This window comes from Hyla sarda, chromosome 12, assembly GCF_029499605.1.
Source record: "Hyla sarda isolate aHylSar1 chromosome 12, aHylSar1.hap1, whole genome shotgun sequence".
Classification (NCBI taxonomy): domain Eukaryota; kingdom Metazoa; phylum Chordata; class Amphibia; order Anura; family Hylidae; genus Hyla; species Hyla sarda.
Genome location: NC_079200.1, coordinates 40,272,447 through 40,495,379, shown reverse-complemented (window position 1 = coordinate 40,495,379; position 222,933 = coordinate 40,272,447). Strand labels below are relative to the sequence as shown.

The 222,933-nt window shown below is 45.3% G+C and overlaps 1 protein-coding gene across 1 annotated transcript; it reads right to left on the bottom strand.

Moving 5' to 3' along the window:
- Positions 1–32,349: 32,349 nt before the first annotated feature.
- Positions 32,350–159,403, bottom strand: MEIOC (meiosis specific with coiled-coil domain). Its single transcript, XM_056547939.1, has 7 exons — positions 159,164–159,403; positions 101,989–102,137; positions 96,461–96,565; positions 63,239–64,853; positions 57,385–57,519; positions 34,496–34,676; positions 32,350–34,403 (listed from the first exon to the last, which is right to left on the bottom strand). Exons 1-7 carry the CDS (start codon positions 159,167–159,169, stop codon positions 34,267–34,269), a joined length of 2,328 nt encoding a protein of 775 aa, XP_056403914.1. The 5' UTR covers positions 159,170–159,403; the 3' UTR covers positions 32,350–34,266.
- Positions 159,404–222,933: the final 63,530 nt, after the last annotated feature.

The following is a 222,933-nucleotide window of genomic DNA, read 5'->3' as shown; positions in this document are numbered from 1 at the left end:
TGATCTGTGCCTTGCCTTTGCATTGCACTGATGAGTGTTAGCAATCTAAAGATTGCTAAAAATAGTCCCCTGTGGGGACTAAAAAATGTAAAAAAAAAAAAAATATATGCACCTCCCCCAATAAAAAAAAATTATTCCCACTTTTCCCATTTTACAAAAAGAGTAAAAAATAAAAACAAATCAATATATTGTGTATCGCTGCATGCAGAAATGTCCATTCTATTAAAGAATTTTGTTAATTATCCTGTACAGTGAACGGCGTTAACATAAAGTCCAAAACTGATGTTTTTCGGTCACATCGCATTCCCCCCCAAAAAAGTAATAAAAAGTAAACTAAGTCACACTTAAACAAAAGTGGAACCAATAAAAACTACAGCTCACTGCTCAAAACATAAGCCCTTATATAGCCCACATATACGGGGGGGAAGAAAGTTATTGGAGGGGTCATAATAGGGCAATTTAATATATATATATATATAAAGTGTGTAAAGATGAGTATCATTTTAGTTGTATGAACCTACATAATATACCATGTCAGTTTTCCTGTAGAGTGCACTGTGTAAAAAAAAAAAAAAACTTCCAAAAGTTGCAAAATTCCGGTCTTCTTTTCAAATTTTCTTCCATAAATAAAAAAAAATTGGTTGCGCTGTAAATTTTATGTTAAAATGAAAGGTGTCATTACAAAGTACAATTAGTGGGGAAAAAAGCAAGCATTCTCATGGCTTTGTGTTAGGGGCAACGCTCAGGCTGTTCTGTCTGGCCGTGAGCGCCCCCCATCTAGTACCTTTGGTGGCTTCGGGACTCGCTATGCGGGACGCGTCTGCATGCGCGTCCCGGGTGCCTCCTCACCTACTGCTGTCCCCAGTCTTCTTGCTTTGCCGACACACGCATCCCCTTTCCTTAGGGCCGGCGTTGCTAAATATAAAGGGCCAGTACGCCCATAATTGGTCGCCTGCTGGGCAGACTCTATATTAGTCCCGCACCTCCCCATCACAGTGCCTGATCTTTGTGCCTTAGAGAAAGCGTTACATTTTGTGTACCATATTGGTGTTCCTGACCTTGCTCCTTTGCCGCCTGCCTCCTGACCTAGTGCCTGTGACCCGACTACGCTCCTTGCCACCTGCCTTCTGACCTATGCTTCGTCCTGACTACGCTAACCATCTGTGGCAAGTTCCATCTGGGCAACCAGCCACCTGCCGCAGCAAGTCCATCCCGCTTTGCGGCACCTTAGACTCCGCTCCCTGGTACGGTTCAGCCATTGTTCACACAGGTCAGCGGATCCACTACTCAGCCGTCACTGTAAGACCGTCACACTTTGTACATGGAAATTTACGAGTTATAGCTCTTAGAAAGTGAGGAGGAAAAAATGAAAATGCACAAATGAAAATTTCCTATGTCCTCAAGACAAAATTGACCTTGCCCTAAGGGGTTAAAGCATTAGGAAACTACATGGAGCACAACTCTGTGATCATAATAGAATTATTATGTTAGCATAAAGCCTACAGCAGTGCACTTTATTGTGATTTAGTTGGTCCATAGACAAAATTATATATATATATTTTTGGGCTAAAACTGCAGTGACAAGGTGTTTGCTACTTTTCAATAAATTAAGTTCTTAGCTCACTATGAGAGGAATTTATCAAGGTATGCATGTTAGTTTACAGGTACACAAAGTTGTAAATTTTTGCACAAACCCATTGTTTACTTTGTCTACAGCTGACCAACCACGTGGCCAATGACCTGGTAATATTTTCATCATCCCTATATTGTCTGTGTGCTGATATACATTCACCAAGAAGGCATTAATTCAAAGCAAAAAGACACAGCTATATCTTGTGAGGTAGGGAATCTAATCTCTGTGATTATCCAAAAACTTTTATTCCCATAGACACATAGCACCAGGACAACGCCCCCATACGTTTCAAGGTTTGATTTTAACCAATAAGAGAATATTAAAAGTCACATGGCACAAGGCACTACTATAGTCTGCAATATGTTCTAAAGGACATCTGGACTTCATAAGTAATTATATCTGTCAGTCTACTCTGATTTGATATCATTGTATCTGGATCCGGTACCCCATTGACTATTGAGTGTTCTCCTGTGTGTGTACACGGTGGTTTTTTGTTATATTTTGAGCACCTTTAGTTATTGTGTATTAGGTTTTTATCTAGTGAATAGAAACAATAGTATCCAGCTCACCCCTGCACAGGTGCTGGGACTGGACTAGTACTCGTCCACATAGCATATAAGAGAAAGAGAATGTCCAGCGCCAACTCGTGGAAAAGGAACTGCTTTATTCAGTTGTCATGGGAAACAACAAGGACTCAAGTAACATGACGCGTTTCGGCCCACAGGGCCTTAGTATGACTAAGGCTCTGTGGGCCTTAACGCGTCACGTTACTTGAGTCCTCGTTGTTTCCCATGGCAACTGAATAAAGAAGTTCCTTTTCCACGAGTTGGTGCTGGACATTCTCTTTCTCTCATAGGTTTTTATCTAGTAGTGCAATTATAACTTAAGTTTTATTTTAGTAATTGGATCAGAGGTTACTACTCGGTGATTCTTGTTTGATTTACTACCTCTTGGACATACATTGTGGAGAGATGGGGACTCCCAATATTATAAAGGCCCCATTCGGTGAATGGTATTTTAGGGAAGCCTCATACAGAGGGGATAGGGGAGAGAAGACACACAGACGGGCCAGAGACAACATTTGCCCTGTGGGGGAAGGAAAACAAGGCAAAGAATAAAGTTGGAAGAGACAGAAGTGAATTATGATTACAAATTGTATAACCATATATAAAATTACCACACCATCACTGTAGAGTTCAGTGCACAGAGCCTAGGGGGAGGGCTGCGGTCTCAGCCAATCACAGCCCATCTCACACTGAACTGCTCTGGGCTGTGTGTTCAGTGCAGCATAGCAGAGAGAAGACGGAAATTCTCCCCAGCAGGGCTTCAGATGATGTCGTGCTCGGTAACGGCCCTTCCTTGTCTGTGGAGCTGACTGAGACTGAGCAGAATATACAGCACAATATCAAGGAAGAAAACTAAAAAATAATATAAATAAAGGCAGATGGTGGTTTATCATGATCGGGGGAGTGAACTGGGAATATTACAAAATTTATCAATCCCATGACAGGTAGTCTTCAACACTTTAAAGGGGTACTCCGGTGAAAAACTTTTTTTTTTTTTTAAATGGCGCCAGAAAGTTAAACAGATTTGTAAATTACTTCTATTAAAAAATCTTAATCCTTCCTGTACTTATTAGCTGCTGAATACTACAGTGGAAATTCTTTTCCGTTTGAAACACAGAGCTGTCTGCTGACATCACGAGCGCAGTGCTCTCTGCTGACATCTCTGTCCATTTTAGGAACTTTTTCATCGGAGTACCCCTTTAAGGACTCGGACCATTTTGGCCTTAAAGGGGTACTCTGCCTCTAGACATCTTATCCCCTATATAAAGGATAGAGGATAAAATGTCTGATCGCGGGGGTCCCGCTGCTGGGGACCCCTGTGATCTCCCTGCTGTTGTCACGTATGGGTGTACCCATACCCCATGCTTCCTTAACAGGTTAATAAATGCTTGTTAATGATAGCTGCTGTAGCCACATTTTTAGTCATTTTTGGAGATGGTTGTCTCTAGTGGTATTCTCTAAATCAATCAACAGTTGCCTATTGTCTATTTGATGTATGGGAATATATTACTTTTGTTGTGGTGTGTTTGGCATGCATGGAAGAAATTTATCAAAATGTCGTACGACATGATACATTTTTTGCACGAACATCTCAACTTAGAATAACTCTACCTCACACCACATTTGCCTGGTGGAGTATCTGAGAAGTGGATGGCTGGTCACATAGCTGAAGGCATTTGCTATCTTTTGGGAACATACAGAAATTGTTTGTTTTTTACTCAGATTTTTGTCAAGTTTCTTTTTAAATTTTTTTTTTAACAATTTGGAGTGGAATTTGGTGGTGTAAAATTTGGTGGTGTAATGTAGACAGGTCAGTGCTGAAAGCATGGATACCGCAGAGAATGCTATGGACAACCATTAGTCCCAACAGTCACCAATCAGGACAAATGTTGGCAGGCAGAATGAAAGATAAAAACATTTTTTGGGTAAACAAAAATCCCATCAAAGAAACCCTAGCGTACATTATAAAGTTAACACAACATACTTTCTCAAATAAACCCACTGCTGATTGCCTTCTGACTATTAACTTCCAAACAAAATCCCACACCAAAAATGGAGATGAAACTACAAATTTGAATAATTATGGAACTACGAATTTTCCTTCACACCACACAGTACTCTTTTTAGCACCATTTCTTTGCCTCAATGCAATAAGACCGAAAATTTTTACAGATGCAGGACCGTAGAATTATTATGGTGCCGCCTTTTCTACAGCTCGTGTGAGTTATCATCAGAATATTGTCTTGTGTGCCTTAATAGCGATTTTATTAAAGTCGCATTTAAAATATCAATGACCACTGCAAATACTTGTCTACAGTAGACACAAATGTACAACAATTGGAAAAGTGCTCAAGCTGCAAGCTAGTTGCAGCAAAAAGGGTTGCAACAAATTATGCATCAAATTTAGACAATGGTGGTTGAGCACTGCCACTGCAGGAGGTTCAGATACACTCTCCAGTTCTTCACTGGTAGGGGTAGTAAGTAGCTGCATGGCAGCACGTTCTATGGAATAGACGCCGGGCACTCCCGGTATCTGCCACTATACCTCCACATATACATATGAGAGCCACATTACCTCACACTTGGGCAATATACGGGTTTATGCTGCTAGTGCATATTCTACTGTATTCAGGTTTTGCACAACCGTATTACTGCTGTTAATTAGCCCTGCATGCAAATTAGATTGTATGTCATTAGCTTTTTGCTGACTTTGCACAGCCATATATTTTAAATATCGTGAGGCTTTTGTTTTCAGTTGGCTGTATCAGGTCTCGGGGCACTACCCCACAATACTTTATTTTTTTAAATCAGAAAATTTTTATTGAACAAGTTTTATAATAAAAAAACATACAAAACAATCCAACATTCCCCCCCAAAAAAACCTCCCCCACCCACCCAAAAAAAAGACAATCTCCATCCCCCACCCCAGTGTCCCCTCCTCAGCAACCATAAATAAGAGGCATGTGGTGGTCCGGAGAGATGATTAAACACATCATACAGTAAAAGTATAACTCATGGCGTACAAAAGTCACACAGGCACAGAGATATGAAAAAAGCGGTCAAAGAAGGAGGCAGACTCGGAGGACACAAACAGACTTGCACATATAATGCATTAACAAAAGACGGGAGGAATTGGCTGAGAAGACACAGACATTATTAACGGCCAGGGCCCCCATCACCCCCCAAAAGCTTTTCAACAGAAGATCTGCGTAAGTACGTAGACGGTACCCCGTGGGCATCCAGCCACCCCACAATACTTTTAAACCAACTATTTCTTGCATTAAAGGGGTATTCCAGAAAAAAAAACTGGCTCCAGAAAGTTAAACAGATTTGCAAATTACTTCTATTAAAAAATCTTAATCCTTCCAATAATTATCAGCTGCTGAAGTTGAGTTGTTCTTTTCTGTCTGGCAATAGTGCTCTCTGCTGACATCTCTGTTTGTCTCGAGAAATGCATGGAGTAGGAGAGGTTTGCTATGGGGATTTGCTTCTACTCTGGGCAGTTCCCAAGACAGGTATCATCAGAGAGCACTTAGACAGAAAAGAACAACTCAACTTCAGCAGCTCATAAGTACTGAAAGGATTAAGATTTTTTAATCAGTTTGACTGATCTGTTTAACTTTCTGGAGCCAGTTGAGATATATAAAAAACATATTTTCCAGGATAACCCGTTTAACTAACCAGTTTAACTAACTGTGTAGCATACATGTATTTTCTGACTATTCTACAGACTGATTTTTTTTTTTTTAATGCTCACACCTTCCGATGGGTTTTTCCCTGAAGATGTTGCAGTCATATTGCAACAAAAACATGTTGGGTGATCTGGGGGTAAAACAATAGTAAGCTCTTTGTTTGCTAGGGTATGATTACTCATTATGCATACCTTGGCATCTCAGTTGGCACTTTTTTATTGTAGTAGATAATCATCTGCATTCAACTGTTGCTGTTAACGGAAGTGGTGCATCACCTCATGTTAATTGTGTATATATTTGACAAGTCTGGTGATACATTTTAATCATATCTAATAAAAGTTATATTTTAGGCACTTCAAGTTTTGGTATTTTCTCTGCCTTTAAGTACTCCTTATCTAGGTTTTCACATTGCCTTCATCTATCTGCTTGTAGTAGACATATTTAAACACCAAAAAAAAAAAAGTGGGGCGCATGCGCGCGGCTCGATGGTTAGGACGCATCTCCCTTGGGCTCCGTGACACCGCAGGGAACTTAGCCATCTAAGCGCCGTTATACCGGCTCCACGGAGGTGAAATCTCCCCCACTGCTAGCCCACATGGCCAACCAAGATCCCCTGCGATCTGGGACCTCTCAGAGATCGATGTCCCAGACTATACCTGAAATTTTCCGGACGGGCCCGAAATCTAAGATGGCGCCGATCCCCACACAGGCTCCCTGCCAGGAGCCGCTGGAGGAGAGCATAGCTGATAGTCCTCAGATGGAAGAGGCGGCACCGGACCCTCTCACCCCTGCCGACATGTCCTGTACCATACAAGGTATGTTCAAAACTGAGCTTTCAAGGGCAGTAGCAGAATTCACCAAGCAAATAGGGGACTTAGGCCAAAGGATTGCGGACCTGGAGATTAAGACGGACAATATAGCTGAGGCCCTGGAGTCTGAGCGCCAAACCAGTGCGGATCATGGCGACCGCCTGGACCTATTGGAATTAAAAATCGAAGACCTGGAGAATAGGTCTCGTAAGGCCAACATAAGAATACGGGGCTTGCCGGAGTCTCACAGTGACCTTCCACTGGTGGTAACTAACCTTTTTAAGGCCCTTTTACCTCAGGCTGATCCCAGTTTGTTCCGCATGGACCGCATTCATAGGGCCTTAGCTCGCCCCAAAAGGCCAGACACCCCCGTGATGTTGTACTGCGCCTACATTATCCTGAGGCCCGTGACTGTTTACTGCAGGCTGCCGGTAATGTTGAACCCCTGCCGGGGTTATCCTCCTCGGTCCATATGTATGCTGACTTGGCCCTGTCTACACTAGAGAGGAGGAGACATATGCGCCCTGTCACTCTTGCTCTACAAAAAGCACAAGTGCGCTATCGGTGGGGGTTCCCCTTTAATCTGCAATTTCAGCTCCGCTCTACGTTTTACACAAGCAATGGAGATTTTGAAAAAGAAAAATATACCTTATGAGGAATCTGTGCACCTACCACAGAGGATGGCTAAAATTAGGAAGACATGGCAGCGGATGGACTCTCCCTACAAACGTCACCGACCTCTGCACCAGACGCCGGGATGACCGCCTACAGATATTTCTCTATGTTTATGTGCTATTGGCTTAAGGACGCTATCCTGAGTACCGAGGGACTGTTAAGCTCTATGCATTTCTCATGAAGAGTGGGCGGCCTGTTTTTCATGTTTTTCCTTTTTATTATATTTTTTTCTGGGGTTCCTGCCCTTCTACGTTCCTGTTCTCTTGTAGAGACTATGTTTCTTGTATGGGTCCGGTTCACATGGGACTACTAACAAGGACTGTATTCTATAACATGTATAACCACCTTTTGGCCCTCTGGAACCGAGGACATGGGGATTTAGATTTTTTTAATATGGGGATGTTCTATGATTACCTGTGTTCTTATGGGCGTGACATGCCCCCTTCTATGGGCTAAGGTGTAGCTGTTTTTTTTTTAAGCCAGGGAGACATCACTTGGACGTACAGCTCTCCCTCGGGTGGACTACCATGTTGCTGATTAGACACACATGTATAGGGCGCAACTCCAGCTGACACACCGGCAACAGGATTTTAGGTGAGTATACACATGGATGTTCTGACTCACGGTTTAGTAGAAAGTTTCTTTCTTGTTTATTCAAGTATATTCGGGTATTGTCTCGCAGGACATCAGGTTAGTAGCATAATATGCAAGCAGCAAAGGTGGATACAAGCTCCGTGCTCCCTTCAGTCATGGCCCAACGTTTCAGGGGCAAGTCCCCTTAGTCATGCGCAATGACTGCCCGGAACATGAGCGATTAAATAGAAGTAAGACAGCTGAAAAATATTAACCCTTTATAACATTCATCATCATAATGATGAATGTTATCATGATGAATGTTATAAAGGGTTAATATTTTTCAGTAATATTTATTGTCCATTTAGCCTCCAAATCACAAGACATTGACTATGCTCATCTTATATGGTGTGGGGACTTCAATATGGTATTGAATGGGGTGCTTGATAGGTCCCACACGACTGCTTTTTGCAGAACAGGTACGCAGCAGAGACTCCTGAAGGATACCCTGGCTTCGCACGAATTGGCGGATGCGTGGAGGGAGCACAATCTGGCGCAGAGGGGGTACACGTACTATTCTCCAGCACACTCACTGTATACTAGAATTGACTGGATCCTGACGTCGACCTCCTCTCTGCCACATTTACTATATGCCAGACATCTACAGTGTGCCTGGTCGGACCATGATATGGTGTATGCCCAGTTCGCCTTTGGAACTCGCTGCTCCACACAATATGCATGGACGTTAAATGAATCATTGTTATCATGCCCACATATCTGCATAGCTATTGAAGAGGCTCTTACTTCTTACTTCTCTACTAACTCTGTTTCTCCCTCTGATGTTGGTTGGACCTGGATGGCCCATAAGGCGTTCATTAGGGGTACACTCATATCTCTGGCCGCTAGTCTAAAAAAAAAAGAGATTGAATTGAAATCTACCTTGGAAAATAAGCTGACTAGACTGGTTACCGCACACCAGCTACACCCACAACCGTATCTACTACAAGCTATTAGAGCCACTAGATTACAACTTGATGCGGTGCTCACGGACGACACCGAGCGAGCGGTGGACACAGGCCACCTACTATAAATGGGCGAACAAGACAGACAAGCTTTTAGCCACCATGCTACGGCAAAGACAACGAATAAATAGGGTTCATTCGATTCAGCTTAAGCCTGGAGTGCCCACTTCTAATCCTTCCCGTATATATGAAGTTTTTCACTCTTTCTATTCTTCCCTGTATAAGGAGCGCTCTTCTCCCCCTTCTTCCACCACTATCTCTGCCTTTCTTGACTCCATTCCACTACCTTCTCTCTCACCCTCTGATAGGGAGTCCCTTAATTCCCCTGTGTCGGCTGAGGAGATGGATCAATGTATCTCTGGCTTAAAATTGGGCAAAGCCCCTGGCCCTGATGGCCTCTCGGCCCTATATTATAAAAAGTTCAGTCTTATTCTCCTGCCTCACATTGTCTCTTTTTGCAACAGGATGCTCTCTGGCTTCCCTATGTCCCCTGAGTTTCTTACAGCATCAATTGTAGTTATCCCCAAGCCCAATAAGGATCCCCTGCTCCCTTCCAATTATCACCCTATTTCCCTGATTAATTTGGACACTAAGCTGTTTACTTCCATATTAGCCCGCAGACTGAATAGATTTCTCCCCGATTTGGTCCATAATGACAAAGTGGGGCTCATTCCTGGTCGTCAAGCCCCAGATAATATTCGTAAGGTCCTTGATGTGATTCACTGGTCTTCTTCAACTTTGGTCCCCTTGACATTGTTGGGGCTTGATATTGAGAAGGCTTTTGACTCCATTTCATGGTCCTATTTGTTTGCGGTTCTGGAGAGGGTGGGATTTTCGGGCCCGTTTATGGCAGAACTACATACATTGTATTCTTCCCCTAAGGCTTATCTTAAGCTCCCTTCCTCCTCCTCGGGCCCCATTGTCATCGAGCGAGGTACCCGCTATCGCCTGCCTTATTTGCGTTGGCCATGTAGCCACTGGTGAGTGCCCTAAGACGAAATTCAGACATATCGGGAGTAGATATAGCCGGATCGGTTTAAAAGGTCAATTTATTTGCGGACGATCTGTTATTAACCCTTACGAACCCCCTGATTTCCATCCCCAATTTGTTTGCGGTCCTAGATAACTTTTCACTTGTCTCAGGCCCAGTGATTAACAAGACTAAGTCGGAGATATTATTCTGTAACACCCCCAGGTCGACACAGGATCTTACTGGTCTTAACTTTAATCTCCACTCCACTACTTCTTATTTTCCCTATCTCGGGATTTCTCTTCCTTCTAACATTGCTTCTCTCTATAAATTTAACTACCCCCCTCTCTTTAGGTCCCTACGGGCTGACATGGCTAGATGGAACCTCCCTCATATTTCTTGGCTGGGCAGGCTCCATTCTGTCAAGATGGTACTTCTTCCTAGACTTTTATATCTTTTCCGAACCCTACCTATTTCTATCCGCCTACCTGAACTCCGGGCACTCCAGGCTGATATTTTTCATTTCATTTGGCGAGGCCTTCACCCCTGGATCCCCAGGGTTATCATGTATTACCATAAAAGTGTTGGGGGACTATATGTCCCCAATCTCATTAAGTATTCTAGAGCGGCGCGTCTTGCTCAATTATTGTTATGTAATGCTGGTTCAGGTGCACCTCGCAGGCTTACTCTTGAAAATGCTCTCCTTTCCCCCCATACTCTGTGCTCGCTTATGTGGTCGTCCAGTCCTGTCTATACCTACATCCCCCCTTTGCTCTCCTCTCTCGCTACTCATTGCTCTTGTGGCGTTCGGTCAGTTTCAAGATACCTCTCCAATCTCCTTTGTCCCCGGCCTTACCTATTTTTCATAATCCACTCTTTATGCCAGGCCTACGCACGGGTACATTTCACTGGTGGGTCCTCAACAAACTTACTCGCATACACTATTTTCTGATATGAACACAATTTATGACCAAGGAAATGTTTATTGCAAGATATAATCCTCCACCATCCGAATCATATAGGCTTACTCAGATTTTCTCTTTCATCCTATCTCTCCCTTTCTCCTCTTCTGTGATTTCCCCTACTTCTTTTGAGGCACTAGCCATTTACTCACCCTTTCGACCTGGCTTTGTTGTGATGTAGGGAACGGGGTATGGTGCGGGGGGGGGGGGGGGGGGGGGCGGGCTAGCGCCACATGTAACTAATAGTTTATCTACACAGGGTGCCTCCAGCTGTTTCAATACTACAACTCCCAGCATGCCCTGACAGCCAATAGAGGTCAGGGCATGCTGGGAGTTGTAGTGATGAAACAGCTGGAGGCACCCTGTGTAGATGAACTAAGGGCGGAAGTCCCCCCCAGCAGGCATCAGTGACGTGGTACCTGCTGGGGAAGTCTGCCTGGTAGTGAGCACACTGCCAGGCAGACAAAAAGCATTTTTAATATAGTAAAAATAAAAAGTTAAAGCAGGGAGGGGGTTAGGGATAGATTGGCAATAGGCAGGGGCAGAAAAAAAAATAGGATGGTGGGAGCTACCCTCTAAAGTCTCTTTTTTTTTGTTTTATTTGGGCCTTTAAGGGCCGTTCTTGTGACTGGGCACAACGGGTCCCGACGGCTCCCATTTACTTTTATGGGGTCCGTCGGGCACCATTGTTTTTTGGGGGGAATAGCAGGAGAAAAAGACAGCACAAGGAGTATTCTTTCACCCGCTATTCTCCCCGGCAGTGTGAAAGAAGCCTAAACAGGTATTGTCACCATTATTAATATGTAGCAGATAATGCAAGATTAAGACAATCTCTAATGTATTTCTGTAAAAAATTATGCATATATTACCTAGTTTTTGGCCGTGTGAGTAACATCCTTGAGTTCCCCCCCCCTCCCTTGGTGACAGGTATGCTTTGAAGTGAATAAGAGAATAGGCTATATAATAGGCTAAATATGTGCAATATTTCTGCAGATAGTTGGCATAAATGTACACCAACCATGGGGTGGGGTAAGGAAGAGACATATGAATAACAGCCTTGGCAAATTATAAGTTTGTAACAGATAATCACTAGGATTGTCAATATTCATAAATGTTTCCTTATGAACAGAAGTATCTGTATGGAAGGACCTGTGATTATCTACAGTAATAAATAATGGCTGACGATATAGAATTGCACCAGCGCTGAACTCCATTTACTTTAATGAGCCGACCGGAGTCTGCTTTTGTGACCGGACCTAAAACCGTAGTATACTATTTTTTTTTTAGGTCCGGTCAAAAATGAGCCAACCAGAGTCACCGTTTGACTCTGGTCAGCTCATTAAAGTAAATGGAGTTCAGCGCTGGTCCGGCTGGGCTACGGGAGAGCCCGGTTTGCCCCTCCCCCAGCCGGATCCGGCACCCGTAATGTAAAAACGAGATGTGAATGAAGCCTAACAAAATGTTTCTAGATAACAATATGTTGACAAGCATTGCTATCTTGCAAACCTTTGTTAGCAACTTTCCTTTTTCAGATTTTTAAAGAAGTCTTGTGACCTTCTTGTCCTTTTCTGACATGTTAGCTCAATATGTCCCTAGGAGAGAGTGCCTTGTGCTGTCGCAGTTTGGCTCCCTGGTAGTTACCCCTGCCTTTTCTAAAGTGGAGCTTCTCCTGGGCACTGCTGACCTTGCCAAGCCTCTTACACAGGCTTATGCCCTACTACAGGCTTTGGGACCTAGTCCGTTTGACCTGGCTTATGGGAAGTGGGTGGAGGATATACCTGACTTGTCTAGTGTACGTGGAAAGATTTATTGAAAAATAATGTATATAGAAGGATATGTTAATCAACAATAAACAATTCTTCCCCCAGCAGGGCCCTTGCTGGTAGGAAGCAATTAATACATACAAATAGCTGAGATAGCATAGGATAAAAATAATAAAAGTTAATAAATAATATTAGAACATGAAAAAAAGTTCTCATTAGTCCATCCCAAACTTCCTGCAATGTTCTCTGAATCCACACTGATGATAAATAGCAAAGCAACAAGTCTGCTTAGTAATTCTATAAGAGAACGTAAGTGGTACAGTGTACCGCTCCGCCAGACGTCGATCTCCTGGTTCTTGCAGCAAGGTAAGTGATGTTCAGATTATTGGTGCACACCTAGTTACGGGAGGGTGAATTTCCTGGTTCTTGCAGCCGGGTAAGCGATGTTCAAATGACCGGTGAAGACCTTAGGGACCTTCCTCAGTTAATCAGCAGACAATATTGTCTGCTGATTAACTGAGGAAGGTCCCTAAGGCGGGACCAAAACACGTCTTATTATCAGTACAGAAAGCCTATTGCTATATCTAATTTTATTCAAAATCCTGTTTCCCACACTTCCCTGACACAAGGGCGCTAATATTCTTTACCAGCGTGATCTCCAGCACCACTACAGTCACCTCGGTATTCATCCAGTTCTGCACACCATAAGCGAGTGCAAGAAGCAGGATGTGCGCCTGATCACAGGTGAGAAGTGACACCATCGGCACGCCATCATCATCAGAGCTCTATGCGCGGCTCCACGCTCGCGTCACTAGGTCTGCACCGGCAATCTGAACATCGCTTACCCGGCTGCAAGAACCGAGAGATCGATGTCTGGGTGAGCGGTACACTGTACCACCTAGGTTCTCTTACACTTACTAAGCAGACTTGCTGCTTTACTATTTATCATCAGGGTGGATTCAGAGAACATTGCAGGAAGTTTGGGATGGATTATTGAGAACTTTATGATATTCTAATATCATTTATTACCTTTTATTATTTTAATCCTATGCTATCTCAGCTATTTTTATGTATTAATTGCTTCTTACCAGCAAGGGCCCTATATACATTATTTTTCCATATATATTAATTTGCCATATATTTTAGATTTTGAGCACTAGTTACATTTGATATTTCTATTTATTATTTTAGACACCTCCGGTTGGTGTTATACTAGTTTATACACTATTGATTTAGTATAAGAGCCATCCCATTCCATGTTTTTTCTCTTGTCTAGTGTACAGTGGATGGAAGTGGAGAGGTCATGTTATCCTACTGTGGTTAGCGCGAGGGACATGTTAATCCAATCCCGGTTTATTCTGCGTCTTTATTATACTGCAGAGAAATAAAAGCATTTGTTTGTTTCTGTTGCTCGGCGGAGGTGGTACTTTTCTGCACGTGGTGTGGAGCTGCCCCTGTATTGCTCCATTTTAAAGGGAGGTAATGCAGTTCCTGGCGGATAACTTGGAATTCCTGTTTCTGCTTACACCTGCAGTTGGTTTGCTGGGACTCATTAATGATGTTGAGTCGGGCTCCCATAGGCACATTTTAATCCGTTTTCTCCTCTATTGTGCACGCAAGGTGGTGGTGATGACTTGGAAGGATACCTCCCCCCCCTCCTCTCTCCCGGTGGATCAGTTTAATAAATATGTTCTGCTGTATCAGGCCCTGTACCTCAGCAGTAAGTATTCAAAGAAATTTGATAAGATCTGGTTGCCTTGGCTACTCCTTGATGCCTCCATGGATTCCTCAGGGTGGTTGTCTCAGTCAGTATAACCTGAGCTCAGTGTACCTTCTTTGGTGATGGTGGATGGTATGGGAGCAACGGGGTATGAATGGTGTGTAAGTGTGGTTGGTTGTTTGTTTGTCATTGTCGGCCTATTTTGCTCCGGGGGTGGTTGGGTGAGTGCCTTGATTCTGCCTGATCAATTGCTTATTGGGGCTTTTTTGGATTGTTCTATGCACCCTTTCTCATGCTGTTGGACGCATAGCCCTATACATTGTTTTTTGTACTGCCTGTGAGGCTTGCTCTGTAACAGCTTGGGAAAAAAACGTATCCCATATCCGCAGGAGAGCCATTTGGCTATCTTCGGCTCTCCCATAGAGCTATATGGAGGGGGCGGGGTGTGTGATGCACTGCTGTGTAGGAGAGCCCGGGCACCATACAGGAGATCGCAGGGGGCCCCAGCAGTCAGACCCTTGATCTGGATAGGGAATACATTTTTTTTCCACAAGACTTGTCCTTTAATTACTGGAGAAGTTATTTTGACTATACTCCGACATGATAACTGGATCTAATGATTCTTTTCTTGTATTTTATCCTTAAAGCGCAACTGTCATGAACTTTTACTGCAATAACCTGCACACAGCATGTGTACTGTGTGCAGGTGGTTTCTATAACAACCTTTCTACCTAATAGTCCCCGGCTTTTATTACCCTAAAAAAGGCTTTTTATGAAAGCCACGGATAGTCCAGTAGGTGCCCCGCTGCCAGCCACGCCCACCGACTGTAATTCAGCGCTGGGTCTCTGTGTGATGGACACACAGGTCCCAGCGCATGCGCCGTTCATTTCTTCTAACGTGCGCGCTGCTGCGTATAATGCTTGAGAGCATTCGCAAGCATTATATGCAGCGGCGCGCACATTAGAAGAAATGAACGGCGCATGCGCTGGGACCTGTGTGTCAATCACAGTCGGTGGGCGTGGCTGGCGGCGGGGCATCGCGGACCTCGCACCACACCTACCCGACTGTCCGTGGCTTTCATAAAAAGCCTTTTTTGGGGTAATAAAAAAAAGCTGGGAACTATTAGGTAGAAAGGTTGTTAGACAAACTACCTGCACACAGTACACATGCTGTGTGGAGGTTATTGCAGTAAAAGTTCATGACCGTTGCGCTTTAACACACAAACCATAATCTTAACCTAACCAGACTCCTTGTTGACTTATCAATACACTTTTTGTTGTGGTATAAATCAGAGGGGGCATGTTGCACCTTGTATTCATATTATCTCTAATAACTAGATAAGGAAAAACATTCCCTCTCTACTGATAACAAATAATAGGACGTCAATCTCTTTATCCACAGGTCTAGATTTGTAAGATCCTACACTAGGTCATCACTAAGAGAACATTGGACAAGTTCTCTTGAATGAGGGCTATAATTTTATCCTGGTTGAGGGTCTGAGAGTATCTACTTATGTTTCCACATTGCTGAATGTTAAATCTCAGTCCAATGTGACCAAGATTGGGCACAATTTCTAATATTGCGCTTACATGGTAAAAAATCTAATTCAGATGACTTTGCATAATGTTTTCATCGAACGCATTTGGTGTGATCCTAGAATCTCATTGGTTGTCCTATGATTACACAATTTTTTTTTTAGAAGGATCAGTCAGTATTGTGTTATGTCCGGATGCTCTTCCTGTGCATTCCCTTATTGTATTAAAGGGGTTATCCAGGAAAAAACTATATATATATATATATATATATATATATATATATATATATATATATATATATATATATATATAAATTGGCTCCAGAAAGTTAAACAGATTTGTAAATTACTTCTATTAAAAAATCTTAATCCTTTCAGTACTTATGAACTGCTGAAGTTGACTTGTTCTTTTCTGTCTAAGGCTAGGACTCCACTGCGATTTTTGTGTCATAAAAACACGTTTTTACCTTTGTGTGGAATTTGCCTCTTTTGGCCCCTTTGGCGTTTTTTTTCACAAAATAGGTGTGTACCAAAAAAAAAAGGATGCAGTAGGGATGTAAAAATTTCTTTAACCCATTAAGGACGCAGACCTTTTTCACCTTTCGCCATTTTTCGCAATTCTGACCACCGTCGCTTTGCGAATTAATAACTCGAAAACGCTTTTACCGAATATTCTGATTATGAGATTGTTTTTTCGTGACATATTGTACTTTATTTTGGTGGTAAATTTTCGGCGTTACTTGCATCCTTTTTTGGTGAAAAATCCCCAAATTTCATGAACATTTAGCATTTTTCTAACTTTGAAGCTCTCTACTTGTAAGGAAAATGGATATTCCCAATAAATGTTATTTTCTCTATCGGCTCCATTGGGGGACACAGACGATGGGTGTATGCTGCTGTCACTAGGAAGTTCGACACTATGGCAACAAGAGAAGTCGGCTCCTCCCAGCAGGGTATACCCGCCCACAGGCACCTGAGGTAATCAGTTTTAGCTTAGTGTCTTAAGGAGGTGGACATGGTCTGGAGTTCTCTCCAGACCAGGTCTTATGTTTTATTATTTTCCTAGTTAGGGATGTGTTTGTTTTTTATTCCTTTTTCTTTCATGTTTTCAGGTGGGGATTCAGGAACTGCGGCTCACTGTCTCCCCATTGTGAATGAGGGGGCACAGACATTGCGTATATGCACTGTTAACTAGGGGTGTGAATCGCCAAGAAATTGGCGATTCGATTCAACTCGCGATACCAGTGTGGCGATTCGATATATCCCGATATATCGCGATACCGTCTAGGTGACGATACATCGCAATATATCCCGATTCTGTCAAAAAAACTATGTCTTTTACACTTTTATTAAAACTTTATTTATTTTATACACTTTATTAGTCTTTTAGGAATCATTAGATTCCTCAGACAGTCTATTGAACTCCATTTATCTGCGATCCATTGATAGAGCCTGGTCCAGCCAGGCTCTATCAATGACAGAGCCACGGAGAGCAGGGAAGCAGAGGTAAGCCCTCCGGCTACCTCCACAGTGGATCGCCCGCCCGCAATCGCGCTGCGGGGGGGCGATCTAGACGCCGCTGTCAGCTTTGACAGCGGCGATCTAAAGGGTTAATAGCCAGCCGCGGCGATCGCTGCATGCTGGCTATTAGCTGCGGCCCCCGGCTACTGAAATCAGCCGGGGGCCGCAGAGTATGGAGCGGGCACGAGTTGGAGCACGCTCCATACACCCAGAGCGCCGCCGCCGCGTCAGATCCGGCTGACAAAATGTGGAACTTGTATCTCCTGATGCCCCGGACATGCTGTTCCGGGGATCATGAGATACAAATTCCACATCACTAAAAGAATCGATTCAAAAATATTTTGAATCAATTCAGTATCGGCAAGTGAAAAATCGCGATAATCGCGGGAATCGATTTTTTCTTACATCCCTACTGTTAACCCCCTCTCGCCAACGGTCAGCACCTGGGGTAGTACCTCATGGGTCCGGGTCCCCCTATTTCCCTGCTCGCCTCACTCGCACATAGAAGTTCGGCGTGATGCAGATGACAGAAAGCTGACTGAAGACTTGATAGGAAGACTTCATGAGGTAAGTTCTTCAGACTGAGGTGAGTATATTCCCTTTCTCCTAGGTACAGCCTTGCAACCTCTGGAGACCCTCACTTTTTGCCCACTTTTTCTCAGGGGCTGGCCTGGACAGGGTTTTTTTCTATATTTATTGCTGGGGTGAGCAGGAGCATTTTTGGACTGGGGCACAGCTTTATTCACTATACTTTTCACTTTCCTGAATGATGTGTGTTTGGTGTGTATATTTCTTTAAGCGGCTGCCAGCTGCAGCGTTTTTACAATGCGGGCGCATGAAGCGCCGGCTTACTTTCGCTAGCAGTCGGCTGCCAGCGGCGTCTTGCTCGCTTCCCCGCAAGCGCATGTACGAATGACATGTGCGCTCGGGGAGAGGAGCGGGCGCCATTACTGACCTTCTTGTCAGAAGCTGAGGGCGCTATAGCTCCGCCCCCTCTGTTGTCGGGGCTTCTGAGAGGCGCGAATTAGCCTCCAATCAGCGCTGTGCGTGTGTTGTGAGAGGCAGGGGCCAATCAGCAGTGCCCCTGCTCCTGGCCCGCCCCTCTTATGCTATTGCCCAGCATTTCTCCCTTCTTTGTCTACACTATAACGGAGTTCTCCTCACAGCAGCTGCCCTGGGGTCACAGACTTGGGCTGCACAGACAACTGGAGCATTAGTTCATCATTTTGTCTGTAAAAGCTGTAATTCCAAAATGCCTGGTTCTGCTGAACCCATTTGCTCCCTCTAAACAGTTAACTGGAGTGTTAGCCACTCATTACATCTGTAAAAGCTGTATCTCAAAAATGTCTGGTTCTGCTGAACCACTAGTTCTGCCTGCTCCACCAGACCCCCCTGCTATTCTACCCCGGTTGTCTACCAGACCCGGTGGGTTCGGCCGCCCCTCCAGTCTGGGTCCTCTCCCTCCCCCAGTCTATATCCGACTTGGCTCAGGTCTCCCGTTATGTGGTGACTGCATTGGAGAGGCCCTCCCGGCTCTCCGGAGGGTCCCACTCTCCTCCTTTACTGATGCTCTCGAAGCGTCATGGGGGTGTTATTCATCTGACTCATCCTCCGAGTCTTCTGGCAGGCACGGGCGCTCCCCTCACAGGCATCGCTCCGTTACTCTGCCCTGTAGCAAGTGTCGCTCCCCTAGAGGACGCTCCCATGGTCGGCGCTCTGGCTCTCCAGACCGGCGTACCTGGTCAGTCTCCCCCTCTTCCAGGGCCACCTCACACGTTCCCATTCACCTGGAGAACTTGTGGATGCAGTTTCCGATTCGGCCTCTGATTCAGAGGACCACACGGATATGTCGGACATGGCGCACTCATTGATCTCGGCCACAAGAGACACCTTCCATCTAGAGGACCCAGGAACTTTAGACGTGGCTCCAGAAGTTTCCTTTAATCGTGCCCAACCCCCAGGGCTCACCTCGTTCCCATTCTCCCGGAGAACTTGTGGATGAGGTTTATGATTCGGCCTCCGACTTAAAGGAACGCACGGATGCCTGATGTGGTGTACTCATTGGTTTCGGCCATAAGAGACACTTTCCAGCTAAGGACCCAGGAACTTCGGACGTGGTCCAAAAGTTTCCTCTCATTGTGCCCGACCTCTTCCAGGGCTGCCTCACCTCGTACCCATTCACCTGGAGAACTTGCGGATGAGGTTTCTGATTCGGCCTCCGACTTAAAGGAACGCACGGATGCCTGATGTGGTGTACTCATTGGTTTCGGCCATAAGATACACCTTCCATCTAAAGGACCCAGGAACTTCGGACTTGGCTCCAGAAGTCTCCTTTTCTTCGTGCCCGACCGGCACCCAAGACCTTCAGTTCTCACGCTGAATTTTACGCCCTGCTGGTATCCGCCTGGAGGCACCCTGACAAGAAGTTTCAGGAAACTTAGAAGGTTCAAGCGCGGTATCCCTTCGCCAAGGACCTCTTTGCTCGGTGGACCTCCTCTCCAACTGTGGATCTTCCAGTCTCCCGCCTCTATAAGGCGCCTACCGGGCCTTTGGCTGATGCGGCTGCATTCAAGATCCAGCCGACATGAAGGTGGAGACTTTGGCAAACTTTGCCTTGAGACAGCAGGATCTTCCTGCTTTTGCTTCGGCCTGGGGGTCAAGGGCCCTTTCAGTGTGGTCTCCCAACTCCGCCAGGGTAGTCTTCAAGATCCCTCTGGAAGATTTATTTAATCTAGCCCGATGCTCCGCAGATGGAGATTTTCTGTTCCATGCACAGCCACTCTGCTGCCTTTGCCACAAGCTACCTGGTAGCCACCATCCCTCCATGTGGCTTAAAGCCTGGAATGTGGACGCCGCCTTCAGGAAGTGAGGTGTCGGGCGGAAAAGAGTTCTTTATTACCTCTGGATACGGCTCACAGAACCGCTTTCCATCGTAAGTCCTCCTTAGGGTTCTGCGGACCTTTGGTGCCACACAGGGTACCAACAAGGGGTCCAGCTGGGCGCCTTCACGGGAAGAGGGCTTCCTCCTTCCGGACCTGTCCCTCCCGGAGGTCGGCTATTCATTCAGGCCGTTTTGCGGCCCCATCGGGCACCTATAGGCCTTCCTCAATCTGATGGGTCGCCTCCACCCGCCGACCTTTCTCTACGCACATTCATTGTCCCGGTTCCTTCAGGGGAACGTTTTCGAGGTTTATTCCAACCTCTTTGTGGTCCCCAAGAAAGGCGTTTCTGTTCGCCCAATATTGGTTCTCGAGTATCTCAGCCAGCATCTTCTGCTTCCCATCCCAAATGGAGTCTCTCCGTTCGGTGCTGGCGTCCCTGGTTCATGGGGAATTTTTGTTTCTATGTGGACATCAAGGATGCCTGCCTCCACATCTCATTGTTCTGGTCATTAGCGGTACCTCCGCTTTGCAGTTCCAGACGGTCATTTTCTATTGTGGCTCTCCATTTCGGTCTAGCCACTTCTCTGCGGACCTTTAACAAAGTCCCGGCGCCTGTGATAGCCCCCTTTTACAGACAACAGTTGTTTCCATGATTCCTTACTTGGACGACCTTCTGATCAGAGTTCCAGCCAGGGCCCAGATCCTGGAGAGTCTTGGTCTCAACCTCCAGACTTTGTCTCTCTTCGGTTGGATGGTCATTCGGGACAAGTCCAACCGCTTTCCTGGGGCTCCAGTTCGACGCGGCCTCTGCCCGCTTTCAACTCTGCCGATCAATCGTCCGACTCTCTTATCAATAGTCCGATGACTTCGGCACCCTGCTCCAGTTTCCATTCGCTTTTGCATGGATGTCCTGGGTCGGTTAGCGGCGGCCGTGAAGGCCGTGCCATTTGCCCAGTTTCATCATCGACCTCTTCAATTGGTGATTCTCTTCGAGTGGGACAGGTCTCCATTGTCACTCGACAGTCTTGTCGGTCCCTTCTATGGTGGCTTTGTTTCCCCCCTGCTTTTTCGGGGGCGCTCCTTCCTGCCAGTCTATCGGGCTGGGGAGGTGTTTTCAAGAACCGGCCGGTCTGAGGCCTTGGTCCCTCGAGAAGCCCTTTTCCCCTTCAACATGTTGGGGCCTAGGGCAATCCTTTCTTTGCTTGCTTCTTGGGAAATTCCCTTCTGGGCGGAACTCAGGTTTCCGGCCATCTCGAGCGTTTCTGTGATGTGGTCTTTCTCAGCCGATCCTCAGCCGTCCAAGGCGAGTGGTCCCTACATCCGGAGGTGTTTGCAGTGATCTGCAACCTCTGGGGCGCTCCAGGCGTGGACCTCTGCATGTCCCGCCACAACCAAGCGTTCCTCTTTCTTGGTCGGGCTTTGCTGTTTCCTCCCCTTCCTCTCTTTTCGGGGTCCTGAGGAAACTCACAGCAGAGAGCGTTCCCGCCATTCTCGTGGCCCAGACTGGCCCTGGCGGGTGTGGTACGTCGTCGGGGTCAGGCTCCTGTACTACTTACCTCTGCACCTTCCCTATCGTCCAGACCTCCTATATCAGGTCTCCTGTGCCACCCCTATTTACCGTCTCTACTTTTGACGGTGTGGCGTTTGAGACAGCGGTTCTGAGGAACCGCGGTTTCTCTTCCCAAGTGGTTTACACCATGCTGAGGGCTCACAAGCCTTCCTCTGCAAAGATTTACCACCATACCTGGCGGTTTTATTTCTGTTGGTGTGAAACTCAGCCTTTTTCTCCGGTCGTGGTTGGCTTTCGGTCGTTTCCATTCTTTTTTTACGTTCTTTGGCGTTTAATTATCATGTCCGAACCTAGTTCAGGGAGAGGCAAAAGCTGCCCCTCCTTATCAGTCCCCTTTTTTCCCTTGGAACTTACACTTGGTCTTAGGTGCTCTGCAGGACGCCCCTTTTGACCCTCTCAGGGACATTTCTTTTCGCCTCCTTCCCCGGAAGGTGGCGTTCCTTATTGCTCTTACCTCTGTTAGGAGTGTGTCAGAGCTGGTAGCTCTCTCCTGCCGTTCTCCCTTCCTGGTGGTATACCAGGACAAATTGTTTTTCTGTCCAGGTCCGTCCTTTCCTTCGATGGTTTTTGAGTTTTTTATCTCAATGAGAACATCGTCCTACCGTCCTCTTGTCCGGCCCCTTCTCATCTCTGGAAGCATTTGTTCCACAACCTGGTTGTGGTGAGGGCTGTTCGGACTTATCTCTCAGTCACTCTTTCCTTTCAGCAGTGTGACCCCCTTTTTTGTTTTTCCGGAAGGTCGTTGTATAGGACAACCTGCTTCTACAACCACCATTTTTCGGTGGATCCGGTTTGCTCTTTTTGGGAGCTTACCGCTGCAAGGGGAAGATCCCACCCTTCAGGGGTTTGGCTCATTCCACCTGTTTTTCGGGGAATCCTGGGCCTTCAGCTACGTGGCTTCGGCCTTGCAGTTCTGTAAGGTGTCCGCATGGTCGTCTTTGTACACTTTCTCCAGGTGCTACCAGATTCATGCCTTTGCATCGGTTGATGCTACTCTGGGCCGTAAGATGTTGCAGACACCGGTGGTCCAACCGTCCACCTGTCTGATTCCTTACCCACCCAAGGGACGGCTTTGGTACGTCCCATGGTCTGTGTCCCCCAATGGAGCCGATAGAGAAAAGGAGATTTTTATGCTTACCGTAAAATCTCTTTCTCGAAGGATCCATTGGGGGGACACAGCTCCCCCCCTTTTTTCTGGTGTTCCTATATCAGTTACCTGTCCGAAGGTGTGTTCAGTTGCCTTTTCTTCTGATTGCTCGGACAGCTTGTGGTTTTCTCTTGACCTGTCGGTCTTCTCCTATTGCTATGGGACTAAAACTGATTACCTCAGGTGCCTGTGGGCGGGTATACCCTGCTGGGATGAGCCGACTTCTCTTGTTGCCATAGTGTCGAACCTCCTAGTGACAGCAGCACCCATGGTCTGTGTCCCCCAATGGATCCTTCGAGAAAGAGATTTTATGGTAAGCATAAAAAAATCTCCTTTTTATTCACAAATACAATATGTCCACTTATGGCATCATAAAATGGACATATTTTAGCTTTTTGAAAAAATTAGAGGGCTTCAAAGTAGAGCAGCATTTTTCGAAAATTTCATGAAAATTGCAAAATCTGAAGGGACAGATGTTACAGAACTACAACTCTAGGCAGTCTAGGCATGCTGAGAGTTGTAGTTTGGCAACATCTGGAGGGCTATCGTTTGGGCACCACTGTAACAGTGGTCTCCAAACTGTGACCCTCCAGATGTTGCAAAACTACAACTCCTAGCATGCCCAGACAGCCTTTGGCTGTCTGGGCATGCTGGGAGTTGCAGTTTGGCCTTCCTAGTGGTTGCCACAGTAAAGATCACTTTACTTTCATTCCCCCCCCCCCCCCACCGTTGTTTCCCTACCTGTGCCTGTCTCCAGCGATGATCAAGGGTCCCCAGGCATCTTCTCCTCCAGGTACCGGCCTCCATCATCTCCCCACGACATCCAGGGGTGGGCAGAACGGGGGGTTGCCATGGCAACCCACTGTTCTGCGCTGCCATTGGTCACAATCAGTTCTGACCAATGGCAGGGGATAGGAGGAGATCGCAGCACTGCAACCTCGCTCCTATCCCTCAGGATGATCAGGACTGTCACTGAAAGCTCCGATCATCCCTATTTTTCGGGTGATCGGGTCACCAGAGACCCGATCAGCCCGGAATAGCAGAAAATCGCATGTCTGAATTGACATGCAATTTTCTGCGATCGCCGAGATGGGGGTCTCAGGACCCCCCTGGGCGATGTGCCGGGATGCCTGCTGAATGATTTCAGCAGGCATACGCCCGGCGTCCTGAAGAGGTTAACTAAATGTTTCTTTTTTATAACAAAATTTTAATATTTTTTTTTTATAAAGTGTGTGTTTAAATGGGCACTGTCACCAACTTTATTTTTTGATATGTTGTAGTACTTATGTACTACAACATATCTCTAATATACTTTTATTATTATTATTTTTTTCATTAAAAAGGTTTAATTTACATTTAAAAACCAGCCACTGAAAAAGGACTGATTTTGGAGTGGCAATCAGTCCTTTTTCAGTTAGGCTGCACTCGCTCCCTGCCTGTCAATCAGACAGGCGGGAGCGAGCGCATTAGCTCCCCGGCCACTGACTGGGAGGCCACTCCTCCCGCACATCGTCGCTGCCGCCTCGTTGCCGCCGCTGTCCCTGCACTCCCGCTGCCGGACTCTGCAGTAACTGCAAGTGTAATGAGGGAACGGGGTATGCGGGGCGGGGGGGAGGAGGTGGGAACGGGCTAGTGCCGTAGTGGGGGGGAACGGGCTAGCAAAAAAAATAAAAAAATAGGATGGTGGGAGCTACCCTTTAACTGTTTTTTCACATTTTTTATGTAGTACTACTACTCCCAGCATGGAACACACTGTTCCATGCTGGGAGTAGTAGTACCTGTACTATAGACATATCGCCCCGGGTGTCAGTCTGACACCCGATTCGATCGTCCATAATATAGCAGTGATGGAGCGGCTCTATACAGCGCTCGCACCTCTGCTCTGTACTCTGAGTGATGTTCTATTCACATCACTGGCCGTTCATATTTTCCGCCCAGAGCTGTGATTGGCAGGATGGTTGCAGCCAATCACAGCTCTGAGGAAAATATGAATGAATGAATGAGTGGCCGGCCCGGAGTATAATGCAGAGCAGGGATGTGAGCGATGTATACAGCCGCGCCATCTCTGCTATAGACAGGACGATCACAGCAGGTGTCAGTAGTGATACCCGCTGTGATCAGTTCTTACCTGCAGGTACTCCTACTCCCAACATGGAGTACACTCTGCTCCATGCTGGGAGCTTTAGTACCTGCATTAATAGACAGATCGCAGCGAGTGTAACTTCTGACAGATGATGCGATCTGTCTATTAATGCAGGTACTAAAGCTCCCAGCATGGAGCAGTGTACTCCATGTTGGGAGTAGTTCTTGTAGTTAAGGAAAGATCAAAGCGGGTATCACTACTGACACCCGCTGTGATCCTCCTGTATAATGTATAGATGCGGCCGCTCTCCTATGGTCCCCTGCACGGCCGTATATATACACATGTCCCTATTTCCCACAGAGAGCTGTGATTGGCTGGAACCATCTGGCCAATCGCAGCTCTGCGGGAAATATGAATAGGTGTATATATACGGCAGTGCAGGGGACCATAGAAGAGCGGCCGCATCTATACATTATACAGGAGGATCGCAACAGGTGATCTGTCTATTAGTACAGGTACTACTACTCCCATCATGGAAGAGTGTGTTCCATGCTGGGAGTAGTAGTACTCCCTAAAAAGTGTAAAAAAATAAAGTGAAAAACACACACACAAACACTACATTGTTATTATTGTCGGCTACATTTTTAGTGCTTTAACCGCCCACATAAATTGATCCCTGTTTAAAAATTTATAAACATTTCGTAATAAAAAAGATAAATTTCGTTAGATACAATTTATTCCATCACTACTGTATCTTTTTTATAAAAATTTTTTATGGTACCCTACGAAATTTTTATAAAAAAGGTATCTCCATCATTTTTTTTTGATTGCTATAGTCCAAAAAAGAATAAAAACCACCTGCAAAAAACGCAAAATTTAAAACCAACATTTTACCGCGTTTTTCTTGGCGTTTTTGCTCTCCCATAGACTTCTATGGGAGGAAAACACCACAATTTCAGGGCAAAAAACACCAAACTAGGTTTTTTCGGGCGTTATGAAAATCCAGCCTCTGAGCCCAAAATTGCTGAAAAACGCCAAAAGGATTTAAAAAACGCCAAACTGAAAAACGGCAAGTGAATCTGGCATTTTGTAGTTTACTATTGACTTGCAGCTAACATCTGGATGCAGCGTTTTTTCACGGAAAAAAATGGGTGTTTTTTTACAGCGTTTTTGCAAAAAAAAAAGAAAAAAACCTCAGTGGAGTTCCAGCCTAAGTGCTCTCTGATAACACGTGTCTCGGGAACTGTCCAGAGTAGAAGCAAATCCCCATAGCAAACCTCTTCTACTCTGTGCAGCTCCCGAGACAAGCAGAGATGTCAGCAGAGAACACTGTTGCCAGACAGAAAAGAACAACTCAACTTTAGCAGCTAATAATTATTGGAACGATTAAGATTTTTTTAAAAGAAGTAATTTACAAATCTGTTTAACTTTCTAGAGCCAGTTGATTATATATATATATATATATATATATATATATATGTGTATATATAAGTTTTTTTTCCTGAAATACCCCTTTAATATAAAATGCTGGTTGGTATATAGATAACAGTACAACACCACTTAGCACTGCCTAAAGTGCATATAACACTATGATTCTTCAGTTATGGTACTGATCTCATTGTATAGGAAAGATAGACCTAATGGGGCCCCCCTCAGACTCCTGTGCCCAGGGGCGGACACAGACAGCAGAGGGCCCCTGTGCAAAGAATATGCCGGGGCCCCCCCCACCCCCAGGTAATATGTTTGCTAGGTAAGCGGGTAGTACGTTTGCAAGTAGTACATTTGCTAGTTAGGTAGGTAGAACATTTTCTAAGTAGGTAGACAAGTAGTAAATTTGCAAGATATTTAGGCAGTTAGTAAGTTCAGTTGGTAGGAAGGCAGGTAAAATGTTTGGTGCTAGGTAGGTAGGCAGGTATAAGTTTGGTTGGTAGGTGGGTAGCCATGTAACATTTAGTAGGTAGGCCCTTTGTCCAGTGTTTTCCAAACAGGCTTTGACTGTTTGGGCATGCTGGGAGTTGTAGTTTTGCAACAGCTGGAGGAACCCAGGTTGGGAAACAATGGACTAAGGACCTACCTACCAAACCTGAGTGCCTCCAGCTGTTGCAGAACTAAAACTCCCAGCATGCCTGGACAGCTAAAGACTGTCTGGGGGAATGCTAGGAGTTGTAGTTTTGCAAGAGCTGGAGGAGCCCAGGTTGGAAAATACTGACTAAGGAGGTGTTTTCAAAACAGTGTCTCTCCAGGTGGTCCAAAACTACAACTCCCAGCATTCCCGGACAGTCTAGTGAATAGTGAGTACAGCTCTGGAGTATAATACAGGATATAACTCAGTACATAAGTAATGTAAAGTGACCCTATACAACGTGACATCTTATACAACGGGTGGCACCCATTGTGCAAAATCTAACTATTGCGATAAATGAAGGCTCACTTTACATTACTTATGGTGGAAGCAGCAGGTCACTCACCTCGTCTCCTAAGGAAACTTTAAGATTTGACTGTTGTGAGGCTCCTCAGGTTCTGTTATATGAATGGCAGCTCTGGAGTATAATACAGGATATAACTCAGGATCAGTACAGGAAAAGTAATGTAATGTATGTACTCAGTGACCTCACCAGCAGAATAGTGAGTGCAGCTCTGGGGTATAATACAGGATACAACTCAGGATCAGTACAGGATCAGTAATGTAATGTATGTACACAGTGACCTCACCAGCAGAATAGTGAGTACTGCTCTGGAATATAATACAGGATATAACTATTATAATTACTAGGTTCACACTGAAAAATCTTCAGACAGCAATGCATTTCTGAGCGGATCTGCAAAAAGATCTGCACGGTCCTAGCATCGCCCAAAGGGATCGCTTCTGGAGATTCATCAATGTGAACCAAGCCTTATACATGTGAGAAGGGGATTATACATGTGAGCAGGAGATTATTATAATCCTCCACTCACATATATGTAACATCTCTCCATCACATGTATAATCTAATAATCTCCTCCTCACATTTATAATCGCTAAATCAGATTATACATGTGAGGAGGGGATTATACATGTCAGGAGGGGATTATACATGTCAGGAGGGGATTATACATGTGAGGAGGGGATTATACATGTGAGGAGGGGATTATACACGTTAGAGGATTATTATAATCCTCCCCTCACATATATTTATCATATCTCCCTCACATGTATAATCTGATAATCCCCTCCTCACATTGATAATCCCCTCACATATATAATATCATAATCAGATTATATGTGAGGGGATTATTATAATCCTCCCCTCACATATATGTATTATCTCCCCCTTACATGTATAGTCTGATAATCCCCTCCTCACATTTATAGTCCCCTCACAAGTATAATCTCCTAATAAGATTATATGTGAGGGGGTTATTAGACTATACAGGGGGAGATTATACATACATGTGAGGGGAGGGTTATAATAATCATTATTATCCTCCAATCACATGCATAATTTCTCCCCCCCCCCCACACACACACACAATCGCAACCCTGCACCCCCCCCCTCCCTCCTATCCTCACCCCCCCCTCCCTCCAATCCTCACCCCCCCCCCTTCCTCCAATCCTCACCCCCCCCCCTCCCTCCAATCCTCACCCCACCCCCCTGCCAAACAACCCCTACCCCTCAACTCACTTGTAATCCGGATGATATACTGGTCCATCTGGCGGTGAGTGACGCTGCAGCCTGGAGGCCGTGTGTGGGGGCTGTAAATCACTGATAGAGAGGAGCGGAGGACTCCTCTCTGTTCCACTCCTCTCATCTCTATGATGCCCGCGGACCGCCGTGACGTCGCAAGTCACGTCAGCGGGCGTGACTATTTCCCAGGCAGCCACAGCGGTCCTGGGATAGTGGCTGCCTGTGGAAGATTGACAGCGGAGGCGGTGGCAATGAATTAGAAAAAGGCCCCCTCCCAAAAAAGGTAGCGGGCGGCGGCGGTTGTGGGCCCCCTCCCTCAGTCTAAAATTTTGACGCCTGGCCCGCCTGTTTCCCAGCCTGGAATGTCATGACCAGGGCCCCACGTGGGGGAAAAAGGGGCTAGCTGCTTTTGGGCCCCCAGGCCCCCCCTTTTAAAGACGGGCCTGGCCCCAGTGGTCGGTGAGTGACTGTCACTCACTGACTCGCTAACAGTTTCAGTTCCGGCTGGGCCCCCCTGGGCTCCTGTGCAGCTGAACAGGCTGCACATATGGTATGTCCGCCCCTGCCTGTGCCCTCTGTACCCCTTTAGCTATGACCCTCCTTCCATGTGTGTCACTACATTGAAGCATATTTAAAATTCAATGTTTTAAACTGCTCCTAACTCAGAGCTTGTAGACTTTTCTTAAATACTGACTTGAAAAGGGTTCATTGACTAGCACTCAGTTCTCCCTTATACATTCGTATCTGTAACGAATCACATGACCAGCGCAGCCAAAGTAATAGATTTATTTATACTAACGTTTTCTCGCCAGTCGTAGGGTTTAATTTTTCTCTATTAGCTTGGATTTTGGAAGATTATCTGCTTGTGTTAATGGACCTTTAGTTAGGAGGAATGCAATATAATGGACAGCTGGTAGTCAGATGTTGATACACATATTAGTCAGTACTTGAGTTACTGATTATAGTCTCTCCAATTTTGGACTACTGCCAGGTGTGTACTATGCTACCCATTAGCTTTTGCCAGGTGACTGTTTACTGAAGAGAACAGAGTTTGCAGTAACATCTGACCTGCAAACTACTTTTACTCTATGGAGGTGGTATATTTTCTTATTGCAGGCACAACAAAACCTACATAAGAGGCTATTATGAGCACTTTTTTGGTTGTTCATTATGCTTTACTGACAAAATGTATGCCACAATGTGGTTACACCATATATTTTGTATGTTTTAAACCATTTAAGTGCATTCATTAGCACATTAACTTACTGTATAGAAGATACAATAGTTTAGTCCCTTTTTCATTATAAAACTCTAACATCTCTACTGAGTGGATAAGTCATGGCCTCTGAAAAATTCTGAGCAGAAGTCCTGAGTGGACAGAGTCCTGAGGAGTAGCAACAATCAGCATCTCACTGGAAACAGTGACTGCATGCTTACTACGCATTCAATTCATTTTCAGACTGCGTTTGTAGGCTAGTTGCCTTTTCCCTTTAGCTGTTGCTAGGTGGCTATCCCTTCCCTAAAGAAAATATAGTTTACCAATTCCTGATCCTTTAACATGGGCAGATAATCAGGAATGAACATTCCTACAAATGCTCTTTTGCCTGATAATCACTTACTGAAAAAGGGATTTTAGTCTTCCCATGACAGCATTTTATTTTTACCATTTTTAAAGAAAAAGTGGAACACTACACTGCAGTTAACCATTAAGTTTTTATTAATTTGTTGCACGTTATCGGCCATATACACAATAACTACTACAAGGTAACTTGTTTGTAGATTGATCCATCAAAAACAAGGTATATCTGAAGAGTGTAACTAATTTATTAAGACATCATATTTATGAAACGATGATCAAATCAAGATAAGAACACAGGGCTTTATTTCTGACCATCAAAAAGCATTTTCATCTATAGTGGTAACTGCCAAAGTCTACGCTAGAAGAATAGACCTTTAAGGCTGTACCCAGTTCAGAACATATCAGTTATATCTGGAGTGGCACTGATATCTAAACATAATGCTCACATTAAAGGGAACCTGCTATCGCTTTCATGCTGCCTGAATCACGAGTCTTTGGACAGTTCTAAGTGGCATCTCCCCGCCAGCCTTGATTAATAGATCTTTCCTTATACCCAAACATGGAGAGATCTATCAATCAAGGCCAGTGAGATTGTGAGAAGCCACTGGAGAGTACATCAAAGACTTGTGGTTTAGGCAGCATGAAAGTGATGACAGGCTCCATTTAATGTGAGCATAATGTTCAGACATCAGTGCCACTCCACATAAAACTATTATGTTTTGAACTAGACACAGAGTTCTATTAGTTATATTTGGAGTAGCACTAATGTCTGGACATTATGCTCACGTTGAAGAAAACATGTTGCCTGAACCACAAGTCTTTGCTGTGGTCCCCATTTTTCCAATGTACTGGCCTTGACTGATAGATCTCTCTCTGTTTGGGTATAAGGAGATATCTTTTAATCAAGGCAGATGGGGAGAAGCCACTAGGTACTGCCCAAAGTCTCATGATACAGGCAGCATGAAAGTGGCAACAGGTTTCCTTTACAGATGAAGTGTGCTCACACAACAGAAATGTTTACAACTTTTATTTTAAGTCGAGCAAAGCCCAAACAAATTTCATCTGCATTACACTAAAACAATTATGAAAACTCAAAATTTGGAAATAAAATCTTTAATAGAGCTGTCTTTTTTTTAAACATATTAAATGTTCAATACTACTCAGTTAGGTGCAGGAAAAATGTTGCATGACCTGTCCATGATCTTACAAGTAGTAGTGTAATCTATGGCATGACTTCATTAACCACAATTTCATCTAGGTGGCTTTCAGCCTCAGCTAAGGACTAGTTCACACTTTGCAGTTTTAATCCTTCTGGCCCCTGCAGCATCTGTTGTCAACAGCCAAATGTTATATATAAGGGTCTAGGATTGCTAGGAGCCACACGTATTGTATCCACCACTGTATTAAGGGATATTTCCTTTTTCTTTTTTTAAAGTGCATCATCAGTGTAAGTAAACACAGACAACGAGTGTCCCGATGGAATGGATGAGTATGTGGTAGTTTTTTATGTTACAACAGCAGCGGGCTACATTGCGGTTTTAAAATGAATGAATACACTAACGTGTGGTCTCTGCTGGGGCTTTGGCAGATCAGTACTGATAAGGCTTTAAAAGCTGCACCACAAAATGTGAATAGAGGGGTAGATTTTTCGAACCTTGTGCAAAGGAACCGCAGAGCAGTTGCTCATAGCTAAACCAATCATATTCTAGCTTAAAATTTTCAGATTTTTTTTTTTTAAATCAAAGAAGCAATCTGATTGGTTGCTATGGGAAACTTGTCCCACTCTTTCTTGGCACAAGGTTTGATAACTCTGCCCCTTAAAGGGGTGATCCAGGAACAGAAAAACAGAGCTAATTTCTTTCAAAAACAGCTCCCGGTCTGTCTCCAGGTTTGGGGTGGTTCAGCAGCTCAGCCAAGCTGTAATACCACACCCAATCTGGAGACAGAAAGGGAAGTGTTTTTTTTTTTTTAAAGAAATTAGCTCTGTTTTTCTATTACAGGATAAGCCCTTTAATCTTTAGAGAAGGGAATGAGGCCATCCATTAAGTCACAATCAGTTTCAAAAGTGGTTGTCAGAGACCCTGTTTGTGATAAGCCATACCAAAGGGTAAGTTATCATTTCTGCTTACCCATTAAAGATTATAAGGTAGAATTTTGATTAGATGGTAATTAAAAAACTTGTAAAATGCAATTTTGCATGGGCAGCAATAATAGAACACTACTCACTTCATACAATATATAAGAATGGTAATTTAAAATAGGGTTGGAATAATCAGTAATTTAAAATAGGGTTGGAATACGATTAATAATGTTTAAACCGTGTTTTAAGAATGTGAATAAATACTCTGATCCTTTAAATACATATCTAATTGATGATGGATTGCAATGTTTGTGCTTGCTTGCTTGCATACACACAGGTAACTTAACTTCCAGTCATAGAGCATCTAACATATAATGTTTTTTTTTTATATAATAAACAAAATGCAGAACATTAGACCACTGCAACCAATCAAATTACTACTTTTTACCACCAGTTGTTAAATCTATATTAGGAAAAAAAAAGAATCAATCTGAATGCTAAGCTAGACTGCTTAAAGGTGACCTGTCAGCTGGTTTTGGGTATTACTAGCACATCTTTATGCAGCTTGTATGATGCCCACCTGTTTCTGGCATTGTCATACAGAGGCCCAGATTTATCAATCTGTTGGAGACAAAAACCTGGAGTGATTTACCCACATTAACCAATCACAGCTCAGCTTTCATATCTTAATGAGATCTAGTAAAATGAAAGCTGAGCTGTGATTGGTTGATATGAGCAAATCACTTCAGTTTTTGTCTCCAACAGAGTGATATATCTGGGCGAATGTGTCCTTTTAATCACTAGAAGCACAGTCCTGTACTCACATGCCTGACTTCCAGCACAGCACACTATGCCGATGAAGCAGAAAAGAGTTCACTTCATTACACATGTGTAATAAAGCAAAGATTTCTCATCATCACTATTCACCAGCATCAGAGATGAGATGATGGGACTCCACTGCCTGTGAATAAAATGACAAACTGAATTACATTGCCAGAACAAGTGGGTATCATACCAGTAGTTTTGGGACACTTTGGCTGCATAAAGGTTTGCTAGTAATTTTATGTCCTCAAACCAGTTGATGGGTTCTCTTCATAGTTTCTTAGTTGAACTGCAGCCAATCTAACAGCAATTAGATATAAACTGGTTTCATATCCTCTACATCAGTAGCTCATAGTAGTTATGTTTTAATATGCTTAATTATAATTTAAGAAAATTATCCTTACTTATAAATCAAACTAACAACTTTGTTCTCTCGATAAACCAATTGTCCTAATAAGAAAGAACAGATTATGAGTTCTGCCTGAACTCATGATGAATCCCCCTATCTTAATGGTGCCTCGACTACGTTGTCCCATGACTAAGTCACCTCTTCCAATGGCAAAAGGACACTGCTTTTTCCATTTAGTGTAAATGTCATAATAGGGTTCAGGGGTCTATATTTTGAAAGGGTACATTGGGAATAATAGGCACAACATGTGCCAAAGGTTCATATACCTTTTGACTAAATGCATTGGCAAATTGTTTTTTGCTATTATATGGGAAAGCTGAGCTACATTGCACTTTTTTATGCAAACAAATGCCACTTAAAACATATTATACCACATAGAATATTTTTTCTTACAATAGCAGTTGGTAGGAATTATATAGCCTGCAGATGCTTATGTCTAGGCTATATGTACTGAGTATATTTAAACACCAAAAGAAGGGATAAAATCAAAATCTAAATCAGACACTATAAACATCAAAAGAAGGAGAGCACCAAACATACTGGCAAAATTCTGAATCTTGCCAAGGTAATATCTTTAACATAGGATACTCAATTCTCCAGTACCCCACTACTTTGTGCATGTAGAGATTTTGGCAGAGTCATCTGCAAGGCACACCACAACGCAGTTCGAGCTTTACGTGTTGCTATAGCCATTTTTCTAATTAAGGATGCAAGGAAGAAGACATCTGGAGAGAAGGAAAAAAAATTTAGTTTCTGGTGTTTTGATTCTGGATTACTAAGCATCAAAGCAGATTCTCAGCTGTTTGTTTTCTTTTACCTTCATCATTCTGGCGAGGTCTGCAGTGCTTCTGGTGATGATCCGATGTATTCATGATCTCACTCTTACGCTGAGTTTGAACATTGTGAATGGACTCTAAGTAGTGGTCAAGTGTTGTAGAGATGTTTGCATGGAGAGGTGAGCTCCGAAAGCGTTCCATTTTATTTAGTAGAGCTACCACCTTGTAAGCCAAATATAATGTAAAATTATGTTAGCGCTAACAAGCACAAACAAAAAGTACATATGTCTATTGAAGCATTTAGCAACAAAGCATTGAAATAAAGAAGGACATCTCTTCCACCTAAACAAATAAATGATCAGAAAAACTAAAAATTCAACCTGATAGCTTCTTGTTACATTTAATAGATGAAAAGTTTAGGCTGTCCAATTAAAGAAAGAACACAACTCTTAAACCATGTCAAAATTGCCAGGATCATCTAACTAAAATGTGTATGACCAGCTTTAGAACAGACAGTGCTTAGACCACATTTAAAATTGCCAACAGTCCCATAGACGTACATTTGACTTACAACAATTTCCTAGCTGCTCGGTTTAGCAGTATCCTGAGATGCAACAACATTGTAGTTAAACTTTGGTATCCCTATTACAACACTGTTAACACCACATGCCAGAACTGCCATCTCTTAGACATGTGATAAACCCTACTTAATGACAAAGCCCTTTCTTTCAATCTTACCAATGTTCCCAATGTTCTCCTAACAATATCTTTCCCAGCAGTTATAGGCAACTGGCAGAAAAGGAAAACAGTGAATGTCTAGTAACCTTTCGTTAACAAAAAGGACATCGGTTTTACACAAATGCCTGTGGGCATCAAAACCATTTTATGTTCTCAGCTGGTGCACTCTAAATGAAGGAGGACTAAAATGGACCAACAGCATTTATTACTTCTAACTTAGCTAGGGAAATGCTATCTGATAAGCTTAGTTAATGATTTTACCTTAAACATATTTTACAAGTGGAAATAATTGAGTGAACGTCTTAATCCCTTAAAGGGGTATTCCAGGGGAAAACACATATATTTTCTAATCAACTGATGGCAGAAAGTGACAGATTTGTAAATTTCTTCCAATTAAAAAATCGCAATCCTTCCAGTACATTTTAGCTGCTGTATGCTACAGAGGAAGTTGTATAGTTCTTTTCTGTCTGAACACAGTGCTCTCTGCTGACTCCTCTGTCCATGTCAGGAACTGTCCAGAGCAGGAGAGGTTTGCTATGGGGATTTGGTTCTACTCTGGACAGTCTCTGGACATGGACAGAGGTGTCAGCAGAGAGCACTGTGGTTAGACAGAAAAGAACAACTGAACTTCCTCTGTAGTATACAGCAGCTGATAAGTACTGGAAGAATTAAGATTTTTAACTCCTTCAGGACAAAGAGCGTATCTGTACGGCCCTCGCCCGGTCCCGGTGTTTAAAACCAGATCAGTCCCGGCTGCTAACGACAGCCGGAACCCTGGGCTAATAGCGTGCGGCACCGATTGTTGTGCCGCGTGCTATTAACCCTTTAGACATGCCGATCAAAGTTGATCACCGCGTCTAAAAAAAAAAAATATATATATAAATATATATATATAAGTTAACAAAGGTCATTTAACCCCTTCCCTAATAAAAGTTTGAATCACCCCCCTTTTCCCATTAAAAAACTGTGTAAATAAAAATAAAAGTAAACATATGTGGCATCACTGCGTGCGGAAATGTCCGAATTATAAAAATATAATGTTAATTAAACCGCACAGTCAATGGCGTACGAGCAAAAGAATTCCAAAGTCCAAAATAGCGTATTTTTTGTCACTTTTTAGATCATGAAAAAAATGAATAAAAAGCAATCAAAAAGTCTGATCAATACAAAAATGGTACCGATAAAAACTTCAGAACACGGCGCAAAAAATAAGTCCTCATACCGGCCCGTACACGGAAAAATCTATGTTATAGGGGTTAGAAGATGAGAATTTTTAACATATACATTTTCCTGCATGTAGTTATGATTTTTTATTTCCGAAGTACGACAATATCCAACCTATATCAGTAGGGTATCATTTTAATCGTATGGACCTACAGAATAAAGATTGCACTGCGTAGAAACGGAAGCCTCCAAAAGTTACAAAATTACATGTTTTTCAATTTTGTCGCACAATGATTTTTTTTTTCAGTTTCGCCGTGCATTTTTGGGTAAAATGACTAATGTCACTGCAAAGTAGACTTGGTGGCGCAAAAAATAAGCCATCATATGGAATTGTATGTGCAAAATTTAAAGCGTTATGATTTTTAGAACGTGATGAGGAAAAAATTAAAATGCGAAAACTTAAAAACCCTGCGTCCTTAAGGGGTTAAATAGAAAAAAAAATTACAAATCAGTTTAACTTTTTGTTAACTGTTGATTAAAAAAAAAAAGTTTTCCACTGGAGTACCCTTTTAAGGCCCTGTTTTGGTCTTAAGGACACACCCAAATTTTTCAAATCTGACCTGTGTCACTTTAAATATACATTAATAACTCTGGGATGCTTTTACCTATTGTACTGATTCTGAGATTGTTTTTCAGTGACATATTCTACTTTATAATAGTGGTAACTGTTTGATGATACTTGCAACGTTTCTTTGTGAAAAACAATAACATTTTATGGAAAAATGTACCTCCTATCCCGTCCTCCTATCTCTACCTCCTATCCTGTCCTCATATTCCTTTCTCATTTCCCGACCTCATATCCCGTCCTCCCATCCAGTCTTCATATCCCAACCTCATATACCACCCTCATATCCCGTCCTCATGTCCCATCCTCATATCCCGTCCTTATGTCCCATCCTCATATCCTGTCCTCAGGTGGGACAGATTTGTGATGAACATATTGTAAGCTGAAAATAGAAGGGGACGTGGCTTTGTGGGACTGGGCGTGATTTGCAAGCCAGACCGATACACACACAAAAAGGGTAGATAATAAAAGGGGTGGGGCTTAAAATGTGGGCATGTTTTTGTGAGATGGTGTGTGGCTTGCAAGCTGGATTGACACATTCACCAGGAGATGTAGGCTGGAGCTTGTGGAGTAAGGTACTGGAAGTCCCATATACTTACATGGGACTTGAAACAAAAAAACATCTTTTATATAGGGGTGTAGGTAAGGGTTAATTTAACTATCATATATTCATATATTTTTATTTGACATATAAGTAACATGTGACCAAGTATTATCGAAATATCTCCAGCCGTTTGGAAGTTATCAGTAACATATATGTCACGATGCCGGCTGGCAGGAGGACTGTCACGATGCCGGCTGGCAGGAGGTGGATCCTCTGTGCCAGAGAGGGATTGGCGTGGACCGTGCTAGTGGACCGGTTCTAAGTCACTACTGGTTTTCACCAGAGCCCGCCGCAAAGCGGGATGGTCTTGCTGCGGCGGTAGTGACCAGGTCGTATCCACTAGCAACGGCTCAACCTCTCTGACTGCTGAAGATAGGCGCGGTACAAGGGAGTAGACAGAAGCAAGGTCGGACGTAGCAGAAGGTCGGGGCAGGCAGCAAGGATCGTAGTCAGGGGCAACGGCAGGAGGTCTGGAACACGGGCTAGGAACAAACAAGGGAACGCTTTCACTAGGCACAAGGGCAACAAGATCCGGCAAGGGAGTGCAGGGGAAGTGAGGTATAAGTAGGGAGTGCACAGGTGGAAACTAATCAAGGTAATTGGGAAGATTGGACCAGGCACCATCATTGGTGCACTGGCCCTTTAAATCGCAGAGACCCGGCGCGCGCGCGCCCTAGGGAGCGGGGCCGCGCGCGCCGGGACAGGACCGACGGAGAGCGAGTCAGGTACGGGGGCCGGGGTGCGCATCGCGAGCGGGCGCCACCCGCATCGCGAATCGCATCCCGGCTGGAGGCGGTACCGCAGCGCACCCGGTCAGTGGATCTGACCGGGGCGCTGCAGCAACGAGGATGAGGCGAGCGCTCCGGGGAGGAACGGGGACCCGGAGCGCTCGGCGTAACAATATATTTCTCATAGATTTGTATTGGACTTTAAACAAAAACCCCGACCCTGGCAAATGGGGGTGAGCAAGGGTTAAATTACCTCTCCTATGTTTGTTGTTGACATATGAGTAACTTGTGCCAGGTTTCATGTTAATATCTTTAGCCATTTGGACGTAATTCTCGAACATATACACACACACACATTGAGTTTTTATACATATATATTTTTTGTATACTCTGTATCTGCCACAGCAGTGTGCACCCGTGTATTAAGTTGTTGTGCTGGCTATTTTTCTTTTTGCTTGTATGTACAACTCAGAGGGAATGGCACCCTCTTTAGCTGTGCACCCCTCCTCCTTTCTCACAGGTGGTGTTTTAAATTGTACATGAATCCAGCATGTCACCAAGTCAGAGGCTATATGCCCAGCAGAGGTGAGTTGGTATCTGAGCGTTAGGCTCAGAAGTTGTGCTAGGGTCCCATCCTAAATGAGGCCACCTCCCCGTGGTGGATGGGTGACACGTTTTGATCAAAAAGTGCGCTAAGAGCCTAAGTTTTTTGACCAATGTGTGCTGCTGCAATCCTCTTTTTTGTATACTTTCTCTCTCTCTCTCTCTATATATATATGAAGCAAAATCCTCGGTAGTTGCAGTATCTTGTACTACCTTTTTTTATTGGACTAACAAGATTTTGTAGAGACAAGCTTTCGGGATTCCTCCCGAAAGCTTGTCTCTACAAAATCTTGTTTGTCCAATAAAAAAGGTATTACAATATACTGCAACTACCAATGATTTTGCTTTTTGCATCACTGGACTAATACGGCTACTCCTAACTACCCTAAATATATATATATGTGTGTATATATATATATATATATATATATATATATATATAAATATATAGATTGTTGACCTGACTACTTTTCTCAGGTTGTGCACCAAAATGTGGCGCAGTGTGCTACAATTTGGCACACTACTCCACAAATTGTGTTTGCGCTCGATTTTTTGCCACATTGCGCCAAAATAAACAGCCAAATCTGAAAAGGGGGCATGACTGATTGGGAAAAAGGTGTATTATCACATCTCAACGACACTATTACAAGACCAGTGTATGGAGGGTTGATTCTACACTTTTAACTCATAGACCACCCTATATTTCCCACCCCACTAAAATAATTATCTTTTTTGAAATTTACACACAAAATTAACCCTTTAAGGACATGAGCCATACATGTACGGTGCTGCTAAGCGCATTTTAGTGCACAGCACCGTACATTTACGGTGTGGTGTTCCTGGATCACCGCATCTTCGGACGCTGTGATTGGGCCGGGATGACTGCTGTTATCTAACAGCAGCCATCCTGGCATATCGCCCCTGGCTGGAAAAAGAAGGGGTTAAGTAAATTTAAACAATTTTTTATATAAACATTGATATGTAGCTATGTTGATGTGTAGGAATTGATAAGTTGGCTGGCTGGGTGGTGCGCTCAAGATAGAGGAATTGTTGGAAAAAGGTTTGACAATTTCAAAGGAGGGGGCCTGGGGTAGCAGAAGGTGGGGCAGATCGACGCAAATTGCCGGTCAATTCAGACCGGCAATTCTGGGCCTCCGGTGACCCATAAAAAAGCGCGATTGGTGCTGTCCGAGACAGCGCCAATCACCCTTTAGAAACAGGAGTGAGGTGGCAATGGTGCCACCTCACGATCGCGTGATTGGCTGGCCTATAACGGCCGACCAATTGCGGGACCTGCTGGGCGGGTCATCGGCAGGGGAGGCACTTACCGGCGGCAGCAGAGGTCCCGAGGTGCTGCGGGGGCGAGGTCCGGAGGAGTCTACGGCAGTGGGTCCGGGAGCGGAGATATCATGGCAGCATCAGCAGGAGGTGAGGCCTGAGTGCCTCCTGCTGTTGCATTAGTACAACTCCCAGGATGAACAGAAAAAGGGCATGCTGGGAGTTGTAGTTATGCAACAGCTGGAGGCACAAATACAACTCCCAGCATGCCCTTTGGCGGTCAGTACCTGGTGGGAATTGTAGTTATACAACAGCTGGAGGCACACTTTTTCATAGAAAAAATGTGCCTCCAACTGTTGCATAACTACAACTCACAGCATGCCCTTCCACTGTCAGTGCATGCTAAGAGTTGTAGTTATGCATCAGCTGGAGGCACACAGGTTGGGAAACACTAAGTTAGTATGTTACCTAACTTGACTGTTTCCCAACTAGTGCGCCTCCAGCTGAATGTACACTCACATGGGCGGGGGATTACAGGGAGTTTACCGCTTCAAGTTTGACCTGTGGCAAATTTTCCGCCGCACCTCAAACTTTCAGAAGGAAACTCACTGTAAACCCCCGCCCATGTGAATGTACCCTAAAAACACTACACTAAATAAAAAGTAAGACACTACATATACACACCGTTACACGGTTAACCCCCTCCCCCCAGAAAAATGAAAAATGTCTGGTACAGCAGTGTTTCCAAAACGGAGCCTCCAACTGATGCAAAACAACTCCTCCCAGCATTGCCAGACAACCACTGACTGTCCTGGCATGCTGCAAGTTTTGCAAAAGGTGGAGGCACCCTGTTTGGGAAACACTGCTGTAGGGTATTTTTGGCGGCAGAGGCAAGTGTAACGCTTGCATCCGGTTCTGTCCCTACGTAAATCCATAATTTAGGCCTCAAATACATTGGCGCTCTATCACTCCGAAGCCTTGTCGTCTTTCAGGGCAACAGTTTAAGAAATTGCCTTACAAATTATGGGAGGCTTTTTCTCCTTTTACCCCTTATGAAAAGGAAAAGTTGGATATACACCAACATGCTAGTGTAAAAAAAATACACTGCTCAAAAAAATAAAGGGGACACTTAAACAACACAATGTAACTCCAAGTCAATCACACTTCTGTGAAATCACACTGTCCACTCAGGAAGCAACACTGACTGACAATCAATTTCACATGCTGTTGTGCAAATGGAACAGACAACAGGTGGAAATTATAGGCATTTAGAAAGACACAGATGTGGTGGTGACCACTTCTCAGTTCCTATGCTTCCTGGCTGATATTTTGGTCACTTTTGAATGCTGGCAGTGCTTTCACTCTAGTGGTAGAATGAGACGGAGTCAACAACCCACACAAGTGGTTCAGGTAGTGCAGTTCATCCAGGATAGCACATCAATGCGAGCTGTGGCAAGAAGGTTTGCTGTGTCTGTCAGCGTAGTGTCCAGAGCATGGAGGCGCTACTAGGAGACAGGCCAATACATCAGGAGACGTGGGGGAGGCCGTAGGAGGGCAACAACCCTGCAGCAGGACCGCTACCTCCGCCTTTGTGCAAGGAGGAGCAGGAGAAGCACTGCCAGAGCCCTGCAAAATGACCTCCAGCAGGTCACAAATGTGCATGTGTCCACTCAAACGGTCAGAAACAGACTCCATGAGGGTGGTATGAGGGGCCGACATCCACAGGTGGGGGATGTGCCTACAGCCCAACACCATGCAGGATGTTTGGCATTTGCCAGAGAACACCAAGATTGGCAAATTTACCACTGGCGCCCTGTGCCCTGGGTTTGACAGTGGGTCAGTAATGGTGTGGGGTGGCATTTCTTTAGGGGGCCGCAAAGCCCTCCATGTGCTTACCAGAGGTAGCCTGACTGCCAGTAGGTACCGAGATGAGATCCTCAGACCTCTTGTGAGACCATATGCTGGTGCGGTTGGCCCTGAGTTCCTCCTAATGCAAGACAATGCTAGACCTCATATGGCTGGAGTGTGTCAGCAGTTCCTGCAAGAGGAAGGCATTGATGCAATGGACTGCCCCGCCCGTTCCCCAGACCTGAATCCGATTAAGCACATCTGGGACATCATGTCTCGCTCCATCCACCAACTGTTGCACCACAGACTGTCCAGGAGTTGGCAGATGCTTTAGTCCAGGTCTGGGAGGACATCCTTCAGGAGACCATACGCCACCTCATCAGGAGCATGCCCAGGCATTGAAGGGAGGTAATATGGGCACGTGGAGGCCCCACACACTACTGAGCCTCATTTTGACTTGTTTTAAGGACATTTCATCAAAGTTCGATCAGCCTGTAGTGTGGTTTTCCACTTTGATTTTGAGTGTGACTCCATATCTAGACCTGCATGGGTGATAAATTTGATTTCCATTGATAATTTTTGTGTGATTTTGTTGTCAGCACATTCAACTATGTAAAGACGAAAGTATTTCTTATGATTAGTTCATTCATTCAGATCTAGGGTGTGTTATCTTAGTGTTCCCTTTTATTTATTTTTGAGCAGAATACATTTCTTTACATGAACACGCTGGTGTTGCCCCATACTAATGGAAGAAAAAGCTCCCCCCAAATTTGTAACCCCATTTCTTCTGAGTAAGGAAATACCCCATATGTGGATGTAAAGTTCTCTGCAGGCGAACTACAATGCCTAGAAGAGAAGGAGCAAAATTTGTTTTTGGGAAAGAGAATTTGGCTGGAATTGAAGGCCATGTGCATTTACAAAACTAAAACAAGAAAGAAGAGTGCTCCATAGCGTAAAACCGCCACTCCAGGGTCCAATTTAAAGTGATAAAAAACCCTTACCGAAGGCGGTTGTTGGAACTCACACACAACAATGGGAGATTATATCTGGTCTGCAGCCTCCCCGACCTGGGCATTATTCAACAGGTGAGAACTTCCAAGGGGCGGTGGGGGGGTATCGGCGCTGGCCAAGATCGGACACGTCCGGTGAGTAAAAGATTTTTTTATTCAAATGCAACGCGTTTCACCACACTTAGGCGGCTTAATCAGGCATGACAAACAGGATAAGGAGGGGGTTTACATACAAAATAGTATTAACCCTATCAGGTTAAGATACATCATTTAAAAAGTTAACCCATTCAGGGCAAATAACATCATTGCATGAGCATTAAAAAAAGAGATTGATATCAGTATAAAAAATACAAACAAGATAAACATGTGGAAAGCCTATCAGGCTGCATTTGTGCGAGGGGGCGGGAATTCTCACGGCCCCCCGCACCTACAGGCGGGGCCATGCAAGGGGCATCGCTATAAAACGCCCCCGCTACATACAGGCGGGGCGTACGGGGTTTACAGGTGGAAGGAGTCCAACAGCGCGAGGTCTCACGTCTACAGGCACTTTTAAGGATCTGGTAACCCGGGTCCCCCGGCACCCTCCCCCCCCCCCCCCAAGCACGTTTGTTACCGTCACATACCCTCACTCCCGGTCCAGCTGTGTTTCTTCTGCTCCGACCCTGGAGCCAGGCGGGTGACGTCACTTCCCCGCGCCACGAGTTCCTCCGTCCAGCACGCTCGCTTCCAGCGTGCAAATGCGGCATGGTCACTTTCTCGGGCGGCGGACCGGGGTCGTTCACTGACCCCGGGCTCCGCCTGGCTCACCTCCACCGGCTGTCCTCGGCTCCGGTGGTGTGCCTGGCGTGCTGGGTTGCCGGGGCAACGCTGCCGGAACCTCGGGGGAAAAAAAAAAAGCCATGGCAGCGGCACCCTGGGCCCATGCCGAGGTTGTGTCTCCCCACGCGGCCAATGCTGGGTGAGGCACATGCAGGCAATATGGGTATGTATTGTGTGTGTGTATATATATACATGTAACCTGTTAGGGAAACGGTGCTGTCACCAGGCACCAAGGATATAATAGCACAGATATTCTCATACTGTACAGATATTCTCAGCTCGTACGGCACAATCACGAGTAGTTACCCTGCACACACTTCGGTACCGGCTATTGGTCCCCGTAGCTGACATACCACACTCGCGTTACCATAGTAACTGCTCAGTCCGTGTATTGTCATACGCTCACCAGTCATCTTATAACTCGTCCTACAGCATGCACTAAGTCGTTGTCGCGGACACGTTACTCTGCACATTCATGCCACGACACAGGTGGCGTACACTCCACCTGCCACGTTCTGCAGGGAGACGCGCTACTTTTTGTTGTTACTGACGTGTCTTCTGAATAACAACATCACGACACATAGGTGGTTGTTTCCCCACCACGCCTGCCACGTCTGCAGGCAGGCAGCACTGCGTAGTTGCTGCTACTGACACTCAAATGTATGTACTTCTCAACATGTACCCACTGATCCATGTTACGTTCACCATTCTTGTTTGCTTACTACAGTTACTCGCTTCACATACTGACGCTGCTACTGACATGTCTTCAGAGCCTCACGCGTCCCTCACCCACCAAGTTCCTCAGTCCTGACTTGCTTCAGTCGGGGTCTTGGTAAAGTCTGTAGTTTCCTGACTCTGCTTCAGTGCAATATGACTCAATACACATAGGCAGTGGGTCAACCGTCTGGCTGACACTTCTTCAGTGGGGGCCCCTGTACACTCAAATGTTTGTACTTCTCAACACCTACCCATTGATCCATGTTACGTTCACCATTCTTGTTTGCTTACTACAGTTACTCGCTTAACATACTGACGCTGCTACTGACATGTCTTCAGAGCCTCGCGCGTCCCTCACCCACCAAGTTCCTCAGTCCTGACTCGCTTCAGTCGGGGTCTTGGTAAAGTCTGTTGTTTCTTGACTCTGCTTCAGTGCAATATGACTCGATACACATAGGCAGTGGGTCAACTGTCTGGCTGACACTTCTTCAGTGGGGGCCCCTGTACACTCAAATGTTTGTACTTCTCAACACGTACCCACTGATCCATGTTACGTTCACCATTCTTGTTTGCTTACTACAGTTACTCGTTTCACACACTTACGCTGCTACTGACATGTCTTCAGAGCCTCGCGCGTCCCTCACCCACCAAGTTCCTCAGTCCTGACTTGCTTCAGTCGGGGTCTTGGTAAGTCTGTTGTTTCCTGACTCTGCTTCAGTACAATATGACTCAATACACATAGGCAGTGGGTCAACCGTCTGGCTGACACTTCTTCAGTGGGGGCCCCTGTACACTCAAATGTTTGTATTTCTCAACACCTACCCACTGATCCTTGTTACGTTCACCATTCTTGTTTGCTTACTACAGTTACTCGCTTCACATACTGACGCTACTACTGACATGTCTTCAGAGCATCGCACGTCCCTCACCCACCAAGTTCCTCAGTCCTGACTCGCTTCAGTCGGGGTCTTGGTAAGTCTGTTGTTTCCTGACTCTGCTTCAGTGCAATATGACTCGATACACATAGGCAGTGGGTCAACCGTCCGGCTGACATTTCTTCAGTGGGGGCCCCTGTACACTCAAATGTTTGTACTTCTCAACACGTACCCACTGATCCATGTTACTTTCACCACTCTTGTTAGCTTACTACAGTTACTTGCTTCACACACTAACGCTGCTACTGACATGTCTTCAGAGCCTCGCGCAACCCTCACCCACCAAGTTCCTCAGTCCTGACTCGCTTCAGTCGGGGTCTTGGTAAAGTCTGTTGTTTCCTGACTCTGCTTCAGTGCAATATGACTCGATACACATAGGCAGTGGGTCAACTGTCTGGCTGACACTTCTTCAGTGGGGGGGCCCTGCGTATGCTGTTCTCTCTTCAGCGCAGCAGCTTACACTTAGCCTCATCTCTTTTCTCCATGCATACATTATGTCAGGCACTCAGCTGCCAGTCGCTCCCACATTGCCATAACAAAGAAATGGTCTCAGGGGTGGCACTCCATCTCCACCGGCAACGCCTGCAGGGAGATTCACGGCTTAGTCAATGTTTCCCTAACACAGGTCATAGAGTTACAATTTCACTACTCATAGGTGGTTGTTTCACGCACATAGCTGTCTTGTCCACTCATGTCAATGTCATGCTAACAGCTATCACTTCCACAGGCACGAGGGCTACTCAAAGACCTGTCACTTCTACAGGTACGAGGGTCGAGTCAGATTGCCATTCCAGGCACAGCGGTCACGTAAAGACCTGTCACATCCACAGGCACGAGGGTATGTGGGACCTGTCAGAACCTACAGGTACGATAGTCACATAGAGGCCTGTCACATCTACTGGCACGAGGGCAGGTAAGACCTGTCAAAGTCTACAGGTACAATAGTCACAGAGAGGTCGGTCACGTCTGCGGACACAGTGGTTCTGTTGATGCCTGTCTGAAGGCAGGATAGTCCTTAGCCTTAATTATTACAGAGATCTGTCGAGTCTGCAGACATGATCAGGGTGAGAAGGCCCGTCGTCCGCTGCAGGTCATTACTCCTGAGACCACATTCATGACGATCATCTCTTCGTTTCACTTAACTAACAATGGAGATTTGGCCACTAATCAGTAGGGACAGGAGGACAGGTTATGCCCGACAAGCTGTCGGTTTCCCCTTTCTGCATTTACCACAGTGAGTACGTCAATATGAACAAATCAGCTAGCACATAGTCAGGTACCGTTCCAGTGCCGGGTCGGACGCAGGAGGCGTCACCACCATCTTCTCAGTGTCAGGTTCTGCCTCATGTGGTCGCTAGCCGGCAGACACGACCCTCTTGGTTCCGGAGTCTAGTAAGAACAGTTTAGGGGACTTAGATACGACTAGTGAGGGTGTCGGTTATCATGGTCAGGAATGTTGTTATTAATTCTACGTCTTGAATTTTTGCCCTCTATAGGCGTGCCCTCATACGCGGTTATGGGCACAACGCAACCGCCTCATCAGTCATCCTTATTTATATAGGTGCATAGGTTTGTATGTAGGTATAATCTCAAGTACGGAACAACTCAAACCGCTTGGCAAAGTCAATGCATGGTTCGCATAGTTATGTGTTTAGCGCCTGCTACCGCAGGCACGAATGTAAGCCCTGAGCACAAGTTAGAATTTACTGCCTGTGGTGTTGTTAAAATAACATGTTTATCTTGTTTGTATTTTTTATACTGATATCATTCTCTTTTTTAATGCTCATGCAATTATGTTATTTGAACAATGGTCCGTGAAGATGAAAAGTAAAATTTTTCATTTGCACAGCCCACTGTTCCAAAGATCTGTCAAACGCCAGTGGGGTAAAATGTTCACTGCACCCCTTTCTACATTACGTGGGGGGTGTAGTTTTCAAAATGGGGTCACATGTGGAGGGGTCCACTGTTGTGGCACCATTGATGGCTTTGTAAACGCACATGGCCCCGACTTCAATTCAGCCAAATTCTCTCTCTAAAAGCCCAATGACGCTCCTTCGCTTCTGAGCACTGTAGTGCGCCCGCAGAGCATTTTACGTCCACATATGGGGTATTTATATACTCAGAAGAAATAGGGTTACAAATTTTGGGGGTTCCTTGAGGGGTGTAGTTTTCCATATAGTGTGTCATATGGTTTTTTGCTGTTCTTGCACCATGGGGCTTCCTAAATGCGACATGCTCTCCAAAAGCCTAATGTCGCTCCCTCCCTTCTGAGCCCTCTAGTGCACCCACAAAGCACTTAACATCCACATGAGATATTTCCTTACTTGAGAGAAATGGGGTTACAAATTTTGGGGTGCATTTTCTCCTATTACACCTTGTGAAAATGAAAAATTTGGGGTAACACCATCATTTTAGTGTTAAAAACTAATTTTTCATTTTCACGTCCTACTTTAACGAAAGTTTGTCAATTACCTGTGGGGTATTAAAGGGGTACTCCGGCCCTAAGACATCTTACCCCTATCCAGAGGATAAGATGTCTGATCGCGGGGGTCCCGCCGCTGGGGACCCCCGCTATCTCGCATGCAGCACCCACCTCTGGGAGCTGCACGCAGTGTTGCAGCCTTGGAGTCTGCCGGATCACAACCACGGGGCCGGAGTATCGTGATGTCACGAGTCCGCCCCCATGTGACTTCACACCCAGCCCCCCGCAATGCAAGTCTATGGGAGGGGGCGTGATGCCTCCCATAGACTTGCATTGAGGGGGTGGGGTGTGACGTCACATCATCAGGCACTCCGTGCAGCAGATGACACAGGGTGCTGAAGGAGAGATCACGGGGGGTCCCAGCGATCAGACATCTTACCCCTATCCTTTGGATAGGGGATAAGATGTCTAGGGGCAAAGTACCCCTTTAATGCTCTCAGCCTATGGCATCTCGGGTGTTGTTATTCTGTATTCTGCCCATGATGGCATCATGTTAACTTTTTCTCTGTGCATGTATCCTGACTTTTAACCATGGTTATCTGTCCTGTATGATATATAGAGTTTAGCCTGCTTTGTTTTAGTATATTTCTTGGATTTTAGGATTTGTGTATGTTCATTTTGCATTTACCTTTATAGATCTTAGTCCTTTTTCACATTGTGCGTGTGTGTATGTTAGTCCTGTTTTTACCTTGTTTATCCCTTCTTCTCATAGGATAGAATCCTGCTCTGAGCCTTGAGCTATTCTGTCTATCTAGGAGTGAGTGAGTCTTGTATTTAGTATTTCTGTTTCCTCCTAGGGCAGTATCACTTGGTGGAGTGTGCTGGCTAGGAGTCTTATTTGGCTATGGTATTAATGTTCCTCCAGGTTTGGCAAAGGGTGTCTAGTTTGTTCATTGCTCTGTGTCCAGTGCTCTTGATTTCCTGACCCGCTTTGTTAGTATGCTATATCCTGCCTTGTTTGTATTTACACATCTGTTAGTTGGTAATTGAATTCAGTTATGTTCCTGACCTGTTCCCCGACTATGTACAGTTCCTTTTGTTTTGTTTGACTTCGACACCAATGCACTTTAGCGCAAGGAAGGGACTGGCACCAAGTTGTCATTCACCGCTAGGGTGTCTAGGCAAGTAGGTAATATCATAGAAAAACTTGAGCTTTTCTGGGTGCTGGTTCTCCAGGATAAGCAGTAGGACACAATATAAAGTCCAAAAGGTATTTTTATTGCACTAAAACTCGTGTTTCTGGTCCGAAAAGGACACTTCCTCAGGTAAGGTGCTCACAGGTAGGGGGCAAGTAGGACACTAAAATACCCTTTCAGTTATCTGGTAAAGGTCACGTTCATTTTGGTATTCACAAAGATGAAGCATAAAACCACTCTAATAGTAATAAAAACCAAAAGAAGGCATAGGAACATATAATAACAGTTATACACATTATTTTAAAATCACATTTCGTGTACATAAAACATCCATATTAGTTTAATTGATGATATTTTATATTGAAGATATGCCCACGGAGATTGCGTATACTACGCCGATTGCATAAGTGCCGCTACACCTAGAGAACAATCGGCATAGTTACTTTGTTGCATGATGTCAGATGTTTGGGGGGTGGATCGCTGAACGCGGTCTAATGTGTTACACAGAGCGATGTGAAAACAGAAACTAAGATCGCTGTGTGCACCTAATAAGGGGTATAGTGAACCTGAACACTGTCGGACCCCCGGATTGAACTGTCCTGGACTGGCTGCTCTCCCATTTTGTCTCTTAGATGGCGGTTATGGAGATAGGTTCCTGAGGGTCTCCATAGGTTCCAGCTCTCTTAAGGCTTCTCTGGGTAGTATTCTTAGTTACTGGCCAACTTTAGTTTGTGCTGGGGTGGCGGGAGTGTTTTTAGATACTGGTTTCTTAGGTTTACTTGGTGTCTCTTCGACGCCCATAGTAGTTGTATTCAGGGTATTGGTCTACACTGTGTTAGGGCGTAGCCGTTTTACTATGTTCCGTTTAGTGTTAGACAGGGAATTTTTGGGGATTGTATTGGTTATGCTTTGTTGCATTTGTTTCATGTCTGTGCTGTTTGTCTGTCTGTGGGTTGTGTGTGTGGTCCCCGGTCCTGGTCTTCCCTTTGTCCCTCATGTTTGTCTTTATGATTGTCTCTCCCGATGGGGACCCTAAAGGTTGTTAGTTTGAATGTCCGAGGGCGTTATGTCTGGACTTTGTAAAACGTTAGTCACCTCATATTATCTGCTTGCAGGAAACCCACATTACGGGCCAGAAGGTGCTTGCCCTGAAACGGGCGTGGATAGCATGTGGCTATCATGCATCCTTTTCAAATTATGCCAGGGGTGTCTCTGTTTTAATTACTAAGTCCCTGTCATTGGTTGTTTCCCAGACAGCCTGTGATCATTTTGGAAGATTTGTAATTTTGCATTGTTCCATGGGTTCCTTCTCCTTTGTTCTTGTCTCAGTCTATGTGCCTCCCCCATTTCAGGTCTCGGTGCTGGAGTTACTTACTAACAAATTGCTGTCTTTTCCTTCTGGCCCTGCCCTTTTTTATAGGTGATTTCAATGTGGCTCCTGATCCTGTACTCGATCACACCACTGCTGCTGACCCTGGCTCCTCCTCCTTTAACACTTGGTGACTGGCGTTGGGTCTGACTGACCTCTGGAGATTACTCTGCAGCTCACAGGTCCTTCTCTTGCATTGGCTTTGCTCTGGCATCTGAGGACCTCCTCCAGGCGGTAAGAGATATTTTCTACACTACTAGGGGGATCTCAGACCACTCTGCGGTACTGGTAGTTCTTAACCTGGGTCCTAGCCCCCCTTCCCATATTTGGCGCATGCACCCTGGCTGGTTACAGGCTGAGGCTGTTGTGGAGGCTCTGGAGGTTACCCATACTGAGTACTGGGAGCATAATGCTTCTTATCCTGACCCTTCAATGGGATGCGTACAAGGCCACGGTCAGGGGTGCCTTTAGAGCGGGAGTAGCGGGCCAACTGAAAATTAGGTCGGCTATGGAGAATGGGTTGCTGCAGAAGGTGAGTATTTTGGAGGCAGTGTATATTAGAGATTCCTCTCCTGATAATGAAAGGGTGTGGGCCAAGGCTCAACGGTCCTTGTTGGTAGTTCAGAAGGATAGAGTCCAGTTGAGATTGGCTTATGGGGAAGTTGCCCTTTTTGAGTTTGGGAACAAGAATGGGAAGCTGTTGGCCTATTTGGCGAGGGCTAGTCATCCCACTGCCTCTATCCCTTGTATAAGGGGTGGGGTTGGTTCCGTGGTGTCCGACCTCCAGTTGATTAATGATGTCTTTAGGGACTTTTACTCTTCCCTGTATTCTGCCCCTCCTAGGCCCTGTCAGGGGGAAATTGTGTATTTCTTACAGGAGCTAACCCTTCCCAAGCTAGGTTGTGCTCAGGCGGAGGCTCTGGATTGCTCCCTTTGGTGTTGAGGAGGTGGAGCAGGCTATTCATGATCTTCCCCATGGGAAAACCCGGTTCTAGATGGGATGATTGGCGATTGGTATAGAATGAATGAGGAACGCCTGGCCCCTATACTCCTTAAATTATTCCATTCGATGGCTGGTGAAGAGTCTCTCCCAGATTCAATAAGGGAGGCGTTAATAGTAGTACTTCCCATGCCTGGAAAGGACCCGTTGCTGCCTGACTCTTACAGACCTATGTTGATATAAAAATTTTGGCTAGAGTTCTGGCTACTCACCTACGCTGGGGGGGGGTCATGTCCTCTATCATTCATCCTGACCAAACGGGTTTTATTCCAGGTAGAGCTACTGATGTGAATGTGAAGCACCTTCCCTACTGAAGTAGTTGTTAGGCTAGATATTCATAAGGCCTTTGACTCGGTGGGGTGGCCCTTTCTATGGGAGGTTTTGGGTGCATTTGGGTTTGGCCCCCAATTCTGTGCTTGGGTTAGGTTCTTGTACGATAGCCCTAGGGCCCACATTCACACTAACTTAGATGTTTCTGCCCCCTTCCTCCTGGGTCATGGGACAAGTCAGGGGTGCCTGCTTTCTCCTTTTCTTTTTGCACTTGCAGCGGAGAATTTGGCGGCAGCCTTCCGTACAGACCCCACTATCTGTGGCATACTCAGGGAGTCTATTGTAGAGAAGGTTTCCCTTTATGCGGATGATACGCTAGTGTTTTTGGCGGATGCATAAGGTTCTTTCCTATCTTTAACTGACCTACTGGACAGGTTTGGTTCGATCTCTGGCTTACGGGTAAACTGGGTTAAATCTTCTTTAACCTCTTAAGGACTCAGGGCGTACCTGAACTGGGGTTACAACTTTGGGGAGCATTTTCTCCTATTACCACATGGCACACTATTTGGAAAACTATACCCTTCAAGAAACGTAACAAGGGGCATAGTGAGCCTTAACACCCCACAGGTGTTTGATGAATTTTCGTTAAAGTCGACATGAAAAGTTAATTTTTTTGTCACTAAAATGCTGGTGAAACCCCAAAATTTTTTTTTCACAAGGGGTAATAGAAGAAAAAGCCACCCCAAAATTTGTAACCCCATTTCTTCTGAGTATGAAAATACCCCATATGTGGACGTAAAGTGCTCTGCTGGCGAACCACAGGCCTCAGAACAGAAGGAGTGCCATTGGGCTTTTGGAGAGAGAGAGAATTTGGCAGGAACTGAAGTCACGAGCCACTTGCATTTACAAAGCCCCCAATGTGCCAGAACAATGGACTCCCCCACATGTGACCCCATTTTGGAAACTACACTCTTCAGGGAATGTAACAAGGGGTGCAATGAGCATTTAAACACCACTGGCTTTTGACAGATTTTTTGGAACAGTGGGCTGTGCAAATGAAAAATTACATTATTCATTTTCAAGAACCAATGTTCCAAAAATCTGCAAGACACCTGTGGGGTGTAAATGCTCAATGCAACCTTTGTTACAATCCTTGAGGGGTGTTGCTTCAAAAATGGGGTCACATGTTTTTTTTTGCGTTTGTCAGAACCTCTCGTACGATCAACCACTCCCTTGTCAAATCCCCAATTTAGACCACAAATGTACATTGTGCTCTTTCATTTCTGAGCCATGTTGTGCACCCGCTAAGCGCTTTATGCCCACAAATGGGGTATTTCCGTACTCGGGAGTAATTGCGTTACTTATTTTGGGGGGCTTTTTCTAGATTTACCTCTTGTGAAAATGAAAGATAAAGGAAAAATCCAGCATGTTAGTGTAGAAAAATGTATAAAAAATTTGTAACACATTTCTCCCAACTACTGATATACCCCATATGTAGCCCTAAACTGTTGCCTTAAAATACGACAGGGCTCTGGAGTAAGAGAGCTCCATTTGCATTTGAGGCCTAAATTAGTGGTTTGTATAAGGGTCTGTTCACATGTCAGAATTTCCTCAAGCCGAATTCCTCCTCGGGGGTGTGGCCTCCATGGGGAGCTGAGCAGACGTGTGTCTGCCGAGCTCCCGTTCACCTGCTCATTTATCCTGCAAATACACCTCTGACCCTTGGTGCAACTTACCCAAAGGTGACGCTGAGCTCTGGTGTCCCCTCTGTGTCGGCGGCAGTGTCCCCCGCCGCTTGGAATCCTGAGTGGCTGCTGAGCTTTAGATTAGATTCAGTCCTGGTGTCTAAGTCCTTGCCCTTGATAGTCTCCCAGGTTTCCTGTGACCACTTTGGTAGGTATGTGATTTTACATTGTGCGTAGTCTTCCTTCTGTTTCACTTTAGTCTCTTTGTATGTGCCTCCTCTCTTTCATGTGGCCTTATTGGATTTGCTTGTGGATAAATTGACTTCCTTCCCTTCTGTGACCCTTGTTCTTTTTATAGGAGACTTCAATGTTGTTCCTGATCCCTGGCTTGATCGCACCAGTGCTGCAGATCCTGGCTCATCTGCATTGGCTTCTTGGCGTCTGGGACTGAGTCTTACTGAACTCTGGAGATGGAAGTATCCGGATGACGCGGTCTTCTCCTTTTACTCCTCGGTGCATAACTCCTTTTCTCGTATTGATCTCGCCTTTGCTTCAGCTGACCTACTGCAAGCGGTGAGTAAAGCATGTTATACTAGTAGAGGGATCTCAGATCATACTGCCTTAATAGTTACACTATCCCTGGGTCCACGTCCCTCTTCCCGCCTGTGGAAAATGCATCCTGGGTGGCTTCAGGCGGAAGAAGTTTCTTCTGCCTTGGAAGTTGCTCACTCTGACTACTGGGCCCGTAATACCTCCCATCCGGATGCTCTGGTCCAGTGGGATGCTTACAAAGCGACAGTTAGGGGAGCATTTATGGTGGGGGTTGCGGGTAAGAGGGCGGTATTGGGAGCCCAGGAACGGGCACTACAGACAGAAATAGGAATCCTTGAGGCAGCGGTAGTGAGAGACCCTACCCCAGAGATGGAAAGGGAGTGGGCTAAGGCACAGAGGTCTCTTTTGATTATACAGAAGGATCGGGTAAATTTGAAATTGGCGGCAAGGGTGGCGGCCATATTTGGGGACAGTATGCCTGATGAAGTCACACTTGCGGTGAAACACGTTGCATTGTTTTAATAAAGCTACCTTCCTACCTATCTAACGTGTCTGCTCCTGGTCAGCGCAGTTGAATCCCTCCACATCCAGAAGTCTCCTCCTGCCATTGTCTTGCTTGGATGGGAAGGCTGCAGACTGGACCTGTCTCTCACTCATTCTGACCACTGTTGTGTGTGAGCTTACACAACCGCACTTGGTAAGGGCATTTTCTACTATATTTGTGGACCCAATACCTGCGGTATTACGCTATGGAGCACTCTTTCCTCTTCTTTTTTTGATGTCTATAAGGCCTTTGATTCAGTAGACTGGAGCTATATTTGGTGCCTGCTGCATGTCCAACGCTTTGGACCTGATTTTAGAAACTGGGTCTGTTTGCTGTATGAAACACCTAGGGCCCGAGTACGCACCAATTCAGAAGTTTCGGACTCTTTCCCGCTGGGGTGGGGGCACTAGACAGGGGTGCAGTATTTCTCCCTTTCTGTTTGCTTTAGCTGTTGAACCCCTGGCGGTGGCTGTTCGTGCCTCTGACTCTATTAAGGGAATCCCTAGAGGTTCCCTGACCGAGAAGATATCCCTGTATGCAGAGGATACCTTGGTTTATTTAGCTGATGTGGAGGGCTCCCTAGATGCCCTGTTCGGTCTTTTGGAGAGGTTCGGGAAGGTCTCTGGTCTGAAGGTTAACTGGGCCAAATCATCCATCATGTACTTGTCCCGGGAAGGGGTTTTACTATCAGTAGTATCCAATGGGTTGCAGGTGGTGTCCCACTTTAGATATTTGGGAGTGGAGGTGTCATCTAGTAACTCTGAGTTTATGGCCCTTAATTTGAACCCTCTTCTAGGCAATATGCTTACGCGTTTACAAGCGTGGGATTCCTTACCCTTGTCCTTAGCAGGTAGGGTTAATATTTTCAAAATTATTTTTCTCCCGAAGTTCCTCTACCTTTTTCATCTGTCACTGGTTATTCCCCCCCAAAGTTTTTTTTGTTAAACTTAACAGGGCTCTGAGATCCTTCTATTGGCAGAATACACCTCCGAGATTGGGACAGGCACTGCTCCAGGCACCAAGGGGGACTAGCCACTCCTAATATGCATAATTATTTTCTAGCTTCACAGCTGGTGTATGCGACCTTGTGGATCGACCTTGACCTTTCTAATGCTTTCACAGCTCTAGCGGGGGCTCTCATGGGTTCCTATGAGATACTGACATTCATTATACAGGTATGTTCCCTCCTTCTCCTTGCCAGTTCCTATTAAGACGGTGGCAGCGGTCTGGTTGGTGGTCTCTGGGCATTTTCCGCAGCTGGTGGTGTCTCATAGGGCACCCCTGTGGGCTAATCCTCATTTGGAACACCTGCGGGAGTTGGAGGCAGACGGATTTTGGATCTCCCAGGGACTCAAATTCGCCATGCACTTATTTGGAGAGGACTGTGTCTTTCCTTCATTTGCTGAAGTTAGAGAACCTTTTCTTGTCCCTCAGGATGCCCACTTCAGGTATCTCCAATTGCAACATTCGGTCTCTATGCAGTTTGGTTCACTGGAAGTAACCCCTGTGTTTAATGATTTTGGAGTTGCTCCTGGGGACTGCCAACCTGCCTAAGCCTCTCACCCAGAGTTATGCTTTATTGCAATCAGTGGGTCCAGACCCGTTTGCTGTTGCACAGTTAAAATGGGTTGAGAATATTCCTCATCTCTCTGGGGACATGTAGAAGGAAGTAGTCAAGACGTATTACCCTACAGTGGTTAGTGCCCGAGATATGCTCATTCAATCCAGGTTCGTCCTCTGTTTGTATTATACTCCTGTTAGACTTCATTGCATGGGGGTCTCGGGGGCGGATGTTTGCTTTAGGAGTGGGAGGGAGAGATACTTTTCTGCACGCGGTTTGGACTTGCTCTTGTGTTGTGCCCTTCTGGAGGGAGGTGATGTAATTCTTGTCAGACCATTTAGAAGTCCCCCTTGTTTTGATGCCGGAAGTATGTTTCTTGGGAGTTATAAATGGTTTAGGTGACGGGTTCTTATAGGCGCATATTGATACGTTTCCTTTTGTTTTGTGCAAGCAACGTCACAGTGATGGCCTCCTCTGTCCCAATGGATAGCCCTAGTGAATAAATATGTTCCCCTATATCATGCTTTGTATATCAGTCGTAAATGCCCCAAAAAATTCGTCAGGGTCTGGATGCTGTTGGATGTTTCTACTGGTTTCTCAGCCTTAGGGTGCTAATGTGGATAACTGGCGAGCTCCCAGGATATGTTGTGGTGTGAGTGTGAATGGTATTTCTGTAGTCTGGTGTTAATGTGATGTTGTTCTGGTGGAGTCTCCTCACTCCTGTACTTATAGGAGTCTATGATCCTTGAATTTGGAATATAACTTTGATTCTGTATATGTTTGGTCCTATAATCTGAATGTCATTTTGGTGCAGTTGGGGAGGGTCCTCTATGGACTGTTTAATTGTCTGTTAATTGAATGGAAATGTAATAAAAATATTTAAAGAAAATGAAAAATAAATAAAAGGAATTCCTCCTCAAATTAAAGCCCAATAAACTTCTAGAGGAGTCCACACTCCAACTTCTGCCGTTATGCCCCCTCCCATAGACATGAAGGGATCGGGTGCGACGTCACGAGGGGTCGTGGCGTCACATCTCCAGTTCCGAAAACTTCCTGATTCCGAGCCTGGAGATGCAGCTCCGCATATAATGCGGGTACTGCAGGGACATCGTGGGGGGGGGTCCCACATCTTATCCCCTAACCGGAATACCCCTTTAATTCGGGGTTTATTCACATACATACATAAATTTACTGTGACTAGCCATAACTAAACATTATTAATCATAGGCCATAAGGAAAGAGGCAAGAGGTATTGTGCTTACTCTGGCTTGTTCACGTAAATTATCCACTATCAAGCGGTCTACTCTTGAGGGGTTGGCAGTCAATCTTGGGATAGGAGGATTGTTTGTGCTAAAAACCTTCATCCCGGGAAAGTATTTCATAAGAAGAGCTTCCGTCTGGAACAGATAAACATCTTTTGTAGAAAATCCACAGCACAAATAAAGATAGTAATAGTCTGTTGTCTGCTGCTATATAATTTTACAAATTATTAACCCACATGTCTTGGTAACAGGAGGACATATCAAGAAACTGGCAAAAGATGTGTGATCGGGGTATTTAAGCTACTTAATGATAGGAAAATCTTATTTTTCTCAGGTTGTCCAAATTTTAGCAATTTCGTTTTTTTTCTCCTCTCCCAATAATAATAAAGCTTAACCACTTAAGGACGCAAGGCATACCTGTACGCCCTGCGCCCGGTCCGATAAATATAACACTGGGTCACGCCGTGACCCCACGTCATAGCGGGTTGGTCACGGCGGCTAATGAAAGCCTGGACCCTGGGCTAATAGCGCTTGGCACCGATCGTTGTGTCACCCGCTATTAACCCTTTAGACACATCGTTCAAAGTTGATCGCTGTGTAAAAAGTAATACAAATACACTCCCGGCAGCTCAGTCGGGCTGATCGGGACCATCGTGGTGAAATCTCGATGTCCCAATCAGCTAGAACGCGAGCGGAGGGTGCCTTACATGCTTCCGTCTCGTCTGATCGGCGAATGATTACTCCAAGCCTGAAATCCAGTCTTGAGCAATCGGCCGCCGATAACACTGATCTTTGGCGTGTTAATGCACGACAATGATCTGTGTAACAGATCAGTGTGTGCAGTGCTATATAACACTGCAAAAAAAATTATAAGTGTGTAAAAAAAAAAAAAAAAGTTATTAAAGATAATTTAACCCCTTCCCTAATAAAAGTAAGAATCACCACCCTTTTCCAATTTAAAAAATAAATAAATAAATAAATAAATAAAAAAAGAAGGTATAAATAAAAATAAACATGTGGTATTGCCGCATGCGGAAATGTCCGAACTATAAAAATATATAGTTAATTAAACCGCACGATCAATGGCGTATGTGCAAAAAAAATTTCAAAGTCCAAAATAGCGTATTTTTGGTCACTTTTTATATTATGAAAAAATGAATAAAAAGCGATCAAAAAGTCAGATCAATACAGAAATGGTACCGATAAAAACTTCAGATGATGGCGCAAAAAATGAGCTCTCATACCGGCCCTTACGCGAAAAAAAAAAAAGTAATACAAAATCAAACCTATATAAGTAGGGAATCATTTTAACCGTAAGGACCTACAGAATAAAGATACAGTTTCATTTTTACAGAAAAATGCACTGAGTAGAAACAGAAGCCCACATAAGTTACAAAATGGCATTTTTTCTTCAATTTTGTCGCACAATGAATTTTTTTTTCTGTTTCCCCTGTGGATATTTTGGTAAAATGACTAATGTCACCTCAAAGTAGAATTGGTGGCGCAAAAAATAAGCCATAGTATGGAATTTTAGGTGCAAAATTGAAAGCGTTATGATTTTTAGAAGGTGATGAGGAAAAAATGAAAATGCAAAAGCGGAAAAACCCTGAGTCCTTAACCCCTTAAGGACCAGAGGTTTTTCCGTTTTTGCACTATCATTTTTTCCTCCTTACCTTTAAAAAATCATAACTCTTTCAATTTTGCACCTAAAAATCCATATAATGGCCATTTTACCCAAAAATCTACAACGAAATGGAAAAAACTAATCACTGTGCGACAAAATTGAAGAAAAAAAAACACAATTTTGTAACATTTGGGGGCTTCCATTTCTACGCAGTACATTTTTCGATTAAAATGATACCCTACTTATATAGGTTTGATTTTGTTGTACTTCTGGAAAAAAACATAACTACATGCATGAAAATGTATACGTTTAAAATTGTCATCTTCTGACCCCTATAATTTTTTTATTTTTTCGCGTACGGGGCGGTATGAGGGCTCATTTTTTGCGCCGTGTTCTGAAGTTGTTAGTGGTATCATTTTTGTACTGATCGGACTTTTTGATCGTTTTTTATTCATTTTTTTTCATGATATAAAAAGTGACCAAAAAGACGTTATTTTGAATTTTGGATTTTTTTTGCGCACACGCCATTGACCCTGCGATTTAATTGACTATATATTTTTATAATTCGGGCGTTTCCACACACGCCGATACCACATATGTTTTTTTATTTACACAGTTTTTTGTTTTTTTTTATGGGAAAAGTGGGGTGATTCAAACTTTTATTAGGGAAGGGGGTTAAATGATCTTTAAAGGGGTATTCCAGGCCAAAACTTTTTTATATATCAACTGGCTCTGGAAAGTTAAACTGATTTGTAAATTACTTCTATCAAAAAATCTTAATCCTTCCAATAGTTATTAGCTTCTGAAGTTGAGTTGTTGTTTTCTGTCTAACTGTTCATGTCCCGGGAGCTGTGCAGTTCCTATGGGGATATTCTCCCATCATGCACAGCTACCGGGACGTGACATAATCATTGAGCAGTTAGACAGAAAACTTCAGAAGCTAATAACTATTGGAAGGATTAAGATTTTTTAATAGAAGTAATTTACAAATCTGTTTAACTTTCCGGAGCCAGTTGATATATATATATAAAAAAAAGGTTTTGCCTGGAATACCCCTTTAACTTTTTTTCCACCATAGGGTGCTATAACACTGCACACACTGATCAATTACATTGATCAATGGTTTCTCATAGGAAACCATTGATCGATGATTCTGCTGCTTGACTGCTCATGCCTGGATCTCAGGCACTGAGCCGTCATGACACCAGGAGGCAGGTAAGGGGACCCTCCTTGTGTCCTACAGCTGTTCGGGACACCTCAATTTCACCACGGCGGTCCCGAACAGCCCCCTGAGCTAGCCGGGGGTAGTTCAGTTTCACTTTAGATGCAGCGATCAACTTTGACCGCCGCGTCTAAAGGGTTAATAACGGGCGGCACCACGATCAGTGCCAAGCGCTATTAGCCACAGGTCCCAGAGGTTGTTAGAATTTGTACTTTGTACTGACATCAATTATTTAACTACAAAATCTAAGGTGAAGTAAAAAAAAAAAATATTTGTGAGGGGAAATTGAATTAAAACAAAAACATTTTGTAAATGTGGGGGCTTCCGTTTTACGCAGTGTGCTTTTCGGTAAAAAGGACACATTGGGGGTAAGTAACTAATGTGATTCTCGGGTTTTGCACCCAAATTGTGTTGCACGCTTTATTTGCCAGAATTTGCAACCAAAGAACCTAACAAACTCTCCATTTTACACCGTAAAAGGGGTGTGTCCCCGACCGTTTGAAAAAATCCCAACATTTTATAATTGTTTCCACATAAAATGTGGTGGATCTGAGCTCTGGAAAACCCGACGGCTCAGAGCCGTTGTAAAAAAAAGCAAAATGTAGGAAAATTTTTTTTTAAATACTGTGAAAAAAATTGAGGAAAAAACCCACCAAGAAAATTACACTTCACTAAATCAGGGCAATAATCTTTATTCTGGATGGCCATGATTACAGTGATACCTAATTTATATAGGTTTATTTTATTTTACTATGGCACAGCATTGATCAGTATTTGCAATCAAAAGATGAGGACAAAAAGTAGTGAATAAAATGTAAAAATATACATTTTTAGTCCCTTCCCTGATAAAATTTAGTAGCACTCCTTTTTTTCATTTTTCAAATAATGTAAACATAAATAAACAAGCATATATGGTATCGCTCCGTGCAGAAAAGTCCGAACTAAAAACTATAATGAAACCGCAGGATCAATAGCGCAAACTTAAACATACAAGTCTAGAATTGCTGATTTTTCATGGTGCAGATGCCCTCCTATAGCTCCCTATAAAGGGAAAATGTAAGTGTTATAGGGGTCAGAAGAGGAAAATATTAGGCCTATTCAAGTTATAATTTTTTTAAAGTGGTAAAATAAAACAAAACCTATATAAACTGGGTATCATTGTACTCATATGGACCTACAGAATAAAGATAACATGTCATTTTTACCAAAAAAGTGTACTACTTAGAAACTGAAGCATTTTGTAAAATAGCAGGGGTTCTCAATTTTGCCCCACAAATAATTATTTTGTGTTTCAGTAGATTTTGTGCTAAAATGGGTGATGTCATTACGAAGTTCAATTGGTGGTACAAAAAACAATCCCCCACATGGGTCTGTAGGTGGAAAATTTAAAGTCTTATGGTTATTAAAATGTAAGGAGGAAAAAAATCACTACATCCTTGAGGGGTTAAATGTTCTCAGGGCCCAGTCGCATAAGGATGTTCTGTTGTCTCGTTTTGCAATTTATAAATTCCTTGACCTAAAAAATGGTGCATGGTAGCATTAACTGGTAGCAAGGCTATTGTATGTACATTCAATGATCAATAGCATCAGCGTATGAGACTAGTAATATCCGCATCATTTATAGGGTGATATGGTTGGCATACAATGTTAAGAGTTTGTGGTACTTTGCATCACAGGCTGTGTGCCTAGCGTGGCCTTAGCCACCAAACAATAAAACTACATATCTGCTACCTGTGAGTTTAGTTTTAATTGATAGCATATTTGATACTGCAGATGCGCTACTGCCCTTCCTTAAAGTGTGCTTCCAGCTGTTTAACCCGTGTCCTGCTCACAGCAACAATCCGCCGCTACAAGCAGACAAATAGGGAGCTGCGAGTCACGCGTGATGTGCACCTCTTTTCAGACATCGCAGCCGCTCCCCCTGCTCCCTGAGTGTGGCCACGGTGTCTGGAGTACACTGCATAAGCACGCACAATTCGCAGCTCCCTCTGTGTCTGCTTGTAGTGGCGGCGGACTGCTGCTGCGAGCAGTACAAAGGTGGAAAACAGCTGGAGGCAGTCCTTAGAGTTGCCCATCAGATTGCTTCTTTCATTTTGCAGAGGCCTTGTTAAAAATGAAAGAAGCAATCTGATTGGTAGCAATGGGCAACTTTTCCTTTGCAAGGGTTTTGATAAATCTACACCTGTGTGTACATAAACTTCTGAGCCACTGGGAATGTGACTAAAGAAAAAAAAAAGCTGAAATAAATTCACTATTTCTCACATTATTCTGACATTTCACATTCTGAAAATATAGTAGTGATCCTACCTGAACTAAGAAAAGGAATGTGTACTAGGATTAAATACCAGGAATGATGAAGCAATAACTTTTATTAACTATGACTAAGGAGTATGTGAACCTCAACTGTACAAATTAAACAAATGAAAACAGAAATCCAAAACCACCAGGACCTCACAAGAAATACTGGTGCATGATTGTGGTGTAATAATATATCAGGAGACCATGCTTCAAATCCTTGTTTGATTTATTTATATATAATAAAAACATGTATATTATTCCTAGCACCGGGCCCTTGTGGTAGGAACCTAAAAACACTTCAGATACACACTATTACTGCACTTTAATAGTATGTATCTGAAGTGTTTTTAGGTTCCTACCACAAGGGCCCTGTGCTAGGAATAATATACATGTTTTTATCTTTTTTTATGATTATAAATAAATCAAACAAGGATTTGAAGCACGGTCTCCTGATATATTTTATTATTATACCACAATCATGCACCAGTTTTTCTGGTGAGGTCCTGGAGGTTTGGGATTTCTGTTTTCATTTGTCTAATTTTTATATAGCACCTTGGGGGGGGGTATAGGTGAACATCCGACCTATCCTCAGACCTTTGTAGCTGTGAGCTGCACACTGTTTTTTTGTCTTTATCATGTACAAATTAAACAAAAACTTCAAGGAGAAATCATTTTCATTCCATGCCTATACAGCCATGTATTGCTCATACCTTTTTCCTTTCCTTTTCCAGAGTTCTACACTGTTCATAACAATTGTCCAGACGAAGGCGAAGTTCACTTCCAGGTAGATTTCTAGTCTTCATTGACCTCTGAGTGCTTAACATAGCTCCTGAGACTTGAAGGGAGGGATCCACAAGGTCACAGATCTGTGGCCACACTTGGCTCTGGTTTTCATAAGAATATGGATCATGGCAGTCATTAACTGGGTAATTGCTGTGAACCAAGTCATTAAAAAGGGGCAACCTGAATTTACTAGAAGAGATTACATTGCTTCCCATGTCACCCATCAGCAGTCCATTGGATAAATAAATATTCTGTGGAAGGGTTAGTTTGCTGCTATTTAGTGACCTATTATCAACACTTCTATTCATTAGATTACTGTATCTAGGAGCACTACTAGAATACCCCTTGTTCTGTACACAAAATGATATGTTCTGCTTCTTCTCTGAAGTGGTCTTCTTGACATTTCTCTCTGAAGAGTTGTATACACTTGATGCATTCTCATATATACCATTTAAAGTCTTCAGCCTTTTTTCAGCCACAGACTCAAAGTTAGATTCCTCTGTAGTTTTGTCAATATCCTCCAGTGTCTTGTCAGCACTACTGTAACCATGGTCTAAGGATGGATATGAGCGATTTTCACTGGAAAACATTTGGGTACTCCCACCAGATATAAGTGGAGAGTATGAATTAGAATAGTGCGAAACAATTCCATGGTGTTTCTGAGGCATCATTAAAGGATTACTTGACCTCACCTGATTGTTGTACAGGTTTTGAGAGCTTCTCTCCATCCGGCCATTTGTCCACGATAATTTGTTCAAGTCATTGCTACAGATGGAAGACATAAGGCAGGAAGACTTTATGAAGTCTGGATTTTGGAGTTCTTGCTTGGGTGTGGGCTTTTGAAAGTGATCAGTAAATGTCATATTATTTCCCCCCAAATTGCAGCCATAATCATACTCGGGCACATATATGGAATGTTTCATAAAAGGTCTATATGATACTAGGTGTGTTGTCTTTGGGATAGCAATCATTTGGTCTGGTATAGGATTGTCAAATGTTTGGCAATTCTTTTTTGCTGGGAACAAGTTACTGTATGTATCTGCATCTAGGAAAGGTAATTCAGATGCTAAATTAATGCGTGATTTCACATTCTGAAAGCCAGTCATGGTATGTTTATTGTGCATGGCTTTACTATGATTGCTCATATCATAACTATTATCTTCTTCCTTAAGGTTATATCTGTTCAGTGGTGAAACTATGGTATCTCTCTTCTGAATGGAGTCGTTGGGTAGTTCAGATAAGAAAAAGCTATTGGGATTAAAATACCTAAGGGGATTTATTTTGGCACTGACATTAAAATTCTGTGAAGAATCAGTCTTGTACTTATATAGGCAATGTTCATCTTTATCCAAATCATTTAATCCATGGTATAGATTCTCCGCTTTTTGTGTTTCTGTATTGAGGGCAGGTTCTGTACCATGTAAACTCTGCTGCAGACTGATCACATCCTCAGATTGTCTTAAATCTGGGAATAGGTTGTGGTGATCCGATAGTTTATTTATATTACATGGCCATTCAGATTTCAAAATAGGAGAACAAAACCTAATAAAACAATAAAACAAAATCAGATGTCTTACAGGATTCATAATTCTACTTTTAATGATAATAAAACTGTAATTCTAAGACAATAAACTAGGACATCTACAAAGCATAACAATATAGACTCATTGACAAACAAAGGAGTTGTTGGAATCAAATAGAACTTTATATTTGTGAAGGGAATGATTAAACAATGCATTCAGAAAGTCTTTCACATTTTGTTATGCTGCGGGCCTTTCCTTATTTACTAAAATTAAAAACTAAAATAATGGATTAACATACTGTAAGTATTCAGACCGTTTACTCAACACTTAGTTGAGTAAAGGGTCTGAATACTTATGAATTATGTATCGTTGGCAGTGATTGCAGCCTCCGTGTCTTGTGTCCCCCATCGCCCTGATTACTTGTTATTGGGAACTGGCTACTTTTCTGTTTCTGTGCCCTTCCACAGATTACAATCCCCCAAATCCTAAATTTCAAGGTGGAAAGTGACTTTTTCCCCCCTCTCACATATCGGTTGCCCCACCCATTACATAACAGCCATGCTCCCTTTGTTCATATGACTTGCCCGACATCATCTGATACACAAGCTGTGGATCTGTGTGATGTTAAATGCATGCAAATGTGCACTGGAAACGTCATCACTGGGCTAGCTTCACACACAACAGACAAAGAAGGCAAGCTCGGACTTATGTCGTATTGTCTGGGGCTGCAAAGCAAGTTGGGAAATGTCCGAGACCACACTCATTTTGTAGGTTGCAAAAAAATAACCTTTGGGGGGGGGGGGGGGGGGGGGGGAAAGAAAGACATTGGTGACTAGACTAAGGGTGGGTTCACACTACGATTTCACTCAACGGTTGCCGGATCCGGTTGGGGAGCAAAAACTGAGCGCTCCTGTATTACAGCCGGACCCGGCCGTATCTAATTAATTTAACCCCTTAACGACGGACGTAAATGTACTTCCTGGTGATGCGGTACTTAACGCACCAGGACGTACATTTACGTCTTAAGCATAACCGCGGTCATCGGAGCGATGCCCGGATCATGCGTGGAAGGACCCGGCTGTTAATCGCAGTCAGGGACCCGCCGGTAATGGCGGACATCCACGATCCCGCGGATGTCCTCCATTAACCCCTCAGATGCCGTGATCAATACCAATCACGGCATCTGCAGCATCGCGGTCACTTAATTAGATGATCGGATCGCCCGCAGCGCTGCCGCGGCGATCCGATCATCCAGCACGGCAGCCGGAGGTCCCCTCACATGCCTCTGCTGTCTTCCGGGAGTCTTCTGCTCTGATCTGCCTTCCCGCAGACCAGAGCAGAAGATGACCGATAACCCTGATCAGTGCTATGTCCTATACATAGCACTGAACAGGATTAGCAATCGAGTGATTGCTTTATATAGTCCCCTATGGGGACTATTAAAGTGTAAAAATAAAAGTAAAAAAATAAAGTAAAAAAAAAAATGTGAAAACCCCCTCCCCCAATAAAAACGTAAATTGCCCCATTTTCCCTATTTCACCCCCAAAAAGTGTTAAAAAAAATATTTTATATACATATTTGGTATCGCCCCGTGTGTAAATATCTGAACTATTAAAATAAAATGTTGATATCGTACGGTGAACGGCGTGAACGTAAAAAAAAAAAAAGTCCAAAATAGCTGCTTTTTTATAACATTTTATTCCCCAAAAAATAATAAAAAATGTATTAAAAGTTTTATATAAGCAAATATGGTATCAATAAAAAGTACAGGTCGCGGCGCAAAAAATTAGCCCTCATACCGCCGCTTATACGGAAAAAATGAAAAAGTTATAGGTCTTCAAAATAGGGGGATCTTAAACGTACTAATTTGGTTAAAAAGTTTGTGATTTTTTTTAAGCGCAACAGTAATAGAAAAGAATGTTATCACAGGTATCATTTTAATCGTATTGACCCAAAGAATAAAGAACACATGTCACTTTTACCATAAATTGTACGGCGTGAAAACGAAACCTTCCAAAATTAGCAAAATTGCGGTTTCCTTTTTAATTTCCCCACACAAATAGTATTTTTTTGGTTGCGCCATACATTTTATGGTAAAGTGAGTGATGACATTACAAAGGACAACTGGTCACGCAAAAAACAAGCCCTCATACTAGTCTGTGGATGAAAATATAAAAGAGTTATGATTTTTTGAAGGCGAGGAGGAAAAAATGAAAACATACAAATAAAATTTTCTTCGTCCTTAAGGCCCAAATGGGCTGCGTCCTTAAAGGAGTACTCTGAAGCAAACTTTTCTTATCCCATTGTAAAGCCAGCAATAAGTTAAGTAAAAAACTCAATTACCTCAGTTGCCTTACCTGAACGCATCCCTGACTTTTCCCAAATCCAGAAGTACAGGCTGTATGCTATGATTATGAATTTCGTACCCCATGCATGCTGTGGGCCGGGGCCATGTTGGTAACGAAACGTCACCATGTTCAAGATCCTCCCCACCGTATGCCGGCCTCCCAGCCACAATTAGTTCACTCCCACTATTGCACAGCCCAGCGAAAGACGGCTGTGCAAATGCCTCACAGTGCCTCCAGCCTATCAGCGCAAGCCGAACGCGCCTGCGCAGTCCTCCTTTCCTGGGACCGGACATGTGATCTGTTTAGGCCAATGATATGGGGAGTAGAAAAAAGTGGTCCCTATATAGGATTGAGGTGCCTTAATAAAATGTAACTTTTAATAGTTAATCACTTAAAAATATTGTCTTTATCAAATGATAGTGCTCAAATAGTGCAACCAAACTAAAAAAAAAAAAAATATATATATATATATATCAAGCAAATCAACGATAGAGAGCTAGTTGGCTAGCGTATGGCACTCATATATCAGCCTCGGGTCGTGATAAAGGCTGTAACAATTAGTACTTGTCAACATGCCACCATATCAAAACTGATACTATAGGAACAGAATAACCGCATTTTAAATATATTGTTTTAGAGTCCCTTGTCCCAACGCGTTTCCATGGGTGGAACTGGTAAATAACTTTGTTCCCACCACTTCATCAGGGGACTAGAAATCAACTTCATATATTATAAGTATCCGAATAGTAATATGGAGAACAGATAAATTGTACTCCAAATAATATACAAGAATATGGTGTATCACTGCCTGTGTCTCTCTAATAGCTTAAAGCGATCAGTTATCCACCGTTTGTTCCCCTCAGGGTCCTGGGCGCATCCTAGAATAAACACAAAAATCTCCCTTAGCAACATGTTGTAACTCACCAGGAATCATGCCTGACAGGGATTTAGGGCTTGTACTCACGATTATGTGTGGATACTGGGCTAGCTTGAGAGACCACCGGGTGCTGTAAAGGCAATGTGCCTACATTAGATATCTATAGAGACGCCATACAGACAAGTGTGTAGTGTGGAGACCATAGTATTGTTCCAGATGTACTTACAGTTTGTTGATAGAGATGCACACAAAAAATGATATCCCTGATAGTTACACTGCCGTAACTACCAGGGATATTCTCAAAACATCTAAGGAAGTCTGCAAAGAAGATGTAGGTACGAGCAGTGTCCTCCACTGTCAGCTGGGTACAGAAGCGGGGAAGCGAGGGGGGTTGGGGGGGTGGGTTTATAACAATTACTAGGGCGGGGAAAGGATGAGGTAGGGGAGGGGGTGAGTAGATGTGAGGCACGGAGGGACAGGAAGCTGGAGCATAGCAGCATGGAGGATGACGATTTTTACGTCATCCTCCACACCACCATAACCCGGAAGTACCGGGAACTTTGTGGCCCTGCAGTGGGAAAACGGCTGGACCTATTTTTGAAAGAAGGACATGGATAGAAAGGTACAGCCGTGGAGAACATTTTGGGTTAATAACATAGTGCACCACAGTACTCCTTTAACCCCTTAAGGACGCAGGACGTAAATGTACGTCCTGGTGAGGTGGTACTTAGCGCACCAGGACGTACATTTACGTCCTGTGCATAACCACGGGCATCGGAGCAATGCCCGTGTCATGCGCGGCTGATCCCGGCTGCTGATCGCAGCCAGGGAACCGCCGGCAATGGCCGACGCCCGCGATCTCGCGGGCGTCCGCCATTAACCCCTCAGGTGCCGGGATCAATACAGATCCCGGCATCTGCGGCAGTTCGCGATTTAAATGAACGATCGGATCGCCCACAGCGCTGCTGCGGGGATCCGATCATTCAGAACGCCGGACGCAGGTCCCCTCTCCTTCCTCCGTCCGGCTCCCGGCGTCTCCTGCTCTGGTCTGATCGAGCAGACCAGAGCAGGAGATGACCGATAATACTGATCTGTTCTATGTCCTATACATAGAACAGATCAGTATTAGCAATCATGGTATTGCTATGAATAGTCCCCTATGGGGGACTATTCAAGTGTAAAAAAAAATGTAAAAAAATGTCGAAGTAAAAAAAAAGTGAAAAATCCCCTCCCCCAATAAAAAAGTAAAACGTCCGTTTTTTCCTATTTTACCCCCAAAAAGCGTAACATTTTTTTTATAGACATATTTGGTATCGCCGCGTTCGTAAATGTCCGAACTATTAAAATAAAATGTTAATGATCCCGTACGGTGAACGGCGTGAACGAAAAAAAAAAAAAAAAAAAAGTCCCAAATTCCTACTTTTTTAATACATTTTATAAAAAAAAATTATAAAAAATGTATTAAAAGTTTTTTATATGCAAATGTGGTATAAAAAAAAAGTACAGATCATGGCGCAAAAAATGAGCCCCCATACCGCCACTTATACGGAAAAATAAAAAAGTTAGAGGTCATCAAAATAAAGGGATTATAAACGTACTAATTTGGTTAAAAAGTTTGTGATTTTTTTTAAGCGCAACAATAATATAAAAGTATATAATAATGGGTATCATTTTAATCGTATTGACCCTCAGAATAAAGAACACACGTCATTTTTACCATAAATTGTACGGCGTGAAAACGAAACCTTCCAAAATTAGCAAAATTGCGTTTTTCGTTTTAATTTCCCCACAAAAATAGTGTTTTTTGGTTGCGCTATACATTTTATGATATAATGAGTGATGTCATTACAAAGGACAACTGGTCGCGCAAAAAACAAGCCCTCATACTAGTCTGTGGATGAAAATATAAAAGAGTTATGATTTTTAAAAGGCGAGGAGGAAAAAATGAAAACGTAAAAATTAAATTGTCTGAGTCCTTAAGGCCAAAATGGGCTGAGTCCTTAAGGGGTTAAATGAGCCGTCCGGAGTCAATCTGTGACTCCGGTCGGCACATTTTTGCCCCGTATCCGGTTTTCTGACCGGACCTAAAACTATGGTATGCGGTCCGGTCAGAAAACCAGATACGGGGCAAAAGTGAGCCGACCGGAGTCACCGTTTGATTCCGGTCAGCTCACTGAAATTAATTAGATATGGGCCAGGTCCGTAGAGTGAAATCATGGTGTGAACCCACCCTAAAGTTGCCAGCCCTTTCTCACATTCAAAGATCCAAAAATCCCGGAATACCCCTTTTTTCTTCATCCTTTGACCCCATGATGCCAGGTTATAATACTGTGTAATATGCTTCTATTACCTCTGTGCGCCGCTTTGTCCCATTTTCATGCATAGGACCCACATATCCAGAAATGCTGTAGCGTAAGACATTTTATTTTACTGTTGTCTATGACTTTTTCCAGAATTCCATTCCAGGCCAGAAGGAATATTGTTTTATTGAAACAGTAAAAAACCACCAGGTTACAGTAGGAATACCATCAATACAAAGGCATCAAGATCAAAGTACAGCATATTGTTGTACCTATTGACGCATAAACTAAACATTCCAAGTGAAACTCGGAAAAAAATATGTAGGAAATTCCGACATCAACATAAAAAAAAAAAAGAACAGAGAACATAACAGTGCATTCCTGCAAAAGTGAAATCATCTCCATCCTGCCCAAACCGAGCAAAACAGAGTATATAGCATAACTGATGTTTGTGTCAAGGCTGCCTGAACTAAAGGGGAGATAGAAAAGAAGGGGGGAAGACATATTAAAGGGGTTATCCAGGAAAAACATTTTTTTTTATGTATCAACTGGCTCCAGAAAGTTAAACAGATTTGTAAATTACTTCTATAAAAAAATCTTAATCCTTTCAGTACTTATCAGCTATTGAAGTGGAGTTGTTCTTTTCTGTCTAAGTGTTCTCTGATGAAATGTGTCTCAGGAACCGCCCAGTTTAGAAGAAAATCCCCATTGCAAACCTCTTCTAAACTGGGCGGTTCCCGAGACACGTGTCATCAGAGAGCACTTAGACAAGAAAAGAACAACTCAACTTCAGAAGCTCATAAGTACTGAAAGGATTAAGATTTTTTTAATAGAAGTAATTTACAAATCTGTTTAACTTTCTGGAGCCAGTTGATATATATAAAAAAAAGTTTTTTCCTGGATAACCCCTTTAACGTTATAGAAAGATACGGAGTAGGAATAACACAAATGCTAGCGAGAGACAAGTGAATACACAATTATGGTATCAAGGAGTGTGAGTTACGGACCTCAGCAGGTGCCCATTGTGTAAGAGGGGAGGAGCAACTTGTAGAACTTGTCAGGACATTTCCTATTCTTATAGAAAATATGCATAAATGGGAGAGATCCATTAACTAATTTTTTTCCATTTAGAACATGTGGGAGGTCTAGGATCCATCCAACGGAGGGGCACCGTTTTACATGCTAGAAACAGAGACTCCCAGAGGAGTATGCGGATATCATGTGGCCACACCTCTTCATCCAGGGCACTAAATAGACAGAGAAGAGGGTCTCTAGGGGGCATAGGTTGTACAATAGAAGCCAAAAACTGAAGGACCTCCATCCAAAACTGCACCGCATAGGCACAGTCCCAGATGAGATGCCAAAAATCCGCCCTAGGTGCATGACAACGATGGCATGCCGCTGAGGCTGAACAACCCATAGCCAAAAGTCTAACAGGGGTAATATAGCTATAATGGATAATATATAATTGAAACAATTTATTATTTGCCGCTGGAGATACCAAGGTGTGAGACGCCTGAACCTCCTCCCACTGTCCAGCGGAAATCTCAGGTACATAATATCGCCAGCGCCGCTCAGCTGGGATAGGATGAGCAGTAATTTTCGCCTGGATGAGGTGTGTGTAGAACACAGAGATCAGGCCCCTGGGATCTAAAGACTCTAATCAAGGGATAATCAGAAATGGGGGGGGGTACCCGTAGGAAACTGCCCCTGCAGAGCATGACGTCATTGCAAATATTTGTAGAAAGAATTTCTATGCACGTTGTAAGAATCTTGCAGCTGGGCAAAGGACATCAATACTCCGTCAGTGTAAAGGTTAGACAGGGAAACAATGCCCAACCCACTCCAGAAGCCGGAGTCCAGAAATCCCAGCAACTGAGGTAGGTGGAGGTTATGCCACAGTTGTCGGTCAGATGGCACATCAGTAAAAGTACCGTATTTTTCGCCATATAAGACGCTCCGGCATATAAGACGCACCCAATTTTAAAGGAGGAAAATCTAGAAAAAAAAGATTCTGAACCAAATACTGTAGTAAAATATTTTATATCAGTATAGTTCCCCCACAATAGTTGGCAGTATAGTTCCCCCACAATAGTTGGCAGTATAGTTCCCCCACAATGGTAGGCAGCTCCTCCCCCCCTCCCCCCACAATAGTTGGCAGTATAGTTCCCCCACAACAGTAGGCAGCTCCTTCCCCCTCCCCCCCACAATGATTGGCAGTATAGTTCCCCCACAATAGTTGGCAGTATAGTTCCCCCACAATGGTAGGCAGCTCCTCCTCCCTCCCCCCCACAATGGTTGGCAGTATAGTTCCCCCACAATAGTTGGCTGTATAGTTCCCCCACAATGGTTGGCAGTATAGTTTCCCCACAATAGTTGGCAGTATAGTTCCCCCACAATGGTAGGCACTGGCAGCTCCCCCCCACAATAGTTGGTAGTATAGTTCCCCCACAATGGTAGGCAGCTCCCCCCCCTCCAAAATGGTAGGCAGCTCCCCACCCTCCACAATGGTAGGCAGCTCCCCACCCTCCACAATGGTTGGCAGTATAGTTCCCCCACAATGGTTGGCAGTATAGTTCCCCCACAATGGTTGGCAGTATAGTTCCCCCACAATGGTTGGCAGTATAGTTCCCCCACAATGGTTGGCAGTATAGTTCCCCCACAATGGTTGGCAGTATAGTTCCCCCACAATGGTTGGCAGTATAGTTCCCCCACAATGGTTGGCAGTATAGTTCCCCCACAATGGTTGGCAGTATAGTTCCCCCACAATGGTTGGCAGTATAGTTCCCCCTCAATGGCTGGCAGTATAGTTCCCCCACAATGGCTGGCAGTATAGTTCCCCCACAATGGTTGGCAGTATAGTTCCCCCACAATGGCTGGCAGTATAGTTCCCCCGCAATAGTAGGCAGCTCCCCCCCACAGACATACAGCTTCCAGCCATATACAGTGTACGGCTGGAGGCTGTATCTCTGTGTGCTGCCCCCACAGTGATCCGGTCACTGCTCCTCTGGCCCAGTGTCACATCTACTGCTATGGCCTATGGACCATAGCAGTAGGTGCCGGGACCGGAGGAGCGGTGACCGGAACGCTGAAGATTACGCGCCGCCGGTCACTCACCAGGCCCCGGTCGGCGCGCGTCTTCCTCCGGTGCCTCTATGGTTGTACGCACGGGACGTCACTGAGGTCCCGTGCGTACAACCATAGAGAGGCAGAGGATCGCAGGAAGACCGCAGGAGGACCGGAGGAGGACGCGCATCGGCCGGGGAATGGTGAGTGACCCGCGGACATCCTTATGTCCCGAAAAGATTTTTCGGGACATAGGGATGTCCGGCATAGGAAAACCTATGATTTTATCTGCCCGGGCCGGCTCCTGTGTGCGGCTGCAGGCGGGGGCCGGCCAGAGCAGGTAAAAACTAATACTGTATATTAAAAACCAGGGGGCCTCCAGCTGTTGTGAAACTACAACTACCAGCATGCCCAGACAGCCTTTGCCGGTCCGGGCATGCTGGTAGTTGTAGTTTCAGAACAGCTGGAGGCCCCCTGGTTTTTAGTATACAGTTATTAGTAATTCACTTGCCCGGCACCCGGAACTGTATGTTCCAGGCGTAGGGCAATAAACATAGCCGGTGAGAGGTGAAGAATTCACCGGGGGTCATGAGGCTGCTGCGGGTGGGGAGCGGGTAGTCAGCGCTGTACCGCACCGCCGCAGCCTCTGTACTTACCGCTGACTTCCCGCTCTCGCCCGCAGCAGCCTCGGGCGTATATTCGCCGTATAAGACGCACCAACTTTTCCCCCCACGTTTTGGGGAAGAAAAAGTGCGTCTTATACGGCGAAAAATACGGTATGTATCCCTTTAGCTGCCTAACAAACCTGTATCGCTATTTTGTGGAGGGGGAGCCTCCCAAGCAATGTCGAACCCTCCAAGAGGGAAAGCAGGGAGGTAGCATGTTTAAATCTAGCTAGGATTTGTTCAGGACCAGGCATGGGGTCGGGCAAAACCCAGGACCTTAAGTATCTGAGTTGGCTGGCCAGGTAGTACAGATAGAAGTCTGGGAGTGCCGCTCCTGCCTCTTGTTTAGGGCGCTGCAAAATCGACAAGGCCACCTTCCGTCTATACGGACCCCATTTGAAAGGCGACATTAGAGACTTAAGAGAATTGAAAAAGGACTTAGGAACAGGGCCAGCAGAATGCTCCTGACAATATATTTATGGAGAATAATCAGTTTAATTAGATTTATACGGCCCCGCCAAGGGGAGAGAGCCCCATATTTTAAATTTGGAATGCACATAAAGGAGTAGGAGAAAAATATTAGAGTGGAGATCTAAGGTAGGATCTTGAACAACCGGTAGGCCACATACTACTGAAGGCCAGTCCCCCTCCAACAAAAGCATGAACACAGATTTTGCCCAGTTGGTGCATAGGCCCGAGAAAACACCGAACCTATCCATCAAGTTAGTAACATAAGGTAAAACAATCTTGGGCCTGGACATGAATAAGGCCATATCATCAGCATAGAGACCTATGCGGTCGTCCCCGCCTCCCAAATACATGCCCTCGTATGTAATATCTTACCAATAAGGAGCGCCAGAGGCTCCACCGCCACCGCAAACAGAAGTGGCGACAGTGGGCACCCCTGACGCATCCCCCGTCCCAAGGGAAAAGGCAGGGAGCAAATACCGTTAACCATGGCGTCAACCTGTGCCATTGGAGATTTGTAGAGAATAAATATCCATTTCCGAAAAACAGGGCCGAAGCCAAATCTACTGAGCACCTCCTGCAGATAGACCCATTCAATGAAGTCAAAGGCCTTGGCCGCATCAAGTGCCGCCGAAGCCCAATTACCCCGCAGTATAGTACCTGCCTGGACAGCAACCTGCACCCTCCGCATGAAGCAGATTGGTCGGGGTGGACAATTGTAAGAATGACTTGATTCAACCTATTGGCCAGTACTTTAGAAAGAATTTTGTAGTCAAGGTTTAACAAGCATATGGGTCGATAGGAACCACAGTCCATAGGATCTTTGTCAGGTTTCAAAATAACCACTATGGTGGCTTCATACAGGGAGGGGGGAAGGGCACCTGAACGGAAGGCCGAAGTATACATGTCACAGAACCGGTAGAAGGAGTTCAGAATAACGGAGGTATAAATCTCAACCGGGAGCCCGTCGGGTCCCGGCGCCTTACCTGTGGCCATATCTTTAATAGCTTGCTGTATCTCTTCAAGAGAGATAGGGGCATTTAAAAACTCCCGGTGCGTATCAGAGAGGGTGGGGAACTGGATGCCATCCAGGTAGGCTTGCAGCTGTAAAAGATAGTATTGAACTTTAGAACTATATAGATCCAAATAAAATGAAGAAAACTGGCTAGAAATTGCTTCATTATCAATAAGGGTCGACCCATCCAAGGCTCTAAGTTTCAAAATAACGGAGGAGGAAGAATTTTGGCGGACCAAATGAGCCAATAGTTCACTAGACTGATTACCATGCTGAAAATAGTTTTTTAGTAAAAAACTATTTTCTATTTATTTTCTCATTTAAATGTAGCATATACTGGCGTCCAGCTAAGAGCCAAGCCACTTTACGAGCCTCCGATGCGTTCCCAACATACCATGCTTCCAGGTCAGAGCACCTGGCCGCTAATTTTACCTCTCTACGGCAGCCCTCCCTCATTATGTAGGAAGAGTAGAGCGGAGACAGCCCCACAGATATGCTTTTAAGGTTTCCCATACCAACGTTAAGGGGGTATCAATTACATTCAACAAAAAAAAACACCTGTAACTGATCAGGGATCCTATCTGAGGGGCCGATAAGGTCTAACCAAAAGTGATGAATCTTTCAATGGGGAAAGCCACAGGCCGCACTCACAGATAACGTCAGCTGTAGTGGGGAGTGATCAGAAACCCCACAGGGAGCATAAACAACATCAGATACCAAACGAAGTAGCCAAAGCATTACAAAGGCCTATACAAGAGCGGCATTTCGACCTGGAGAGAGGCAGAGTAAACTCTAAGAGTAGGATGACGGGCCCTAAAGACATCTATCCAACCCACCTCCTCCAGTAAAGAGGCAAATGGTGTGGTCTGTGTGGCAAGAGGCAGAGCAAGGGGTATACCATGTAGACTATGTCTATCTAGAACAGGGTCTATAAGTAAGGTAAAGTCACCAAGACAATTGGTCCTGGCAGTGGGATAGTCAGCTGCCATGTGTATTATGTCCAGGGAAGCAGGAGGTGGCACATACAGGAAAAGTAAGACATATGGGACATTATGTATTTAAGCATGAATAAACAAATATCTACCATGGGGGTCTCTACAAGTAGTAATGGGGTCCCATCTGAGTGACCTATGTATCAAGACAGACACAACTAGAGTACAAAGTATGGAAAGAGTGTAGGGACCACTGTATGCACGGGCGGGAGAGTGTTTCTTATCTGGTGTGAGATGGGTTTCCTGCAGGGAAACAATGTGGGGGTTAAAGGAAAGAAAGAGGGGGGATGGAAGAGAGAGGGGAATGGGGTATGCAGGAGAAGAATGGCTAAAAAAGGAGAAGAAATAAACATAGCGGAGATCAGCCAGAGGGAGGGGAGGAGAGGAGAGTAGCAAAGGCAAAGGAAGAAGGCATAATGAGCAGCAGCAATAATAATAATAATAATACCCTGTGGACCAAACTAAGGCACAAAGTGGGGGCTCTACTCCTGGGGCTGGATAGTCCCAAACATCAAAAGAACTCACGGTACCATGTACGTAGTGCAGGGTAGGACGCTCTCTCAGCTCCGGTCCAAATAGAAAGAAAAAAACGGGCATGTTACGGATGGCTGCTAATCGCCAGCAGGGTCAACGATCTGTCGGTCGCCTCTCCGGCGGCGGGATAGCCACTCGTCCGCTTCCTGACGGGAGGTGAAGAGCACCGCCTGGTCGCCATCAACCATCCATAACCGGGGAGGATAGGCCATAGAATACAGGATACCTTTTGGCTTTCAGCCGACCTTTCACAGCAGCAAAGGTGGCGCGTCTGCGTTGAAGATCTGAGGAGAAGTCGGGGAAGATGGACACCTGTGCGTTATCAAACGTGAGATCCATGATCCTTCGGGCAGCTCGAAGCGCCACATCTCTGTCGTTACAATTCAAGAGCCTGGCTAGAAATAGCCTCGATGGAGCTCCGGGTACAGGGGGCCGGGCAGGTACTCTGTGTGCCTTCTCCACTGCAAATGCTAAGGAGAAGGGTGCATCAGGGAAAAGTTCTTTCAACCCCCGCTTCATGAAGGCACTAGGGTTTTGGCCTTCAGCCCTCTCCGGAAGGGCTATGACCCACAGGTTGTTCCGACGCAGCCAGTTCTCCAGATCATCATTCTTTTGCTTTGCTAATTCGACCAGGGATCTAAAGGGTAGCAAGGGATTCAGGTACTGGAGCCACCGTGTCCTCCACCGCAGAGATGCGGCATTCAGTCTCAGCTACCCGGTCTCTCAGTGTCTGGAGATCATGGTGCAGCAGACCCACATCTACCTTCAGCTCCTCCAGTTTGTCCATCAGAGAAGTACTGGAGGCCTGGATGGCCGATAGCAGGAGTTCACTCACTTCTTTAACCACTTAAGGACCAAGGGCGTAAAGGTACGTCTTTGCTCCCTGGTACTTTAGAACCAAGGGCGTACCTGTACGCCCGTGAAAATTTCGGTCCCAGCCGCCCGCCGACCGGACCGGGGTGACTGCTGATATCTATCAGCAAGCATCCCGCGCAAATGCCCAGGGGTGGGGTCATCAGACCCCCCCATGTCGCTAGTGAATTGACACTAGCGATTTGCGCCGATTCCGGGTCATGCGGGTCTATGGTGACTCGGAATATAAGGGGGATCGTGGATGTAAAAGACACCTACGATCCCCCTGAAGGCACAGGAGTGAGGTGGCAGGGGTGGCACCCCTCCTATACCTGCTTTTGGTCGCCAGAGGCGACGACCAATAGCAGATCGGGGGCGGGGGGGGGGAGAGGTGATAACTTTCGGTTTCCCTGTTCTGCCCACCCACAATAGGCGGGGCAGGATTGGGGAACCGAAGAGGACCGATGGCAGAAGATCCACTTACCCATCCGGAGGCTGCGGGTGACGGCGATCGGCGATGTAGCGCGGCTGGCTCGCTGGATTGTACGGAAGCCGGTGAGTTGCCTAGCAACATCTGGAGGGCTACAGTCTGAGACCACTATACAGTGATCTCTAAACTGCAGCCCTCCAGATGTTGCAAAACTACAGCTCCCAGCATGCCCACACAGCAATTTGCTGTCTGTGCATGCTAGGATTTGTAGTTTTGTAACATCTGAAGGGCGACAGTTTGGAGATCACTGTGCAGTGGGCTCTAAACTGTAGCTCTCCAGATGTTGCAAAACTGCAAATCAGCATGCCCAAACAGCAAACAGCTGTCTCGGCATGCTGGGAGTTGTAGTTGCGTACCTCCAGCTGTTGCATAACTACATCTCACAGCATGCCCTTCGGTCTGTCAGTACATGGTGGGAGTTGTAGTTTTGAAACAGCTGGAGGTTTGTCCCCCCCCCCCCCCCATGTGAACGTACAGGGTACATTCACACGTGCAGGTTTACAGTGAGTTTCTTGCTTCAAGTTTGAGCTGCAGTAAATTTTTTGCCGCAGCGCAAACTCCTAGCGGGAAACTCACCGTAACCCGCCAGTACGAATTTACCCTAAAAACACTACACTACACTAACACATAATAAAGGGTGAAACACTACATATACACCTCCTTGCACTGTTCCCCCCCCCCCCCCCCCAATAAAAATGAAAAACGTATTGTACGGCAGTGTTTCCAAAACGGAGCCTCCAGCTGTTGCAAAACAACAACACCCAGCATTTCCAGGCATGCTGGGAGTTTAGCAACAGCTGGAGGCACCCTGTTTGGGAATCACTGGCGTACAATACCCTATGTCCACCCCTATGCAATCCTTAATTTAGTCCTCAAATGCGCACGGCGCTCTCTCACTTCAGAGCCCTGTCGTATTTCAAGGAAACAGTTTAGGGTCACATATGGGGTATTTCCGTACTCGGGAGAAATTGCACTACAAATTTTTGCGGGCTTTTCCTCCTTGTACCCCTTATGAAAAGGAAAAGTTGGGGTCTACACCAACCTGTTAATGTAAAAAAATTAAAAGTTTTACACTGACATGCTGGTGTTGCTACATACTTTTTATTTTCACAAGAGGTAAAAGAAAAAAAAGACCCCCAAAATTTGTAATGCAATTTCTCCTGAGTACGGAAATACCCCATATGTTGGCGTAAAATGTGTATAGATACCCCATATGTGGATATAAAGTGCTCTGCTGGCGAACTACAATGCTCAGAAGAGAAGGAGCACCATTGGGCTTTTGAAGAGAAAATTTGTCCGGAATTGAAGGCCATGTGTGTTTACAAAGCCCCCCGTGGTGCCAGAACAATTGACCCCCCCCCCACATTTTGTAATGTAATAAGGGGTAGAGTGAGCATTTACACCCCACAGGTGTCTGACAGATTTTTGGAACAGTGGTCCGTGAAAATGAAAAAATTTGAATTTTCATTTGCACAGCCCATTGTTCTAAAGATCTGTGAAACGCCAGTGGGGGGAAAATGCTCACTGCACCCCTTATTAAATACTGTGAGGGGTGTAGTTTCTAAAATGGGGTCACCTGTGGGGGGGGGGGTTCCACTGTTCTGGCACCATGGGGGGCTTTGTAAACGCACATGGCCCCCGACTTTCATTCCAAACAAATTCTCTCCTATAAGCTCAATGGCACTTCTACTCTTCTGAGCATTGTAGTGTGCCAGCAGAGCACTTGACGTCCACACATGGGGTATTTCCATACTCAGAAGAAATGGGGTTACAAATTTTGGGGGTTATTTTCTCCTATTACCCCTTGAAAAATGTACAATTTGAGGGGAAAAACTGCATTTTAGTAAAAAAATTAAAAAAATTTTTCATTTACACATCAAACTTTAACAAAAAGTTGTGAAATACCTGTGAGGTGTTAAGGCTCACTGTACCCCTTGTTACGTTCCTTGAGGGGTGTAGTTTCCAAAATAGTATGCCATATGTTTTTTTTAAATGCGACATGCCCCCAAAAACCATTTCAGCAAAATTTGCGTTCCAGAAGCCAAATGTGACTCCTCTTCTAAGCATTGTAGTTCGCCCTCAGAGCATTTTACGGCCCAACTTGGGGCATTTCCATATTCAAAAGAGATGGGGTTACAAATTTTGGGGGGCTCCCATTTTCTCCCATTACCCTTGATAAAAAAGGTAAATTTTGGGGGGAAAATGCACAATATTTTTTTTCATTTACACATCTGACTTTAACAAAAAGTCGTCAAACACCTGTGGGGTGTTAAGGCTCACTGGACCCCTTGTTACGTGCCTTGAGGGGGTGTAGTTTCCAAAATGTTATGCCATGTGGGGGGGGGGGGGGGGGGGGTTCTGCTGTTCTGGCACCATAGGGGCTTCCTAAATGTGACGGGCCCCACAAAAACCATTTCAGAGAAACTCACTCTCCAAAATCTCATTGTCGCTCCTTCCCTTCTGAGCCCTCGGAACACTTGACATACACATATGAGGTAGTTCCTTACTCGAGAAATTCGGTTACAAATTTTGAGGGGATTTTTCTCCTTTTACCCCTTGTAAAAATTCAAAAACGGGCGCTTTAAATCAATGCACTGCAGTGGCTTTCGCGGTACAGTAGGCCGCCGCTGCCACCCGATTCTCTCCCCCTACCTGTCTGGGGGTCCTGAGACCTATCACCGCCACCGCTCCCCCCGCCGCGCCTAGGGGTGCCTCCAGCTGTTGCAAAACTACTACTCCCAGCATGCTGGGAGTTGTAGTTTTGCAACAGCTGGAGGGCCTCAACAGCTGGAGGGCCTACTGTAGGTATAGTATATTATAAAGACCTCTGTCCATCCCAGAACCCTGACTCACCTTCCCAGTTGCTGCAGGGACCGTCCGGAGAGGGTGGTCCGGGCCATCCATCCTTCCTGTAGTGTCCGGCGGCATTCCGGGTGGAGGGTGAACCAGTCCGGGCTCTCCTTCTTCTCCGGGGGTCCTCTTCTCCACTCCGGGCAGGCTCCGGCCTAGTAACGCTGCATAGACACCGCTGCGCAGCGACGCACCTGACGTCACGGTGTAGATGCAGCGTACTAGGCCGGAGCCTGCCCGGAGTGGAGAAGAGGACCCCCGGAGAAGGACAGCCCGGACCGGTTTACCCTCCACCCGGAATGCCGCCAGACACTACAGGAAGGAAGGATTGATGGCCCGGACCACCCCCATTACGGGTAAGTTTAATTTTTTTTATTGACTCGGAGGGTGGGGGAGGGGCCCGACCGGTATAGCGGTATGGGCAAAAACTACATACCGTGGGAGAAAAAAAAAAAAGGTATCCGGTTCATACCGGTATACCGCCCAGCACTACGGTGGGGGGTGCGACGTGGTGCGGAGGGTCAGGGGGGGCAGTCGCGGTGCGGTGGGCATTATCGGCAAGGTAATTGCCGATACCGATAATGCCCTAAATCGTGATTATCGGCCGATAATATCGGCCATACCGATAATTTGTCGATCCCTATTTTTTACTGCCGGGTGTATGGCGGGCAATTTTCCTATTCCAGAGTTCTCCTTTAAGTAAAATCACATAAACAAATTGCCACACACAAGGTCGCAAAAAAGTCACTGTGCCAAACTAATGCGACAAAAACACGGGTAAAGACAATGATAAATTCCACCAATAGACCCTGTTGGGTGTTTTTTAGTGTGGAATGTTGTTTCAGACTTGATTCCACTATATTTAATATTAAGATACACAGGTTGGGAAAGTTCTGACCAGCTTTTTCTTAGTGGGAACTTCCATCCTTTTATTTACAGGATTTTATGTGAATTTTAAAGTAAATAGGTTGGATTATGTAAACACACCCCTTTTCCGGGTTTTTAGGCATACTTTGTGTCTGCGCCCGACTTTGTGGCACATTGCAACAATTTGTGGAGCACAACCCAACAAAAGCAGGTTGGGTTACAAATAGAAATGCTTCCCAGCCAATGTGAACGTGTTTCAAGAATAAGATCAATATATTGTAGTGATGTAGCTGGGACTAAGCAAGCCGTCTCCTGTGTATAAACAACTTGAAAAGAAGATGGTGTCCAGCTCTCAAAAAAAAAAAAAAATATTAACTCCTTGGGGACGGAGCCCATTATAACCCTAGGGACGGGAGCATTTTTTGCAATTCTGACCACTGTCACTTTAAGCATTAATAACTCTGGGATGCTTTTACTTTTCATTCTGATTCCGAGACTGTTTTTTCGTGACATATTCTACTTCACGTTAGTGGTAAATTTTTGTCGATACTTGCATCATTTCTTGGTGAAAAATTCGAAAATTTTATGAAAAAAATAGAAAATTTAGCATTTTTCTAACTTTGAAGCTCTCTGCTTGTAAGGAAAGCAGACATTCCAAATAAATGATATATTGATTCACAAACACAATGGGGGACATTTACTAATCTAGTCTATTCTGGGTATGCTTATAGACCAGCGTATGTGGTAGTCTCCTTTCTATTGTGCTCCTAATTTATCAAAGGTCTCACAGCCCTTGATAAATTCTGTGCTCAGACTTCAGGGTCTACAGCTTAAACTGCATTTAGACCTGCTCCAACATGGTCTGACATTTCAGCGTATTTTGGGCAGATGCGACTTGTCGCACAAAAGTCGCACTTGATAAATTCAGCACCAATGCATTTTCCAATGCATTTCCGTCTAAAATAGACTTGCATGCATCATGTTCTAAAAATCCTCTACAGCAAAAGTCGCAGAAAAGTCGCACATATTTAGACTGCGACTTTCTCTGCGACAAATTTAGACAGGAAAAACCAGTCTAAATCCTTTGATAAATCTCCCCCAATATGTCTACTTTATATTTGCATCATAAAGTTGACATGTTTTCACTTTTGGAAGACATTAGAGGGCTTCAAAGTTCAGCAGCAATTTTCCAATTTTTCACAAAATTTTCAAAATCCGAATTTTTCAGGGACCAGTTCAGTTTTGAAGTGGATTTGAAGGGCCTTCCTATTATAAATACCCCACAAATGACCCCATTATAAAAATGGCACCCCTCAAAGTATTCAAAATGACATTCAGAAAGTTTGTTAACCCTTTAGGTGTTTCACAGGAATAGCAGCAAAGTGAAGGAGAAAATTCAAAATCTTCATTTTTTACACTCACGTGTTCTTGTAGACCCAGTTTTTGAATTTTTACAAGGGGTAACAGGAAAAAACGCCCCCCAAAATTTGTAACCCAATTTCTCTCGAGTAAGGAAATACCTCATGTGTATGTCAAGTGTTCGGAGGGCGCAGTAGAGGGCACAGAAGGGAAGGAGCAACAATGGGAGAGTTAATTTTTCTGAAATGGTATTTGAGGGGCATGTCACATTTAGGAAGCCCCTATGGTGCCAGAACAGCAAAAAAAAAAAAAAAAAAACATGGCATACTATTTTGGAAACTACACCCCTCAAGGCACGTAACAAGGGGTCCAGTGAGCCTTAACACCCCACAGGTGTTTGACGACTTTTTGTTAAAGTCGGATGTGTAAATGAAAAAAAAAACATTTTCACTTAAGTGCAGTTCCCCCCCCCCCCCCCGAAATTTACCCTTTTTACAAATATTTAAAAAATATTTAAAAAATAGAAAATTCCCCCCAAAATTTGTAACCCCATCTCTTCTGAGTATGGAAATACCCCATGTTAGGGCATAAAATGCTCTGCAGGCGAACTACAATGCTCAGAAGAGAAGGAGTCACATTTGGCTTTAGGAAAGCAAATTTTGATGAAATGGTTTTTGGGGGGCGTGTCCCATTTAGGAAGCCCCTATGGTGCCAGAACAGCACAAAATACCCACATGGCATACTATTTTGGAAACTACACCCCTCAAGGCACGTAACAAGGGGTACAGTGAGCCTTAACACCCCACAGGTGATTGACGAGCTTTCGTTAAAGTGGGACATGAAAATGAAAAATTTGACTTTTAACACTGAAATGCTGGTGTTACCCAAAACGTTTCATTTTCACAAGGAGTAATAGGAGAAAATGCCCCACAAAATTTGTAACCCGATTTCTCTCGAGTAAGGAAATACCTCATATGTGTATGTAAAGTGCTCTGTGGGTGCACTAGAGGGCTCAGAAGGGAAGGAGCAACATTGGGCTTTTGGAGAGCGAATTTTGCTGAAATGTTTTTTGGGGGCATGTCGCATTTAGGAAGACCCCATGATGCCAGAACAGTAAAAAAGAAACCACATGGCATACTATTTTGGAAACTACACCCCTCACAGAACTTAATAAGGGGTGCAGTGAGCATTTATACCCCACTGGCATTTGACAGATCTTTGGAACAGTGGGCTGTGCAAATGAAAAAAGGAGATTTTTATGCTTACCGTAAAATCTCTTTCTCGAAGGATCTATTGGGGGACACAGACCATGGGTGTATGCTGCTGTCACTAGGAGGCTTGACACTATGGCAACAAGAAAAGTCTGCTCCTCCCAGCAGGATATACCCGCCTCCAGGCAACTGAGCTAATCAGTTTTAGTCCCAGAGCAATTGGAGAAGACCGACAGGTCATGAGAAAACCACAAACTGTCCGAGCAACCAGAAGAAAAGGCAACTGAACACCCTTCGGACAGATAACTGAAATAGGAACACCAGAAAAGGGCGGGAGCTGTGTCCCCCAATGGATCCTTCGAGAAAGAGAATTTACGGTAAGCATAATAATCTCCTTTTCTCTATTGGCTCCATTGGGGGACACAGACCATGGGACGTACCAAAGCCGTCCCTTGGGTGGGTAAGGAATCAGACGGGTGGACAGTTGGACCACCGCCACTTGCAACGTCTTACGGCCCAGAGTAGCATCAGCTGATGCGAAGGTATGAATCTGGTAGCACCTTGAGAAAGAGTGCAAAGACGACCACGCGGACACCTTACAGAACTGCAAGGCCGAAGCCACGTAGCAGAGGGCCCAGGATGCCCCGAAAAACGGGTGGAATGAGCCAAAACCCTGAAGGGTGGGATATTCCCGTTGCAGCGGTAAGCTCCCAAAATGGTTGTCTTCCACAATAGGTTGTGGAACAAACGCTTGCAGGGATGAGAAGGGGCTGGACAAAAGGACGGTAGGACAATGTTCTCATTGAGATGAAAAAGCCAAAACCATATCAGGTACGAAGGACGAACCAGGACGAAAAACAAAACAACTTGTCCTGGTTTACAACCAGGAAGGGAGAACGGCAGGAGAGAGCTGCCAGCTCTGACACCCTCCTAACAGAGGGAAGTGCAAAAAGGAACGCCACCTTCACGGGAAGGAGGCGAAGAGAAATGTCCCTGAGAGCTTCAATAGGGGGGCCTTGCAGGGCATCTAAGACCAAGTGCAAGTCCCAAGGGAAAAAAGGTGACTGATAAGGAGGGGCAGCTTGTGCCACTCCCTGAACTAGGTTCGGACATGATAATTGAATGCCAGAGAAAGTTGAAAAAGAATGGAAACGGCCGAACATTTGACCCCTAAGGGAGCTGAAAGCCAACCACGACCGGAGAAAAAGGCTGAGTTTCAGACCAACAGAAATAAGCCCACCAGATATGGTAGTAAATCTTTTCAGAGGAAGGCTTGTGAGCCCTCAGCATGGTGCGAACCACTTGGGAAGAGAAACCGGGGGTCCTCAGAACCGCTGTCTCAACCGCCATGCCGTCAAAAGCAGAGACGGCAAATAGGGGTGGCACAGGAGACCTGATATAGGAGGTCTGGACGATAGGGAAAGTGCAGAGGTAAGTAGTTCAGGAGCCTGAACACGACGACTTACTACGCCCGCCAGGGCCAGTCTGGGCCACGAGAATGGCGGGAACGCCCTCTGCTGTGAGTTTCCTCAGGACCCCAAAAAGAGAGGAAGGGGAGGAAACAGATAAGGTAGGGCAAAGTGCAACCAATAAACAGATAAAGTAGGGCAAGAGAGAGGAACGTTTGGTTGTGGCGGGACGTGCAGAGGTCCACGTCTGAAGCGCCCCAGAGGTTGCAAATCACTGCAAACACCTCCGGATGTAGGGACCACTCGCCTTGGACGGCTGAGGACCGGCTGAAAAAGACCACATCCCAGAAACGCCCGGAATGAAGAGCGCCGAGATGGCCGGAAACCTGAGTTCCGCCCAGAAGGGAATTTCCCAAGAAGCAAGCAAAGAAAGGATTGCCCTAGGCCCCAACATGTTGAAGGGGAAAAGGGCTTCTCGAGGGACCAAGGCCCCAGACAGGCCGGTCCTTGAAAAAACCTCCCCAGCCCGACAGACTGGCAGGGTGGGGCAGGAAGGAGCACCCCCGAAAAAGCAGGGGGGGAAACAAAGCCACCATAGAAGGGACCGACAAGACTGTCGAGTGACAATGGAGACCTGTCCCACCGGAAGAGAATCACCAGTTGAAGAGGTCGGTGATGAAACTGGGCAAATGGCACGGCCTCCACTAACCGACCCAGGACATCCATGCAAAAGCGAATGGAAACTCTTGATAAGAGAGTCAGCCGATTGGTCGGCGGAGTCGAAGCGGGCAGAGGCCGCGTCAAACTGGAGCCCCAGGAGAGCGGTTGGACTTTGGCCCGATTGACCATCCAACAGAAGTGAGACAAGGTCTGGAGGTTGAGACTAAGACTCTCCAGGATCTGGGCCCTGGCTGGAGCTCTGATCAGGAGGTCGTCCAAGTAAGGAATCACGGAAACAACTGTTGTCCGTAAAAGGGCTATCACATGCGCCAGGACTTTGGTAAAGGTCCGTGGAGAAGTGGTCAGACTGAAACGGAGAGCCACAATAGAAAATAAACCTCCGGAACTGCAAAGTGGAGGTACCGCTGATGACCGGAACAATGAGATGTGGAGGCAGGCATCTTTGATGTCCATATAGGAACAAAAATTCCCCAAGAATCAGGGACGCCAGCACCGTACGGAGAGACTCATTCGGGATGGGAAGCAGAAGATGCTGGCTGAGATACTCGAGAACCAAGATTGGGCGAACAGAAACGCCTTTCTTGGGGACCACAAAGAGGTTGGAATAAACCTCGAAAACGTTCCCATGAAGGAACAGGGACAATTACTCCCTGGATAAAAAAGGAGCTGGATCCTGAATGTGCATGGTCCAGGCATCCCAGAAGAGTAAGAGGCGACCAACCACCCGAGAAAGGTCGGCGAGTGGGGGGCGACCCTTCAGACCGAGGAAGGCCTATGGGTGCCTGATGGGGCTACAAAACGGCCGGAAAGGATAGCCGACCTCCAGGAGGGACAGGTCCGGAAGGAGGGAGCCCTCTTCCCGTGAAGGTGCCCGGCTGGACCCTTTGTTGGTACCCTTTGGTGGCAACAAAGGTCCGTAGAACCCGAAGGAGGACTTACGACGGAAAGCGGTTCTGTGAGCCTTATCCAGAGGTAATAAAGAACTCTCTTCCGCCCGTTGCCTCACTTCCTGAAGGTGGCGTCCACATTCCAGGCTTTAAGCCACATGGAGGGACGGTGGCTACCAGGTAGCTTGTGGCAAAGGCGGCACAGTGGCAGCGCATGGAAGCAGAACACAGAAAATCTCCAGCTGCCGAGCATCGGAGAGCTAGATTAAATAAATCCTCCAGGGATCTTGAAGACTACCCTGGCGGAGATGGGAGACCATACTGAAAGGGCCCTTGCCACCCAGGCCGAAGCAAAAGCAGGAAGATCCTGCTGTCTCAAAGGCAAAGTTTGCCAAAGTCTCCACCTTCATGTCCGCTGGAATCTTGAAGGCAGCCGCATCAGCCGACGGCCAGGTAGGCGCCTTAGAGAGGCGGGAGACCGGCAGATACACAGTTGGAGAGGAGGTCCACCGAGCAATGAGGTCCTTGGCAAAGGGATAGCGCGCTTGAACCTTCTTCGCTTCCTGAAACTTCTAGTCAGGGTGCCTCCAGGCGGATACCAGCAGGGCGTAAAATTCAGCGTGCGAGCTGAAGGTCTTGGGTGCCGGTTGGGCACGAAAAAAGGAGACTTCTGGAGCCACGTCCAAAGTTCCTGGGTCCTTTAGATGGAAGGTGTCTCTTATGGCCGAAACCAATGAGTACACCACATCAGGCATCCGTGCGTTCCTTTGAGTCATAGGCCGAATCAGAAACCTCATCCACAAGTTCTCCAGGTGAATGGGAACGAGGTGAGGCAGCCCTGGAAGAGGTCGGGCACGATGAAAGGAAACTTCTGGAGCCACGTCCGAAGTTCCTGGGTCCTCTAGATGGAAGGCGTCTCTTATGGCCGAAACCAATGAGTGCACCATGTCCGACATATCCGTGCGGTCCTCTTCTTGTCCACTGGTGAACCAGAGTCCCAAGCGGAAACTTTATCCACAAGTTCTCCAGGTGAATGGGAACGTGTGAGGCGGCCCTGGAAGACAGAGAGAGACTGACCTGGTACGCGAGTCTGGAGAGCCGGAGGGCCGACCATGGGAGCGTCCTCTAGGGGAGTGATGCTTGCTACAAGCTGGAGTAACGGGGCGATGCCTGGGAGAACGGGAGACCTGAGCCAAGTCGGATATAGACTGGGAGAGGGAGGAAACCCAGGCTGGAGGGGCGGCCGAACCCACCGGGTATTGTAGAGCATCCGGGGTAGAAATAGCAGGGGGGTCTGGGGTAGCAGTGGTGCAGGCAGAACCAGAGGGTTCAGTAGAACCAGAAATTTTAGAGTTACAGCTTTACAAGTGTAATAAGTAACTAAGGGCTAGTTATCTGTTGGGAGAGAGGAACAGCTGCTGTGAGTAGCATTTTTGCCCATTGAGAACTGCGGCTGATGAAGAAGAGGGGGCTGTGCTCAACACAAGGGCTCTGTGATTGGCCCTGCAATAACCCCCTATGCGCGCACACAGCGCTGATTGGGGTGTAGTTCGCGCCCTTATGCAGGCTTCTGTAATATACAGCCCGGTCCCTAATGGCGCCCGCTCCCGGCCCCGAGCGCGAACGCTCGGGGCCGGGAGTATATGCGCCAGTGGGGGGAGGGAGCGGGCGAGATACTGTCGGCAGCTGTGCTGCCAAAAGGAAAGTAACAACGGGCGCCGAGCACCCGTAAAGAAAGATGTGCGCCGCGGCTCCTTCTTGCAGCCGCGGTAATACTGTGAAACACCACAGACACACATGATAAACTGAAACATACATGTGCCTGCTCAGCCCCAGATATAATAAAGAACCCCCAATAAAGGAAAGGAGGGAAATCCCTCCTGGCCAGCCCCATATAGGAGTGGGCCAAAAACTGGGGGTCTCCAGATGTTGAAAGTCCTCCCTAAAGAAAACAAGGGGAAAATACTCACCTTAGTCAGAAGAACTTACCTCATGAAGTCTTCCCAATGAAGTCTTCAGCCAGCTTTTGTCACTTGCATCATGCCAGGCTACCATGTGCGAGCGAGGCGAGCAGAGAGGTAGGGGGACCCGGACCCATGAGGTACAACACCAGGCGCTGATCGTTGGCGAGAGGGGTGTTAACAGTACATAAACGGGATGTCTGTGCCCCCTCAATCGCAATGGGGAAACAGTGAGCCACAGTTCCTGAGTCCCCACCTGAAAACAGGAAAGAAAAAGGAATAAAAAACCTAACTCGTCTCCTAATCCTAGGAAAATAAAAAATATGAGACTTGGTCTGGGGAGAACTCCAGACCATGTCCACCTCCTTAAGAGACTAAGCTAAAACTGATTACCTCAGGTGCCTGTGGGCGGGTATACCCTGCTGGGAGGAGCCGACTTTTCTTGTTGTCATAGTGTCAAGCCTCCTAGTGACAGCAGCATACACCCATGGTCTGTGTCCCCCAATGGAGCCTATAGAGAAAATTCCGATTTTGAAAATTTTGTGAAAAATTGGAAAATTGCTGCTGAACTTTGAAGCCCTCTGATGTCTTCCAAAAGTAAAAACATGTCAACTTTATGATTCAAATATAAAGTAGACATTATAGGAAGAGATCACTTGAAAAAATCCATAGTGAAAAACTCGTGGAGCGGCCATGTTTCCCGTGCACCCAGACTGGATGAGCAGCAGAGACCGAACACTACGAGGGTGAGCTGTATATATTTTCCAGTTTCTTTATAAAGTAGACATATTGTATTTGTGAATCAATATATAATTTATTTGGAATATCAATTTTCCTTACAAGCAGAGAGTTTCAAAGTTAGAAAAATGCAAAATTTTCAAGATTTTTATGAAATTTGGGCATTTTTCACCAAGAAAGGATGCAAGTAACGACGGAAATTTACCACTGTGTTTAAGTAGAATATGTCACGAAAAAACTATTTTGGAATCAGAATAATCGGTAAAAGCATCCCAGAGTTATTAATGCATAAAGTGATAGTGGTCAGAATTGCAAAAAAAAGGGCTCAGTCTTTAAGGGGTTAATTTCAATACACACAAAGGGAATAAACATGTAATCCTTTTCTGTGAGAAATACTTCATTTTCTTGAAAAATTTCAGGGGTGCCAGCATTTACGGCCATGACTGTATAATAAATACCGTACACTTAATTAGCCATATCTCAGGTCCAGAATACTGATTTACAATGTTTTACTGTGACATTCACACTGGATATCATCCTTTTTTCTCTATAACTATAACTCTTCACGATCCAGGACTGGATTACTATTTTTTTTTTTTATTAACTGTTAGTTGTCTGAAACAGCTGAATTCTCAGCGCCATCACCGTGTTGCATGACAGGGTGGTAGATACTGTACTGGATGTATGTATATATATATATGTGTATGTCCATTTGTGGCAAGTCACTAATCCAATGGACATACATATACATGCGGGAAGGGGGTTAATTTTTGTGTATAGGGCCTCTGCCTTGCCTCTAGTTACCACCTTTGTTTCCTCATCTAGCTATTGATGCTCCCTCCTTTGCTACCTGAACCCTGATTTGGCCTCTGACTATATAGATATAATGACTTAGAGGGGCATTTACTAATCTTTTACTATGTAGTCTGGTTTTTACCCTGTTTTTTTCTACTTCATTTTTGACTATGTGCGACAAATTTACTAAATTGTTGCACGGCATTAATAAATTTGGCACACATAGGCAAAAGTGGGAAATTTACTTCATGTAGTAGAAAAAATAGTCTGTTCCTTTTTCCTGCTGTCTGAATAGGTTTGGCTGCTAGGTTTCCTTCTGGATCTTTTGTTTTTGAGTTTTTTTTTTAGCTTTTTCACCACATCTAAATATTTCAATAACTACAGTGGTCCCTCAAGTTACAATATTAATTGGTTCCAGGACAACCATTGTAAGTTGAAACCATTGTATGTTGAGACCATAACTCTATGGAAACATGGTAATTGGTTCTAAAAGCACCAAAATGTCATCAGAAATAGGAAAAAGTGACAAAGAAAAATAAGTAGATAACTAATATAGATAAAGCAAATCCTTACATATAAAAGTAATAAAGATCTGCTGCGAGCTGTAAATCACTGTCTATGTCAGTGTTTCCCAAGCAGGGAGCCTCCAGCTGTTGCAAAACTATAACTCCCAGCATGCCTGGACAGCCAAAGGCTGTCCGGGCATGCTGGGAGTTGTAGTTTTGCAAAAGATGGGGCCACCCTGCTTGGGAAACACTGGTCTATGTAGAGGACTGGAGCATCTTCAGGGGTCCTGTACAGTACAGGCAATGTCCCAAACAAGTAATGGAGTCGCCCTCACCTGGTGTCCAAAAGAGCAGCTAACCCTGATACAGGTAAAGTGTACAGAACATGTAATACCAGACACCAGTCAGTGCATACACTTCAGTAATACAGGGGTTTTACCAGTGAATGCCCATTTTGATTGGTTGGTTGGTTCTTCCAGCCATTGACACGTTTCACAGATCTGGACTGTCTGTACATTGTATGTTGAGTCTGGTTTCAACTTACGATGGTCCAGAAAAGACCATTGTATGTTGAAACTATTGTATGTTGAGGCCATTGTAAGTTGAGGGATCACTGTAAATTGTAGTCATGGCTCAGAAGTGGTAAACGGCGTTTAGTGTGTGTGTGTGTGTGTGTGTATTACATTTTTTTTAACACAGTTTTTTTCTCCCTAAATGTACTTACACTTTTTTTTTGGGGGGTTACTTCTTCTACAGATCCGTGTATCCTGTGGACTCCTTCAGATTCGGTGGACTACTTCGACCACCAGCGTTTTTCTTTGCTTGATGTTAATAAAATGGTTAACGAGGGCTTGTGGGGGAGTGTTTTTTTGTAATAAATTTTTTTTTAAACCTGTTGTTTTTTTTTATTTTACTAGACAGGCTTAGTAGTGGAAGCTGTCTTATAGACGGAATCCATTACTAAGCCGGGCTTAGCGTTAGCCACAAAAACAGCTAGCACTAACCCCCAATTATTACCCCGGTACCCAACACCACAGGGGTGCCGGGAAGAGCCGGTACCAACAGGCCCGGAGCGTCAAAAATGGCGCTCCTGGGCCTAGGCGGTAACAGGCTGGCGTTATTTAGGTTGGGGAGGGCCAGTAACAATGGTCCTCGCCCACCCTGGTAACGTCAGGCTGTTACTGTTTGGTTGGTATTTGGCTGAGAATAAAAATAGGGGGACCCTATGCGTTTTTTAAATATATTTAATTATTTATTTAAAAAAAAAAAAAACGCATAGGGTCCCCCCTATTTTCATTCTCAGCCAAATACCAACCAAACAGTAACAGCCTGACGTTACCAGGGTGGGAGAGGACCATTGTTACTGGCCCTCCCCAGCCTAAATAACGCCAGCCTGTTACCGCCTAGGCCCAGGAGCGCCATTTTTGACGCTCCAGGCCTGTTGGTACCGGCTCTTCCCGGCACCCCTGTGGCGTTGGGTACCGGGGTAATAATAGGGGGTTAGCGCTAGCTGTTTTTGTGGCTAACGCTAAGCCCAGGTTAGTAATGGACTCCGTCTATAAGACAGCTTCCACTACTAAGCCTGTCTAGTAAAGTAAGGAAAAACACAACAGGTTTTAAAAGAATTTTATTACAAAAAACACTCCCCCACAAGCCCTCGTTAACCATTTTATTAAAATCAAACAAAGAAAAACGCTGGTCATCGAAGTAGTCCACCGAATCCGAAGGAGTCCACAGGATACACGGATCTGAAATGAGAAGAAAAAAAAAAAAATAGGATAGTACATTTATTATCACCTGCTCACACATCTCCCGCCCCGCACGACTACAACTGCCAGCATGCCCTTACAGTAAGGACATGCTGGGAGTTGTAGTTGTGTGGTGCAGGAGATGTGTGGGCAAGTGACAAGCTTGTCCCCTGCCCCCAGCTGCAGGACTACAACTCCCAGCATGCCCTTACAGTAAGGTGGGGCGGAGGCCGGGCACAGTGTTTACCAGTCTTGCAACATCTGGAGGCACCCTGGTTGGGAAACACTGTTTTAGGCCAGTGTTTCCCAACCAGGGTGCCTCCAGATGTTGCAAGACTACAACTCCCAGCATGCCTGGACAGCCAAAGGCTGTCTAGGCATGCTGGGAGTTGTAGTCTTGCAACATCTGGAGGCAACCTGGTTGGGAAACACTGGCCTAAAACAGTGTTTCCCAACCAGGGTGCCTCCAGATGTTGCAAGACTACAACTCCCAGCATGCCTAGACAGCCTTTGGCTGTCCAGGCATGCTGGGAGTTGTAGTCTTGCAACATCTGGAGGCACCCTGGTTGGGAAACACTGGCCTAAAACAGTGTTTCCCAACCAGGGTGTCTCCAGATGTTGCAAAACTACAACTCCCAGCATGCCTAGACAGCCTTTGGCTGTCCAGGCATGCTGGGAGTTGTAGTCTTGCAACATCTGGAGGCACCCTGGTTGGGAAACACTGGCCTAAAACAGTGTTTCACAACCAGGGTGCCTCCAGATGTTGCAAAACTACAACTCCCAGCATGCCTGGACAGCCAAAGGCTGTCCAGGCATGCTGGGAGTTGTAGTCTTACAACATCTGGAGGCACCCTGGTTGGGAAGCTTGGGCAACTTACCGTCTTCCGTAGGATCCAGCGCTGCACGACACTGCCGCGTGACGATCTCCGACAGCGATCGTCGCTGGAGCCTCGGAATGGTAAGTGAACGTCTTCGCCGGTCCCCTTCAGCTGTTTAGTTTTGCAACAGCTGGAGGACTACAGTTTACAGACCACAAACCAGTGGTCTGCAAACTGTGGCCCTCCAGCTGTTGCAAAACTACAACTCCCAGCATGCCTGGACAGCCAATGGCTGTCCAGGAATGCTGGGAGTTGTAGTCTTGCAACATCTGGAGGCACCCTGGTTGGGAAACACTGTTTTAGGCCAGTGTTTCCCAACAAGGGTGCCTCCAGCTGTTGCAAAACTACAACTCCCAGCATGCCTGGACAGCCAAAGGGTGTCCAGGCATGCTGGGAGTTGTAGTCTAGCAACATTTGGAGGCACCCTGATTGGGAAGCTTGGGCAACTTACCGGCTTCCGTAGGATCCAGCGCTGCACGACACTGCCGCGCGACGATCTCCGTCAGCGATCGTCGCTGGAGCCTCGGAAGGGTAAGTGAACGTTTTCGCCGGTCCCCTTCAGCTGATTAGTTTTGCAACAGCTGGAGGACTACAGTTTACAGACCACACACCAGTGGTCTGCAAACTGTGGCCCTCTAGCTGTTGCAAAACTACAACACCCAGCATGCCCTGACAGCCAAAGCCTTTGGCTCTCAGGGCAGGAGCCCGGGCTGAGATTACAGTGCAGCTGCCTGGGCTCCTCATACGGCCTCCCCGCAAGCCCCCCCCCCCCCCTTGTCTCCCGCCCGCGCCGCTCAGCTCCCGCTGCTACAAGACTACAACTCCCAGCGTGTCCTCACTGTAAGGGCATGCTGGGACTTGTAGTCTTGCAACAGCAGACAGATGGGAGTTGTGTGGCGCTGGCAGGTGAGAGGGGGGGGAGATGTAAATCACTGCAGTGTCCCGGTAGCGCAGTGAGGGTAGCGGGGAGAAAGTATGTCGGAGCACAGGCAGCAGTAGCTTTTCCTGCACCATGTTGGAGTAAATTTAGTCAATTTTTACGGCAGTTGCGACAGTTTATTGCGCAACTGCGACTGTCTCAGTTAATAAATTCCTGACCACTGCAAGTAAAAACTGAAAACTTGCGTAAATTAAGCGGAAAAAAAAAATTTTGACTTTCTAGCTCTTGCTAGAGAAAGTCGCACAATTTATAGGGTAGACGCAATTGCGACAATTTTGCGCCAAAAATAGTCAGAAAAAAATGACTAAACCCCTTAGTAAATGCCCCTCTTAGTCCCTGAGGTCCCCTTGAGGCTTCTGACATCATCTTTCTGTTTGTTTGTTTTTCTCTCCCTAACAAGCCTCTTAGCTATCACACCGAATAGTTGACATTGCTTTTCTACCTCTCAATTAGCAGGTGTTGTGTAGGTTTTACCCTACCAACCTGTGTCTGTACCCCTTCCCATGGCCCTGCAGATGCAACCTGGATCCCTAAAAGCTAAGTCTGTATGGCAATTAAGCAGATTATGGTGATAAACAAAGGGAAGCACCTTAGACTCAGCTACGCAGGGATATGCTGGGGTACGGATTGCTTGTTCTGGGCCGCTGGTGGATAGGCTGGAACAGGAGCCTAATAAAAAATGCTCTCACATGCATGGAATTATTTATGTGTATAGCACCTATATTTCTTTCACAAATACCTTCTATCTGTTGCTCACTTGGTTTGTCATTCTGTGCTTTGGAGGGGGTGTGTCCCTCACTCTGCATGACTCGGCTTTCTCCCTGAGTCTGCTCTGCAGTGCTGCGTCTCCTTATCCAATAACTGCAGGCTTCTCCTCTCTGTTTTCATGCTGCAGTCTAACAGAACTTATAACAGAGGACTGCTAGTCTCCCTCTCACTTACTGGACTTTGTCCTTGCCTGTGCTTCAGCTTGGACAAAGATGAAGCCGGACAGGATTACTTTCTGGATTAAATGGGGAACCCTAGTGGTGCTTTTTACAAGCCATAATTTCTATAAAAAGAAATATATTTTTTTTAATTATGTATATTAGAAAGGTTAATGTTTTGCCAAAATTTACAACATACAATTTTTTTTTGAATCTGACAGTGCACATTTAAATATCAGAACCCTTATGAATTCAATACTTACTCTCCATCTACAAATGACTGTGCTTTGTTTGGCTCATCTAGAATATTGGACACTAGGCCATAAAGATCTGCTTCACTTCCATACTTGCTCTTTTCAGTCTGAACCCTAGTGAGTTAACAATAAATCAGTTAATTGTCTTACATCTTATATAAAATAAAAAAAAAATAAAAAAAAGGTGACCAGAGCCCAAACAGCAAACTCTCAAATGAGCCTTGCATGAATATTTGAACATTTGTATAAAATAACTAACTTCGAAAAGATTTTATAAAACAAAATTTTTATAAAATTTGGTATAAAAAAAGCAAAACATATACTATACATAGCACAGCTGAATCTGGAGAAAACAGCTTAGACGTAAATTGTTCTAAATAGTAACAGTAAGGGATTAAAGAGTTAAGTTTATTTGCTAAAATGAGTACATCCAGAGTATTTAACCTGCAGAGCTCTTTGGTGTAAAAAAAATCTAACTTTTAGGTATAATGCTAGCTATTACAGCGTATATACAAATTAATTGGTTTAGCAACAGAGCCAATGTATTGTTCATGGAATTTATTGATATTAGATATCTTTCAGAACTTTCCTTAACATATATATATCCTTTTGTGGCATAACCTTAAAGGGGTACTCCGGTGGAAAACATTATTATTATTATTATTTTTTTTAATCAACTGGTGACAGAAAGTTAGGCCCCGTTCACACTACGGAATTCTCGCGTCTGAATTCGCGCTAGGGCCGCAGGGCACTGAGCCGTCACCATTGACGGCTATGCAGTGCTCGCGGAATCCCATTCACACTAATGTTAAAGTTCACACCGCGGAATTGCGCCCGGAAATTCCGCGGCAATTCCGTCGTGTGAACGGGGCCTCAAACAGATTTGTACATGACTTCTATTAAAAAATCTTTATCCTTCCAGCACTTTTTAGCAGCTGTACGATACAGGAGGAAATTCTTTTCTTTTTAAATTTATTTTTTGTCTTGTCCACAGTGCCCTCTGCTGACACCTTATGCCAAAGCAGGAGAGAATTTCTATTGCAAACCTATGCACGGACAGAGAGGTCAGCAGAGAGAGCTGTGGACAAGACAAAAAAGAAATTGAAAAAGAAAATAATTTTCTCTGTAGCATACAGCTGCTAGAAAAGAACTAGAAGGGTAAAGTTTTTTTTATAGAAGTCATTTACAAATCTGTTTACCGTATATACTCAAGTATAAGCCGAGTTTTTCAGCACCATTTTTCGTGCTGAAAACATCCCCCTAGGCTTATACTTATCATGTCTAGGGGCAGAGTACTCCTTTAACCCCTTAAAGCGCTACTATCATTTGAAATAACTTGTTGCCCTGTTATGGGATTTAGCCTTGTGTACACAGCCAAATTAAAGGGGTTTTCCACCATAAGGTGATTTTAGTACATACCTGGCAGACAGTAATGGACATGCTTAAAGGGGTACTCCGGTGGTTAAGATTTTTGGCTATATTGCTTCTTCTTTTAATGTTCATGATTTTTGCAATTGACATGTATTATATGTTTGTGTAGCATGTGTCTTCTTTTCTTACCTGTTTGTGGGCCAGGAAGTTCTGTAGTTCTGTGTTGGATCTCTTACTGTTGTCCACATGTTAGGATTAGGCTGTGGACAACATGTTATGGCTTTTTTTCTCTCTGTTCTTTCAGAACTGCATGAGAGAGATAAGCCACGCCCCCTCATCTCCCCCTCCTGGTGGTCACAGATCTGCATGAGAGAAAGAAGGTAGAGCAGGGGGAGAGAGAGGATGTACACAGTAGGGATCGACCGATTATCGGTATGGCCAATATTATCGGCCGATAATCACGATTTTGGGCATTATCGGTATCGGCAATTACCTTGCCGATAAGCCGACAATGCCCCGCCCCCACCGCGACCGCCACCCCCCCCCCCCCCGACCCGCCACACCCCCCCGACCCACTGCACCGCACCCCCCACCGTGATGCTGGGCGGTATACCGGTATGGATTTTGCCCATACCGCTATACCGGTCGGGCCCCTCCCCCACCCTCCGAGTCAATAAAAAAATTAAACTTACCCGTAATGGGGGTGGTCCGGGCCATCCATCCTTCCTTCCTGTAGTGTCCGGGGGCATTCCGGGTGAAGAGTGAACCGGTCCGGGCTGTCCTTCTTCTCCGGCGGTCATCTTCTCCACTCCGGGCAGGCTCCGGCCTAGTACACTGCATAGACGCCACTACGCCGTGATGTCAGGTGCGTCGCTGCGCACGGGCGTCACTGCGCAGCGGCGTCTATGCAGCGTACTAGGCCGGAGCCTGCCCGGAGTGGAGAAGATGACCGCCGGAGAAGAAGGACAGCCCGGATCGGTTCACTCTTCACCCGGAACGCCCCCGGACACTACAGGAAGGAAGGATGGATGGCCCGGACCATCCTGACAAGTAGGGGGAGAGAAGCAGGTGGCGGCGGCGGCGGCCTATGGCCCCGCAAAAGCCACTGCAGATCATTGATTTAAAGCGCCCGCTTTAAATCAATGATCTGCAGCGGTGTCGCAGGGGGTTAAATAGCCGATAACTTATACCGGAATATCGGTATAAGTTATCGGCCCTAACCTGCACCGATTATCGGTATCGGCCCTAAAAAAACGATATCGGTCGATCCCTAGTACACAGGTCCACATCTCCCCTCCCCCTGCTTTGTCTTCTGAGGACACAGGTCCACAAGGGAGAAAGAAGACAGAGATGATAAGAATGTTATCTGAAGGGGAGGATAACAACGTGCATGTGCTGGGGATGTATAGACTGCAGGGGAATAAATCTCGGACTGGGGATGATTTCTATGTGTGATGGGGGGGGGGGGGGACGACAGCTTTTGGCTGTCCAGGCATGCTGGTAGTAGTAGTTTTGCAACAACTGGGGGCACCCTGGTTGGGAAACACTAGTGTATGCCCTATAGAGGTGTGGTGAACTACAACCCCCAGGAGACTACAGAGGCAGCATGCTGGTGTAATACCACAGACTGAAGACTCCTGAATGACACATGCTGGGAGTTGTAGTCCCTTTTGTGTGTGTATGCCAGTGTATCCCAACCAGGGATGATTATATTAGTGTGCTGTGGCCGACCCGGGAAAAAGAGTAGGATGGGTAAAGGGTGGAACAAAAATAAATAAATAAATAAAGGAGCCACCCCAAACCAGCAAGGCATGTGGCATGCTGGGATTTGTAGTTTTCAGCACAGCAAGAAACAAGAAATAGAAGCAAAGATAGGAAAACAAAGTGGGGGGATAAAAAGACAACAAAGACAGGAAATAGAGTAGCCTAAAAAACAAGAATAGAAATTAAACAAAAAAATAGGGTAAGTCAAAAACAGGTTGACCACCGGAGTACCCCTTTAAGAAGGATCTGCGCTTGTCTTGGAGCTAAATAGCTATGTTGTGAGATTACCATAATACTGTGGTAAGCTTTTTGGGAACTGGTATTTCCTTCCTTTTTTTTTTTGACTACAAATCCCACAATTCCATCTTCCTCCCTCCCACATATCAGCCATCCTACCCATTGAAAAATGAGCTGCATCCATTCAAAAGACTTTGAATTGCATTAGTTGCAGATTGATCTCTCTCCCACCAAGCGATCCCTCCACCCATTGAAGCAGACAGGTTCCCTGTCATCAGCTGACTAGTGAGTCAGGTCTCGGCCGCATTGCAAACTGGGAAAAATCTGAGACAACAGTCATTTTGTATGCTGTTAAACATAAATATTGGGGTGAAAATCACAGAATTGTGAGAAAACCGTCACACACAGGTACAGACACTATATATAAAAATATCCTGGAATACCCCTTTAAGGTAAACTCCCATATGTTTAATGTGCGCACAGAATGTCTTGTGAACAATCTTACTTATAGCCTCGCTTTTAGATCTTCCTTCTAATTACCTGACTCCCAAAACAAGGTTATGTGTACATAAATGCTGCAATACTTCTAGGACACTAACTGTAAGTTATAAGAGCTACATAAAGCTCCTCCTTTCAACAAATATGATATGACAAATGACAGGTCTGCCTCTGCATCAACTAAAAAAACATGCTTGAAGTAGACATCCAGATCATTAAAGGGATACTCCGCCTCCAGAAATCTAATTCCTATCCAAAGGATAGTGAATAATATGTCTGATCAAGGGGGGGTCCAGCGGCTGGGACCTCCCCAGCGATCTCCGGGCTGGTGCTGCAGTGTTCTGAACATGTAAGCTTGGAGCTTCCGTGTTCGTGACGTCACACCACACCACCTCCATTCATGTCTAAGGGAGGGGGCGTGACGGCTAGTACATAAGTCACGCCTCCTCCCATAGACATGAATGGAGGGGGTGTGACAGGTGTGCTCGCCTGTCATCTGGCATGGAGCGGATAAGATGTATACGTGCGGAGTTCCACTTTAAGTCAGGAATTTCTAGAGGATTATTTTCTGAAAGAAGCTAAACTCTCTAGTGACTTTCATTTGGGTGTAGCACAAAATGTCATAGCAATCATTTTGCCCATTAACTTAAAGGGGTATTCCGGGCCATCACGCCCCCTCCCATAGACCTGAATGGAGGGGGCGTGGCGTGACGTCACGTCCCCAGTCTCGGAAACCCAGAGGTTTCTGAAACTGGAGATGCAGCCCCGCATAGAATGCGGTGACTGCAGGTAGATCGAGGGGGTACGAGCAGCGGGCCCTAAACGATCAGACATCTTATCCCCCTATCCTTTGCCCAGAATACCCCTTTAATAATGACATTTCCAGAAAGGCTGATGGCTTTTAGCCAAATAAAAGGATCACTTTTGGGACTGGTTTTGCTTGCTGCACTTTGTTTACACCAAAGGGGAGATTAATCATTGCTTTCCAAAACAACTTTGGCAAAAGTGACTGTTAAATGCAGTGCTTCATTCTTGACTAAGGAGTGGACGAGATTTATTAACTACACCTTTTTTTTTTATAAAAGGTGCAAAAATAATATGCAAAAATAATGTGCAAATGTTAAAAAATAAAAACAAATTCATAACACTTTTGCCTTACCTTAGAAAAGTGACATCCTACAGCAAGATCTGAGGTCATTTTTCAATTGTGCAAAAGTTATTAAAGTCTGCGCTGTTTTGATAAATTTGGCGCACATAGGGCAAAAAACAGAAAAAGAAAAAAAAAACACGATTGCACACAGACATATGGGGGAGATTTATCAAAACCTGTCCAGAGAAAAAGTTGCCCAGTAGTCCATAGCAACCAATCAGATCATTTTGCAGAGGCCTTGTTAAAAATGAAAGAATCAAGCTGATTGGTTGCTATGGGCAACCCCACATTGATAAATTCCCCCCAAGAATTCCTGTAGAAGATGCAGCACTATTAAATCAGCAGTTGCATCTGAGTAACTGCCCAACAGTAACATGTCTCGTTATGTTCTAGGTTTTCATAAGAAAATAAATAAACGCTAATAAAATTTTTCTCCCAAATGTGAAAACATACATTAAACTGACCGAATTCCTTATATTTATGGCGGTTCAAAGTATGTAACAGAGTATAAACTCACTTGGTCTTGGCCTGTGTTGAAGCTGTTGGCTTTATTTCATAAGGGTACGTAGACCAAGGGGTGTAGAACATGGAAGATTCATCACAGTTTGTAGAGTGGTTTGTAAGAGAAGGTCCACGATAACCATATAAGCTGAATAGATCCTCACTCTGTAAAAGTTTTACACATTATTTTAAGGAAATAGTTGTGTGTACAATTAATAAGCAATTATTTTTTATGGAAACAATTATGTCAGCAAGTAAAATAATATGAGGGAGATTTATCATTGTTGTCTTTGGAAAGTGAGTTTAAGTATTTTTTATTTTTTTTTTGCTTTCAATGGGGGTGTGCTTTTACTATATGGGGGGGGGGTTGATAAAATTGGTGCACATAAGCAAAAAACAATATATAATTTTAGAACACCATTTTGTATCTCTGCGACTTTTTGTGAGATTTTTTTTAAAAGTGCCTTACAAAAGGCAGTTCTGTAATAAGGGAGCTTTCACACTATGAAAAGTACCCGTTATATAATGCCCGTTATAAAATCGTGGGCAATTGCAGGGTTAAATGGCCATTAGAAAATCCCTATCGTACGTTAGAAAATCCCATTATAGTCTATGGGATTTTTCTAATAGACGTTTTAACCCGTTATCGTCCGTTATTAATAACGGACGTTATTTTATGACGGGAGATAGTAACGGGAGAAATAGTGCATGCACTATTTCTCCCGTTCAATCGCACGTCCCAAAATAACGTCCGTTATTAATAACGGGGGATAATGTGTTAAAACGGCTATTAGAAAATCCCATTATAGTCTATGGGATTTTTCTAACGTACGTTAGGGATTTTCTAATGGCCATTTAACCCCACGATTGCCCACGATTTTATAACAGGCGTTATATAACGGGTACTTTACATAGTGTGAAAGCTCCCTAAGCCAGGTCTGACCTGGCTTTGACTTGTGACATTTTGGAGTGGTTTGTGACTTTTTTTATACCTACGTGTGACATTCAAAATTCATAAATTTGTGTCAAGTAAAATGTGAAAGTTGCTTATGTAAGGCTGTTTGCTACTTTAGGTGCTTAGGTGCACATGCAATATTTTGTCTGGCCAGAGTAAGCAAAAAATAAACTCTTAATGCAATGATAAATCTCCCCTTTATGCTGTAGCAAAAAAAGATTTTACACAGAAAAGTGACCCTTTGCAAATGTTGTTACACAATAGTATTTATAAAAAATAATATATATTAGGGATTCACTGAAATTTTGGTGGTTAAAAATCATCGACCGAAAATGTCTGTTCCGGCCTTTTCTGCTAAGGGAATTTCCTGACGAAGTTCCTAATTTCCTGAAATCATTCAGCAGGCACCCCGTGCAAACCCCTGTGGTGGTCCTGAGAACCCCCCCCCCCCCCCCCCCCAAGTCAATTCCGACCAGCGATCTGCGCCGATTCCAGGTCATATGGGTCTCCGGTGACCCGGAAAATAAGGGGAATCGGGGGTGCCACCCTTCCTATTGGTCGGTCAGAAGTGACCGACCAATAGCAGATCAGGAGTGGGAGGGGGTTAAAGTTCGCACTACAATGCTCAGAAGGGAAGGAGCGCTGTTGAGCTTTTGGACAGAGAATTTGTTTGGAATGGAAGTCGAGGGCCATGTGCGTTTACAAAGCCCCCCCCCGTGGTGCCAGAACAGTGACCCCATTTTGGAAACTACACCCCTCACATAATTTAATAAGGGGTACAGTGAGCATTTATGCCCCACAGGTGTCTGACAGATTTTTTTTTTAACAGTGGTCCGTGAAAATGAAAATTTTAATTTTTCATTTGCACAGCTCACTGTTCCAAAGATCTGTCAAACGCCAGTGGGGGAAAAATGCTCACTGCACCCCTTATTAAATTCTGTGAGGGGTGTAGTTTCCAAAATGGGGTCACATGTGGGGGGTTAACTGTTCTGGCACCACAGGGGGGGCTTTCTAACCGCACATGGCCCTCGACTTCCATTCCAAACAAATTCTCTGTCCAAAAGCTCAACAGCGCTCCACTCCTGAGCATTGTAGTGCGCCAGCAGAGCACTTGACATCCACACATGGGGTATTTCCATACTCAGTAGAAATGGGGTTACACATTTTGGGGGGCATTTTCCCCTATAACCTCTTGTAGAAATTTTTAATTTGGGGGGGGGGGGGGGGGGGGGAGACTGCATTTTAGTGAAAAAAAAATTTCATTTACACATCCGACTTTAACGAAAAGTCATCAAACACCTACGTGCCTTGAGGGGTGTGGTTTCCAAAATAGTGTGCCAATTGAGGTTTTTTTTTTTGCTTTTATGGCACCATAGCGGCTTCCTAAATGTGACATGCCCCCAGAAAACTATTTTCAGCAAAATTCACTCTCCAAAATCCCATTGTCACTTCCTTTCTGAGCAATTTACTGCGCCCACCGAACACATTACGTTCACATATGAGGTATTTCCTTACTCGAGAGAAATGGGGTTACAAATATTGGGTAGGCTTTTACTCCTTTTATCCGTTGTAAAAATAAAAAAACTGGGTCTACAAGAACATGAGAGTGTAAAAAAATGAAGATTAAGAATTTTCTCCTTCACTTTGCTGCTATTCCTGTGAAACACCTAAAGGGTTAACAAACTTTCTGAATGTAATTTTTAATACTTTGAGGGGTGCAGTTTTTATAATGGGCAAATGGAAAATTAAAAATTGGAAAATTGCTGGTGAACTTTGAAGCCCTTTGATGTCTTCCAAGAATAAAAACATGTCAACTTTATGATGCCAACATAAAGTAGACATATTGTATATGTGAATCAATATTTAATTTATTAGGTATGTCTATTTTCCTTACAAGCAGAGCGCTTTCAAGTTAGAAAAATGCAAAATTTTTCAAATTTTTCATGCAATTTTGGAATTTTTCACCAAGAAATTATGCAAACATCGATGAAAATGTACCACTATGTTAAAGTAGAATATGTCACCAAAAACAATCTCGGAATCAAATTCATAAGTAAAAGCATCCCAGAGTTATTACTGTTTAAAGTGACAGTGGTCAGACGTGCAAAAAAAAAAAAAAAAATACTCGGGTCCTTAAAGGGGTACTCCGCCCCAAGACATCTTATCCCCTATCCCGCCGCTGGGGACCCCCGGGATCTTGGCTTTTGCACCCCGCTGTCATTACTGCACAGAGCAAACTCGCTCTGTGCGTAATGACGGGCAATACAGGGTCCGCAGCATTCTGACATCATGGCTCCACCCCTCGTGACGTCAAGGCCTGCCCCCTCAATTCAAGTCTATGGGAGGGGGCGTGAAAATGGGCTGGGTCCTTAAGGGGTTAAAGAATTTATTTACAAATTATGGTGGAAAATAATTATTTGGTCAATAACAAAAGTTCATCTCAGTACTTTGTTATATATCCTATGTTGGCAATGACAGAGGTCAAATGTTTTCTGTAAGTCTTCACAAGGTTTTCACACACAGTTGCTGGTAATTCGGCCCATTCCTCCATGCAGATCTCCTCTAGAGCAGTGATGTTTTGGGGCTGTCGCTGGGCGACACAGACTTTCAACGCCCTCCAAAGGTTTTCTATGCGGTTGAGATCTGGAGACTGGCTATGCCACTCTCGGACCTTGAAATGCTTCTTACGAAACCACTCCTTTGTTGCCTGGGCGGTGTGTTTGGGATCATTGTCATGCTGAAAGACCCAGCCTCATCCCAGTTTCATCTTCAATGCCCTTGCTCAAAATCTCATGATACATGGCCCCATTTATTCTTTCCTTTCCCCGAACAGTCGTCCCGGTCCCTTAGCAGAAAAACAGCCCCAAAGCATGATGTTTCCACCCCTATGCTTCACAGTAGGTATGGTGTTCTTTGGATGCAACTTGGCATTCTTTCTCCTCCAAACACGACGAGTCGAGTTTTTACCAAAAAGTTCTACTTTGTTTCATCTGACCATATGACATTCTCCCAATACTCTTCTGGATCATCCAAATGCTCTCTAGCAAACTTCAGACGGGCGCGGACATGTACTGGCTTAAAAAGGGGGACAAGTCTGGCACTGCATGATTTGAGTCCCTGGCGGTATAGTGTGTTACTGATGGTAGCCTTTGTTACTTTGGTCCCAGCTCTATGCAGGTCATTCACTGGGTACCCCCGTGTGGCTCTGGGATTTTTGCTCACCATTCTTGTGATCATTTTGACACCACGGTGTGAGATATTGAGTAGAGCCCCAGATCGAGGGAGATTATCAGTGGTCTTCTATGTCTTCCATTTTCTAATAATTGCTCCCACAGTTGATTTCTTCACACCAAGCTGCTGGCCTATTGCAGATTCAGTCTTTACAGCCTGGTGCAGGTCTGCAATTTTGTTTCTGGTGTCCTTCGACAGCTCTTTGGTCTTGGCCATAGTGGAGTTTGGAGTGTGACTGTTATGGTTTTGGACAGGTGTCTTTTATAGTGATAACAAGTTCAAACAGGTGACTCTGATCGGCTCATTTTGGAGTAGGGTACACTGAAAGTTCCCAAAAGCATTATTCTTTTTTGTAAATCGTCTATTTATTACTTTCATAAAATTAAATACAAATAATAATAGCAATGTAAAGCAGAATAAACAATAAACGGCATCGCAGGGCTCCGAATGCACAGAAGCCACATTTAGGTGATGTGAAAGGACAATGTAAAGAAGGCATTATCACACCAGGTATGCAGACAGGGCAAACAAAGGAGAATTGTGATCAGCAAAATGAGTCCATGAGACTTCCATAAGCAACAAGCAGTAGGGAACCCCGATACAAGGGGAAGTACAGAAAGGCAGATCAAGAGGGAAAAAAAAAATCCTTAAGAAGGAGATAATAGGGAGCAGAAGCTTTAAATGGGCACTGTCAGATACAAAAACTTTTGCTATGTTGTAAAGCATGCAAAACCAATAGGGTTTGCAATTGCTTTCATTAGAAAATGTTCAGTATTTCATACTGAAAAAGCCAGTCAAACAACTACCCCCCTGCCTGCTTGTACACATACTAGTCCTGCTGTGTCCATGAGTCTTGGACCCACTTCCTTGATTGACAGCTGTGAGCGCAGGGCCAGGGATGTGGAAATCCTATCGCCCAAAGCCTGGGACAAGTAGTTTTGGGCGCCGGGCAGGTGAATTGTTTATAGATTTAGCCCTGTATCGGGCTAGCAGGGACAGACCGACTTCCCCCATACTTTTTTTAATGCCGTGTGAGGTGCAGGAGCCGATGCAAGTCTGCACCTCACACCGGCGCTCAGAGTGTATGGAGGGGGCGGCGGCCCCCAGCTGATTTCAGTAGCCGGGGGGGCGCTGCTCAGAGAACCCCTAACCCACCCCCGGCCGGTGTGCAGTGCAGTCTGTCCTCCTTCACACACAGAAATCCTCCCCAGCCCCATGCAGTGCGTCCTCTCCTCTCTCCCTTCCCCCCTGCTCTGTGTTTTCCCCGTGCAAACTTGCAGCCTCTCCGTGGTAGATTAGGTCCTATGGAGACAGAGCAGGGGGAGGGGGATGGAGCTGTGTGTGGGGATGTGTACCGAGCTGTGTTCGTCCTCGCTCTCCCCCTGCTTCTTGTGTAATGTAGAGCGGGGGGTGTGAAGCTCAGGTGAGGAGGTCGAGCATTCAGGCGGCGGGAAGGGTGGTTGTATATGTATGTAATGTATAATTAGGCGGGGTGTGTCAGGGTGTATGTATGATGTGTGCATATGTATGGTGTATGTGTATATATGATTTGTGTATGTAATGTATGATGGGGGGGCAGCGGCAGGTGTATGTATGATGTGTGCATATGTATGGTGTATATGTATGGTTTGAGTGTATGTGTGTATGATGTCTGTGTATGTAATGTATGATGGGGGGCAGCGGCGGGTGTATGTATGTATGATGTATCTGGATGTATGATGTATGTATGTAATGTATAATATAGGGGGCAGTGGCCGGTATATGTGTATGTATGATATGTGTATGCATGTATGTTTTGTACAGGGGCGGACTGACAAGTGCTGCTGCCAGATGTGCTATTTTTTTAAATTAATTTTTAGTGGTTTCTGGCAACCCGCACTAAATTTCACCACTAGAATCCCACCCCCTTCATACTTGCCCGCCAACCAAGAGCCCCACGGATGCACGCAAACACACCCGAACCAAAACTACAACTTCCAGCATGTTGCACCATAACCTAAACTGTAGAACTATAAAGTGTAACATGCTGGGAGTTGTAGTTTTGGTTTGGGTCAGCTGCAGAGCCGTAGTCTGCATCAGGGCATGCTGGGAGTTGTAGTTACTAACTGTAATTCCCAGTATTCCTTGACACAGCCTATGGCTCTGCAGCTCACCCGAACGAAAACTACAACTCCCAGCATGTTACACAATAACCTTAACTGTACTACTATACAGTGCAACATGCTGCAACACCCACACAACCATATGCTGTATCAGGGCATGCTGGGTGTTGTAGTTATCTAGTAACTAAATGCAACTTCCAGCATTTTCTGACACACAAATTGGAGTAAATAAAATGCACCACATAAACTGGAGAAGCAGAACCCCCCCCCCCCCCAGTAACACAGCGCCATTCAGTGGTTTCCAATCAAAAGACTCCATATATAAGTCCCTATGAAGACTGAAAAATAGTGATTAAAATATTTTAAAAAGTGCTTATATATGTGAATAAGCCCCTTTCCTAATAAAAGTTTTGATAATAAATGGTTCCAATAAAAACTACAGATCATGGCACATAAGATTACCCTCATACATCCCTGTATATGGAAAAATTGGCGTTATAGGGGTCAGATGGGGGGGGGGGGGGGCTTGGGGTGTAAAAGGAGCTAGCTACAGCTCTCCCGCCACTAATAGCCTGGCATGCAGCGATCACCGTGGCCGCTATTAAACCATTAGATCACCGCTGTCAAAGTTGACAGCAGTGTCTAAAGGGATCTTATATCCATCCCTGGTGGTTTAGTGGGGGGTATCATACTATTTTGGTTGAAATTATTTCATTTACCAGGACAAGTGGATTTTCTCGACGGACAAGTAGATTGTGTTCCGCTTTAGTCCCTTGGACAAGTATTTTTTTTTTTTTTTTTTCTACACCCCTGAGGGCTCACAACTGGAGGAAAAATCCTCCCACTGTCAGCTTGTGTCCCGCTACTGTCAGTGAGGACATGCTGGAAGTTGTAGTTTTGCTAGGGGAGATGTAAGCAGACAGCATACTGAAGGAGGGGCGGAGACATGCACTGTGAGGCCACGCCCCCTCCCTTTGAGAGGAATTCAGACTGCCTCAGTCCTTTCTTCAGCAGCTAAGAATATACTATATTCTTAGCTGCTGAAGAAAGGACTGAGACAATCCTGAAACGCGTCCAGCATCCCCTTAATATCTTTTGAGACCACCAGTATACTTGTCCTGCTTAGCAACTAGCAGTCCGATACCGGAAAACAAACTGTCAATCAACCGACACCTGGTAAAGGAGACATCCGCGCCTCGCTGCCACAAGGACGCCACCGGCATATCTACGTACTTACCCGCAGAACCACTGCAATACCACCACCCGGAACCCACCGTCTTCCAGCATCACCACCGTGCTCGATATGCAGAAAAAATTGGAAACACAAAAGGGAAGCGCAACAATGTGCCGTAAAAGTTTTCAGATATAACGAAGACAAAGAGGTGAAAAAAACTTGCTCACCTTCTGGTGTTGTGCAGTGGGCACAACACCATATCGCGCTTGTATCCCGTTGCAAAGGGAATAGTGAAATCAGGGGGTGCAGCTCACACCGTGGCGTCCTGGACGTCTGGAGAATGCAAGAGGTGAAGATCCCCGGGGCTCCGGTTCACGTGGAAAAAAGGTGTGTTCGAGCGCTCACTCCTGTAGAATAGCTTGGCTGGGATCGTGGCAGTATAGAAGTAGCCGGACATGGTTAAGGATAAAATAACCGGATTTTATTTGGATAGATCACAGATAACTCGTTTCGAGGGGTGGGACCCCCTCTTTGTCAGACCAATCATTGATCTGACGAAGAGGAGGTCCCACCCCTCGAAACGCGTTATCTGTGATCTATCCAAATAAAATCCGGTTATTATATCCTTAACCGTGTCCGGCTACTTCTATACTGCCACGATCCCAGCCAGGCTATTCTACAGGAGTGAGCGCTCGAACACACCTTTTTTTCCACGTGAACCGGAGCCCCGGGGATCTTCACCTCTAGCATCACCACCGTGGGAGACGGCCGAGTCTCCGGTGATGCTGTCTCATGCCAAGAGAGCCACTCAGTGTTAACACACTGCGGGATTCCATAGCGCAACAGGAGGAGATCGCAGCATGCCCGTGAAGTTCAGCGCATCAGTGTCCGGAAGCGGTGAGATACAAAGTATCGTAAAAATATGCATGCATACTAATAGTGACTGCACACAAGCTTTTACGTTGAACATTGTCTGCAAATAGCAAGTATATTATCTGCTAAAGTGTTGAATTGCGAACTACCACTATAGCCGGACACATTTGAATGGTTGCTACGGGTTACTAACCTTATGGTTTCTATTGGTTACAAAAATACCGGAATCTGTCTATATTAGCAGGACTTTTCAAGAGAGGAGATAATTGACTATTGTGGATGGACTAAGACTCTCCCACCCAGATTCCTCTCCCTATATATATTTATGGTGGGCTCTATTTTTATAATAATTTTTTATAAGGATTTTTAATATTTTATACATTATGCTATACATATGTTATAGTTTTTAATAGTTGGTGCTGCGCCTACACAAGGGCCCTGTGAGACGCAGTTGCTGCTATTTACATTTATTTTATATCCTATTGTCACATTGCATATTATTAATAAATTGAATTACTACATGTCCAGTTGTCTCAAACCCTGAGCCCTAATATATATATTTCTACAGACAAACTACATTTTGACACCTTGGGTATAGGTGTCTAATTAGGTAGCCCGGATTTATTTGGTGGGTAGTCGGACAAGAGCCTCTCCAACTCCTACAACTTTACAAATCTGTTTAACTTTCTGGTACTAGTTGATTTAAAAAAAAAATATATAAAGTTTTTCACCGGAGTACCCCTTTAATTCCAAGTAGAATCAGCTTGCGGCAAAATCCCATGGATCTCAAAGGGAATCTTCTGCTCTGTGAACACAACAAAAGTTTCATAGCGGAACATACAACCCAGATCAGTATTCTGCCCAATAAATGGTAGGCGACCAAACCTTAAGTTTGTTAGGGTTATATGCTGACTTTATATATAAAAAGAGATTCCCAGCAATAACAAATTATTAAAAAAAAGGGGGAAGTGCCTAAAACATAGCTATTTATTGGTATATGTTAAAACCCACCACAAATATAAGGAAGTGTACCCTATCCAGGAGTAAAAAAAAAAAAAACTAAAATATCATATTAGCATATGGGATTTACCCTCATAGTAATCAGCAGAATACCAATATGTTCACAATACGATCACTATCTGCAGAGTAACCACAGGATAACCAACATGGGCCACTTCGGCCACTAGAAATTATGTATAGTTATACTATCCACACATCATAGAATATCAAATCGCAAAGGTACAGGTAAGTCACCTTACACTGTTCTCAATGCACATTACCGGGACGTCCTCAGGGGTACTATATGCACAAAAACACAGTGTGATATTTATGCAACAAGAATCCTTATTGTATGAAAAACAAATATATCCAATAATGAATTGACATGTGGAGAAGTGATCATTAAATATACTGAAATCAGCATGCAAGATGAATAGTCCGTCCCAGAGATCAACTAGAAAGTAAGCAGAAAACATATACATGATGGTATCTGAATCCTGGAATAAGGTTTAACCCCTTAAAGACGCAGGATGTAAATGTACGTCCTGGTGCGGTGGTACTTAACGCATCAGGACGTACATTTACGACCTATACATCACCGCAAGCATCGGAGCGATGCTCGGGTCATGCACGGCGGGTTCCGGCTGCTGATACAGCCAGGGACCCACCGGTAATGGCCGACATCCCCGATAACGCGGATGTCCGCCATTAACCCCTTCATGACCCAGCCCATTTTCACCTTCATGACCTGGGCATTTTTTGAAAATCTGACCACTGTCACTTTAAACATTAATAACTCTGGAATGCTTTTACTTTTCATTCTGATTCCGAGTTTGTTTTTTCGTGACATATTCCACTTTATGTTATTGGTAAAATTTCACTGATATTTGCATCCTTTCTTTGTAAAAAATCTAAAAATTTCATGAAAATTTAGCATTTTTCTAACTTTGAAAGTCTCTGCTTGAAAGGAAAATGGATATTCCAAATAAATTACATATTGATTCACATATACAATATGTCTACTTTCTGTTTGCATAAAAAAATTGACAAGTTTTTACTTTTGGAAGACACCAGAGGGCTTCAAAGTTCCGCAGCAATTTTCCAATTTTTCTCAAGATTTTCAAAATCGTAATTTTTCAGGGCCCAGTTCAGGTTGGAAGTGGATTTTAAGGGTCTTCATATTAGAAATACCCCATAAATGACCCCATTATAAAAACTGCACCCCCCAAAGTATACAAAATGACATTCAGTAAGTGTTTTAACCCTTTAAGTGTTTCACAGGAATAGCAGCAAAGTGAAGGAGAAAATTCTAAATCTTCATTTTTTACACTCGCATTTTCTTGTAGACCCAATTTTTGAATTTTTACAAGGGGTAAAAGGAGAGAAATCACCCTAAAATTTGTAACCCAATTTCTCTCGAGTAAGGAAATACCTCATATGCGTATGTAAAGTGTTCGGCGGGCGCAGTAGAGGGCTCAGAAGGGAAGGAGCGACAATGGGATTTTGGAGAGTGAGTTTTTCTGAAAGGATTTTTGGGGGGCATGTCCCATTTAGGAAGCCCCTATGGTGCCAGAACAGTGGACCCCCCCACATGTGACCCCATTTTGGAAACTATACCCCTCATGGAATTTAATAAGGGGTGCAGTGAGCATTTACACCCCACTGGCGTTTGACAGATATTTGAAACAGTGGACTGTGCAAATCAAAAATTTTATTTTTCATTTTCACAGACCACTGTTCCAAAAATCTGTCATACGCCAGTGGGGTGTAAATGCTCACTGCACCCCTTATTACATTCCGTGAGGGGTGTAGTTTCCAAAATGGGGTCACATATGGATATTTATTGTTTTGCGTTTGTCAGAACTGCTGTAACAATCAGCCACCCCTGTGCAAATCGCCTCAAATGTACATGGTGCACTCTCCCTTCTGGCCCTTTTTGTGCACCCCCAGAGCACTTTGCGCCCACATATAGGGTATCTCCGTAGTCGGGAGAAATTGCATTACAAATTTAGAGGGTCTTTTTTCCCTTTTACCTCTTGTGAAAATGAAAAGTATAGGGCAACACCAGCAGGTCAGTGTAAAAAATTTATTTTTTTACACTAACATGCTGGTGTAGACCCCAACTTCACCTTTTCATAAGGGGTTAAGAAGAAAAAGCCCCCCAAAATTTGTAAGGCAATTTCTCCCGAGTACGGCGATACCCCATATGTGTCCCAAAACTGTTGCCCTGAAATACGACAGGGCTCCAAAGTGAGAGAGCGCCTTGCGCATTTGAGGCCTAAATTAGGGATTTGCATAGGGGTGGACATAGGGGTATTCTATGCCAATGATTCCCAAACAGGGTGCCTCCAGCTGTTGCAAATCTCCCAGCATGCCTGGACAGTCAATGGCTGTCCGGCAATACTGGGAGTTATTATTTTGCAACAGCTGGAGGCTCCGTTTTGGAAACAGTAGCGTACCAGACGTTTTTCATTTTTTTGGGGAGGGGGGGCTGTGTAGGGATATGTGTATATGTAGTGTTTTTTACTTTTTATTTTAGGTTAGTGTTAGTGTAGTGTAGTGTTTTTAGGGTACAGTCACATGGGCAGAGCAAGTTTGCCGCTGGAAGTTTGAGCTGCAGCGCAAAATTTGCGCCATCTCAAACTTGCAGCACTCACTGTAAACCTCCGCCCATGTGAGTGTACCCTGTACATTCACATTGGGGGGAGGGGGCAAACGTCCAGCTGTTGCAAACTCCGAGCATGCCCTTTGGCTGTCCGTGCATGCTGGGAGTTGTAGTTTTGCAACAGCTGGAGGCACACTGGTTTGGAAACACTAAGTTAAGTAATAAACTTTCAAGTGTTTTGCAACCAAACTTAGTGTTTCCAAACCAGTGTGCCTCCAGCTGTTGCAAAACTACAACTCCCAGCATGCATGGTCTGTCAGTGCATGCTGGGAGTTATAGTTTTGCAACAATTGCAACAGCTGGAGGCACTGAGGTAGGAAACGGACAATGTTTCCCAACTAGTGTGCCTCCAGTTGTTGCAAAACTACAACTCCCAGCATGCCCAGACTGCCCAGGCATGCTGGAAGTTGTAGTTCGGCAATATCTGAAGGATCAGATGTTGCCGAACTACAACTTCCAGCATGCTTGGGCAGTCTGGGCATGCTGGGAGTTGTAGTTTTTCAACATCTCGTGGTCATCAGTTTGGAGACCACTGTATAATGGTCTCCAATCTGTGCTCTTCCAGATGTTAGAGAACTACAACTCCCAGCATGCCTGGACAGACTGAGCATGCTGAGATTTGTAGTTTTGCAACATCTGGAAGAGCACAAATTGGAGACCATTATACAGTGGTCTCCAAACTGTGGACCTCCAGATGTTGCAAAACTACAACTCCCAGCATGCCCAGAAAGCCAAAGGCTGTCTGGGCATGCTGGGAGTTGCAGTTCTGAAACTCCCAGAGGCAGCAGTGAGATCGCTTTACGGCGATCTCACTGTTGCCAATGAAGATGCCGCACTGCTGCCGGAAACTCACCTCCGGGACGCAGCGCCGCCGGGACCGCCTGGAGGACGTCGCTCGCGCCGGGACCGCTCGGGACACCGCATGGCCGGGTAAGTGACGCCGGGGGACGGGTCATGGACACTTAGCAGAGCGGTGTGTGTCCCGATCCCCGTGATCGCGACTCACACACCGCGCTGCTAAGTATTTTCATAGCGATATGCTGCTATCAGCTAGTCAGATTTGACCAGCTGATAGCAGCGATCGCTGGGGGGGGGTGGGGGATGAAACCCCCCGTGGTCGCATGGTAAGATGGCTGGCTATCAGTGATAGCCACCATCTTTCCGGGCGCTGCGGGATGCCGCGAGTAGCGGCAAAAATGTCCATGACGTACCTGTATGTCATGGGTCGGGAACACCTTGCCACCCATGACGTACAGGTATGTCATAGGTCGGGAAGGGGTTAACCACTTAGATGCTGTGATCAATAGGGGACTATTTATAGCAATCATTCAATTGCTAATACTGTTCAGTGCTATGCATAGGGCATAGCACTGATCAGTGTTATCGGTCATCTTCTGCTCTGGTCTGATCGATCTTAGACCATCCGCGAAGATCCGATCATCCAGAACAGCAGACGGAGGTCCCCTCACCTGCCTCCGCTGTCTTCCACGGGTCTTCTGCTCTGGTCTAAGATCGATAAGACCAGAGCAGAAGATGACCAATAACACTGATCAGTGCTATGCCCTATGCATAGCACTAAACAGTATTAGCAATTGAATGATTGCTATAAATAGTCCCCTATGGGGACTATTAAAGTGTAAAAATAAAAGTAAAAAAATTTTAAAAATCCCCAGCCCCCAATAAAAATGTAAATTGTCAGTTTTCCCCATTTTACCCCCAAAAAGTGTAAAAAAAAAAAATAATTTTTTATAAACATATTTGGTATCGCCGTGTGCGAAAAGTTTTATATATGCAAATGTGGTATCGAAAAAATATTACAGATCAAATGAGCCCTCATACAGCCACTTATACGGAAAAATGAAAAAGTTATAGGTCAGCAAAATAGAGGGATTTTAAACGCACTAATTTGGTTAAAAAGTTTGTGTTTGTGTTTGTGGGTATCATTTTTATCGTATTGACCCACAGAATAAAGAAAACAGGTCTATTTTACCGTAAAGTGTACAGCATGAAAACGAAGCCTTCCAAAATTAGCAAAATTGCGGTTTTCTTATCAATTTCCCCACACAAATAGTATTTTTTTGGTTGCACAATACACTTTATGGTAAAATGAGTGATGTCATTACAATGGACAACTGGCCGCACAAAAAAAACAAGCCCTCATACTAGTCTGTGGATGAAAATTTGAGATGAGCGAAGTTACCAGTGACCGAAGTGGCCCATGTTGGTTATCCTGCGGTTACTCTGCGAATAGTGATCATATTGTGAACATATTGGTATTCTGCTGATTACTATGTGGGTAAATCCCATATGCTAATATGATATTTTAGTATTATTTCACTCCTGGATAGGATACACTGTTGGTCCCTGCTCCTCCCCGGAGCGCTCGCGGCGTTCTCCTCTCTGCAGCGCCCCGGTCAGACCCGCTGACCGTGAGCGCTGCACTGACATTCACGATGGGGATTCGCATAGCGGAACGCGCCTGCTCGCGAATCACATCCCAAGCCACTTACCCGTCCCGGCTGTCATGTTCTGGCGCGCGCGGCTCCGCTCTCTAGGGCGCGCGCGCCAGCTCTCTAAGATTTAAAGGGCCAGTGCACCAGTGATTGGTGCCTGGCCCAATCAGTCTAATTAGCTTCCACCTGCTCCCTGTCCATATAACCTCACTTCCCCTTCCCTTCCTCGCCGGATCTTGTTGCCTTGTGCCAGAGAAAGCGTTTAGTGTTGTCCAAAGCCTGTGTTTCCAGACCTTCTGCTATTGCTATTGACTACGAACCTTGCCGCCTGCTACGTCTGACCTTGCCTCTGCCTAGTCCTTCTGTCCCACGCCTTCTAAGCAGTCAGCGAGGTTGAGCCGTTGCCGGCGGATACGACCTGGTTGCTACCGCCGCAGCAAGACCATCCCGCTTTGCGGCGGGCTCTGGTGAATCCAGTAGCAACCTAGAACCGGTCCACCGACACGGTCCACGCCACTCCCTCGCTGACACAGAAGATCCACATCCAGCCTGCCGAATCGTAACAGTAGATCCGCCCATGGATCCCGCTGAGGTGCTGCTGCCAAGTCTCGCTGACATATCCACTGTGGTCGCCCAGCAATCGCAGCAAATTGCCCAACAAGGACAGCAGCTGTCGCAGTTGACCGCCATGTTACAGCAACTTCTGCCACTGCTACAGCAGCAACCATCTCCTCCGCCAGCTCCTGCACCTCCTCCGCAGCGAGTGGCCGCTCCTAGCCTCCGCTTGTCCCTGCCGGACAAATTTGATGGGGACTCTAGACTCTGCCGTGGCTTCCTGTCTCAATGTTCCCTACATATCGAGATGCTGTCGGACCAATTTCCTACAGAACGGTCTAAGGTGGCGTTCGTAGTTAGTCTTCTGTTTGGAAAGGCCTTGTCTTGGGCCACACCGCTCTGGGACCGCAATGATCCTGCCACAGTCCAGTCCTTCTTCGCTGAAGTCCGTAGTGTCTTCGAGGAACCAGCCCGAGCTTCTTCTGCCGAGACTGCCCTGCTGAACCTGGTCCAGGGTAATTCTTCAGTAGGCGAGTACGCCATCCAATTTCGTACTCTCACTTCCGAATTATCTTGGAATAACGAGGCCCTCTGCGCGACCTTTAAAAAAGGCCTATCCAGTAACATCAAGGATGTGCTGGCCGCACGAGAGATTCCTGCCAACCTGCATGAACTTATCCATTTGGCCACCCGCATTGACATGCGTTTTTCTGAAAGACACCAGGAGCTCCGCCAGGAATAAGACCTTGATCTCTGGGCACCTCTCTCACAGTATCCTTTGCAATCTACCCCTGTGCCTCCCGCCGAGGAGGCTATGCAAGTGGATCGGTCTCGCCTGACCCATGAAGAGAGGACTCGCCGTAGGGATAAAAATTTATGTCTGTACTGCGCTAGTACCGAATATTTCTTGGTGGATTGCCCTATTCGTCCTCCACGTCTGGGAAACGCACGCACGCACCCAGCTCACGTGGGTGTGGCGTCTCTTGGTACAACGTCTGCTTCTCCACGTCTCACTGTGCCCATGCGGATTTCTCCTTCTGCCAACTCCTCCTTCTCAGCCGTGGCCTTCTTGGACTCTGGTTCTTCTGGAAATTTTATTCTGGCCTCTTTGGTTAATAGGTTCTGCATTCCGGTGACCCGTCTCGTCAAGCCGCTCTACATTTCTTCGGTCAACGGAGTGAAGTTGGACTGCACTGTGCGTTACCGCACAGAGCCCTTGCTTATGAGCATTGGACTGCATCACGAGAAAATTGAATTTTTCGTCCTGCCCAACTGCACCTCTGAAGTCCTCCTCGGTCTGCCATGGTTCCAGCATCATTCTCCCACCCTTGACTGGACCACCGGGGAGATCAAGAATTGGGGTCCTGCTTGCTGCAAGAAATGCCTCACGTCTGCTCCCAGTCCCGTCTGTCGGGCCTCAGTGTCTCCTCCTGTGCCTGGTCTCCCCAAGGCCTATCAGGACTGTGCCGTGCCTCCTCATAGCCCCCGTCCTGGTGACACTCTGCCCCGTGACAAGCTTCACCCTCTGCCCCCCCTCCCCATTCCCACTTCTTCTGGATTACTGGCCGCTGATGTAGCTACCCAGGACTTTTTTTTGTTCCGGAAGGAAACTCAAGAGGCGCCCCATATGTTCTCTTCTCATTTGAAGGGACAAGGAGACAAAAAGAGAAGGAGACCTAAGGGGGGTACTGTTACACCTAGCGCTCCGGCTCCTCCCCGGAGCGCTCGCGGCGTTCTCCTCTCTGCAGCGCCCCGGTCAGACCCGCTGACCGTGAGTGCTGCACTGACATTCACGATGAGGATGCGATTCGCATAGCGGGACGCGCCCGCTCGCGAATCGTATCCCAAGTCACTTACCCGTCCCGGTCCCCGGCTGTCATGTTCTGGCGCGCGTGGCTCCACTCTCTACGGCGCGCGCCAGCTCTCTAAGATTTAAAGGGCCAGTGCACCAGTGATTGGTGCCTGGCCCAATCAGTCTAATTAGCTTCCACCTGCTCCCTGTCCATATAACCTCACTTCCCTTTCCCTTCCTCGCCGGATCTTGTTGCCTTGTGCCAGAGAAAGCGTTTAGTGTTGTCCAAAGCCTGTGTTTCCAGACCTTCTGCTATTGCTATTGACTACGAACCTTTCCGCCTGCCCCGACCTTCTGCTACGTCTGACCTTGCCTCTGCCTAGTCCTTCTGTCCCACGCCTTCTCAGCAGTCAGCGAGCCGTTGCCGGTGGATACGACCTGGTTGCTACCGCCGCAGCAAGACCATCCCGCTTTGCGGCGGGCTCTGGTGAAAACCAGTAGCAACCTAGAACCGGTCCACCGACACGGTCCACGCCAATCCCTCGCTGACACAGAGGATCCACATCCAGCCTGCCGAATCTTAACATACACTTCCTTATATTTGTGGTGGGTTTTAACATATACCAATAAATAGCTATGTTTTAGGCACTTCCCCTCTTTTTCTATAATTTGTTATTGCTGGGAATCTCTTTTTATATATAAGCTTGGCATATAACCCTAACAAACTTATGTTTTAGTTGTCTGATATATAATCAGTATGGCTGGATTTCTGACTGGCACCCTAAACATTGAGGAGTGGCTTACTGAGGCCAAAGATATATTTTCTGAGAAAATATTCACCCAACCAAAACCTACCCCTTCATAGCGTACAGCATCTAAGGAACTAACTTACTGCCATAAGCAATTTGTTAGTTCATTCTGGGAGGTACAGTGCTTCGAGAACTATCTGAAACATCAGACTGTTCCGAGAGGCCTAAGAGTACCGACTTTGCCTGCCCAGCGTTTGAGAACCCCTGCAGTTCTCAAGCAGTGGGAGAAGACCACAACCAATTACTCACTAAAGATCCTCAAAATCTTGCTAGAAGAAGAAAAAAGACCTGTGTCTGCCTCCTAGCTGACACTAGCTAAAACTGATCACCTCACTTTCAGTGGGCGGGTATATCCTGCCAGGGAGGAGCTGACTTTTTTTCCTAGTGTAAGCGCCACATAGTGGCAAGATCATATACCCATCAGTGAGGTGCCCCCCAATGAAGAAGCGACCCAGAAACAGAATTTAGCCATAGCAGGGTCAAAACTTAAAGATCAGAAGGAACTGGGTCAGAAACAGATCTGGAATTTGGCCCTAAAGAAATCCTGTTGCAAAATACAATTGAACGCTTCCATTATCAAGTTAAGGAGTGCAAACATAGTCAATTTATACGAGATATACAGGATTTCAGGGAAAATTGGGCCTACACAGTTTTATCTTGGAGCCAGCCCCCGAGAGATCAGGATACCGAGGTTTCCACCTCGGATACAGACACCTTGTATACTTAGAGATACAACTCTTGCTCAGAGCGAGGCAGAGGTAGCCCTCGGGTAACCAGATCTAGGGGTGCTGTCACGATTCGGCTGGCAGGAGGTGGATCCTCTGTGCCAGAGAGGGATTGGCGTGGACCGTGCTAGTGGACCGGTTCTAAGTTACTACTGGTATTCACCAGAGCCCGCCGCAAAGCGGGATGGTCTTGCAGCGGCGGTAGTAACCAGGTCGTATCCACTAGCAACGGCTCAACCTCTCTGACTGCTGAAGATAGGCGCGGTACAAGGGAGTAGACAAGAGCAAGGTCGGACGTAGCAGAAGGTCGGGGGCAGGCGGCAAGGTTCGTAGTCAAGATGGATAGCAAGGGTTCAGGTAACACAGGCTTGGACAACACTAAACGCTTTCACTGGCACAAGGCAACAAGATCCGGCAAGGGAGTGCAGGGGCAGTGAACAGTACCCCCCCCCCCCCCCTTAGGTCTCCCCCTTTTTTTGTCCGGCAACTGCTTTACCTGGGACGAGGACACCGGGAGTGAATGGAGGGTTTCCTCAAAGGTAGGCAGTACAGCAGGAGTGGGAATGGGGAGGGAGGGCAGAGGGTGAAGCTTGGCACGGGGCAGGGTGACACAAGGACGGGGGCCATGAGGAGGCACAGAGGCTTGCCTGACGGGACTGGGAGGGGGGGAGAGGCATCTCTTGTGGCAAGCAGAGTCCCAGTTCTTGATCTCCCCGGTGGTCCAGTCAAGGGTGGGAGAATGAAGCCGGAGCCATGGCAGACCGAGGAGGACCTCAGAGGTACAGTTGGGAAGGACGAATAATTCAATCCTTTCGTGGTGGGGTCCAATGCACATCAAGAGGGGTTCTGTGCGGTAACGCACGGTGCAATCCAATCTGACTCCGTTGACCGCGGAAATGTAGAGCGGCTTGACGAGACGGGTCACCGGGATGCGGAATTTATTCACAAAAGAATCCAGAATAAAATTCCCAGAGGCACCAGAGTCCAAGCAGGCCACGGCTGAGAGGGAGGAGTTGGCTTAAGAAGAAATCCGCACGGGCACCGTGAGACGTGGAGAAGCAGACTTTGAACCAAGAGACGCCACACCCACGTGAGCTGGGTGCGTGCGTGCGTTTCCCAGACGTGGAGGACGAATAGGGCAATCCACCAAGAAATGCTCGGTACTGGCACAGTACAGACAAAGATTTTCTTCCCTACGGCGATTCCTCTCTTCCTGGGTCAGGCGAGACCGATCCACTTGCATGGCCTCCTCGGTGGGAGGCCCAGGCGTAGATTGCAGCGGATACTGTGGGAGAGGTGCCCAGAGATCTAAGTCTTCTTCCTGGCGGAGCTCTTGATGTCTCTCAGAAAAACGCATGTCAATGCGGGTGGCCAAATGGATAAGTTCTTGCAGGTTGGCAGGAATCTCTCGTGCGGCCAGCACATCCTTGATGCGACTGGATAGGCCTTTTTTAAAGGTCGCGCAGAGAGCCTCGTTATTCCATGATAATTCGGAAGCAAGAGTACGAAATTGGATGGCGTACTCGCCCACTGAAGAATTACCCTGGACCAGGTTCAGCAGGGCAGTCTCGGCAGAAGAAGCTCGGGCTGGCTCCTCGAAGACACTACGGACCTCAGCGAAGAAGGACTGGTCTGTGGCTGTGGCAGGATCATTGCGGTCCCAGAGCGGTGTGGCCCAAGACAAGGCCTTTCCTGAAAGAAGGCTCACTACGAACGCCACCTTAGACCGTTCTGTAGGAAACAAGTCCGACAACATCTCCATATGCAGGGAACACTGAGACAAAAATCCACGGCAGAGTCTAGAGTCCCCATCAAATTTGTCCGGCAGGGACAAGCGGAGGCTAGGAGCGGCCACTCGCTGCGGAGGAGGTGCAGGAGCTGGCGGAGGAGATGGTTGCTGCTGTAGCAGAGGCAGAAGTTGCTGTAACATGGCGGTCAACTGCGACAGCTGCTGTCCTTGTTGGGCAATCTGCTGCGATTGCTGAGCGACCACCGTGGGAAGGTCAGCGAGACTTGGCAGCGGCACCTCAGCGGGATCCATGGCCGGATCTACTGTCACGATTCGGCTGGCAGGAGGTGGATCCTCTGTGCCAGAGAGGGATTGGCGTGGACCGTGCTAGTGGACCGGTTCTAAGTTACTACTGGTATTCACCAGAGCCCGCCGCAAAGCGGGATGGTCTTGCAGCGGCGGTAGTAACCAGGTCGTATCCACTAGCAACGGCTCAACCTCTCTGACTGCTGAAGATAGGCGCGGTACAAGGGAGTAGACAAGAGCAAGGTCGGACGTAGCAGAAGGTCGGGGGCAGGCGGCAAGGTTCGTAGTCAAGATGGATAGCAAGGGTTCAGGTAACACAGGCTTGGACAACACTAAACGCTTTCACTGGCACAAGGCAACAAGATCCGGCAAGGGAGTGCAGGGGCAGTGAGCAGATATAGTCTGGGAGCAGGTGGAAGCCAATTAAGCTAATTGGGCCAGGCACCAATCATTGGTGCACTGGCCCTTTAAGTCTCAGAGAGCTGGCGCGCGCGCGCCCTAGAGAGCGGAGCCGCGCGCGCCAGCACATGACAGCAGGGGACCGGGACGGGTAAGTGACCTGGGATGCGATTCGCGAGCGGGCGCGTCCCGCTGTGCGAATCGCATCCCCGACGGCCATGACAGTGCAGCGCTCCCGGTCAGCGGGACTGACCGGGGCGCTGCAGGGAGAGAGACGCCATGAGCGCTCCGGGGAGGAGCGGGGACCCGGAGCGCTAGGCGTAACAGGTGCTAATAGATCAAGGGGAAGGAGAAACATTTCCCCCTCTAACAGTAGCGTAAATACTTACCAGCATTCATGTGATGGCAGGGGTATATCCTTTATGCCTTCTTCATCTCAGGATTTTTTAGGGGAGGGTCAACGGGAAAACTATCAACTCCAGCGACAGGAACCAGTGAGGTATCCCAAATAGATACCAGCGATAACACACATATCATTAAACTTTCCCAGCAAGTACTTACAGAAGTCCTCATCACTACTTACCGGCCTAGCAGTGGAAGTGGCAGATGTCTCCTCCACATCTTGGCTGGGTAGTAGCTACTGACTGTCGTCTAGTTGATCTTCCTTACTGTATAGTGGAGCTGAACCCACAGCATAATATACTTTTCTGCATCAGGAAACATTCTGCGCAGGTATATAAGATGTGTGTATGATTTCTGTGTATATATGTGTGTATGATGTCTGTGTATACATGATGTGTGTATGATGTCTGTGTATACATGATGTGTGTATGATGTCTGTGTATATATGATGTGTGTATGATGTCTGTGTATATATGATGTGTGTATGATATCTGTGTATGTGTGTATGTAATGTATGATGGGGGGCAGCGGCAGGTGTATGTATGTGTGATGTCTGTCTGTGATGTGTGTGTGTGTGTAATGTATGATGGGGGGCAGCGGCGGGTGTATGTATGTGTGATGTGTGTATGATGTCTGTCTGTGTGTAATGAGTGTATGTGTATGATGTGTGTGTATGTGTCACGATGCCGGCTGGCAGGTAGTGGATCCTCTGTGCCAGAGAGGGATTGGCGTGGACCGTGCTAGTGGATCGGTTCTAAGTCACTACTGGTTTTCACCAGAGCCCGCCGCAAAGCGGGATGGTCTTGCTGCGGCGGTAGTGACCAGGTCGTATCCACTAGCAACGGCTCAACCTCTCTGACTGCTGAAGATAGGCGCGGTACAAGGGAGTAGACAGAAGCAAGGTCGGACGTAGCAGAAGGTCGGGGCAGGCAGCAAGGATCGTAGTCGGGGGCAACGGCAGGAGGTCTGGAACACAGGCTAGGAACACACAAGGAAACGCTTTCACTGGCACAATGGCAACAAGATCCGGCGAGGGAGTGAAGGGGAAGTGAGGTATAAATAGGGAGTGCACAGGTGAACACACTAATTGGAACCACTGCGCCAATCAGCGGCGCAGTGGCCCTTTAAATCGCAGAGACCCGGCGCGCGCGCGCCCTAGGGAGCGGGGCCGCGCGCGCCGGGACAGGACAGACGGAGAGCGAGTCAGGTACGGGAGCCGGGATGCGCATCGCGAGCGGGCGCTACCCGCATCGCGAATCGCATCCCAGCTGGAGACGGTATCGCAGCGCACCGGGTCAGTGGAGCTGCCCGGAGCGCTGCGGTAGCGAGAGAGAAGCGAGCGCTCCGGGGAGGAGCGGGGACCCGGAGCGCTCGGCGTAACAGTACCCCCCCCCCCTTGGGTCTCCCCCTCTTCTTAGAGCCTGAGGAGCAGACTTTTGTCTAGGATGTTGTCCTCAGGTTCCCAGGATCTCTCTTCAGGTCCACAGCCCTCCCAATCCACCAAAAATAACTTTTTTCCTCTGACCGTCTTGGAGGCCAGTATGTCTTTCACTGAGAAGACGTCAGAAGAACCGGAGACAGGAGTGGGAGAAACTAATTTGGGAGAGAAACGGTTGATGATGAGTGGTTTAAGAAGAGAGACATGAAAGGCATTAGGAATACGGAGAGAAGGAGGAAGAAGAAGTTTGTAAGAGACAGGATTAATTTGGCACAAGACTTTGAAGGGACCAAGATAGCGTGGACCCAGTTTGTAACTGGGGACACGAAAGCGGACATATTTAGCGGAGAGCCATACCTTGTCTCCGGGAGCAAAAATGGGGGGAGCTCTTCTTTTCTTATCGGCAAACTTTTTCATGCGAGATGAAGCCTGTAAAAGAGAAACTTGGGTCTCTTTCCATATGGTGGAAAGATCACGAGTCACTTCATCTACCGCGGGCAAACCAGAGGGCAAGGGAGTAGGGAGGGGGGGAAGAGGGTGACGGCCGTACACCACGAAAAATGGGGATTTGGAGGAAGATTCAGAGACTCTAAAGTTATACGAGAATTCGGCCCATGGTAGAAGATCTGCCCAATCATCCTGGCGGGAGGAAACAAAATGTCGTAAATAATCACCCAAGACCTGGTTAATTCTTTCTACTTGTCCATTGGATTGAGGATGATATGCAGAAGAAAAGTTTAATTTAATCTTGAGTTGTTTACAGAGAGCCCTCCAGAATTTTGACACGAATTGGACGCCTCTATCCGAGACTATTTGTGTGGGCAACCCGTGAAGACGAAAAATGAGTACAAAAAATTGTTTAGCCAACTGAGGCGCTGAAGGAAGACCAGGAAGAGGGATGAAATGTGCCATCTTGGAGAATCGATCAACGACCACCCAAACAACAGTGTTGCCACGGGATGGGGGTAGGTCTGTAATAAAATCCATACCAATCAGAGACCAGGGCTGTTCGGGGACAGGCAGAGGATGAAGAAAACCAGCGGGCTTCTGGCGAGGAGTCTTATCCCGAGCACAGACAGTGCAGGCTCGCACAAAGTCCACGACATCCGTCTCCAGAGTCGGCCACCAATAGAAGCGAGAGATGAGTTGCACAGATTTCTTGATGCCTGTATGACCTGCGAGATGGGAGGAGTGACCCCATTTGAGGATTCCGAGGCGTTGGCGTGGAGAGACGAAGGTCTTTCCTGGAGGAGTTTGCCTGATGGAGGCTGGAGAAGTGGAGATCAGGCAGTCAGGAGGAATGATGTGTTGCGGAGAGAGTTCAACTTCCGAGGCATCCGAGGAACGAGAGAGAGCATCGGCCCTAATGTTCTTATCGGCAGGCCGAAAGTGAATTTCAAAATTAAATCGGGCAAAGAACAGAGACCACCTGGCCTGGCGAGGATTCAGCCGTTGGGCAGACTGGAGATAGGAGAGGTTCTTGTGATCGGTGTAAATAATAACAGGAAATCTTGATCCCTCCAGCAGATGCCTCCATTCCTCAAGTGCTAATTTAATGGCTAGAAGCTCTCGATCCCCGATGGAGTAGTTCCTCTCCGCCGGAGAGAAGGTCCTAGAAAAAAAACCACAAGTAACAGCATGCCCGGAAGAATTTTTTTGTAGAAGGACCGCTCCAGCTCCTACAGAGGAGGCATCAACCTCCAATAGGAAGGGTTTAGATGGGTCAGGTCTGGAGAGCACGGGAGCCGAAGAAAAGGCAGACTTGAGCCGTTTAAAGGCGTCTTCCGCTTGAGGAGGCCAAGACTTGGGATTGGCATTTTTTTTGGTTAAAGCCACGATAGGGGCCACAACGGTAGAAAAATGTGGAATAAATTGCCTGTAATAATTGGCGAACCCCAAAAAACGTTGGATAGCACGGAGTCCGGAGGGGCGTGGCCAATCTAAGACGGCAGAGAGTTTGTCTGGATCCATTTGTAGTCCCTGGCCAGAGACCAAGTATCCTAGGAAAGGAAGAGATTGGCATTCAAACAGACATTTCTCTATCTTGGCATAAAGTTGATTGTCACGAAGTCTCTGAAGAACCATACGGACATGCTGGCGGTGTTCTTCTAGATTGGCAGAAAAAATCAGGATATCGTCCAGATATACAACAACACAGGAGTATAAGAGATCACGAAAAATTTCATTAACAAAGTCTTGGAAGACGGCAGGGGCGTTGCACAGGCCAAAGGGCATGACCAGATACTCAAAGTGTCCATCTCTAGTGTTAAATGCCGTTTTCCATTCATCCCCCTCTCTGATGCGGATGAGATTATAAGCACCTCTTAAGTCCAGTTTGGTAAAGATGTGGGCACCTTGGAGGCGATCAAAGAGTTCAGAGATGAGGGGTAGAGGGTAGCGGTTCTTTATCGTGATTTTATTAAGACCGCGGTAGTCAATGCAAGGGCGTAGAGAGCCATCTTTTTTGGACACAAAGAAAAATCCGGCTCCGGCAGGAGAGGAGGATTTACGGATAAAGCCTTTTTTTAAATTTTCCTGGATGTACTCCGACATAGCAAGAGTCTCTGGGGCGGACAGAGGATAGATTCTGCCCCGGGGTGGAGTAGTGCCCGGGAGGAGGTCAATAGGACAATCATAAGGCCTGTGAGGAGGTAGAGTCTCAGCTTGTTTTTTGCAAAAAACATCCGCAAAGTCCATATAGGCCTTAGGGAGACCGGTTACAGGGGGAACCACAGAGTCACGGCAAGGGGTACTGGGAACCGGTTTTAGGCAGTCCTTGAAACAAGAGGGCCCCCAACTCTTGATCTCCCCAGTGGACCAATCCAGGGTTGGGGAATGGAGTTGAAGCCAGGGTAGTCCAAGGAGGATTTCGGAAGTGCAATTGGGGAGGACCAAAAATTCAATCTTCTCGTGATGAGGTCCGATGCACATTAGAAGGGGCTCCGTGCGGAAACGTATGGTACAATCCAATCTTTCATTGTTTACACAATTGATGTAGAGGGGTCTGGCGAGACTGGTCACTGGGATGTTGAACCTGTTGACGAGAGAGGCCAAAATAAAATTTCCTGCAGATCCGGAATCCAAGAAGGCCATAGTAGAGAAGGAGAAGGCAGAGGCAGATATCCGCACAGGCACAGTAAGACGTGGAGAAGCAGAGTAGACATCAAGGACTGTCTCACCTTTGTGCGGAGTCAGCGTACGTCTTTCCAGGCGGGGAGGACGGATAGGACAATCCTTCAGGAAGTGTTCGGTACTGGCACAGTACAGACAGAGATTCTCCATGCGGCGTCGTGTCCTCTCTTGAGGTGTCAGGCGAGACCGGTCGACCTGCATAGCCTCCACGGCGGGAGGCACAGAAACGGATTGCAGGGGACCAGAGGAGAGAGGAGCCGGGGAGAAAAAACGTCTTGTGCGAACAAAGTCCATATCCTGGCGGAGCTCCTGACGCCTTTCGGAAAAACGCATGTCAATGCGAGTGGCAAGATGGATGAGTTCATGTAGGTTAGCAGGGATTTCTCGTGCGGCCAGAACATCTTTAATGTTGCTGGATAGGCCTTTTTTAAAGGTCGCGCAGAGGGCCTCATTATTCCAGGATAATTCTGAAGCAAGAGTACGGAATTGTACGGCGTACTCGCCAACGGAAGAATTACCCTGGACCAGGTTCAACAGGGCAGTCTCAGCAGAAGAGGCTCGGGCAGGTTCCTCAAAGACACTTCGAATTTCTGAGAAGAAGGAGTGTATAGAGGCAGTGACGGGGTCATTGCGGTCCCAGAGCGGTGTGGCCCATGACAGAGCTTTTCCAGACAGAAGGCTGACTACGAAAGCCACCTTAGACCTTTCAGTAGGGAACTGGTCCGACATCATCTCCAAGTGCAGGGAACATTGGGAAAGAAAGCCACGGCAGAATTTAGAGTCCCCATCAAATTTATCCGGCAAGGATAGTCGTAGACCAGAAGCGGCCACTCGCTGCGGAGGAGGTGCAGGAGCTGGCGGAGGAGATGATTGCTGAAGCTGTGGTAGTAGCTGCTGTAGCATCACGGTCAGTTGAGACAGCTGTTGGCCTTGTTGCGCTATCTGTTGTGACTGCTGGGCGACCACCGTGGTGAGGTCGGCGACAACTGGCAGAGGAACTTCAGCGGGATCCATGGCCGGATCTACTGTCACGATGCCGGCTGGCAGGTAGTGGATCCTCTGTGCCAGAGAGGGATTGGCGTGGACCGTGCTAGTGGATCGGTTCTAAGTCACTACTGGTTTTCACCAGAGCCCGCCGCAAAGCGGGATGGTCTTGCTGCGGCGGTAGTGACCAGGTCGTATCCACTAGCAACGGCTCAACCTCTCTGACTGCTGAAGATAGGCGCGGTACAAGGGAGTAGACAGAAGCAAGGTCGGACGTAGCAGAAGGTCGGGGCAGGCAGCAAGGATCGTAGTCGGGGGCAACGGCAGGAGGTCTGGAACACAGGCTAGGAACACACAAGGAAACGCTTTCACTGGCACAATGGCAACAAGATCCGGCGAGGGAGTGAAGGGGAAGTGAGGTATAAATAGGGAGTGCACAGGTGAACACACTAATTGGAACCACTGCGCCAATCAGCGGCGCAGTGGCCCTTTAAATCGCAGAGACCCGGCGCGCGCGCGCCCTAGGGAGCGGGGCCGCGCGCGCCGGGACAGGACAGACGGAGAGCGAGTCAGGTACGGGAGCCGGGATGCGCATCGCGAGCGGGCGCTACCCGCATCGCGAATCGCATCCCGGCTGGAGACGGTATCGCAGCGCACCGGGTCAGTGGAGCTGCCCGGAGCGCTGCGGTAGCGAGAGAGAAGCGAGCGCTCCGGGGAGGAGCGGGGACCCGGAGCGCTCGGCGTAACAGTATGTAATGTATGATGGGGGGCAGCGGCGGGTGTATGTATGATGTGTCTATGTATGATGTATGTATGTAATGTATAATTTAGGGGGCAGTGGCTGATGTATGTATATGTGTATGCATTTATGTTTTGTACAGGGGCGGACTGACAAGTGCTGCCACCAAATTGCATGTTCAAATTGCAAATTCATACTCGCCCGACGACCAAGAGCCCCACGGATGCACGCAAACATGCCCGAACCAAAACTACAACTTCCAGCATGTTTCATCATAACCTAAACTGTAGAACTATAAAGTGCAACATGCTGGGAGTTGTAGTTTTGGTTCGGGTCAGCAGCAGAGTGATAGGCTGCATCAGGGCATGCTGGGAGTTGTAGTTACTAACTGTAATTCCGAGTATTCCTTGACACAGCCTATGGCTCTGCAGCTGACCTGAACCAAAACTACAACTCCCAGCATGTTACACAATAACCTTAACTGTACTACTATACAGTGCAACATGCTGCAACATCCACACAACCATAGGCTGCATCAGGGCATGCTGTGTGTTGTAGTTATCTAGTAACTAAATGCAACTTCCAGCATTTTCTGACACATAAATTAGAGTAAATAAAATGCACCACATAAACTGGAGAAGCAGAACACCCTCCCCAGTAACACAGCGTTGTTCAGTGTTTTCCAATCAAAAGACTCCATATAGAAGTCCCTACGAAGACTGAAAATTAGTGATTAAAATGGTTTAAAAAGTGCGTATATATGTGAATAAGCCCCTTTCCTAATAAAAGTTCTGATAATTAATGGTTCCAATAAAAACTACAGATCACGGCACATAAGATTACCCTCATACATCCCTTTATATGGAAAAATTGGAGTTATAGGGGTCAGATGGGGGGGGGGGGACTTGCCTCGGGTGTAAAAGGATCTGGCTACAGCTCTCCCGCTGCTAAGAGCCTGGCATGCTTCGATCGCCACGGCCACTATTAAACCATTAGATCACCGCTGTCTAAGTTGACAGCAGTGTCTAAAGGGATCTTATATCCATCCCTGGTGGTCTAGTGGAGTGGATCGTACTATTTTGGTTGAAATGATTTCATCTACCAGGACAAGTGTATTTTCTTGAGGGACAAGTAGATTGTGTTCCGCTTTAGTCCCTTGGACAAGTAGTTTTTTTTATTTTTTATTTCCACACCCCTGATGAAGCATGATCCCTTCACATGGACGAAGGATTTATTCTTATTTACCAAGTTACGTTGGCACAAATTCTTTAAATTAAAGGAAAGAAGGGAAGTGCATAGTCAGGGCCTAGGTGTTTGATTTGCAGGTTATACACCTCTCTGACCTTCTTACAGAAAAATAAAGACCTAGAGGAGAAGGCCCCTTTACTGACTGTAAGCTACCAAGTACACCACTTCCACCCATTGGCGATGTGTCATGCATCAAAGTATTTGAGAACTTGGTTGCTAAGGACCTCAAAGTGATTCCCACCCTCAATAAAGAATATCATTCCAACCTTACCAGGACGGAAAGGAAGGATATACTAGAGCTTGAAAATAATGGGGACTTCGTAATCAAGCCCTCGGATAAGGGTGGGAACATCATCCTCTTGAATCAGGAAGATTATGTGGCGATGTGTAATCGCCTATTAAGCGATAACGTAACTTACAAAATATTATCCGCTGACCCCACTGAGAGAGTGAGAGATACTCTACTGGAGATTATTACCTGCTAAAGAGATAAGGATGAGGGGGGGGGGGGCTGGAGAGCAGAGGTGAGAATGGTGGTTACGCTGGACAGAGGAGAAAGGACAATTTTACTACAGAACCATAGACTGAAGATAAGACTTAGACAGGGGAGGGGGAGCAGGGGTGTAATGGTGTTAGAGCAGGGAAAGGGAAGACAGTTTAGCAAAGGTTATAGGAAATTTTGATAATGGGATAAGAAGCTTAAATCCACATTAAGACCTCTGTTCTTAGAGTCATAAAAAACTATCATTTTGGCTTCAAATGTCTGTCTTTCTTTCCTGGGTGTTCACTGTAAGAAAAGAAGACTCATCCCCAAGGGACTAAGGATCAAAAATCCAGTTGCTACAACGCATAACTCGCAATATGCTCAAGATCTCTGCCAACGCACCAGCGAAAAACTTAGGAACCATCTTATCCACCTTCTATATAGGAAAATACAAGACATTCAAAATACAAAACAATCCATACTTCAGTTTTTACAAGAACAGGATCAACACATGGCCAAACAAGTGGGAATGGATATGCAAAACTTCCACAACCACCAAATAAGAGATCTTTTCATGAAGAAAAATAAGAAACTGGGCAAACTCTCCCAAAAGTTCTACAAGCACCAAACAGAGAGGAATATTAGGATCACTACAAACAATAGAAGGACTGAAACAACCAATGGTCCCACAACTACGCCTGACATCAATACAGACAACGGAATTATAAACATTTCAGATTATGAACTTTCCAAGCCTGAGAGATCTGTTCTCTCTAAAGGGCTCTCATTCTGTCCAAGCACCAAACTAGATGACATTAAACTATACTCAGACTTGGAAGAATTCTTTAGAAGACTACGACTTAAAGAATTCTTTCATGACAAAGGGGACACAACCACTACCACCTTGGATTACAACATCAAGAAAAAGAATTCCCACTTCAACCCAGCACCAGGACGTAACAGCAAACTGGACAGCTACATTGCAAGCTTCAGACTAAGAACAGCATCCTTAGTCACTAAACACCACCATAAAACCTACTACAACCTCTCAGTATTGGAAAGAAAGGCCATCAAAAACTTAAGAAATAATCAAGCCATCACAATCAAACTAGAAGACAAGGGAGGAGCAGTAGTGATCATGAACAGCCAGGACTACATCAAAGAGGGAAACCGACAATTGTCAGACACTACATACTACAAGAAACTGACAGAAGACCCCACCAAAGAATTCACCATGGAACTAAGAAAATTGATTCAATCCTTCCCAAAGGACTCACAAAAAGGATTAGAGACACTTATACCCACCGATCCCAAAACAGGGACATTCTACATGCTCCCAAAAATCCCCAAATCTGGAAACCCTGGCAAACCAATAATAACAGGTATGGACACACTTACTGAACAGATATCTGGTTTGGTAGAAAACACACTAAAACCCTCTGTTACACACACCAGCAGCTTCATACAGGACACCACTGACTTTCTTAACAACCTGAGTCAGATTACGAACTTGCCTGCCAACTCCATATTGGTAACAATGGATGTAGAATCTCTGTATAGTAACATCCCACACAGAGATGGAATTGAGGCCTGCTCACTGTCCCTCTCCTCCCAGACTTACAACCAGAAATACAGCCCTCAGATCATCACCAAACTTAGAGAATTAATTCTCACACACAACTACTTCAGCTTCAACAGTGAAATATACCTACAGATGATGGGAACTTCTATGGGGACCAGGATGGCACCACAATATGCCAATCTGTTCATGGCTGACCTTGAATAGCGATTCCAGAATACCCAAATTCACAAACCCACAAACCCTACAGATACTACAGATACATTGATGATATTTTCATTGTTTGGACTGAAGGAGAGGATAAACTCAAACAATTTCATGATGCCTTCAACACATTTAATCCATCCATCAAACTCAAAATGGGCTTCTCTACAGAAAGTGTAAACTTTCTGGACACCACTGTAACTATAAACAAGGACACAATACAGACATCTGTATACAGAAAACCCACAGACCGATCCAGCTATCTACACTATTCAAGTTCCCATCCTGATGACAGAGACACACATCTACAAACGCTAGCTGAGAAATTTAAACAAAAAGGTTACAAACCAAGGACCATCCATAAGAAAATCCACTCCGCTCTTCAAACACCACGTGAACACCTGCTGCTATACAGAGAGAAACAAACCTCATCACGCATACCACTGGTAACCACATACAATCCCACCCTTGAGGAAATACGCAAAATCATCAAGGACCTGCAGCCAATACTAGCAGAAGATGAGATGTTAAAGCAAATCTTTCCTGAACCAGCTGGTCAATAGGAAACGACCCACAGAAACATCACATACAGACAATGGGACCAAACCCTGCACCAAACCGCACTGTAAACTCTATCAACACATCTGCACCAATTCTGAGGCCTCCCACAACAACAAGACATACAAAATCAAGGGACAATACTCCTGCACCACAGAGAATGTAGTCTACATGATACAATGCACCAAGTGTGACCTGGGATGTTACATTGGTGAGACCAGTCAGCCACTCAATAAAAGGATGAACCTCCACAGATCGTCCATCAACAACCATAGAGAAAAGGACTATTGCACCCCAGTTGGACACCATTTCATCCAAACAGGTCACTCCCTACAGGACCTCAAAATCAAGATCCTGAAAGGAAACTTCAAGAACACCCAGGAAAGAAAGACATTTGAAGCCAAAATGATAGTTTTTTTATGACTCCAAGAACAGAGGACTTAATGTGGATTTAAGCCTCTTATCCCATTATCAAAATTTCCTATAACCTTTGCTAAACTGTCTTCCCTCTCCCTGCTCTAACACCACTACACCCCTGCTCCCCCTCCCTTGTCTAAGTCTTATCTTCAGTCTATGGTTCTGTAGTAAAATTGTCCTTTCTCCTCTGTCCAGCGTAACCACCATTCTCACCTCTGCTCTCCAGCCCTCCCCCCCCCCATCCTTATCTGTAGTCTATCGTCCTATAGCTATACAATTTATGGTCCAACTTAATGTCCATTCTCCACATATGTTGTTTTAACCCCTGCATATTTTGTGAGATAGAACCTGTGTGTTCCCCTTGTGAGCTCAGAAATGCTTATGACTTGATAAAGGGAGGAATCCCGAAAGCTTGTTTCTACAAAATCTTGTTAGTCCAATAAAAAAGGTATTACAAGATACTGCAACTACAGATGATTTTGCTTTATATATATATATATATATATATATATATATATATAGACATATATATAGACAAGATACTTTGTCTCGGCAAGACATTTTGTCTCTGCATTACAGTCATTTACACGAGACACTGTTGATCTTCTGCAAAAGGATGAGGACCTGTCGGTGGATGATGATACCATTCTTGCTTCTATTGATGTCAAAGAATTATATTCATCTATCCCTCACACTGCAGGTATCAATGCTGTGGCATACTACCTATCCTCTAGGGGATTACATTTACAGTCTCATACACAATTTGTCCTCCAACTCCTTGAATATACCTTGACCCATAATTACTTTTTGTTTAATGGGCGGTTCTTCCACCAGCTCAGGGGCACCGCTATGGGGAGCCCCCAGCTATGCTAAAAGAAGAAGGTATCCAGCACCGGAGAACAGATAAAATTCTTCGCTTTATTGAGGCATCTACATAACGTACATAAACTGGAGCGTAGTCGCCTACGCGTTTGGGGCTCTGGGGCCCTTAATCATGGCATAAAACATAGTAACAACACTGAACTTATATATATACTAAAAGGAAGTCACATGGTTGTTACAAGTGATACAAAGCTAAAAAATGTGGCATGTACTTCAACCGGAAAGAACTAGCACATTCTCAAAAATGACATGCCTACCACTGGTAGATATGTGAGAAAAGAATACACTATGGTGGAACAAGCCGACATGTACACAAATAAACTTATTTTTTTATATAAATATGATTTTCATGATAAACCCTGATCTATGTCATGAATATTATATATTCTTTTAATATGTCAGAATAAGGTCTTGCCTCAGATTGAGGCCCTTGGGTTTCCTAGTTTCTAGTAAAAACATCCAGAAGGATTCTCAGTTGAGAAGTCTCCTCATATCCCCCCCACGTATGGGTTTTCAGATTTTTTCTATGCCCTTTACAAGTAGGGTACTCATATCTCCTCCATGAATATCCCTGAAATGTTTAGACAGTGCCGAAATATCTGAGTTAACCCCTTAAGGACTCAGCCCATTTTGGCCTTAAGGACTCAGACAATTAAATTTTTACGTTTTCATTTTTTCCTCCTCGCCTTCTAAAAATCATAACTCTTTTATATTTTCATCCACAGACTAGTATGAGGGCTTGTTTTTTGCGCGACCAGTTGTCCTTTGTAATGACATCACTCATTATATCATAAAATGTATGGCGCAACCAAAAAACACTATTTTTGTGGGGAAATTAAAACAATTTTGCTAATTTTGGAAGGTTTTGTTTTCACGCCGTACAATTTATGGTAAAAATGACATGTGTTCTTTATTCTGAGGGTCAATACGATTAAAATGATACCCATTATTATATACTTTTATATTATTGTTGCGCTTAAAAAAAATCACAAACTGTTTAACCAAATTAGTACGTTTATAATCCCTTTATTTTGATGACCTCTAACTTTTTTATTTTTCCGTATAAGTGGCGGTATGGGGGCTAATTTTTTGCGCCATGATCTGTACTTTGTTTTGATACCACATTTGCATATAAAAAACTTTTAATACATTTTTTATAATTTTTTTTTAATAAAATGTATTAAAAAAGTAGGAATTTTGGACTTTTTTATTTTTTTTTCGTTCACGCCGTTCACCGTACGGGATCATTAACATTTTATTTTAATAGTTCGGACATTTACGCACGCGGGGGTAAAATAGGAAAAAACTGACGTTTTACTTTTTTATTGGGGGAGGGGATTTTTCACTTTTTTTTTACTTTTACTTTTACATTTTTTTTTACACTTGAATAGTCCCCATAGGGGACTATTCATAGCAATACCATGATTGCTAATACTGATCTGTTCTATGTATAGGACATAGAACAGATCAGTGTTATCGGTCATCTTCTGTTCTGGTCTGCTCGATCTCAGACCAGAGCAGGAGACGCCGGGAGCCAAAGGAGGAAGGTGAGGGGACCTCCGTGCGGCGTTCTGAATGATCGGATCCCCGCAGCAGCGCTGCGGGCGATCCGATCGTTCATTTAAATCGCGAACTGCCGCAGATGCAGGGATCTGTATTGATCTCGGCACCTGAGGGGTTAATGGCGGACGCCCGCGAGATCGCGGGCGTCGGCCATTGCCGGCGGGTCCCTGGCTGCGATCAGCAGCCGGGATCAGCCGCGCATGACACGGGCATCGCTCCGATGCCCGCGGTTATGCTTAGGACGTAAATGTACGTCCTGGTGCGTTAAGTACCACCTCACCATGACGTACATTTACGTCCTGCGTCCTTAAGGGGTTAAAATGATGTGTATTTTTTGCATCTGATATATGTATGAGTATTGTGGTCTTAAAGGGGTACTCCGCCCCTGGCATCTTATCCCCTATCCAAAGGATAGGGGATAAGATGTTAGATCGCCGCGGTTCCGCTGCTGGGGACCCCGGGGATCGCAGCTGTGGCACCCCGCTATCATTACTGCGCAGAGAGAGTTCGTGCTGTGCGTAATGACGGGCGATACAGGGGCCGGAGCTGCGTGAAGTCATGGCTCCGCCCCTCATGACATCACGGCCTGTCCCCTTAATGAAAGTCTATGGCAGGGGGCGTGACGACCGCCACGCCCCCCTCCCATAGACTTGTATTGACGGGGCGGGCCGTGACATCACGAGGGGCGGAGCCGTGACGTTGCGATGCTCCGGCCCCTGTATTGCCCGTCATTACGTGCAGAGCGATCTCGCTCTGTGCAGTAATGATAGCGGGGTGCTGCAGCAGCGATCCCCGGGGTCCCCAGCAGCGGGACCCCGGCGATCTGACATCTTATCCCCTATCCTTTGGATAGGGGATAAGATGTCTAGGGGCAGAGTACCCCTTTAAGAGTATTGGAGGTGCAACCTACATATTGACGGTGACACATTTCACATGGAGCTAGGTAAACAATGCTTTTTGAATTACAATTTATATTGTTCCTAATTGTAAAATGTCTACCATTAGTGTAGGACTGGAATTCTTTAGTATTTTGCATGTAGTTGCATGTTATGCAGATCCTATGTCCGCATTCTCAGTTACCTATATGTTGTAACCAGGTGTGATCATGTGTAGCTTTTTTTCTGGAACTGCTATTGTACATACTGGGAGACAAAAATGGAGCCTAAGGACGACCCCCTTCTGGAAACCATTTTAAAATTGTTCAAAATTAAATTTCCCAAAATGGCATCCTGTTGTAAAATTGGTAAATATTTTTTCATTATGTTACCTATTTTTTTATATTGTTTACTATACTGTGTAATAAAATATGGTGGATTAGTATTCTCTGTTGACTTGGTTTTTGTGTGTTTTGTACTATTTTGGCTAATGAGGTCCTGTCTGTTTTAAGTTTTCTGCTTTATTTCTGGTATCATTAAGTAGCTCCGGTGCATAACCTCTATTGCTAAGTCTATCAAACAATCATTCTGATTCCCTGGAGAATGTACTGTCATCTGTGCAATTACGCCTCAATCTGCGCCATTCTCCATAGGGAATATTTTTCAAGACATGTTGGGGGGTGACAAGAGCATGCGTGCAGTATGGAATTACCAGCATTTTCCTTTCTGAATGGAGTCACTGTAATTATGTTATCATTATTGGTTGAAAAACTCACATCCAGGAAGGAGATCTGGGTTCTAGAGAACATAGACGTAAAAGTAAGATTTAAAGCATTATTATTAATGTATGATACAAAGTCGAAAAAATCCTTCTCCGAGCCCCTCCAGATGAAGATCAAATCATCTATAAATCTTCCCATCCATTTTATACAAGACTGGTATGGGTTGTTATCTGTAAATATAACTTTTTCTCCCACTGGCTCATATAAATATTGGCAAAAGACGGGGAGTATTTGGCTCCCATGGAAGCTCCCCTGGTTTGAAGGAAATACTGGCCATTGAACATAAAAAAATTGTTTTTTAACAAAAATTCTGTTGCCATTAGAATAAATTCCTTCAAACCAGGGGAGTATGTGCTGTACAATTCCATGTGTTTTGCCAGTGCATGTAAACCTTCTGCCCAAGGTATGGATGGATATAAAGAAGCTACATCAAATGTAGCCCAAAGCATTATATTCATCTATCCCTCACACTGCAGATATCAATGCTGTGGCATACTACCTATCCTCTAGGGGATAACATTTACAGTCTCATACACAATTTGTCCAACTCCTTGATTATACCTTGACCCATAATTACTTTTTGTTTAATGGGAGGTTCTTCCACCAGCTCAAGAGGACCGCTATGGGGAGCCCCCAGCTATGCGAACACTTGTTCCTGGGATGGTGGGAGGCAACCACCGCCTTCACAGATGAGAGGGAATACCTCTAGGAACACGCTATTATGAGGTCAAGGTATATAGATGATATTTTCATGTGGACAGGCACACAAAAAGAGTTTGAGGAAAATGTCAAACTACTGAATGTTAACAACATTGGCTTATTCTTCAATGTCTGGCAGGATTGCCTTTTTTGGATGTTTATATCTCTAAAGATCTCTAAAGAACCTCAACAAACAGCCTCCTGAGATGGGAAAGCTGTCACCCAGGTCCCCTTAAACCGGGGATCCAAAAGGGGCAGTATCTCTGTCTCTGGAAGAACTGTTCAGAGATGGCGGATTTTATTGATCAGGCAATGGATCTACGGGCCCGTTTTAAAGAGAGACGGTACCCGGATTACACCCTAAGGTCAGCATTTCAATTTGCGAAGGGCCAAAGGAAGGACCAATTATTAGTACACCAGAAATGGGACTCTACCCCACAACCTATGAGGATTATTGGGACTTTTGAGATAAATATTCACTAGACATTGGAGTGTTCTATATCTGGATCAGGACTTAGAGGATGTGGTAGATGAACATCCAGCTATTACATTTAGGAGGGGATGCAGCCTTGGTGACTCACTTGTACATAGCCACCTGGCACTGCCCTCCACCCCCCCACCAACGTACAACTTGGTTACAGAACGTTTCACCTGTTGGATCATGCCCGTGCGGACACTGCAGGGCATGTGGCAGTATAAAAAGAGCAAAAGTATTTGAGGACCCTAATTCTGGCAAAACATATACAGTGAAAAGTTTTATTAACTGTACTACCACCGGGATTGTGGATTTGGCTATCTGTTCCTGCAAAATGTTATATGTAGTTAAAACATTCCGAGAGTTTCGGAAATGGATTTTCAAGCACCTGGAGGATATAAGGAATGGATGGGATACGCCAATAGCTAACCATGTCCACCAGGTGCACCAGGGTGATGTCACACAAATCAGTTTCATGGGCTTTGAAAAAGTACCCAGATCTCCACGGAGTGGGGACTATGATAAAGTCCTATAACAAAAAGAATGCAGATGGATTTTTGAACTTCAGACGATGGCACCAAGGGGCCTGAACGAGAAACTTACTTTTGCCCCTTTCATTTGATGGTAGAGGCAGCTGATGCCTAAGGAACTGCTAAATAGTTCATTCAAATTTTTTTACTCCATATTGTGCCCAGACGTAAAAAGGAGGGGCCAGTTTGAGGGTATTTGGTCTCAGGTTGAACTAGGGAGCATCAGGAGGTTCCAGTAAAACGGTATTACCGCCCTTTTAAGGGCATCCCTGACGTGCAGGTTTAGGTCATTCTAAATAGGGCATTGTTGGGGTAAATTAGACTCTGAGGCCTCCTGTTATATTGTTTCCCCAATAGGGTGGTCCCAACTGGTTCCCTCCCTACTAGGGATCGACAGATTATCGGTATGGCCGATATTACCGGCCGATAATCACGATTTTGGGCATTATCGGTAATTACCTTGCCGCTAAGCCGATAATGCCCCGCCCCTTGCACGCCCACCCCCCGCACTGCGTCGCACCCCCCACCGTAGTGCTGGGCGGTATACCGGTATGGATTTTTGCCCATACCACTATACCGGTCGGGCCCCTCCCCCACCCTCCGAGTCAATAGTTTTTTTTTAACTTACACGTAATGGGGGTGGTCCGGGGCCATCCATCCTTCCTGTAGTGTCCGGCTGCATTCCGGGTGGAGGGTGAACCGGTCCGGGCTGTCCTTCTCCGGGGGTCATCTTCTCCACTCCGGGCAGGCTCCGGCCTAGTACGCTGCATAGACGCCGTGACGTCAGGTGCGTCGCTGCGCACGGGCATCACTGCGCAGCGGCGTCTATGCAGCGTACTAGGCCGGAGCCTGCCCGGAGTGGAGAAGATGACCCCCGGAGAAGGACAGCCCGGACCGGTTCACCCTCCACCCAGAATGCCGCCGGACACTACAGGAAGGATGGATGGCCCGGACCACCCTGACAGGTAGGAGGAGAGAAGCGGGTGGTGGCGGCGACAGATTATGGCACCGCAAAAGCCACTGCAGTGCATTGATTTAAAGTGCCCGCTTTAAATCAATGATCTGCAGCGGTGTCGGGGGGGGGGGATAAATAGCCGATAACTTATACTGGAATATCGGTATAAGTTATCGGCTATCGGCCCTAACCTCCACCGACTCAGGACGTTTAAGGACTCAGGACGTTTTTTGCAATTCTGACCACTGTCACTTTAACCCCTTCAGGACGGAGCCCATTTTGGCCTTAAGGACCGGAGCGTTTTTTGCACATCTGACCACTGTCACTTTAAACATTAATAACTCTGGAATGCTTTTAGTTATCATTCTGATTCCGAGATTGTTTTTTCGTAACATATTCTACTTTAACATAGTGGTAAATTTTTGTCGATACTTGCATCCTTTCTTGGTGAAAAATCCGTAAATTTGATGAAAAATTTGAAAATTTTGCATTTTTCTAACTTTGAAGCTCTCTGCTTGTAAGGAAAATGGATATTACGAATACATTTTTTTTGGGTTCACATATACAATATGTCTACTTTATGTTTGCATCATAAAATTGACGTGTTTTTACTTTTGGAAGACACCAGAGGGCTTCAACGGTCAGCAGCAATTTTCCGATTTTTCACAAAATTTTCAAACTCAGTATTTCTCAGGGACCAGTTCAAGTTTGAAGTGGATTTGAAGGGTCTTCATATTAGAAATACCCCATAAATGACCCCATTATAAAAACTACACCCCCCAAAGTATTCAAAATGACATTCAGTCAGCGTTTTAACCCTTTAGGTGTTTCACACGAATAGCAGCAAAGTGAAGGAGAAAATTCACAATCTTAATTTTTTACACTCACATGTTCTTGTAGACCCAATTTTTTAATTTTTACAAGGGGTAAAAGGACAAAAATTTTACTTGTATTTGTAGCCCAATTTATCTCGAGTAAGCACATACCTCATATGTCTATGTAAAGTGTTCGGCGGGCGCAGCAGAGGGCTCAGAAGGGAAGGAGCGACAAGGGGATTTTGGAGAGTACGTTTTTCTGAAATGGTTTTTGGGGGGCATGTTACCTTTAGGAAGCCCTTATGGTGCCAGAACAGCAAAAAAAAAAACACATGGCATACCATTTTGGAAACTAGACCCCTCGGGGAATGTAACATGGGATAAAGTGAACCTTAATACCCCAGGTGTTTCACGACTTTTGCAAATGTAAAAAAAAAAAAAAAAAAATTGTACCTAAAATGCTTGTTTTCCCAAAAATTTTTTATTTTTAAAAAGGGTAATAGCAGAAAATACCCCTAAAAATTTGAAGCCCAATTTCTCCCGATTCAGAAAACACCCCATATGGGGGTGAAAAGTGCTCTGCTGGCGCACTACAGGTCTCGGAAGAGAAGGAGTCACATTTGGCTTTTTGAACGCAAATTTTTCTCTGGGGGCATGCCGCATTTAGGAAGCCCCTATGGTGCCAGGATAGCAAAAAAAAAAAACCACATGGCATACCATTTTGGAAACTAGACCCCTCGGGGAACGTAACAAGGGGTTAAGTGAACCTTTATACCCCACAGGTGTTTCACGACTTTTGCATATGTAAAAAAAAAATTTTTTTTTTACCTAAAATGCTTGTTTTCCCAATAATTTTACAGAAAATACCCCCAAAATTTGTAACACAATTTCTCCCGAGTACGGGGATACCCCATATGTGACCCTAAACTGTTGCCTTGAAATACGACAGGGCTCCAAAGTGAGAGCGCCATGCGCATTTGAGGCCTAAATTAGGGATTGCATAGGGGTGGACATAGGGGTATTCTACGCCAGTGATTCCCAAACAGGGTGCCTCCAGCTGTTGCAAAACTCCCAGCATGCCTGGACAGTCAACGGCTGTCCGACAATACTGGGAGTTGTTTTGCAACAGCTGGAGGCTCCGTTCTGGTAGTGTAGTGTTTTTAGGGTACAGTCACACGGGCGGGGGGTTCACAGTAGTTTCTCGCTGGCAATTTGAGCTGCAGCAGAAAGTTTGCGGCAGCTCAAATTTGCAGCCAGATACTTACTGTAATCCTCCGCCCATGTGAGTGTACCCTGTACGTTCACATTGGGGGGGGGGGACATCCAGCTGTTGCATAACTACAACTCCCAGCATGCCCGTTGGCTGTCGGTGACTGCTGAGAGTTGCAGTTTTGCAACAACTGTAGGCACACTGGTTATGTATCACTGAGTTTGTGACCTAACTCAGTGTTTCACAACCAGTGTGCCTCCAGCTGTTGCAAAACTACAACTCCCAGCATGTACGGTGCATGGTGTACGGTGACTGCTGAGAGTTGTAGTTTGCAACAGCTGGAGGCACACCGGTCGTGAAACACTGAGTTAGGTAAAAAAAAACTCTGAGTTTCACAACCAGTGTGCCTTCAGCTGTTGCAAAACTACAACTCTCAGCAGTCACCGACAGCCAACGGGCATGCTGGGAGTTGTAGTTATGCAACCAGCAGATGCACCACTACAACTCCCAGCATGCACTTTAGCTGTTTGTGCAAGCTGGGAGTTGTAGTTAGACAACAGCTGAAGGTACACTTTTCCATAGAAAGAATGTGCCTCCAGCTGTTGCAAAACCATAAGTCCCAGCATGCCCATAAGGGAATGCTGGGAGTTGTGGTGGTCTGCCTCCTTCTGTTGCATAACTACAGCTCCCAGCATGCCCTTTTTGCATGCTGGGAGCTGTTGCTAAGCAACAGCAGGAGGCTGTCACTCACCTCCAACGATCCAGACGATGCAGGTCAGTCCCTCGTCGTCTCCGCCGCCGCAGCTGCTCCTGGGGCCCCGATCCCAACAGGGGCGCCGGGGATCGGGGTCCCCAGCACCCGGGGTGCACGTCCCGCACCCGCTCACGTCCTCCGGAAGAGGGGCGGAGCGGGTGCGGGAGTGACACCCGCAGCAGGCGCCCTGATTGGTCGGCCGGTAATCCGGCCGACGAATCAGGGCGATCGTGAGGTGGCACCAGTGCCACCTCACCCCTGCAGGCTCTGGCTGTTCGGGGCCGTCAGAGACGGCCCCGAACAGCCAGTAATTCCGGGTCACCGGGTCACTGGAGACCCGATTGACCCGGAATCGCCGCAGATCGCTGGACTGAATTGTCCAGCGATCTGCGGCGATCGCCGACATGGGGGGGCATAATGACCCCCCTGGGCGATATGCCGGGATGCCTGCTGAACGATTTCAGCAGGCATCCGGCTCCGGTCCCCAACCGGCTAGCGGTGGGGGCCGGAATTCCCACGGGCGTATGGATACGCCCTCGGTCCTTAAGGACTCGGGATTCAGGGCGTATCCATACGCCCTATGTCCTGAAGAGGTTAAACATTAATAACTCTGGAATGCTTTTAGTTATCATTCTGATTCCGAGATAGTTTTTTCGTGACATATTATACTTTAACATAGTGGTAAAACTTTGGTAAAATTTTGCATTTTTCTAACTTTGAAGCTCTCTGCTTGTAAGGAAAATGGATATTCCAAATATATATATATTTTTTATTCACATATACAATATGTCCGCTTTATGTTTGCATCATAAAATTGATGTGTTTTTACTTTTGGAAGACACCAAGGGCTTCAAAGTTCAGCAGCAATTCTCCAATTTTTCACAAAATTTCCAAACTCACTATTTTCCAGGGACCAGTTCAGGTTTGAAGTGGATTTGAAGGGTCTTTATCTTAGAAATACCCCATAAATGACCCCATTATAAAAACTGCACCCACCAAAGTATTCAAAATGACATTCAGTGAGCGTTTTAACCCTTTAGGTGTTTCACAGGAATAGCAGCAAAGTGAAGGAGAAAATTCACAATCTTAATTTTTTACACTCGCATGTTCTTGTAGACCCAATTTTAGAATTTTTACAAGGGGTAAAAGGAGAAAATTTATACTTATATTAGTAGCCCAATTTCTCTCGAGTAAGCACATACCTCATATGTCTATGTAAAGTGTTCGGCGGTCGCAGTAGAGGGCTCAGAAGCGAAGGAGCGACAAGGGGATTTTGGAGAGTACGTTTTTCTGAAATGGTTTTTGGGGGGCATGTTGCATTTAGGAAGCCCCTATGGTGCCAGAACAGCAAAAAAAATAAAAACACATGGCATACCATTTTGGAAACTAGACCCCTTGAGGAACGTAACAAGGAATAAAGTGAGCCTTAATACCCCACAGGTGTTTCACAACGTTTGCATATGTAAAAAAATAAATTAAAAAATTTCACAAAATGTGTTTCCCCCCAAATTTCACATTTTTGCAAGGGTTAATAGCAGAAAATACCACCCAAAATTTGTAACCCCATCTCTTCTGAGTATGGAGGTACTCCATAAGTTGACCTGAAGTGCACTACAGGCTAACTACAATGCTCAGAAGAGAAGGATATTTGGCTTTTTGAGACCAAATTTTGCTCGGGGGGCATGTCGCATTTAGGAAGCCCCTATGGTGCCAGGACAGCAAAAAAAAAAAATAAACACATGGCATACTATTTTGGAAACTAGACCCCTCGGTGAATGTAACAAGGGGTTAAGTGAACCTTTATACCCCACAGGTGTTTCACGACTTTTGCATATGTAAAAAAAAAAAAAAATTTAACCTAAAATGCTTGTTTTCCCAAAAATTTAACATTTTTAAAAAGGGTAATAGCAGAAAATACCCCCCAAAATTTGTAACACAATTTCTCCCGAGTACGGCGATACCCCATATGTGGCCCTAAACTGTTGCCTTGAAATACGACAGGGCTCCAAAGTGAGAGCGCCTTCCACATTTGAGGCCTCAATTAGGGATTGCATAGGGGTGGACATAGGGGTATTCTACGCCAGCGATTCCCAAACAGGGTGCCTCCAGCTGTTGCAAAACTCCCAGCATGCCTGGACAGTCAACGGCTGTCCGGCAATACTGGGAGTTGTTGTTTTGCAACAGCTGGAGGCTCCGTTTTGGAAACACTGGCGTACCAGATGTTTTTCATTTTTATTGGGGAGGGGGGCTGTGCAGGGGTATGTGTATATGTAGTGTTTTTTACGGTACGTATTTTATGGTAGTGTAGTGTTTTTATGGTACAGTCGCTCGGGCGGGGGTTCACAGTAGTTTCTCGCTGGCAGTTTGAGCTGCTGCAGAAAATTTGCCGCAGCTCAAACTTGCAGCCGGATACTTACTGTAAACCTCTGCCCATGTGAGTGTACCCTGTACATTCACATTGGGGGGGGGGGGGGGACATCCAGCTGTTGCAAAACTACAACTCCCAGCATGCTCTGACAGACTGTACATGCTGAGAGTTTTAGTTTTGCAACAGCTGTAGGCACACTGGTTATGTATCACTGAGTTTGTGACCTTACTCAGTGTTTCACAACCAGTGTGCCTCCAGCTGTTGCAAAACTACAACTCCCAGCATATACGGTGCATGCTGGGAGTTGTAGTTTGCAACAGCTGGAGGCACACCGGTCGTGAAACATTGAGTTAGGTAAAAAAAACTCTGAGTTTCGCAACCAGTGTGCCTTCAGCTGTTGCAAAACTACAACTCTCAGCAGTATCCGACAGCCAACAGGCATGCTGGGAGTTGTAGTTATGCAACCAGCAGATGCACCACTACAACTCCCAGCATGCACTTTAGCTGTTTGTGCAAGCTGGGAGTTGTAGTTATAGAAAAAATGTGCCTCCAGCTGTTGCAAAACTAAGTCCCAGCATGCCCATAAGGGAATGCTGGGAGTTGTGGTGGTCTGCCTCCTGCTGTTGCATAACTACAGCTCCCAGCATGCCCTTTTTGCATGCTGGGAGCTGTTGCTAAGCAACAGCAGGAGGCTGTCACTCACCTCCTGCTGCTTCTCCGGGCACAGGTCAGTCCCGCCGCCGCTCCTGGGGCCCCGATCCCAACAGGGACGCCAGGGATCGGGGTCCCCAGCTGCCGTGGTCTTCTTCCCGCTCACGTCCTCCGGAAGAGGGGCGGAGCGGGTTGCGGGAGTGACACCCGCAGCAGGTGCCCTGATCAGACGGCCCCAATCAGCCAGTAATTCCGGGTCACTGGAGACCCGATTGACCCGGAATCGCCGCAGATCGCTGGACTGAATTGTCCAGCGATCTGCAGCCATCGCCGACATGGGGGGGCATAATGACCCCCCTGGGCGATATGCCGGGATGTCTGCTGCACGATTTCAACAGGCATCCGGCTCCGGACCCCAACCAGCTAGCGGTGGGGACCGGAATTCCCACGGGCGTATGGATACGCCCTGCGTCCTTAAGGACTCGGAATGCAGGGCGTATCCATACGCCCTGTGTCCTGAAGAGGTTAAACTCTGCCCTTCCCTGCAGTGCCCACTTTTAAATTATTGGATCCAACAAAGATTTTAGGGCAGTTACGGGCACCCGTATTATGTTATGGGATATGTTGTCATTATTTGGGCAGGCACATGTTTTATTTTGGTTAACCTCTACGCTTGTACAGTTATCCTATATGCGCTGACAACCACATGCCATTTAAATCTGGCCGAGGTATTAGGTTGCATTTTTTGCTATAACCTTGAAATGGGATTATCAGATCAGTTTACTAATTTATGGACTGATGGTGATGACAGCTAAAAATAGTCATTGTGCCATGTCCACAGTACATAATACAATGGTATGCGATGAGGCACTGAAGGGGTTAATAGCATGTATACCATACTACGCATACAGGTCATGAAATGGCTCACTCCTTTTTGGTTCGCTGATATCGCATAGATATCCCTATAATATTCAGTACCAGCCTAACGGCTATTCATGTTAGAATCGAGCATCAGCTGACGAGTTATTAGGCTCCACCCCCTCTTGCGTCATGAGTGGGTGGATCAGGAGCATCCCGGAAGCTGGCAGGCTACTTTAGCCAGACGCCGGTGTGCAAACAGCTTGCCATCTCGGGAATACCTCAACCTGTGTCCACTGCGGGATTGTGAGATAGGATATTGACATCCTGGCGGAACGCAAGTACCCTACTACGGGGATCCGGAATTACTCACTACTGGGGATGTGATGTATAGCTTGTATACTTAGTCGGCGTTTGCTGTTTTCAGGTAACCACTATCCTCATGCAATGTCCATTTCAATTGTACAGTCTATGAGGGGCATTTACTAATCTTTTACTATGTAGTCTGGTTTTTACCCTGTTTTTTTCTACTTCATTTTTGACTATGTGCGACAAATTTACTAAATTGTTGCACGGCATTAATAAATTTGGCGCACATAGGCAAAAGTGGGAAATTTACTTCATGTAGTAGAAAAAAATAGTCTGTTCCTTTTTCCTGCTGTCTGAATAGGTTTGGCTGCTGGTTTCCTTCTGGATCTTTTGTTTTTGAGTTTTTTTCACCACATCTAAATAATTCAATAACTACAGTGGTCCCTCAAGTTACAATATTAATTGGTTCCAGGACAACCATTGTAAGTTGAAACCATTGTATGTTGAGACCATAACTCTATGGAAACGTGGTAATTGGTTCTAAAGGCACCAAAATGTCATCAGAAATAGGAAAAAGTGACAAAGAAAAATAAGTAGATAACTGATATAGATAAAGCAAATCCTTCCATATAAAAGTAAGAAAGATCTGCTGGGAGCTGTAAATCACTGTCTATGTCAGTGTTTCCCAAGCAGGGAGCCTCCAGCTGTTGCAAAACTATAACTCCCAGCATGCCTGGACAGCCAAAGGCTGTCCGGGCATGCTGGGAGTTGTAGTTTTGCAAAAGATGGGGCCACCCTGCTTGGCAAACACTGGTCTATGTAGAGGACAGGATCTTCTTCAGGGGTCCTGTACAGTACAGGCAATGTCCCAAACAAGTAATGGAGTCGCCCTCACCTGATGTCCAAAAGAGCAGCTAACCCTGATACAGGTAAAGTGTACAGAACATGTAATACCAGACACCAGTCAGTGCATACACTTCAGTAATACAGGGGTTTTACCAGTGAATGACCATTTTGATTGGTTGGTTCTTCCAGCCATTGACACGTTTTACAGATCTGGACTGTCTGTAGCATTGTATGTTGAGTCTGGTTTCAACTTACGATGGTCCAGAAAAGACCATTGTATGTTGAAACTATTGTATGTTGAAGCCATTGTAAGTTGAGGGATCACTGTAAATTGTAGTCATGGCTCAGAAGTGGTAAACGGCGTTTAGTGTGTGTGTTTATTACATTTTTTTAACACAGTTTTTTTCTCCATAAATGTACTTACACTTTTTTTTTTTTTGGTTACTTCTTCTACAGATCCGTGTATCCTGTGGACTCCTTCGGATTCGGTGGACTACTTCGATGACCAGCGTTTTTCTTTGCTTGATGTTAATAAAATGGTTAACGAGGGCTTGTGGGGGAGTGTTTTTTGTAATAATTTTTTTTTTAAACCTGTTGTGTTTGATTTTTATTTTACTTTACTAGACAGGCTTAGCAGTGGAAGCTGTCTTATAGACTGAGTCCATTACTAAGCCGGGCTTAGCGTTAGCCACAAAAACAGCTAGCGCTAACCCCCAATTATTACCCCGGTACCCAACACCACAGGGGTGCCGGGAAGAGCCGGTACCAACAGGCCCGGAGCGTCAAAAATGGCGCTCCTGGGCCTAGGCGGTAACAGGCTGGCGTTATTTAGGTTGGGGAGGGCCAGTAACAATGGTCCTCGCCCACCCTGGTAACGTCAGGCTGTTACTGTTTGGTTGGTATTTGGTTGAGAATAAAAATAGGGGGACCCTATGCGTTTTTTTAATATATTTAATTATTTATTTAAAAAAAAAAAAACGCATAGGGTCCCCCCCTATTTTCATTCTCAGCCAAATACCAACCAAACAGTAACAGCCTGACGTTCCCAGGGTGGGCGAGGACCATTGTTACTGGCCCTCCCCAGCCTAAATAACGCCAGCCTGTTACCGCTTAGGCCCAGGAGCGCCATTTTTGACGCTCCAGGCCTGTTGGTACCGGCTCTTCCCGGCACCCCTGTGGCGTTGGGTACCGGGGTAATAATAGGGGGTTAGCGCTAGCTGTTTTTGTGGCTAGCGCTAAGCCCAGGTTAGTAATGGACTCTGTCTATAAGACAGCTTCCACTACTAAGCCTGTCTAGTAAAGTAAGAAAAAAACACAACAGGTTTTAAAAAATTTTTATTACAAAAAACACTCCCCCACAAGCCCTCGTTAACCATTTTATTAAAATCAAATAAAGAAAAACGCTGGTCATCGAAGTAGTCCACCGAATCCGAAGGAGTCCACAGGATACACGGATCTGAAATGAGAAGAAAACAAAAAAAATGGGTTAGTACATTTATTATCACCTGCTCACACATCTCCCGCCCCGCACGACTACAACTGCCAGCATGCCCTTACAGTAAGGACATGCTGGGAGTTGTAGTTGTGTGGTGCAGGAGATGTGTGGGCAAGTGACAAGCTTGTCCCCTGCCCCCAGCTGCAGGACTACAACTCCCAGCATGCCCTTACAGTAAGGTGGGGCGGAGGCCGGGCACAGTATTTCCCAACCTGGGACTTGTAGTTTTGCAACATCTGGAGGCACCCTGGTTGGGAAACACTGTTTTAGGCCAGTGTTTCCCAACCAGGGTGCCTCCAGATGTTGCAAAACTACAAGCCCCAGCATGCCTGGACAGTCAAAGGCTGTCTAGGCATGCTGGGAGTTGTAGTTTTGCAACATCTGGAGGCAACCTGGCTGGGAAACACTGGCCTAAAACAGTGTTTCCCAACCAGGGTGCCTCCAGATGTTGCAAAACTACAAGTCCCAGCATGCCTGGACAGTCAAAGGCTGTCTAGGCATGCTGGGAGTTGTAGTTTTGCAACATCTGGAGGCAACCTGGCTGGGAAACACTGGCCTAAAACAGTGTTTCCCAACCAGGGTGCCTCCAGATGTTGCAAAACTACAAGCCCCAGCATGCCTGGACAGTCAAAGGCTGTCCAGGCATGCTAGGAGTTGTAGTCTTGCAACATCTGGAGGCACCCTGGTTGGGAAACACTGGCCTAAAACAGTGTTTCCCAACCAGGGTGACTGTTTTAGGCCAGTGTTTCCCAACTGTTTTAGGCCAGTGTTTCCCAACCAGGGTGCCTCCAGCTGTTGCTAAACTACAACTCCCAGCATGCCTGGACAGCCAAAGGCTGTCCAGGCATGCTGGGAGTTGTAGTCTTGCAACAACTGGAGGCACCCTGGTTGGGAAGCCTGCGCAACTTACCGGCTTCCGTAGGATCCAGCGCTGCACGACACTGCCGCGCGACACTGCCGCGCGACGATCTCCGACAGCGATCGTCGCTGGAGCCTCAGAAGGGTAAGTGAACTTCTTCGCCGGTCCCCTTCAGCTGTTTAGTTTTGCAACAGCTGGAGGACTACAGTTTACAGACCACAAACCAGTGGTCTGCAAACTGTGGCCCTCCAGCTGTTGCAAAACTACAACTCCCAGCATGCCTGGACAGCCAATGGCTGTCCAGGCATGCTGGGAGTTGTAGTCTTGCAACATCTGGAGGCACCCTGGTTGGGAAACACTGTTTTAGGCCAGTGTTTCCCAACAAGGGTGCCTCTAGCTGTTGCAAAACTACAACTCCCAGCATGCCCGGACAGCCAAAGGGTGTCCAGGCATGCTGGGAGTTGTAGTCTTGCAACATCTGGAGGCACCCTGGTTGGGAAACACTGTTTTAGGCCAGTGTTTCCCAACAAGGGTGCCTCCAGCTGTTGCAAAACTACAACTCCCAGCATGCCCGGACAGCCAAAGGGTGTCCAGGCATGCTGGGAGTTGTAGTCTTGCAACATTTGGAGGCACCCTGGTTGGGAAGCTTGCGCAACTTACCGGCTTCCGTAGTATCCAGCGCTGCACGACACTGCCGCGCAACGATCTCCGTCACCGATCGTCGCTGGAGCCTCGGAAGGGTAAGTGAACTTCTTCGCCGGTCCCCTTCAGCTGTTTAGTTTTGCAACAGCTGGAGGACTACAGTTTACAGACCACACACCAGTGGTCTGCAAACTGTGGCCCTCCAGCTGTTGCAAAACTACAACACCCAGCATGCCCTGACAGCCAAAGCCTATGGCTCTCAGGGCAGGAGCCCGGGCTGACATTACAGTGCAGCCGCCCGGGCTCCTCATACGGCCTCCCCGCTACCCCCCTTGTCTCCCGCCCGGGCTCCTCATACGGCCTACCCCCCCTCCCCTTGTCTCCCGCCCGCGCCGCTCAGCTCCCGCTGCTACAAGACTACAACTCCCAGCATGTCCTCACTGTAAGGGCATGCTGGGACTTGTAGTCTTGCAACAGCAGACAGATGGGAGTTGTGTGGCACTGGCAGGTGAGAGGGGGGGATATAAATCACTGTAGTGTCCCGGTAGCGCAGTGAGGGTAGCGGGGAGAAAGTATGTCGGAGCCCGGGGGGCAGTAGCTTTTCCTGCTCCATGTTGGAGCTGGAGTAAATTTAGTCAATTTTTATGGCCGTTGCGACAGTTTATTGCGCAACTGCGACTGTCTCAGTTAATAAATTCCTGACCACTGCAAGTCAAAACTGAAAACTTGCGTAAATTAAGCGGGAAATTTTTTTTTTGACTTTCTAGCTCTTGCTAGGGAAAGTCGCACAATTTATAGGGTAGGCGCAATTGCGACAATTTTGCGCCAAAAATAGTCAGAAAAAAATTACTAAACCCCTTAGTAAATGCCTGTCTATGTAAGTAGCTGATACGGGTCCGTATGAACATAAACCTTACTGCTGGATTTAGGTACCATCAAGTATATGTTTTTCTGCTTACTTTCTGGGACGGACTATTCATCTTGCATGCAGATTTCAGTATATTTAATGATCACTTCTCCACATGTAAATTCAGTATTGGATATATTTGTTTTCCATACAAATAGGATTCTTGTTTCATAAATAATATCATACTGTGTTTTTGTGCATATAGTACCCCTGAGGACGTCCCAGTGTGCATTTAATTACATCTAGGGACAGAAACGTGCATTGAGAACAGTGTCAGGTGACTTACCTGTACCTTTGCGATTTGATAATCTATGATGTGTGGATAGTATAACTATACATACTTTCTAGTGGCCGAAGTGGCCCATGTTGGTTATCCTGTGGTTACTCTGCAGATAGTGATCGTATTGTGAACATATTGGTATTCTGCTGATTACTATGTGGGTAAATCCCATATGCTAATATGATATTTTAGTAATTTTTCACTCCTGGATAGGGTACACTTCCTTATATTTGTGGTGGATTTTAACGTATACCAATAAATAGCTATGTTTTAGGCACTTCCCCCTTTTTTCTATAATTCAATAAATGTTAGGCAAATTCCATGTGGATTTAGCCCTGATTCTGGACAGTACAGATCTTCTGACAGATATTCTTGCTAAATTACTGTAGTGTGCATGGGCCCTAGGCGTCATGTCTGGAGGAAACCAGGTACTGCTCATCACCTGCATAATATCATCCCTGGGACAGGAAGACTGGTCAGGAAAAGGGAAAAGCTCAATGTACATTGATAATGTTAATGTGTACCTGTCATTTGCAAAAACTTTTTATATAAGGTAGAAAACAACAACAAAGTTGCATTTTTTTTTAGCTACAAAAGTATATATCACTGAAGAGGGGACCTATGGGGGTCTTAAAACGCATTTGTTGGTAGCAGATATTTATTGTACAGCAGTGTTTTTATTACACTGTTTCCATGAGTCCAAATTATCTAATCCATATGCCAGAGTTTTCCTAAAGTTTTCCTGGGCTTTCTTCTATGCTATCACCAGTAAGGTCGAAACACACTACGTTTTAGCCCCTGTTAATCCTATCCATCGGCATCCCAACGAAAACGGGATGCTGACGTATACTGTTAACGGGCGCAGCGGACCCCATTCAATTCTATGGCCAAAAGGAGTCACCTAGTCACTCCTTTCGGGACGTGTACACTAGGGCTGCATGATATATTGCAAAAGCAATCAAATTGCGATCTTTGCTTTCTGCGATATAGTGATACGCCCCCCCAGCCAGAGCAGGTAAAAACTAATTTAAATACTAAAAGTCATTGTTTCCCAACCAGGGTGCCTCCAGTTGTTGCAAAACTACAACTCCCAGCATGCCCGGACCGGCAAAGGCTGTACGGGCATGCTGGTAGTTATAGTTTCACAGCAGCTGGAGGCACCCTGGTAAAAAAAAAAAAAACACTGAGCTAAGTAAAAGGGCGCAGGGAGAAAAATTAAAAACTTCTGCTCACCTACTCCCGGGTCCTGCAGATGCCGTTCGTCTTTGTGCGGTCCGGTGTCTCCTCTTTACCATACAAGTAGTAGGACCTTTCCCTTTTCAGCCAATCACTGGCCGCAGCGGTCTCACGTGTCAAGCCAGTGATTGGCTGATGGGGAAAGGTCTTTTTCGGCTGCAAACACACTGGGTTTCCCGGATACGGTGGGAGATTTGAAAACCGTCCAGGGAAACCCAGTGGGGGGGGGGGGGTTAGTAGGGGAAAGAATGTGACAGGGGGGGACGTGAAGGGGGGGGATGTGAGACGGGGGGGGGGGGGGGTGGGAGGAGGAATGTGGCCTCTTGAAAATCATAACCCTTTAAATTTTGCACCAAAAAATCCATATGATGGCTTAATTTTTGCGCCACCAAGTCTACTTTGCAGTGACTGACATCAGTCATTTTACCCAAAAATCTACAGCGAAACAAAAAAAAAATAATCATTGCGCAACGAAATTGAAGAAAAAAAAACATTTTGTAACTTTTGGGGGCTTCCGTTTCTACGCAGTACATTTTTCGGTAAAAATGACACCTTATCTTTATTCTGTAGGTCCATACGATTAAAATGATACCCTACTTATATAGGTTTGATTTTGTCGTACTCCTGGAAAAAATCATAACTACATGCAGGAAAATGTATACGTTTAACCCCTTAAGGACGCAGCGTTTTTCCATTTAAATTTTTTCCTCATCACCTTCTAAAAATCATAACGCTTTCAATTTTGCACCTAAAAATCCATATGATGGCTTATTTTTTGCACCACCAATTCTACTTTGCAGTGACATTAGTCATTTTACAAAAAAATCCACGGCGAAACGGAAAAAAAAATCATTGCGTGACAAAATTGAAGAAAAAAATTCATTTTGTAACTTTTGGGGGCTTCAGTTTCTACACAGTGCATTTTCCGGTAAAAATGACACCTTATCATTATTAAGTAGGTCCATACGGTTAAAATGATACCCTACTTATATAGGTTGAATATTGTCGTACTTCTGAAAAAAATCATAACTACATGCAGGAAAATTTATTTGTTAAAAATTCTCATCTTCTAACCCCTATAACTTTTTTATTTTTCCGCATACGGGCCGGTATGGGGACTCATTTTTTGCGCCGTGTTCTGGAGTTTTTATCGCTACCATTTTTGTATTTTGTATTGATCGGACTTTTTGATCACTTTTTATTCATTTTTTCATGATATAAAGTGACCAAAAATACACAATTTTGGACTTTGGAATTTTTTTGCGCGCACGCCAATGACCGTGCAATTTAATTAACGATATATTTTTATAGTTCGGACATTTTTGCACGCGCGATACCACATGTTTATTTTTATTTACAGTTTTTTTTTATGGGAAAAGGGGGGTGATTCAAACTTTTAATAGGGAAGGGGTTAAATGACCTTTATTAACTTTTTTTTTTTCACTTTTTTTTTTGCAGTGTTAGGCTGGGTTCACACTACGTTTTCTCCCATACGGGAGCGCATACGGCAGGGGGGAGCTAAAACCTTGCGCTCCCGTATGCCTTCGTATGCGCTCCCGTATGTCATTCATTTCAATGAGCCGGCCGGAGTGAAACGTTCGGTCCGGTCGGCTCATTTTTGCGCCGTATGCGCTTTTACAACCGGACCTCAAACCGTGGTTGACCACAGTTTTAGGTCCGGTTGTAAAAGCGCATACGGCGCAAAAATGAGCCGACCGGACCGAACGTTTCACTCCGGCCGGCTCATTGAAATGAATGACACACGGGAGCGCATACGAAGGCATACGGGAGCGCAAGGTTTTAGCTCCCCCCTGCCGTATGCGCTCCCGTATGGGAGAAAACGTAGTGTGAACCCAGCCTTATAGAGCTATAGCACTGCACACACTGATCTCCTATGCTGATCCCTGCAAAGCCATAGCTTTGCAGGGATCAGTCAGATAGGGGCTCGATTGCTCAAGCCTGTAGCTCAGGCTTGGAGCAATCAATCCCCGATCGGACGCCGCGGAGAGAGGTAAGGAGACCTCCGCCTGCGTCCCAGCTGATCGGACCATCGCGATTTTATCGCTATGTCCCGATCAGCCCAACTGAGCTGCCAGGAACCGTTTACTTTCGTTTTTACATGCTGCGGTCAACTTTGATTGCCGCGTCTGAAGGGCTAACAGCGCGCGGCACAACGATCGATGCCGCACGCTGTTAGCCCAGGGTCCCGGCTATTGTTAGCAGCCGGGACCGACCCGGTGTGATGCGGGGTCACGGCGTGACCCCGTTTTTCACACCGGGAGCGGGCTTAGGGCGTACAAGTACGCCCTAAGTCCTTAAGAGGTTAAAATTGTCATCTTCTGACCCCTATAACTTTTTTATTTTTCCGCATATGGGGCGGTATGAGGGCTCATTTTTTGCGCCATGATCTGAAGACTTTAGCAGTACCATTTTGTATTGATCTGACTTTTTTCATCGCTTTTTATTCATTTTTTTCATGATATAAAAAGTGACCAAAAATACGTTATTTTGGACTTTGGAATTTTTTTGTGCGTACGCCATTGACCGTGCAGTTTAATTAATGATATATTTTTTATAGTTCGGACATTTACGCACGCGGCGATACCACATATGTTTATATTTATTTACATGCTTGGTTTTTTTTAATGGGAAAAGGGGGGTGATTTGGACTTTTATTAGGGAAAGGGTTAAATCACATTTATTAACGATTTTTTTTTTTACACTTTTTTTTTTTTTTTGCAGTGTTATAGCTCCCATAGAGGGCTATAACACTGCACACACTGATCTTTTACACTGATCCCTGCAAAGCCATAGCTTTGCATGGATCAGTGTTATAGGTGGTCGATTGCTCAAGCCTTCATCTCAGGACCTCCGCTCGCGTCCTAGCTGACCGGGACTAGGGATCGACCGATTATTGGTATGGCCGATATTATCGGCCGATAATCACGATTTTGGGCATTATCGGTATCGGCAATTACCTTACCGATAAGCCGATAATGCCCCCACCGCACCGCGACCGCCCCCCCGGAAATTCCATTGCAGCAGAGTCCAATTGATAAACTGTAAAACAAGCATACTTGTTAAAATATGGAGGGGAAAAAAAATCTTATCCATAGTAGTGCATGCAGAACCTTTCTATTCTACAAAAGAAAAAAAAATCGTACACAAACATACAGAGGACTAAACCAGGTCCAAACTGCCATACTTCAGGCTAGTTATTAGTTCTGGCGGATATCGCAAAACACAGAATTTCTCATTACATCGGCCGCATGTTGGCAATTAACGCTCGGGGGCCGGCCGGTATGGCGTGGGCTTGAGTCAGAAGCCCACACCATAAACCGCTTGCCGTTGTAAGATGAGCCGGCCCGTCCTTAGACGTCAACCAGTTAAAGGGTGAGGAGAAAAAACGAAAGTGCAAAAACGAAAACTGACTATGTTAAACACAATGGGGGAGATTTATCAAAACCTGTCCAGAGGAAGTTTCTGTGGTGCCCATAGCAACCAATCAGTTATCTTCTTTCATAAAGGCAATCTGATTGGTTGTTATAGGAAACTCAGCAACTGGACAGGTTTTCATAAATCTCCCCCAATACATACAAAACACTTTTTAGGGGGGCTTATTCACACCAATGGTGGGCGCTGCTAAGTGTGTGGCACTGCCGCTGTTATAAAACTACAAATCCCAGAATGCTTGGAATTGTAGTTCTGTAAAAGCTGTAGAGCCATGGCTTAGGGTGCATTCACACCATGTTTTTGCAATTCAGTTCCTGTATCAGGTTTTTGATGAAAAACGGATTTCTCAAAACCTGACTAAACTGTATCAAAAAGTGTGTACAAATTTTAACCCGTATACAATTAAAAACCGTATACAGTTTTAAAAAAATGTATACGTTTAAAACTTTTCACTCCATTATGAATAAAGTTTCACTTGTTTGATTGAAATTCCAAGAAAAAAAAACTGCAAAGTCAAAAACCGTATGGTGAAAACAGGATGGAACCGTATGCACGTACAGTTCTGTACGGTTCCCATTGACTCCCATGCTAATAAAAACGTATACGGTTTAATACAGTTTTTCACCCGGACCAAAAAGTTGTGGTAGACTACGGTTTTGGGTACAGGAAAAAAAAAAACTGACAAAACCTTACAGGATGCAAAACGGACTCAACTTGATGGATCTTTTGGAAGGCAGCATTCACATCTCGGTTTTACACTACGGGTGCCTTCGGCTGTCCGGGCATGCTGGGAGTTGTAGTTTTGTAGCTGTTGGAGCCACACTGGTCCATAAGGGTGCATTCACACCATGTTTTTGCAATACAGTTCCCTTATACGTTTTGTATGTGAAAACCGTACGGAACCGTATTGAAAACCGTATGCATTGACTCTCCATTGAAAACCATATTCGGCTACATTCACATCTAGGTTTTACACTCCGGCTGGGGGAGGGGCAAACCGGGCTCTCCCGTACCCCAGCCGAACCAGCGCTGAACTCCATTCACTTTAATGAGCCGATCGGAGTCAAATGGTGACTCCGGTCGGCTCATTTAGACCCGTATCCAGTTTTGTGAACGGGTCTATACTACGGTTTTTAGGTCCGGTCACAAAACTGGATACGGGTCAAAAATGAGCCGACTGGAGTCACCGTTTGACTCCGGTCGGCTCATTAAAGTGAATGGAGATCACCTCTGGTCTGGATGGGGTACGGGAGAGCCCGGTTTGCCCCTCCCCCAGACGGAGTGTAAAACCGAGATGTGAATGCAGCCGAATATGGTTTTCAATGGAGAGTCAATGCATACGGTTTTCAATACGGTTCCGTACGGTTTTCACATAGAAAACGTATAAGGGAACTGTATTGCAAAAACATGGTGTGAATGCACCCTTATGGACCAGTGTGGCTCTAACAGCTACAAAACTACAACTCCCAGCATGCCCGGACAGCCTCCGGCTGTCCGGGCATGTTGGGAGTTGTAGTTTTGCAACAGCTGGAGGCACACTTGTTGGGAGATGCTGCTGTAAACAATAACCCATCTTGGTTTCCTGGCGGGTAGAAAATGCTGGGACATGTAGTCTCTTGACTCTCTCAGGCCCAATGACGTATGCAGTATGGCCATGACTGAGAAGACGAATAACCCACTCATGTCATGGCTCCACATTTACCGCATAGAAAGAACACAGCTCCATATAAAGAAAACCCTTGGTAGTAAATGAGTCAGCCTAGTTGTAATTGTCGGTAATCCGGTAGCCTCTCACCTCCATGTCTCCAGCTCACGTCTCCTTCCATCCACCGCGATTAGGAACCAACACGAGAGACCGTTTTATTTCACTACCGTTTTAGCCCCGCCCCCGAGCGGCCCTGAGAGTCTGCCCCAGCAACAGTGTTCCCACTACAGGCCAATGTTACTGGCTGGCAGCAGCACAAGGCGCTCTGATTGGTCAAGCCTTAATTCCTCGCGCTGTGATTGATTAGACGGTTGCTAGTCGGACGGAAAAAGCGCGTGCCTATTAGCTGGCTGTAGTTTTTCTCTTTTTTTTTTTTCTCTTCCCGCCCGATAAGCAAAGGGAATGAAGACAGGTGATTGGCTGAGGTGGAAGAGGGGGCGGGGCTGGAAAATAGTTCGGCTGTGTGAGGTAAAAATGGCGGGATGCGGAAGATGTGACTGACACTTACCTACGAGTAAAGAGTAAAGTACACTTATAAACATATATATATATATATATATATATATATATATACCCTGTAATATCTGTATAGTTGGTCATTTACTTATACTTGCATCATATGTATTTAATTGCATACATCTATAGTTATTTTTATCTCACTATGTGTGTGTGTATATATATATATATATATATATATATATATATATATATATATATATATAGTAAATTTGAGTAGCCGTAGTAGTCCAGTGATGCAGATGCAAATCAAAAAATGGTGCAGTATCTTGTAATACTTTTATTATTCTGTTAGTACAATAAAAAGGTGTTACAAGATACTGCAACATTTTTCGATTTGCATCTATATATATATATATATATATATATATATATACATACATACAAATATATATATATACATATACTGTATATATGTGTGTGTACATCAGAAGCAAACCAATCTTATTTACAAGTTTGCAACTTTTGAGGGGTTTTACTTTTACATGAGGGGTTTTACTTTTACATGTGGTGTTTTTTTTACTTGCTTAGGGTACGTTCACACGAGCAGATTTACAGCGTATTTTACTCTGTGGATCCGCTGGCTTTACATGTGCCTGCTGGTAGCGGCAATACGCCACCAATTCTACTTTGCAGTGACATTAATCATTTTGCCAAAAAATCCACGGCAAAACAGAAAAAAAATTCATTTTGCAACAAAATTGACGAAAAAATGCAATTTTGTAACTTTTGGGGGCTTCCGTTTCTACGAAATAAATTTTTCGGTAAAATGATACCCTACTTATATAGGTTTGATTTTGTTGTATCATAATCATAACTACATGCAGGAAATTTATGTTAAAAATTCTCATCTTCTGACCCCTATAACTTTTTTATTTTTCCACATACGGGCCGGTATGAGGGCTAATTTTTTGTGCCGTGATCTGAAGTTTTTATCGGTACAATTTTTGTATTGAGAAGACTTTTTGATCGCTTTTTATTCATTTTTTCATTATGTAAAAAGTGCCCAAAAATATGCTATTTTCGGCTTTGGAATTTTTTTTGCGCGTACGCCATTGACCGTGCGGTTTAATTAGTGATATATTTTTAAAAATTGGACATTTCCGCACATGGCGATACCACATATGTTTATTTTTATTTAGACTTTTTTTATGGGAAAAGGGGGGTGATTCAAACTCTAGGGAAGGGGTTAAATATCTGACCTTTATTAACTTTTTTTTTTTTTTTTCACTTTTTTTGTTTGTTTGCAGTGTTATAGCCCCCATAGGGGGCTATAACACTGCACACACTGATCTTTTACACTGACCTCCGCTTGTGTGCTAGCTGATCGGGACATCGCGATTTTATCGCAATGGTCCCGATCAGCCCGACTGAGCTGCCGGGAAACTTTCATTTTAGACGCGGCGATCAACTTTGATCGCCGCGTCTAGAGGGCCAATAGTGTGCGGCACAATGATCGGTGCCACACACTATTAGCCCAGGGTCCCGGCTATCATTAGCCGCCGGGACTGACCCAGTATGACATGGGGTCACGGCGTGACCCCGCGTTATTTAACGGGCACAAGGTATACAGGTGCGCCCCGCATCCTTATGAGGTTAAGGACGCAGGGCTTACCGGGTCTAACAGCATGCGGCACTGATCGCGGTGCCGCACTATTAACCCTTTAGATGCGGCATTAAAAGTTGATCGCTGTGTCTAAAGTGAAAGTAAACTACTCCCGGCTAGCTTAGTGGGCTGTTCGGGACCACCCCTGCAAAATCGCGTTGTCCCGAACAGCTGGTCCCTACCTTCACCCTGTGTGTCCGATCGCCGAATGACTGCTCCGTGCCTGAGCAGTCAAGCAGCAGAATCATTGATCAATGTTATCCTATGGGATAACAATGATCAATGTAAAAGATCAGTGTGTGCAGTGTTTTAGCCCCCTATGGGGGCTATAACATTGCAAAAGAAAAGTTAATGAAGATCATTTAGCCCCTTCCCTAATAAAAGTTTGAATCACCCCCCTTTTTCCATTAAAAAAAAAACTGTGTAAATAAAAATAAACATGTGGTATCGCCACATGCGGAAATGTCCAAATTATAAAAATGTTTAATTAATTAAACCGCATGGTCAATGGCGTACGTGCAAAAAAATTCCAAAGTCCAAAATAGTGTATTTTTGGTCACTTTTTATATAATGAAAAAATGAATAGGGACATAATACTCCCCCTTTATAAATCATTGGTATGGCCTTACCTGGAATATGCTGTTCAGTTTTGGGCACCAGTCCATAAAAGGGACACTGCGGAGTTGGAAAGGGTGCAGAGACGCGCGACTAAACTAATATGGGGCATGGAACATCTTAGCTATGAGGAGCGATTAAAGGAGTTACAATTGTTTAGTCTTGAGAAGAGACGTTTAAGGGGGGATATGATAAACGTATATAAGTATATTAATGGCCCATACAAAAAATATGGAGAAAAACTGTTCCAGGTTAAACCCCCCCAAAGGACGAGGGGGCACTCCCTCCGTCTGGAGAAGAAAAAGTTTAGTCTCAAGGGGCGACACGCCTTCTTTACCATGAGGACTGTGAATTTATGGAACGGTCTACCTCAGGAACTGGTCACAGCAGGAACAATTAACAGCTTTAAAACAGGGTTAGATACATTCCTGGAACAAAATAAGATTAATGCTTATGAAGAAATATAAAATCTCATCCCTTCCAATATCGCGCCACACCCCTACTCCTTAATTCCCTGGTTGAACTTGATGGACATATGTCTTTTTTCGACCGTACTAACTATGTAACTATGTAACTATGAATAAAAAGCGATCAAAAAGTCTGATCAATATAAAAATGGTACCGCTAAAAACTTCAGATGATGGCACAAAATATGAGCCCTCATACCACCCATAGGCAGAAAAATAAAAAAGTTAACAGGGGTCATAAGATGACAATTTTAAACGTATACATTTTTGTGCAGGTAGTTATGATTTTTTCCTGAAGTACGACAATATCCAACCTATATAAGTAGGGGATCATTTTAATCGTATGGACCTACAGAATAATGATAAGGTGTCATTTTTACCAAAAATGTACTGTGTAGAAACAGAAGCCCCCAAAACTTACAAAATGGCGTTTTTTTCTTCAATTTTGTTTTTTTTTGTTTTGCCGTAGATTTTTGGATAAATTGACTGATGTCATTACAAAGTAGAATTGGTGGTGCAATAAAAATAAGCCATCATATGGATTTTTAGGTGCAAAATTGAAAGAATTATGATTTTTTAAAGGTAAGGAGGAAAAAACGAAAGTGCAAAAACATAAAAACCCTGGGTCCTTAAGGGATTAAAAACATAGATGCAGTAGTGGCGTCTAAGTCTGCTGTCAGGAAATAGGACTTTACAGCAAGAACAGATCTCCAAGTGGATTAATTAAATTAAAAAGTCTTCTTTTATTTATGGTTTAGAAGCTTGACAGCGCATTTTGCGAGGCGGCCATGGCTATGTCAGGTCATTAAAGGGGTACTCAACCCCTAGACATCTTATCCCCTATCCAAAGGATAGGGGATAGGATGTCTGATCGCGGGGGTCCCGCCGCTGGGGAACCCGGAATATAGCATGCAGCACCCACCTGTATCTGCTTCCGGCAGCGCTGGAGGTTCTGGCTCCCGACCACGGGAACGGAAGATCGTGACATCACGACTCCGCCCACGTGTGACGTCACGCTCTGCCCCTCAATGCAAGTCTATGAGAGGGCATGGCAGCTGTCACGACCCCTCCCATAGGCTTGCATTGAGGGGGCGGAGCGTGATGTCACATGGGGGCGGAGCCGTGGCGTCACAATGCTCCGGCCCCGTGATCGAAAGTAATCAGAACCGGAGCAAACACGCTCCGGGGACTGATTTTAACGGGTTGCGGCATGCAAGATCACGGGGGTCCCCAGCGGCGGGACCCCCGTGATCAGGTATTTTATCCCCTATCCTTTGGATAGGGGATAAGATGTCTAAGCGCCGGAAAAGGGGTACTCCGGTAGAAACATCTTTTTTTCTAAATCAACTGGTGCCAGAAAGTTAAACAGATTTGTAAATGACTTCAATTTAAAAATCTTAATCCTACCAGTACTTATCAGCTGCTGTATGCTGCAGAGGAAGTTCATTTCTATTTGAATTTATTTTCTGTCTGACCACAGTGCTCTCTGCTGACACCTCTGTCCATGTCAGGGATTTGTTCCTGCTCTGGACAGTTCCTGACATGGACAGAGGTGTCAGCAAAAAGCACTGTGGTCAGACAGAAATGAAAAAAAAAAAAAAAAAAAGAACTTCCTCTGTAGTATATAGCAGCTGATAAGTAATGGAAGGATTAAAACTTTTAAAGGGAACCAATCATCAGATTTTACCCTATATAACGCTTGGTAAAGCGTTATATAGGGTAAAATCTTTATTTTCACCATTCCCGGGGGACGCTCCTGCCTCCAGGGATGGTGAAGATATGAAGTTAATAAACTAGTCACCGCCACCGCCGTAAGTAGTCACCTGGGCGGGGAGCTCTTCTCATCTACTCCCGTTCTTCGGCCGGGAGCGACGCCCCCTTGATTGACGGGCAGTGTCATCACTCTGCTCCGTCTGTTCAGTGAGCGGAACAATGACGCGGCCCATCAATGAAGCGGAGGGGGCGTCGCTGCTGGCCGAAGAACGGGAGTAGGTGAGAAGATCTCCCCGCCCAGGTGACTACTTACGGCGGCGGCAGGGACTAGTTTATAACTTCATATCTTCACCATCCCTGGGGGCAGGAGGGTCCCCCGGGAATGGTGAAAATAAAGATTTTACCCTATATAACGCTTTACCAAGCGTTATATAGGGTAAAATCTGATGATTGGTTCCCTTTAAATAGATATAATTTACAAATCTGTTTAACAACTTTTTGGCACCAGTTTATTTAAAAAAAGAAAATTCCACCGGAGTACCCTTTTAACCCCTTCCCGCAAATGGACGTTTATATATCCATTTTTCCTGTGACTTAACGCAAATGGACGTGTATATATACGTCCATTAGCAATCAAGGTGCCACAGGTGTGTGGGCAGTGATCAGCATATCGCCGGGCACCCGCTGAAACTGTCAGGAGCAAAGTGGAGCTCCGATCCTGACAGTTAACCCCTTCACTGCTGCGATCGTTGGTGACAGAGGGAGGGAGCTCCCTCTGCTCTCCAATTAGACCCTGCTATGTGATCGCAGGGTCTCATTGGTAGAATGGCCTCCGACCGAACGGCCCCTGGTTACCAGGCTACGGAAGCGGATCAGGCTCTGTCCCAGACAAAACCTGATTTGCTATGCGTATCAGTGAACCACTGACAGCTGTCAGTGTTACACTGTCAGGCATAATACACTGCAGTACAGATCTGTACTGCAGTGTATTATAAAAGTGTCAAGTCCCCTAGTGGGACAGTAAAAAAAAAAAAGTAAAATATAGTAAAAAAAAATAAAAAAATACACACACTAAATAAATAAAAAATAAACAATAAATAATAAATATACATAAACAAACACTTTCCCTCCCCCAAAAATTATATACTCATATTTGGTATTGCCGTGTCCGCAACAACCCAAGCAATAAAACTATCACATTATTTAACCTGCACGATGAACGCATAAAAAATAAAAATAAAAACCTTGCCAAATTCATGGCTTTATATCAATGTTGCCTCTGTAAAACTAAAATAAAAAGTGATCAAAATGTCCCATGTATCCTAAAATGGTACCACTAAAAACGTCAACTCCTCACTGAAAAAATTTGCTATCACACAACATTGTCGGTATGAAAATAAAAAATTACACCTCTCAAAAAATAGCGATGCACTATCAAGATTTTTTTTATCTAAAATAGTTTTTATAGTGTAAAAGTAAAAAAACATCAAGTAAAGTACATAAATGAGGTATCGCTAGGATCGTACCGACCTGTGGAATAAAATGACCATGTCATTGATTCACTGCATGGTGAATACCGGAAAAAAAAATAATAATCTTGCCGAAATTACTGCTTTTTGATAATCCCACTTCACAAAAAATGTAATAAAAAGTGATCAAAATGTCAGACATACCCCAAAATAGTACTATTCAAAACCACTTTTTATTCCACAAAAAATAAACCCTCACACAGCTCCATTTGTAAAAAAAAACTTTTTTACAAAAGTTACAGCTCTCAGAATATGGTGACACTCAAAAAAAAAATATTTTCACCCAAAAATTATGTTTGTGATATAAATGGGATAAACCATAAAAAAAAAAAACTTATATAAATTAGGTATCCCCATAATCGTAACGAATGGCAGACCAAAAATACTGCATGAAAAATTTTAATAAACAATGGCAGAACCGATTTATTTATTTATTTGTACTATCTCATAAAATATGGAATAAAAAGCAATCAGGGTGTCACATGAACCTCAAAATGGTACCCATGATAACATCAATTTGTCTTGCAAAAGTATTTTGGAACACAAAGGCCCCTGCATCTTGATAAAGTGTTTACAAAATATCCTAAATAAAAGGAAGACCCAAAATCGACACGGTGCTCCATCATGTCTGAGGCCTGTGTGCAGGACCGACTCTTGCCATAGGCTAAGTAGGAGGCCACCTAGAAGGCCCCCTTGATAAGGGCGCCGCCTGTGGCCTTAATTATAATACTGATGGCTCTTCGAGCGATCACATACAAAGTGATTACTGTGCTGTGCCCCGTGCCAGTGCCCGCAGTATGCTCTAGCCGTGCACATTGAGAGAGTTCCTGCACTAGCAGGAACTGACAAGAGCGACTGTGAGTCTGTCAGCATATGCCGGGACTTGAGCTGCCCTGTGCTGTTTTTTTCTTACCAAGTGTCGCCTTCTCTGCAGGAAATAGAAGGAGACACTCAGTAAGAGGTGTCACCGGCGAGGACAGATCAGATGTAACTAAATACCTGATGTAACTAAAGTGCCTTTAGATGTGCCTGCTTGGAGCGACAATATGCTGCTATATGCAGACACACTACGATGTGCGAGTCATTGCCGGCATGCGCAGTATACTCGCACATCGCGACTGCTCTCGGCCTTGCTCAGGGAATAGGGTGAGCGGCCGCGATAAGTGCGAGTACACCGCCCATGCGTGGCGACTCGCACATCGCAGCAGTGTGTCTGCTCGTAGTGGCGTATTGCCGCTCCAAGCAGACACATCTAAAGGCACCCTGTAGCGGTCCTTCAGCGGCGGATCTGCAGCGTAAAATACGCTGTGGAGCTGCCCGTGTGAACGTACCCTTAATATGTAACTCAGGATCAGGAGTAATTTCTTGTATATTCCAGAGCTGCATTCATCCTGTACTGATCCTGAGTTATATCCTGTATACACTACAGATTTGTACTCATTATTCTGCTGGTGGGGTCACCGGGGGAGATTTATCAAAACCTGTGTAAAGGAAAAGTTGCTGAGTTTCCCATAGCCACCAGATCACTTCTTTCATTTTTTAAAAGGCCTCTGAAAAAGGAAAGGTTTTGATACATTACATTACTTATCCTATACTGATCCTGAGTTGTATCCTGTATTATACTCCAGTGCTGCACTCACTATTCTGCTGGTGGGGTCACTGTGTACATACATTACATTATTTATCCTGTACTGATCTTAAGTTATATCCTGTATTATACCCCCGAGCTGTACTCACTATTCTGCTGGTGGGGTCACTATGTACTTACATTGCATTACTGATCCTGAGTTAGGGTGCATGCACATCATGATTTCTGTATATGGCAGCTGGATTCGGGGGAGTATTTCAAAGCTGCCTGCTGCTATATCCCTGTTGGATCAGTGCCTTACCCTATTCACTTCAATGAGCCAAACAACTTTTGACCTGAACTGAAAACCACAGTAGACCACATTTTTCAGTCCAGGTCAAAAGTTGGATATGGTCACTAGCTGACTTTGTTCGGCTCATTGAAATGAATGGGGTATGGCACGGATCTGCCAAAAATAGCAGCAGGAGGTTTTAAATTCTTCATTTGGTTCCTGCTGCACAAATTGTGGGGTGCATGTACCTTTACATCCAGTATTATACTCTAATATATGAGGAGGGGGTTTGTTACAGTGTGTCACCCCAGTAGTAACGTGGGGCATGTCAAAGGGCGGAGCTAATAGGTCAAAAGGGTGGCAAAATTAGCTTTTGCTTAGGGTGGCAAAAATCCTTGCTCCAGCCCTGCCTGTGTGTGAGTCATGTTGCGCACAAGGGCCATATATTGGATATTTCTAAATATGTCAGAATTAGGGGAATAAATATTGAGTTGTATTTTCCTGTCAGCACCCGCTGTGTTAGGGCTGGGTTCACACTACGTTTTGTCCCATACGGGACCGCATACGGCAGGGGGAGCTGAAAACTTGCGCTCCCGTATGCTGTCCCGTATGTAATTCATTTCAATGAGCTTACCGGAGTGAAACGCTGACTTCGGTCGGCTCATTTTTGCCCCGTATGTGGTTTTCCCACCGCACCTAAAATCGTGGTCGACTACGATTTTAGGTGCGGTGGAAAAAAGCATACGGGGCAAAAATGAGCTGACCGGAGTCAGCGTTTCACTCCGGTAAGCTCATTGAAAGGAATTACATACGGGACCGCATACGAGAGTGCAAGTTTTCAGCTCCCCTGCCGTATGCGGTCCCGTATGGGACAAAACCTAGTGTGAACCCAGCCTTACAGAAAATAGAGCAAAATGGCATTTGTAAATTTGAAAAAAAAAAAATTTGGGGGAATTTCACTTTGTGTTAATTTCTGTGAAACACCTAAAGCGTTAATAAACTTCCCAAATGCCATTTTGATTAGGATGAGGGGTGCAGTTTTTATAATGGCGTGACTTATAGGGGGTTCTTACATACAGGCCCCTCAAATCCACTTCAGAACAGGTACTTTTCCCTGAAAAAGTAAAACAGCATTTAACAAATATGCCAACATAAACTAGACATATTGTAAATTAAAGGGGTACTCCGGTGCTTAGACATCTTATCCCCTATCCAAAGGATAGGGGATAAGATGCCTGACCGCGGGAGTCCCGCCGCTGGGGACCCCCGTGATCTTGCACGCGGCAGAGGAAGTTCAGCTTTCAGCCATCACGCCCCCTCCCATAGGCTTGCATTGAGGGGCGGAGCGTGACGTCACACGGGGGCGCAGGCATGACGTCACACGCCGCCCGATCTGTGATCGCCCGTAATCAGACCCAGAGCAAACACACTCCGGGGACTGATTACAAACGAGGTGCCGCGTGCAGGATCGTGGGGGTCCCCAGCGGCGGGACTCCCACGTTCAGGCATCTTATCCCCTATCCTTTGGATAGAGGATAAGATGTCTAAGCACCGGAGTACCCCTTTAATAACTGCTTTATGTTGAATGACTATCTTTATTAAAAGTAGAGAATCTGGAATTCGGAAAAATGCCAAAATTTTTTTTTATTTTTCCTGAAATTTTGGAGTTTTTCATACAAAAATGATGAATTTATTGACCAAAATTAAGTACAATTTGTCACCAAAAAACTATCTCAGAATCACTTTGATAAGTTAAAGTGTCTCGAAGTTATAACAACATGAAGTGGGACATGTCAAATTTGAAAATGGGCCTTGGTCATTAAGGCCAAAATTGGCCTGGTTCTGAAGCGATTAAAGGGATATACAATGCAGGATCTATATACATACAAATTTAATAAAGTGCAGGAAAAATTTTGTGCCAGAGGTCAAGATGATGTGATTGTGAAGACGGGAACCTGCGCTGCCGCTGTTAGGAATACCACCGTGTATATATCGTATTAAGCCCGAACCCGCTGCAGAGCATTCCTCCATCTTGGTCAGTGGCAGAGCATTGTTCCCTCTTATATAAGTTATTAAATAGTACAGAAAAAGATAGTGTCATGACAGATCTGATATACTGTAATATAGTATAATATTAATCAAAGGAGAACAGGGCGGTCATGGGGTTGGGAAAGGGAACTCTGAGGACCGGGAAACAGTCTTTGCTAGTCATAATTAGCATGGACCATTAGAACGGCACACGTTTGTATAACTCTTAGGAAGGAGAGAATAATATGGCATGTGAATAAGAAATGTAATTTTAAGGGTCGTGTAGCCGAAGTCGCGGTATAGGGATAGTTTGGGCTTAATGTCGGTTAAATTAACTGTGTGGTGACGGGTAGGTGATTGGCAGATGAAAAATTATGTGTCAGAATAAGTGTAATATTTTTTAGTTTATCTTTATATAAATTATTGGGGCAGTGGTGATGGTTGTATCTTCATTTATCATTTCTTACCCCAATCACTGGCCTGTTCTCCTTTTATGATTATACATAAATATGTATTTTAACACCTCTTCTAGGTCAAAAGTACATTCATATATATTTATGTGTTTTACATATTGTTCATATAATAATCATTTTTAACATCTACGTATGTTCGTATTTATTTATAACCATATTTTATGTCAGATTGTTCATGACACTATATTTTTTCTGTACTATTTAATAATATTACAGAACAATGCCCGGCCTCTTATTAAGATGGAGGAATACTCTGCAGCAGGTCCAGATGTAATATGATATACACAGCGGTATTCCTAACAGGGGCAGTAAAGGGTCCCCCTCCTTCACAATGACATTATCTTGACCTCTGGCACAAAAATATTCAGCAATTTATTAAATTTGTATGCATATGAACCCTGTATTGGATATGCCCTTAATGACCTGACAACCTCCTTCAGAGCCTGAGCTGTACCCTGTGGGGCACAGCTCAGCCCTATTAGGAACAGGTACTCCTGGCAGTGATGGGAATCCGGCTCCAGTACGATATACAGTGGTGTGCTATGCACTGGAGTATATTTTTTTAGGCTAAAAAAAACACCTCATGTTTACATGTAATTATGTGCACACCCATGAGACCACACAAATATTTTACTAAAAAAGTCTCAAGGCCCCTGCAAACAAGGGATTTTCCAAATAAAATTCTACTTGCAATCAATGGGATTCCACTGCACTGTGCACACGACAGAATTTTTGCTCCAATGCACTCTCCACTCTCTTCAGGATGTGATGGGGGTTCAGGTTCCCTTTTGTCCTGAGTCCTGCTCTATATGTTTTTCATGGCGTAAGCAAAATACAAGAATTCCCTAGCAGGTCACCTCCTCCAAGCCGCCAAAACAATTATCCCTCGACGTTGGAAATGTCCTGACCCCCCTCCCTAAAGGAATGGTTTGCAGAAGTTGCTCAGATCAAACATATGGAGGAGCTTCTGGCTTTTCATCCTGCGGATGTCTCCAGGTTTGGTGCCACCTGGCTTCTGTGGTGTCAGCTTTCTGTTCTTCTGAATACTGACTTCTGTGCTGAGGTCCCTTCATCCCACACAATGAGTCAACCAGTATTTGCTCTGCCTTCCCAGGTGCGTTCGGTTTGGGATTTGTGTCTCGTCGGCCTCTGCCTCAGCTGCGTTCTTTTGTGTTGTGTCTACATGGTTCTTTCTGTTGTATATTACTTTCTTTTCTGTTCTTTTTCCGTCTTGACTAAGTTTCTTTCCTCTATTTGTGTTTGCTTTAACCTGAGGAACGTTCTGTGTCTACTTCCTACGGTTGGCTCTATATTTAGCCTCCCCTATCTTTCAGCCCCACCCTACTCCTTGCCTTCCCTGATCCTCTCTGCTGTTTCCTTTACATCTATGCCCTGGCATGTGGGAGGTCTATCCATCCTGCTCAGTATCACGGTTATATTGTTTTTCATTTTGTTTCTATATTTTTCCTGACCCTGTCTGTGTTTAGGCCTTACAAGGCAATTTCTGGGTCTGTTTAATAAATCTCTTTTGAATTTGAAAAAATAATATTAAACCCCCAATAAACATATTTGGTATCGCCGTGTGTGTAAATGTCCGATCTATCAAAATATTATTTTAATGATCCCGTATGGAAAATGTAAAAAAATAAATAAAATAAAGTCCAAAATGCTGCTTTTTAGTGACAACACATTCACAAAAAAATTTATCAAAAGCGTTCTAATTGTCACATACACACAAAAGTGATACTAAAAACTGCTGGTCATGGTCCAAATAATAAGCCCTCATACAGCCTTGTATACGTAAAAATGAGAAGGTTATAGGTGGTCAAAAAATGGCAATTTTGTAAAAAATTTTTTTTTTAAAGCAGTACAATAATAGAAAAGTATCTAACCATGGGTATCATTTTAATCGTATTGATTCACAGAATAAAGAAAACATGTAATTTTTACCGTAAAGTGTACAGCATGAAAACAAAACCCTCCAAATATTAGCAAAATTGCAGTTTTTTTTATTTATTTCCTATCACAAATAATAATTTTTTGGTTCACCGTACATTTTATGGTCAAATGAGGGATGTCATTACAAAGTACAATTGATCGCAAAATCCTCAGTGCAAGTCTATGGGAGGGGTCAGGCCCAGAACCTAGCAACAGCCAGGACCCGTGGCTAATACCGGACATCACTGATCACAGTATTAACCCCTTTGAAGCGGCGATCAAAGTTGATCGCCACTTCTAAGATGTAAAAAAATGCTTCCTGGCAGCTCAGTTGCACTGATCGGGATAGCCGCAGTAAAACTGCAATGTAATGAATAGGGGACGGACGCAGGACTACTGGGCTATGCTGGCAACTCTAATATCTCAGAAACGGCTGCATATAGGTAAATAGAACTAATTGACTGAATTGTATAACTTTTGTTTGGGGAACATTTGGGCAGGGATTTTTGACCACTACAGTTGTCCTTTAAGGGGTTAAATTTCCTTCCTAAAAAAATATTTTTGTGGTTTTATGGTACAATGAGAGGTTTCATTACAAAGTACAATTGGTCACGCAAAAAACAAGCCCTTATATGGGTTTGTAGATGGAAATATAAAAGAGTTATGGATTTTAGAAGGCGAGGAGGAAATAACAAAAATGCTAAAATAAAATTGGTGAAAAAAGGTGAAAATGGGCTTGGTCCTTAAGGGGTTAAAGGGGTACTCCGCCCCTAGACATCTTAAACCCTATCCAAGGATAGGAGATAAGTTAACTGATTGCAGAGGTCCTGCTGCTGGGGACCCCCGCGATCTCTCATGCAGCCCCTTGAGTCATCAGCTCTCCAGAGCTAAGTTTGCTTTGTGACTGATGACTCACAATACAGGGATCGGAGGTTTGTGACGTCATGGCTCCGCCCCCTCGTGACGTCCTGTCCCGCCCCTTAATGCAAGTCTATGGGAGGGGCGTGACTGTTGCTACGCCCCCTCCCTCAGACTTGCATTAAGGGGGCGGGGCGTGATGTCACAAAGGGTAGAGCCATGACGTCACAAACCGCCGGCCCCTGTCATCAGCCACGAAGCAAACTTAGCTCCGGAGAGCTGATGACTCGGGGGGATGCAGGAGAGATCGCTGGGGTCCCCAGCAGCAGGACCCCTGCGATCAGACATCTTATCCCCTATCCTGGGATAGGGGATAAGATGTCTAGGGGCGGAGTACCCCTTTAAGTTTGATATGATATGTTAAATCATGCCTTTAGTTGAAATATTAGCTCCTTAAGGAAGCAGAGCGTACCTGCGTGCCTGCTCCCGTGCCCAGTACCTAGTAACGGCCGGGACCTGTGGCTAATACCAGACATCACAGATTGAGTTGATGTCTGGTATTAACCCCTTTGAGATGCAGATCAAATTTGAAAACCGTTTCTAAAATGTAAAAAAATGCTTCCTGCCAGATCAGTCGGGCTGATCGGTGTCCCAATCAGCTGAGGACACACGAGGAGGGTCCCTACTTTCCTCCTTGGCATCTGATCGGCGATTGATTGCGTAAATGTCCGAACTAACTATATAAAAATATATAGTTAATTAACCACTCGGTCAATGGCGTACATGTAAAAAAATGCAAAGTCCAAAATCGTGTATTTTTGGTCACTTTTTATACCATAAAAAAATGAATAAAAAGCGATCAAAAAGTCCCATCAAAACAAAAATGGTAGCGATAAAAACTTCAGATCACGGAGCAAAAAATGAATCCTCATACATCCCCGTATGTGGACAAATAAAAAAGTTATAGGGGTCATGGCCCCTTCCATAGACTTGCATTGAGGCGGCTGGGCGTGACGTCATGAGGGGGTTTGTTTCAAACGCTGAACAGCGGAGTACCCCTTTATGGCCAAAATAGGCTTGGTCCATAATTAAACAATGCTACTGTTCTTGGAGAGCAAGTCTGCTTAAAGGGGTACTTCACCCCTAGACATCTTAACCCCTATCCAAATATAGGGGAAAAGATATCTGATCGCATGGGTCCCGCTGCTGCTCATGCAGCCCCCTGAGTCATCAGCTCTCCAGAGCTACGTTTGCTCCGTGGCTCCTTAAGGACGCAGGGCGTACCTGTGCGCCCGCTCCCGTGCTATAACACGGGATCACGCGGTCATAGGGGGTCGGGCCCAGCACCTAGCAACGGCTGGGACCGGTGGCTAATACCGGACATCACAGATCAAGTTGATGTCTGGTATTAACCCCTTTGAGGCGGCAATCAAATTTGATCGCCGCTTCTAAAATGTAATAAAATGCTTCCTGGCAGCTCAGTCGGGCTGATCGGGATCACACAAGGAGGGTCCCTACCTTCCTCCTCGGCGTCTGATTGGCGATTGATTGCTCCATGCCTGAGATACAGGCTGGAGCAATCGAGCGCCGTTAACACAGATCAAGGCTATGCTATGGCATAGCAATGATCAGTGTATGCAATCAAGGTATTGCATGTTATAGTCTCCTATGGGGGCTATACAAGTGTAAAAAAAAAGTGTACATAAATGTGATTCTAATAGAAGTTTGAATCACTCCCCATTTCCCATAAAAAAAAAGCAATGTAAATAAAAATAAATATAAACATATGTGGTATCTCTCCGCGTCCATAAATGTCCAAACTATAAAAATAACCCCTCAAAGGTCCATGTCCGGACTTACTAAACATCTTGTTGAAAAACATGCTGGAGATTTGTCTGGACTGAACATCCAGGGGATTGAAAGAGTCAAACCACCTGGACGAGGTGGTTACTGGGGTAAGCTGGTGTTCAGACGTTTTGGATCCTCCGTCTGGACACCAGGTACCCACGGGGACTGAACTATAAGAATGATCTTTCATACATTTATTAATATACCCCATAATGTTAACTTATGTATCTGTATACTATACAAGCTTACATTGTTCAAGACATTTTTCTTTGATGTATCCTATTACATATACAGCATATATGCCTATCTCTACGTGGTTAATCACTTGAATATCTCACCGGAACACACGCCCTATGAGAGGTGTGCCCTATGTCAGCTCAATATTTTTGGAGCAGGTATATATGCTGGATGTTGTCCTCCGTGAAATATCGCTATGAATAAGGTTTTCATGCAAACGGAAACGCGTCAGCATTTCATTTGGCTTTTATCCTGCACTTTTTTGTTGACTTTTAATGGATTGATTAAAGAAGTTTTAGGAAGCTGGATTATCTTTTCTCTCTGCTGTTGCCTGTCTGGGATCCGGCCCACTCCCTCTTCGTGCTTCTTTAGAAAGATCTACCAGGACTAGATGACTGATTACTACACATGGTGAGCTAACTCCTTGCTTTGTTACTTTTAAAGAACTTAAAAAATCATCGTTAATTAACCGCTCGGTCAATGGCGTACACGTAAAAAAATTCCAAAGTCCAAAATAGTGTATTTTTGGTCACTTTTTATACCATAAAAAAATAAATTAAAAGCGATCAAAATGTCCCATCAAAATAAAAATGGTGCGGATAAAAACTACAGATCACGGCGCAAAAAAAATAGCCCTCATACATCCCCGTGTGTGGAAAAATAAAAAAGTTATAGGGGTCAGAAGAGGACATTTTTAAACGTATTAATTTTCGTGCTTGTAGTTATGACTTTTACCAGAAGTGAAACAATATCAAACCCAGACAGGGAAACGCAGAAACAATGGATACTGCCATCCAGAAACAATGGATGCCGGATGCCATACAACTGATGACAAATTGTCATAATTTGTGGCATCAGTTGCGTCGAGATCTAGGCTGAATTCACCTATGTCGGATGCCGGACATATGTGAACCCAGCCTTACAAAGTAACAGAGATTCAAAGAGACATTCAGAAAACAACAAATAGTACATGTAGGTGTAAAGCATCACTTACTGCTCCTTGCGCCTGACGAGTGGCCAGCCATGCTGACAAGCTACCGGAAATGTACTGGAAATGTCAGCAAGGTCTATGCTCTTGTTGCGCGATCATGCGGTTTCTAGCAGGTGAGCATGCATTGTTAAAAACAGTATTAGCAATCAAATGATTGCTATAGATAGTCTCCTATGCAGACATAAAAAGTAAAAAAAAAAGTGAAAAATACCCTCCCCCAATTAAAATGAAAATTGACAGTTTTTCCCATTTTACCCCCCAAAAAACTTATTTAAAAAAAAACATATTTGGTATCGCCGCGTGCGTAAATGTCTGAACTATCAAAATATAATTTTAATAATCCCATACAGTGAACGACGTAAACGTAAAAAATAAAAAGTCCAAAAATGCTGCTTTTTAGTAACATTTTATTCGAAAAAAATTCATAAAAAATTATCTAAAAGATTTATACATTCAAATATGGTATCGATAAAAAGTACAGATGATGGCGCAAAGAATGAACCCTCATACCACCCTATATACAGAAAAATGAAAAAGTTATAGGTGGTCAAAATAGGGCAATTTTAGATTACTGATTTTGTAAAAAAAAAGTTTAGATTTTTTTTAAGCAGTACAAAAATATAAAAGTATCTTGCCATGGGTATCATTTTAATCATATTGACCCACAGAATAAAGAACACATGTCATTTTAGCCGTAAAGTGTACAGTGTGAAAACAAAATGTGCAAAATTGTGGTTTTCATTTAAGTTTCCTCCCTAAAAAAATAATTTTTGGGGTTAGCCGTACATTTTATGGTAAAATGAGAGGTTTCATTACAAAGTACAATTGGTCACGCAAAACACAACCCCTTTATGGGTCTGTAGATGGAAATATAAAAGAGTTATGGATTTTAGAAGGCGAGGAGGAAAAAACGCAAAAATAAAGTTGGCCTGGTCCTTAAGGTTAAAATGGGTTTGGTTCTTAGGGGGTTAATCGTATGAAAAGAAAAAAGCTAATGTGTCATTTTAACAGGAAAGTGCATGCCTAGAAATGGAAGCCCCCAAAAGTTGCAAAATGGCCTGGGTTTTTTTTTTTGGGGGGGGGGGGGGGGGGGGTCAGTTTTTCCCTACAAATATATATATATATTTTAGCTTAAAAGTAGTTTTGGTGTAAAACGAGTGATGTCATTACAATGTACAATTGGTGGCGCAAAAAACAAGCCCTCATATGGGTAAGTGAAAAATGTAAAGCGTTATGATTACTAGAAGACAATAAGAAAGAAAAAATGGAACATAAAAAAATAGCTGTGTCCTTAAGCGGTTAATCCGTTGCAGATTTAACGCAGTAAATTTTATACTTCTAATTTCAGCTATTTATATATATTATTAAATCAGCAACATAAAATCTGCAACAGATTGTGTACATGTGAACATACCCTGATATGAAGTTGCAGATCCGCAGTTGTAAAATCCACAGTTGTGGATTTTACGAGGCAATCAAAAACACATAAGAATTGCAAATTTTACAGCTTGAGGGCTCGTTCACACGCGCAGAGTTTGCTGTGGATTTTAGTGCGGATTTTAAGCTGTTTATTTTCTGCAGCTTGTTTTTTGCTGGTAAGTCAATGATAAAATAAGCAGCAGAAAATAAAAAGTAGCAGAAAATAAAAAGCAGCAGATCAGCTGTGAAAAATCTGCAATAAAAATCAGTTCGTGTGAATGAGCCCTGAAGGTCCGTTCACAAGTGCGTCTGTTCACAAGTTGCTACCAATTGACTTTAATGGGTAGGAAAACCTGCAGCATCAAATACACAGCAAAATGCGGCACTTGTGATCATACTTTATATCTACACATACCCTTAGGTTAGGGTCACACACAGCGTATCCGCAGCATATTTGACACTGCGGATGCGCTGCCGGCAATCACAGAGAAACAGCAGAGCGAGCTCCCTGTAGCTCTGTGTGTCTGCTTGTAGCGTTGTAATAGAGAAATCGGGGTTGAGCAGCACCTCAGTATACCAGTAGTGATTAGGTGCAAGGCAGCATGATCAGCCCAGGTCCGGGGCCCACAGCTATCCACACAAAAAGAAATTTGCTGCAGCACACTGGAGTAAATTTTCAAGTAGTTTATTCCATTCCAAAGAGAGCTACGTTTCAGCTGTCCATGTGGCCTTTTTCAAGCACAAGTGAATAATGACCAGTAGTGGTATAAATTTGGTATCCAATATAATAACAATTACAGTCAATTGCGAATAAAGTGTACAATAATCCATAAATAAGTGTTACAAAGTGCATATAGACAGTCTATAACAAGTACAGTTTTTCATATTGCCAATATGGCGAAAGTGACGTGTACATAAATATATAAAAACGTGTAAAAACATTAATGACATGATTATAAAACATGTGCAGAATAATTACTCATGATTGCAGAGCAGAAGATGTAAGCGTAACCGGTGTCACTCACCCATCCATAACGGAGACGTCCACATGGAGTATGGCATGCGCATACTGCGCATGCGCAAGTACATAAGAATCAGTATACTGTCGCCGGCATCGCGTCACAGGCAGTACGCGCTGTCGGACCTAAGTCAGGTGATGAGCGGAGGCCAATGATACAGTGCCACGTCTGAGTCATGTGCCCCTGCTTGTAGCTTTGGATTTACCGCCGGCAGTCACGAGCTGGCACACACACACACAGCTACCCAGCTGCAGCAGGGAGGTAGCTCTGCAGTCACTCTGTGATTGCTGTCAACTCATCTGCATCGTCAAATATGCTGCAGATGCGCTGTGTGTACATTTACACAGACGGGTTAACAGCAAGTTTCCTTCTGCGAGTTTAAACTGTGGCAGGTTTTCTGCGGTGAATTTTTCATAGCTGTTCAGATAATAGCTGGAAGTCAATGAACATAGTCAATAGACTTTCTTCCTCCATGGACTTCTATAGGTGGAAAAATGCATCTTAAAAAAATGCATGTATGTGGGTATTTTTTCTGGTGTTTTTTTCCTCCAATTTTGTCAATAGAAACCCTTAAGTCTTTTGAGTGTCTGTATTTTTTCTCTGCACAGAAACACAAAATCAATGGTTTCAGGGACAAGACAAGATTTTTTTTACTCATAATATTATATTCATTTTTTAACCGATGTATATTGCAAATATACATTTATTGTTATTATCTACATTATAAAAGTTTTTGCAGATGTCAGGTACACTTTAACAGACCACATTGAAGTCAATGTAATCTGCTGAAAAATTTTCGCTGTGGAAAATCTGCTGTGGCTTAAAGGGGTACTCTGCCCCTAGACATTTTATCCCCTATCCAAAGGCAGGCCGGGGCTGCATCATTATGGTCACAGAAGCCTGGGGCGCTTCCTCCCATAGACATGAATGGAGGGGGATGTTATCCCCTTTGGATAGGACAGTGGTGGGCAACCTTTTTTTTCAACTGAGCCAAATCTCGGCAAAACCACGATTGAAATTTATTTTGAGAGCCACATTTTTAAAACCGAAAATACATAGGATGGTACACTGTTTTTAGTTTCAATACGTTTTTATTATATGTGGGGGCACATGACAGGGGGGGGTCCTGTCATTTGCCCCCACATATAATGCCCCCCTGACATGTGCCCCTTATATATAATACCCCATGTCCTGTGCCCCTCACAATATAATGCCCCCCTGACATGTGCCCCTCACTTATAATGCCCCCTGTCATGTGCCTCCACATATAATGCCCCCTGACATGTGCCCCTCACATATAATGCCCCCCTGACATGTGCCCCTTATATATAATACCCCATGTCCTGTGCCCCTCACAATATAATGCCCCCCTGACATGTGCCCCTCACTTATAATGCCCCCTGTCATGTGCCCCCACATATAATGCCCCCTGACATGTTCCCCTCACATATAATGCCCCCCTGACATGTGCCCCTTATATGTAATACCCCATGTCCTGTGCCCCTCACAATATAATGCCCCTCTGACATGTGCCCCTCACTTATAATGCCCCCTGTCATGTGCCCCCACATATAATGCCCCCTGACATGTGCCCCTCACATATACCGTATATGTCGGCGTATAAGACGACTGGGCGTATAAGACGACCCCCAATTAAAATATAGAGTTTGGGATATACTCGCAGTATAAGACTACCCCTCCTACCGTGATGTACGGTACCTTGTAGTCCCCCCCCCCATTAGGTAGGCAGTATAGTTCCCCCCACATTAGGTCAGCAGTTCCCCCACATTAGGTCAGCAGCTCCCCCACAATAGTAGGCAGCTCCCCCACAATAGTAGACAGCTCCCCCACATTAGGTCAGCAGCTCCCCCACAATAGTTTGCAGCTTTCCCCCCCCCCCACAATATTAGGAAGTTCCCCCACAATAGTAGGCAGCTCCCCCCCACAATAGTTGGCAGTATAATTCTTCCCCCACAATGGTAGGCAGCTCCCCCCCCACAATAGTTGGCAGTATAGTTCCCCCACAATAGTTGGCAGTATAGTTCCCACACAATAGTTGGCAGTATAGTCCCCCCACAATAGTTGGCAGTATAGTTCCCCCCATAATAGTTGGCAGTATAGTCCCCCCACAATAGTTGGCAGTATAGTCCCCCCACAATAGTTGGCAGTATAGTTCCCCCCACAATGGTAGGCAGACATACAGCTTCAAGCCATATACAGTGTACGGCTGGAGGCTGTATGTCTGTATGCTGCCCCCCACAGTGTTCCGGTCACCGGAGGAGCGGTGACCGGAACACTGAAGATGACGTGCCGCCAGTCACTTACCAGGCTCCAGCCGGCGCTTCTTCCTCCGGTCCTCCTGCGCCTCTATGGTTGTACGCACGGGACGTCACTGAGGTCCCATGTGTACAACCATAGAGAGGCGGAGGATCGCAGGAGGACCGGAGGAGGACGCACGGCAGGCGGGGAATGGTTAGTTAGGGATGTTCGGCATAGGAAAACCTATGATTATCTGCCCGGGCCGGCTCCCGTGTGCGGCTGCAGGCGGGGGCCGGCCAGAGCAGGTAAAAACTAATACTGTATACTAAAAACCAGGGGGCCTCCAGCTGTTGTGAAACTACAATTACCAGCATGCCCGGACAGCCATTGCCGGTCCGGGCATGCTGGGAGTTGTAGTTTCAAAACAGCTGGAGGCACCCTGGTTTTTAGTATACAGCAGTGGTTGGCACTATGGGGCCGCTTCTGCTCTGCATACAAGGGCCTGATACTAGTATCAGGCCCTTGTATGTTACCAGTGTGCATGGGCGGCCGCCGCGGCCCGACAGCACTGCAAGTGCCGCATTAAAGTGCGTGAAGAGCCGCATGTGGCTCGCGAGCCGCAGCTTGCCGACCACTGGGATAGGGGATAACATGTCTAGTGCCCCTTTAAACTCACAACAAAACTATCTGTAAACCCACCCGTGTGAATGTAAGGTGGTTTAACACATGATGTTTTTCCAAAACATTATCCCATGTATGACACATGCCTTATATAGCAAAATAAAAAACTCAATACTTATAATGCTTATTTTGTTTGTGGGGTTTAAGGGTGTAAATGTACGGAGTAAATGACGAAAAAGATTTTTTTTTTGGCGCAAAATTTGTGGGAAATTCGCGCGCAATTTGCGCAGAATTGCACGCGGAATTGCGCGCGAATTCCGCGCAAATTGCCCGCGAATTCCGCACGATGTCGGGCGGAATTTTTTTTTACCATTGACTTCAATTGATTTGTGCTAGCCAATTCCGCTTGAAGAATGAACATGTTCTTTCTTCAAGCGGAACGGAACTCAGCGTCGGAATTCTGCTAGCAGAATTTCTGCAGTGTGAACAGGCCAGCAGAAATAACATTAAAGTCAATGGGCAGAGGAGATGTGCATTAATTTGTAGCGGAGAATTCAAGAGGAATTACTCGAGTAAATTCCTCTTGAATTACTCCGTGTGAACGCACCCTTACTCCGATGAGTAGCATATTTTGGGTCAGAGTTAGATTTTCCAAAATGTAGCATGTTACTACTGCGGGCCCTTTAAAACAAGCTCAGGGGCCGAGCTGACTCTCTGGGAGGAGAGCCATCCTATTGGTGGACCACTAGAGCAGACGCCAGCTGTAACCCCTGCCACCATGGAGTAGCCAGGCTGGGGCCGTTACTGCCAGGGCCTATACTTGGGCAGCAGAAATGTAGTAATATAGTGCAATAGTTTGTATCCTGCAGCTGCGCAGTTATTGAGAAACTACAATTCCCAGAATGCCCTGGTGCATATTAGAAATTGTAGTTTCTTTGCAGCTGGGGAGCCACAGGTTCCAGAGCACTAATATCCAGTGTATAACACATAGATCAGTGTTTCTCATACAGTGTGCTTCCAGCTGTTGCAAAACTACAGTTCGGCTTTCCGGACATGCTGGGAGTTGTAGTTTTGCAACAGTTGAGGCACATTGGCTGGGAAACAGTGGTATAGATATAATGTGGCCTGGGTCAGAGGGATGGATCTAATGCTACTGACAGTGCAACATTTGCAAATAGCTATCGAACCTATTAAAAAAAAGGAAATTAAAGAAATCGAAATAAAAGTAAACTAAACAAAGTCTGTGACAGAATTTGAACAACTGAAAAATGAAATTAACCATGAAATGGAGAGACTTAAAACAGTGACTTTACAAAACAAGTTACAAAAATTTGAGCGCGATATGCGTGACTATCTTCATAAACGCGTGTACACATGGGCAAAAGAACGCCACCAACAAAGGAACATTAAACAGTACTGAAATTCCAGCAATTATTCATCTTCTGAGGGCTCAGAAAATGAAAACAAAAAGTTGCAACGTATGAACACCAGATCAGGACAGACTGTGCGTTTTTAGGAAAGACCAAGGACGGGAAATTCAAGAGTCCACAAATAACGGATACAGAAGGAACAGCAGGGGAAACATCGACACGGTCCGAAAAAGAAGAAAATGTAGTGAAAAAGAAAAGAGCAAAGAAAACGAAATGACAGATTTAGTGATTAACATATCTCGATGAGCCATGAGTTCTATGGTGCTGCAATCAATCACCAGGTGCGGAGCTCCACTCTTAGCTCCCAAACATGCAGTATGCAAGGTTCCTGGGCTATTTACGCAAAGACAGTGCTAGCATACACATGAAAAAGATAAACTCACTGTTCCAGTAGAGTATAAATCGACCAGCCGGTCTTCTTAATTTTTTTCTTCAATAAAGTGCAGTTTGCAACATTTACATCAAAGCGAGGTGTTCACAGCTCAGAGACAACAGGATATGACGCGACATTTTGAGGGGCACGCCCCCTTACTCATGCGTAGCTGAACCTGTTGAAAGACCTCCTTATGCACGTATATGCACGCCTATTTTCATTTAGTTAAGATACGTTCTATAAATATATTAACATTTTTACAAATACATTATGTTTTAAACTTTCTATACATTATAATTATTATAAGAACGGTCTAAAACTACATAATTCATTAAATCCTAAAGGTTGGATAGTTTCAAGTTCTGTTATCCAGAATACTTCCCTGCAGAGAAGCTGTTTTTTGTTACTCTCCTTATTCACACCTTGCGTTATTTGTTCTATAACTTGCCATCTTAAGTCACTGGTTCTATGGTTGTTTTCTAGAAAATGTCTGGCTACTGAGGTTTCTCCAAATTTGTTTTCTATGGGATAGATCTTACTTTCCAATGTTTTCCTTATAGCATTTTTATGTTCAGCAATGCATATTTTTATCATTCTACTAGTTTGCCCTACATAGCCCATACCGCACGGGCCAACCTTCAGGATTTAATGAATTATGTAGTTTTAGACCGTTCTTATAATAATTATAATGTATAGAAAGTTTAAAACATAATGTATTTGTAAAAATGTTAATAATATATTTATAGAACGTATCTTAACTAATTGAAAATAGGTGTGCATATACGTACATAAGGAGGTCTTTCAACAGGTTCAGGTACGCATGAGTAAGGGGGCGTGCCCCTCGAAACGTCGCGTCATATCCTGTTGCCTCTGAGCTGTGAACACCTCGCTTTGATGTAAATGTTGCAAACTGCACTTTATTGAAGAAAAAGAAAAAAATAAAGAAGACCGGCTGGTCGATTATACTCTACTGGAACAGTGAGTTTATCTTTTTCATGTGTATGCTAGCACTGCCTTTGCGTATATAGCCCAGGAACCTTGTATACTTAGTGATTAACATCTCCAATCACAGGACGAATACAATCTTCTAAATAAGGGACTTAATTTTGTGCCCCAACATGAGAAATCTAAATTTGAGTTCAAGGTTGAGTTTTACAAGTTTTGCCGTAACATTCGGATGCAAATGTTTCTATTTGACATAAATAGAGGAAGATTGGAGAGAATGTCTCCTTTAGAAGAAATTCCGGTTGCTTTACGTAAATCTTCGACATTTGATCCGAATGTTACTAGCAGTAATTTGATAGTTTTTCTACTACAGTTGTTAAAGAAATAGAGGAATCGTGCTCAGAGTTACCTTTTGTTAAATCCAACTTGAGGAAGAATGAGAAAGTGGCACTCAAGACATTGCAGGACGACCCCTCCCTTGTCATCAAGAGGACTGACAAGGGAGGGGCCATCGTCATTATGAATAAGGATTATTACGTGTCAGAAATCCTAGGTCAGTTGGCAGATGAGAAAGTGTATATGAGATTGAAGAAAGATCCTACTTGTGAATACAAAGATATGGTTGACACATATATTACACAAAGTTATCAAGATGGTATTATTTCTGAAAAAATGTTGAAGTCACTTGTTACAGAATATCCCAGAGTACCGGTTATGTACACTATCCCTAAAGTCCACAAGGATCGCGACAGGCCGCCGGGGTGCCCGATTGTTTCGGGATTGGGTTCCCTGTTGCAGCCTCTCTCGATCCTTGTCAATAGTTTTTTACTTCTTTTTGCAATAAGCTATCTAGATGTTTGATTTATACCACAGATTTTTGCTGCAGCTTGATTGTATCTCAAGCACAGACGTCACCTTTTTATGTACTTTGGACGTACAAAGTCTTTATACTAACATTCCACAAGGGGAGGGTATAGAATGTGTACGAGAAACCCTGGCCAGAAATGCAACTCTCGACAATAGAAAATTATCCTTTCTTATGACTTTATTAGAATTTGTACTAACTAAAAATTATTTTCGCTTTGATAAGGAATATTTTCTGCAAATTTATGGCATTTCGATGGGGTCCTCTGTGGCCCCATCATTAGCCAATATATTTATGAATATGTCTGAAGAGAGATACATTTTTGACCCAGGCCTCCTGTACGCATCGTCCACATGACTACGCTATGTGGACAATGTGTTCCTACTGTGGCATAAAAGTGAAGAAGATTTATTGCAATTTGTTGACAAGTTAAATATGCTACATGATACGATAAAATTTACAATTACATATGATATTGAGATCATACATTTTCTTGATGTAAAAGTAACAAAAACAGCAGAAGGTTTTGAGACCACCTTATATACGAAGCCTACGGAAAAAAATAATATGCTTCATAGAAAGAGTTACCATTCCCTCTCTATATTTAAGGGGTTACCTAGGAGCCAGTTTATTCGGGCATGAAGGATCACTAGTACAGACGAAGAGTATGAAAATGTAGGAACAAAAATTGTAAAAAAAAAATTTGAAGAGAAAGAGTATTCAAAAAAACATGTAGAAAAAGAAAATAATAAAATTAAACAATACACTAGGCAACAATTGAGAACTCGATCAGAAAAACTGAAAAAAGAGAAAAATAGAGAATTGTATGTTACCACTTATGATAAAAGAAGTAATCTTTTAAAAGAATATTGGGGTTTATTAAAAACCGATCCCAAATATGGTACATTATTCATAAATCTACCAATGTATGTACATAAAAGAGGAAAGTCAGTAGGGGAAAAATTAATTAGAAGTGATATTTCTAAAAAATAAATAAAAGCAAGACAGAAAAACATTTCTAGCATCACAGAGACATGGCATGTTTGCCTGTCTCTCTTGCATTAATTGTAGTGGTATCATCAAAGGTGATGTTATTCATCATCCCACAAAAGGACACAAAATTCAAATTAAAGTTTTTTTTTACATGCAATTCTATGAATGTAATTTATCGGCATATAACAAGCACTGGCGTACAACACGCACCCCCATTTTAACAGGGAAATTTAAGTAAAAAAAATAAAATGTAAAATGAATGACTTGGACTAAATGCCACATCTCCCCCCCAACTTTGTTTTCTTCTGCACCTCAGTTTGGTCCCGTCCCCTCCAGTGCCACATCATTCCTTCCCTTTTATCAGTCCCTGTGCCACATTTACCCCTCTCATCGCCACCCCCATTGTCTCATCATCCCCCCATGTCTCATCATTTCCCCCTGTCATAGACCACCACTAGCCATACAGACATTAAGCATTTAGTGCCTCCCCCACCATCATTTCCCCCATCTCATCATCCCCCACCCTGTCTCATCATGTCCCCCATCATTCCCCCCCTCATCATTTCCCCTGTCTCATCATCCCCCACCCTGTCTCATTATGTCCCCCCATCATTCCCCCCCTCATCATTTCCCCTTGACTCATCCATCCCCCACCCTGTCTCATCATGTCCCCCCCATCATTCCCCCCTCTTCATCCCCCACCCTGTCTCATCATGTCCCCCCATCATTCCCCCCTCATCATCCCCCACCCTGTCTCATGTCCCCCCATCATTCCCCCCTCATAATCCCCCACCTTGTTTCATCATCCCCCACCCTGTCTCATCATGTCCCCCATCATTCCCTCCCCCATCATCCCCCACCCTGTCTCATCATGTCCCCCATCATTCCCCCCTCATCATTCCCCATCTTGTCTCATCATTCCCCACCCTGCCTCATTATGTCCCCCATCATCATCCCCCCACTGTCTCATCATTCCCCCCTCATCATCCCCCCACCCTGTCTCATCATCCCCCCACCCTGTCTCATCATCCCCCCAACCTGTCTCATCATGCCCCCCATCATTCCCCCCGCCTCATCATTTCCCCCTGTCTCATCATCCCCCATCATGTTCCTCCTATGGCATGCTATTCCCCTCCCTCATCATTCCCCCTTTTCCCTGCTTTTCATAGTTTTTTTAATTTTCCTTACCTGTCTGCGCTTCGGCTGTCTTGTGGGCTGCGGTCAGTGAAGCAGATGAATGACGTCCTCTCCCGGCTTCTCTGCGCGCCATCAGGGATGTCACTTTTAATTTCCTGTAACCGCCGCTAGTCAGAGTTCAGAGTGCGGCGACTACAGGAAATGAAAAGTGACGTCACTGATGCCGCACAGAGAAGCCGGGAGAGGACGTCATTCATCTGCTTCACTGACCGCAGCCCGCAAGACCCCCCATCTGACCTGCTGAAGCGCAGCCAGGTAAGGAAAATATAAAAAGCAGGGAAAAGGGGGAATGATGAGGGAGGGGGGAGGTAGGGAAAATGAAAAGTAAAACTGTAACTTGTTTTCTCCCGCACTGTCCACAGGTACTGGTGGATAGTGCGGGAGACGCTGAATAAAAGGTAGGGCAGACCCAGACAAGGTAGGGCTCATTTTAATCAGCGTCTCCAGCACTATCCACCAGTACCTGTGGATAGTGCAGGAGAAAACAAGTGACAGTTTTCCAGAGCGGGGAGGAGGTCACAGATTTAAAGTGGCCGCGGCCGTGCTGCTAATACTTAACAAGCAGCCGTTGCTGTGGCCGCTTTAAATCAGTGACCAGAAGATTTATCGGCATATAACACGCAGGCAGGCTTTTTGCCTTAAATTAAAGTTTTAAAAGTGCGTGTTATACACCGATAAATACGGTATTTATTAAAATGCACCTGTGGCAAATGCTACATAGGTCAGACATCCAGGAACATAAAAATTTGTATTAATGAACATAGAGCTGCAATTAGAAAAGCTTTAAAAAATGAACAAAACGAATCAGACATTACATCCAATAAGTATGGTGAAACAACAGTAGCATGACATTTTAAAGAACGTGAACATCAAGTATCAGATATGAGGTGGCAGGTGATAGAACAGGTAACAGTTCACATGAATGAAAACCAAAATCGAAAACGCTTCAGCGTGAAACGTTTTGGATCACGGAACTCGAAACTCTCATACCGAAAGGTATGAATGAACACTGTAGCTTTAAAGTATTTTTATAAGTTATATTATGCTGTTTTTTGGTTTGAAATACTTTTAACTTATATGTGCATGTTCAAACTTTATAACGTTTTTCCAATTAGTAACAGCTGTGATTGACTTATTTAGAAGCTCTTATTCCCAGCAGTCTTAGCGCATGAATAAGGGACCCTGAAATGTTGTGCCATGACTGGTGAAAGTACAGATATCGCTGCTATTCGTTAATGCTAAATGTAACTTACCAAGTCCTGCGAGACTGTTTATGTGCAATATGAAATAAGAAAGTAAAGCCGGAAGAATCTTCCTGATAAATGTGAGTTATTGCATATTTTTACTCACGAAAAATACTGTTTAGAAGTTGGCGTGCTGCTAGTACCTCAACCTCTTAAGGACCAAGGACGTATGAGTACATCCTTGATCCCGCTCCCATGATATAACGCGGGGTCCCATGGTGACCCCGCATCATATCACGGCGGGCCCGGCGTCATAGTGAAGCCGGGACCCGCCGCTAATAGCTCGCGGCACTAATCGCGCTCAAAGTTGAGCCACGCGGCTAAAAGTGAAAGTAAAAAGTGCCGGTTAACTCAGTGGGCTGTTCGGGATAGCCGCGGCATCCCGAACAGCTTACAGGACAGCCGGAGGGTCCCTACCTGCCTCCTCGCTGTCCGATCGCCGAATGACTGCTCAGTGCCTGAGATCCAGGCATGAGCAGTCAAGCGGCAGAATCATCGATCACTGGTTTCCTATGAGAAACCAGTGATCAATGTAAAAGATCAGTGTGTGCAGTGTTATAGGTCCCTATGGGAGCTATAACACTGCAAAAAAAATGTGAATAAAGATCATTTAACCCCTCCCCTATTAAAAGTTTGAATCACCCCCCTTTTCCCATAAAAAAAAAAACTGTGTAAATAAAAATAAACATATATGGTATCGCCGCGTGCAGAAATGTCCGAATTATAAAAAATATATCGTTAATTAAACCGCACGGTTAATGGCGTACGCGCAAAAAAATTCCAAAGTCCAAAATAGTGCATTTTTGGTCACTTTTTATATAATGAAAAAATGAATAAAAAGCGATCAATAAGTCCTATCAATGCAAAAATTGTACCATTAAAAACTTCAGATCACGGCGCAAAAAATGAGCCCTCATACCGCCCCATACGCGGAAAAATAAAAAAGTTATAGGGGTCAGAAGATGACAATTTTAAACGTATTAATTTTCCTGCATGAAGTTATGATTTTTTCCAGAAGTACGACAAAATCAAACCTATATAAGTAGGGTATCATTTTAATTGTATGAACCTACAGAATAAAGATAAGGTGTCATTTTTACCGAAAAATGTACTGCGTAGAAATTAGGGGTGTGAATCGCCAAGAATTTGGCGATTCGATTTGAATCGCGATACCAGTGTGGCGATTCGATATATCGCGATATATCGCGATACCGTCTAGGTGACGATACATCGCGATATATCGCCCACCTGGGAGCATTCATAGATCCCAATAGACGCCGCTGTCAGCTTTGACAGCGGCGATCTAGTACTCCGGTGCTCACTTTTCTCATGTTATCCCGTCCGGGCTGCAAAATAAAATAAAACGCACTTTATCTTACCTGCCAACGAGCCCGCGGAGCTCCGGTACAGTCCGGTACAGGTGTTCGGTCCCCGGGCTGTATTCTTCTTACTTCCTGTTAGTCCGGCACGTCACATGGAGCTTCAGCCTATCACCAGCCGCAGCGATGTCCCGCCTCCGCTGGTGATAGGCTGAAGCTCCATGTGACGTGCCGGACTAACAGGAAGTAAGAAGAATACAGCCCGGGGACCGAACACCTGTACCGGACTGTACCGGAGCTCCGCGGGCTCGTTGGCAGGTAAGAAAAGTGCGTTTTATTAAAAATTCCACATCCCTAAAAGAATCGATTCAAAAATATTTTGAATCGATTCTGTATCGGCAAATGAAAAATCGCGATTATCGCGAGAATCGATTTTTTCTTACATCCCTAGTAGAAATGGAAGCCCCCAAAAGTTAAAAAACAGCATTTTTTTCAATTTTGTCTCACAATGATTTTTTTTTCCGTTTCATCGTAGATTTTTGGCCAAAATGACTGAGGTCATTACAAAGTAGAATTGGTGGCGCAAAAAATAAACAATCATATGGATTTTTAGGTGCAAAATTGAAAGAGTTATGATTTTTTAAAGGCAAGGAGCAAAAAACGAAAGTGCAAAAATGGAAAAAACCCCGGTCCTTTAGGGGTTAAAGGAGATATCCAGTGGTGAACAACTTATCCCCTATGCTAAGGATAGGGGATAAGTTGCAGATCGCGGGGGGTCCGACCGCTGGGGGCCCCCACGATCTCCTTTACGGGGCCCCAACAGCCCGCAGGAAGGGGGCGTGTCGACCCCCACACGAAGCGGCGGCCAACACGTCCCCTCAATACAACTCTATGGCAGAGCCGGTGTGCTGCTTTCGGCAATCTCCGGATCTGCCATAGCGATGTATTGAGGGGGCGTGTCGGCCGCCGTTTCGTGCTGTGGTCGACACTCGCTATCTGGCCGGAGAGCCTGGCCCCCGTACAGAGAGATCGCAGAAGGCCCCAGCGGTCGGACCCCCCGCGATCTCAAACTTATCCCCTATCCTTAGGATAGGGGATAAGTTTTTCACCACTGGACTACCCCTTTAATAGCCATACACACGTGTTTAACTCCGTTGATTCAAGTAGAGTTGGTTGGAGCTCTGAATGTATGGGCTTTCTTTTCCATGTATTGAAAAAGAAGGAACTCGATTGATTTATGGTTTTGAGACTGGGTCAGAGGGATACAATATTTCCATCATTCTTCATGGATCTGCAATATGTGCTACAGATCACTTCATAGGGGGCCATAGTCATGCCATGGTTGTCTGTCAAATAGTGACTAGGTTGTCTGTCAAATAGTGTTCTCATTTCTCACAGCAACTGGTGTTATATGACATTTGGTCATCATGGGTTGCATGGCTGCACTTCTTCACATGGAACATAGTATATATTACAAAGTTGTGTGTTATGTTATTATGTTTTAGCTTATTGGGGGGTCCGAGTAGATTTTATCTACTTTTATTTAGCATGCATTTTTGTGTCCATTTAAAAAAAAACCTCATAGGTCCCAAACGGTGTATATTACAAATATACATATATTGTTATTATCTACATTATAAAAGTTTTTGCAGATGTCAGGTACACAACGTAACTCTATTTGGCCATAGAAATCAGTGGGGTCCATTGCCCTGATTAGTGGTGGTTATCTGTGGGGAGCAGTGACCCCATTGATATCTATGTCTAAACTGAGTTACGCAGTGACTTTGTCTGGGACCTATGCGGTTTATATGTGCTACTTTATATTTGATATACCCTGTTAAAATACCTGTCTGGGAAAAAAAACACTATGAAATCTATACTCCACTCTTAGGCTAGGTTCACACTGTGGAATTTCTGGGCAGAATTTCTGCCGGAGATCGAACCGGCGGCACTAGGACCGCGTGGACTACATTTCCGTCCCCATAGATGGCAATGCATTTCTGAGCAGATCTCCCAAAAGATCCACCCAGAAATGCATTGCAGTCTTTGGGGGCAGCAATGCAGTCTGCTCGGTCCTAGCGCTGCTGGCTCGATCTCCGGCAGAAATTCTGCCCATAAATTCTGCAATGTGAACCCAGCCTTAGTTAATCAACCCCATTGTGTAATTTTAACCATAAAGCACACTTCATAGAAACAGAAGCCGGAAACTTACAAAATTGCATAGTCCATAGAAGAGAATACCTTGGCACTGCTTATATATCTACACCAGTTTACAAATGTACCTCAGTTCCATTCATTTGGCTCACTCTGACTACTCGGGTGCTCACACAAATGATAGTCCATAAATGTAGAAGCCGTAACAGGTAGAAAAAGAATGGGAGCACTGACCCGGTCAGATTAAATATAGATGCTTTATTGCGACATCAAGAGCAGGGGGGCGAAAATACAGCAGTGCGGGGGAGAGAAACTGTGCGACGGTCCGTTATCGCGCGTTCAGCGCTACGTCAGACCCCTGGTTAATTCACCAACAGGTGTGCTGTTTAACAGAGAAGGTGACGTCACCTATCCCACAATCCCATGTGAAACATAAGGTTAAAACATAAGGTTAAAATACAACACCAAATAACAGATGTGAACAGTAAGGCATTGCTACAGTTAATAATAATACTTATAATATTTTTCATCTCGATCATTTAAACCGAGTCCTTCTGTGGCTCCTAATCTGGAAATCCACCGGGACTCTTTTTTCAACAGTAGCTGATGCCTATCGCCTGGACTGGTCGGTTCTACTTTTTCTAAAGCTGCGTTGTTGTTTTTTATTTCATCCATATTTTTTCTTTTTTTTTTTCTTTTGTGGTAAAATAAGTAATTGTTATTACAAAGTACAATTGGTGGCACAAAAACAAGTCCTCGTATGGGTCTGTAGGTGGAGAATTTAAAGACTCATAGCTATTAAAGGGGTACTCTTTTTTTTTTTCCAAATTCTGCCCAGGCTGCCAGCATTAACCAAAAAAAAAAAAAAAAACTACTTAGGCTGGGTCCACACTACGTTTTTTCCCATACGGGAGCGCATACGGCAGGAGGGAGCTAAAACCTCGCGCTCCCGTATGTGACCGTATGCGCTCCCGTATGTCATTCACTTCAATGAGCCGACCGGAGTGAAACGTTCGGTCCGGTCGGCTCATTTTTGCGCCGTATGCGCTTTTACAACCGGACCTAAAACCGTGGTTGACCACATACGGGAGCGCATACGGTTACATACGGGAGCGCGAGCTTTTAGCTCCCTCCTGCCGTATGCGCTCCCGTATGGGACAAAACGTAGTGTGGACCCAGCCTTACACTTAAATGACTTGCACCTCATTTATTATGAGTTTTATCACCATGACGTCATCTGTTCTTATTCAAGAATGTGATGTGTAAAGCAGCTCTGGATGTTCTCTATACCAGCAGAGCCTGTATAGAGAACATAATAGACTATTATCTCTGATGAGATTTGTTTTCTGCACAGCTTTGCTGCCCTGTGACCTGCCACAACCACCTGAAGCCATATACAGGGAGAGAGCCTGCAGTCAGAGACAGGGTGCTGATGAAGTAGAGTCAGACATTTGGAGGTATCATTCATGACATTGTAATCTGTGAATTAATAGTACCTTTTAGCTTTTAGTCTATATTTGTAATACAGTTTATATAGTTAATTTTTATTATTGCATGCATATCTTTTTGAACCCCTAGAGGACGCTACAGGACTTTGAGCTGAGCTTGCTTCAAAGCCGGTGAGTAATGGCTGCTATCACCAGCCAGGACTCGCCGTTAATGCCAGACATTGGTGTGTTTGGTGATGCCCGGTATTAACCTTTTAGATGCAGCGATTTAGTCGATCGCGGCATCTAAAGGTGCACAAATTCAGGTACTAGATGGTTATGTATGCCGCTACAGGTACGTCATGCGTCCTCTAGGGGTTAAGCAAGCATTTCCAAAACTGACAGGTCCTCTTTAGTGAGGGGAAACGAGAGTTCTAATTTAAGAGCTTGTTTGTTTGTTTTTATCCTTTTTTCTCTCTCTCCATCTTTTTGTTTAGGTATTATTTTTCTTCTGTGATGATATGATTTCTGTTATGATTGGAGGACTCCAATCATGAATATAGTATGTATATTGTTACGCCGAGCGCTCCGGGTCCCCGCTCCTCCCCGGAGCGCTCGCAGCATCCTCTCATTCGCAGCGCCCCGGTCAGACCTGCCGACCGGGTGCGCTGCAATATCACTCCAAGCCGGGATGCGATTCGCGATGCGGGAGGCGCCCGCTCGCGATGCGCATCCCGGCTCCCGTACCTGACCCGTTCCCTGTCTGTCTTGTCCCGGCGCGCGCGGCCCCGCTCCTTAGGGCGCGCGCGCGCCGGGTCTCTGCAATTTAAAGGGCCACTGCGCCACTGATTGGCGCAGCAGGCTTAATCAGTATGTTCACCTGTGCACTCCCTACTTATACCTCACTTCCCCTGCACTCCCTCGCCGGATCTTGTTGCCATTGTGCCAGTGAAAGCGTTCCCTTGTGTGTTCCTAGCCTGTGTTCCAGACCTCCTGCCGTTGCCCCAGACTACGATCCTTGCTGCCTGCCCTGACCTTCTGCTACGTCCGACCTTGCTCTTGTCTACTCCCTTGTACCGCGCTTATCTTCAGCAGTCAGAGAGGTTGAGCCGTTGCTGGTGGATACGACCTGGTTGCTACCGCCGCTGCAAGACCATCCCGCTTTGTGGCGGGCTCTGGTGAATACCAGTAGCAACTTAGAACCGGTCCACCAACACGGTCCACGCCAATCCCTCTCTGGCACAGAGGATCCACCTCCAGCCAGCCGAATCGTGACATATATGTATGCATATCCACATAGGGAAAAAATCCACATGTAGTGGCTTATTATGATGTTAACTTTGTTTGATTTATAAAAATTAAAAAAAGTATTTAAAACTAAGGGCTTTTGTCATTAAAAGAGTTATCCACCATAAGGTGATTTTAGTACTTACCTGCCAGACAGTAATAGACATGCTTAGGAAGGATATGTGCTTGCCTTGGGGATAAATGGCTATGTTGTTAGATTACCATAATTCTGTGGCTATCTTTTTGGGAACTGGCTATTTCCTGTTGGAGTTTTGTTCTCCCACATATCAGCCACCAAACCTATTGAAGCACAAATGAGCTGTATTCCATGCAAATAACCAGTGTTTTCTAACCAGGGTGCCTCCAGCTGTTGCAAAAATACAGTCACTTGCAGAATGATCTCCCTCCCACCTAGCCATCGCTCCACCCATTGAAGCAGGACAGGTTCCCTCTCATCACCTGGCTAGTGATGTTATGTCTTGGGCTGCACTGAAACCTGGGAAAACTTGAAACGACAGTAATTTTGTATGCTGTTAAAAATAAACTTTGGAGCAAAAATCATAGAATTGCGAGGCCACCATCACGTACAGGTACAGACACTATATTATGAACTACACTAACTTTACAGCCCCTGTAGGTTAGTCAAATAAAAAAAAATCCTAGAATACCCCTTTAAATGAATTTTCGGACTGTGTGGACATGTGCTGTGTCCATAAATCTGGAAACCTAAATTTCCACAGTATATGCACAGTAAATACTTCCATTTTTATATATACTGGGGGAGATTTTTCAAAACCTGTCCAGAGGAAAAGTTGCCCATAGCAACCAATCAGATCGCTTCTTTCATTTTTAACAAGGCCTCTGCAAAATGAAAGAAGTGATCTGATTGGTTGCCATGGGCAACTTTTCCTCTGGACAGTTTTTGATAAAGCTCCTCCACGTGTGCAGAGATGACCACATTCCCATAGACTTACATAGAGAACATATGTTAATTCTCCGCCATTTTATGGGCACATTTTTTTAACCATAAAATACAACTAAAAAACGACTTCACTTTATTTATGTGCAAAAACATGTCTTCATACTGGCATGCATTTTGAGACATAAGTGTCTTGTTTGAAAACATCTGTTTTTTGGGGGGCTATTGTCTTTGCTGCAGCTCAAAAATACAGCAAACTTATTCACTCAAAACATGTTTTTTAAAGGCTATGGGCACCTTTGAGTGCTTTTTTTTTTTTTTTTTTTTTGTATTTTTGCCAGTAGAGGGAGTAAGTACACTACAGTAAGCTGGGAATTCATGAACTCAAGAAAAAACTTTTTTACTATTTCAGAAATATACTGTACAATCTAGTACATATGTTGTACAATGAAGTCGTTAAAAAGATCAAGGTAAAAACAGAAATGCAACTCCAGCATCACGTTGAGACAATGACAATTGGTACCCGTAATGAAACAGTCACACAATTAAAGTTGTAATATAATCTGATCAGATTGCCAGCGATTTGCTGAGCTGCAGTATGACACATACTGTCACGATTCGGCTTCCAGGTAGTGGATCCTCTGTGTCAGCGAGGGATTGGCGTGGACCGTGCTAGTGGACCGGTTCTAAGAGGCTACTGGTTTTCACCAGAGCCCGCCGCAAAGCGGGATGGTCTTGCTGCGGCAGTAGCAACCAGGTCGTATCCACTAGCAACGGCTCTACCTCGCTGACTGCTGAGAAGGCGTGGGACAGAAGGACTAGGCAGAGGCAAGGTCAGACGTAGCAGAAGGTCGGGGGCAGGCGGCAAGGTTCGTAGTCAGGATGGGTAGCAGAAGTTCAGGTACACAGGCTTTGGACACACTAAACGCTTTCACTGGCACAAGGCAACAAGATCCGGCAAGGGAGTGCATGGGAGGAGGTCAGATAAAGGCAGGGAGCAGATGGGAGCCAATTAAGCTAATTGGGCCAGGCACCAATCATTGGTGCGCTGGCCCTTTAAGTCGCAGAGAGCTGGCGCGCGCGCGCCCTAGAGAGCGGAGCCGCGCGCGCCAGCAGATGACAGCAGGGGACCGGGACGGGTAAGTGACCTGGGATGCGATTCGCGAGCGGGCGCGTCCCGCTGTGCGAATCGCATCCCCGACGGCCATGACAGTGCAGCGCTCCCGGTCAGCGGGACTGACCGGGGCGCTGCGGGGAGAGAGACGCCGTGAGCGCTCCGGGGAGGAGCGGGGACCCGGAGCGCTAGGCGTAACAGTACCCCCCCCCTTAGGTCTCCCCTTTTCTTTGACCGGCAACTGCCTCCCCTGGGATGAGGACACCGGGAAAAAATGGAGGGTTTCCTCAACGGCAGGCAGTACAGCAGGAGTGGGAATGGGGAGGGAGGGCAGAGGGCGAAGCCTGGCACGGGGCAGTGTGACACCAGGACGGGGGCCATGAGGAGGCACAGAGGTTTGCCTGACGGGACTGGGAGGGGGGGAGAGGCACTTCCTATGGCAGGCAGAGTCCCAGTTCTTTATCTCCCCGGTGGTCCAATCAAGGGTGGGGGAATGAAGCCGGAGCCATGGCAGACCGAGGAGGACCTCAGAGGTACAACTGGGGAGAATGAAGAACTCAATCCTTTCGTGGTGGGGTCCGATAGACATCAGGAGGGGTTCTGTGCGGTAACGCACGGTGCAGTCCAATCTGGCTCCGTTGACCGCGGAAATGTAGAGCGGTTTGGCGAGACGGGTCACCGGGATGCTGAATTTATTAACAAAGGACTCCACAATAAAATTCCCGGAGGCACCAGAGTCCAAGCAGGCCACGGCTGAGAGGGAGGAGTTGGCTGTAGGAGAAATCCGCACGGGCACCGTGAGACGTGGAGAAGAAGACTTAGAACCAAGAGATGCCACACCCACGTGAGCTGGGTGCGTGCGTGCGTTTCCCAGGCGTGGAGGACGGATAGGGCAATCCACCAAGAAATGCTCGGTACTGGCACAGTACAGACAGAGATTTTCTTCTCTACGGCGATTCCTCTCTTCCTGGGTCAGGCGAGACCGATCCACTTGCATGGCCTCCTCGGCGGGAGGCCCAGGCATAGACTGCAAAGGATGCTGTGGGAGAGGTGCCCAGAGATCTAAGTCTTTTTCCTGGCGGAGCTCTTGGTGTCGCTCAGAAAAACGCATGTCAATGCGGGTAGCTAGATGGATGAGTTCTTGGAGGTTGGCAGGAATCTCTCGTGCGGCCAGCACATCCTTGATGCGACTGGATAGGCCTTTTTTAAAGGTCGCGCAGAGAGCCTCATTATTCCAGGATAGTTCAGAAGCAAAAGTACGGAATTGTATGGCGTACTCGCCAACGGAAGAATTACCCTGGACCAGGTTCAGCAAGGCAGTCTCAGCAGAAGAGGCTCGGGCAGGTTCCTCAAAGACACTTCGGACTTCAGCAAAGAAGGACTGGACTGTGGCTGTGGCAGGATCATTGCGGTCCCAGAGCGGTGTGGCCCAAGACAAGGCCTTTCCTGAAAGAAGGCTCACTACGAACGCCACCTTAGACCGTTCTGTAGGAAACAAGTCTGACAACATCTCCATATGCAGGGAACACTGAGACAAAAATCCACGGCAGAGTCTGGAGTCCCCATCAAATTTGTCCGGCAGGGACAAGCGGAGGTTAGGAGCGGCCACTCGCTGCGGAGGAGGTGCAGGAGCTGGCGGAGGAGATGGTTGCTGCTGTAGCAGAGGCAGAATTTGCTGTAACATGGCGGTCAACTGCGACAGCTGCTGTCCTTGTTGGGCAATCTGCTGCGATTGCTGAGCGACCACCGTGGGAAGATCAGCGAGACTTGGCAGCGGCACCTCAGCGGGATCCATGGCCGGATCTACTGTCACGATTCGGCTTCCAGGTAGTGGATCCTCTGTGTCAGCGAGGGATTGGCGTGGACCGTGCTAGTGGACCGGTTCTAAGAGGCTACTGGTTTTCACCAGAGCCCGCCGCAAAGCGGGATGGTCTTGCTGCGGCAGTAGCAACCAGGTCGTATCCACTAGCAACGGCTCTACCTCGCTGACTGCTGAGAAGGCGTGGGACAGAAGGACTAGGCAGAGGCAAGGTCAGACGTAGCAGAAGGTCGGGGGCAGGCGGCAAGGTTCGTAGTCAGGATGGGTAGCAGAAGTTCAGGTACACAGGCTTTGGACACACTAAACGCTTTCACTGGCACAAGGCAACAAGATCCGGCAAGGGAGTGCATGGGAGGAGGTCAGATAAAGGCAGGGAGCAGATGGGAGCCAATTAAGCTAATTGGGCCAGGCACCAATCATTGGTGCGCTGGCCCTTTAAGTCGCAGAGAGCTGGCGCGCGCGCGCCCTAGAGAGCGGAGCCGCGCGCGCCAGCAGATGACAGCAGGGGACCGGGACGGGTAAGTGACCTGGGATGCGATTCGCGAGCGGGCGCGTCCCGCTGTGCGAATCGCATCCCCGACGGCCATGACAGTGCAGCGCTCCCGGTCAGCGGGACTGACCGGGGCGCTGCGGGGAGAGAGACGCCGTGAGCGCTCCGGGGAGGAGCGGGGACCCGGAGCGCTAGGCGTAACACATACTTGACACATCAAACTGCAGCAGAAAGACGGCCACATCAGGGGACCGCAGGACACCGGACATTGGATGTACCACGGGAGCGCTAAAGAAGAGAACAAGTTTATTTTTTATATATTTCTCTCTAAGGACATAGGGGGAGATTTATCAAAACCTGTCCAGAGGAACAGTTGCCCACAGCAACCAATTAGCTCACTTCTTTCATTTTTAACAAGGCCTCTGCAAAATGAAAGAAGCAATCTGATTGTTTGCCGATGGCAACTTTTCCTTTGCACAGGTTTTGATAAATCTCCCCATAGTTAGGAAAGCAGCACTGCGGTAAAGCCAGACATGTTCACTATGACTCCACGTGGGCCTCTAAAGTGGCTCCTTGACACTCCACAGTTTTCCAGGGGTCTGCAACTTTCCTCCTTCCTAGGTTATCCCCATTTTCCTCCACTAAAAGTTTTACACTTTCTAGACTGTTCCTTGCTATAATTGTTTGGCACTCTGGTGCCCAGGTCGTTAACACCAGCCAGACAAATGGAATATAATCAGCTGAATTAGGACTGCATCGCAATTGAATCGTGATTTTCACAAATTGCGATAAAACGATTTTGCCCTTTGAAAAAAATGTGCAATTATGAGGAGAGACAGTGGGCTGCACGCTGAAGAGGCAGAGCTGCTCCGCAAGACAGCCGACATGCAGATGTAGCACAGGAGCCGGGCTCCAGTGGCGGTACATATAGCAGCGGAGGGCGGCGTGGCCCCTCCATTATGTGGCTCACTGTCTCTCCTCCCAGCAGTACTGGGAGGAAGGGACTTAACTGTACCTGTGCGCGTGTATGAAGCGAGCTCAGGAGCTGAGCTCTCATCATACTGGCTAATGCCAGACATCACCTGTCCGGGTGATGTCCATCATCAACCCTTTAGACGCCGCAATCAAAGTTCATCGCGCCATCTAAAATGCCCAAAATCAAGTGCTTTAGCAATGGGGAGTTGATCGGGACACCCGCAGGGTCCCGATCAGTGGAGAGGACGGGTGGAGGAGCGCCCATAACACTGATCATTGCTGTGCTATAACCTCCTATGGCACAGCATTGATCAGTGTCTGCAATCACAAGATTGCATCTGTGTGTCTCCAGCTGTTGCAAAACTACAACTTCCAGCATGCCCGTACAGCCTTTGGCTGTCTAGGCATGCTGGGAGTTGTAGTTTTGCAACAACTGTTGACACACTGTGTAAAAAACACTTTGAAAAAAATGTAAAATATAAATATGCAATAAATGTGAAAAAGCCCCATCCTTAATAAAAGTTGAAACCGCCCCCCTTTCCCCCATTTTTCACTTAAAATTAAGCAAACAAAAATAAACAAACATTTGGTAACGCCGTGTGCATAAATGTCCGAACTATTAAAATATACATTTAATGAAACCACACGGTCAATGACGTAAACAATAAAAAAAATACCAAAGTCCAGAATTTCAGATTTATGGTCACTTCATATAGCAGATAGAAATTAATAAAAAGTGATCAAAAAGTCCCATCAAGGGGCGTGGTTTGCCATGTGAAGCAGCAAGACGCAGGGCTACTGAACTCCATCTCCACGGCTACTTATAAGGGGGAAAGACACCGCTTTTATGGGGTCCAGGAGATCGGGCAGACGCAAACCCCAGGGACCATCCCAGCCTGCGGCTACGCCGATATCAAACTTTTTTTGCCCGCTACAGGAACTTGTAGAGGACCCGGCTGGCATGACGGGCCAATCCAAGATGGTGCGGGCACCTCAGAAGGTACAGCCTCCTCCTCCCTCTATGCTGCGGATGCAGCAGCCGCTGACCGGCGAGGGAGCGCCGGCCCCGAAGAGCCATCACTTACCGGCCCTGCGAGACCTGAGACCCGCTCCTCTTCTCCTGCTTCCCCTGCTGCGCAGACGTCCGTGGCTCTGATGGCTTCGGTGCACACGGCCGAGAGCTCCCCCACTTTCGCTCACGTGGGCCGGGACTTTCCTGTTAGTGCCGGATCGCCTGCAGTGCAACGCAATCCTCCGCTCTCCCCCTCAGCCCTGCAGGAGGGATGGATGGAGCGGGCAGTCTGCAGACATCAGCCCCAGCCTGCTATGGAGGTCAGTGATCGGGGGGGACCTGACAAAATACCCCAGCCTCACTGGGGACTGGACTCCCCCTTACCTGCCTCTGCCACCATGAGGGCCCCCTCTCCTACACTGAGCATCCCTTCCCTGTTTAGGAGGCCGCCTGATTCACCAGGCCACCACCTCTCATCCTCAGAGGGGGAGCTGGCTCGTGAGGAAGCCGCCATGTACCCTGAAACTCCGATGGGGGGCTCCAACCTGCACCTGACCCCTGTCCTCGGCCCACCTCCCTTGGGCCCCATTTTCCCGGGCACCAGCCAGCTGAATTTGACGCACACGGGTGGTACGGAGGCCATGTTTGACCAGTGGAGCATCCCTCCCTCCCTGATGGCTGGCTCTGGGGGACCTCAGGCCCTCACTCTGGACCCCCTCGCTTCCAGTCTCCCTCCCCGGCGCAAGCTGTGGCCCTCCTGAAAGGTCACCCGGAGCTCCAGGCGTTCCTTGCCCTTCTCCCAACGAAGGCTGAAGTGTCGGTCCTCTCTCTGGACTGAAGAAAAGCATGGCGTCAGGACCTTCAACCTGTCCAGCAGGAGGTGGCCGTGCTGCGGAATCAAGTGGGGGCCCTGGAGGACTTACAGTCTTCAGTATTGTTGACAGTTCAGAACATGCAGACGACCATAAGTACTCACACTCCTGCCCACCAAGCTCTGGCTGACCACCTTGATGACATTGAAAATAGAAGCCGGCGAAACAACGTGCGCCTCAGGGGACTCTCTGAAGCTACCCGCTCCCAAGATTTGCTCCCCACAGTAACAAGGATTTTTAACATGCTCCTGGGCCGCCGCCTGATTCTCACATCGAAATTGATCGTGTACACCAGGCCCTGAGGGCCCCTAGCTCGGATCCTGCACACCCAAGAGATGTTATTTGCCGCATCCATCTGTATACTCTGAAGGAGCAACTCATGCAAAAAGTACGCCTGAAGGGCGACCTGGACTTTGACGGTGCTACCATTCAAATCTACCCAGACTTATCCAGACGAACTCTCCGACAGAGGGCTCTCCTCCGCCCACTGCTCCGCACTCTCCAGGACCGTCACATATCTTACAGATGGGGCTTCCCCTTTGCGCTTCATGTTACCTCAGGGGACTCAGGCACAGCTACTCTCAGAACACCAGGTGACCTTCCCCGCTTCTTGGAAATTCTCAATCTGCCACCTTTGTCCCTACCTGATTGGACTGCCTTCCTTCAGGACCCATACCCCCCCCCCCACAGTCTTCTGGGGCGACGCAGAGGATGACCACCAGACGCCCTCATCCTGATCGGCAGCTGCCACAGCGTCAGAGGAGATCCCGACATCGCTCGGACGGGCCGTCGGTGGATCTTTGATGAGACCTGCTGAGATCCAGTTGTACAGATTCTGGTACTAGAGGAACTCTTCTCACTCTCAGCCTCCCCTCTGCCTGTGACCCCCCTCCCCTGATTTCCTGTGTTACCCTTCATCTTCCTCCCCCTCACCCCTATTCCTGCCCCCTCCGGGCCCCTTGGGATCCGGATTCTCATCTAGCCATAGCCGTGGACGGTCCTCGCCGCCTGCTTTGATAGTTAACCCTTAACCTTCTTAGTGTACAAGTTTGAATAGTACCTGCCTTCACTCTCTGATACACCCTGTTAGGGCCAGTGTGTTTTCTGCACACCTGTTTAGCAGACTGACTTTCTGCACCTAGTGTACCCTCACAAGTTCTCTTGCTTTTTGTTTTTGAGTTTTCCGATGCTTTTTTTTTTCCTTTCCTCTTTATTTTTGTTTTCTTCTTCTCCTACCCTAAACTTGTTTTTTCTTTTCTGATTCTTTTACAGGCCTTGCTGCTCCCTGATTGCTGGCTGGACAGACTTCTTTGGGTTGCCGCTGCTGCCTCGCTCCCTGGCGGATTGTGAGCATGACCGATGTACACTTGGCCACCCTGAATGTTCAGGGTTTCAATATCCCTGAAAAGAGAGCCCAAGTCCTTTACCATATGCACAGATGGAAGATAGGGATTTTGTGTCTCCAGGAGACTCATTTCAAGACAGGTCATATCCCTGATAGGCTTAGTCGCTACTACCCCACTTGGTCCCATAGCTCTAACCCTGATTCAAGCACAAAAGGCGTCTCGATCGGTTTTCACCGTTCGCTACCCTTTAGCGTTCAAGATGTTCGTTCTGATCCTACTGCCCGAAATTTGTTTGTTCGAGGCCAGATCCTGGACCAGGTGGTGACAGTGGCGACTATCTATGCCCCTAACTTCTCACAGGTCTCCTTCCTTTCTCGTGCTCTAGAGGAACTAACCTCCTTTGCCCAGGAATGGTGATCCTTGGTGGGGATTTCAACTTGCCGCTGCAACCACTGCTCGACACCTCTTCGCAGTGATCGGCTGTGTCCTACCGCCAACTTAGCAAACTACGTCGCCTCCTTCACTCTATGCAGCTTTGCGACGTGTGGCGTCTCCACCACCCGACAGTCAGGGACTATACCTTCTTCTCCAGTCCTCACGGGACTTACATCAGACTGGACTATATCTTCCTCCCCCACTACTTTCTTCCGCGCCTCTCCTCCTCGTCCATAGGAAACTCTCACCTCTCTGACCATGCCCCAGTCTTCTGCTCTATCATGATCCCCTCCCTCAACGCCCCCAACTTCATGTGGCGCCTTAATGAGTCTCTGTTTCTTGATCCCCCATATTTTGCGGAATTGAAATCCGTGATTACTCATTTCTGCACTGATCATGCGGATGACACGACCCCCCGCCCGACACAATGGGAAGCTCTTAAGTGTGTGCCGAGGAGGGTGTTGATCAAGCATGGCACGCGTCTGAAAAAAGAGAAGAATTCCAAGCTGCAATGACTGCTAGCGACAAACGGACCCTACAGGTGTCTGCTTTGAGAGACTTGGTCAAGGTACACCATGAGATCACCGCCCTCCTGAACGACGCTTACAAGAGATTTAACCCCTTCAGGATGGAGCCCATTTTGGCCTTAAGGACCGGAGCGTTTTTTGCACATCTGACCACTGTCACTTTAAACATTAATAACTCTGGAATGCTTTTAGTTATCATTCTGATTCCGAGATTGTTTTTTCGTGACATATTCTACTTTAACATAGTGGTAAATTTTTGTCGATACTTGCATCCTTTTTTGGTGAAAAATCCGTAAATTTGATGAAAAATTTGAAAATTTAGCATTTTTCTAACTTTGAAGCTTTCTGCTTGTAAGGAAAATGGATATTACGAATACATTTTTTTTTGGTTCACATATACAATATGTCTACTTTATATTTGCATCATAAAATTGATGAGTTTTTACTTTTGGAAGACACCAGAGGGCTTCAACGGTCAGCAGCAATTTTCCGATTTTTCACACAATTTTCAAACTCAGTATTTTTCAGGGACCAGTTCAGGTTTGAAGTGGATTTGAAGGGTCTTCATATTAGAAATACCCCATAAATGACCCCATTATAAAAACTACACCCCCCAAAGTATTCAAAATGACATTCAGTCAGCGTTTTAACCCTTTAGGTGTTTCACACGAATAGCAGCAAAGTGAAGGAGAAAATTCACAATCTTCATTTTTTACACTCACATGTTCTTGTAGACCCAATTTTTTAATTTTTACAAGGGGTAAAAGGACAAAATTTTTACTTGTATTTGTAGCCCAATTTCTCTCGAGTAAGCACATACCTCATATGTCTATGTAAAGTGTTCGGCGGGCGCAGTAGAGGGCTCAGAAGGGAAGGAGCGACAAGGGGATTTTGGAGAGTACGTTTTTCTGAAATGGTTTTTGGGGGGCATGTTACCTTTAGGAAGCCCTTATGGTGCCAGAACAGCAAAAAAAAAACACATGGCATACCATTTTGGAAACTAGACCCCTCGGGGAATGTAACATGGGATAAAGTGAGCCTTAATACCCCACAGGTGTTTCACGACTTTTGCAAATGTAAAAAATAAATAAAAAATGTTACCTAAAATGCTTGTTTTCCCCAAAAAATTTTATTTTTAAAAAGGGTAATAGCAGAAAATACCCCTAAAAATTTGAAGCCCAATTTCTCCCGATTCAGAAAACACCCCATATGGGGGTGAAAAGTGCTCTGCTGGCGCGCTACAGGTCTCAGAAGAGAAGGAGTCACATTTGGCTTTTTGAACGCAAATTTTGCTCTGGGGGCATGCCGCATTTAGGAAGCCCCTATGGTGCCAGGATAGCAAAAAAAACCCACATGGCATACCATTTTGGAAACTAGACCCCTCGGGGAACGTAACAAGGGGTTAAGTGAACCTTTATACCCCACAGGTGTTTCACGACTTTTGCATATGTAAAAAAAATTTATTTTTTTTACCTAAAATGCTTGTTTTCCCAAAAATGTTACATTTTTAAAAAGGGTAAAAGCAGAAAATACCCCCCAAAATTTGTAACACAATTTCTCCCGAGTACGGCGATACCCCATATGTGACCCTAAACTGTTGCCTTGAAATACGACAGGGCTCCAAAGTGAGAGCGCCATGCGCATTTGAGGCCTAAATTAGGGATTGCATAGGGGTGGACATAGGGGTATTCTACGCCAGTGATTCCCAAACAGGGTGCCTCCAGCTGTTGCAAAACTCCCAGCATGCCTGGACAGTCAACGGCTGTCCGACAATACTGGAAGTTGTTTTGCAACAGCTGGAGGCTCCGTTCTGGAAACAGTGGTGTACCAGACGTTTTTCATTTTTATTGGGGAGGGGAGGGGGGCTGTGTAGGGGTATGTGTTTATGTAGTGTTTTTTACTTTTTCATTTTATTTTTTGTGTTAGTGTAGTGTAGTGTTTTTAGGGTACAGTCGCACGGGCGGGGGTTCACAGTAGTTTCTCGCTGGCAATTTGAGCTGCAGCAGAAAGTTTGCGGCAGCTCAAATTTGCAGCCCGATACTTACTGTAAGCCTCCGCCCATGTGAGTGTACCCTGTACGTTCACATTGGGGGGGGGGGACATCCAGCTGTTGCATAACTACAACTCCCAGCATGCCCGTTGGCTGTCGGTGACTGCTGAGAGTTGCAGTTTTGCAACAACTGTAGGCACACTGGTTATGTATCACTGAGTTTGTGACCTAACTCAGTGTTTCACAACCAGTGTGCCTCCAGCTGTTGCAAAACTACAACTCCCAGCATGTACGGTGCATGGTGTACGGTGACTGCTGAGAGTTGTAGTTTGCAACAGCTGGAGGCACACCGGTCGTGAAACACTGAGTTAGGTAAAAAAAAACTCTGAGTTTCACAACCAGTGTGCCTTCAGCTGTTGCAAAACTACAACTCTCAGCAGTCACCGACAGCCAACGGGCATGCTGGGAGTTGTAGTTATGCAACCAGCAGATGCACCACTACAACTCCCAGCATGCACTTTAGCTGTTTGTGCAAGCTGGGAGTTGTAGTTATACAACAGCTGAAGGTACACTTTTCCATAGAAAGAATGTGCCTCCAGCTGTTGCAAAACCATAAGTCCCAGCATGCCCATAAGGGAATGCTGGGAGTTGTGGTGGTCTGCCTCCTGCTGTTGCATAACTACAGCTCCCAGCATGCCCTTTTTGCATGCTGGGAGCTGTTGCTAAGCAACAGCAGGAGGCTGTCACTCACCTCCAACGATCCAGACGCTGCAGGTCAGTCCCGCCGCCGCAGCTGCTCCTGGGGCCCCGATCCCAACAGGGGCGCCGGGGATCGGGGTCCCCAGCACCGGGGGTCGTCTTCCCGCACCCGCTCACGTCCTCCGGAAGAGGGGCGGAGCGGGTGCGGGAGTGACACCCGCAGCAGGCGCCCTGATTGGTCGGCCGGTAATCCGGCCGACGAATCAGGGCGATCGTGAGGTGGCACCAGTGCCACCTCACCCCTGCAGGCTCTGGCTGTTCGGGGCCGTCAGAGACGGCCCCGAACAGCCAGTAATTCCGGGTCACCGGGTCACCGGAGACCCGATTGACCCGGAATCGCCGCAGATCGCTGGACTGAATTGTCCAGCGATCTGCGGCGATCCCGACATGGGGGGGCATAATGACCCCCCTGGGCGATATGCCGGGATGCCTGCTGAACGATTTCAGCAGGCATCCGGCTCCGGTCCCCAACCGGCTAGCGGTGGGGGCCGGAATTCCCACGGGCGTATGGATACGCCCTCGGTCCTTAAGGACTCGGGATTCAGGGCGTATCCATACGCCCTATGTCCTGAAGAGGTTAAAGAGAGTTGTTCACGCTCCTTCTATGAATGGGGGAAAAACCTGGGAAGTATTTAGCCAGGCCATTACGGGACAAGCGGGCGGCCCTGTACATCCCATCCATTAACATCTCTAGGGATAGACAGAGCTTCCTTACTAGTGACATATTGAAGGCCTTTGAACAATATTACACTGATCTCTATAACCTCCCCCCATCCCCTGTTAGCTCCCCACACATAGGGCCCAAGGTCATGTTGGCGACCTACATACGCAACACGGCTCTACCCATGTTATCTGAGAGCACCATCGAGAGCCTTGAGGCCCCGTTCTCTGAGGAGGAGATAGGGGCAGCAATAGCCGGACTACCATCGGGCAAGAGCCCTGGCCCGGACGGGTATACTGGGAAATTCTTTAAAACGCTTAAACCTGAACTGGTCCCCCTACTCTGCCGTACATTTAATAGTATTACCCCTGATCGAGGCTTCCCCTCCTCTTTTCTAACTGCACATATTACAGTTATACCTAAGGAGGGTAGGGACCCCAATCAATGCGCCAGCTACTGCCCCCATCTCCCTCCTTAACGTAGATACGAAGCTGTTTGCGAAATTGCTCGCGGACCGTTTGGTGGTGATTCACCCCGATCAATCGGGCTTCATTCGATCGAGAGAGGCGCGTGACAATATGGTGTGCGCCTTCTTTGTTATACACCGAACAAAAACTCTGAAACAGCCACTGATGCTCCTCTCTTTGGACGCCGAAAAGGCGTTTGATCAGGTGGATTGGAGGTTCATGGAGGCCGCTTTGGCCCAGATAGGTTTAGGCCCTCTCATGCTTGGACGCATAATGGCGTTATATCGTGGTCCGCGAGCACAGGTTCGAGTAAATGGTTCCCTCTCCTCTCCCTTCTCCATCCGCAGCGGCACGAGGCAGGGGTGCCCGCTCTCCCCCCCTCCTATATGTCTTATGCATGGAGCACTTGCTGACTGCTCTACAGAGTGACCCTGCTATAACGGGCCTCCGATTTGGGGAGAGTCGGCACGTCTGTTCGGCTTTTGCAGATGATCTTCTCCTTTTTATTTCCTCTCCCCATACCTCCCTGCCCGCCATTACCCAGGCTCTACATACCTACTCCCATTTCAGCAATCATAAAATTAACATGGCTAAGAGTGTGGCACTGAATATCACTCTCCCTGCGAATGAGCTGTCGGCTGTACAGAGGGCCTACCCATTTCGCTGGGCCCCCAAATCCATAAAATATCTGGGTGTTCATGTCCCGGCTGACCTTCATGATAGTTATACACTCAATTTTCACCCCCTGCTCTCCACTTTACAAAGCGATCTGTCGAAATGGACTAAGGGAACATTCTCTTGGTTAGGCAGGGCAAACATATTAAAGATGAATGTTCTCCCACGCTTGCTCTACCTTTTTCAGGCAGTCCCTCTGGCACTCCCTCTTTCCTCTTTTTAAAAACTAGACAGGATGATCCGCTCCTTTGTTTGGGTGGGGCTGCCGTCGAGGATTTCCAGGCAAATACTCACTAGACGGAAGCAATCAGGTGGACTTGCTGTCCCCGATTGTAGGTCCTACTATGTCGCTGCTTCCTTAGCATGTTTCTTGGATTTCGTTGGTGGCCGCTCCTCGAAGCGATGGGGGGAAATTGAAACTGTTGGTGCTGATTTAGAAATAACGTCGGTGCCTCTGCTTCCGTCGGGAGGTGTCTCGGTGAGGAGGGTTGGTTTGCTACCTTGGGTCTCTAAGGAATTCGTTATCACTATTCAGCACTATCTCTCCAGAACACAGATCTTCTCTCCTGATGGCCCGATGACACCAATCTTGGGCAACCCTCGCTTCCCCCCAGGACTCTCTGAGTCATCCTTTCTTGGGATCTCAGAACCCCCTGCCCTACTGATACGAGTGTTTCTGGATGGCACAACGCTCCTTCCTTATGAGGTTTTAGTTCCTGAGGCCCAACGCACTCCGACGAGACACATGCACTACCTTCAGTTCAAACATTTTGTCCAGACGGAACACACGAAACTGAACTTGGGTAGACCTTTACTCCCCTTTGAGAAGCTCTGCACTTCCTCCTCCCCGACCCCACGGGCAGTGTCTTTAATTTATGGCCTTCTTCTGGAAGAGGCAGCTCAGAACCTACTGTCCTACGCCACAGCCTGGGAGACGGAATTGTAGACTTCCTTTGCGACTACTGACTGGTCTGTGGCTTTCACTATGTGTCACAGGCTCTCGATTTCCTGCAGAGCCCAGGAAACTAACCTTAAGCTTCTGTCTCGCTGGTATAGAGGGCCCGTAGTTCTCCACAGAATGTTTCCTTCTGTGCCTGACCTGTGCTGGCATTGTGGGGAGGAGAGGGGGATGATGTCACACATATTGTGGTCCTGCTCCTTACTCACCCCTTTCTGGACAGTCGTACTGTCCCGCATTGAGACCATCACGGGGGTGGTGTACCCTAATGACCCCAAGGTGCTACTCCTAACAATCCTTCCAACTGCTCGTAGAATTCCTTCAAGGGTCCTGGCCCACTTCCTTCTCATGGTGGCTCGTACGATTATTCCCAGATGCTGGAAATCAACACTCGCTCCGATGGTGACTGAATAGTACACTGAGATTCTTTTCCTCTGGCGCATGGAGGAATTGATGGCGGACACCACAGGCCGCTCCGAGAGGTTTGCGACAATTTGGAGGCCTCGGTTGGCCTTCCTGGAAACCCCCCTGTATAGAACCCATTAGCACAGGTTATTGACTTGACTTAACACCCTGACGACACCCCCGACTCTCGTCTCCCTCCCCGGGCGATGTGCTGTGGTCATGCTCGATGTTTGGGTGGACGGGAATGGGCGGATGGCGTCGGCGGAGGAGCTGCCGCCGGCGGCCAGAGGAGCACAGGTCATTGGCTCTTTTACCCTTATTCTTTCTTCTCTTTCCTTCCATCGTCCCCCCCCCCCTTTCACCCCTCCCTCCCCTCCTCCTGCTGTCCTTCTTCCTATCGTTCCTATGATTGTTTTCTCCTTGACTATAGAGTGTCCTATTAGCTCTGGCTCACAGTCTTATGTTGATACGGCTCTTTCTATATTGTTGTGAGCTGGAGAGGCTTGCTCCACCCCAGTTCCGTGCTGGGTAGTATCCTGTCAATATTATTGTACTGAATTGAGATGTACACCATTTGATACGAAAAAAAAAAAAAAGTCCCATCAAAATAAAAATGGTTCCGATAAAAAATACAGATTGCGGAGCAAAAAATAATCCCCCAAACAACCCTGTATGTTGAAAAATAGGAAAGTTATAGCGGTCAGAAGAGGACATTTTAAGCATACTGGGGTTTTTAACGGTGCAAAAAAAAAAAAGGGGAAATTTATCAAAACGTTCAGAGAAAAAATGGTGCAGTTGCTGTTTAGACCGTGAGGAAATCTGGTATTCAATTTGAGAATCCAGAAAACCCCACGGTCCAGGATTTTTTGCTTAAGGTTACCACCTCTTGGAGACAATCTCATTCTCTCTATGCCCTGTAACTGCAGGGAGGATGTATTACCCCCATAGACACATGGCGTGACTGAAAATGACCGATATCAGACAAATGTTTGCATATTCTCACTTTTAAGGGGTTAATAGTACACCCCACGTATTGGAGATTACAGTCACGGCATGTGAATAAATAGACAACCACAGATGTGCTGCAGTTAATATATTGTTTCATGTTGAAATTACTGTTGTTACTGCACGATGAAAAACTACTAGAGTTACACATATAACTGCAACACACACATCTGGTTGCCCCACACTTGTAAGATCCCGTATAACTGAGCCAAGTACGTTTTCTCTCGGGGGGATCAGAGAAAAAACTGGGTGATAACATCTGACCCAGAGTGGGAGCTCTTCTGGACACATACATGTACCCTGAATCCAAGGCTTCTTTAACCTTGGGATCGGTGTACAGAATAGGTATATATTTGTCAATCATTTTCTTCACCGATCTAAATTCCATACTGTACTGTGTTGAGAAGACAATAGGCTTAGTTACTTCACCGTCTGTAGTTTTGATATTTTCGGATCTAATAAGATCCTCCCGTTTTTTATCACTGGCAATCTTGACAGCCCTCAAGTTACATCAATCAGGGTATCCACGCTGCCGTAGACGGTTGCCAACAGCAACTGTTTCCTTGGAAAGATCATCTTCAAGGGTGCAGTTGCGGCGTGCCTTAATCATTTCCCCCACTGGTAGATTCTCGACTACATGTGCGGGGTGACATGATGTGGCATGAAGAATAGAATTCATGGATGTTTTCTTTCTATATGATGTAGAAATAATTTTGCCTCTAATGCTGTCACCCCGCAAATGTAAGTCGAGAAAATGTACTCCTCCCTGGTGGTAACTGCCCGTAAAACTGAGGTTAAAATCATTGGAGTTGAGAAACTCCATGAACCCCTGTATGGCCACTACAACGGACCCCCAAATAAACAGGAGATAGTCGATGTAGCAGCCATACCACAGAAGGTGTTCGCTGTAGGGGTTAATGGAGGCGAAAAGAATCTCCCTCTCCAACCAACACATATAAATGTTGGCGACAGGGGGGAGAATTTCGCCCCCATTGAAGCGCCTGTGACCTGGAGGAAAAAAGAATTGTTAAACATGAAAAAATTATGGCTCAGTAGATACTCCACTGCCAGTTAAATATATTCACATAATTTCTCAGGGTAACAGGAGTAGATCCTCAGGAACCAGGATAGGGCCAAAAGTGCTTTATCATGGGGAATTACAGAATATAAAGAAGTTACATCTTCTGACGCGCAGCAGTGTGACTCGCCCCAAGTGACACCATGCATCATGTCCAATAAATGCTTGGTGTCTTTTATGTGGCCCGGTATGTGTGGAATAAGGGGCTGTAGGAGTGAGTCTACCCAGGCGCATAGGCGCTCGTTCAAAGAAGAGATACCGGCGACTATGGGTCTGAGTGGAGGTGGAAACAACTCCTTGTGCACTTTGGGAAGGGAGTGAAATATCGGAATAATGGGGTTCTCTATAATAAGATATTTAGCCACTTTCTGATTAAATATGCCCCTCTCCAAACCCAAGTGCACAATAGAGGTCAGCTGGGACTTGAAACTGTCTGTGGGGTCACTAGGCAGGGGTTTGTATGTATGTGTATCTTGAAGCATAATCATATTGAGCTTACAATACAGGCCCCTGTCCAGTATAACTACGGCCCCACCCTTATCTGCCTGCCTAAAAATAACATTTTCCATTTCATTCAACTCACTTAATGCAATTTTCTCTTTTTTAGAGAGATTGTACTCCCTATTAGTATTCTGTGTGGAGAGATCATAAATGTCCCTTTCCACTGCGTCCTGAAATAAATCAAGAGCAGTGGAACGGGACATTATTGGATAAAATGAAGGGTTGGTTGTGGTGAACTCAGGAGTGTCAATGCAGGGACCCTGATCACAGGACTCCTGTAGGTGTGCAATGATGCTGAGTTCAGCAAACCCAAAACCTGAATGAACATTTTCATAATTGCTGACAGATGTAACATTATTCTCAAACACAGATGATTGCTGCAAGTCATTTATATTCACAAATTCAGTATCAATTGGAAAATCACTATCAATGCATTCAGAGCTGGACATCTTGGCAAAATGTTTACGGATTGTAATGTTCCGGACAAAACGATTCACATCTAACATTGTCCTGAAAAAGTCAAGTCTATTCGTGGGTGCAAAGTTGAGTCCGTGTGCAAGGACAGAGAGCTGGGTTTCAGACAGGATGTCTGCAGATAAATGTAGGAATTGTGGTTACCTTTTCCGATTGCTGTTCCTCGTGCTTCTCTTTGTGGGAACAATGTTCTTCCCGCAAGTCGCTTTTTGACGTTTTGTTTTGCGGCTTTGCTCTTTTTGCCAATTACAATGGAGAAGACACGGCACAAGGTGGAACAGGGTCAGGATGCCCTTCTGAATACCAAGAATCTCCATCCGTGGAATCCAGAGACGAAAAGCTGACTCTCAGATCTTTCTTGTCTTTAGGTATTTTATTTCTTGGGGTCCTCCTGTGTTTTTTCATAACAGATTTCGGAGTATGTGTTGGATTGTCTCTGTTGGGCCATAGGAACACCATATTGGTTCGATAATCCTCGAGATCCCGCATACATTTTTCCTGCTTAGTGTCCAGTGTCCGTAATGGAGATCTCGAGCTTGTGCAGGTTGTCTTTCATTTTCTCATCAAATTCTTTATAAACCATATCCTGCTCAAACTGAGCAAGGGTTGCACGGAGGTCATTGATTTTCTCATTAATCCCCATCAGTGCCTTTTCTTCATAATCAATAATTAAACAGACAAACCGAAGAGATATATCTGCCAATAGGTGTTCCCAATCAGTTTTAAAGTCGGGCGAAAAAAAGGTTGTGGGGAATTTCCTTATCCGAAGTCCCCTAGGGATCATGTTTTGCTAAACATACTTCTTAAGCGTTGACATGTCCCACCATATTTTGTCTCCTTAACAAGTGCCTCCTCCAAAGCTTTCATAGTGATTTTGAGATCCAACGTGTCGTGTGTCTCAATATCTGTGGCATTGAATAATTTAGCAATGCGTTCCTCACAAGTCAGGTTCCCGTTGTTACTGTCCATATTATCCCCTCCACTGGTGGCCATAGGGGTCTGTGGATACGGGACCAAGGGGAGCACGGTACAGTCCAAGAAATGTAGAGCACCGTTCGTATCAGCTCACCCTCGTAGTAGGTGCACGGACCAGGTGTGGACTCCGCCCCAACAATAGGAAAGGAAGAAGGAGCGGTGATGTAACGATACTCCGGCCCCTGTATGGCCCGTCGGTAACGCAAGTCAAAACGTGTCACAATAAAGTACCTGTTCCCAGAGTCAAGCACTGGACAATCCTTCTTCCTTTCCTATTGTTACATTGTTGTTACCAAGGGTGAAAAAAAGACACTAGTCCATTAAGTTCAACATAAAACCCTACTGTGTTGATCCAGAAAAAGGCAAAAATCCCCAATGAGGCTGATACCAATTGTCCCAAGACAAAGAAAAAATTCCTTTCTGACTCCAATATGGTAATCGGAATAAGGGTATGTTCACACGGGTGGATTTATTTGCGGGTTTCCCGCTGTGTATTTGAAAGGGAGCCGGCTCTTCTTGGCTGTCCGTAGCAGATTTTCCGTGGTGGAATTTACGCTGCGGAAAATCCGCCGCAAGCCCCATTGAAGTAAGTAGGGCCTGAGGCGGATTTTCCGCAGCGGAAATTCCGTTGCGGAAAATCTGCTGCGGACAGCCAAGAAGAGCCCACTCCCTTTCAAATACGCAGCAGGAAACCCTCAAATAAATCTGCCCGTGTGAACGTACCCTAAGGGTGCGTTCACACGCTATTTGTTTTTGCGGATTTTCCGCTGCGGATTCCGTGTCAAAACCCGCAGCAAACTCTTTGCGTTTTTCCCACACAAAAATATGCATTTTCCCTCTTTTGTCTTTATTTTGCATTTGCGATTTTTTTTTTGCGTATTTTCCGCACCAGATTTGTGTTTGGATTCATGTGTCCATCATTTTGACATTTGTCGGTTGATTTTTGATGGAATAAAGTTGCGTTAATTGTTGTTCGGGAAAAAAAAGGTATTCTACCTATTGGAGTGTGAGTCCAAGGAAACTGCTGTTAGTGTAACTGTCAAGATGCCTTTGTTTCCTGGCCAAGGACATGGTCATGTCTGTTTGCGTCACCCAATGTTAAAGTTGCTGTTGTAGTGAGTAATTTCAATTTTGCGGAGGCAGCGTCATGAGGTAAATTTAAGTGTATAGGGATGCCATTTGCTAGGAGCCCTATTTTTTTGTTCCGACACAGATTTTTTGTTTGTTTTTACTTTTTAGCAAGAATTGTGATGTCGGCGACAGTGGGTTCACCCTTTGCTTTTTGCACATGATTTCAAAGGTTGTTTTCATAGTTTGTATCAGGATTTACGAAGGTACCTTATTTTATATTTTTATGCTCTTTTGCATTTTACCAGTACAATGTGTTAAATTTTTCCGGAAATCTACACAAAAAAAATATATACATATAAGTCTTTTTGCCGATTGTAAATAGATTTGTTTGATAATTTTCTGTCTCTTTTTACTTGACCATACCATACCATACCATAATGGGCAATGCCATCTGTCCCGAAGAACGTCTGCTCATTATCTTGCAGTAAGTATCTTATGTGTGCCTGTTTCTGCCTTTTGTTATTTTTGCCAATAATTTTTTGTTTATGGTTTGTGGGCAATAGTGTATGTTGCTTCTGTATTTATTTATTTAGTTTTTTTTATTGTTGATTTTGCTGGGTTTATTTGCGAAATTTTTTCAGTTTTGTAAAAAAAATTTTTGAACTTCCTCCTTCCTCCTAACTAATTTTTTTTTTCTTTTACAGAGTTTTGGCCACAGGAGAGAGCTTTGCATCCCAGCATCTCCAATTCCGGGTTGATAAATCAACCATCTCTGGAATTGTGAGGTGCACATACCATGTGATCTGGCAGAAATTGCAGCCCATACGCTAAGTTTCTACTTCGTTTTTTGTCCTGCATTATTTGGTTTGAAAAAAACGCCTGAAAAAACGACAGTGCAATTTCTTGCGTCTGGCATTTTTTCTGGCGTTTTTTCATTTGTGTGGAAATTGCACCTTGGCAGTTTTTTTTGGTACCCAAAATTTGTTGGGTACCAAAATAAAATAAAAGGATGCAGTAGTGATGGAATTTTTATTTATTTATTTAATTTAATTATTTATTTATTTTATTAAATTTTTTTTAATAAAGTGTGTGTGTTTCACATTTTTTTTCTCTATTGTTTACATTTTTTTTAGGTAGTACTACTACTTCAGCATGGAACAGACTTCCATGGTGGGAGTAGTAGTACCTGTACTAATAGACATATCGCCCAGGGTTTCAGTCGTGACACCAGATGCGATTGTCCATAATATAGCAGAGATGCAGAGCGGCTCTATACAGCACTTTCATCTCTGCACTATACTCCGGCCAGTGATGTGAATAGAACCCGATGGTTGCAGCCAATCACAGCTCTGAGGGAAATATGAATGAGTGAGTGGCCGGCCGGAGTATAGTGCAGAGATGCGAGCTCAGGAGAAAGCCGCATCATATCTGCAATAGACAAGACGATCGCAGCGGGTGTCAGTAGTGATATCCGCTGTGATCTGTTCTTACCTGCAGGTCCTACTACTCCCAACATGAAGCACAATTTGCTCCATGCTGGGAGCTGTAGTATCTGCATTAATAGACAGATCGCAGCAAGTGTAATTTCTGACACCTGTTGCGATCTGTCTATTAATGCAGGTACCAGAGCTCCTAGCATGGAGCAAAGTGTGCTCCATGTTGGGAGTAGTACCTGCAGTTAAGGAAAGATCACAGCGGGTATCACTCCTGACATCTGCTGTGATCCACCTGTATAATGTATAGATGCGGGCGGCCGCTCTTCTATGGTCCCCTGCACTGCCTTATATATACACCTATTCATATTTCCCACAGAGAGCTGTGGAAACTACACCCCTAACAGAATTAAATAAGGGGTGCAGTGAGCATTTACACCCCACTGGCGTTTGACAGATCTTTGGAACAGTGGGCTGAGCAAATTAAAAATTACATTTTTCATTTTCAAGGACCACTGTTCCAAAAATCTGTCAGACACCTGTGTGGGGCGTAAATGCTCACTGTACCCCTTATTACATTCCGTGAGGGGTGTAGTTTCCAAAATGGGGTCACATGTGGGGGAGTCCACTGTTCTGGCACCACGGGGGGCTTTGTAAACGCACATGGCCCCTGACTTCCATTCCAAACAAATTCTCTTTCCAAAAGCTCAGTGGCGCTCCTTCTCTTCTGAGCATTGTAGTGCGCCAGCAGAGCACTTGACATCCACATATGGGGTCACATTTGGGGGGGTCCATTGTTCTGGCACTATGGGGGCTTTGTAAACACACGTGGCCTTCAATTCCGGACAAATTTTCTCTTCAAAAGCCTAATGGTCCTCCTTCTCTTCTGAGCATTGTAGTGCACCCGCAGAGCACTTTACATCCACATATGGGGTATGTTCTTACTCAGAAGAAATGGGGTTACAAATTATGGGGGGCTTTTTTCCTATTTTCCCTTGTGAAAATGCAAACTTTAGGGTAACACCAGCCTTTTAGTGAAAAATTTATTTTTTTAATTTTCTCATACAACTTTAACGAAAATTCAGCAAACACCTGTGGGGTGTTAAGGCTCACTATACCCCTTGTTACGTTCCTTGTGGGGTGTAGTTTCCAAAATGGGGTCACATGGATATTTATTTTTTTGCGTTTATGTCAGAACCCCTGTAAAATCAGCCACCCCTGTGCAAATCACCAATTTAGGCCTCAAATGTACATAGTGCGCTCTCACTTCTGAGCCTTGTTGTGCGTCCGCAGAGCATTTTACGCCAACATATGGGGTATTGCGTTAAAATTTTGGGGTATTTTTTTTCTTTTACTGCTTGTAAAAATAGAAAGTATGGGGCAACACCAGCATGTTAGTGTAATTTTTTTTTATTTTTTTACACTAACAGGCTGATGTAGCCCCCAACATTTCCTTTTCATAAGGGGTAAAAGAAAAAGCCCCCCAAAATTTGTAGTGTATTTCTCCCGAGTATGGAAATACCCCATATGTGGCCCTAAACTGTTTCCTTGAAAAGCGACAGGGCTCTGAAGTGAGAGAGTGCCATGCGCATTTGAGGACTAAATTAGGGATTGCATAGGGGTGAACATAGGGGTATTCTACGCCAGTGATTCCCAAACAGGGTTCCTCTAGCTGTTGCTAAACTCCCAGCATGCCTGGACAGTCAGTGGCTGTCCGGAAATGCTGGGAGTTGTTGTTTTGCAACAGCTGGAGGCTCCATTTTGGAAACACTGCCGTACAATAAGTTTTTCATTTTTATTGGGGGGACAGTGTAAGGGGTGTATATGTAGTGTTATAGTGTTTTTAGGGTACATTCGCACTGGCGGGCGTTTACGGTGAGTTTCCCGCTAAGAATTTGCGCTGCGGAGAAAAATTTGCCATAGCTCAAACTTGAAGCAGAAAACTCACTGTAAACCTGCCCGTGTGAATGTACTCTGTACATTCTCATGGGGGGGCAAACCTCCAGCAGTTTCAAAACTACAACCCCCAGCATGTACTGACAGACCGTGCATGCTGGGAGTTGTACTTTTGCAACAGCTGGAGGCACACTGGTTGGAAAACCTTCAGTTAGGTTCTGTTACCTAACTCAGTATTTTCCAACCAGTGTGCCTCCAGCTGTTTCAAAACTCCCAGCATGTACTGATCGCCAAAGGGCATGCTGGGAGATGTAGTTATGCAACAGCTGGAGGTACGCAACTACAACTCCCAGCATGCCGAGACAGCTGTTTGCTGTTTGGGCATGCTGGGATTTGCAGTTTGGCAACATCTGGAGAGCTATAGTTTAGAGACCACTGCACAGTGATCTCCAAACTGTGGCCCTCCAGATGTTTTAAAACTACAAATACCAGCATGCCCAGACAGCAAACTGCTGTGTGGGCATGCTAGGAGTTGTAGTTTTGCAAGATCTAGAGGGCCACAGTTTAGAGATCACTGCACAGTGATCTCCAAACTGTCACCCTCCAGCTGTTGCAAAACTACAAATCCCAGCATGCCCAAACAGCTGTCTTGGCATGCTGGGAGTTGTAGTTTTGCAACATCTTGAGGGCTACAGTTTAGAGACCACTGTATAGTGGTCTCCAACTGTAGCCCTCCAGATGTTTCTAGGCAACTCACCGGCTTCCATAGGATCCAGGGAGCCGCATCGCCGTCCTCTGCTGCCACCGATCCCCGCCACTGATCGTCGCCTCCGCCGCAGTAAGTGGACTTCGGTGCCGGTCCCCTTCGGTTTCCCCGTTCTGCCTGGCCTATTGTGGGTGGGCAGAACAGGGAAACCGAAAGTTAACCCCCCCCCCGATCTGCTATTGGTCATCGCTTATAGACGACCAATAGCAGGGATAGGAGGGGTGGCACCCTGCCACCTCACTCCTATCCCTTCAGGGGGATCGTAAGTGTCTTGGACAACTCCAATCCCCCTTATTTTCCGGGTCACCATAGACCCGTATGACCCGGAATCGCACAAATCGCCAGTGTGGATTCACCGGCGATTTGTGGTGATCGCCGACATGGGGGGGGGGGGGGTCTGATGACCCCCCTGTTTATTTGCACGATGCCTGCTGATCGCGTACGTCCTTGGTGCTTAACTACCACGAAGCTTAGACGTACGCGTACGTCCATGGTCCTTAAGGGGTTAAATACCTCGTTCAAGAGGTGAACCAAAGTGTCCTTAAATGTCTTATAGAACTCAGATGTTAAGCCATCTGGACCGAGTGACTTCTTGAAGGTAACCTCATCAATCGCCATCCTAACTTCCTCTTCCCGAATCATCTCTGTCAAAACGTCAAGAGAAGGGTCCACTCCTGGTTCAGGGATGGTTTCAGCCAAGAAAGCTGATACCTTATCTCGCTCTAGATCCTTCCTTCCCAAGAGGTGCGAGTAAAAGGATCTGACGACCTCCAAGATCCCTGATCTGGACCTTTTCAAGGATCCCGTACTATCAATTAGTCCCGAGACTACTTTACTATTCACTGACATCTTGCAGTTTCTGTAAGGGTCGGGTGAGCGGTACTTCCCGTAATCCCTCTCATAAACCAAAGATGCGTGTCTGTCGTACTGGCACTTCTTCAGCAAGGACTTCACTCTGGAGATATCATCACGACTACCTCCAGTCGAGACAAGGTGCTCAAGTTTATTCCTCAGGCCCTGGTACAAGCGATACCTGTTTAGGCTTCTGAGGCCTGAGAGCTGGTGGAAGAATCTCACAACCCTTTTTTTGAAGATCTCCCACCACTCTGACTTACAGCTACAAAGGCCCAGCAATGGTACCTGGCTCTGAAGAAAATCCTCAAAGGACTGTCTTATCTCCACTTCTTCCAAGAGAGACGAATTAAACTTCCAATAGCCTCTGCCCATCCGGGGAGGGGGGGGGTCTCTGTGACATTCAGAGAAAGCAAAATTAAACAGTGGTCGGAGAACTCCACCTCAACAACAGACACTGCTGAAGAGACGGCTTCCTCCTTTAAATAAAACCTGTCTATTTTGGACCTACAACTAGCCGTATGATAGGTGAATCCCGCGTGGCCTGGGGTGTGCCAGATGTGGACATCCACCAGACAAGCCTCACTCACTACGCTATTAAGGGTGACGCTGTCATAAGTCAGCTTGTCTCTGGAACCTCCCCTGTCTTGGGGCCTGGTGACAGCATTAAAGTCCCCTCCAAAGACCACCTGCCGACTTGTAAAAAGATAGGGCTTGATCCTCATAAAGAGTCCCAGATGTTAATAAGGGAAGTTCTTGTCTCATAATGAGGGCATCTAAAATCAGGCACCTCCATTTCTAACTCAAAACCCGACGGCATTCTACCGCTGCGGTAAAAAGGACCAGCACTCCGCTATACGGCTTGGCCGCAAGAGACCAGTAGGAGGGCCCATTCCTTCACTCTCTTTTAGCCTTATATATATATATATATATATATATATATATATATATTGGACATGTCTGTTAGCCTCCAATACCACTCCAAACTCCACGGAGGATAATAGGTGCTGCCAATAAGGTGATCCAGGGATGATGATAAAAACTTATTTTATGAAAACTTGCTACGCATTAGGAAAGAGGACCGTTTTCTTCTAAAGGCATGACAAAAATCACTTAATGCTCAGAATAAATACCCACAATTCCAATCACATGACAGGAAATGACATCAACAACACACACATTTTACACACATTTTACAAAAAAAAAAAAATAGGACATCAAAAAACATTATAAAACATTGAAAATATACTAATAGTAATTCCACATGCCGCACAAGTAAGTAAACAGCATAGCTAAAAGCACATGTAAAAAATGTTTTAATACTAGACATCTGACCTGTGGAATTGGAATTTAACTCCTTAAGGACCAAGGACGTATGAGTACGTCCTTGGTCCCGCTCCCGTGATATAACGCGGGGTCCCACGGTGACCCCGCATCATATCACGGCGGGCCCGGCGTCATAGTGACGCCGGGACCCGCCGCTAATAGTGCGCGGCACTGATCTTGGTGCCGCGCGCTATTAACCCTTTAGCTGCGCGCTCAAAGCTGAGCCACACGGCTAAAAGTGAAAGTAAAAAGTGCCGGATAGCTCAGGGAGCTGTTCGGGATCGCCGCAGTGAAATCGCGGCATCCCGAACAGCTGTACTACAGGAGGAAGGTCTCTTACCTTCCTTACTGCAGACCGATCGCCGATTGAATGCTTCAAGCCTGAGATCCAGGCTTGAGCAATCAATCGCCGAAAACACTGATCATTGCATCCCTATGTAGATGCATTGAACACTGTTAAAGATCAGTAAATGCAATGATATAGCCCCCTATGGGGGGGCTATAATATTGCAAAAGAAAAGTGTAAAAAAAGTCATTAACCCTTTGAATTATCCCTTCCCCTAATATAAGTTTGAATCACCCGACATTTCCAATAATAATAATAAAAAAAAAAACAGTGTAAATAAAAAAAATAAAAAACATATGAGATATCGCCGCGTGCGGAAATGTCCGAATTAAAAATATATACCGCTAATTAAACCGCACGGTCAATGGCGTACGCGCAAAAAAAATCAAAAGTCCAAAATAGCGTATTTATGGTCACTTTTTATATCATAAAAAGATTAATAAAAAGCGATCAAAAAGTCAGATCAATGGAAAAATGGTACCGACAAAAACTTCAGATCACGGTGCAAAAAATTAACCCTCATAGCGCCCTGAACACGGAAAAATAAAAAAGTTATAGGGGTCAGAAGATGACAATTTTAAACGTATAAATTTTCCTTTATGTAGTTATGATTTTTTTCTGAAGTAATACAAAATCAAACCTATATAAGTAGAGTATCATTTTAACCGTATGGACCTAGAAAATAAAGATAAGGTGTCATTTTTACCGAAAAATGTACTACGTATAAACGGAAGCCCCAAAAATTACAAAATGGCTGTATTTTTTCAATTTTGTCGCACAATAATTTTTTTTCCCGTTTTGCCGTAGATTTTTGGGTAAAATGACTGATATCACTACAAAGTAGAATTGGTGGCGCAAAAAATAAGCCATAATACAGATTTTTAGGTGCAAAATTTAAAGAGTTATGATTTTTTAAAGATGAGGAGGAAAAAACGAAAGAGCAAAAACCGAAAAACGCCCGATCCTTAAGGGGTTAATGTCTGAGCAATCCATTCGCAGCACAAGCAACAGTTGGAGCCACATGGAAAGGTGCCCACCTGCCGATCACCTGACCGAGTCACATGAGCGGTATCATGTGATACAGCAGTATCCTGAAAATGTAAGTAGCTATTCTCAGGTTTAACCCTTAGTTTACTAGGGGCCAAAAGTGCTTTTAGATTCTTTGCCCTTCGAAATGTTATAGCCGTCTTAGGAGGAATATGTTTTTTTTTAAAAAGAGGATCTAGTTTTAGTATTGACCAGTGCTTATTTAAAACCTCTTTAATCTTCCAGCTATCACAACTATAATTAGTAATAAAATTATAATGGAATTTTTTATTACTTGAATCATATTATATTTTATTCTCATTTTTAACAGGTTTCACTAAATCACATTGTTTCAAAGGAAGGTTTTTTTTTTAAGCATTTTTTAGGATCTGTTTAGGATATCCCATTTCTATGAAACGCTCCTGTAGAATTTTAGATTGACATATAAAATCTCCAT

Excerpts from the sequence above, each read along its gene's own strand:
- MEIOC (XM_056547939.1), bottom strand. Across the intron at positions 64,854-96,460 it reads CAGTCATTTGTAGATGGAGA|GTTTTGTTCTCCTATTTTGA; the intron begins GTAAGTATTGAA and ends TTGTTTTATTAG. Across the intron at positions 57,520-63,238 it reads TGGAAAAGGAAAGGAAAAAG|ACGGAAGCTCTTCTTATGAA; the intron begins GTATGAGCAATA and ends TATCTGTTCCAG.